At 36.3% G+C, this 288358-nt stretch overlaps 6 protein-coding genes and 1 long non-coding RNA gene across 14 annotated transcripts; 3 read left to right on the forward strand and 4 right to left on the reverse strand.

Annotated features, from left to right (window-relative positions):
- Positions 1 to 515: 515 nt before the first annotated feature.
- On the forward strand, positions 516 to 18633 carry LOC138703544 (sialin-like). Its single transcript, XM_069831499.1, has 9 exons — positions 516 to 672; positions 4600 to 4799; positions 6123 to 6356; positions 7780 to 7867; positions 7992 to 8206; positions 9751 to 9903; positions 10191 to 10323; positions 13279 to 13520; positions 16722 to 18633. The coding sequence occupies exons 1-9, from the start codon at positions 633 to 635 to the stop codon at positions 16866 to 16868; spliced, it is 1452 nt and encodes a 483-aa protein (XP_069687600.1). The 5' UTR covers positions 516 to 632; the 3' UTR covers positions 16869 to 18633.
- Positions 18634 to 22305: 3672 nt separating this feature from the next.
- On the forward strand, positions 22306 to 44565 carry Fkbp12 (peptidyl-prolyl cis-trans isomerase Fkbp12). Of its 2 annotated transcripts, none has more exons than XM_069831502.1 (5): positions 22306 to 22529; positions 22632 to 22679; positions 33097 to 33209; positions 33883 to 34004; positions 44236 to 44565. In XM_069831502.1, the coding sequence occupies exons 1-5, from the start codon at positions 22493 to 22495 to the stop codon at positions 44249 to 44251; spliced, it is 336 nt and encodes a 111-aa protein (XP_069687603.1). In that variant the 5' UTR covers positions 22306 to 22492; the 3' UTR covers positions 44252 to 44565. The 2 variants fall into 2 exon arrangements, with proteins under 2 accessions (XP_069687603.1, XP_069687604.1); XM_069831503.1 differs by lacking the exon at positions 44236 to 44565 and adding an exon at positions 34496 to 34819 and having other exon boundaries at positions 33883 to 33956.
- LOC138703545 (DGAT1/2-independent enzyme synthesizing storage lipids) lies at positions 40001 to 55533 on the reverse strand. 2 transcript variants are annotated; one of them, XM_069831501.1, is made up of 7 exons: positions 55195 to 55533; positions 54850 to 54988; positions 54422 to 54516; positions 49246 to 49413; positions 46818 to 47011; positions 42956 to 43159; positions 40001 to 40795 (listed from the first exon to the last, which is right to left on the reverse strand). In XM_069831501.1, the coding sequence occupies exons 1-7, from the start codon at positions 55241 to 55243 to the stop codon at positions 40685 to 40687; spliced, it is 960 nt and encodes a 319-aa protein (XP_069687602.1). In that variant the 5' UTR covers positions 55244 to 55533; the 3' UTR covers positions 40001 to 40684. The 2 variants fall into 2 exon arrangements, with proteins under 2 accessions (XP_069687602.1, XP_069687601.1); XM_069831500.1 differs by lacking the exons at positions 54850 to 54988; positions 55195 to 55533 and having other exon boundaries at positions 54422 to 54831.
- A 239-nt stretch (positions 55534 to 55772) lies between these two features.
- Positions 55773 to 141546, forward strand: LOC138703547 (ATPase family AAA domain-containing protein 2-like). 6 transcript variants are annotated; one of them, XM_069831504.1, is made up of 25 exons: positions 55773 to 56175; positions 56318 to 56486; positions 58190 to 58364; positions 58690 to 58892; positions 66873 to 67120; positions 69279 to 69381; positions 72362 to 72499; positions 75175 to 75334; positions 75771 to 76039; positions 77748 to 77896; positions 78395 to 78643; positions 80610 to 80822; positions 82971 to 83152; positions 87182 to 87380; positions 90318 to 90503; positions 90582 to 90717; positions 96177 to 96333; positions 104371 to 104556; positions 108938 to 109146; positions 116505 to 116621; positions 126379 to 126572; positions 129797 to 130013; positions 131548 to 131760; positions 137334 to 137506; positions 141049 to 141546. In XM_069831504.1, exons 1-25 carry the CDS (start codon positions 56086 to 56088, stop codon positions 141109 to 141111), a joined length of 4398 nt encoding a protein of 1465 aa, XP_069687605.1. In that variant the 5' UTR covers positions 55773 to 56085; the 3' UTR covers positions 141112 to 141546. The 6 variants fall into 6 exon arrangements, with proteins under 6 accessions (XP_069687605.1, XP_069687606.1, XP_069687608.1 ...); XM_069831505.1 differs by having other exon boundaries at positions 55953 to 56175; positions 87185 to 87380; positions 141049 to 141260; XM_069831507.1 differs by having other exon boundaries at positions 55953 to 56175; positions 66939 to 67120; positions 141049 to 141260.
- A 71484-nt stretch (positions 141547 to 213030) lies between these two features.
- Positions 213031 to 223352, reverse strand: LOC138703549 (uncharacterized). The gene is made up of 3 exons (XR_011333203.1): positions 222922 to 223352; positions 219674 to 219768; positions 213031 to 218398 (listed from the first exon to the last, which is right to left on the reverse strand). It is a non-coding gene; the product is annotated as an uncharacterized lncRNA (long non-coding RNA).
- An 11901-nt stretch (positions 223353 to 235253) lies between these two features.
- LOC138703550 (probable cytochrome P450 304a1) lies at positions 235254 to 257727 on the reverse strand. The gene is made up of 8 exons (XM_069831510.1): positions 257571 to 257727; positions 249936 to 250184; positions 246909 to 247345; positions 246561 to 246678; positions 243015 to 243195; positions 241299 to 241416; positions 241086 to 241224; positions 235254 to 238372 (listed from the first exon to the last, which is right to left on the reverse strand). Exons 1-8 carry the CDS (start codon positions 257659 to 257661, stop codon positions 238191 to 238193), a joined length of 1515 nt encoding a protein of 504 aa, XP_069687611.1. The 5' UTR covers positions 257662 to 257727; the 3' UTR covers positions 235254 to 238190.
- Positions 257728 to 271549: 13822 nt separating this feature from the next.
- On the reverse strand, positions 271550 to 285245 carry LOC138703551 (probable cytochrome P450 304a1). Its single transcript, XM_069831512.1, has 3 exons — positions 284649 to 285245; positions 275157 to 276392; positions 271550 to 272441 (listed from the first exon to the last, which is right to left on the reverse strand). The coding sequence occupies exons 1-3, from the start codon at positions 284737 to 284739 to the stop codon at positions 272263 to 272265; spliced, it is 1506 nt and encodes a 501-aa protein (XP_069687613.1). The 5' UTR covers positions 284740 to 285245; the 3' UTR covers positions 271550 to 272262.
- Between the last annotated feature and the right edge of the window lie 3113 nt (positions 285246 to 288358).

The following is a 288358-nucleotide window of genomic DNA, read 5'->3' on the forward strand; positions in this document are numbered from 1 at the left end:
TACTTTGTCCAGTACAAATTCCATCACAACCTGATCGGAGATCGAACCTGGGTCGCCTGGATGGGAGACCAACGCATTAGTTTTGATCCCCAGACGTGACACAACGTCTGATAAAGAGCCATTAATTTTTTGTTAAAGGTGATAATATTTTATGTTTATTATTTCCAAATGCATTGATTCGTAGATACTGAATATGATAAAATCCGACCAATAGTTTAGGAGATCGAAAGCAAGCCTAAAAGCACTAGCGGTATCAGCAATACTGATAATGTATATTTTGTGAATATTTCGAAATACATAATTTGTGCAGTATGGTATCACAAAACTTTTTTTATACTACTCTGTAAAGAACAAAGAGCAGTTGAGAGTCGATGGTGTGATGTGGAGATAAGCAAAGAATGGCTAGTGACGAAAAATCAAAACACAGGACTCGAGCTGTGACCAAACGACGCATGTGCTGTATATGCGTAACATTTGCGTACCTGGAGGCAATCAGTTTGCGTATTTCGCGGAATCTTGGAGAGGCACTCGAGATTCGTGGATCTTATCTTATCTTACATCTGTTATTAAATGCTCTTAAGATGCTATAAGTGTAGACCCTTCGCTCTTCCTGTTAGTCTTCAGTTGATGAAATGCATCTGGAAACCAAGGAGGACAAGAAGCGATGTGGAGGTAAGGAGAGAAGACTGCGAACATCATAATGAAATTCAAGTGGGATTTTTAAAAGTGGGTTGAACTTTCTTATTCAAGGTTTCGATGTAGTGGAGCCTCTCTGAATCGCACATTGTCTGTAACATTATGTAAATTTCATAATGATGTTATATTTATAATACATTATGTAAAGTTAAAACAGAATCGAGTAACTGAATTGTGCGTGGGTTGCCATTAAGAAGATGTGATTTGATTGGCAACACACATATACATATTCATATTTATTATCATCATATAATTTTCAGGTAGTGGTTTCCCTCACATTTCTGTACCACCACTACAATTCACTACATTCAATCACATATTCTACTATATCTTACCTCTCATCTGTCTCCTCATATCATCGAATACATAAATTTAAATTCTACATTAAACTATTATTTTCTTCCTCCATCCTTTATGACATACAGTACTTTAAACTCTTTACTTTCTTTATCTTCCCTCTATCCCATTTCCAATAACTATGCAATATTGTCTACATTACCAGCACTCTTACCGGTACTTACTTACAAATGGCTTTTAAGGAATCCGGAGATTCATTACCACTCTCACATAAGCCCACCATCAGTATCTATCCTGAACAAGATTAATCCAGTCTCTACCATCATATCTCATCTCCCTCAAATCCATTTTTAAATTATCCTCCCATCTACGTCTCGGCCTCTCCAAACTACTCAATCCTCCTCTACTAACATTGCTGTCTTTCATTACTATTATCCCTAATTGTTTGTTTATCTTCAAAACCATTTATCTCTGACTAATATTCACTAATTATCTACTTTTTCATCTACATTACCCTAGTATATTATTAATTAGTGTTCCAATGTTCGAATGTTTGTAATCTTCCTTGCAATCACTTGTTCAATTCACTTAACACTTTTTCACTTTTTTGGTTAGCTTTTATGGATTGCTCCTCCTACTTGCACTCACTTTCTCCCTACTCCACTTCCTATAATCTTGCTCTGTCTACTACATGAAACACTCAATATTCTTTACTCACTATTTCTAATTCATTCTAGCCTAACTACCTTTACTGCGTTTCTTCTCACTGGTTTAATACACACATACGGTACACAAAATGTTAGAATGGATCATGTCCTGAACTAATTAAAAAAATACTTTAATTGAAATAAGTACCGGTATCTAAAGAAAAATGGAGACAACACTTAAGTTAATACTTATACTATATTGATGCCGATGTTAACATATTTGTTACAGAATAAATTAAGCTGGCCTAATATGAGGTACAAGACAGCTTTAAGTTACTGTAGATAGGGTGTATATAAGTCAGGAAAACACGTGGTATGATGTTCCTCAGGCTCCGTGAAATCGTTGACATTTCAGTTTGGTCGAATTTTGTATACTGTATTTAGTTTAACAAGTCACTTGTTTTTATACTGTTATTTTTGGACAAAGTTTCCTAAGAAAAACTTGCAGCCTATGTAAATGTACTCTATACACGCTTTAATGAAATTTGAAAATTATATTTCATCTGTTATTTTTTAAAGAAAGGCCTATGATGCTGCAAAGCATTTAATTCGATAGGCTATATATTTTCGCGTTACGTGCTGTCTCTTCTCACTTTATAGATCTCTTGGGTATGGAACAACAAGTTTTGATGGAGAAATCATTGCAATAAGTGAAAGTCTCAGGAATCTTCTATGCCACATCAGTAAATTTAAAAATGCAGTTATATTGTCAGACTCCAAAGCAGCTGTTCTATCAATAGTCTCTAAACACACACCTTCATCTCAAACAGCAGAAATAACTAAAATGCTCTCTCAATTAATATCACTCAATAAAAGAATTGTATTCCAATGGATACCATCCCATTGTGGAATCCTGGGAAACGAGAATGCGGATGCTTTAGCAAAGAAGGGCAGCACTGCTACTTACAGACCTGTTACTAAATCTACGTATCACTCTGTGAAAAGATTTATTAAATCTACATACTTAGACTTCAACAAACAAAATTTGATAACACAATCCCATGGGAAAAAATGGAACTCTCTGCATCAAAATCCACAGTTAATTCCCGATTTACCACGAAAATCGTCTGTAGCTTCATTTAGATTGGCAACAGGCCATGATTGTTTGGCCAAACACCTGCATAGAATTGGAATATATCAGTCCCCTAACTGTCCATTGTGCAACTCAAACCAAGAAATGGATTCGGAACACCTCAAAATCTGTGCTTCAGTGGCTGGTCATGATAATATCTTTGAAAAATATTGGAGTGCAAGAGGTCAAATGACTTTATTGTCAAACGCCTGGCATTAGAAAACAACAACATATTTTCGCGAAAATATACTTTTACAACATCGAAAATATAATGTTGGATAAGATGTCTGTGTGTATATGTGTGTGTAGGTATTTCTTCTATGTATCGAACGTTCATATTCAGTATGCACCTATGTAAGAATCATCATTTTTATAATTTCAGTTATCTAGGAGTTAATTTTTGCTGTCAGTTCTTTCTTCTACATTTAACACCTGGATAACTCTTACCACGCATTTGTTCGCTTGTTTTCTAAAAGTTATTATTTATTTAATGTCGAGGTATTTGATACAATGTCATTTTCCTTCTTGCTTCCCAATACAATGATGTTAAATCCTGCGAACAGTCCTCTAACTTCGCACACTTAAAAAGATGATCTTTATTCATAACTGAGCCACTTTCACGACACAAACACACTCTGCGGAAGGGAAGATGGAGATCCAATGTAGATGTAGACAATCGATTATCAGTCAATTAGTCCACAGTGAAATGTCCACATTATTAATGTCCAGTATCAAAAATGTTCCCAGTCTTCAAATGTCCATTATGAAATATGTCTACAGTCAATAAATGACCATTATCTTCAATATTCATAGACATTAATGTCCAGTATCAAAAAGTCCAAAATCATTAAATGTTATTATAAAAATGTCTGGAGTTATTACATGTTTGGTATCATAGATGTCCATAATAATATTTATTAATAATGGAAATCAGTAATTTAACAATGAGATGTTAACGAATTGACCTGGAATGAGACAATCATGTCCTGTTGATGTTCGAAATGTTGCATTTCTTCTTGGTCCTTCAGATATTGGTGATTTGTAGTCTATTAGCGTTTTCCAAATTTTTTCCTTGCATGAGGTGAGGTTGATTTACTTTCATTCATCTTTAAATTTTGTATTAATGATGCGTTTGATTGCAAAGTAAGACAAGTCGGTTTCTTGATCTGTTTAATTCTGGTGCCTCTGCTTGTCAACAAGTCTGCATTTTCGTTTCCCTGAAGTCCACAGTGAGCCAGGACCCATTGTATTATGATTTCCAAGCCTTTTCTTTCTGTAAGCAGTAAATTTCATGTTGGATATTCTTCAAGCGGTTTATTTTTGTGTCATAGATGGGTACCGGTATTGCATTTAACGCAGATCTAGAGTCACAGAAGATGACTGCCACAGAAGTTGTTCAGAAAGTTATTTAATAGGATAAGTGCAATTCTGATAGCTTCTGTTTCTCCATCAAAGTTTGTGTAATGAGAGCCTAAATTTGGACTGAAGGAAAAAATTCTACTGTCCATGTCCATCTGTCTCCATCTAAAAGTGGCTTGTTATAATTTCGTAGCAAGCTTTCTTTTCTAAATTATCTGCATTATTATGGACAGCCCTTGTTTCCTAACAAAAATCAAGCAGAAAAATACAACTCAACATTATACAAGAAGTGTTATTTATAACTTGTGGCAAAAGGGTGGGCATTAACTCAGTGATGCACACTTGCTATTTACTAACAAAAGATTTATATATTATTATGTGAAGCAGAAAAACACAACTTCATATTTCATAAGAACTGTTATTTGTAACATAACTTGTTCTGTGTAATAGGACTTCTTTGTGTTGCAGGATGCATCCCCACTCGCTACGTACTGTGCGCTATGTGCTTCTTCGCAGTCCTGCTGGAAACCACACTCAAAGTGATGGTGTCTGTGGTGCTGGTGGCCATGGTGCGCCACGACTCTGGCCCAACCAATGCTACGTGGGAGTCATCAGTGAGTGCTGATGACGTGTGTCCAGGCAGGAATGAAGATACATCTCAAAACAAGGTTAGAGACTGAATACAAGTTCGAAGTTGAGATTCACACTTTCTAACACAAAACATATGGTCAGAGCAAACTGAAGCTCGTACCTGGATGAGAAAATAATGTTCATAAACATGTAGGTTATTAATATTGTTACATATTTCAATTAATAACATGGATTTAGTCTTACGTACATTTACTCTTACGTGCTTTTTTTTTCTTCTGTCGTCAATAACAGAAAATGGACAATACTGTCCAGAGCTGGACGTTGCTACAGCATTGTCCTGCATTCACAATAGCTCCAGCGACATTAAAATACTGAAATAATATCGTCACAAAACACACTGTAATAATAATAATAATAATAATAATAATAATAATAATAATAATAATAATAATAATAATAATAATAATAATAATAATATATTGTAATAATATTTATTAGCTGTCAATAGACTTGTATACAAGTTTCTGCTGACATTGTCAAGATCTTAAAGTTACTGTACATAAAAATCTTAAAATTAAAAATTAACAGATTGAAATTATTAGATAAAATAATTAAGAATTGTGATTAAAATTAACTATACATAAATTGAAATTTATACAAACAATTGGAAAGAACAGAGATTACAATAAGCTACTGTTAGGTTGAAATCATACAAAGAATTGGAAACAACAAAAATTACTGAACGTTGCAGATCATCCATTGAAGATGCTGTAAGAGCCAAGTCATCACCAAACAATAGGAATACAGTCTAGTTACATATTTATTTTAAGTTGTATACTTTCATAAGGTGAATTTTTTCATTCATTAATTATTGTGTTCTTACATATTATAAAAAACAAAGATGGTGAAACCTTGTCTAACACCAATGTGATTTCTCTCTAATCTGAAAGTTTTTCGTCTACTCTAATGGAAATTAAATTTTCTGATATGCTAGCTAAAAAGGCTCCAAGATTAAACAGAAAACAATAACTGCATTCTCTTATGAATCAATAAAACGAATAACTAAAAGAAAGCATTCATTCCTCAAAAGAGTTGTTATATCATTCATATGTGTTAACCCAATTAACTCGTAAGACGGAGTTAAAAATAATCTTATCAGTTATGATAAATGTAGTTGACTTACTATTAATCAGTAAATATATCAAATGTGCATATTAACAGAAAATTATCATCCTATGAATACTTTTACCTGATCCATTTCATTCTAAAATAACTACACAGTAATAAAAGACGATGGGCAATATAGACAGTAGACAGATGGCCTTGATGCCAGTATAGCTGTTAGTGCTAAAACACTCGTGGCCTAGGCAAACTCGGACTGATACGCAGCTATTGTGCAGGATGGGGAGTTCGACTGGGATGAGACGCTACAGGCGCAGGTGTTGGCAGCCACCGGCTATGGTGCTGTGGTGACGCACGTGCTGGGCGGCCGCCTCAGCGAGATTATGGGCCCCAAGATGGTGCTGGGGCCGGGGTTGCTGGTGTCAGGCCTGTTGTCTCTGCTGAGTCCTGTAGCCGCGCGCCTCCATGTGGGTGCCTTCATCACCTTGCGAGTGCTCATTGGTGCCACCTCAGTAAGTCGTTAATTCATAGAACTTTCTTAAAGACACAGAAAAATCATTGTTGGGGATGGAGGAGTTAGCTGAAAAATTCCTGTCTCATGGTGGGTTATCAAGTTTCTCTGTCTGATTTTTATTTATACACCAAATGTTCTAATCGAGCACCGATATTGTCAAACTTTTCCTCTGATAAAACATGTCTTCGATTTTTTTTTCTTCTTCAGTACCATTCCTGTAGTTCTGAATTTGTTGACTGTTTTATTAACTATGTATACATCTTGATTACACAACTTTTAACACTATATCACTTCGGAATATGTATTATATGTCTTTCTCGTGTTAAATTTTACCGTTCCTGATTAACACAACATACAAACAACACAAACAAACAAATACAATCACACAGGCGTATACAAACTCAAATGTAACATCTGCAACAACTTCTACATAGGACAGACAGGTAGATCATTTCAAACACGTTACAAAAAACACATCAAAGCCATAACGAAATTACAAAACACTTCCACATATGCAGAACACATCACAAATGCTAATCACACCTAAAGAGACACCAACACAGACATGGAGATTCTACACATCCAACCAAAAAGCCAGAAACTAAACACACTAGGACAATACGAAATATACTTACTTACTTACTTACAAATGGCTTTTAGGGAACCCGAAGGTTCATTGCCGCCCTCACATAAGCCCGCCATCGGTCCCTATCCTGTGCAAGCTTATTGTAGGGATTCGTAACAAGCTGTTTTTTACGGTGATGGGTTGTTAGCCCTTCGCCCAACACCCAAGCTGGAGGACCGCCCCTTATCGGCTGTCCACGACTGCTTATTCAATATATTCACATACGAAATATACAGAAACACAAAAACACATCCAAATGAAATTCTAAACACACAACTCAATTTCAGAACACACACACTCTCTGACTCCACATTACACTACACAAACACACCCCCACAGGAAACAAAACAAACGGCGCCAAGACCACTAACAACCAGTTCTGAAGAAGGCCAATAACAGGCCGAAACATGTTAACCAGATACGGTAAAATTTAACACGAGAAAGACATATAATACATATTCCGTATTAACTATGCTTCTGTTAAACGGATAAACCCCAGTAAAGCTTTCCTGTAATGCTGTACGACACTGAGGAGGTGATTCGTTTTTATGATGTTACAACAAATGAAAACTCTTTGTCCTGTACTAACTTAAATTTCTGCATTGTGAGTCACTCAGTCACAACCCAAGAGAACTGAACATCACAACACATTTCTCGACTCGTTATCTTGTTTGTAGCTGACCTTACTGGTATTGCTACTGGTTTGTGGTCTAGCACGCTCTGCTTGGCCATGAAACTGTGCTGCTGTAAGTGAGTCTGGATAAAATGATGACTGTATGAACCGATTCTGTTACAGGGCGTGGTAATGCCGGCCATCAACGTGCTGATTGCACGCTGGTACGCCCCCGAGGAGCGCACGTCCGTTGCCAGTGTCGTGATTGCAGGTCAGTGCAAAGCCAACACAGTGCTTATGTCTCTTGCAGGTGTGAATGATCTTGAATCTTGCTTATGAATGGAAGACATCTCACCTCACTTTGTAAATTGACACTCACTGTCTGTCCCTCTTAGGCCTGCCTGTGTCCACCATCATGACACTCAGTCTGTCTGGCGTGATAGCTAACCAGATGGGCTGGCCCATCGTCTTCTATATCTTCGGAGGCATCACTGCCGCGTGGTTTGTGCCCTTCATGCTGCTGGTATACAATTCCCCAGAACAGCACCCCCGCATCTCAGACGACGAACGGGAATTGATCATCTCCCACCGCGGTCAATTCAATTCAAAGGTCGGTAACAGTGTCAGATTCTTTAAATGTCAGTGACGGCTCATCACAAAGTTACTAAAACTCAGAAAATTAAATAAAATTGTTGGAAATTTAGAATAGTAAACCATGTATAGTAGGAGTGTCCACAATTCTGTCCCTATGAGTTGAGATAAAACTTGTTTTATAACTCTCTCAACTCACTTTGTTTTCAAATCGCTTGGTGTTTGCTCATATCTGCAACTTAATCCATGATAGATGTTGGACTTACGTGCAAATGCAGACAAAGTTAAGAAAGTCTAATTTTATATGTTATTTTCAAATGCATGAGCACTGTTAACAAGACGTGCCAATATTATGCTCAATTTAGGTTAGTGCCATGCTAGGCGCAATTTACGCTTTGTAAATTTTTCGAAGTTTTACGATTTGTACCGGTATGCTTTCATACATGAAATTCCTTCACGTTGCATATGACACATGAGCTCAAATATTACGTTGGTAGGCTAGAGTGCACCCAATTCACGCTGCTTCTAGCATATGTAAGCACATAACGGCAGGTGATTTATGAGTCCATTTCATTTATTTAGTGTTCCGTCCAAGGGCAGGTCTTTCACTGCAAACCCAGCTTTCTCCAGTCTTTCCTATTTTCTGTCTTCCTCTTTGTTTCTTCATATGATCCATATATCTTAATGTCGTCTATCATCTTCTTCTGCCCCGAACTCTTCTCCCGTTCACCATTCCTTCCAGTGCATCTTTCAGTAGGCAGTTTCTTCTCAGCCAGTGATCCAACCAATTCCTTTTCCTCTTCCTGATCAGTTTCAGCATCATTCTTTCCTCACTCACTCTTTCCAACACAGCTTCACTTCTTATTCTGTCTGTCCACTTCACACGTTCCATTCTTCTCCATATCCATATTTCAAATGCTTCTATTCGCTTCTCTTCACTTCGTCGTAATCTCCATGTTTCTGCCCCATACAAGTTCATATTGATCGTTAACAATGAAATCACATGTATTCAAGTGGAAAAATTCCAGACTGCAGCTCAATTTCTACCTACCTGTGTTTGTAAAAGCAGATTCTCTGAAAAGTAATAATGTTTGATACCGAAAGGTTAATTAACGAAGTTCAAAATAGAGTTTGTTTATGGATTACAGGAGAAAAGTCATATAATGACAAAACGACATACCGGTACCCCCAATCAACCATAACAAAATTATGAAAAGCCTTAAGTATAACACACTCGAATTTTCTTTATTAAAATAATGCTCTGTCCAGTTTTCCATCTTTGAATATCCAATTAAAAGATCACCAATATAAAATATGTAAAAAAAATATGACCGTCATTTCTTCATGTATAATATTATATTCAGAGATAAAAATACCTACATTTAAAATTCGTCCCTATTTTTCTTAATATTTACTATTTACTTGGTAATTCAAGTTAAAAGTGTCCACAATCATATTTTAACTAACTTTACTTTTAATATTTGCATGAAGGTAGAAGGATAGTGGGGTCACTATTCCACCAATGCCGACTTCTCCCCTCATGAGTAGTGTGCCATGTTTCAGGTATCACAGGTGGTACCGTGGGCTGCTATATTGAAGTCAGTACCACTGTGGGCGCATGTGAGCATGAGTACAGGATACGCATGGCTGGGCGCCACCTTACTCTCTGAATTGCCAACTTATCTCAGCAACATCCTACACTTCAACCTACAAGCGGTGAGTTGAATTCTGAGTGTCTCTGTATCAATCCTCCACCTATTGGCTCGTAGTGTCTCTTGTGTTTCACACCTGTACGCGTATATTGTCCACTTCTTCATTCCTGGTGTGTCTTTGTTTCAGAGTGCTACTCCATCGACCTCTACCTCTTGACTTGTGTCCCTGTGTTTTAGATCTGTATATTGTATCGATCCTTCACATTTTGACATGCGGTGTCTGTCTTTGTTTCAGAACTGTATTGTGTTGATCCTTCATCTCCTGACCTGTGGTATCTGTGATTGTTTCAGAGTGGAATTGTAGCGGCCCTTCCCTTCCTCTTCGCCACAGTAAGTGGCATGATCTTCGGATTTCTTTCGCAGTGGCTCCGTTCTAGGAACTGGCTCTCGCAGAAGATGGCATATCGCATCTTCAATACCATTAGTAAGTTTAAACATACCGGTAAGACCGAAAAAATGCGACTGTCTAAAACTTCAACCTGAATTTATAATTTACATTCAAGCTCATAACTTATACATTTTGTGTTTGAAGTATAGAATCAAGAGGCAATAGAGTAAAATCTTGAAATTATTATCACTGTTCTCATCGAAAACAGGTTGAAGAAACGTTTTCTATCAAAAAGAATTAAATTTATGTATTAAGAGAGTTAAGCCTACATTGCAAATCTTGTGAAGCCATACCTTACTTACAAATGGCTTTTAGGAAATCCGGAGGTTCATTGCCGCCCTCACATAAGCCTGCCATTGGTCCCTATCCTGAGCAAGGTTAATCCAGTCCCTACCATCATATCCCATTTCCCTCAAATCTATTTTAATATTATCCTTCCATCTACGCCTTGACCTCCCCAAAAGTCTTTTCCCCTCAGGTCTTCCAACTAACACTCTATAGCCTATGCATTTCTAGATTCACCCATACGTGCTACATGCCCTCCCCATCTCAAACGTTGGATTTAATGTTCCTCATTATATTAGGTGAAGAATACAATGCGTGCAGTTCTGCATTGTGTAACTTTCTCCATTCTCCTGTAACTTCATCCCTCTTAGCCCCAAATATTTTCCTAAGCACCTTATTTTCAAACACCCTTAACCTATGTTCCCCTCTTAAAGTGAGAGTCCAAGTCACAAAACCATACACAACTGGTAATACAACTCTTTTATAAATTCTAAATTTCAGATTTTTCGAGAGCACACTGAATGGTAAAAGCTTCTCATGCGAATAAAGCAGGCATTTCCTATATTTATTCTGCATTTAATTTCCTCTCGAGGAAGTCATGCATACACAAAGTATTTATACAACAACATCAACATTCCACGTACTTGTTAGACCTATGTTCCGTCTCAGGAATCTGTGGAGTAACTTTGCTCATATGGGAGCATAGTCCATCTGTGCGGGAGTGTATTGCGAAGCAGCATCAGCTTGAGTCCGCTAAGGGGTAAGATGCTCGTGGTAGACAGTAGAGTAGAGTTCAGATAGAAATTATCCCCTTCTGCAAGCAATGTCCCCCCCCCCCCAGAGCAGTCATTGGCCCTAGTCTTCCCACATACCACTTGCGCCGAAGTCTTGTTTCGTCTTTCTACTCCACAGATTCATGGGATGGATCATAGTGGTCTGTTACAGTCTCTATCTGTAGTTTTTCTTAGATCTTCGTAAGTTTCTGCGATCTCTTGGAATGTATGATAGGATTCGTTTTGGCAAGTAAGTATAGGGCATTCTGGCAACATGTTCTTTCTAGTTCAGTCTATATTGATTTACATGTTGTATTATTGAGTCTATTTTGTGGTCAAGTAGGACATAACCAGCAGTTCTTCTCGGGAATCTCATTTCCGTCCCTATAAGTCTTCCTTCATCTGTCCTCCTGATGGTCCAAGCTTTGCTGCCATATGTAAGGACTGGTCGTGCAAGAATTTTGTAAACCCTAAGCAATTGGATATTTTAAAGTAGAAGGGTGCAAAGTGCCAAAATGAAAGATTGGAGATAAGATAAAAAAATGTACACATATTTGTGTCGTTTTTTTTTACTGATAGAAAACAGCATTAGTACAGTGTTTACTCATTAATAATAGTGGTATGTAAAGACATTATTTCTCCATATTTAATTATATAACACAGATTGTGAAAAGGGTTAAGTAATGGGTACAGTTGAAGTAGAATGTTGCAAAGTCCAATACCTATTTTTTCCTATTCTGGAGCAATTTTTACTCACAGATCTGCCTGTAGAACTGCCTATGCTCCTCATTTGGAAGATAGGAGTCATTGCTAGTAGATCCCCCTTCTTTTCTTCAGTAATTTCCCTATTTTATGCTTTAACTTGAAACAATGTTTTTTTTTTTTTTTTTTTTTTTTTTTTTTCTTCCATTTTAAGCACTTTAATGATATGTACTGTTTCATTATCATGGGACTGCTTCACAGAAACACTACCTGCTTTACTAACATCATACTGAATGCAACATGCCTTAGAAACATTCAAGTTCTTGATGGAAATTAGTTGATCAGCAACATCTTGCATATTAAGGAAATATGACCTAGCATTGAAACGGTTTGAAATGGTTTTGCAACTTTAGAGTCTTGTACGATTTTAAGCAGGTCACTAGGAATGAAGGCTTTTGTCACTTTCTGTCGTTTTTCAATCAAAGCGAAATCAGAATCGCATTGCAAGAAACTGTGGCCACTGAGAAGGAAACGTTGTTCTATGTGTTCAAATAAACCAATGACAACTAAAAAGAGACACATGAAAACCATTACACGATTTTTGTTTTCAGCTGCACAGTTATCAGATTCTTCTTGTTTGTTGTTGTTGTTTTCTAATGCCAGGCGTTTGACAATAAAGTCATTTGACCTCTTGCACTCCAATATTTTTCAAAGATATTATCATGACCAGCCACTGAAGCACAGATTTATCTTCTTGTTTGTTATGTCCATATTCATCAGTTTTAGTACATACGAGGCAATCTCATTGGCACCTCTATTCGCGATGCTTTCATCCCACATACACATGTAAGACTGCATTGTATCACATGCACAAACTCCAAAGCTATAACGTGAAACCTGACATCTGTAAAACATTTCACTGTGTGTAAGTTTGGGCACAAACATGACCTGTTGAAGATCCATTGCATTCTATGATGCAGCTCAATAGGGCGCTTACCTTCTGAAACTGAATCGTGCTGGCAACGTAACATCTAAATATCTCGCTTAAGAAACACAGGTGGATGTAGCCTCTTTCATACATCATCCTCCTAGGCACATTGCACTTTTCTACATAATAATTTCGTTTTCTATGATTTTGGCACTTTGCACCTTTCTACTTTAAAGTATCCAATTATACTAGTAAGACAAATTATAGAAAAGTGTTCATATCGATCTGTTCATCGTGTTGCAGGTGCTATTGGCTCATCAGCATTCCTGTTTGTCATCACGTTGGTGGGGTGCGACGCCAACACGATCGTGCTTCTGCTTATCATCAGCATGGTGTCCTTGGGTGGCTACGCTGGGGGCAGTCTCATGAACAACCTCGACCTGGCCAGTAACTTCGCAGGCACCACGTCGGGCATCACATCCACACTCAACTCTGTCGCCGCCATTATTACTCCACAAATCGTAGGGGCTCTCACAAACAACCAGGTGAGATTATTTTATTTTTTTTATTTTATTGGGTTATTTTACGATGCTGTATCAACATCTAGGTTATTTAGCGTCTGAATGATATGAAGGTAACAATGCCAGTGAAATGAGTCTGGGGTCCAGCACCGAAAGTTACCCAGCATTTGCTCATATTGGGTTGAGGGAAAACCCCGGAAAAACCTCAACCAGGTAACTTGCCCCGACCGGGATTCGAACCCGGGCCACCTGGTTTCGCAGCCAGACGCGCTGACCCTTACTCCACAGATGTGGACAGGTGAGATTATTGTAGATCTGCCTTCTCACCTATTGTTTTTCAGCATTTGCATATTCCACCACAATTTAGTCAATCTCCACAGTGATTTTAATGTTGTCATGAGACAAAGTGTGAACAGCAAATATTGAAGAAATGTAAAAGACTATCTCGACATTTTCATGGATGTGCAAGTTTCCAGCACCCTGAAATGAAAAAAGTGATTTTTGATGTGTTATTTGTCTCTCTCTCTCTGTTTCTCTATGTACAAATATTTATCCTAAAGTATTGGTCGTATTTCTTTATACTGGTATTTAATAACTAAGAATCATTTCAACAGAAAAGATGCGCATGAAATATTATTGTATCATTTTCACTAAGGAATTGATAGGCACTTGTTTGAGCAGTGACACAAAATAGCGAATTAATTAGACTTGTTTCTAAGGATTTTTGTATGATTTTGCTTTTTACTTGCCTCCATCCACGTTTATGAATTATTATTTAGAGAATTTACACCCAATCGAAAACTGGAAAGTATTAATAAGCCATTACGGAAATATAAGAATTCATACCATCGTTTTTTGTTAAATGTTTCACGTACTGCAATGGTTATAACGTTAAATCATACAGCACAGCTGGAGAAAGGGGATGACCCTAACATAGTCAAATCTTTCAATTATAAAAGAATATGTACCAGTACGTCATGGTTCAATGTTCAGCAGTACAGATAGGTAGGTGAAATACAGTATACAGTATGTAGGCCTACAGGGTAAAAGTGAACCGGTCTGATTGGGAGATTATAATGTAGAAAAATATTTGTCTCGGTATAACTATTAATATCTGAAACTAAGACATAATTTCAAGAGCATCACATCTCATGATAACAGTGTTCGAATCTACTCATATGAAGATACATCAAAAGCTTCCCATCTTCCTCTCTGATACTCAGAAGAGATGAAAATTATATAGTTGGCTATGCTCCTTTGTATCTTTTTTAGACTGTTGGGTTACGAAATTATGATTTTTTTTCTGTAAAACCATTACTTCTATATAGTAGTCCTAAATGTACTCTCAGACATCACTTCTTAACACATATAATTTAAAAGAAGATAGGACTCTATGGGATCAGTATTTGTTCATAGATCAGCTCCGTTTTATACCTACACTGTACTGTTGTTGTAAAGGCCCCTTGGACAACGCTGTTATTGTTTATCTTAATATATTGTCTATTTACAAATTCTCCCAGAATGATTTATTTTTACAGTACTGGTATACAGTATTGTTGATTAGTTGTCAAATAAGCAGACCTACTGCATGTAATTCTTCTAAAAATAATGGTTACAAATGCCTAAAATATTCGTATTGATATTTATATTGATGAACATTCAAATAATTTACTATTTAGTATTTTCAAAATCTCTTTCTTTCCAATATAGTTAATTCGTTCACAAAGACCTTCCTTAAATTTAGGACAGAAGAAATGACATCACGGCAAAAACTGCTCGAGCAGGGCAAGTCTGCACACACTGCATGTTTTGTCATATAAAATATAAATAATTTCGAGGGAAAAATTGTTCCGGAGCCGGGTATCGAACCCGGGACCTTTGGTTTAACGTACCAACGCTCTACCACTGAGCTACTCGGGAACTCTAACCGACACCGATCCAATTTTTCCCTCTATATCCACAGACCTCAAAGTGGGCTGACAACCGTCAAGCAACCAACTTCGAGTGCACACTAACTCCGTGTGACTTAAATTGTGGGATTTGCATATAAAATATAGACTACTCTAGGACTGAACACGAGCATTCAGAACCGGTTAGAAGGTTCAGAGTTTTTCCAAGGATAAGCAAATCTCTTGACCGACTACAATCACTGTTTTGCACGGCTCTATGTGCACCTCTCCTTCCATCCTGAATTTACCCATTACGAACTGTACTTGACGCCATCTTGCATAATTGCGAAGGCATATAGGTCGTCATCATTATTAAGAACAAAATTATTATTATTATTATTATTATTATTATTATCATCATCATCATCATCATCATCATCATCATTATTGTACCGTTACTATCTTAGTTGTAATCCTTCTTACTGTAAAGTGGGGTGACTTGGAACAGTAATTTAGAGCCTTTCTAAATTAAATGCTGTACCCTATTGCGAAAAAACTGTTTAAGTTGTCAATAAACTAGTTCAGTTTTTTCGCAATAGGGTACAGCATTTAATTTAGAAAGGTGCTAAATTACTATTCAAAGTCACCTCGGCATCCAAAGTCGCCCGACTTTAAGGGTACCCCGTGACAGCAGCTGTCCTGCAGTAAAAATGATATAAATTCATAAATATGCCTATCATATAATCAGAAACTAGACTAAGACCTAGAAATAAGACTGATGAAGCCATGATTTGTAAGAATCTATATAGTGAATAAACTACTACTATTACTACATACTGATAAGCAGTGGTGATACTCAAAAAGTTTAACAACCAGTTCTCCCATGTGTACCTTTGTTAAACATATACGGTATATGTCCATGGTAATTGCAAATATTACCTAGAAATAATTTAACAACTGGTTCGTTCGAATCGGTGCAAACCTGCAGAATATCACCACTGTCGATAAGAGTAAAATCGCAATGAAGAGAGACTTCCCTCAGGTATATCAGTCAAATAAATAAAATGGCAATAGAGAGAGAGAGACCTCACTCAGAAATCAGGGGCGTATTTTGCGGGCTACCGGCGGTAGCCCAAGGAAATTACAAAAGAAAAAGTTTATAATATAACATAATGTAATAATTTTGTATTATTAGTTTTACCATAGTAATTAAAATTAAAGTAATTGTTAGATATATTTTGTGTAATAATAGGGTCAGCGGTAGCCCAAACCCTTTAACCAGTATACGCCACTGTCAGAAATATCAGTAAAGTAATACTTGTGTTGTATATTGCAGCAAACACTGACGCAGTGGCATATTGTCTTCTACATCTCCATCGGCATGACTCTGGCCTCGTACCTGATTTTCATGGTGTTTGGATCTGTAGAGGAGCAGCCCTGGAACAAGCTGGAGCTTCAAGAAAAAAAGGCGCAGCCTGTATGAGCAAAAGATATTACATATTTTACGAACCCGTGTTTGTATGGGATTCTAAAGAATAGAATTCATACCGGTACTCTTTCCTTGGGGTAAAATGCAGCTGAAGCACTGTGCGCACCATCTCATCTCCTTCTAACAGGGAGATTCTGAGAGCTGCTTGCCTCTTGTAAGCCTGAGTGGTCTATACGTAGACATTTCACTGTTCTAGTCTTGTAAATTATGTAGATCTGATTGAAACATAATATATGTTTTGCATGGACATTTTTCAGTGCTTTCTCTAACTTTAAAACACTTGCTTTATTGTTATTTCGTTGTGGTGTTATCATTACATCAAGTTTTTAAATTTTTTCTTACAAATGTTCGCCTTCTGCATTATCAGCCATTAGTTTCTCTTGCTTAGAAAGCGACAAGAAAATTACCAGAAAGACATTCCAGAGAATCACTGGTTTGTACTAATTTTTCACGAGAAGTTCAAGTTATATGTTGTAGGCTTAAACTAGAGAGAAACAACAAATCTTAAGAAATGAAAGAATGAACCATAACTTGACGTGCACTGATAGTCATATTTATTAAAATATTTATAAACCTCATTTCTATGATATCTGTGACTTGTTCAGATTTTGGCCTTTGGCTCTATGCTAGTCAAGAAAGAAATTTACGAGAGCGAGTCAAATGAAATCCGACCAGCTCACATCAGCTTAAACTGGTGCACTTATTGTAGGAAACACCGAGACAGTTTGTGTAGTTAGTTGTCGGCATCGAAGACAAATCTTGCGGCACTGGAAGTGTCCAAGGAGGAACAACGTGAATTTACATATTCTGTTATAGTAAACTGTATGATCAAAAAAAAATTTCTAAGTCTCTTCACTAAAAGCGCAATCCTTCATGATAATGTCACACATTTCAGGCTGCATACAGTTCAGATCTATCACCATTTGATTTTCATATGTTTGACACACTGAAAAAGAAACTATCGAACAGTGGTTTAAGTTAAGGTTCAATGCGCGATCCTTCCATCAAACTGGAATCGATAGTGTAATCTCACAGTAGGATGAGTGTCCGAAATGCTATGTTGAATTTTAATTACCTCGTTCATCTGTGTTAAAACTTTTGACACTAGCATAATTTCATTTGACTCTCTCTTATACGTTAACTTGAATAGTATGTGTCATTTTATTTTATTCTATCGATTTTCACTGCAGCTTTTATGTGGAATATGTTTTCTTTAGACTGTTTACACTGCTGTAAATGTGTCTAAAACACGAAGATTGACCAGTCGGTTGGTATAATGATCCAAATTGGCATCAGTAGTTGGTTTCTTATTGTGCATCTGCAAGTAGTTTCGGTCTTTTAAACATCGTTTTTTAAACACATTTACACAAATGAAAATAGTCCGAAGCAATCCTTTCCGAAACGGAAGCCTCCATTGGTTCCATCTTTTTGTTACTAAATAACATTCATATCCTTGACAATTGTATGTATTTATTTAAATTATTATCTTTATAGAATTAAATTAAAGTACACTGCCAGTACTCTAAGCTCTTGTTTTGTAATGATCTATGGTGAACTATCATCATATATCAAGAGTTGAGTGTGATTCACGCAGAGACTATGGTATTTGTATGGGCATGATTTGCCATTACCATTCCAATGTTCCTCCACTATAGCTACTGTATGTTATCTTTTGGAATCGTCCAGTGAGTGGATCACTGTTATTATATTGAATAATGTGATTTTATAAGTAAATAAAAATTATTATTACTTAATTGTATATATTGTTTACATAACATGTCTGAAATCCTTTTGACCTTGAAGACTCGTCATATCCTTCTTGTCATCCTTTGTGAAGGCCGACATGTCTCATTCACTGCTAAGAGACGCACTATCAGATTTTGAACTGCTGTAGTCCAAATACACCCTATCAAGTATTTATATAGAGAATGGAGCAAGATGCTAAATGAATGGAGAAATGGGAGGAGAAACAATTAAAAGGTACGCGAAAAAGCGCCTTTGTGAGGAAAATTGGGCTGAAAGAAAATGTAAATGTGAGCTCTTAGCCTGTTGGACACTTGTTTCACTCCAATTTCCACCATTCCAATTGAAGAAACATTGGAGAATTTTGAAGGGTGAAAGCCGAAAATGGACGTAACCTAATAGCTACCACACGAGGAGAGGGAGAGAACGAAACAGGACAGGACAGCAACAGGGTGGGATCACCAATCACCGAAGATGTTAAAAAGTCTGGGCAGCTAGTGGGAAGAGGGGGCTCTGCAGGCCTTGCAAGGGAAGGGTTCTGAGCACTTGCACTGTGCAAATGACACTCGAGTAAGATCAACCTGGAGTGCTGAAGGCAACACACGAAAGTGAAGACTCCGATTTTCAGAAGGCATTAATTTGGAAAATTCCAAAATTTGTGTGTGTGTGGGGGGGGGGGGGAAGAGATGTAGGTCCATGGCCCATTTATTTTAGGGCTCATTCCGACATTTGCCTTAGCACCTTATGAAAACCATGGACAATCACAAGCAGGATGATTGTCTCAGTTTAGGAGATTGATTGTGAAGTGATTGTAATAAAATGTGGCCTGATTGGCCCAGAGGATTTAATGCGGGGAAACAAATGTATTCTTCTTGCTGCTGCTACTGGTGTTACTGGTATTGTTGCTGTTGCTACTCGTGTTGCTGCTGATGTTACTGGTAATGTTGATGCTACTACTGGTTTTGCTGGTATTATTGCTGATGCTGGTATTGTTGCTGCTGCTACTGGTGTTGCTGATATTGTTGCTGCTGTTACCGGCGTTGCTGATATTGTTGTTGCTACTGGTGTTGCTGGTATTATTGCTGTTACTACTGGTGTTGCTGGTATTCATGCTGCTGTTACTGGTGTTGCTGATATTGTTGTTGTTGCTACTGGTGTTGCTGGTATTGTTGCTGTTACTACTGGTGTTACTGGTATGCCACTGTTACTACTGGTTTTGCTGGTATTGTTGCTGTTGCTACTGGTGTTGCTGTTAGTAATGTTGCTGTTGCTACTGGTGTTGCTGATATTGTTGCTATTGCTACTGGTGTTGCTGGTATTGCTGCTGTTACTGGTGTTGCTGTTATTGTTGCTGTTGCTACTGGTGTTGCTGGTATTGTTGCTGTTACTACTGGTGTTGCTGGTATGTCGCTGTTACTATTGGTTTTGCTGGTATTGTTGCTGTTGCTACTGGTGTTGCTGATATTGTTGCTGTTGCTACTGGTATTGCTGGTATTGTTGCTACTGCTACTGGTGTTGCTGGTATTGTTGCTGCTGTTACTAGTGTTGCTGATATTGTTGCTACTGCTACTGGTGTTGCTGGTATTGTTGCTGCTGTTACTAGTGTTGCTGATATTGTTGTTGTTGCTACTGGTGTTGCTGGTATTGTTGCTGTTACTACTGGTATTGGTGGTATGTCGCTGTTACTACTGCCTTTGCTGGTATTGTTGCTGTTGCTACTGGTGTTGCTGATGTTGTTGCTACTGGTGTTGCTGGTATTGTTGCTGTTACTACTGGTATTGGTGGTATGTCGCTGTTACTACTGGTTTTGCTGGTATTGTTGCTGTTGCTATTGGTGTTGCTGATATTGTTGTTGTTGCTGGTATTGTTGCTGTTACTACTGGTATTGGTGGTATGTCGCTGTTACTAGTTTTGCTGGTATTGTTGCTGTTGCTGATATTGTTGCTGTTGCTACTGTGGTTGCTGATATTGTTGCTGTTGCTACTGGTGTTGCTGGTATTGTTGCTGTTGGTGTTGCTGGATTTGCCCTTGGGGATAACATTATGTAATTATATTAGACATAAATTGAAAGAAGAGTACTGTCCACCACTGTGGAGTAACGGTTAGTGCATCTGACCATGAAACGAGTAGCCCCAGGTTCAAATCCTGGTTGGGACAAGTTACCTGGATGGGTTTTTTCCGGAGTATTCCCTCAACCAACTGAAGCAGAATTGCTGGGTATCTTTCGGTGTTGGACCTCAGACTCGTTTCGCCATCATTAATTCACATATCATCATCCATACCATAGCCCAGGTTAAGTTCATGGTGCAGCGTGCTGTATTTGTACAAGAGCACGGGTGTTTGGCTACCCAATCATTCACAGAATAGGAGTGGTAAGCACCATAAGCCTCAGGCTGCAGTGCAAACCTTCAGTCCCCTCCTCCATACATGAGAAAAATAGAAGAGGAAGCCTACTTATATACCAATCACTCAGATAACTAGATTCAAATATTTGACTGGGTAGGCAAAGATGGGATGGAGAAAGTTACACATTGTATTCTTCACCTGACATAATTAGAAACATTAAATCCAGACGTTTGAGATGGGCAGGGCATGAAGCACATATGGGCGAATCCAGAAATGCATATAGTGTGTTAGTTGGGAGGCCGGAGGAAAAAAATACCTTTGGGGAGACCGAGACGTAGATGGGAGGATAATATTGAAATGGATTTGGAGGAGGTGGAATGTGATGATAGAGACTGGATTATTCTTGCACAGGATAGGGGCTGATGGCGGGCTTATGTGAGGGCGGCAATGAACCTGTGGGTTCCTTAAAAGTCATAAGTAAGTAAGGCGAAGAAGAGAAGTCTCATCTCCCGTGCAGATTGTGGCACAATAAGATCTACTTTAAAATATAATGTTAACTGCTGCAAATTATTTAAAAGAATACTAGGCCTATAGGTTTTATTCTTGACAATTAGTTACCGGTATGTTATAACATAATGGTAGGCCTACAATAGGTACTACGGTACTTATTACTATACCCATACATTATTATATTATTATGTTAGTAATGTAATCTTCTCATTTTACTCCAGTTTATTTTTATCTCTCCTATAAAACATTCCAAATATTGCCATCACCCCTGATTCCCCTGATCATGTGATCAGGGCACAGTATAAAGAAGATACCTACCTACCTACCCTACCTACCTATACTGTGGCCGGGGCAGAGCCTTGGCCATCCTAAATTTTTCATCTAGATTTAAAAATACCCTATTTGTAGGGGAAAATTTCTGATGTTGGCGACGCTGCAAACGAGGTCGCTAATTTTCGTCCAATCTGGCGGTACTGGCAGTAGACGATTAATTTATAACAAATTTGCATATATTTAGAATGTGTATTGCATAAGTAGACATGCTAATAGATTAATGTAATTTGAATTAAATTTACTTATGTTAAATATGTGTCATTTGATGTATCAAATCTAAGGAATAAATTTATATAAGCTTATATGACACATTCAATTGAACGGAAGTAACGGGTAGACATAGCTACTGTTTACATAATAACATTTAATGTATAACAATCCATAGTATATACATATTTATGTGACATTAGAATAAAATATATAATTTATAAGAAACAAAACTTATCTAATCATATATCATTAGTTGTCGTATCAATATTGTCTTATTGGTTTTCCACAGACTGAGCGCCATTTTTTTAGTTGCTGTGAATGCGGTTGTTGGAGTTTGAGTAGGCTGGAGGAGTGGCCGTTTGAGGGGAAAAAGGGGCTATTTTAGTTTTGCAAGCATACTGCATCGTATCAGATTTTACATCTGTTTTAGAAGTTTTCTTCGTTTATATTGTCTTTAAGGCCAAAGTCTTTCAGTGATGGGTGTGGAAGTAGAAGTCGTTTCGCCGGGTGATGGTAATTAACCCCAATTCATTTATTTCTTCAGTATTGAATTGTTATCTTCGTACAGATATAATTTCTAGTCACATACTCTTAAACGTGCCTCTCTTCTTCCAGGGCAAACATATCCCAAAACCGGACAGACTGTTGTTGTACATTATACGGGTAAGTCTGAATTATGCTTTTATTAACTACAAACCATTTTGTTCGAAATTATCTTCTGCACTGTCGTAGTGATGTGATACTAGTATTTAGTAGGCCTAGTGTATTTGTATATTAATTTCAGCATTAAAGAATAGAAGAGAGATGAGAATATGTGAATAACATGGAAGTGAAACATTATTAGCCAAACACGTGATGTCTTAATGCACAGTCATTTAATGTAACTTCCTAATTCCTTACTGTTTCATATATAAGACCTGGGTAAGAGCATGTATTTTGGTATGTTTTTGTGTATTTATGCCTAATTTTGAATCAAAATGTAATTCTTTCTTGCAACAGAAGAGAAATTCGGCAAATTTTTTATTCCACTACGTACAATACACAGCAGACAAAACATAGTTACATCATTGAAAAAAACAACCTCATAATTTTCACACACCTTTCTAAACACAAGATCTGATCACTGCGAAAGCTATAAATCCACCTAAAATATCATTTATTATATCCGATCTATGATTTTCACACGAAATCATTACGTAACCCTGTGTACGCACCATTATGTTGCACTAGACGGGAAGGCACTCCTTTCTTCGCTCCAGGGTAACTTTATGTAGGCCTACCTATCTACTGAAAAGCATAGCTAAATGCAAGGTATACCAAAAGCCAGAACAAACTAAATCTAACCTGTCACTGATTCTCGATTTTAACGAAGATTCTCTTATTTATTATTCCAGATACAGGCTATGCCTATGTATATTTTATAAAGTCATACCATCTTTCAATTTAATTTCATTATGAAATAACGCAATATAAATCAGACGTCAGTTTCGTGTTAGTGCGTAGCGAGGTGAAAGATTCGATAAAAATTCGATGACGGAACTCTATTGAAATTTCAGTATCCAGCCGCACAGGACTGACGTTTGATTTAAGACACTGACGTCTGATTTGCATTGATCAAATGAAACTGATAGGTGGAATAACTTACAACTTTACAAATATACACGCGATCTCTCTCTCTCTCTCTCTCTCTCTCTCTCTCTCTCTCTCTCTCTCTCCCTCTCTCCCTCTCTCCCTCTCTCCCTCCCTCCCTCCCTCCCTCCCATTAACATTATAGGCGTAAGTTCTCAACAATTGTGACTATTTGGAAGATGACTTTTGAAATGAAAGAAATAATCGAGGTTTTGTAAGGTCAAGGATCAGTGACAAGTTAGGTTTAATTTGTTCAGGCATTTGATATGCCTTACATATACGCTTTTTAGCAGATAACCTAGAGAGATTTACCCTCGTCTGTAATGAAGAAAGGAAGACCATAGTAAAGAAAGGAGTGCTTTTGTAAGCTATGATTATCGGAAATTTACCCTGGACCATAGTGAAGAAACGAGTGCATCATAATGGTACTACTGTATTATGTCATCATTGTATCTGAAAATGTCTGACAAAATCATCATTCTGTGGCTTGAAAAAAAAGTAGGAATTAGGAAAGAGTTGGGTAAATTTATAACTTTTGCTGTCTCTCATATCTGTAGAGTGGCGTGTTACGATTTAAAGCTCTCGCAAGCAAAGAAGCAACTTTTGACAGCTCTCTAACTTATATTTTTTGTACTCCCATCCTCTCTTCAGATCCCTCAGCCAATGGGAACTGGATTCTTCATTTGCATTTCTGGCATCAAACAGCAAATGGCCAGGACATTGCCACATAGATATATTTATAACTTTCCTTCTACGCTTATTCACTTAATCACTCACATGCCCTCCAGCTGATTGTCATTGGGGTAAGGGAAGAAGGAATGCTGTTATTTGGAACATCGCACTCTAACCTTACGCATTCCATGTGCTTTATTAGAGATGTCAGAAATCGAATTTTTGTCCACACCCACTGTAGAGATTATTTTCAGTGATTTAAGTGCTACGGCAAAATAATGAAGTTTCACCTGAATCATCTATATGTCTAAACTTCCTGATTCGTCCAACAAGTAATGTTCTAAGCCACGACATAGATGTATCAGGGTTAGTGCATATTCTATCATGACTGCTTAATTAATTGAAGAGAGAGTTAGTCATGGAAGTGATAAACTACGGGATGTGTCATTGTTCTGTTGTCTACAATGTGATGTATGGAGAGAAAGGGATGGAACCATTAATATTAGTGTATGTATTAATGTATGTAATTAAGTGAAAATTTAAATAACTGAATCATTTAATGGAACCGTTATTGTGAGGTCCACCATTTTGGAATAGTGGTCAGCATGTCTGTGAAACTAGTTTGTACGGAATCGAATCCTGGTTGGGACAAGTTGCCTGGTTTAGGTTTTTTCTAGGGTTTTCCCTCAACCCATTAAGAGCAAATGCTGGCTGACTTTCGGTGCTGGACCCTGGGTTCATTTTGCTGTTGTTCCGAGCTCCATCTTCATTCTGCCTACTTCCATACTCATGTGTTAGCCTATCATATGGGGCTAACAGAATCCGATCTAATGACTGACCCAGCCTCAGAACAGAATTCATCATAATCGCCGAAAAGTAGGCATGGTTATAAATGGCTACGCATCAATATGCGCAGCATTAAAAAAAAGACCTTTGTGGGATGGTGGAGTGTAAATTTGTAATACATAGTCATCACTCCACTTGTACTTTATCATTCCTTCTCACTGTGTAATGCATTCCTACCAGGGTTTCATGGTTGGGACATGGAGTATAGTTTAGAAGGAGAGACACATTTCTCAGTGAATAGTCCAATTATTTGGAATAAGGTTATGACATGGTGCAATCTTCAGTCAGATGACTGTATCTAGTAACATCATCTTATGCTGCAGCATGCAGGATTGAAATAACGAGAGATTAAACCTAGTAATTGGATGGACATGTAACATGGGGTATAGAGAGAAAAAACATCCTTCATATTTGATTCCTGCTGTGCATTGTCTCCAGTAGCTATATTGGATGACCGAAAAATGCCCCAAAATAAATTGGAAGGTAGTATTGCTTAAAAATGATGGAAAATTTCTGCATGAACATACGTTAAAAATAGCATGGTGTAAGAGCAATGCCCCATTTTACGTTTACACGTGTAGCACAAGCCTTTCCTCCAGAAAACTTTGGGAGGTGGTTCTACCTAGATACATAAAAAAATAAAGGAAGATGTTTAAACACATTATGTCCAAAACTGGAGCATTTCTTAGTTAGTCATTTTGATAATTTTACAATTCATTTTTAGTTTCAGATAAATCTGTCGAATTTGATAAGTTTATCTTAAATGTTCAATCAATATGATTTATCTATATTGTGCAAATTTTATATTTGCTATGACATCTCAAATGGATATTAATGTTTTCACCATTTTGGCATCATCAGATATTTTAAAAGGACGAAATCTAAACTTAATCTATTAGACCATACATAGTAATGTATTTCATGAGTTTTATGTAATTGAAGATATTGATAAGCAGTTCAATTTTAAATTTGATTTTCGAGAAATATAAATTTTTAGAATTGTGGATATGACTCTAGATACATATAACTCATGTTACATTGTTAAAATACAACTTATTATAAATAATTAAAATGATAAAATTGATAAAATTAACATGTTGTACTTTGTATCTAAATTAAAAAACTATAGTGCCATGCTATTATTATTATTATTATTATTATTATTATTATTATTATTATTATTATTATTATTATGTAGTCAATAGTGATATTTTGCAATACATTTGGATCTTCTGTGGTAGTCAATCGTCGTGTTCTTGGGTTATGTAAATAAGTACTGCATTCATATTGTGTTAAATGTACCATTGGAACATATCCTTGTAGATTTTATATTTATATTTATATTTTACTATCCATTTGAGATGTCACAGCAAATATAAAATTTGCACAATACAGATAAATCATATTGATTGAACATTTAAAATAAACATCATTTTGATAATGACTATAAAATCCCTAGTATTGCTTCCTTCGAAAAAGCTGAGAGTACTGGTACCATGTTACAGATTTACAGATCCACTGGATCATTACCAATTTGACTGCTTCTTGTGAGATGTTTAGTTTATGCTATAGGCCTACTAGTGAATAATATGAAGATTTTACAACATATGTTGAAGCATGTGTAACCATTTGTTGAGCACCTAGGATGTAGAAGTCAGTGTGACTGTCAATGTAGAATGGTTCCAAGCCTACATCGAGATGGGTGGCACACTTTTCGGAAATGTACTGTGAAAAATGCTACTTACGAAATGCATGTTATCAAAATGACTAACTTAGAAATGCTTTTGCGTATTTCAGTGTTTTTCAGTTAGTTTCTGTTTAGAACTACCTCCCAAGGTTTACTGGAAGAAGTAATTGACCTGAGTCCATAAGTAGTTTCTTTTCTTGGTACATTGATTATATTCTGGCTGAGTCTGGAAGATGGAAGGTGCATAAATCATATCTTGAGTTATGCTGTTAGATTTCGTCATCATGTTTACATTGGTTGCGAAAAGGAGTTGAACAAAAGACGAAGGTGTATAACTAAGGCTTTCATTGTTTGAGTTCCCCTTTACCCTTCCATTTTTGGTACTATCAAGATGTGAATGTGAATTGTAGTGTTGTAATATGTTTGCTGTATTTGACTATCTTGTCCACTCTTTCATTGTCGCGAATATTAGCACAGCTTGGTAACTGTGAGAATTGTACTAATGTGTGCTAATACAGAGTGGTTAGTAGTGTTTGTGGCCATAGGACTCCATTCTCTGCCTGTGTTATACCTCAACATTTCAACTGGGAAAAGGAACCAACATCACCACTAATAATAGCATGTCATGCAACCCGTTTTCTACTGAAAGCATAAATTGACATTTAAAACTGATTATAATGAGCACGAGAGCATTCTACTTACGAGAAGATATAGTCTGAAAAACTATAAACCTCCCATTTTCATCAACAACCTACAAATCCCTTATAATTCAACTCCAAAAGTTCCCGGCATTATTTTTGATGAAAAACTCCTGTGGCACGCACATATCAATCATATTATTACATGATGTGTGCCTAGACTTAATCTTTTAAAAATTGTTGCAAACAGAAAATGGGGATCTGATATAACAATGAGATCGTTTTATATAGCTTATATAAGATCCAAATTATTATATGGGTGTGAAGTTTGGGGTGGTACATCAAAGACATACCTGAAGAAAATTACTACATTCCAAAATGCTGCATTAAAACTGTGTTTGGGAGTGCCTAAAACTACCTTAACATGTGCAGTAGAAATTGAATGTAATGTCCAACCTGTTTGGTCATATATACGTGAGAAAATTCTTAAAATTCACCTTAAGCTTCAGTCTTCGTCAAGATGTTGTATGTTTTTTCAAATAACAGATCACAACTTCAGCAAGTTTTATAATATACAAATGGAAGATGTTCCTTTAAATGTAATTTGTTTAACGATGGAACAAAATTTAGTTGTCAGTGAAACTCCACCATGGATGTGGAAAAGGCCAAAGTGTTATATTAATATCCTGGCAATTATACTAAGAATGATGCACCACATGTTTTAAAATCTAGTGCTATGGAACTAATCTGTAACAAATATGAAAATTTTTTTCATATCTATATTGATGGGTCACAGAATCCTGATGATGGACTTTCAGGTGCAGGGGATTATATCCCAAAATATGAGAAATATTATATATCATGTTCATCTCCCTCTAGTCTCGAAACAGAACTACTGGCCATAGAGGTAGCTTTTTTACATGTCTCTACCTTATCTGATATACTTGTATGCATTTTCAGTGACTCGATGGGAGCTATTCTAAATATCATGAAATATACTCCAACTTCCTATGCACAAATTACAATCTCTATACAAAAAATATTAAATAAACTAAATCTTCAAAAAGAAATTGTATTCCAATGGATACCTAGTCATTGCAGCATTACTGGAAATGGGATTGTAGATAATATTGCTAAACAGACATCATCTTTGGGGCCCAAACCTATGCAAATAACTTCTTTAACCAGCGCATAGTCTGCAGTTAATTCTCATTTAACAAATTTATGGGTCGAATTATGGCTTTCTTCTGATAAAGGCCAATTACTTCAAAACATTCAAAAGAAACCTAATGCTTTACAACATTCCGCAACATTCTCAGACACATACAAACTTTCTTGGCAAGTGCCAGGACAGGCCATATTGTCACTCAGAAGTATCTTCACTGCTTTAATCATGTTGACTCTAGTAATTGTTGCTGGAGCAACAATAACAAAGAAGATTTGGAACATATACTCTTAAACTGCCCTGTTACAAGCATCCGTAGAACTAATCTAAAATCTGCAATCCCTGTAACCTTGGACAATTCTCTCCAGTAGATATTGATTACACCTCATCTTTGGAATGTGGCTGCTGCAATACACAACAAGTATCGTGCTTTTTACCTATAATTTGTAAGAAGAGGAAATTCATAGTGAAACATAGTGGAACACGTGTTGTCAGCAAATGACTGGATACACTACAAAGATTGAAGATAATGAGCACTAACCTGTGCTACAAGAATAATAAGCAGTGACGCTTTCATAACATTTATGTAGAAAATTTCCATTAACACACACAAGTTCTTAGGTGTGAGTAAAGCAATGTATATACATATATTTTTTTTAGTTTCTCTAGTGTCTCAGGATTATTTTTATAAACCTTGTCTTTTAAGTTCCCCCATAAATAAAAATCACACAGAGTGAGATTGGAACTTGCATGGAGACCAAAACCCAGTGCAGATGATTCTATTTTCAAAAACCTCTAAAATCTGGTGATTTGTAAGCAGTATGTGTAGTGGTAAAATCGTGCTGAAAGAATGATTTCTGACATTCAGTCAATGTCTGTTGCTGGAGAAGTGTCTTGATTATTTCTGCGTGATATATTGCAACAGTGCATTAATGAAAAATAGGCCTATGATCCTGTGTGTATTCAAACCACAATACAATCTTTTCATACTTCATGCACAAGCTGGAGTTTTTCTATGCACCAATACCAGTTGTTTTGTGAAATGATGTGGTCATGTAATTCGAAACATGCTCAATCCGAAAATTATTAATTCATGATGCACTCTATCAGCAACACTCTCCAGCACTCAGTTACAAAGTCAGACTATTCACATGATTGTGCGATATAATTCATGAACCACTGTAATTTTATAGGTTTTAAATTTAAGCAGTGTAGTTTCAATTCTTCTGTAGTACACATTCTCTGACTGGACTATCAACAGTTGAGTCTGGCTGCACCATGTTTTGTGGGTCCCTATCACCACGGCATGGCGCGTCCTCAGGTTGCGGATAGAGGAGACGGCCTCCAGATATGGAGGGTAGCTGCGAATATATTGAATAAGCAGTCGCGGACAGCCGATGAGGGGTGGTCCTCCAGCTTGGGGGTTGGGCGAAGGGCTAACAACCCATCACCGTAAAAAAAAACAGCTTGTTATGAAACTCCAAAATAAGCCTTGGAATGGACTGATTTTCTGGCATGACCACAATAAAGGAATAAGTTTATGAGATTTGGTACTTGGAATGTTACAAGTTTATATAGAACAGGAGGGGTAACATTAGTAGCAAAAGAATTAGCTAGATATAGAATAGACTGGGCATACAGGAGGTTAGGTTAGATGAGAACGGGATATCTCAAATAGGAGATTACTTGTATTATGGGGAAGGAAACAGTCACCAATTAGGAACAGGATTCTTTCTTTATTCACAAAAGAATAAAATCAGCAGTAAAAAAGGTCGAATTTATCAGTGACATGTTATCGTATTCAGTACTTAAGGGTAGATGGTGCGATATCGTAATTATAAATGCTCATTCCCTCTACAAAACATAAAGACGACCATATAAAGGATAGCTTCTATTAGAAATTGGAACATACTTTTGATCAGTTATCTAGATATCACATGAGAATTTCATTTGGTGATTTCAGTGCTAAAGTAGAATGGTTTTAAACAGACTATTGGAAAAGAGAGCCTACACGTAAAAAAAAAAAAGTTGAGAAGCTTTTGTCATCCAGTCTGCTCTCAAAAAAACTGAAAGTTAGAATTTATAAAACAGTTATATTACGGTTGTTCTGTATGGTTGTGAAACTTGGACTCTCACTTTGAGAGAGGAACAAAGGTTAAGTGTGTTTGAGAATAAGGTGCTTAGGAAAATATTTGGGGCTAAGAGGGATGAAGTTACAGGAAAATGGAGAAAGTTACACAATGCAGAACTGCACGCATTTTATTCTTCATCTGACATAATTAGGAGCATTGAATTCAGACGTTTGAGATGGAGCATGTATGGGCAAATCCAGAAATGCATATAGAGTGTTAATTGGGAGGCCGGAGGGAAAAAGACCTTTGGGGAGGCAGAGACTTAGATGGGAGGATAATATAAAAATGGATTGGAGGGAGGTGAGATATGATTGTAGAGACTGGATTAATATTGCTCAGGATAGAGACTGATGGCAGGCTTATGTGAGGGCAGCAATGAACCTCCGGGTTCCTTAAAAGCCATAAGTAAGTTTCAATTCTTGCTGAAGATGTTATAATGCTTGGTTCCTGAGCTAGCAGACAGAGAAATTTTTTAGGGGCATGTTTCAGTCATTAGTCTGTTCATCTCATTTTTCTTCCATCAGAATTCAGCATCTGGTAACAGATTTTTTTTGTCAACAGAGATTCTTCTTATGGTAACTTTTCAGCTAGTTGAACAGTTTCCTTATCTGGAACAAGATTGCCAGGATATTGTCTTGCAAATTGTCTTACTGCTGTTCTGCACAAAGTTTGTTTTTAAATACATATTATACATAAAACTCTATACAAGACTTTAGGTTCTTGTGTTGTGGCATAGCAAACAATGAAATCTATAATTTACGCACAATTATAACAATTTTAACATAGAACTGAATAACATATCAACTCCTTAACAAACTTTAAACCAAACTGACTCACATGACTCAGCACCTCTTGGTGTTTTATTTCCTTTTGTGATTGTCTGAACTCTCATAGTAAGAAGCCATTCTCTGACTGTTCTGAATGCTACTAATAGTTCTATAGTTTTGTATAAATTTGTGTATTTACTTCATTCTGAAGCAGTTGTTGTAAGGTAACTTGTAGTAACTGTAATGCACTCTTGGAGTTTCTAAGAATACACCAGTTATTTGCAAAGTGTAGTATTACAAATCCACACCTTTTGTAAACAATCCAACATTGCTTTCATCCTCAATTAGATCAATGATAGACAGTATTCAAAAGCAGCATCATTGCCTAATTCATAGTTGAGCATTCACGTGCAGTTGCAATGAACTACTTGAGTTTCTTCCATAATACAGTAATTATATAGATATTAAGGCTGGACTGAAAGAATAAGAGAGAACTATGTTTGTAATGTTGCATAGTTTTGATGTCCTTTCTACTTGTCAACTGCAGACCCTAGACTATTACTATATATACGCGAATACTCCGTGCATATTTTTTCTGGAATTTAGCAAAGAAAAACTGAGGTGCGCGCGCATTTTTTGAAATAAGGTTGGTACCGCTTTGCCGAGTGCATGGAGTATTTGTGTATATGTGGTAATTTTAGACACTGTAACTACTGTGTATGTATGTAAGACTCAGGGTTTGTAGCTACTTGAACAAAGCGTTACATGACCAATCTTATTTTCTAGATCATCACAATACTTCCTGTACTACATATAAAGTTCCCCCCTACTACCATTAATGCACAACACAATGTCAATACGGCGGTTGCTGTCGTCTGCAATACAACAAACTTTTCTGTTGATTTTCGAGTTCGTCATTTTTTCCGGTTATTATATGTTTTTTAAGTTGTGTTAACTCTTGCTAGTAGTTTTATATTTTATTTTATCCGTCTTAGTATTTATTTTATTATTGTAAATATTTTTGTTTTATCACTATTATTATTATTATTATTATTATTATTATTATTATTGAATTATTTTGTATTACAATCTTTGTATCATTTCTGTCACGATTATTCTATTATTATTATTATTATTATTATTATTATTATTATTATTATTATTATTGTTGTTGTTGTTGTTACTATTATTCATATCATCAGCATTATTATTTGAACCCTGTAAAATTTATGTAGACTACGGGACTGTACCCAAGCACGAGCATATGCTCATTTCGGGTATCTATTCATATGTATTCAATTCAAATGTAAATTGTAAATAAATTTGAAATTTGAAAACAGCAAAGTCATTACCCTCTTTGCTACCCAATATTTAATAACAATATCCGAATTAACAAAAGGATCTTCCATACATGTGTATCTGGTTCGAATTCTGATGTTCAAAGAAATTTTTATGGAGAACAACATTTTAGTCAGGTTTCTTCCTTGCCATCATGTAAGGACACCAAATGGTCTGACATTGAGATGTGTTTTTAATGACTTCAGGTACGTTAGAAAATGGTGTGAAGTTTGATTCATCCAGGGACAGAGGAGTTCCGTTTAAGTTTCGACTAGGAAAGGGAGAGGTGATAAAAGGATGGGACCAAGGAGTTGCACAGGTAAGGACAGTGCCACTGAGTATTGTAGCTACTTGAACAAAGCGTCACATGACCAATCTTATTTTCTATATCATCACAATACTTCCTGTACTACATATAAAGTCCCAGCTTCATAGTAACCAAAAGCTTTGTAATGTAAGTGTGTTAAATGTCAGGTACAGTAATGAAGAAATCACACTTAGTATTCTGTAATTTCTTGAAATCATTGAGATTTCTATGTACCTCTCTCTTTTTTTTAATTGATAAGTCTCTAGTTTCTTACTGTACAGTTTCAATCATGGTATTTATTGTTCCTGTCGATTTGGTCATTTTCTACAAGAACAATCATGTTTATTACTGCTCAGTAATTTACCATAATGTTGGTATATTGACTGCCTTATCTAATTTAAGTGATGGTATTTTTTTTAATGTTAAATTATTATGATGAAGAGCACATTTATTATTTGAGGTTTTTAAAGGATAGATTTGGATGAAAGGTGCTTTTCGAAAGAGTTTAAATATTATCAAATGCAGTATTTAACAGAAACCAAATGGTTACAGTCACTGTCGAAAGTTCTGTATTCCTTTTTACGAAGGTTGCAGTAATTCCCTTTTGAATGAAAGTTCTAGAAATGGCTTCCTTGTTACTTCATACCCACAATGCACAATGCTTTCATGTGTGCTGTTGTTCCAGATGTGTGTTGGCCAACGTGCTCGTCTGGTGTGCTCGCCTGATTATGCATACGGATCTCGTGGACACCCTGGAATATATCCTTTCATGTTTTTTCCTGCACACACCAGTCACTCTTTTGTGCTGTATGTATGGATGATTACATTCTCTCACATGTATGAAAGATTAGTAAATCTAATGTATGAATTTGTGACTTAAGTAGGGAGGGATCTTTTATAAAGTAATTGTTGGGAAAGCTTCTTTCTGGCATTACTTTCTTATGTGAAAGGAGCTGTTTTGGTGTTAAGGATCACACAATAAAGTGTGGAAGTCGCTTGAAGGGAAGATAATAGAAAAGCAGGAATTGTCGCTGCTGTGTAATGTTGCCGTAGGCTTTCTATGAATAATTAAAGATGTGATAAAATAGTTTAACAAAGAAAAATAGTTAGGGATCTTTTTTTTTATATATATTGACTGTCATTAATCGAAAATATTTCTATAATTTTTAATGGTCACTTATCAGTGAAGGTTCCTTGTATCTTTTTCATTGTTGTAAATCAGCTGAGTTCTGATTGTCTCTGAAAAGAGGGGGGAGATTTACACTAATTTATAATGATTTTCCTTGACTTGATGCCACTATTCCACCAAATGCCACACTCATCTTCGACGTGGAGCTCCTGAAGGTGGAGCCCTGAAGGACGCCAGTGCTGCCAACATTCACAACATTAAATAATGCTATCTGTTCTGTCAGTATGTTTTGTTTCTTTATGTTGCGTAGCATATGTCATCCATACTAGGACTGGAAACTTCTTAGTGTAACAGATGTCACAATTATTATTTCACATTTGAGTTTTGCTATCAGAATGTCAGTGGTAATGTTACCATTTTTTTTATATTCTGTCCACAACGTATATGTGCTCTAATATGAATAATAAAAAGGTCTTCATCTAATTTAACTTCATTAGACTTGTTATTTCTGTACTCTGGTGTGAGCAAGTTTACGTACTCTGTGGCACATATGCTCGGAAAATGAGCTCTAGTTATATGTGAAATATTACAAAATAGGGCATTTAGTTATCCTGCAGCTGTAGAGGGAGCACTGGAATGCTTCAGAACAGCAGAGAGCAAGTTGAAATTCACTCACTCCTATTGGTTCGGGCCTTAAAGAAATACAAATAATTCTTTTTTTCTTCCAAGTATATACGGATTAAATAATAATACGAAGATTTTTTTAATGCATGAACGATTAGATGTCCACTCGACATCCTTCCAGAACAATAGACTACTGGTATCTTAAGGCGCGTCTCCACTATTAAACATTTAACAACAACCTGTTAAATATAACATGTTAAATTTAACATGTATATGGACATTTGAAGTCTCAATTGACTTAACATGTTAACTAAGTATGTTGAATTTAACACTTTTAACATGTTGGCGTGTTTTCCAGCAGAAATGGAAAACATGTCAAGTCAATTCATTTGCTCGTGCAGCGTCGGTACAGTTCGGCAAAGTTCGTACAGTTTCCATAGCAACAACTTATTTGTCTATGGCAACAACAGAAGTTCCGATTTTGTGGCACGTATCTTGATCATTTTTATACTATCATTGGTCCTTGGTGTTGGCTGTAAGTTGTTCGAAGTAATGGAGTGAACGAAAGAAAATACATTAGAATAAAATTAATGCACTGATGGAAAGGCCTTGTTTGTGGGATGTGTCTGCAAAAGAATACACGGGCAAAACTAAGAAGGCCGACTGTTTATAGAGAACTGGAATTACTATTTAATTGTTCTCGAGAATACAATAGAGAGTTTTTGCACTCTCGTCATACGCTAAACGTTAATGCTATGTTGACGTCAGTAATGGTCGTATTTGGTGATGTATGTTAACGTTCGTAAAACTTCGGAAAGAATAATTATACGATATTACCCACTCCTTTAACATCTATCATGTCGTAGGTCCTATGATAATCAATCGCGCTGTGATTTTTTTAATTGAGATGAAATGGCTGCTCTTAAATTGCGTATTTCTTTGATGTAACAGGAAGTATTTTTGCAGCACTATATTAAAATCGTGTTCTGACATCTCAGCAAGTTTTTGAGTCCAAATCGATACTGTATTCAACTTTACGCTCGTTTGGAATGTATCCTGCATAGTGTCTTTTACTAAGATATTGCTACATCCACATTCTCATTTTCTTCCTTTTCAAAGCCTTGTAACAAGCAATAGAGACAATTACAAAAGTCAGATCATCTGAGTCCATTGTCCAAGGTTTGAAAATAAAACACTATCTACAGTATATTAAAATCTCATAGACTGTTTATGGTGGACTATGCAAAGAAAGTCAAGTTTAACATGTTTAACAGTGTGGACAAAGTGTTAAATGAAATTAGCATTAACATGTTCAGTCAACATGTTGGGATGTTAATGGTAAACAATTTAACATTTAACATGTTGTTGTTTAATGTTTAATAGTGGAGACGCGCCTTTAAGTTACTGTTTAGTTCAACTTCGTATTTCATAATGGTATTTGTCTCATCTCTGCTCTGTCACAGATAAGAGCATTGATCATTTGTTTTACCTGAGAGATTACTCTTTCTTATGCTCCTACTGGAGTGATCTCTCTCACAGCAGTTTCTAACCCCTATGGCCTCTGCTCTATCTGCTAGTATTCGGGTTTTGGGTCAGGCTTGGATGATAATTATAAGCTAATAGCTAATCTTAGTGGAATATGTAGCTTATCAGCAATATATGCATTGGAGGGGGAAAGGAACTGGCCACCCTACCCCATTATCTGGCCCAGTTGCCTCATGAGTGATGCCTTATTGGTGTTACTTAAGAGGTTCAAACCTGTCTTTGGATAGGTAACTAAACAACAACAGCTAATCTTGGGTTTTGGGTCTGGTTCAGATCAGGCCGGGTTGAATTTCGGCCTGTGTAGATCTCTAATATGAGAGAGGTGGTACAGTATAGATCTCACTCAGAATCATAATTGATCATTCCTCTTCTCTGTATCACACCCTGGATTCTAAACTGTCGTAACTCAAAATACTTGATTTTTCAGTAACTAACATTTTAATATTAATCATTAATTCATCCAGAGTGAGATATGAAATTCTATTATAACAATGAATGAATTTGAAGAAATCGTAATTCATTTAGAAAGTGGTAGAGCTCCAGAAGATTAATGATTAATATTTTAATATTAGTTAACTGAAAAATAAAGTATTTTGAGTTACTACACTTCAGAATCCTAGGTGCGATATATGTGGTTATTCAACTCATTAAGTACACCCTATGCCATTCTGAATTAATTTAGTGCAAACAACTTACCTTCTCATGTACCTAATTTTGGCCACCCTACCCCATCATATTCTGGCCTAGTTGCCAGGGGCGATTTCTCAGGGCATGCTATGCTTGCTGCGCAAGCTCAATATTTTCGTAGAATGTGTATTTCTCAAAATGGCGTTACATACATTAAAATTTATTTTGATTTTTGGAATACTGTATAGGCGTAATACCATCTGCAGGTTGCACACCGCAAGTATCGCAATGCTTGCTCGTTTCTCGGAGCTACAGGAAAGACGTAGAAATAGCGAGAATATGATGCGCGCGCAAGTGCCTTCCTCCTTGGTCCGTCATAGGAGCACATGCTTCTGTTATGTGTTGTTTGAAGCTCTGGTCCGAGAGCTACACCAATGACTATTTAATGTTACACAGAGCAGTATTGACAGCGGGAATGTGCTGTGATTTGCGAGTGCAATGTAATTGTATGAGCAGAATGCATGTATTATTAATTCTTAAACATTAATTTGAAGTATTGCAATGAGTTCGGAATTATGTGTTATTGAAACATAGAGAATATGTGCGCTCGTTCAGTGCATCTCAATACAACAATGTGCATTGGTTGGCAGGGTCGAAAAAACTAAATAAACTGTTTTGTTGGCCATGTTTGTTATATTATATCGAACTTCTACATCTGATAAGCGAATATGATCCATGACTCATAATTATTTCATAATTATAAAATACATTATTTATGTGGGTCTGATTATTTTTATTAATTATGAATTATTATATCCTCCCATCTTCCCCTATGAATAAAAGAGCAAGCCTAACTTTCGTGACTAGCATTTGCCCCTGCTAGTTGCCTTATAAGTGGTGCCTTCTTGGTTTCACTTGAGAGATTCAGACCTGTCTTTGGACAGTTGACTAAACAACAATACCTAATTTCCAGTATCTATTTTCAGAAGTATAAAAGTAACATTAGAAGTGATTAACAACAGGCCAAGACCGACCAGCCTACTGCTGGCTTCATATTCACTTGTCTCAGCAGAGAGTACTGTGTGGTCAGCATGATGATCCCCCCCTCCCCCCAAGCCATTATAGCTGGTTATCGAAACTTTTTCCTATCTATCATAGCTCCCCAAATTCATTATGATGTTGGGTGGGCACCAGTCCATACACGGACAATTTTTTTTTCCCATAAGGACTCCAACCTGAGTACATTCTGTAACACAAGTACTAGGCATGATGCCTTAAACTGCAAGACTTAGAAGAGATTATATCTGCATAAATGATAGAGCTTATTATTTGGGATTTTTTTTAAAGGATACCTTTTGTATGCAATGTGGGAAATAAAAGTTTCTCATTGCATAGCAAATGAAATGATTTATATACAGTAGTTCAAAGCAACATACTACAAAAAGGGAAAATCATTAGCAAATGAACTGAAAGCAGGACGAATAGAAGGAATAGTGTACGCACTCCTATGTTCTCTCATTGTCGGTGGCGGACCTGAGAACTAGTGGCGCTTTGATCGCTAAAGTCCATCATTTATCTGAGGTCAGACACCTCGAAAATACAATTTCTCGCGCATTTAATGGTGAAAGTTGTTAGGGGTTGTTAGTATGCATTGTTGTTTGGGTTTGTGTAGAAGTCTTCAATTTGTTGTGCTTTGAATTAACCAGCAACAAAAAAATATTGTGTGGTGGTTTACAAAATAATTGCAAAAATGCTGTACTGTTTTACTCCGGATTGTAGATCAGAATACGGTAGAAATAGTGACAAAAGACATTATTACGTAACAAGGGAGTTAAGAAGTCTGTAGAAACTTGTATAAAAGAAAAAATTGTTCTTTGTGAAGAAATGCATGGTCAAGGCTGGGAAGGTGCTGTGCCCGAGTTGGTAAATACCACTCCTGCCGTGTTGATTGACAGATTTTTAGGGTATCATGTGGCAGATTGTGTCGTAAATCATTTCTCTAAGTTTATTGCATGTACTCTCTGTGTCCATTCCCTTCGACAGAAAAGTAATGTGTCTAAACATTGTGCAGCTCTCACCCAAATCAAGGACTACGGATCCGGTAGGAACGTCAGTTTTCTAACCCATCCCTCCCAAGCTGTGTACGACGTACTTCTTCAAACAGAAATGAAAATTAAGAAAAGATTAGCTCAGCGAGTGTAATGTGGGGTGATATCTTCTATGACTGTCTTGACACTATTGACGCTCTTACGATCCAGTCTTCAGGAGCAGGTTGTTGCAGAGAACACATCATGGATATTATTCCTAAATTGGTTTACCACTACTTAAAGTGCCGATTCTTCTTCAGGACAAAGGAAATCCAAATAGAATTGCAAGCTCGTAAATCGGCCAAGTCATCTCGCAAACTCTCGAAAGTAGCAGGCAACTAATCATTCATATGATGAGTAATTTAATTAATTTATAAGCACGTAAAATATCTTTCATCTCTGGTTTTATTTAACATTTTGTAGAGTTTTCTGTCCCTGAATTCGCAACTTGTTAAATACTGAACTTATCGCTTTCATAGCGTTTCAGATCCCATTGTATTTTCTGTTACGAACGTTCATAATAGTATTAATTGAGAGAAGGCTATTAATTATGAATAAGGGACTATGCAGGTATTCCTAAAGTTACGAATATACGGGTTAAATGGTAGAAATTTGCTTTTAAAAAGGACTATGTTTAGCCTAACAAGAACTGTGAACTTCCTCCAAGTCACGATCCTAGCGATAGAAGCGCTGCATTGCGGAGGACCCGTGTAAACTCGCTGAGTGTGTACACTATTCCTTCTATTCGTCCTGCTTAAAGTATAAGAATAATTAATGCATGATGCAACACGTAATTTATAGTTCATTTTATTTTGTATATGTAAAAATAGTTGGTAACTTTATAACAATCAACATAAAAATTACGCATAACCACAACCACAAAAAAAAAAAATAAAATATATAAATAAGACCACTAGCAACACAATTTGATTACTGAAGTATTGTAACATTTAAGTACAATAAGTGTAAATATATCTAAAATAAAAACGTTTGTTAACAATATCAGAACACAACCATGTATATGGAATGTGTCATGGAATACGTGGTTCAGGTTGATGACTGGCTTTCTTCTCGTCTTTAATTTGTGACTTCATGCTGCTCTTACATTCTGCACTGAAAATCAGACTGTTCGCTTTTCTTAACCCTTTCAGTCTGCATTTTCAAGCAATTCTGTTTACAATGTGATGAGGCTATGTTAGGAAGAGATGATAATACTGCAAGACACCACCAATTAATTTAAAATACTAGACATGAAATTGTTAGCACACATATTCGAGCCTGGGATTTGGCTTAATGGAGTTGCTCACAGTTGGTCTGAAGATATGATACGTGATTTCACTCGACAATAGTAAAGCTTAGATATGAAACCACGCTGTAGTTTGTTTTGTGCACAGTTCGTTGTTCGAGACTATGACCAGGCTCTATCTGTTAGGCTGCTTGATATGGTATTATGACTGTAATGTTCGATGTTTGTGTTACTCTGACTTCTTCTTAGGCATCTGGTACACTCTCTCCACGAGAGCTCTCATAATACTTCCTGGAATTCTCTGGTGCTCTTCTATAAGCTCCTCGATGGCTCGTGCTACCTGCGCATAAATAAGCACTTGTATGAGTATCAAACATAGGTCAACTCCACGCAATAGAAAACACCTCTTCTATGAAACTTTTCTGCATTGTAATATTTCATATTTGCCACTGTTAATTGTGACTCCTAACAGTTGATAGAAGTGCAGAATTATCTATCATTAAAACTACGAATAGATATTTCCACCTTGTTTGAAGAAGCCACCACTTATGAGTCAACTAGCCAGGAGATAATATGGTAGGGTGGCCAGTTTCTTTTCCCCTCCATTGCAGACATCGCAGACTAGCTATACTAAAAGCCAGATTATGAACTGACTAAACTGGAAGCAACGTTCTGTTGCTCTCTTTCTGAGCTCTATTGACACATAGTGGCGTGAGAATCAAAGCATGTTCATCATTTGTCACCGATATGTTTAAAATAACTGTCGTAGCTGTGTTTTCAATTATTAATATAATAAAGAAGTATATAACGAATTCAAACATTTCAGTTAAGCAAACGAACAACGGTTCAATTCAATAATAATAATGATAGTAATATAGTGTTGACTAACGTATCAAGATACATTATAGTAATTTTGATTTTGAGTTGTCGTTATAAATCGAATTTATTGTTTAGCTATTTTTGTACATCAATAATAATAATTTAATGGATATGATCTTAATTTTATATTTCTACTGATTAAGTCATGTACGAGTATATTCAATTATTATTATTATTATTACTACTATTACTACTACTATTATTAATTCACATAATATATCAATAAGCAAATATACAAATTTAAAAAGAAAAGTCGAGCGGTCTGAAAACTCCAAATAAATAAAGAAGAGTATTCGGACACTATTAGATCTATTATTAATTTATAGTACATATGAGTACAATATGGAAATCAGAACAGTTAAGTAAGTCACAAGCAGTGCCTCAGCCATTTGCTGCGCTGCTTCTTCTACGGATGTAATGCCTCCATTTACACTTTTGTCGGTAATATTTGTATACAGACAAAATCATTTCTCTTTCTCTCCAGACTTAAAAACCCATTTCCTTTTTGTATCGTAGCACTCGGGAGAATTCATTATTCTATTCAAGTACTACTGTATATAGTTCTCGATAACACTATCAACAATATTAGTAATTAAAATTACTGTTTTAAGAAAGCACGAGTTAATGACGCTGGAATGAAATGCGACTCGTAATGCACGTGGTGTTACAAATGAACTGGAAGTTTGGCTACACTGTCTCCGTGATCTCGTTGCCAGATTTCGTTAGCAGACGACATTTTCACGTGAGATCCAATGAAAAGCTCCGTTCTCCTTCTCCCCTCCACCCCCCACACTCAACGTGTCATCACTGCACAGACTACCCCTCTAACCCGCACTTTCCTCTCGCCCACCCAACTACTTCCTGTTTAGTCGGTTCATAACCTGGCTTTTAGTATAGACTTCAGATGCATACAAACAATTGTTCTTTCTCTGACACATATCAAGTGAGATGTACTGCCTGATGATAGATGTACATATCAGTCAGAACCTCAATCAGAGGACATCAAGACTAGTGTGGTCTGTTTTAATCTTCACTCCACACTCCAAGGTAAGGGGGGAGGGGGAATCTTAATTCGTCTTTACATGGAATCTAACCTGTAGTACCTGTATATCCAATACACTTTTCAGCTATAGATATTTATCACCTGAAAGCTCAGAATAATGATATTCAGAGGTCCAACAGTATTTTTCTTACATAACTAAATGCACAGAAAGAAAAAAAAATAGATATGTAGCTATTTTTGATGGCCAGAGTGTGCTGAAGCAGCTTTTCAGACACATTCGTATTTTCTAAACAATTATCCCATTCACTATAATGGCGACCTGGGTGGCGCAATTGGTAAAGTGCTGACCTTCTGTGCCCGAGGTTGTGGGTTCGATCCCGGTTCAGGTGATGGCATTTAAGTGTGCTTGAATACAAGAGGCTCATGTCAGTAGATTCACTGGCTGTAAAAGAACTCCTATGGAACAAAATTTCGGCACACTGGCAATGCTGATATAACCTCGGTAGTTGTGAGTGTTGTTAATTTAAATTTCACTATCATCAATAAAATGAAGTGAATGGCTCTTAATGAATACTTATAAACATGGTTATCATAAGAATGAAACATTTGAAAAATTACCTTCATCTGCAGCTGCTCAGGAGTGAGGCTGGCATTATAAGGGATAGGCTTGCCTATGTGCGTGCACAGTTTAACAGGGAAGCCACCATATATTGGCACAAGTGGGAACCTCGTCAACTGGTACAGTTTCAGCCAGAAGCGCCTGCCAAAGCCCACACTACGAAATGCTTCCCGCAGATTCTGTGTGAACATTGGAATGACTGACTGCAAAACAAAATACACCAGATAGAAGCAAACATTCTAATACATCACAGCCAGATGACTGCTGAGATAAAATACACACTGGGCTGCAAAAGAAAGGCTGATACGAAATTATATCATTTTCCGAAGACTTTAGCAAACATGGCGAGATGGAAAACTATTTTCCTGAGATTAGTTTTTTAAAAACGTGTAAATACGACTTTTATAACATGTTCACATTATTACTCCTGGTTGAGTGTTAGAGAAGGCCATATGGCCTTAACTCTGCCAGGTTAAATTCATCATCATTATTATTATTATTATTATTATTATTAGTATTATTATTATTATTATTTAATACGAATTGATTTTTATACTTTTATTTTACAACATTAATAAGACTATACGAAAATAGTATTCCACAGCCTTCCTTATTATCCATGGATGCTGTCATTGTTATAGGTCTCGCAAGCACGGATTACCGATGGAAGGAATACGAATCAAACACTGCAATAAGGAAGAGCAGGCAATAGGAAAGGTCACAAGATAACTTGAATGATATTCAAGAGTACAGTCGGAAAGGAAATGACATCGATAGAATCAGTCTTTTGTTGTGATAGTTACATTAAGACTTTAGTTTGTTCCACTGGATGTGAATGCGTGTCTTTTATCGCACTTTATTATTATTTCATTCGCAAACATATGTTGCGCATTTAATTAGCTTCAAATTTTTCTTCTTGGAAGAGACAGTACTTCCATCAGCTCGCACCTCTTCCCCCCTTGGCGTGCCTACATACACACGTCAAAACAGACAGCAACACCACCATTGGTTTTTGGTAATCGTTTCTTGTGCGACCTATACAATCGATATATACAGCCAGTTATGTTTCATATTGTGTTAACAAAGAATGTATCAATTTTATTATAAATATAAAATTTATAGTTTATTGAAGACATACACGAAAAAGTTGAATGATGTAATGATAATAGAGTTATATGCAATGCTTTCTGTGTATCTCTTTCTATTGTTTCCTAAGCAAAGTCCTCGTAATACAATATTTCAAATCGACAGTGACTTTGACTTGGCATTTATTTTGCAGCCCAGTAAATCATTAGCTGATAACTGAAATCTTCGTCAAAATACTGCCAAGGGATAAAGTCATCAGGGACACAATCGTGTTCTCTGCTCACATTCCACTAGTCATCTACGACTGTCACAGTGATGTGAACTTTCTGGAAGGATCATGTCTTGAATACATCTAGAGATACATGGGAGGAGACTGGGTGGAGTTAATAAGCCATGGAATCATTTTATCTTACATGCTGATTGGCACTATAATTTAAGCACTACTACTGCCAGTATTGTCGTCATGTGTGTATGTGCTTGACAGATACACCTTGTTTTACTAAGCTTAGATCATTACATACTTCTAAGTTAAAAATAAGAGTTCCTTCTCTCTAGGAGAGAACCTGCTATTGTTTAGACATACATGACTAAGAACATGGGATTCTTTAATTTTTTATGCAGATTTTTAAGTTAAACTTGTCATAAATAATTAAAGTAGTTTGAATACATCTGAAAGCCCCTCCCTAGGAATTCATCACTAAAAGTAACATTCACTCCATATAATAATGACCAGCAGATACAGTGATACCATACACTCTACTCTTATGCAAAATGAAATTGGTGTCATGCTACTAATAACTTATTTGGAGATTCTAACATAATGTGTGTTCAGCTTCGCCCCTCCATTCCCATTGTCTACACTTACTTACAAATGGCTTTTAGAGAACCCAGAGGTTCACTGCTGCCTTCGCATAAGCTCGCCATCAGTTCCTATCCTGAGCAAGATTAATCCAGTCTCTACCATCATATCCCATCTCCCTCAAATCCATCTACGTCTCGGCCTCCCCAAAGGTCTTTCTCCCTCTGGTCTCTCGACTAACACTCTATATGCATTTCTGGATTCGCCTATTCATGCTATATGCCCTGCCCATCTCAAATGTTTGGATTTAATGTTCCTAATTATATCAAATGAATACAATGCGTGCAGTTATGCTTTGTGTAACTTTCTCCATTCTCCTGCAACTTCCTCTTATCCCCAAATATTTTCCTAAACACTTTATTCTCAAACACCCTTAACCTCTGTTCCTCTCTCAAAGTGAGAGTCCAATTTTCACAACTATACAGAACAACCAATAATATAACTTTTATAAATTCTAACTTTCAGCTTTTTTTGAAAGACTGAATGACAAAAGCTTCTCAACCGAATAACAACAGGCATTTTCCATATTTATTCTGTGTTTAATTTCCTCCCGAGTGTCATTTATATTTGCTCCGATATATCTGAATTTGAAGATAATTGGATTCTATTCATAATTTAAGAGTTAACGTCTCTAGAAAACTTGCACGCTAAAGTTGAAAAATTTTACTCTGAAATAATAGCATTTTTATTAGTTCTTTAATAAAAGTTTATAAAGTAACTGTTGTATGTTCGTCAATCTGATGCAGAAAAATTAGAGCTTTTTTTTAAATTCGGAATTGTAAAATCTTGCAGCTACATTCTTATTGAGAACAGACTCTCTTCAGCTAATGGAGCAAACAGAGAATGCCACACGGTTTACCTTGTTGCAGCAGTAGAGCATCTGTTATAAACAAAGCAGGATTTACAAATAACAGAAAATCTTTTTTCGGGTTTGGTTATACGAGCATACTATTACATAAAATATGCGAGAAAGGATGAGCGTAATTTCTAAAGTGATATTCCCTTTCGTGCTATAAGGCCTAGTTTCTTCAACCTTTGTTAAAATGCACCTAAAATAGCATTAATTAACTGTAAGTGAAAAGTATGAATTGCTGTTAAAAATATTGCGTTTCTTCAACTTTACATTTCACATTTTAACATTCTGTTTGTTAACTCTCTGTTAGGACCAGAGATTCTGGAGTTTAACCATAACCTATAACCAAGTATAGGCTCACTTCTGTTTTCTGAACTCTGACAATTGCGATTCTCGCTTGTTTCCGTTGTTTGATTCAGAGAGGATAGAATTATTTCTATTCTCTCAGATTTGATTTCTGCTTCTTTCCTTGTCTGTATCACAATAGCGTGGAGCGGCGTATTGGTATTGCTGTTATGAAATGGAAAACACTGGAACAAAAAGAAATCATGGGACTAATTTCTCTTCGTTCGAAAGAAACTTTCTGCTGGAAAATATTTCGCAGTATAAACCATTTAATGAGAATAAACAAACAAACGGATCTAAGTTGAAAGCGAAAAGTGAGGCTTGGCAGTAAATAGCCTATACCTTTGTATGAACTTCTGTTCTGTCAAATCACAGAAATCAACCCCTCTGATTATGTATTCATGGATATCATTTTCTAAATAATCCAGATATATAAGTTCAGCATCTAACGCACCAGCCATATTGGATACTTCTATGCTAACAGAGAGTTAAATGATTTAACTGCATGAAATTGGGCAGTTAAATTAACATAGGTTTTAACAGCCTGTTAGTACTAACAGTAGTTGAAGAAATGCTTCAACTGTTAAGTTTATAGTTAAAATGGAATAACACACTGTTATAATTTAACAAAGGTTGAAGAAACTGGGCCTAAGTCTGATTATCTGCATTACTTAAGCTGTGTAAGATTGTCTTCCACCTCAGAGTCTGCTGCACTTACCACTTTGGCATCCAAGGCCACTTTCGCAAACCCCAGCCTCTTCTTCCACATGAGCTTGTAGTATGCATTGCCAAACTGTGCCTCGTACACTCCACCTGGGGAGATGGCTAACAAGCTGTTCTCTTTAAGAATGTTGGAGCAGGTCTGAACTGTGCCTGGGATAACTTTGACGGCTTCCGAGATGATGGAGAAGCCTAGGAACACCACAGCTCACATTCTTATATGATTGGGATGATGGCTTTACTATACTGTGATGTGTAACAAAAAGAAGTCATGCACTTCCATAAGTACATTGAAAGGGTTGAACAGTTCTGTACTTGCAACACAATTACACGAATTTAATGTTTCAGAGTACAACTTGGAATCTAGTACAGATACATTTAAGAACTATTTCAGAGATTTCACTGATGTGGATTTTTAAAGTGAAATAGTGAAGTGAAAGTAGTCCAAGAAAGTTGAATGGACATAAATAGAACCAGAAATTTCAAATTTTGAGATAATATTTTTTTGATATTCTTTAAATGACATAAAATTGTCAGTTTCTGTTTGATATAGTAAAAATTAGAGAGTATGTGACATGTGTATAAATAGTCACATTAATTGTGTTAATTTTCTTCTGTGACAATCACATGGATCAAATGCAATATCTTTTCACAATTAAGTTATCTTCAGCGATATTGAGGCTACAAACTCTTTTTATTCACAGAAAACTGAAATATCTAAAAATATAATTATATTCATTTTGTTTCCTTCACTGAAGAAAATTGATATTGAAATATTATATAAAGAAATAGTTGAAAATGGCATAGTTATGTTCTGAAACATTTGTATGTATATTGTCAGATAAAAATGTGGTTGAAAATACATGTTAAACGTCCACTTAAAACTCCAACAACAGTAAGTGCAAACAAGATTCCTGGCACACCAAAGAGAATACTAAACTATATTTTTGTATAATATAAAATGTATAAAAAGTAGATAACAAAATGAAGTTTCCTGAACTTAAATAAAATCGAAATTGTGAAACTGTTCAATGAAACATTTATGTTATCCTAGATCATATATACCCAGATTGCTCTGCGTTATACATTTTGAAGTTAACAACTTTTGTCAGGTTTACTATGCTGCCATCTAGTTACTACATAAGGAGTCACGTCATAACTTCCATTTGAATTGCATTAGCGACTGTGCTGCCATCTCGTGTTCGTTTATGGCGGATGGGTGGCAATCCTGGCGGTTGCCCTCTTCAAAGTGCAAATGATTTCAACAAAGGAACGAGCAATCTATATGTGATCTGGGATGTTATCTAGATGTTTAAATTAATGTTATGACACTACTAAGTAAACCTATATTGGGTCATACTTAACTCTATGATGAAACATGGGATAAGTGTAACCTATGCCCAGAAACATGCATTTAATAATAATAATTACTTTATTGCCAGAATAAAAATACATATTGCTTATATATATATATATATATATATATATATATATATATATACACTCTAGCACCCCCCCAGAAAGAGTAAGTTACATACTCGTGCTCAGGGGGTATTCCACATAATGTTAAGACATTTCAGCAATTTTTAATTGATTTTTTAAAATAAGGAGCATTAGCAAATTATATGTTTGGGAATTTAGTTATTATCTTGTTATAAAGCCTTGGACCGAAGTTGCTACTATGATTATATGCTACAGTTGTGGTATATTTAGATTCTGTCAAGCATATGTTGTCTGATATTTTGGTTTTATATTATGTGAATATAAATTAAATATATTTCGGTTTTTATGTACGAAATTCAATAGGACATTGTTATAAATTTGATAGAAGTAAAAAAAAAAAATAAAAAAATATACACACACACCAAATTTTGCAACTTAAAAAAAATAATATAAAACACTAAATTTTGCAACTTTTTTTTCGATGTCCACAACAGTTCAAACTCAAATGACAAATTTGAAACTCTTTAAAATGAAATTGTTTGATAACAAAAAATTCGTTTCGTACGAATTTTTCAATCTGTCAGAACTTATAACAGTACAGAGGAAAGTATACATTAATCATGTTGGTGAGCCAGTTCAAAAGGGAAACAACTCAAAATTCAAAGTTTTAAGGAACGTGCATTTTAAAGTTTCATGGTGCTCTGAAAAATCCAAGGATCACTGAAATTGTACCACATTCTATTAATGGTGTTTTATATTTACTATAAGTTTCGAATTAGAGTATGTTAATTTGTTTTTTTCACAGCAACATGAATGTTTAAAATGCAGCTTCCTCAAATTTTGAAGTTTTGAGTTGTTTCTCTTTTGAACTGGCCTGTCGATAGTATATCATTGATTACAATATTCAGTATTTTATATCTCTATCACATTAACCCAATACGGCCTTACAAATAATTTTACAATGAACAATACAATATGTTTACCTGGTATTTTAAAGAGGAAGCGGTCTGCGACGGTGTGGATAAGGCGGTTTTTGTACAGAAATGTTTTGGACATGAAGTAATATATGTCAATGGGGATGGCGCCATGGTAGTAAATGATGAGGGCCGGGGCATCATCTGGGATGTTCTCCATACCTCGCACCTCATACCCTGGACACAACGTGCAGGAGTCCACATGCAGTTACAAAAAAGACAAAACTACTATCATATTAATTTGCTTGCTATTTGAATATGTTTTTTTTTTAATACCAGAAGTCTGGGTTAAAATTCCAAAGTAGACTAAGACATTTCGAGTTACTCCCAATTCCTCTAGCATTGGTGTTTAAAATAACTGTAAACTACAGTTCCATTAAAACTAGTCTGTGACTACAGTCCATTCACAACGTCTTTAGAGTTTTTTTATATTTATTATTCTCCTGGGGAGGGTGAACCCATCGCACTATGATCATCCCACATGGGAATTATATATCGAAAGAAGAAATGTAAGACAGGAACACATTTTCTGGATATACAAGTAGAGTCTCCATAATGCTGCATCACTCAGCTAAATATAGACTCAAATTGTTAAAAATGCTTTAAATTATCATATAGTGACCACTTTCTTCATAAATGTCGATTATACTAAAAGCCAGGTTATGAACCAACTAAACAGGAAGTAGTTTGCAGGGTGAGAGGAAAGTGCGGGTTAGAGGGGTAGCCTGTGCAGTGATGACATGTTGAGTATGGCGGGGCGGATGGGGGGAAGGAGAACGGAGCTTTTCATTGGACCTCACGTGAAAATGTCGTCTGCTAACGAAAATCTGGCAACGGAATCGTGGAGACAGTGTAGCCAAACTTCTAAGTTCATTTGCTGTACCACATGCATTACGAGTCGCATTTCGTACCAGCGTCATTAGCTCGTGCTTTCTTAAAAATAGTAATTTTAATTACTAATATTGTTGATAGTGTTATCGAGAACTATATACAGTAGTTATTTTAAACATATCGGTGACAAATGCTGAACATGCTTTGAATCTCGCGCCACTATGTGGGAACAGAGCTCAGAAACAGCAACAGAACGTTGCTTCTGGTTTAGTCGGTTCATAACCTGGCTTTTAGTATAGACTCGATGTTTTCAGTATACAGTGTACAACAGTACGGCTCCCTCCACTTGCACAACCTATGACGTAATCCAGAGATTCAGATAATTTGCACTCACAATATTCTCCTATGAATACTCTAGCCATAATCAAAGACAAATATCTGGCAATGAACTATTTTTTTTTTTTTAATTTATGATTTTATCAACAGTAATCTCACTAGACGTTTTGATTTATCTAGAGAAAATCAAAACTCGAGTGGGATTTAATTGACTATTACACGATTAGAAGAAAGTATACAAAGATTAGAAGTAACGAAGTACTCCAATACAATAAAATATTAATTGACTTACGAAAATACAACTGTCTTCAAATGTATTATTGTACCATCTCAACATTACAAATATTATGCTAGATGACAGTAGTGAGTTACAGTTGCATTCCACTTCAATTATCCGAATCCCAGTAATCAACGTCACTTGACAGATGATTTTCAATAAATCTTAATATTAAACAATCTCTGATACATGACTATCCATAATATCATATAGCAGAAGCTATAACATAACCTAACTAATATACACAAGTGTTAGAAAAGTTTTAATTAACGACGATGACATAAAAAATAAACGTGAATAATTTTAAAAGGAATAATTATTGAATGTACAATTTTCAAATTTGAATGTGGTTGGTGGTTCAATTGATGTTATATTGGATGTGTGCGTAATAGAAGTGGAACTTGTTGATTTAGGCCTACATGGTGTATTCAACTTATTCAGGATTCCCGAATGGTGCTCTTCATTTATTTGTAAATAGGATTTCAGAAGATGCATAGGTATGATCAGTGATTTTTATTAATTCTTGTTCTTGAATGCCAATGCGAGTCATATTTGAAACTGCTGTGCATCGACTGGAGTGGTTTGTAATTTTATGTATATGTTTTTTTTTTTTGACGTCCAGACCAGCGCAGTTTCAAATGTTTGCAAACAAAGAAACAAATGCTAGGGATGTTATAAAATTGTGCGTTAAGCAGCCATGATTGGTTGAAATACGTCCTTTCGTACTGTTTTATTGGTCAAAAGTAGTATGACGTAGTAAGAGTGTAATAGTCAAAATAATTAAATTAAATAACTTATCATCACTGTGAGAATGAAGATGTAAGCTTATGCAAAGAGTGCTCATTGTCTCCATTTTAACAATGCTATCAAGTACCTAATTTACTGAAATGCTTTGAACTCAATGTCTGACAGGGAAAAAATGCAACTCTCTGCATCATAATCCACAGTTAATTCCCGATTTACCACGAAAATCGTCTGTAGCTGCATTTAGATTGGCAACAGGCCATGATTGTTTAGCCAAACACCTGCATAGAATTGGAATATATCAGTCCCCTAACTGCCCATTGTGCAACTCAAACCAAGAAATGGATTCGGAACACCTCAAAATCTGTGCTTCAGTGGCTGACCATGATAATATCTTTGAAAAATATTGGAGTACAAGAGGTTAAATGACTTCATTGTCAAATGCCTGGCATTAGAAAACAACAACAACATGTATAGTAGATACAGACTAGTTTAGCAAAATTTTTACATCCAATTTTGACATGTTATTTCTAGAATTATGTTTTGAATATCTGTACAATTGAACTTTGTGACAAAACAATATCACTGCACAATCACAAAATGAACTGTGCTTGCAGCATACAGCACAGCAATGTCTACATTGCATACGCTCTAAAGATGTTGTAAACGACCTTTAGGGAGAGTAAAGAATTACTCATAAGAGTTCATTGAGTGAAAAATTAATAATTATTATGTGTAATTTCAATACAATACAAGGGCTGTTTGAAAAGTTCGTGGACTCACTTTGTTCTTTAGAATCACGGTGTGGTGCCAGTATGACCACTTTTTCTTTTTTGAAATATATTCCTTGTGAAGCGATTAACTTCTTACAGTACATACTGTACTCTATCCACTACTGCAACATACAATTTTTCACCAGCTTTAATAGGATTTTGGAGCAGGACGTTTTCACCCCTTGATCACTTTGACACCTCTCATTTTGCAACCCTTTTTTTTATAGTTGGAAATGCCCAAATATAAGATATGAGATATGGGCTATATGATGAATGTTCTGAAGACATCTTGATTTGTCAGTGCACTCATCAAATCTCTGTGAAGAATGGGGATTTTTTTTTTTTCATTAACGTTTTGTTCTGGGACAACTCATTGCTATGGAATCTCGATCTCGTGTCTATGAAGGGAATCAGCATGACTTTAACAAGAAAATGATTGATGAAAATCACTTTCTTTTTAATGAAAGATAATCTACGTAAGTAAAGAAGAATCTGCGTGTTTTCATAGAGAAGGCTGCTGCTGCCTTGTTTCAGGATCAAAATGTCTCATTCAACTCCAATCATTCTATTGGGGAAGTATGAATTGTGCTTCATGATGGCGACAGATCTTGTCATTTTCTTTTTTGATCTTCAGTGATATATGTGACACTCATTGCTGGCACTCTATTGATGGAATATCTGATTGCTGTTACATTCGAGAATGGTTATATTAAAATGGCAGTAGTTCAACATTTAACAATTGAAAATATAAATAAATACAGCTCTAACAATGTTAATACAAATGCTAGCCTATTATACTTTAAGGAATATTAATTCTTCTGTTTTAATTCGGCCAGTCCACGAATGTTTTCAAATGACCCATGTAAAATTCGATATTTTCATAAATTTGAACTTCGATTATAATTTTAAACAACACACACAAAAATATAAAGAAAACTCAACTCTGTTGTAATAATTACAACGATTTGCTATACTATATTACCAGGGTGTGCTGGCAATAATTTAACAAAAGGCTCGAAAAAAAAAAAAAAGCGTCCAACAAACAGTGCAAAAGCTGCTAAATTCCTATATCTTGAATCGACCACTTTAGCAGAATGTAGAATAGGAGAAATTAGAAAAATGTGTTACTATTATTGGTTTTTCCTCACGAGTTATTCTAACAAAGGACTCGGAACTAATGTCAATATTTAACAAAGGGCTTGCGCGAGCCACCTGTAGCACATTCTTGAATATTACCTTTGACTGCATATTATATAAGATGTATTGCCAATCTTTTTTTTAGGATGCAGATTTGTATACAATTGTGTCTAGTTGCTGACCACAATATTTACTGAGATATGATTTAGGATACTACTTCATATTACAATATTCATCAGAACGTAATAGAAGCATGTAGTTGCCTTGAAAACCCCCTTCCATATTGACTGTCAATAACAAACTTATTTTAATAATACCTACAGTACTACATTTTATCTTACTTGTGGTATTCCTCAATGAATATGTGCCAATATTTGAAGAAAAAAGATTAAGAAAACAGGCCTTACGGCAATCATTTACTTTAATGGCACTGTAGATTTACCGTGTTTGGCACTTATTAGTGGTAGCATTTGATCGTGGAGGATCGTGTTTCACTGTGTTTTACTCTCTGCTGGCGTGTATTTTTGTAAATATTGCGAGGCCGAGGAATGCAACAAGATTAGAGTGGGTTAGATAAGGGGATAGGTGCCACTAAAGTAAACAAATACGAAAATATAATATTGACTAAGTAAATGCTCAATTCTAAGTCTTGTGTCAATTATATTTTTCAAAGCCCCACAACACAACATTGCTTTACATCTTGTAATAGGAATTGTAAGGAACTGAGTGTTGCAGTCAAAGATATGTAGTCTCAGGACAGCACTAGTGATTTCCTGAATGTGCAAGCACTAAGAGTTTAAGAATTGAATTTAGGAAACACGCACAATAAGGAAAAAATGGCCATTAATGTACGATAGTAATAAACCTTGTGTGAGTGAAGGGCTTTGGGAACAAAGCTCAGCATGGGTAAATTAAAGACAAATGGGAAGAAGAGGACTGTATGTACAGTATGTGCAACACTTCCCTGAAACTGAGGTTTACACACAGAGGATCGACATGCCACAGATATGGAACAGTGTCTAGTTTGAGTGTGCACCCATCTGTCAGCCTTCCACAAGGCTCGACTGTAAAGAAAGATATTCGTTACCATGCCAGATCCACCCATGGGCATCCCACACGGCAGCCACTGTTTTCCGGGCTCCATCCCAAAAGTCCGTTTCGTATGCATGGCGCAGACGGTGCCTGAGATAGAGACTTAAATGAATATACTGAGAAAACCCAACACAATAACTGGGCAAATCGCAATATAGCGAACGTAGAAGCTCCGCCCACGATCTCTTCCACTTTTCCCCTACTAGCTCACCAGACACTCTACGTGATAGGCGAGTGTTGTGTCGAATGCACATTTCATGTGGATGGGGATAACTTCCCCTACTGGCGTTCGCTATATTGCGATTTATTCGTTTTGGGTTTATTTTTTTATTTTCATGTGAACCATGCATTGCAATTTCGAAGTAAGCTTAAATATAATGCACAGCTAACGTACACACATTCATATTTATTCTATAAACTTACCTATGTAACTTGTAGATATAAAAAATCAAGCCACTTAGATAAAAGAGAAATACTATTACCAACGGTAAAAGGAATGTGATCACTAACGGTGCTAGAATCCATGTTAACCACAGCGTGAAATCTAAGTCAATGTAATCCACTGTAAGAAAAAGTGAGTTAATTAGAAAATTAAATACAGTAATACCCTAATCGATCAATATTCAAGATTCCTGAAACTGTTTTCTTGATAAACGTTAGAAATTGTCATTACAACAAGGTCATTATTTTTGGTACATGTTACTTGCCAAGTACTGCCGATAATAAATTTTAACGCACGCGCGGCACAAGAAAGAACAAAGAACTTACCAATAATATCTTCAATGTATATTATTAAATTGTTCATGAGCACGAGCATACTGTTCGGCCTTTTATTGTGGAAATTAATTCATGGAAATGATTATATCCAAGTTCGTTATGAAAATATTTCCTGACAGTTCAGTTCAACTGTACAAGTAGAAGATTATACACGTTTGCGTAACAGTTGTTCTACATATTTCTAGCCTCATTCCACTAATGATATAATTGCGAAGTAGAAAAAACAGTTCCTGTAAATTAGTAACAGTATTTACAAATTACAAACTAACGTTTTTATATTGTGTATACACACAGTATTTTTTTTTTAATGGCTCACTCACTGGTCTAAATGGTTTGCAGTGTTGGTATTTACCTCAAGCATATATTTTAGAGTTTACGTAATTAAATTAATAACTTTAAACTTGTTCAAAGTAACATAACTAATATATATGTACAATACTAAATTTAAAGTTATGTTCTGCTATGACAGTAATGCTTCCGAAAATCTTTAAAGTTTGAAAGGGAAATTCCATGTTGGTTGTTGGTACCATGACTGGTTAATTACCGCCATTTTATCTATGTCCGGTGTTCGACCGAGAGAAAAACAGTAACTGGCATTGGCATTCTATTGTCATGATTACTTAGAAATTTGTACAGAGCGATGTATTACTATTGGTATTTAGATGCGTGAAATTGATATAGGAATGAACAAATATTGGAATGGTTTAGTGATGTATGAATTCAATTTACGAACAATAAGTGAAAATTGAGTGTGTATTGTGCAACTTGCAACGGCCATTGAACTAGGAATTCAGAAGTCTCAGAACCAAGAATGGTATTGATGTTGGAAAACTTAGTGGGTCGCAATATTTGCAACTCCTCAGTTAGACTGTCCATGTGAAAATGGTGAAGACAAGAAGCGGCGACGCAGGTCAAGATTTGGAAGCAGCAATGCCTGTTCGAGATTCAACAGTAAAAGAAGAAATTCTTGAGGTATGATCCTTTTGTCTTTGTGGAAACCTCTCTTGTTTTAACTGTATCTGTAAATATTGTTAGCAAATAAGTGTGGACTTGAAGTTATTATACTGAATTAAGGCATGGACTTTATTATATGTTTTTCTATTTATGATTTGAGGATGCCGAGAGCGGATCCAGCCAGCGGAGAGTAGAAAAGGATGATTCCTACTCTCCACAATCAGGCTCCGGTTGGGGTCGTGAACTGCGCAATCGTTTTGTCTTTAATTCTAACGAGCGTGGCCGGACCTCAGCAGACTACACTCTACGATCCCGATATACAGAACAAGGTATCCTTAGAAGCCCTAGACAAGATAGCTACAATACGTCATATTTTCATGAATGTAGTTATGAGAGTTTGTGTTTCATATATTGTACATAGGGATAGTGGGAATCTGGGATAGCTATACATTATTCCATAGTTTTTCATTTTAATGAAGACATCCTTCGGAGAGTCTCTATTAGTTAGGGATAGTCCATACTTTATATATATCGTAGACGTTGATTGAAAGTGTAGGGAACAAAGACATCACGGAGTTAATTACGTTTTCATGCATACTACTTTTATAACATTGGACCGCCTAAAGGCTTCTTCAGTGTTTAGATAAAGCCTATTTTAAAATCTGAAAGGTTAAATAAAGTAGAGCCCAATATGAACCTATATTTGGTACATCATCTAACTTTCTTTGCTCATGGACCTCTATAACAGGATACTTCACTTCTCCGGAGAATGGCTTCAGAAACGTACTTACCTGCCCTTTAAAACGGATAGACAATACAATGTTTTTTTTTAAGCAGTGGCTTATTTCTTTTTGTGCTTGCATTAAAAAAAACTTAATCAAATTTGTCACGGGTATAAGTGTGATGGAGATTCAGAATATCTCAACAGAAATGTTGCTGTACAGGGTTCTCTTGAGTTCGATATAACCACAACAGGCACATATATGTCACAGTATGACAGGCAGTCAGCCAAGACGCACATGTTAAGGTGTGCGAAAGTATTAAGCTTTTAAACTAATCTTCATTTCATACAAGAAGATTCCACATATAAACGCACGTGTGTGAATCCCTTCTTGTTGGTTATGGGACAAAGAAGCTTTGGTTAAACGAGCGTTGAGCGGATTCCGCCGATTTTGGAATAGACACCGACGCACTTAGGTTAGGTTAGGCTTTTATTATCCCGTCAAGATGAAGATGAAAGCGATTGAGTGTGATTTTTTGTTTTCTATGTTGGCAGTTCAAGTACGTTGGTGTCTATTCCAAAATCGGCGGAATCCGCTCCTAGAACGCGACGTTAATTAGTTACATGTCTTAAAGCATGCCTGTTACTTATTTTCGAAGTCTTGTAGAAAATTTACTGTTTTTCTGAACACGAGGAAGAAATACGATATTTGAAGCAGTTGCAGAAAGCTTAGTGACTTCGCATAGTGACCACCATCAACAACCACTACCACCACCACCACCACCACCACCACCACCACCACCACCACCACCATGTAGAGTAGTGCTTGATTCAAGATCTCATACACAGTATTATGTAGTCATTAGTAAGAAATACATGAAGTCATTTCCAGTCCGTGGGTTTTGTTGTCCTTAATTCTGTAGGCCTAGTGAAAAATTATACTTCAGTAAATAAAGTTACAAGCATATGATTCCTGGCCTATCTCAATGCAGTCCCTGACTACTTTGCCTTAGTATTTTACACTGAAGGGCTCCATTTAAATCTAGAGTGTACTCCGAAAAGTTATGGGTCTGCATTGGTGTTACTGCAGCAGCTTCTGCAGGCGTCTCTTAATTTCTTGTTCGCTTAAATCAGCAGGGTAAGCCCTATTTTTATCGAGATGAGTGCCCAAGGAGAAATCCTAACTGAAGACTACAGTGGACTGTAGTGAACCAGTATACTGCTGTATACACTGAGAAAATTGATTGATAAATAAAATTAGTATTTCTATTTAAAACTGGAACCTAAATGTGGATACCGTTTGCCATACAGTAGCAGTGGGACCACGCCGTAGGCACATGCGCAGCTGCCGGGTGTCTGTGTCTCTCGATGAACGGGGCCGTGTGTATGAGGAAGATGAGATGATGGATGATTCAGATGATTTGGCCATGTATGAGGAAGCTGATGACGACGATGATATTTTCACACCTGTTAAAAGGAGCGAAAGGTGAGCTCATAATTTAATTTAAATATTGTAACTACAATTTAGAACACTTAAGTACTGTATATTGCTGTAAAGGACTTTTTTTATGGTGATTACTAAGTAGTTATCATTTTATTTAAATTATTGTGAAATTGAGAAATGGTGCATAGTTTCGAGTTCTCCAATGATGTTGCATCCATCCTTGCTCGCATATCCTGATGACGACAACTGTGGCAGTCTTGCTGAGCCTGAGGCACAGCAGGACTCTGAGGAGAACTCGTAATTAGGGCCACATACCTTCTCCTGCAAAAAAAATTCCTGTTACAGCATGTATGATCTTGTGCTTCAGAGTGCGGAGGCAGACTCGTCGACGGAATCTACGTGCATCTCTGTCCCTGCGGCAGAAGTCGAGCAGTACTGCTGATTCATCCAGAAGCCACAGCACTCGCAGCAAGCCCATCCGCACCCGAGCTATCGAAGTGGAGGTGGAGGAGGCCATCAACGGGCATGACAGCAGTTCCGAGAAGCACGGGGTGGAGGGTGAGGGCGAAGGTACGCATTACTGCATGCTAGCTTGTGAACTGGTTTGGGCTGTCAACTCACCACTTGGGCATAGTGAAATGATGCATGCGTGGATGGGCTCGGTGTCGGCAGGGAAGATGCATGAGAATGGTTGAGGGGATGGTAGACAAGTTTATTACGTGAGCACTGTTAGTTTGAGATAGTTGAATTATTACTTATTTATAGATGAAATGTAAACTTGGCATACATGGAACAACTTATACATTAACTTCTGAGTAATAGTAATTCTCTACGTTTTTCATATTGTCCTGCATTTTTTTTTCCATCACAGTAGTCCCATTGATTTTCGAACTTTCTACTACCATCTTAATGTAACTAGTTCAACAGTCACAAGCTTTCAAATTTATCAAATTTGCTATTTCCCTTTCAGAACATGAGGAAGCTATATTTAAAAATAAAAATCTGCATATAGTGCGAGATTTTTGGATCTTTGCACTATGTCATAGGAGCAGAAATATTCGATATTTTGGAGCTACAGTAGAGAGGAAAAGAAAACCAGAACCTATCAGTTTGATCTCTATAGCTGTGCAAATAAAACCAAGTATTTCAATAATGCGGTAAACAAATTATTACAGGAGCAGGTAAAGTAATCTAACTTTTGACAGTTTCGTAACATATATTTTTCAACTCCCACTCCCCACATCTCTCAGCCAATGGGAACTGGATATGTCAGAAGGCGCCACACAAGAAGTGGACACGACAATGCCACATAGATATATTCTCTTAACTTTCATTCTGCTCTTATCTGCCTATCCATCCACCGTTCTTTCCACCAGCTAACTGCCATCAGGGTGAGGGAAGGGGAAATGCTGTTACTTGCAATGTTGTGCTCTAACTTTGTACATTCTACATGGTTTATTATAGACGTCAGAAGTCGAATCTTTCTCCTTGACTACTGTAAAACATACGTCTTCTATAACTCTTCTCTCTTCAATAGCTCTATAGCCCAATGTGGGCTTTGGCTTCCTCAATGATTTGCCTCCATTCATCTCTTTTTTTTCGCATTCTCTCACCAACCAGATATATGTAACCTCTTCAAATCATCCAAGATATCTTGGAACCATCTTTTCCTAGGTCTACCTCGTCTAGCCACACCCAGTATTCTTCCATCCAACATACGTTTTGGGAGTCATGTATTGTTCAGTCTCTGTACATGTCCCAACCGTGACAGTCTAGCTGACCTTATAAATCTGACAATGTCTTGGATGTCTTCTATATCAAGAGCCATAAATAATGAACCTATATACTGTTAAGTATATGTGCCATCTACATATTCAAAAACTTCACCAGGAGCGGATATTAACTGGGATCATGTTCTGCTGATATGCGAAGTAGAAGAAAATAAGAGGAAGACAGGTAACGAAATTAGACATGGAAAAACTGAAGAACAAAGAGGAAAGAAGAAAATTTCAAGCAAATTTTCAAGAGAAAGCCACTACATTAGAGAGACTAGCTGAGAATAGTAATGAGTACTGGACGTTTTGTTTCCATATTCAGCACGTTGCAACTTTGCCTCTAACATTTTGACAACATTCATGGGATTAATTCGCCTCATGATACCGATGTACACTGTTTACATTCTAGCCCACAACCGAACACTCCAAAAGACGGCCTCCTTCTGCAGCTATACTATTCACACAACTAGAGTAAGTACTTGTTAGTACATGCCACCGTCGAATGGCGCTAGCAGACAACAGCTGAGTTTTGCATGGGAATGACTCGTATCACTGTTTTTGGGATGAGCGATTTATATTCTAAGCACATTTTCATGCGGTTCTGAGCGTTCGAGGTCACGCACATTCCTTGTTAGGCCTACAATTATTATTTACAATATATTTTATTATATTTTCTCATCCTTCAAATGGTGAGCCCAAATGTTTTTCCATTTTGTTGAACCTGAACCACACTGAAACTCAACATTGAAAATTTCTTCTTTCTTCTTCAGTATACCCCATAACGAAGTAGAAGGCAAACCATATCTTTTTGCCATATGTGTTAGTGTTATTTGGGAATTAACCTCGACATTCCTTATTATTTTCACTTTCCCTCTGGCAGCTAATTTCTTCCATTTAGTCGCCATTATAACAATGCATAAAAAACATAAACTAACAAAAAAACTTGGAAACAGGATCCACACAATTCGCAAGAACAAAGCAAGCAAAGCAACATAATGTCAAGAGCGTAAAGAACTATAAAAAATGAATAATACATGGCACTGCATTACAATCAATTGAGATTGCAATAAATGAATGTCTCAGGAATCTTCTATGCCACATCAATAAATTTAGGAATGCAGTTATATTGTCAGACTCCAAAGCAGCTATTCTATCAATAGTCTCTAAACACACACCTTCATCTCAAACAGCAGAAATAACTAAAATGCTCTCTCAATTAATATCACTCATCTCAATTAATATCACTCAATAAAAGAATTGTATTCCAATAGATACCATCCCATTGTGGAATCCTGGGAAACGAGAATGCGGATGCTTTAGCAAAGAAGGGCAGCACTGCTACTTACAGACCTGTTACTAAATCTACATATTACTCTGTGAAGAGATTTATTAAATCTACATACTTGGACTTCAACAAACAAAATTCGATAACACAATCCCAAGGGAAAAAATGGAACTCTCTGCATCAAAATCCACAGTTAATTCCCGATTTACCACGAAAATCGTCTGTAGCTGCATTTAGATTGGCAACAGGACATGATTGTTTGGCTAAACACCTGCATAGGAATATATCCCCCTAACTGCCCATTGTGCAACTCAAACCAAGAAATGGATTCGGAACACCTCAAAATCTGTGCTTCATTGGCTGGTCATGATAATATCTTTGAAAAATATTGGAGTGCAAGAGGTCAAATGACTTTATTGTCAAATGCCTGGCATTAGAAAACAACAACAATCAATTTGAGATGCACTATCGAATATGCTGGTACTACTGATTATTGAACTTCTATTCGATATTTCTAGCTTAATATTCACAAAATTCTCTTGAAAAGTATTCCTTAAAAGTGGGATTTTTCTTAAACCGGAGTCCTTAAAAGCAGGAATTAATTTCATTATTCTTATGGTAATTTGACTGGGACTTAACAGATTATTCCTTAAAAATGGGAACATTGAAATGGGATTTTACTGTAACTCTTAGGCCATACTCAAAAAATTAGTACTTAAACGAACTATAAATTTATAATTAAATCAGAAATAATTACAGGAAAAGTAGGTGAACGAACTAAGCAGGTATCCATCGAGCTATATATATAATATATGTATGTATTCAGTTTGATTCTATTCAGATATGGACGAAATTGTAGTAATTTTGTCCATTTGATAATGTATGTGTGGACACTTCACATGTTGCTGAATGCTGGGCATTGAACTGACTAGTTGTTAGGGTTGCCAAGTCCAGAGGAGAAAATTTAAGACACATTAAAATTAAATGTACATTAAAAAAAAAAACTTAAAATGCATTTCATTGTAAACACATTTGTAGTTTGAAACTCAATTATAAATTGTTAGAATTAGGCTTACTATCTTTGTAATAATATTTGGTTGAACATTAAAATAGATGACTTACGGAGTTGGTACACCTTTCACTCTTGGATTAGTGATTGTCAAATATTCCTTCGCATATCCCGAGGGACTTGCGGTTACAGTAAATTAGAGTACTTAGTTGTCTTGCAACAAATCACTTGTTTGCTGTAATAGAGAAACTTAAATTTGTAAGGTGGATAGAGTATCTACTTATGGAGCCTCATGTACTTTTGCAGCAGGTAGTAGGTTGAGGTGCAGTATTTAAAGTCTTACTGCATATATCTCACATGTTGCAGCTTTTAATTATTCTAATGAATACCTCACTAAGGTGTAAACTAGAGACTGTTCAGAGTTCGTGAATTGATAATGTAGTAGTAGTAGTACTGGGGAAGAGAAAGGATGTAAGTGGCAGAGAAACTTGCCTCATATATACTTTGTTCTCTGCAAATCACATAGGATCTGTCATAGATTACACTCGTGTTCCATTGACAGATCATTAGGGCTCGGGAGTTGATGACCTGAAAATTACAGAAAAATGGCCTATAAAACTACCTTAAATATATGAAAATATATTAAAATTAAAATAAATTACCAAGATTTTAATACTTACTTACTGGCTTTTAAGGAACCCGGAGGTTCATTGCCGCCCTCACATAAGCCCACCATTGGTCCCTATCCTGAGCAAGATTACTCCAGTCTCTACCATCATATCCCACCTCCCTCAAACCCATTTTAATATTATCTTCACACCTACGTCTTGGCCTCCCCAAAGGTCTTTTTCCCTCCGGCCTCCCAACTAACACTCTATATGCATTTCTGGATTCGCCCATATGTGCTACATGTCCTGCCCATCTCAAACGTCTGGATTTTATGTTCCTAATTATGTCAGGTGAAGAATACAATGCGTACAGCTCTGCGTTGTGTAACTTTCTCCATTCTCCTGTAACTTCATCCCTTTTAGCCCCAAATATTTTCCTAAGAACCTTATTCTCAAACACCCATAATCTCTGTTCCTCTCTCAAAGTGAGAGTCAAAGTTTCACAACCATACAGAAGAACCGGTAATATAACTGTTTTATAAATTCTAACTTTCAGATTTTTTGACAGAAGACTAGATGACAAAAGCTTCTCAACCGAATAACAACACGCATTTCCCATATTTATTCTGCGTTTAATTTCCTCCCGAGTGTCATTTATATTTGTTACTGTTGCTCCAAGATATTTGAATTTTTCCACCTCTTCGAACGATAAATCTCCAATTTTTATAGTTCCATTTCGTACAATATTCTGGTCACGAGACATAATCATATACTTAGTCTTTTCGGGATTTACTTCCAACCCTGTTGCTTTACTTGCTTCAACTAGAATTTCCGCGTTTTCCTTAATCATTTGTGGATTTTCTCCTAGCATTTCACGTCATCTGCGTAGACAAGAAGCTGATGTAACTCATTCAACTCCAAACCCTGTCTATTATCCTGAACTTTCCTAATGGCATATTCTAGAGCGAAGTTAAAAAGTAAAGGTGATAGTGCATCTGCCTGCTTTAGCCCGCAGTGAATTGGAAAAGCATCAGATAGAAACTGGCCTATACAGACTGCTGTAAGTTTCACTAAGACACATTTTAATTAATCGAACTAGTTTCTTGGGAATACCAAATTCAATAAGAATATTATATAAAAAGATTTTAATAATAACAATAATAATAATATTGAATTTCTCCAAAGTCAGGCCAATGCACATTTAAATATTAGAAGGAACTGAAATTCCCAGCATTGCAGTAAAGAGCCATCGCCATTTGTAGCATCTCGGGTTTGAAGGATCACTGATTGCTTTACTTTTGGCACTTTTACGTATTCACTTTTGAGATACAATATGCTGACTTGAGCAATGTGGCTGCAGTATTTTTTCTGTTGCGTTGAATGGGGGGAAGGACGTAATACACATGATCAGAAGTTAAGGCTGATGCAACTGTAAGGAAAATTCTTGCATGATGAATGGAATCGAATTATGTGAGCAATCTGTAGTAGATTCTCGAATATAGACTATGACTACACTGTAAAAAAGCAGAAAAGGAGCAAAAATGCAACAAAAGTAGAACATTTCATAAAAAATTGACCAACAGATAATAAAAGACCAGGAAAAAAAATAGGCTGAATTGGTTTGTGTTGAAGTGAAACGAGTTTATATTGCATCCTGCATTGTCAGTGATGTCTCAGAAAAAGATATTTCATCAATTTCCAAGCTCGACTGATCATCTGACGGACATACTGACTTGCCACAGTCTTAACTAAACTGAGACAGGTTCTGCCTTTTGATTCACTGTAGGTGGGCAGCGTTATGTTACAGACTACTTTACTTCCTTGATGATGAATTAATACAGAATTTTATAATCCTGAAATCAGTCATATTTGTGTGTGAATATGGCTGATTTAAGATATATCAAAAGTTAGCCACTGTGAGCACTTAGACATTCAGACTGATTGCTGGCCTTAAATGAAAATTTGTTTGTGTACACTTACTTACCTCTCCAACAAATTATTACATAACAGGGAAGCTTTATCATTTTGTTCATATGTGTAAAAGATGAAAAGTACAGTCTTAGAAAAAAGTTTTGTCGCACAGAAACTTTATGTCCCAGAAAGGAGGCAGTGTGCATGATCAGACATACAACGAAACAAAACTAATTTTATTACCTCAACTAGTTCTCTTGTGAATTAGATCGCTCGTGTTCTGATCATGTGCACTGCCTTCTTTCTGGTACAAAACTTTTTTCTAAGACTGTACATAAAAAGGACATGAAGATAAATGAAACCTCAGAAGTAATGTTGAAGTTTATATTCACTGTCAAATTTACATAAGCAGAAATATTGGAAGACCTTGCATTGCATATTATATTTTTTACTTTGCAATACATGTTAGGATCGGTTTTAATTAGAGGAGCTCTTGAAAGTTAAGATCTGCATCCTCGTATGCCCAAATGGTTGAGAAGTGAAGGGAGTTGCGATTGTCGTGACTGTTACATGGCAGTCCGAGAATCAGCTACACTTCACAGGCTCACTTGTGAAAGCACACGTACACTGAAGCTGGCAACATATCTCTCAGAGTTATAATCGAATCTGAATAAGATCAGCAATACAGGAATTCAGACAGAACACTAATGTGTTGTTTTATTTAATTTACTCTTGATACCTTCCTCAAGGAGTGAGCCCCATTGGATAGGATTTGAGAATTTCTTTGTAAGAAAGTAAAGCTAGCGATGACAGAAGGACAAGGTGGTAGAGGAAACTAGATTAGTTCAAGAATAGCTTATTACCTTATCAGTGCTATCTTTGACAATCACAAATTCCACTTGGTCTCATAAGGGTTGACTTGGAAAATTTATATATTAATATTTTGAGAATGGTGATACTAAAATTTCCACTCATTTCTGATCACACATATACAGATTGTCTGCAGTGTGATTATATGCCTTCATTGACCATTTTTCCACGAAAATTTGTCTGTCAGTCTGTCTGAACTAATTTTATTCTTTATGCTCGACCATGCCGAAATGTAGTAATTATACATCTGTAGCAGTCCTTTAATGCATGTCATTAAAGTACACCTATTCATTAAAGTTCAGGTTTTCGATTATTCTCGGATATGCAATCAAAAGACAACAAGGGAACCGTCACGGAGGCTGGAAGTCCAATACTGTCGCAGAAGGTTATGTTCTGTTACTATAATAATTAGCGTTAATTGTAAATAATATTCAAATAAATTCAATTTGTCATCTCGTTTTTCAATTCTAAATCAATTTCCAGGTTATATCAAAATTAGTTCATGTTATTTTGTAGATTATAACAAGGTTAGTGACATTATTATTCCTCGGAAAAAATCAATACTTTTGTGTCTGCGCACATCTCACAATTTATGAGCGATGCACAAGGTCACTTCCACTCTTCAGTTAGATGCGAATAAAATGAATACTTCTGAATAATTTCAAGTTAGAAATATGGTCGAGCATAAAAAGTCGTATGAAACTTGCCTATAATGGTAATTAAGACGCTCATATGAAAATTTTTGAAACTCGCTTGCGCTCGTTTCATAAACAAACATACTCGCGTCTTAATTAATATCATTATAGGCTCGTTGCATAATGTACTATTAACAGTTGTTCGAAATGTCATTTTTACTCACATCCTAGGAAAAAGTAATACAAAAACTAGTTTCTTGGAATTAAACCTGTTCTATTTTTCTGTCATAAAAGAAATATATTCGGAAATGTTTCCTTCAGATGTGTATATACACATGAATGGACTACAGAGGCTGACACAGTGAGGAAGGTTGGATGGTTTCTTGTTACTTAGAGAGAGTGTGGCCTGCTTCCTGTGTCGGGTCCGGGTTGTGAAAGGCTCCTCTTGTTTTGGTAGGTGTGCGCCGCAGCACACGTCAGCGGAAGCTAATTTACGACAACTTTAACACAAGTTGGATCCTAGGCACGCAAACCCTGCGGGGCTATCCTATGTTCCTGTCGGACAAGGAGCCTGTGGGGGGCCGCAGTGACAAGGTGCTGCACCAGGAGGAGGTGGGGGCAGAGGAACCCAGTGAGGAACATGATGGCAAAGAGGTCCACAAAAAACGGCGTTCCATAGCAGAACTGCAACCTGTCATAGATGATGTAAGTCCACTGCAGATCTAGATGTTAATGGCATTATTATAGTCTCTTTTTGTAAATTTCCTTCTGTTTGGTACAATGGACTCCCCTAAGTTCGACTGAACAGAATTTAAAGTTCAGGTCAATAAGGATAGTGGATGTGGCAGGTGAGTTCATTAATTTAAAATCAGTGATTAAATATGGATGACCTAATCAATAAAATATTCTGTTTTCCTTTAACAAAAGTATCACTACAAGACACAAAACCAATTCCCATTCAAATGGCAAACCCATTTCTTAGTGCCCGTATAGGGGCGTGTCTAATTCTCCTACGTAAGCAGTTGAATTTGTTTTCTGTCGAACTTAAGAGCTTCCACTGTATATCTAAGAAGGTATTCAGAATATAAACAAATATAGCAAAAAGAATTATCCATCTTGATTACACAACTTTTAACACTGTATCACTTCGGAATATATATGATAAGTCTTTCTTGTGTTAAATTTTAACGTACCTTGTTAACATGTTTCGACCTATTTTGGGTCATCTTCAGAACTGGTCGTTGTTGGTGTTGGTGCCTCTTGTCTCCTGTGTGGGTGCGTTCGTAGTGTAGAGTCAAAGAGTGTATGTGTTTTGAAATTGAGTTGTGTGTTGAGAATATCACGAAAACACACCCCAATGATATTCTCAACACACAACTCAATTTCAAAACACATACACTCTTTGACTCTACACTACGAACGCACCCACACCGGAAACAAGAGACGCCAACACCAACAATGATCAGTTCTGAAGATGACCCAAAATAGGTCGAAACATGTTAACAAGTTCTGTTAAAATTTAACACAAGAAAGACATCATACATATTCCGAAGAATTATCCATTTGGAATTATCCATACCTGTTTATGTATTACTAACCTTACCCATGCACTGCGCTGCACTTGTTACAAATAAATATCATTGACTTAAATCTATATTTTCAAATACAACTTTTTATTACTTAGCGAAAAACTATCTTACTATAAGTTATAAAGAGTTTGCTCGTTAATTATTTTCAAAACTCCATTTAAAACTATGAATGTAACTGATATTATCATACAGTATTTTCAGAAGTTGTTCATCCAATTCTACTTTTAAACTTGGTACTATATTAGATCTAACAGACAATTGGCCAGTGTCTATAAGAACTGAGAGCTTGAAGAGGGCTCCCAGTTAAATGATGTCTGTTCTTGAACTTTAAATGTTGGCATAAAATTGCCTTAGTGTATTTCTTTTGCACCAAATGATGCCATTTGGAATGTGGTGCTATACTGTCTTATATTATTTGAAAAGTGTGTTGATAACGGATATACTCCTCTAAGTTTTTCATTGGTTATTGGGGCTCTTGAATCTCAGGAAAATCTTTTCCAGCAGCGCAGCATAATTCTTTTGGCTCAGTAGTCCATTGTTTCCATAGCATTTGTAGTATATTTTACCCTTCTTACTATTTGAATACCGTTCAAATAAGCATAACCAATATCTGGATTGTAATGGAATACTAATATGCTATTACTGCGTACTGACTCTCGACTATGCTATCTAGTTCTAGTAATATGCTTTTGTTGTTCGTAAATCCTCTGAGAACATTCAGCGCTGTTTTCTCTTTCTCAACCATGGCAAGTTCGAACTCAGGTATTGGATAATTAGCAAGGCAATGTATTAAGCACGACTTGTAGCTTGTAGGCCATCATCTCAAACCCCAACCTCCACCCTTCTGAGCGTGATTATATATTTACTCGGTCAGTTACGGCTATTGTTATAAATAAAAACAAGTAAGGATAGGTATCTCAAATCACAACCACTTCATACACTGTCAGATGATAAAATTATATAATTAAAATACAATCTTTTGTTTTTGGTATAAAGAAAAACTTTTAACATGTTCCTTAATTGAAATTATATTTCAGTAATTAAATAGTATGTTTATATTTGTACACACTGTCAGTTTTTCCAACTCATTAGTTTGTTGGAACAGTCTGTGGCTTCACAAGCAACCATTAATGAAAAAAAAGTTTGTTAGAGTTAACGATAATTTAAGAAATAGGACATTCTGGTTGTACAACTGAATGTGTCTTTACGTTATTTAACCATTGTTGGTGCAAACTGTATTTGTGGATTGTTCAGCATGATTTTCTTTGTGACAGGGTTATGAAGACATGTACTCACGAGTAAAACGCCCACGTCGAGCAGTGCAACGGATTATTTATTCTCCTCAGAAGAACAAAACTCATCAACCAAAGCTGACAGGTGACATCTCCACAGACGTTAGTGTTTCATTTAGTGTAATTCATGTTGGAGGAAACTGTCTTATGCAGACATATTGCAATCTAAATTTGCTTGTATTGGTCACCTTAGGAAGAGTAGTGTACCTCATTTACGTCTGCTATTGTGAGGGTGTCTTAACAACTGGATTCCTTTAAGTTACTTGCTTTGCATTACACAGGCAACATTTTCATCTGTTGAGGCTGATGTCACTAATGACTTGCATGTTGCAGATAGGCGCATGAATAATGATAATAATAAAAATGTGTATGCATATACGCAGTGTTCAGGATTTAACCAGCGAAAAGGGATTATAAAGAATGGACACTTCGCGTTGGTACCTTTGATGTAGCCGGACTGATTTCAATGACCTTCAAGGCAGCTAAAGCGTGAGATTCTGCTTTTTCTCTAGAGTTGGCGCTGACATCACACCAGCTAGCAGTCGACACAGCGGAAATATAACACATATAATTAATACATCTAGGTACATTATGTACTCAAATAAAATAAATTGGATCCATAAGATAATAAATCTGTCATTAACTGTAATGTCTAGACTCTAGAGTTCCTTTATAATGAGAGTTGAGACGTTGACCCCAACAACAATTAAAATATGTAATGATTTGATAGCACTGAAAATGAAAAAACAAAACTCTTACGAGAAGTAAAACCATATACCTATATTATATTATATACAAATATTAAACGAATTCGATACTTAATATTATAATGTATTATATTACTTTATAGTATAATTTATGATATCTGAAATATAAAATATTATTATTACAACTAGTTTGTCACTGAGAAATAAGGAAAAGCTGTTAACTTGAATTTATTTGAAGCAAAGCATTACTAGATTATGTAATAAGGTAGGCGATGTTTGGATCCCATGTCTCAACCCTATTCTCATTTATTATCTTAGCGTATGCTCGATTACACTAATCTCTAGCGCTTGAAAGTGGAACTATACTCTGGCGCACAGAGAAACAAAACACAGGAAAATTCGCTCAGTGTCCATTCTTTATAATCCCTATTCGCTGATTTAACATTAAAGTCATTATCCCTATGCTTTTCTGATATTTAATAACAAATATCTGAATGCTTCTGCAAAGCTTGATATTTGCTGAGATGTTTCATTACCATCTTTGCTTTTTTGTACATAACAGGCAATTTGGTGATGATTGTAAGAATTCTAAAATTAATATTTAAATGAAAATACATTGACATGTATGTTGATGCAAATAAAATAGCATTGCTTTGGCAAAAATTAGTGTGGAAGTGGCACATTTATTCTTATACGTTGTGTGTTTCACAACAATTGATTTCTTTTACCATGTCGCAAGTGATACTATACTATTTCCATCTAAAGATTGAAGTAGATGTAAACAAAACCGAAATGTATTACTCCGCAATCGCAAGCTAGTTACCAAAGCAGTCACCAGGGCACATTATTTTCAGCAAGTGAGCACGCAGGGCAGCCATCATCTGATATATTGCAGACATTTCAACACATTCATTAAACTAACCTGTAAAATGCTCACAGAAGGTTAATAACAAGACTTGCATGATTTTAATAACGTTAAAATGTTATTAATATAATTATTAGATTCTACTTACATCAGTGTGTGAACTCATATACCATTAATCGTTTCTTGATAGCGGCTGTATCCCCTCCATATCCGACACAACCACAACACTATAACACACGCTTCGTGTACTGACTGATTTAACAATAGGCTACTGCAATACAATACAAAAATCACTGTCGTCTGCCACGAACAAACTGTTGCGACTGAGACATTGACCTCGACCTCAGATGGTGCGAGAAAGACGAAATCAGGGATTCACAAAGGCATCTTTCACGTGATCAAGGCATGCATCTCTCATGTGATTGTTCTCGAAACGCACACGCGCTAGAGGCAGGGGGGAGACGAATTTTGTGCTGACACGGTGATTCAAAAACACAGGGATATCGAAGAATTTTCATTAGTTAGGTATATGCGCATCTACATGGAAGAGTTCATTATTTCTCTACTGGGAATAGTGGATTTTCCTTTTCTGTAGATTGGTAATTAAATGTTATTCTTTGAAGAGCGGAAAATTTCTTTAATTCTATAAACATTTCTTTAATGTTGGCAACACTGAATCTCGCATTGTGTTATCAGCTGTTCTGATGTGTGATGTACAATGATTTATCATGCAATATCTGAAACTACTAATATAAACATATTGTTTAAATCGTAAGAAAGTGTTCTTATAACCATGTTTAATTTACCCATATTCCATGTATATTATGCATTTTATTATTTTAGAAGGAACTATTTTAATGTGAGGAAGAAGATGACAAGCATGAGCTTGGAGGCATTGTGCGTTCAATAGCCAATCAGGAACCATTAAGCCACGTGCATTTATTTACATTTACTTCAATCTTTAGCTGGAAAGAGAGTAGTTTTTCTTTAAAGACATAAATATATAATTTACTATGCACCCAAATAACAACATAAACTCTCCTTTTCTGAATTACGCACAAGAGGTATGTTCTTATAATCTGAGAAAGCGAAATCTAATCTCAGATGATTTAGGTGTATGTAATTAATTCTTATGAAGTAGCTACCTCTGAGTTAGGATTTTGACACGAATATCATTGTGCTGAAGTGAAATCGCATTTTTATCATAATATCGCATGTGAAGAAATTGAAGAAAAAATATGTTTATTTTGAGTCGCATGTGAAAATTTTAAGACAGATAGTTAATATTAATAAATGAAAAAAATTATCAGTGACAGGAGAATGCGAATTTTTTTTAGAGACTGGAAAATGAAAGAAGCAAATGAGGAATGAGCAAAGAATTCCAAAAATGAGTTGCATAGGCCTACTTGGAGGAAATGTAGATTATTTCGATCATGGTAATATGATGTGAGGTTAAAGCAGACCAAAGATGATAGGAGGCATGTTTGTTACAGATGGAAGTGAGGAGGAGCCTACTGAAACACAGAGCAGCCGCAGCTCCACTGATGATGAGAGTGGGGCTGATGCTCACACGGGCAAGTACCATCTTAGGAAGACGAAGCCCACTGTTGACAGGTTCCAGGCTAATGTTGGTTAGTACTAGAAATCATAACCTGTTTCTTTCTTGTTGCACTTAAGCTTTTTACGAAAGCACAAAGTACTAAAAATAAATAATAATAATAATAATAATAATAATAATAATAATAATAATAATCAAGTTTAGACCTGCTAGCTTGTTTCCCTCTTCAACTTTGCTATCTAGTTGGAGAGCATCCAGCAAGTCAGTTTCCTTTGGATTTGTAATGTAGCATCATTATATAAATTCTTTCTGCTATCATTAGCTCTTTTCTTAGCTGAAAGACTACGGCTGGTATTCATAGTCGACACTTTCGATTAAAGTGCCCTTTGGAAGACGCAAAGTATCACTTTTCCGTTGCACAGTCGACACTTTGGTGCTAAGGAACACTTTGGATGAAAGTGTACTTCCGACCACACTTTGAGCCGAAAGTGTCACTTTGTAGAAAAATGACTGACGTCTTAGAGGTTGTCGAATTATTTATTACAATGTGCGGAAGAGATGGCACAATCAGTGGACAATGTACGAAAGTGCTACATTAGGGATAGGCCTAAAGACAATCCCGTGGAATTTTATAGTGATATAGAATTTAAAAAAATGGTTCCAATTTGATAAAAAAAACTGTTATTGAGATTGCTAATCTTTTCGATGACTTGTTGACAAAAACGAATAACAGAGGTTTGCCAGTGCCTCCAATAATACAGTTGACTGCATTAAAATTCTATGCTATAGATATGTACCATACATTAATATGTGTAATATTATAGTTCAGGTATTTGTGTAGTAACGTTCGTATATTTATAACCTCAATTCGATGAAGTGATATGTAGGTAGATATTCCTATATAACCTATTTTTTATTACTGAAACGAATTTTTTTAACTTAAATAATATTAAACTAACTTCAATCTAATGTAGGCGTAACTAATGTAGACCTCACGTGCCTGCCTTCTAAGCAGATTCCATAATTATATTGGGTTTAAAACGATTTTAATTTTCGTTGACAACCTGTATTTTGAGATAAGATTTATCTTGATGTTCATATAATCATTATTTCGATAATATATGTTTTCATGCCGGTAAGCAATACATCTGATATGGCTGCTTTTGCTGAGATACTGTCTCTAGTTCATGTGCAGTCATAACCTCACCATGAAAAGAGATCTCATACCATTAGGCCTATTTTGTTTTGCATTTTAGAAAAATTTGGCATTAAAAATATTCCTGAAAAGCAGGTAATAATGGAAACGAGAGAGAGAGAGAGAGAAATAATAATAATAATACTAATAATAATGGCACCAATAGGCCTAATGTGTTTATTTCATTCTTTTGACTTCTATTCACTATTCAAGAGAAAGACAAAAATGAAAATAAAGGGAATAAAACGATGTATCAATGAAGCAGGTACATATAAAAACTAACCTAACGATATAAATGACACGCACACACACACACACACACACGCACACACCCCCCCCCTCTCCCCAACCTACTCAGTCCTACTTAACATAACTACATAAACCAATAGACGATATATACAAAATCTAGCCTAACTATATAAATCAGTGGAACTGATACATACAAAACCTAACTTAACGATATAAATCAATGAAAAAGATAGGCACAAAACCTAATCTAACTATATAAATCAATGGATCAGCTATGTACTGTACAAAACCTAACCTAATTTCACCAGCAGTATCACTACCTATTTAATAAAATATTATATATCTGAACTGACTGAAATAATCTAAACTATCAGCAGCGAAAACTAGAAACTGAAATAAAACAACTTTAAATATATATTTTCTTTCTCGTGCGATAAATTAGGCTCTCAACTCAAATCAAGAGTATTATAATCTGAGGGTTACACATTAATTTGTTATTGTTTGTTCACTTGTTTTGAAAGGCATTGTGGGACTTCTGTTACCAACCAAATTGTAACTCTACACTTTGCTGGCGTAAAGTAACACTTTGTAAAGTGCACTTCTTCATTCGTCTATGAATACCACTAATATGAAAGAGCCACTTTCGTCAAAAGTGTCACTTTGCAAAGTGGTGATATAAAGTGTCGACTATGAATACCAGCCTACAACTTGTTCATAATGTATGCATACAATTCATCTGCAGTACCTGTAAATTTGACCATATAATGCCTTCCCTCCAGTTACTTTCAAGGTGCATCTGAAGGAACGAACAATACATTTACTATCTCTTCTATTTACAATCATGCATATTCATGTTCCAAATTATCTGCTCTTGCATTTTCAATTTCTTATAACACTCCGATCATACAATCTTTTTGTTCAGTACTATTATTGTTATTGTAAAGAATGAAATTTTCATATTAAAATCAGTTGCTGCATTCTAAAGTTTGTTAATTGAGGTTTGCATTGAAATTAGTTTTCCGTGGTATGCTTTTTGGCTTTAAGTGTATCTTCTCCATTACTCTCTGTTTATTAAGATGCAATAATTGGACACACCTTGACATTTTCAATCTATTTCATTTTATGAATGAAGAAATGGCGAAATCATAGTAATAGATAATGTGAAATGCCCTCTGAGAATGTGCTCTAAATGGAATTGAATTTTAATCCAGGATTCACTATGAAAAATTGACACACATTCACCAGAATGAAGTGAAGTTATGAATCTATTCAGCTCCAGTGTTAGTTGCTCTTGAATATTGCAGATCCACCACGTCGCTCATCTCGCATTCTGCGGTCTGTGTTGTGCAATTCAGTTCGGAGGCGTCGCCACAGGGGTCCTGCCCGAGATGCCAGCTCCTCTAGCAGCAGTGATGAAGAGAGGTTTGACAGGAAGAACAAAGGACATGCCAAGGCGAGGAACAGGTTGGCATTACTGACATGAACGTTGAGAAATAAAACATTTTTCAGTACTATTTTCTGTTCGTGTGGAGAATAATATGTCATGTAAACAAACTTGGTTTATGCCAATCTGTGCTCACAATGCAATCATGACTTTCTGGTAGTTGAACCTTATTTTGGTGCTTCCCCTCACATTGCTTTTGTCTTCTTTCACTGGATCAAGTAATGTATAATTGGGTCATTATCATCGATGATAGTTGAGATGAAAAAAATTGCCACGTTGTTTCTGCATAGCTGGCATGTGTCATAGAAATAGGAGTAAGAATAGTGTAGCTGTCAGTCGCGTTTTTAACGAGTCATTCAGATAGTAGTGTGATAAATTGGTGATATGGAAGGGATCAGCCATGACCTCTTTGCACTTCCCATCCTCCTACTCTGTTCTGCACTGTTTTGTCTGCAGGTGTCTGCCTCTAAATTTCAACGCGAGTGCCATTCCAGGATCAAGTAACCATGTGCGAGGCCCAGGGGACCACAAGCAGATGGTGACCACATTAGCGGACGTGGATCCCATGTCACTGGACCGCAGCATTCGGTTCAGTCATGTGGGTGGACTTGAGAACCACATTCGTTGCCTTAAAGAGATGGTTGTGTTTCCCATGATGTACAGAGAAGTGTTCGAAAAATTTCACATCCAGCCACCAAAAGGAGTTCTTTTCCATGGTCCCCCAGGTGACTACTTGTCATATTGTCTTTTTTACTAGAAATCTCAATGTTATTGAGAGACTTAAAAAATTATAGTTTGAAATTTTTTAGCAACATATTTATTTCATAATACTCGTACAAGGTAAACAGTTGACATTTTTTATTCTAGTCTGCTTTAATGCTGTAAACAAACGCACTTTTACTCATCAGATAGATATACAGATCGGTCATGTTTAATAATACAAACGAAACAGCGATCAGTTTGTTACCCATTTCTGTTTTTTGTTTCTTTCAAGAAATGGCGACATTATTTTCACAGTTATGTTTCAGACGTTCCAGGGAACAAGAATTTGGTTTTTGTACACTTTGTTTTTGAAATTCTGCAGAGATAACTCACATAGTGTTAAGTTGGAGCATCTTGGAGTATTGCACATTATTGATAATTTTATCATCAAATGTTTAATGAATTGCGTACACTGAAATATTCTTTGTATCTGATCTGGCAGGATATCGTTGCATGCTCATCCTCAATCAACTTACCTAAAGACGATGCAAAATCATTATCACTTATCTATTAGTATTAACAATTTCCTTTTTTAAAAAAAGAAAATGTTTCTGTTACCTTCTTCACCACAAATGACCTACCACATTTCTACTTTTGAGGGGCACTTCATGAAAGAGGTGGCTAGATTTTCTTGGACCTAAGGCTTTTCCTGAAAGATTATAACAATCTCCTTATTAGTAATGCATAGAGAATCATAAGAAATTACCATATGCTGCTGTAGATGCCAAAATGATTTTCTAGCGGAATTATCTATTGATTAAAAATGTTATCCAAATATTTTTCAAGGAGAGTTTATAATGACATCTAGGCTTCTTGAATATTCTCTAGCTTATAAAATTCGTTTAACAGTTTATGAATAGTTGTGCAGCTTATAATGTTCTTGAAATTGTCTTTGAACTTGGCGAGCTTACTATTAACATACCATATGGATACTATGGAATGGAATAGTTTAACTGGTCCATTATTCTTTGTGGTTACACAGTGGCACAACACATAAGGATAACGAGACCATACAGGATTGCAGCCTGGTTATCTTGATACCAATAGATGATTGTACTAAGGCACTTACGGGATAAGATAAACACCAAAGAGTAAAACCACTCATTCGTTGTGGGTTTGGTTTATCCATCTGTCTAACTTTGAATTATTTTTTTAAAACACGTTTTCAACATGGTCACAAATTTTCTTTTTTTCTGACGAGTAGTGTAAATCAAGACATTTTCAGCAATTTTACCTTAAGTCATAAATTGAGAATAGCTTCACATGGACTTTTTCTATTGCTACTGATAAAAATATAAATGCTTTTTTGAACAGCAATGGAAAAATGCAATCCAAACCTCTTGTGAATAATAATTCATCATTGTTTCCTTCTTCATTTAGAACATTCATAGTACATTTTATTTGATTTCAACTAGATTACAATGGATATGCTCAAGTTATTTTTTCAAGTATTTCCTGTCCTCCCCCTCATATTGAAGTTGTTTTCAGTTTGCTTTCCTGTGTGATACTGTAAGTAATGTATAAAAAAAAAAAAAAAAAAAAAAGGCACACTTTCGAAACTAAGGTACAGTATTCAACATATTTACATTTTAGAAATTTAGATTGATTTAGTCAGAACAAAAGTTTTATATTATACCATTAATCCCGTAATGTGGTTTGACTTACACACAGGCACTGGCAAGACCCTGATAGCCCGTGCTCTGGCGAATGAGTGCAGTCAGGGCGACCGCAAAGTGACCTTTTTCATGAGGAAAGGAGCAGATTGTCTGAGCAAGTGGGTTGGTGAGTCAGAGCGCCAGCTCAGATTGCTGTTTGAACAGGTGCGTGACAGTACACATTTTAAATTTTACTTAATTTTTGCTGCTGTTGAGAATCCATTTTCTTCTTTTTATTATTTGTTTCGTTATTTCTTTCCTTTTTTAAAGTGTAGTTGTTGACGTAATTGCTATTGCTGTTTTGTGGTTAACATTAATTTGTAAACAGTTCTGTGGCTATGGTTTGTAAAATGGTGCCCCACAGCCATGATCATTATGATGAGCAATGTTGTAGTCTGTAATGGCCTCGTTATAAGGTGTAAGGTTTTGGGTATATTTTTTAAGTAAAAAATAATGGGTTAACAGTGAATTTTAGTATTGAATGACACTGTACAAACTTATGTCTTAAAGGAAGTGGAATATACATGCACAAGTATAGAAATATGCCAAACGTCGTGTTTTAAATCGCATGTGGTAAGCTAGAGTGCTGATGCTGCTATTGTGATTTACTCTCACTCCTTACAGACATTATTACAGTGTTGTCTGTTGACATGTGTTGTACAGGCCTACCAGAAGCGGCCATCTATCATCTTTTTCGACGAGATTGATGGCTTGGCTCCAGTGAGGTCGTCAAAACAAGACCAGATTCACGCGAGCATTGTGTCCACCCTGCTTGCACTGATGGATGGACTAGACAACCGGGGAGAGATCATTGTGATTGGAGCGACAAATCGCATTGATGCAATCGACCCAGCACTGCGACGCCCTGGTCGCTTTGATCGGGAATTGTATTTCCCCCTCCCTGCAAAGAAGGTAACATTTAGCCCTTAGTCATTTATGTTGCTGATAATTGGGAATTCGACATCCTCTGTATAAGATTTACTAGTTCATAAAATAGTTCTTAAAATTACTCTTAGTTTATTAAGTTACGAACAAGTGTGAATAGTTAACTTTGATATAAGAAACTAGAGATAGTTTATTGTGTTAGCAATGACTTATTTTATTGTCGCTGTCACACATTGCCACTGTCTTCACCACAAGGATGAAGCCCTCCATTGTATTTGTAAATTGTACAATAATTTTGTATTGAAATATATTATTTTGTATCCTTTGTACGGTAATGAAACTCTACATTGTAGAGTAAACGCAAGAAGAGCTTGCCACGGAAAGCTGCGCGAACTTTCGGAAATGTTTAGGTGCACTCGACCTCGCTTCGATTCGATTGGCGAACTGTCGTCAGTTCTCAGTCGTCTGCTGGCTTGATGTTTTGAGTGAGATTCATCACAGCGCATGTAACGTAACCTAAACCTAGTTGCAGAGTAACTAATAACATAACATTATTGAAAATACAGAAGCACGATTTTTTTTACATACAATATCAATGAATGAAATGACAAAGATGTTATAAGAAATATGTAATTGTTGAAAATACAGAAGCATGAATTTTTTTTACATATAAAATCACTGAATGAATATGTAATTGTTGAAAATACAAAAGCATGAATTTTTTTTACATATAAAATAACTGAATGAAATGACAAAGAGAAATATGTAATTGTTGAAAATATAGAAGCATGAATTTTTTTTACATATAAAAATCACTGAATGAAATGACAAAGATGTTATAAGAAATATGTAATCGTGTAATAATTGATATTTGACGTAGTAATAAAACACTAATACTATGTGATTTTATTAAAATGTTCCGATAACTAGGGTACTATGGTCGGTTTATTTTAATCTGTATATACTCCTTATTTTATGAGAGGAGCCTGTTTCGTTTTTCATAAATTTATAAACGTTATAAATAATTCCCTAGTTTGACTGTGTAACGTTTTATTAGCACTTCCTAATTTAGAGCGAAACGGGGGGGCATTGTTAAGTACATAGAATATTGTACAGAACTCTGTTATTTAACAGACACACTTTGAACTATATAAAACTCCTGATATCAGGGATAAAACGCAGAATATGTAATGCACATGCTGGCTTCTACCCGCTCTGCACAATACACTCCACGATACGAACAGCTCAAGATCGCGCTTTCGAATGCGCCCTGTAATTAGCTTTAGGTGATTCATAGCAGCCCTGTAACGAGCATGGCGGCACGAGGACCGAATATCGTTCTCTGCGCATCTGTCAAATGGGCAAGCTTTCTTTGCGCTTCCTCTACTTGTAAATTGTACAATAATTTTTTGAAATGTATAATTTTGTATCTTTTGTATGGTAATTACTGTAAAACAGTTTAACACATATTATGTGAAATGTGGCAATGTCCATAGCAGCTACGTATTGTGATTCGGCCATGCATCCATCTGATATAGTTTAGGTGGTGAGGGGAAATGGGAGTTGATCACGAACAAGAAAACTAGAAGTTTGATATTAAAGGAGGGTGGAGAAACTTTGTACTAATATTGAATTTGTTTTTTTTTTTCTTTGAGATAAACTGACTTGAACTCCATAGAGTTTTGGTTTTTTTAATCTTATTTTAAGAACTTGTCTTTTCTCCCCCTCTCCCCCCCCCCCCCCACACTCTCCTTACAGTGGAGTGAATTGCTTCAGAATTTCTGCTCTACTGTTTTGGGAATATATCTTTCTCTATATACAGTAGATTGGTTTCCTTGTACTTACAAAGCAGCTATAATTTCAACTATGTACAGAGGTGCAGTTCTGGAGAATAAGTAGTAAAAGGTTAAGAAAGCATTGTATACAATACAAAGCTGATGTACTGTATGTGAATATCGAAACATGTTTATATAATGTCTGTGTGTATGGACAGGAGCGGCAGGAGATTCTGCGGATACATGTGAGCCAGTGGGAGCAGCCACCCAGCCCCAGTCTGCTGGTCCAACTGGCTGAGCAGGCTATTGGCTACTGTGGCTCTGATCTGCGGGCTTTGTGCTCAGAGGCTGTGATCCAGGGTCTGCGCAGACGGTACCCTCAGATCTACAGGTCATCACAGAAATTGCTGCTTGATCCCAATGCTGTAAAGGTGAGCAAAACAGTCACCTTTGCTGCTGTATACAATTTACTTATGGTTTAAGATTTTCATGCTGTTGAGTACGGTGCGAAATTTTTTTTTATTTTTGCATCATGTCGTCATACAAGCCTCTAAAGATAGGTGCCCACTTACCGGAATTGATCCATACTCTGCGTTCGGATTTTTATTCTTTGCATTATTTTAAATGGAGCATCGCTCACTTGGCCGTATCGCTTCTGTCCGCATGACTGGATTTCCGATCAGAATGCTTGCCAGAGAATTCTAAACAGATTTCTGTACTGTCCAAGATCGAAACATAGAATGTCATGGCAAATTATATCAGTTGCAAGGCCTGCAATCGCGGTAATATTGAAGGTATAGGTTATTTTATTAAGTTCAACAGTTTGAAGAGCTTTATGAAATTAGAATTAAAGCAATGTAGTATGGAGAAAGAACATGTGGGATGAGATTGAGAAAATACTAAATTAACCAGGTATGTCCTTCATAGTTTATTTAAGTTACAGAGCTATTCATGTTATTTCCAGGTTCAGTTCAGAACACTACAATGAAATAATGTGCTCTAGCGGTAAATTACAACACTATTTGATTATTCATTCGGAAATGTGACAATGTGAGATACTATAATAAAAATCCGAACACAACGAACAAATTTTTTCTGATAAATGAGTGCCTATCTTAATTCTCAGACATACAATTAATACATCTAGGTACATTATGAACTTTAAAATAAATTGAACCAATGAAATAACAAGTCCCATCATTATCTATAATGTATAGACTCTAGAGTTCCTTTATAATAAGAGTTGAAACATTATGTAAATCTAGTCTTTCAGGTAAATGACTCCATCAGCAATTAAAATATGTAATGATTTGATACTACTGAAAATGGAAAAACACAACTCCTTTGAGAAGTAAACCCGTATGCCTATATATTGTATACAAATATTAAACGAATTTGGTACATAATTTTATAATGAATTATATTATTTTATAATGTAATTTATTATATATAAAACATAAAAATTATTATTGCAGCTAGTTTATCACTGAGAAATAAGAAAAAGCTGTTAACTTGGATTTATTGGAAGCAGAGGCGTTACTGGTGTGTGCAACAAGGTACAGTATAATTATTTAGTCCTGACAGTCTCCGGCAGTGTGTGTCTGGGTCAGGCGAGTCCATTCAGTTATGCCAAGGGATGTTGAGGTTAGTCTGTTGCCTGCAGTCAGAGTGATCAGATGTCACGCATGCAGTATAGCGCTGTGTTTCCAGTACAATTAAGCTGTACTGCATTCCTTTACCAACCGCTCACCCTTATCTCTACTATGGAACTCCCCTCTATTCCTATTACTTCCTCTCTTTCATGTCGCTGAGCTGTCAGGACTAAATAATCAGTCTGTAAGTGATGTTTGGATCCTGTGTCTCAATTCTTATATTCAATTATTATTAAGGAACTCTAGTGGCATGTGCTCAATTACATTAACCGGTATTACTTTTAATTGACAACCAATGTCACAGCTCTTCCTTTATGCTACAAACTTTTGACTTCAGAAGGGTTGCTACCAATAAACAGTATGATTTCTGAATGGTAACCAGTGAAAACTTTTCTCCTACAGTCCCATCATATCTCAAACATACAGCAATTAACTTCTAGTACAGGAGATTAAATTTCGGTAACAGACTCAACATACTCTTTCCTTAAGCCTTTCTTTCATCTTCCATAATCATCATATGCATGTAATGCATAATTACGAAGTGGTGGATTTTTTTTATGTTTTTTCCCAAAAACATTACCGGTACATCAGATTTACACAGTTCGTAGTAAGTATTGAAAATGTTGTTTCTTTGTTATTAGAAGTACACATAAATTTATCAACTTAAAGTAAAGTCTGTGTCCCTGTGCTGTCATTGAGGAAACAATCTCTGACAGGCAGTATTTGATGATGAAGACTGTTAGGTGAGTTTTTGTGTTCATATTTGACTGATAAGACTGTCACCATTTCAAAGGTGATAGAGATTCTGAATTAAGAATTTTGGTAATTGTGTGAAACAGAAATTTGAATAACAGATTTTTTTTATCGAAAATGAAACCGGTTAAAAATTATGAGGTTTTATTTATTTCATGCTTCATGCTTGTACAGGTAGAGAGAGTGGACTTCATCCGAGCTAAGTGCCACATCGTACCTGCTTCTCAGAGGGTAACTCCTGGTGCAGGCCGCAAACTGCCCATCTTCCTTGAGCCCCTGTTGAAGAAGCCTCTAGATTGTGCGGTCAGCTGCTTGAAGGAGTCATTCCCACATGGAATCTCACGCTCTGTAGCCAAGTGAGTAATTAAGATACTGCTACTTAGTTAAATAGAAAAGTTTCCCCTTACTGCCTTGGAATTCCCATTTTGAATATCTGTTACAACTGTTTCATTGCTGTGGCAATTGTCCTCTGATTTCTCTTTGTCCTTTTGCATTACTTCGTAACTATCAGTGCCATCATAGAGAATCAACTACAGCAAGGCCAGTCCTACAGTTTTACATCTTTCATTGAAAGAAGATAATAAAAGGCTAAAATAATTCTATTGAAACCTTAAAAATGAGGCTATTCCATGATTATAAAGGGCTAAAATTGTTTATATAAAAACCTAAATATCTAGGCCCTACTTTATGACCATCCTTGCATAAATAATAAACGTGAAGGCCACTTGTACGATGTTCCACATGTATTGTTTGTTGTTTAGTGAACTGTCGTGATATCAACAAGGCACCTCTTATGAGGCAAATGGCCAGGAGATAATGGGGTAGCTACACATTACACTAATCAAACTTCCAATGTATACAAACATTATTGTTCTTAATTGTTCTTCCTCTAACACATATTGTCAAGTGAGATGTACTACCTGATAATAGATGTAAATATCAGCCAGAACCTCAATCAGAGGCATATCTTGATACTAATATACTATAATCATACTATAATCTTTTCACTGTAAGAAAAATCCTAATGTAAACAATAGCACGTGACTGAAGTGAGGCTTCATTGGCCACTGTTTGGGCCATAGATTCTCAGTACGTGTTCCCGCCTACTGTTGTACATTCTGTTCCATGTTAAACATTTCCCGTTACTCGTCAAGTAGGCCTAACCTCACTACTATGCATTCGTTTGCTTAGGAAACATTTACTTTATAATTATTGTAATTAAATTATTTTTAAGTCTTATGTCTTCACAATGGACAGATGAGGATACAGAACCATACTTCAGTACCATGTGCTTACGTGAACAACTATGAGCTCAAGTGACGCCAGCTTGTTACAAGAACAGACTACCTCGGTAGTACTGTTGGTATTCATCCGCGTTCATAGTACATAATAAAATAAAAATATAGCTTTTCTTTTACATAGCATTTTACATATGAGTAAAGTTAAATGTTTCATTATATTTAACAACTAGAATTCAATGTTTTATTTTCAAATGATACAAGATTGTGGTTTCCAAATACGGACTATATTTTCCTGCGTCATGTGTTTCCACTGGGAGCCAATCACGTGTACGACAGCAACGTGCTTATGTTCACAGTAGGATTTTTCTTACAGCGGAAACAGTATAATAATAATAATATACCGCATTGATTTAAAAAAAATTGTTTTATACATATACTCTTGTCTTTTCCAAATGCTCCTAATTACTGTGTGTGTGTTTTTTTTTTTTTTTTTTTAATACATATCTGGAACCTAGTGAGCCTTATCATCTGTTTTTATGCACTGCTCCCAATGCTTCCAGGCAGTACTTTTTCATGATCGAGCATGGGTCTTGCTACGAATTTTCTTTTCAAAGTGGATTTCAGTTTGGGAAATAAAATGTCTGCTCCACTAGGTCAGATGAGTAGGGTGAATAAGGAAGCACAGCTGGGGTTGTATTCATTTTGGGCAAAAAGTTATGAATCAATTGTGATGTGTTTGCTGGAGCATTGACATCATGGGGGAAGTAGGAGTTGTTTTTCCATAGTCAAATCGAGATATTGCCAACAATTCTTAATTTGTTCCTTGGGTAAGAATTCACTAAGCACACTACCCTGAATGTTAAAAAAATTCTTCAATATTACTTTCACATGTGTCAGCCTCTTTCGGTAGTGGAGAATTTTTTTCAAACTCATCGTGAGGTAACTACCTGATACTTTTATAATTTTGTCGTGAGAATATCATGACGTGATTCTGTCAATATGTTGCAGTCCTTTGCAATTGCCCAAACTGTCAAACAAAGATTAGAACATCTTAATTATACAACTTTTAATACTGTATCACTTCGGAATTTGTATGATAAGACTTTCTTGTGTTAAATTCTAACATACCTTGTTTACATGTTTCGACCTATTTATGGGTCATCCTCAGAACTGGTCGTTGTTGGTCTTGGTACCTCTTGTTTTGTTTCCTATGAGGGTGTTTTCGTGTGGTGTAATGTAGAGTCAAAGAGTGTGTGTGTTCTGAAATTGAGTTGTGTGTTGAGAATTTCTTTGGGGTGTGTTTTCGTGTGTCAGTATATTTCATATTGTTCTAGTGTGTTTAGTTTCTGGCTTTTTGGTTGGATGTGTAGTATTTCCATGTCTGTGTTGATGTCTCTGTGGGTGTGGTACATATGCAGAACACATCACAAATGCTAACCACACCCACAGACATCAACATAGACATGGAAATACTACATATCCAACCAAAAAGCCAGAAACTAGACACACTAGAACAATATTAAATATACAGACACACGAAAACACACCCCAACTAAATTCTCAATACATACCTTAATTTCAGAACACACACACTCTTTGATTCTACATTACACCACACGAACACACCCTCACAGGAAACAAAACAAGAGGCGCCAAGACCAACAACGACCAGTTCTGAGGATGACCCATAAATAGGTCGAAACATGTAAACAAGGTACGTTAGAATTTAACACAAGAATGTCTAATCATACATATTGCGAAAAGATTAGAATGCACAATTTCACAATTGTGTGCAACATGAGTGTTGTCAGATGATATTGAAGGTCATCCTGAACATGAGTCGTCATCTGTTGACTGCAAACCATCCTTGAATCGCTTAAGCTTAAAAGTACTCCTCATGCATTTATCATCATTAATGTTTTCGTAATTTCATTAATCTCCGATTTCTCTTTCACTGCTTGTGAAAATCTATCATCTCGAAAAATCACTAAATTCACTCTATATGCACATAAAGAAACAGCTGCAAGTTGATGACATCACCTTAGGATGACATGATAGAGAGGAGAGTAAAGAGGAAGGATCCATTAGGCAGCACCACTTCCGAATATCCACACATTAAGTTCAATAGTAATAACATCTGGCTAGTGTTGAGGAAGGTACAGAACTTGATTATTTGAATTATTTGAATGAGATAGTCCAAAGTCACACTTTTAACAAAAATGAATTTTTATGCGAATTCATTTCTTATACATATGAGGAAACTATCAGTAAAATATTATAAAAATTACTTAACATATGATGTACATATACACCGAAGAAATTATGATTCCGCACCTAATAGCATTAGACTCTAAACCTTCAATACACTCTCCTGTAAAATTTTGTCTGTGTGGTTTAGGACTATATCATTCTCACCGCTTCATTTTTTTTATAAATGCATAAATTCTGCACTTCTTTTCATTCAGCATTTCTTTCAGTAACTGTATTAAGTTCAACTTCGGCATATTTTTCTCGAAAACTACATTATTATTTTCCTTATGCCATTTCTTTGTCATCTTTCTGTGTCTGAGTTAGCCAACAGTAGAGTTATCCAACAGTGCAAAAGAATTCTGTAACAAATCAGGGAGGATCTGTTTCTTAACCCACCTAGTGAAGTTCATAGGATTCACGTTGCGATAGTCTCCTGTCCTCTAATTTGATTTCAAATCATCAGTACATTTTTCACGAATGTTCTCCTGCATGTGTAATGATAACTAGAGATGTCATAGCTGTTTCTTCTGGAGACTACCAGCAGGATCCTACCAAATGTAGGTTTGTAGGTAACTTCATTTTTCTGTACTGACTAAAATATTTGAAAATAATTTTAATATGTTAAGAGTTTCCAAGTTATGTTCTCCCAGTAATAATTATATTATTATGAGAGCAGTTTGAGTCAAAGTTACTGCGTTGAGTGCTGTGTAACAGCAGATTCATAATGCCATATGACAAGCTGTTCTTCTGCAAGTTCTTCAGTTTTTCATATTTGCTGTATTATATCACAAATTCTTTATAGCCTTTGTAATTTGGAAGGATTGTTGAGTAATATCTGTCCTACATGCTTTCTCTGTATCTAGTGGGGTTTGAGCATGGAGTTTGTGATTGCAGCAGCTCAAAGGTCGTGAGTACGTCGCGCACTATTCACAGACCGCGCCTGTTGCTGGTGGGCTCAAGTCCTCGACAGGCACAGACCTCGCACCTGGGGCCTGCTCTGTTACATCACATGGAGCATGTTGCCGTACACACACTAGACCTCTCGTCCCTGTATGAAGTGTCAGGCAGAACACCTGAGGAGGCCTGCATACAGGTAAGTACACTGAAAATATTGACCTTTTTATGGAATGTGCATGCTTGTTTTTTTGAACACATTATTGAATTTTTTTATGGCTTCAGTTTCTACAAAATTTCAGGGCTTATTCTTGAAGAGATACCCCATATAAAATCAAACAGTCACAAAACAGAACAGTTTCGTAGCTGCTCAAAAATGAATTTATGTGGAGTTTTTTTTATATCTAATAAAAGGACTTTTATAGTTCTATTTGCCTCATATGCTATTTATTTGTTTATTTAATGCAAGTTAAATGAAGTCTGCAACATAAGCTGAAACCATTTGTTGCTCCTATATGATGTGTATTAATTTGGTACTCAGCTCATTTTAATGTTTTGGGTTTAGTATTTGATTAAATCACAAATTATTCTGATTTTAAGTGATTATATATTTTAAATAGAAAGTTTAACATATTCGCCAGGATTTAAATTCTCAGAAAAATATTGCTCTACTCTTAAAGTGTTTTCTTTTTGATCACACAAATTTTTATCACAATTCCAACAATTATAGTAACGAGTGTTGGGGTTTATGATAGTTATAGTAGAATCCCTTTCTAACGAATCTCTGGGGAATTGCTTTTTTTTTTTTTTTTTAAATAAATAAATATATATATATATTTTTTAAATAGGGGTTTTCCTTTAAAGGAGGTTTACATAAAATGGGCAGGAAAGGCTAAAATAAGTAGTACTATACTAAATTTATTATAACCATTTAATTAGACCTACAATTATTATTTTACAATAAATTGCATTACAATATTTTCTAACTCTTCAAATGGTGTTACAAGAATGTTTTTCTGTTTGATTGAACCTGAACCAAATTGAAATTTGGCATTGAAAGTTTCTTCTTCATTATTTACAATTCATTTTAATATATCAATATGCCTGGTAAATTCATTAAATACTTATTAATAATTCTTCATTATTGCCCATAATGAAGTAGTTGGCAAACTATATCTTTTTGCCATATGCAATAGTATTACTTGGGAATTAGCCTCGACATCCGTTATTATTTTCTCTTTCTGTCTGATAGTTATTTCTTTCATTTAATCACCATTATAACGATGCATAAGCAACATAAACTAACAAAGAAAAAATATCTGTAAAACAGGATGTACACAACTTGTAAGAACAAAGCAAGTAAAGTAACCACTCTATGAAAGCAATACAAGGCCATACCATAAAATAATGCCACTGTGTGATGCCACATTACTATCAATTGAGATGCATTACCGAATATGTCAGTACTATTGATTATTTTGAGCTTCATTATAACAAAATCACTTCTAAGTATTCCTTAAAAGTGGGATTTTCCTTAAACTGGATTTCCTTAAAAGCTGAAATTAATTACAATATTCTTACGGCAATTTGGCTGGGACTTAACAAATTACTGTATTCCTTAAAAATAGAAATGTTAAAACGGAGTTCTTCTGTGAGTGGTGATGGGAGTAAGAAGGGAAGTGTTAAGTGCTACAGCTGGCAGTTTAGTATCGATCAATGTCAGTAGCATATTTTGCGACAGTGTATAAATTGTACGTTTATATTTTATAGTTTACACTGCAGTTGACATTTATCAGTTTTGTTATTGTTGCTTTATATTTTGTGAATGTCAGAATCAAGCATCAGTTGTGTTGTTTATTGTTTGTGAATAATGGATGTGTGATAAGAGGAAATGTAGGTATGATTCTTGTTTCTGTCCATTTGATATTCTCAAGCACAACAAAAAGAAAAGCCTAAGATGTGTGACCATTGATATGCTTGTGATATTGAAAATGTAAAATATAATTCTGTTACCGAATCTAAGAATCTATGATAGTTATTGTAAAATAATTTATAAATTTCTTCTTAAGCAGATAACTGTGAATTGTGTCAAGCAGAAAATAGTAGTGCTCCTGTTCTTGAAAGATTTCAAACGAAAATTTTGTGTATTGGGACATTCCCAGTTCATATTTGAATTGTGTTTCGAATTTAGAAGTAGATGTACCAAAATTATATGAACGATTACAAACTTCAGCTGAGACATCCATTATTAAAAGAGGGGATAAAAACCTTAAACATAAAGCAATAGAGTATGTCAGATTGAAAATGGTTCAACTTTGAACAAAGAATCTAAAGAAAGGACTTGGATAATACAAAACTAATTGGCTCTTTTCACGCAACTGATGACAGAAATTTGAAAATATGTTCACATGATGAAAGTAGCTAAACATATTGCAGCAGAAAAATACATTTGAGAACTCCTGATAATGAAACAGGAATAATTTGGAACTGTGAGAAGGATATTAGATTTTCGTTCTAAACCTTTCAAACGTTTTTCAGTTATTCACAAATGCAGGGATGGAACTTCAAAGTCAAGCAGCAATTTATTTTAGCAGTGGTGTCTCCGAGTCTTTTCATGCATTGTCACTGTTGAATAATTTGCAACGAAAAGTATAAATGAGCAGGTGATTTGCAAAACTGTCCTTATCCACCACATGATTTTCCACTGAACATGAAAATCTTATAGCAAATCGGAGGAAAAGGGCAGGTTTGATAATAAATTCGTCGGATTAGTAAAGTATTGAAACATAAAAATCTGTTTCAAATTATATTTATTAACATACTCTTCAGCTAGGTGTAATTTCTTAATGATCTCTTTAACTGTGTAACGTATAAATGAAGTTTTACCGTATTATCCACTAGAGACAATTTTCTACACTTAAGTAATTAATTTCATAAAAATTCTGCACCAGTATAGTCGTGAATAAAATGTTTTACAACTAGAACAAGTGATGTAACATTTCGTGCAACACTCTATATAATGAGATATGTGCCATATTGTGACACCGATTTTTTTTTTAACTAAAAATAATCTGCAGTAAAAGTGTGTAAGATATGTGATACAACACAGATCTCAGATTCTAAACATGTGACACAGGTTTTCCAGGAGGCGCGGCGGAACCTGCCATCGATCATATATGTTCCTGCCATTGCACAGTGGTGGAGCCTTGTGCCAGAGACTCTCCATGCTGTGTTCTTGTCACATATCTGCAAACTGGACCCGAGTGCCCCAGTGCTGCTCCTGGCCACAGCTGACATTCCATACAACACCCTTCCTCAAGAGGTGCGTGCTCACATGTCAACATCACATTGACATGTTCTGTAGTACTTGTGAGCTAATTTTTTTGTTTCTTTTTGATAGATTCGCTCTCTGTTCAGTGAATATCGTGGTGAAGTGTTAGTCATGCAAAATCCGCCTGTAGCTGATAGGGAGGCATTTTTTAAACCTCTCTTCCTAACTGAAGCTCTTCGACCACCCAAGGACCCCAAACGAGTCGGTAAGTTGAAGATGCACGAAATTCATTGTTACTTGTGTCATGAAATTATCTCGTGCTTTGGCTGGAAGGGAGGTAGATATTCAATTCATATTTGTAATTTTTTTCTTGTGGAAATTTTATAATAGCTTGAGAATTTCCAAAAAATCTTGTTACCAGTTAGCACTGCTGTTAATATAGAGTGGTGATATTAATTTATCTTAGACAGTAGATGTTTAACAAATCCATTGAACTTATTGCAATGAATAATACATTTTAAATTCTTATAGATGGTTCTATTGATTAATGCTTCCTGAATCCGAATTTGAAGTTCAAAATACTCCATAACTCACCATTTTATGGAGAAATATTCCCCCCCTCCCGCCCCCCTCCACTGTAACATAATACACATTGCAATACAGATCTCGGATTTTATCTCTACCGGCGGCAACGTCATATTTTGCAGTAGAGAGGAAGAGGGAAAGCAGCGGTTGTACTAGTCTGTGAAAAAAAGTTTGCCCAAATGCTTAACCCTGAGTACCTAAGTATTTTTACAATTATTTTAACATTAACTGTATAAGAGCTCAATGTTACAAAGCATTATTATGGTTTTCGCAATATGAAAATTACTCATTGTAGGCCTACTAAATAAATAAATTGCAGTGAAGCATACCTGTGCGTCTCCTTTCAGGATTATTACAAATGTTCAACTCCTTCCTCACCATCACTGTCTTGCCCTTTGTCCAAGTTCCTAACAGTCTTACGACGTTCGCGATTTTTATCTGGTGTTGTGAACAAACTGGCTTCTCCTTTCTCAATGGCAGACAGTTCTTGTTTTATCACACAGACCATTCTCTCTGATATATCTGTGGCAGCTGCTATTCTCTCTTGTGATTTAGCGACAGGAATACTGAAGTCACCACGATCTACTTCATTCTTCATAAACTTTAATACATTAGCCACCAGCTCCCGACTTTGACCACTCAGTTTTTTGTTTTTAACTTCGGGCATGATCAGTGAAAAATTGAAAATTAAAATGACTACCAGTACACAATTTGCAACACTTTGAACTATTAGTAATTACGAAACTAAAGCACTAACTGCTATAAACTATACTTCTAAAACACTACTACAATAATAATAATAATAATAATAATAATAATAATAATAATAATAATAACAACAACTATAACTCGGCAATATTGCAGACCTGAACCAGCTTTCGACACACACATTACTAACAGGAGAACAGTTCTGTTGGGAGCAAGGCGACCAGATGTCTTTTGTTTTGCTGTATTTGAACTCAATGCCCTCAACCATAACAAGTGCTCGAATCTAAAATGCGAGATCTGTACCAGACTTTTTAAATTAGCTAAAAAATTTTAATAGAATGTCCAGAAAAAAAAAATATATATATATACACACACACACACACACGATTAATCCATTGTTTAAAACACTTGCTGAACCCCGTTTTTGACAGTTTGTTCAGAATACCTATGACAACATTGTGCAGTTCCTTATCGCTGTGGAAATGGCGACCATGATGGCATCTTGAGTTATTGGTCTCGATGAGCAGGTGTGTTGTCCTGGTTGTAAGATCCATCCCATCCTGGCAAGATTTCGTCTCTTCTTGGCAATTTTTCTCTTCAGTGGCCCTTTCAGTACGTCACAATACTAATCTGCATTTACTGTACGTTGATCTGTCACAACATGATCATAAAGGATGCTCTTTTTGTCAAAGAATATAAGGTGTATGACCGTTTCCGCTCTTTGCTGAACTTTTGCTTTCTTGGGCCTTGTACTTGATGGATGTTTCCATTGTGAACTCTCCTACTTCATTCCGGGATCATAGTGATGGAACCAGGTCTTGTTGCAAGTGATCTTGTTTAAAAAATCTGGTTCCTGCAAAAATCTTCCGAGCCATTGTTGACATGTCATGATGCGGTGAGACTTCTATTCGTCCTTCAGCACATGCGGTATCCATTTCGCTGCAACTCTTTGATAGCCAAGAGTACTGCGGATTGTCTTGAACAGTTCTAAAAGACAATTCATGATGTTGACAATCTTCGAAATTATTATACGACAGTCTTCTCGCACAATTGAGTCAATTGTGTTTATGTTGACTTCAGTTTTTGCAGGTATGGGTCTTCCAGGGCGCGGAGAACCATTAAAGTCTTCACATTCAAACATTTATGTCAGTCGCAGACTTTCGTTTTGTCTAATTCATGCTTCTGTACCATCTCCGAGGTTTGCGTAGGAGTTTTGCTAGTAGAACACAAAACTTTATCACTGCGTGTTGCTGCAATGTCAGATCCATGCTGGGTATTGTAAACACGACCACACATATCAGTGTCTACATCCGAACGGAATAGCCCCTCATGAATGGTGCTCTCGGCAATGTCAAGACGAAGAATTCACCTCTCTGCCGCTAGGAGCCACCGCGCACCTGGCAGTTTATTTAAACGCAATTAAATCAGTTCGGTTATTTTTTATGCACACTTTCTCTCTCTCTCTCTCCCCCCCTCTTCCCCTCCCTCTCCCTCTCCCTCCCCCCTTGCCCCCCCCCCCTCTCTCTCTCTCCAAGCTTGCTGATGATCTTCTTGTATACTGCCTATCAATTCAGGTGTACCCTGATGGCATTTGTCCTTGTTCTCGTCACTTACTGTTTCAAGATACGGTACAACAAATCCAGATGAGTGTGCATTTTCAGTGAAATCATCGGTGTAGATACCAGCGTGCTTTGTACAGTCCAAATTATTTTCAACCACCTTACAGTAAATGTGTCCAGGATCTCGAACAATTCTGGAGCCTTTGTACTTGCAGTGATACTTTCACAAAAGAGGTCTTCCACAATATCAGTAGCCTCATCTACCTGCAACCCAAATTCTTTCTCTTTCACTTTTTCATTTAATTGATAATTGAGACCCTTCATCATATACTGGATTCTGTGACTGATAATATTGTTAGATAAAGACACCTTTGAAAACGGTTTCCCTGCAGACTCACCGTACATAATGTTCTCCGATGACATGGGGCTGTTTACATGTAGTGACTCTCTTTTCCATTTATACTGTATGATCATTGTGCTGGTTTCTATGTCTGATAGTATTGTTAGACAATGGCACCTTTGAACACACATTCCCTGCATTGCTTTGTATTAGTGCCTATTGAGAAAAGTACTTTTTTGTTGTTTAATTTTTTTAACTTTCTGGTAATATAGTCTCGAAATTTACCAACCATGTTTCGGTTATTGGTTTCTTACTTGGAAGCATACACTCTGGTACTAAATCTCTTGTACACAGTACATACTGTGATCTCTCTTCATCATTGACATCTGCTGACATAATGTGAAAATTCAAATTACTCGTCGTATTTCCGGTATTTTTGCTTCTTCATAACCCCAGTACTAGTTAGTAGTGCGTCCTCTTTTAATTTCACTACTACCATGCTTAGTAATGTTCAATAAAAACTTGTCTATACAGTAGAACTCCGATTTTCCGTCACCCTATTAACCGATTGGTGGATTATCCGACTGTCTTTCTCGTATTTTTTTTTTTTTTTTTTTTGCAGAACAAATATGAAGTACTGTACATTATATTAGTACGAGTGTTTTTTTTTACAAACCTTTACCCTTATACAGTGTGGTCTAATCTTCGAGGGGCCGTACTGTCTAACTTCTATGCAAAATATCTTCCACAGGTGTCAAAAGAAAACATGCTGTGTTACGAAAAAAAGTGTAAGTAATTGAGTGGTTTGGGGAAAAAAAAAACTGTGGTTCATCTTGCATCAGAATACGAAATAGAAATTACAATTGTGCATGATTTAATGAAAAACAAATATAAAGTATGTAAATCTACAACATGAGAACTGTATTATTCAACTGCTGTTGAAAATCAGACTTAAATTAGTGAATTTCTAATCTATGAGCTATCTAGCATGTTAAAACAATACCATGGAGAAAATTACGAAACTGTATTATGCACTTAATTTATGAAAACCTTATATGGTACGGATTATCCAACTTTTTCGACTAACCATTCACTCCATCCCCTTTATTACCACGGATAATAGAGGTTCTACTGTATATTAGAAAAAAAGAAAACTTTAAAAAGTTTACTTGATAACACCATTCAGTTGGTTCGATCTTCAATAAATCATGGCTGCAGAGACAGCAAGTACTAACAAAGTTCGATAAATATCTAAAATAATTCAATCACTAGATTCACATTGTTGCACTGAGCAACACAGATGTCTGTCCATGTGTAGGGTTGAGAAACAACTGTCTTCTGCACTGCAGTGACTAGAATGATCCAGAAGTTAATAAGCTCTATTAAAATTGCAGAACAGTTAGTGGTTTATACAGTCTCTCTTAGATGTCCTACTGATGGAGAAACTAGCACTGAGGTAATTCCGGTGATTTTGTAAGACAAAATGGTTGAATTTGTAAGGGATTTTTTGTCGAGATGGATTTGAAAAGTTAGGATTTTATAGAGAAATATTTGAAGAAAAGGAAATTGTTAGGAAATGTAGTAAATTACGTGTGAAATGAGAGTGCGTGATAATGGAAATGCAAACGTTGTGGTTTCTACTGAAGGGAAGGAATGTAGGGATATTATGTAATGTGAAGAACGCAAAACTTATATTAATTCAATAACCACTGAAAAATAGTGAAGCACAACAAATAATAATAAATAAACATACAGTTTCCATAATGTAACTTCGTTTATATGTCTCCCATTATGTAGCTAGTCCAGGTTTTGAAAATTCTGTACAGAGTCGTATATGCAGGGCATAACAAAAGCCTAAACTAACCTAACCTGTCACAGATTCGTATATGTAAGGCATAGCGTGAGTGTGCAATAGCATGAAAGTTATGTTGGTATGACTGGTAAGACAGTTGAAGTTGCTTAAGTGGAATAGCAAGGGAACTACCTCAGTGCTAGTTTAACCCTACTTATTGCATCAACGCAGTTATGGTCTGATTTTTAAACCACATGGAGTGAGTGTCATTTCAGTTAAAATATTGGAATGTTTCACTGTGCCTTTATAAGCTATAAGGCTTTACACCAGACACTTGGGGAATCACTGTTAGTCATTTTTTTTAGCATTTTCTGCTAGAAGTGCAGACGATCTCAGATATCACATGTGAATAGTTAAGGTTCGTCATATTAAACTCTGAATTGTATAGAGGATAGATACTAAGTAAAGGATAGACTTCTGTCAAGGCAAGCATTGTTGGAGCAAACTGTCTCCCCCTGTCCTCGAATTTTCGTCTATATTCGTGCAATTGACTTAGTCCAGTGTTTCAAGTTGAAGGCAATCAATGTTATAGTATCTCCATTTTGGATTTTTTAAGGCAATAGTTTGAGTGATATATTTTCACTAGAGACTTTCATTAATTCAAAAATTTTTCATCATTACATGAAATTTTTCATTATTACATGAAGGGACAATGTTCATGATTTGTATTGGTTTTGCAGCTCAGCCTTTGGAAGAGCTTCCACTGGCACCCCCGCCCGAGCCTGTGAAGCTGACTGAGGAAGAGCTGAAAGTTGTATATGAGAAGGAAGAGGCCACTCTGAGGGAGCTGAGGATCTTTCTGCGTGAGATTTGTGCCAAGCTCGCACGCAACCGGCAGTAAGTATTGTGAGAATGTTGTCTGATATCAAGACTTCATGTTGCCTTCATGAATGGCAGGAAAAATTCGATTTTACATCCATTGTTTTTATTTTACAGGCATTATGGGATACTGTCGATTATTAAATGCCTATTGAAACTGTTATGAAGTATTGAAAATAATTACTTGCTTTGTTCCACTTTGTAAATCGAATTTAACTGTTAGTAAAGACATTTTTTTTTTTTCAACAGCTCCATTTAAGAAAACTATTTTGAAATGTGCTAGAAATTGTTGGGAATACCAGCATTGGTTTAATATAATATAAGGACTGCAGGTTAAGTGAAAATTACATACGCTCAGAGAAAGGTTTATATAGAATACAATGAAAAGACACATTTAATTTTGAACACATTATTTTCCCATACCAATAGTATGATGTGAATGATATTGCTACTCTAGGACTGTGCTGTAGAATATTACCTTCTTAATTAAGGCCCGCTCTCACTTAGCAGAATCGAAGCGAACAGAATTTATCTTCACAATGTATTTAAATGGAAGATAGCAGAAAGCGACGTGTCGAATTGAATCGAATAGAATTCATGAGCTAGAATATTTATTCCGCTGACAGAACAGAATTTCTTGTTTTGGCTATGATCGTATGGTCTCATGAAATCTTTGTAAAAAAACAAATGAGTCATATCCTTTTTTGATAGCGCAGTTTCTTTATTGAAAGTTATTGCTGGAATAGCATATAGGCATATACAGAAAATTACAATTAAATAATATGAACAAAGAAAAATTAATAAATCTTATTCAAAATTATCCATTACTTTATGACAAAACACAGAAGTATTACCGTAATAATTATTCCTGTGATAATGCTTGAAGCAAAATAAGTAAATTACTGGTAATGGAAACATTAGGTAAAAGTTAAACCAAAGCAGCGCTAAAAAACGGAATTTTGCTTCACCTCTGAGAATATAGTCAAATAAAGTGAAAATTCTCCATGTATCCAGTATTTCCATTTCTTGTTTTAAATATTTATTTCTTCCCTTTCTGCCTCTTCACATAACTGTGCTAAGGTCATTATGCAATCCATTTTAATCTGTACATGTTTCGGTTCGATTCCACTAGATGTGAACGCCGGCAGACATTTCAATTTGGTTCGATTCTGCTAAGTGGCAGCGGGCCTTTAGTCTCACCAGCTCTCTTTTATGCCTCTTTTATGTAACATAATAGACAACAGCTAAAAGAGAGATTTCGAATTGCTTTGTTTTCATATACAAAATGCTTTTACATGGCTGCTGCCTCTTATAGTCAACACACGAGCTAAGAAAATCCTCTGAAACTCCAGCTCATATTATGAAAGAGCAGAAATGATTATCAGATTCCATGGCCTTTAGAGAAAGATAGTGATGCCTAGTGAATACAGAGTTCTTGAAACGATTTTTTAGGTGTTCATATTATGATGGATAGGAACACAGATAACAACAAAGATTTCAACTTTTTGTCGTTCACAGAAATGAAAATATGCGATTTTAGTTTATTGGCATACACTAATTTCAAATCTGAAGTCGTTTTTCTCTGTCACTTTACAGTTTTTTTGTGAGGACGTGTTCAATTTTTCGCAGCATTTCTAGTATAATTGTGTATTCATACTTCGTTTTTAGAGATGATTTTGCAATGATGTTGCTAAAATCACTGTATCATCCTAACCAAATCATACATTATCTAAATAGTATAATTGTATTTTATGTAACAAAGTAAGCTAAAGTACAGAAAAATTTATCACCTTTTCAAAACTTCTTCCTGGATGACTGACTTATGCCAGTAAGATAACTCTGAAACATCTGTGATAAGTTGCCAGCAGTAATCAGCTAGCATGTTGAATGCTGATTTGGCTTTGTAACACCTGCGCTTCTCATTTAGTCCTCAAATTTTATTAATATTACTGTATCTTCTTTTTTATAATGACTGTTATTTTATTTGTATTGCTATTATAATTATATTCTGTATTCTGTATATTTAAATTTAAATAAATAAATAAAATATCATATCAGATGACAGATTTGGGGGCAAAGACTAATTGGGATTTCCCGGTCTGTGATCGGGTCAAAAACCCTGATAGAACTGATATTTAACCCTTTGCTGTGAATTTTGGTGAAGTCTGGAGGCCTAATTAGTCAAATTCATTCTTCTGACCTGCACACTGGGCCAGATGACATTAAGATATATGGATCATATCCGGAGGCAAAGAGGAAGGCAGAAAGTAGGAAAGGTTGGAGAATGCTGGGTTTGCAGTGAAAGACCTGCCCTTGGGCAGAACACTATGAATGAATGAATGAATAAATGGCAAATAGCGTAATATCTTAATTCTGTTTGCTATACAGCACTGTATGAAATGCCACTTCACTATCACAATGATTACAATGATTTACTCACAATATAAGTCACAGTGATTTACTCACAATGTAAGCATGATCTGCACAGAATGAGGTATTACAAGACTGCTTCGTGTTATTCACAATAGACACCAGCAAATTCCGTATACTTGAACATTCGTAGTGGTTTAACAGCCCCTAAGAGTAATAAATCGCGAGAAACAAGGAGAAAGTTACCCAGATTGAGAGACAGGAACAAACACTTCTACTATAGGATGTGATAGCAATATCTCAACACTGTTAGGTGATACGCAAAAATCAATATCATTTTCGTATTCTGTGGGTCCAAAAACATGGTAATTGATGCATTTTATGTCTGTGAGGAAATCAGTGTTGTACAGTGTAATTAATCTCAACAGAAGGTGGATGATTCAATACAAGATATTCCTGATGGTGAGGTTGAAGATGTGCAACTCCTTAACCACACGGAGACATCTTCAGCTGTTAAGCTAGCAAGCAGAGCCAGGATGGTGCTTTGAAATCAAAGACCAAAGGAAAGTCCAACTCTTACTTTTTCTTAGAAATTTGACTACAGATCTGGATGTGTTCTTTCTACCAAGGAAAATGAAGTGATCACACTCTTACACTGCAATTTAGAAGAACAGAATTTCCTTATTTTTATCAATCACAACTATTTTCTCCTGGTTACAGTACAACTGAATAGTGTTTGACAGTGAGTTGCTTTTAATACTGTTCGTAAATATTATATCAAGTATCTTTACACGATGACAGTTTGTTTGCTGTAGTGTTCACCCATCCTTACTGCCCAACTCGTGCAAATGAGGAAAGAGTCATGTCTGTAGGAACATTCACTCGTGGAGATGCTAAATATCCATTTGGTATTTGTGTTCTTGATATCAACCAGAAAAATTTTCTTACACAGAAATTTTTTCTATATTCAAGTCAAAAGGGAAACCACTGTGAACAAGCAATTTTGACTCGGAAAAAAAAATCTAGAAATGGTGCATGTACTTCGTACATGAATTGCTATGTTATATTAGGATCATAATTGAAATTGCAGTAGAAATAATTTGGACTCTACATTCCTGTTGGACACCGGTTTTTCATTTGTGTGCATGTTGTTACAGGTCCAATTTTAGAGGAATAAGTCAGTGCTAGTTTTTCATTTGCTTGCGTGTTACAATTATTATTTTTTTTATTTTGGAGAATAGTTATGTATTTAAAATCACACGATCATCTGTATCTCTGAGGGCACTTTTAGAAAGAGAAGGCATATGAGGCAGAACTAGTTCAAGGTGGTCCGTGTCGACTAGCCAGTGATAGTGAAGTGGTGTTTAGTTAAATTTTCATGAAGTCTTGCTGATGTGTCCCATATTACTTTCTTCGTTGTGCATATATTGTTTATAGCCAGGGATGAACCTTAAGCTTTGTCTTTTGATAGAGCTAACTCTACAGGAACAAAATTTGTATGTCAGCTGGGTCATGTGTTATCTCTTAAAATTAAACAGAGATATTATCCAGCCTCCAGCATGTAACATCTGTATTTTGCTTTGAAGATTTAGTTTAGTTTAAAATTCAGACGTGGACTATTTCCTGTGTATGATGTGGTGAACAACAATACTTACCACAACAATGTCTCTTGACGGGATTGCAAGTGGTGCCGGTGTTTTGTCTGTTATACACAAAAGGAAAGTTTTACACTCACAGGCGAGAAGTATGGTACAATTTTCACTTTTCATTGTGGTAGTATACAAAGTATAATAAGAAATAGCGCAAAAATTTATGAGATATATAGTTGATGTTGTAAATATAACATTCTTGCCCCTTTTTCAGTGAATTATAAATAAGGGTATTAACAACACGCCTCCTTAAAAACATTACATAACTTAAAGAGATAAAATAATTTAATTATATTTATTTTTAAGTTGGCATCCTAGGAACGAGGAGATTTTATAATTGAGTTGATTAGAATCAAACTGCACTTTGTCCAAATTATGAATATGAGATTAAGGTATGTTTCAGTGCAAAAATTTTCCAAGGAATGTGATAAACTGCTTGCTTGGAGTCAAACTGGAATTTATCTGCCCTAACTTTAGTAGTAAAATCACCGTTTGGAGTCTTACTGCACTAGTATTTCGTCTTTTCTGGTCAGCCTCAGCCATTGCACTATGTTATTGCCTGTCGGCTATGTTGTGTGAAGTAGGTCATGTGACTCTGGGAGTTCCATGTGTACAACACATATGCGTTGCTATAATGTATATTACAATAATTTCCGTGCATTTTTTTAAGCGCTTCAGTAAAGCACTTCATGCCTTTGCTGCAGCAAAATGAGGGTCGAAAAAAAAAACGTAAGTAGGTCAACTGACTGCAAAATGGTGGACAATTGATATTGGCTTCTATTACTGCAGTAATAAATGTAAACTTAAAAGAACCGAACATGTTAAATAGTTTCGACTTCCATGATAATGTCATAGAATTATTATTACTAGATGATTTTAACAATAATAAACATTGCAAAAGACCAAAACATGCATTCTGCCATGATGGATCGTGCAGCAAACTCGTAAAGCGATGTTTTGATTTGCTGCACGCTTGCTACAGCGATGGTGAAGCAAATGTAATAAAAGAACGGTCTTGCTGCAGCACTTTACGTCTTGCTTTTAAAAAAAATGCGTGGTTTATCATGCAGTATCTAAAACCAATAATAGAAACATATTGTTTAAATCATAACAAAGTGTTCTTATAAACATGTTTAATTTAACCCATATTCCATATTATGAATATATTTTAAACTAATTGTTATTGTACAATGGACATTTTTAATGTGAGGAAGAAGCTGACACGTACAGGGTGCGTCAGAAAGAACGGATGGATTTCACATGGCAAGAAAATTGTAAGGATTTGTCAAATCAAAAATTTATTGTTATCAACATATTCACCAATACATGCAGTTTATTTATGGAAAACAACATTATCCATATATGTCCTTGGCTTTCAATACAGGCATCGAGGCTTTTTCTGAAGTTCGCCATCACTTTCACAGTCATAGCTGGTGCAATTGCCACAATTTCTTCACGAATCGCCATCTTCAGTTCACCCAGTATATGTGATCGATGTTTACAAACTTACGGCTTCAAATGGTCCCAAAGAAAGAAGTCGCAGGGCGCGAGATCTTACCGTAGCCTCGGACAATCTCAGTGCAATAGCATGTTTGTGGGCTGATCTTTGAGGTGGCTGGAAAACCTAATGTCTGTCTCCACGTTATTTGCAGGTGTACACGCGCTCCGTGTTCATTCAGGTGATTTTTTTCTTTAATGTTGAACCTGTGATACGAAATGAAGCCACCCACCGCAAAATTGTATTCCGAGTTGGAATCCTAGCGTGACGTCCGATGTCGAAATGAGTCCTGAGTGGCGATCACAGACTCTTCATTTTTAAAAAATATCTCTACGATGAAAGCACGTTGTAAGTCAGACCAGCACCATGTTCTCAACTAAAATTGCATTCTCTGGCTGACCCAACAGTCGTGGTCCCCCTCACTCTATCCCTCCCCTCGCTGCATATCGATAGTTTGAAATCCATCCGTTCTTTCTGACGCACCCTTTATAAGCTTGGAGGTGTTGTGTATCTAATAGCCAATCAGGAACCACTATGCCACGTGCATTTATTTACATCTACTTAAACCTTTAGCTGGAAAGGGAACTGTAGGATCCTGCACCTATAGGTAGTCATAAGCTAAACCATTAAATTGAGAGGCTTAATTTTAACAGAGAAGAAGAAAATAAATAATTTTCAATTTCAGTATGTGTACTAAATCACATATGCTTAAGTTGAATTGTTGCCAGATTCGTACCCTACTCCTATAAACATGCTGTATTTCCTCTTTATGCTGAAGAAATAAACAGCAATAAATTCAGGATTGCTCTACAAGGAATTCTGGACATTTGAGTATACTTTCTCGCTTAGTTTTTCAAGTGAGAATTTCCACATGTCAAATAGTGCAATACTATATTCAACTTTTTTTTAAAAATTAAGGTACTGTTTCTACACAGAGGGTTTGGAATTGAACGGGTTACATCAGCTTCTTGTCTATGCGGATGACGTGAATATGTTAGGAGAAAATCCACAAATGATTAGGGAAAACACGGAAATTCTACTTGAAGCAAGTAAAGCGATAGGGTTGGACGTAAATCCCGAAAAGACTAAGTATATGATTATGTCTCGTGACCAGAATATTGTACGAAATGGAAATATAAAAATTGGAGATTTATCCTTCGAAGAGGTGGAAAAATTCAAATATCTTGGAGCAACAGTAACAAATATAAATGACACTCAGGAGGAAATTAAACGCAGAATAAATATGGGAAATGCCTGTTATTATTCGGTTGAGAAGCTTTTGTCATCTAGTCTGCTGTCAAAAAATCTGAAAGTTAGAATTTATAAAACAGTTATATTACCGGTTGTTCTGTATGGTTGTGAAGCTTGGACTCTCACTTTGAGAGAGGAACAGAGATTAAGGGTGTTTGAGAATAAGGTTCTTAGGAAAATATTTGGGGCTAAGAGGGATGAAGTTAGAGGAGAATGGAGAAAGTTACACAACGCAGAGCTGCATGCATTGTATTCTTCACCTGACATAATTAGGAACATTAAATCCAGACGCTTGAGATGGGCAGGGCATGTAGCACGTATGGACGAATCCAGAAATGCATATAGAGTGTTAGTTGGGAGGCCGGCGGGAAAAAGACCTTTGGGGAGGCCGAGACGTAGGTGTGAAGATAATATTAAAATGGATTTGAGGGAGGTGGGATATGATGGTAGAGACTGGATTAATCTTGCTCAGGATTGGGATCAATGGCGGACTTATGTGAGGGTGGCAATGAACCTCCGGGTTCCTTAAAAGCCAATAAGTAAGTAAGGTACTGTTTCTTTCATTAACGAAATAAATTTCCATGTAAATATGTTAGTTTATTTCGCGTGTTATTTACACCAAGATCTACTGATTTTTTTTAAGAAAAAAAAAAATTTGGGTAAAAATTACATTCGGCACGAATGTTGAAACATAAATAACAAACAATGATGAAACAGCTTGCTCATGCCATGTGCTGGAGCGATGACTACATTTTCTTTGTCCTTCACATATCTGCTGTCTCTGCTTTTCACTTAAGCACCATGTGTCAACACTGTACTGCTGCCAGCACACTATTGGCTTAGACCATATGCCTTCTTATTCTGAAAACGCTATGAGTGTATATTCTTGTGGATTTTGTGATATTTAAATGTTAGGTTTATCTCTTACCAGGAAAGGAAGGGAGTACCTACAGATCTACTCATTAATGAGTTATTGGACTTGTCTGGACATTTGATTGACACAAATTCTCCTGAGCCGCTATTGTACAGTAGGAAAGTGAGCAGGACTCTGCTCCAAGACTACGCTTGGGAATAGGTTTGAATTGCACTTGGAACTGTTAGGTTTTTCACTAACTCTAAAGTGAATGTCATGTAATTTCATGGTGTACCCTTGGACTCATCTCGCTATCATCAACTCTATTGATGCAGAATAACTATACACTTGATAGGGTATCATTAAATAACTCATTAATGGAAATCTGACCACTCCTTTTGAACACCTTGTTTGATCTATTTCTTGGTATGCAGGTTCTTCATGTTTACGAAGCCAGTGGATGTGCAGGAGGTGCCAGACTATCTATCCATCATAAAGCAGCCAATGGACTTGGAGACCATGATGACAAAGATTGATCTTCACCGATACGTGTGTGCCCAGGATTTCCTTGACGATGTTGACTTGTTGTGTCGCAATGCGCTGGAGTATAACCCAGACAGGCAAGTGCTCAGCTTTATTAAGGACTTTTTTATTCACTATTCACACTTTTGTGTTAACGAATTTCTGTCTAATAACTTATCATTAAAAATATAATATTTAGTTGGCAAACATTTTCGCCTCTAATTTGTAAGGGACCTTCAGGTCACTGTGTTATGTTATGTGTTAAAAATTCTAAAACATGTACACATTAAAAATTAAATTACATGATTGCATTATTATCAAGGGCTGTTATTACTTGTATGTACTATTATATTCATGATTCTTTAGTTATACACTAGCTGAAAGCACCCGGCATTGCCCGGGTTGTCCTTTTTGCTTTTTTTTTTTTTTTTTAATTAAACTGGTTGTTAGAATTCTCGGAAATCTCAGAAAGTCAACTATAGACAACCAAAACGAATTTCATCATGTGCCATACGTTCAAATGTTTTTTAATTTGTATGTATGTGTGTGTTTGTTTATTTACTTTGACGTAGTTAAGGCTGTCAGACCTTCTCTTCCTCATCATCAGAAATACAAATAAAATAATAGAAAAATCGAACTATAAATAAAATAAAACCAAATGAAAATATATACAGGCTACAGCCACACAAACTTTAAATAAGTTAGCATTGCCTTGAACTTCAGCAAAACAAAAACGCACCCCTCAGTCCCTATACGCCCACTTAACGTTAACTCAATTTTCTACAGACCCTATATTTTATCTCTGCCGGTCAGTGACTTAAATTTCAAGTGGCACATCTTAGTCGTGGGAGTCAGCGTGTTAAAAATCATTACAACCTTCCTGCCGTCTCCTTTCCTCCCCACCGCAAATGTGATGTTGCACAGAAGCAGAGATAAAGTAATTGTAAGATCTGTAAATTGATCTACTGTGCTGACATACATTTCACGTCACTTCATGTATATGTATGAGTTCATTTAAATTTCAGAGACAGCAGACGATGACGATGATGTTCCCAGTCTGAACCCGTTGGGGTGTCATCGTGAGCCAAAATGTATCTCTGTATCGGTCATACAAAAGAATCAATATATACATTTAATTTATATTGGAATTTTTTTTTACCCCTTGATCGCTGTGCGCTGCTTATATAATATCCAGTTCTTTTTGATATGACTTGAGAAATTGTATCTCACAAATTCACAACATATTAATTATATTATTATTTTATGTACAGAATACAGATACAATATAAACTCGCAAGAAGTAATTTTTTAACATAAAGACTAATATTCTGAGAGACATAATATGCAGGTATTTTAGAAATAAAGAGATAAAGGTACAATATCTTAATAATCATAGTAATTATGACAGTAAACTCCTATACAGCTTCACATTGTAACCCAACCTAACTGACCAATATATAAAATTTTAACACTGACTAACGAAAATATACATGGATTTTGCAGTAGGCATTGCTTTTATTATAAAGATACAGTACTTTATGTGTAACTAAAGAAAAATGAAAATAATAGTACAGCAAACTCGATTATTCGTGTGCAGATTATTTAGTTTACGGGTTATTTGTGCAGGACTTTTTTTGTACTTTGGTGAAGGTGTTCTATAGATTGAAATAAGAAATTTCGAATACATGTGAACTGAGATCGCACAACTAGCAGCCTGAGTATCATAAATAGTAACAATCGACACACAGCTGTAGTATAAACAGTACAGTACCCACTAGATAAGCGAACCAAACTGGTAAAACTTATGAAAACTAAATCTAATAACATACTGTACAGTAATTTCAATGCAGTAATGCATTTAGTACTGTAATTAGAAACAATAGAATATAAATGATATCGTATTTTGAGTGTGTAATTTGTTAGCATTAGAGCAACAAAGGATGTTTTGTCTTTCTAATTACAGTTTAGTTAACTTTTATTGTTTTTTTTCTTTTGTCGAATGTTGGTGACAGTTATTTTAAAATTAAACTGACGTCGCGGTTATTATTTTGCTGTAAAAAGTAAAAATAATAATTTTAAGTACAGTAAGTTATCTTTCTATACATATAGGTTTATGATTTTCTTATGCTAAACCATTATTGTGGCAAATTAATAAACATTTCTGATTATTCGTGTTTTTCGTTTATTCGTGTCGTTTTGTCTTGTGATTAGCATGAATAAACGAGAGTTTGCTGTATACATAATAGCTGTTGATAATACTGTAACCATGTAATTTAATTTTTAATGTATGTATAATGTTTATAATGTTTTAGAATTTTATCACGTAACGTAATAGTGACTTGAAGAAGCCTTATAAAACAGAGGTGAAAACGTTTGTCAAGTGAATATTGTAGGTTTCATGACAAGTTACTAGATGAAAATTTGTTAAATAACACAAAACTGTGAATAAAAAATATTGTAAACAGTAACTTATCAGAATAACATAAATATTGAAATGAAGACATTATTACAAGAACAGCCTTAGTCATTTTTAATGAAATTGAGTTAAGGACACATTTGCTACTATTTTAAATGTTTATAGACTATGTCAAGTGCAATAGACCCAAGGATAAAACACCAGTTGAACGGAAATAGCTGACGTGTTAATCTTTTATTTTTTATTGTTCTTCTGAAAAATAGTAATTTTGACAAGAGTTGGTTTTGTAATAATGTCTTCAAATATTTATTAAGAAAGTCACTCTGATTACTTTTGATTTCTGCAAGGATTGTTAGATAAACAAATTTACTCCTCTTTCTGGTTGTTCCATAGTTTTGGGTGTCATACTTGAGCTTACTTAAGATATTTATGAATTTTAAAAACAAAAAAATCTTTATAATTACAAAATTTATGTTACTTGTTTAAATCCTATAAATAGGATTTTTCCTCAAAATTTCATTTTTTTGTTTTTACTTCAAACTGAAATTTATTGTTCCACCTGTCACTAAATAATTGTATAGATTTACACTGAAGAGAATAAAAAGCTGACTTTCTGTTTATGCATTAAAGAAGACCAATAATATTTCACTTTCTCATTAAAATAGAAGCATTGTGAAGCTGAAAACCTCGATTTCGAGATTTTCACAGGAGAGGTTAATTTGTAGAATTTCTTACCTGTTCGTTGCATAATGATAAAATATTTCCCCATCAAGTGTTAAGTCCTCTTTGTGTTCCATTAATCAGGAACGAATTAAACAATTCTTGGAGAAGCCTTATCATTTGAAATTGCACCTACTGCTTCGAAACCACTAACAGTGAACACAGTAATTGTGTGAAAATGAAACAAGAAGTGTCAACTTGCCACAGGGAGTCAGTTGGCCACTGTAATTATTTCTGTAACTCAGTAATGCAACCTGACTGCAGTACGTTATACAAAAGAATGCCTCTTTTCTGCAATGAAAACTAGACTAACATTCAAAAAGGGCTTAATTGCATTATTCTCATTCAAAGACTGACTCTACTTCAGCTCATAATTAGTGGCCAGCTGTGAAATGGTTAGTATTTCTTCATTGTTGTCAAGATTTCACTTAAAGAAGGGATGCCAATAATCTCACAATCAGATATACTTACGACTAAAAGAAATGGAAAGTTGTTGTTGTTTAGTGCCTTGCATTTGGCAATGAAGCCATTAGCAGTCATGCTTTCCAATACTTTTGAGCTGTAGTTTCTTCTGATCTTAATGCTTCACAGGTCTTCAAGTGGTCTTCATTCATTTCTGCTGGATCGTTACACAGGACACATATGGCTGAAGCTGAGATACCTATTCTGTAGAGATGACTTGCTAGACAGTCATGATTTGTCAATAGTCTGAAGCCTGCAACTGCTGTTTTCCTTGGTCTCTGGGGGATTATATCTGGGTTGGAAAGTAGTGTAATCCATTTTTTGTCTTTAGCATTTGATTCTATTTCTTGTAGGTATGAATGAGAAAATTTTGTAGTGATCAAGCATTTTATTGAGGAATATGAGAAATTAAATTCAGATTTTTGTTTTATTGTTGTGCCTTTCTTGGCAAGTGTGTCTGTGGTTTCATTCCCCATGACTCCACAGTGTGCTGGAATCCATTGGAGATGGACAATCTTATTAACTTTTTGGAGTTGTGTTAACATTTCGTAGCATTCTCTTGTTTAGAAATGGAAAGTAAAAAGCTACCTTTAGGTCATTTTAGGCACTATAAAATGCTTTCAATACATAAGATTTTTCATGAATCGTAAAGATATGTAATTACTTCTCATGTCCCATTCAAGGAATTAAATAGGCATTTGCCTTAAAATCCGAAGTCTAATGATCACTTACACACTGTTACAAGAGATTTTTTTTTCTACAATTTCTTGTATTTTAACAATATTTGATGATTTTCAGAGGCCATATTATTGATTTATTATCCCTTAATTAGTAATCTTCACTTGCATATGCACCCCTTGAGGATCACTTCTTTTCTGCAGGGATCCTGCTGACAAGCTTATCCGCCACCGTGCCTGTTCGCTCCGTGATACTGCTTACACCCTGATCAAAGCTGAGATGGATTCTGACTTCGAGGAGCAGTGCAAAGAGATCTCTCGGGCCAGGAGGCAGCGGGCCGAGTCTCCGTCCAGGTTTGCACCAGAGTTTGTGCATACCAAACCCCTGGCTCCTCAGTCAGTGCCCGGAGAAGGTTAGTGTGGGACTTCCAGTGAAATGGAAGCAAGGTCGATAAAAGCTTGGGTGGGGAAAGTATAATGGGAAGTTCAGGATTTGCGTTATTTACCACATTCACCTCAAGAAGATTGACATAATTTTCTGATGAATTAATGAGATTAATTTTTGTGTGTAGTTACTCAGATGTCCATGAAATCAATGTAATGAATTTCGATTATTGCACACTGTTTTATCGTATTTAAATAGTGTGCATTATTACTTGGCACTTTACATGGTTGATTTAAGGAACAGGACACAGGATGGCTTCAACTTGTGTTATGTGCATAGTAGTTTTGGTCAGAATCAGTTGTCACAGTTTCTTATAGTGATCCGTTTATTTCCTCTTCAAAAGTGACCTCAATTAGCTCATTTTGAGCCTTTTAAAGGTGATTCTTGCAATATAAATATAGTTAGATACCATATGCTTTTTTATGTTGAGTTCAAAGGATAAAATGTAAATGTTATTTGAACGAGATTTTACTTGTCTATGTACAAAAATGTGAAGAGTGTTCTATATGTTTTTATTCTTTAAATTTATTCTGTAATCCTTAGTGAGAGAGAAAAGCTGCATGGTTTGATCAAAATATCTTTGTATAGCAGAAAATACGTAATATTTCAATACTTTTTGAGAGGCATTTGAAAATGGGTGTAATGTTATAGCACAAGATCTCTATATATTGTGCAGACAGCATTGTAGTCATGTAGTTAACCTGTATCATATTACTCTCTTCTGATTTCATTGTTAGCTGCATGTTAATTCTTCGTTGTCATGCCCAACTCTAAAGTGATGATTCATGAAGGTTTTAGGAAGTTGTAATCCATAAATCTGCCACACGTAAATTTATACTTAGTAACTACTTTCATAAAAAGCAATGATCTCTTCATGTCCGCCAAAATTCCAGGTAATGGGACCACAAGGTTAGCCATTCTTGAATCGGTAATTTTGGTTATTGATATCATATATGACTTATTTCAATATTCATTTCCTCTAATAGTAAACCATGTTGATAGAGAAAATTATGGGGATAATTCTGTGTAATATGTCCAAGTAAAATGTGAAAATTGTGATGTTCAAAATGCATTCTATGCACAGATATAAACAGAGCCTCTGTTACTATACACTAGCACAATAGACCACATATAAGATTTCTTTGTAACTACAGGGGTCTGGTGGCTAGAGTGCTGAATTTATAATTCTGTGGGCCTGGGTTCGATCCCTGATATAACTTCGATTTATAACTTGTGTTGGGCAAGCCCATGGTCCATGTAACACAGTGGTTTTCTCCAGGAGCTTCTGTTCCCTTGTGGCATTCCAACAGATCTCCATCTCGTTGTGGGTGTTCCATAGACCAGCCTCCTATGATGCACCCTGGGCCAGTGACTCTGTTGGTAAATTGGTCTACACAATTGGCTTCATATGGGTGAATAAAACCGCAATTAGTAAAAAAAAAAAAAGTTCTTTGTGTGCATCTTTTCAGCAAAAATAGTTGTAGAAATTTAGTATGACAACAGATGATGAAGAGGCAATAGAGAGCAATAGAAGAAACTCGAAGTGTAGAAAAGATTTATTCATTTCGTCTTAACTAGGAAGCTGTTGTGGTTATAATCACACCAGTGACATGGCATTTTCGAGTCGTGTGACATTTATGCTACATTGCTCTCCTATTTTTGGAGAACAAGACAGTTAATGACTTTGTCAAGAACTCAGATTAGTTAACAATAACATTTTTAAAATTGCATTTACATTTTATCAAGAAAGGTCATGTTTTTTAAGTTTTCGAATACATACACATTATGAGGTTATGCCACATTTCCTACTGAAAGAGCCAACTTTTGATGAAGAATAAAATGTATGCAAGTTCCCCATTAGTTGTCTTGCCCAATAAACTCGGAACATAACAGTTATTTTAGTTGTAACTAAAAGCTCGAGTTCATTTTAATTTCTCAATGTCTGTATTACTAGTATTCGTTTCTTGAAAAATTGTTGTGTTGAACAGTTGACAATGAAGCCATTCATTCTTATGGATGGTTTTTTAATTACTGAGGCATTCTTGCAATGAGGCATTCTTTGTTCATATCTTCATTCAATTGACATATTAGAGATATTGCTGACTGGAGTCAGCTATTTTGGCTTGCTATCATGAGTCGTTAGTAATTTTATAGTATTTAAGGCATTTTTCGTGCTTTCAGCGTATTTTGTACTGAATGCAAAGACAGCTAATCAGTAGATCTGAATAGGTGAACTATCTTTCGTAGCGAATGTATAAGGGGTTTTCAATAATGAATGATCATTATTTTTCTGTAACATCATACTGTACTTATTCTCCAAATTTTGATAGTCTTTCTGAAAACAGTCCCATTGGTTACAATACATTTGTTTCAGCATTCCTGCATTCTTCAAAGACTTGCTCGAAACCATTTTTGATAACTCCTTCAGGATCACCTCCACAGCCTTCACCACATTTTCTCAAGTCTGAAATGCATATGATGGTGATACTACTTCAACTTTGGAAAGAGTATATATAGTCCCTGCACTTCCAAAATCTGCTATGTGCATTTAAACATATTCTTCAGGAGAAAGAAAAAAAAAAACATCACTTTTAATTCCCTTAATTTTCATGCGATGATTGAAATTATACCGAAAATAGATTTGAAAATCAAGGGAATTAAAATTGATAATTTTTTTTTCTTTCTCCTGAAAAATCTGTTTAAATGTACATAGCAGATTTTGGAGGCCCATAGTGTGAAGTGTGGACTGTAGGGAGAATGATGGACACATTCCACATTTATTTTGATAAGATAATCCATGACTGCATTTTCACTATGGGGCTGTGCATTAATGTGGTGCAACATGTACCCTGCTGCCTTTAAATACTGTTGTTTTTGTCTGACATGATTGTTCAAGGTCTTCAGTACATTTTTGAAGTATTTGTTTGCTTGTACAACATATTGATAAATCATTTCTTGAATGCCAGAAAATGAGATGACCATGACCTTTTCTGCAGATGCCACAACTTTGGTTTTCTTTGGTGTTAGTGATGATGGAGATTTCCACACAGAGGTTTGTTGCTTGCTCTCAGGGTCAAATTGATGCATCCAAGGTTCATTTCAAGTTGTGATCTTTGAAAGAAACCCCTCACCTCCTGTAATGTCTGTTTGAGTCTACTGTTTGCAAACTACAATTGTTTGGGAGTAAGCAGTCTTAAAACCCACTGTGTACTAATGTTACTTGCAGTTTTTTTTTTGTTACCAATATATGAGTGACACCTAATGAAATTTCAGTATCTCTGACAAGGGAAGGGTTTTGGCTCGAACAGGAATTTCGTGTCCAAAATTTGTATACAGGCCCATCTTTACATCTCTGTAAAGCTCCCAAAAGCATTCGTTTGTGTAATGTGTGGTTTGTCTGTTAGAGCACTGTACAAGTTGAGGGGCAGGGAGAGCACTGCACAAGTTAGGGGATGGGACACCTTACCCGTAAGCCTAGCCTAGCCTAGAAGCTAGTGCGAGTGGTAAAATGTCTAAAGCCCATTTAAGAACATTTTTCTCCAACGTTCTGTCTGAAAATATTGCAGCTAATCAAAAATGTACACTGTTGTGTGAGTCACTGAATGCACACAAGGACACGACCTTAATAAGTGAATCATTCCAAGGCTAGGACATAGAATGTATGAACATTCCACCTAAAAAACTAAATATATCCAGCCTCTGAATATCTATTTCCTTAGACAATACAAAATATATGCTCGGAGGAGACAATACAAAATATATGCTCGGAGGATAACAGATTGCATAAGGACTCTTGCTGAGAATCCAGAACTTAACTTGGGAAATCGAGTGTTTATGATGAAAATGCACTCTGTTATTCATAGCCAATTGTCTGCTTGAGTATACCGCCCTATGCTTCAGTATTCCTGGCAGTCACCTGGTTATGTGAATCCTGAACAAGTCTCGGACTTCAAAAGTGTAATTCAGGTAGCATTTGATTTTTCAGCACTGGAGTGTGGTTCAGAAGATTGTTCAGGTGTTGCTTCTGCGTGTTGTGCTTATTGCTCTGCTCCATGCTGTTTCAGGCATTTTATAGAGAATCCTCATGTACATTTTTAAAGAAGTGTATTGACTAATATCAACCAAACTGAGAGTTACACAAATGAATGCTTTAACGGTCTTCATCACCATTGTGAGGTAAGCCTCTGTACAAATTTTTTTACCAAAAATTCCTGTTCGAGCCGAAACCCTTCCCTTGTGAGAGCTGTTATTAGTATATCGTTCCTCATAATTTCAGCAGCAGTGTTAATGTATACATCCGTAGAAGCTGCAAGTGGAGCTCTAGGAATTGTGTCTTTTGATATTTGCCTTCCATCTTTCAACATCTTGTTCCACATACGAGTAGTAATGTAGGGTGGAACAGATTCTACACAAACTTGTTGTAATATTTTGTACACCTCAGTACACGAATTTTCGAGATGAGCAAAATTTCAGAGCAAAGCATTGTTCTTGGAAACTGAACATTTCTCAACTTGATCGGCTTTCACAGGTTAAAACCGAAAATAAACTGAATGATAACATTATTATGTAATTGATGAGGTGTTATATTAACAATATAACATGGTATTTAAATTCAAAACTGTTCAAGTAAAAAAAGAAAATATGATAATTTGTTACTAAACAACCTGTGTATATTCATTATGAAACTATTCTCTGTTCAGTTTTTCAAGTTGTATCAGGATTTCAGAACATTGCATAGTTTTAGAAAATGTCATTGCTTAGGAATCTGACTACATTCTTAACCCAAAGTCCCAAATTATTTTTTTCTACATTTTGATGTTTTAATTATTGGAAACACATAGGAAAGTCCAGCAGAACACATACCTATCATACATAATATTTTGAGATGCCTGGTTTCAGAGAAAATAGCTGTCCTCTAAATAGGACGCTGGGATCTACTATAATCATAAGAACCAAATTTGCCTGATACAGTCGTATCTCATGGAATAGCAAAAAACCATTACTAAATTTGGCTGATACAGTCATACTTTATGAAATGATGCAATACACTGCATACACAGTGTGACGTTACATTTCACACAGTATGACTTCGGTTTTCCTCCACAGCTAGTTCGTGCGCATCTTCTCTCTTTCTTTCTACGGACAATGAAGTGTCCAACTCCATCCATCCTGATATCAGGACAACTCTTAGGTAGCTAGAGGGTGATGCAGATGGTCGCCCTAGTTGTTTCCTGCTTGTGTCAAGTTTGAGATAGGACAGTCACTGCACATCTGAAATTTAGAAGATCCAGTGCATTTGCCCCATGTGCATGTCTACATAGGAGCCATGCATTCACCAATGCCAAGTCTATCATTGTTGTAAATATGGGTCAGTAATACTTCTTTCTTGGAACACCAATTACGTATTTTCCTACTAGCCAATCATGATGGCTAGTGGGAATTGTAGTCTTCAGTACTCCGAGTGTATAGTGTCATAATTTGTGGAAATAGTGACATACTTGCTGTCATTTCACCGGACGAAAAGTACTTCTCTATTTCGGTCATCCAAAAAAATCCATGGCGCTACAGCCCATGAAGGGCCAAGACCGACCAGCTGACTGCTGGCCTCACGTCCACATCCCGAAGCAGAGGTGGACGATCATCCAACCAGAATGGAGGTATCGTGTGTTTAGCACACAGCCATTATAGCTGGTTTGCGAAATCGGATTTTTGCTACGTAGCTCCCCAAGTGCATCACAATGCTGGGTGGGCACCGATCCCATACACTGGCCGAAATTTCATGAGAAAATTTCTTCCTCCATGAGGACTCGAACCAGTGCGCATTCCGTAACACGAGTCCTAAGGCAGGATGCCTTAGACCACGTCGCGGGACCTATTTCAGTCATACTGATAGTAAAACGTACCTCGATCTTGCTTCTTTAATTCCTTGCTGTTCCGTAGTGGACATTCTTCAGTAAGGCTCTCTCTTACAGTTCCTGTTGCTCTGTATCCTGACTTTGAAGATGAATAGGGATATCATGATTCGTGAAATAGTTATCAAAGAGCACAGTATAAATATTTGAGTGTTCAACACAGTCGAGCATATTCAGAATCACTCTCGATCCAACAACAAATAATCTTTTTCATTTTCCACAGCATCCTTTCCACAATATAGGTCGAAATTGAAGCAGTACTCACTGGTTCCACAAAGAGTCCATAATTGTACCCAAATCTGATTGGATTCCCACAAATGAACTGTTTCAGACTGTAATGCCAATAGTACTTCACAATCATTTCATCCACAGACAGAAATTCCTAAAAAAATCCCGAACTGCTGAAATGAAGTATTTATCACACAAGGTACACTGGCCGTCGGAAGCAGTGCTTACTCACTCTGATACCACTCTGCACAGAATAGTAATAATAGTATCTGATAATATCACTAAATACTGGGTAGTCATATGTTCGTAACAAACAGAATGCTATCATGCGCAGAGGAGTGTTATATTATATTACACTTCATCCCAGCGTCCTATTTAGAGGACACCAATATTTGCATTGTTGTCAGAGTCAGCTAGCATTGTTGATGATAGCGATCATATATCAGATTGCAACATCAAACTATCTGCTATATATATATTCACAAAACAATAATTACATTTCCAAAATCTCGGATAATATTGGCAATGATAGGCTATAATATGAAGTACAATTGTGTAAGGTGAAGAAAAAATATAAAATAAAATAAAATTTAATAGAAACCAAGTCCAAAATATTGTTTTGTACATCAAAACAGTTCAGTTTGTAACATGACACACAAAATTAACATAATTAGGATATTGTGATTGCTAAAAAAATAAATAAACTACTGTCCTCTAAATAGGACACTGGGATATAATGGGTTAAATTTGTCGATTCTGCTGCATAATAATGGATTTTAAGTGATGTGAATTAAACTTCTATTTCCATGTAAATTTGCTGTTTCAACCCAGTGATATAAGAGATTCATCAGTAATTATGTCATATTATTCATTAATTTTCATTCTACTGGAAACAGTTAATGTGCCGTAGGGGGGAGGAGTGGGTATGTTAATCTCGTTTTTATTCTGTGTTCTCGGTCGATCTATTGGATTGCATTCTTCTCATCGCTCTTTGGTAGTCTGATTGGCTTTGCGCATTAGATTCGAGATTTTTTCGCTTCTCAAAAATTGCTCTCATAAAAGTTGTTAATACTTTGAAGGATACTCCTTGGAAGTCGTTTGGGCCTTACTGGTTGATACTTTGAAGGATACTCCTTGGAAGTCTTTTAGGCCTTATTGTTGATTTATTGCATTGTGTAATGTTCAGGTCAGACTCAACAGAACACAGAAGTACCCAAAGAAACACAATCAACAGCCAAAGAAGGTGAAATGAAATCTCTTAACCAACCAAGTGTTCCAGCTTGTGGTACAAATGGAGGTCCAGGTAGGATTGTGTTTGAATGCAAAGTGTATTCATAATATGTTTCTTATTTTACTCTGGAAACTGAACTTCTGAATGCCATGCAGTGTTACTAAGAACTGCAGAGCACTAAAACCTTCCACATAACCATTTCTGGTGGTGCATGTAAACAGAGCTTTAATCTATAGAATATTCTTTTAACATTAATACAGTTAGATACCTATATATTTGACAGGTCTGATATCTCCAATGAGCTTAATACTGTATTGGTAGAGACCTGAAAATTTCGCATTTGCGAAATCCGCGAATTTTTTAATTGTATGGTAGAAAGTATTTTTCTTCATCTGTAACGTGATTTAGCATGATTTTCTAGCAGAATTGAAAATGTGATATCACGAGAAAGAAAAGCTATTTATTGGCGATTTATCCGTAGCTGTTTTTCAAGTGAAAATCGCATTATATATATATATATATACTCAAAACATGGCGATTGATTATCTCTTAATCAATTATTGTCCACTCGATTCGATAAATTTCATATATTGATAATGAAGGTGAGATAATTGATACAAGTCTGCATAACGTAATATTGATTATCAAATTTTATATTCGTTATGGACTTAGCTATGTCAGTTTACTCGGCCATTTGCTTTTGAGATCGCAGCAGAATTGGATAGTTATTCTAGTTATATTGGCAGAGTTAGTTGAATTTGTGAGACACATGGTCCTTTGTAAAATGGGCGAACAACTATAACTGCTCTTGAAAGAGCCCAGCAGTATTCCTTTCATGGACTCTTATGTTTCAGACATTAAAACAGTTTTTTTTTTTTTTTTTTTTTTTGCAAATTCTGCAATTGCTGCATTGGAGAATAAAGCATTTTCAGAATGTTGTTTACAAATACTGTGGACACCAACAAACAGTGTTGACAGTGAACGTGTTTTATCACAGTATGGTGCTGTTGTTTCAGACAGACAGTGTAATTTGAGGGAGGAAAATTTTGAACTGTTCACAATGTTACGTTCTGAGAAATGAAAGGTAGAATGCACAAAGTTCCCTGTGGAAAAAAGTAGATGCTAAAAATTCAAGTCCCCATGTATTGGTTTGAAGCTGAGAACTGAGGTTCAAGAACAAATATAGCAGAGTAAAAGTAATTAGGTCACTTTCGAATGGAAGTTCCAACAATAATGCTGACACAGATTGTCCCTTCATGAGGTAACTAAAGCCTGGACTCTTAGGTTCGAACCTATTTTTTTCTTATTATTAAAATCCCGATTTTTTATTACATTCCATGTTCTGGTCCCAAAATAATGAGAATTTCAAAGGACCTAAGAAGACATAATTTATGGACTAGAACCTACAATTCAATTAATCTTCTTCACTTTTTTTAAGCTGCACAGTAATGGGTTTTTTAATTCAGAGCAAAGCATCTCCAGTAATATTTGAATAGTATTATTGTTTGTACAAAAGCTTTCTGATCTGAATTTGTTGGCAGTCTTCAAGTGTGATACTAAAAACTGCGATTCTGTTACCTATTGTTATATATTCAGAGAATATAATCTACCATAATCTTCAGTATGGCACACTGACTACTGACTGCTATCCGCTACTCGTGTGTGTGTGTGTGTGTGTGTGTGTGTGTGTGTGCGCGCGTGTGCGTGTGCGCGTGCGCGTGCGCGTGCGTGCGTGCGCGCGAAAATGTCAAGTGCGGTTTACTGTAGACATTTGTCCCTGAAAGAAAGTGACATTAAGTAGTGCTATAAATTGTAAAATAATAATTGAACAAAATGATTCATACTGATAACACTATTCAACAGATTTAAACTTTTATATATAAAACATGAATGCATGGACTGATATTACCTAATTCGTATACCTAATAACACGAAACTGACAGTAGAAGTTTGTAACAGGTCACGTTTTGTAAATACGAATGTGTGCTCTTCAGTTAGAAAATTAAAGCTTTGCCACATATTGAGAATTATATTGGGCTCATTTCTTGTAAATCCTCAAAAGCAGCTATGCTATGTTAAAATCTGATAAGTTAATAACAAACAAGCCACTAAAACTTTTAAACGCCCACACAAATTAATATAAAGCTTCCCTCCCCCTGCACACCTAATAAGAAAATATGTTTTTCATCTTATGAGAGCTGGAATATTTCTTTTTAAATACCAGCAGTACGCGCCCAACATTGCTGGATCCCACCTCCCTTGGTACTGATATTCATTTTGCTTACAGTACCCTAGTTCAGAAAGAAGTCCAAATGCGAATGCAAGAAACAATCTTCAGCAACATATGATACCTCATATTTTAATGATTTCCCAGAAAATCCTGTATTGGTGGTAGTCTTCTTTCCTGTGATTTTTTGAAAATCCTTCAGCGGCTGATGCAAAATATTTCCATGCTTCTAATTCTTTGTTTAATTTTTTTCTAAAAAATGCTATATTTCAAAAGTTTTCTGATTTTTGTACCAAAAAAAAAGCCTTCTCTTAATTTTGCATCACTTAGTTTAGGGAATGGAGTCTTTTATCTAGAATTTTCACAAAATATTTCATGAGACCTAGTTTTATGCACAGTGAAGGAAGGAGTACTGCTTCAGATGGTTTCACTAGTGGATAGCATTTAATATTATGGTCGCCAGGAGCATTATCAGTTCTTTTACCACAAAATGTTGTGGAGTTGCTAGATTATCCCATAAATATAAACAACTGAACTTAGCAAACTCCTGTTGCAATCCAAGCAACAAAGCTGTTACTTTCGAATTGCCACAGATTAACCAGCAGTGTTACTTACAGTTTGTTGCATTCAATAATAATGACATATCGTCATTGTTCCTGTAGTAACTCCTATGTGACATATTTATCGATTTTCAGATTTTTGCTCTGTTAAATAACTTAAATAGTGATACAGCAAATAATAAAATCTCTTATATTTAATCATATGTCTTTCTTTCCAAAATGTAAGAATTTACAATCTCCTATGTACCACTGCCATAGAATGAATAAATGTGTTTTTTCTTCCTACTGAAAATTTTTATATTTTTCACGTAGGAGTTATTGCAGGAACAACGACGATATTCTCATTGACTTCTTTTATAGTCACTAAATGAGCCCCTGAAATGAAAGATTTTGTATTCCTATTGAGCAGTAAAACTGCTTTTAAACTCACTTTGATGAATCAGTGAAGTCTCCATTCTTCTGGATTATATTCAATATCTAATTCATCCATCAACCTGCTCACATGTAGATACAGACAGAATCTTCCATTTCAAAATAACTTGTCAGCTTAATTAGTTTTCTAAATGCCGAAATCTTAGTATTATTTGCTAATTAATTTCCACTGTTGCAGTGTAGAAGCTAATAACATAGTCTAGTACATACAGTCATAAAGCTCAATACGTAGAAAATATGACAGTTGAACTTTAGTTGCTAACCACTAGGATCACTACTATCGAACAGTTTATTGTTCCTAATACTCTCAGTTGCTAACCATTTGGAGCGTTGTATTGCGAGAAATTAAAAAAAATCATCTCAAGCTTTGTGACTGTATGTACTAGACTGTGCTAATAGTTTCGCCTGTTGCTTAGAAGGACTTAAACCTTTAACTAAGTCATTAGATTCTGGCTTCTATATTGGATGTGGTTTATTATGTTGGGGGAATAAAGATGGGATCAACAGTTTGAGAATTCTGATGATTCTTATTCTTCTGTTTGCAAGGATGGAACCTTTCCCACGAGTGAAGGGATAGGGATAGGAAGTTTAGGTGAATGTGACAAAGGTTAGGATATACAATTTTGTCTATAGTTTTCCTTGAAAGTCCCTGTTTTGGTGATGGAGAAGTAAGAGGCTTCCCGATGACTGGTAGTTTCTCGCCAAATCATTTGAATAACAAAAGGCATATTACTGTCTTTCCCCCCTCAGCAACTCTGTTCACACACAACACGTGTGTGACCAGCTTTACCCTCTTCACAACCAAAGTAAAATAATATGCCTTTTTTACATTGTATCTGATCAGCATTGCGATTTCATAGTGAATTGGTCATAAACATAACAAAAACTATTTGCAGAATTTTTGCATGAACCTTTCGCAACTAATTGTGCTTTTCATTGTAAACATTCTATCTTCTTTAAACTAACTTACCATTCCTGTCACTCTTTAAGTTTTGGTTTTAAACTGAACAGCTGTGCTGATGAATATCTGTTTGATGAATATTTGACTGACTGCACAGTCAGCAGGCCAATCAATTCTTATACGTGAATTACATGCCCTAATTCGAAATATTCTCCTGAAATGGCGTTTGCTGTTTGTACTTGAGTTGGGAGAGCATCTTTGCATGGATGTTTGGCATGAATATATCATCATACTCAGAAGGTATGCACAATTGACATTTTTTTTTGGAAATACTTTGTACAAATTTTTTCATCTCTTCTGACAAACGTCTAAATTCCTAAGGGGTTTTTTAAAAACGTATAATAAAATTCTACCCATCTTGAAAAAAGGACTTAATTTTGGCTTCTTAACCCGCCATTTGTCGCTGTATGGGGCTTTTGCTTACATTTTAAAAAAATCTGTGTAAAACTGGCACATCTGCTAGTACATTTTTCCCGGTCATTCTGTCTGACTTTTGAACCTTCCTGGAACAAATGTTTATATTATATTCAACAATGAAAGCATTCATTATATTTTTAACCAGTCTCGTTTCAGCTCTGTCACGAATGTGAGCATTTTGTTCATTGAGCGACAAACTGCGTTATTAAAATGCTGTGCTGCTCGTTTTTTTTTTCTAATTTATAAGTTGACATCTAGTAATAGCATTTTGTGATCTGCAAGGGCTCTCCACCACTGTGGAGTAATGGTTAGCACATTTGACCTTGAAATGAGCAGTCCTGGGTTCAAATCCTGGTTGGGAACTTCAGTTAAATTGTATCATGGTTAAAGGGGCTTTGGTTAACCGAAGTTTTACTGTATGTAGTAGATTTAATCAACTCTAACTTCTGTTTAAATCCTCAAAATCTGTGCTTCAGTGGTTGACCATGACAATATCTTTGAAAAATATTGGAGTGCAAGAGATCAAATGACTTTATTGGCAAACACCTGGCATTAGAAAACAACAACTTCTGTTTAAATACATCTTGTAATTTACATAAGATAATGTCCTTTCAATTAAGTACAAGTAGCACTGTGAACAAAATGCTCACGCACGACAAACCGTGTCACAACAATGGTAACGACAAATGACAGGTTAAAACCTTCAAACTGACTTACTTGGAACTGGTCAGTTTGTGCTTACGGGAGATGATGTATACATAGAACTTTTATTTCAGGTGCAAATTGTAATTATTGAAGGTATGTGGTATATCTTGATGTAATATTTGTGCAAATACTGAGACTTGCATATCCTCACTGTTAAATAAAATGCCTTAACCATGATGATATCTCACACTGCCTATGTAAGAAATTACGACCCATATGTTTTTCATAATATGTAGTTCCTAATTTTAACATCCATCATATTAAGCATAAAAATAAGTTTTGCCACCCCCAAAATCTTTTGCCTAAGTTGGCGTAAATACGCTCCTGCACTCTAGAAATGTGAATTTAATTCACTTAATAAATCGGTACTGTTACTTGGAAAAGATATGATAGAGAAATGACAGAAAAGTAAGAAGTATAAAGAAACAGATTCGTGAACGTGTTAGAATTTGCAGGATAGATTTAATTAATCTGAAAGAGTACATAACCATTGAAAATGGTTCTTAAGCCAGTTTTGTGTCAATTTAATAATTTATTGCTAGTCTATGTCACTCTCTGCAGTCTGCAATAAAATCTAAATATCTGCACTATTTACAGTAGCGTGAAAATTAATCCGAACAACGTAATTACTTATGCAAAAACACTCAAACGGGATAAAAAAAGGATCTAAGACATACCTCAGTAATCTATGTGGCCTCCCTTGTTCCTAATAACAGCTCTGAGACGATTTGGCATGGATTCCACTAATTTCCCACAAATATTCTTCATTTCTTCATCGCGAAACCATACACCAATGAGGGCAGAAATCATCTTCTCCTTTGTAGAACAATCCATTTTTTGCATTCTTCTTTTGCAAATTGACCACAAGTTCTCAATGGGGTTGATGTCGGGTGAGTTGCCTGGCCAGAGGAGTACCTGAATATTCTTCTTGTTGAAGAATTCTGTAGTTTTTCGAGATGGTGCCAGGTCTTGTTGGAACACACCTCTGCCATCCGGAAATGATTTTTGCAGCTGGGGTACGATTCTGGTTTCCAATAAGTGAATATATTTGTCAGAATTCATCATTCCCTTGATAGGTATTAATGCTCCAGGCCCTTCATGTGTAAAACAACCCCAAAACATTACTTTAGGGGGGTATTTGGGTGCTTGTTGGAGATGAGCTGCTGTTACTTTTTCGGATCCTTTCCGTACGTAAGAAACACGGTGGCTGTGGACCTTGAAATGAGACTCATCGGAAAAAAGTACATTCTGCCAGTCATTCACTGTCCAGTTTTGATGTAGTTTTGCCCACATTAAGCGTTTTTTGCACATAACAGGGGTTAGCAGTTGCTTCTTAATAGGCTTACGAGCCCTTCGTTCAGCTTCCAAAAGCCTACGCCGCACTGTTGTGACGTGAATATTCGCCCCAGTGGTAGCCATTAACTCGCGGGTTAAGTCGACAGCAGTTAGTCTAGGATTTAATTTACTTTTCCTGACAATTAAACGATTATCTGCAGGTGAAGTTTTCCTTTTCCGTCCACGGTTTCCTTTTTTCTGGTGTGTGATGGATCCTGTCTCCCTGTATTGTTTTATGATCGAATTAACAGTAGCCAAACCGATGTGACATTCTGCAGCAATTTGCCTCTGTGTCATAGAAGAATACTCTGCTAATGTTATAATTTTAGACCATTTTCGTGGAGTTGTATCCATTTGTGAAGACAACAGAATGTACGCAGGATTGCAGTATTAAGTCTTCAACACAACTGAAATGCTTATAAGTACAAAACGACAGGCAAAATGTCACATATTATAAAAAAAAAATAACGACAGACCTTCAACAATGGAATTACACATACTACAGATGTCAATTAAAGCAGTATGAGCAGCTGTGAGGCCAACAATGACGGAAAATGTAAAAATATGTCGTGTGCTGATTAATTTGCACGCTACTGTATATACTGTATTATCCAATTTTGCACGTTTATATTTTGATTCCATAGGCACTGTACCCATAGTCAGATCTTAAATGCGAAAAGTAATAATATTGTGCCTGACACCCTATCTCAAATGTTTAAGACATATAATCGATAACGATAAGGTTACAGATTCTAGTCTTCCACCATACCTGTTGTTTTAATGCGCATATTTTATTGTGGGAACCATGGAATACTTCACAAAGTTCTTCATTATTGAATTAATCTACATCATTCCAGAAACTTCGGACATTCTATAAATTCTATTTTTGACTGGAATAAGATTCAGTAAGTTGTAAAAACAAACTTTGTTTAGCAGTGAGGAATAGTAAAAGACTGAAACTTCACAATATGGAACCGTTAAATAAACAAATTGCTATCCTTACTTAATGAGATCAGAACAATTCTGAAGGCTTAATCCTTGATGGTGGTGGCCTTTATGGCAGTGGCAGCAAGATAGGGGGAGTGGTGGTGGTGGTGGTGGTGGTTTGCCACTGTGGTGGTGCTGGTAGTGGTAGTGGTTTGCCACCATGGTGGCAGCAGTGGTGGTTATGGTTGTGGTGTTGGTCGTATACACAGGTCCTGGATAAGCCACGTACATTTTGTTTATACAAATTTGTGTAATCTCATATTCATAGTCTTTCCTGTAAACCCAGTATCCATTTTTTGATCAGTGTATGCCTGATACACTAGCTCAGTTGGTTAGACATGCAGCCAGTAATGGTAAGTTCGCGAGTTTGAGTATCACACTGCATGGTGTTTTAATGTGGAAACCACGGAATATTCCACTGATTTCATTGTCACTGATTCTGCATCATTCGTCGCAATTAAATGTGCAACATTTAAAACAACAAGCATTTCAGCTATTGTAAATGCATTGCAGAATGAGACCAGGAGTTTGAGCATGTATTTAACACTAACCTTAAATACTTATAATACTTGTAAACTAATTATGGTATTAAAATGTATCAGTACAACATAACCTATTACAAGTGCTTCTTTCATTAACATTTTTAAAAGAAGAAAAAGATATCTAATATCAACTGGTACTAACAAGCCTTAATCACACATGCAGATTTGCCTGTTTTGAGTAAGGCAAATGTGAATGGCTCAACCCCAGAGGTATAAAAGTTTCACATCTAACCCTGTGTTGAAATGTTTAAGAAACAGATATAATTCTATAACATATAAAGTTGCATAAAACTGAAAAGGAAGAGCAAGTGACTCATCCTAATTATGCTTTGATGATGATTCATGTTTGTCAACATGAGAGACTACAAATCTTCATTACAAACATTCTGGCAAGCCACTGGTTTGGCTCAGTCAGTTAAGGTTCTTGCCTGCTGATCTGAAGTCGTGTTTGAGTACAGGTTCGATCCCCGCTTGAGCTGACGGTTTTTTCCGAGATTTTTCCAACCGTAAGGTGAATGCCAGGTAATCTATGGCGAATCCTCAGCCTCACCTCGCCAATACTATCTTGCTAACACCAATCTCATCGACGCTAAATAGCCTAGTAGTTGATACAGCGTCGTTAAATAACCAACTTAAAAAAAACATTCTGGCAAGCCGACTGATAAAAATGAATTCCCAAATAAAAGAAATTGTTCGTTTTTTGTTTAGGAATACATGTTGTTTCAGTGATAAAGTTGTGACTCTGCTTGTTTGCGAAAACGAAGTAACACTACTCATGTTTACTGATATTTTTGCAACTTTTTTAGATGTAACATGCTTTAAAGATATTGCAGAACGAGACCAGCAATTTGAGCATGTATTTAACACTAACACCTTAAATAATTGTAAACATAACATGGTATTAAAATGTACCAGTACACCCTATGGTAAAATTATATAAAATAAAATTAGCTGCAATAAATGGTTTCAGCTGATTTTATTAGTTTATTTATTTATAATGTAACACAGACACATGTGTTTGCCAAAAGACATAATAATTTACAATTTTTTCACCCCCATTTAACAAAGAAGATAATGGGTACTTGTATAAACATTTAATTTCAGGAAGAACGCAGTTTTGTTATAAAAATAGCAGTATAAATAATTCCATGTTCTCAGTTATGTGGAAAACTTATGGACACCATGCAAGTTGTTTTAAAGTAACAAAACAAAAATATGGGTACAAAAAGTCATTATTCCTATTTTCTATGATAAGGGGAAAACAGATTTGAAACTTTACAATTGTAACGACAATGTGTTAATATCTTGAATCTGCAAATTCCTGGAAACGTAAAAATGTTATTATGTAACTACTAAGGATGTAAATGTAATAGAAAATAGAGTGGAAATAAGGATACATGCAAATTATTTCCAGTTATTTTCGTGTTTATCTTCAACTCACATTTTTCACAAAACTCTGGAATCTTGTCAATAGATTTCTGGAGGTTGATAATCACAAAAAATGCAATTGCACAGTCATCTATGAAAAATAATTGCCCTGTCCCAAAATTCTGTAGAGAAAAATTTTATGTATTGTGTGTAAGTATATCAGTTTTCAAGTATATCCAGTTCACACATACATAGAATGAAACTTGTATCAATTGCATTGTTTCACTTTTTTTAGGGTTGAGGAAGCGAGTTTGGAAGTTTGGGAGTAGCAGTGGCGAAAACTCCCGTGCTAAGAAGCGACGAACTTGGGCGAGAGGCTTCATTAAGGCAAAAAATAAAAAGATATCCATGCGCAGGATTGTGCCCTCAGCTTTTCCATCACATGGTGCCAATCATACAGCCTCAGCATCATCAGCAAATGCCTCAGCAGTAAGTTAATTCACGCTAAATCTCCAGATATTTTAAGAAGTTACCTCCTATTGTAAGATGGTGTCACTAATGACAAAAGTTTGTAAATGTGGTTTTTTAGACTATGAACGTAATATGAATGACAAGATATCTTTGTTTGCTGTCTTTAAAAAAGATTAGGTACTGTCTATTATTCAATAATTGTGCATGGATGCTCCTTACATTTTTTACATCTATATCATATAAATTCTGTGTACTTCATTTGAAAGTAGAACTTTCCATGGGACTAGATACATTAAAGAAATGTTTTCATTACTTGAAACTCTGCAGATTCAAACTTCAATAGCCTCAAGAAAAAAAACAAGTAAAAGAAACAGTATCCATAATATTTTATTGCATAACATTAAGATATAATAATTTTATTTCTGAGCTTCCCAGGAACTTAAGTTGAAACTCTCTACTGTTGTCCAAATACAGTAGAACTCTGTTATAATGACATCCAAGGGACCTTAAAAATTATGTTGTTATAAACGAGTGTCGTAGTAACTGAGTTTCATATTATTAGTCTAGTAAGGTAGAAAATGAAAAATAACAAACTTAATTAGGCTTATTTTAGATTTATGTACGGTATTCACTTTTAAGCCTACCATGAACGTAATAAAATACACATACAATTAGCCTATAAATACAATATTCTGTATTAAAACAGTTTGTTCAATACTCACCAAACTTCTTTACTTAGGAGTCAAGTAATCAGTCATTTTACTTTATTGTCTCTTATTTTCCCAATACACATTTTCTAAATTACGTTCTATATTCATTATTTCAGTTACAATTTCACTGCTTCTTTCCCTAGCTTCGATCTATTCCGTTCAATTGCAGCAACAATTTTATCCTTGCTCTTCCAAATCGTTTGGACTGTGCAATTAACTAAGCCAAACTCACGACACACGTCAGCTTTTTTAAATTCCATTCTCAATTTGATGAATCACTAACTTTTTCTTCCAACGTTAAAACTTTTCTTTTAGTGGCCATACCGCACTAAACTGCGTGCACTTAGTGAAAACTATCTGGCCGAAACTGATCGTAAGCAAATGCCGTTAATACGGCATGAATTCGGGCGGGTTAAAGGAAATCTGCCTCCATTTCAGAAGTCTATGACAGAAGGGGACAATAAATAATTCGCCAGATTTCAACAAAATATTTCTTAAAATACTTTGGTTCTTAGACAATCTTATTCCAAACTGAGGTTGAAAATGACGTTAAATGCGAGGTAGATGCATAGCCTATATGTTTGTCGTATTAAGCAAGGTAGAAAAGCATATGTCCTATGGGGAATTAGTTGGGACCACAGACTATTTGACGTTATAGGCGAGGTGTCGCACAAAACGAGGTCGCTATAACCAAGTTCTACTGTAAGTAATCCATGATTTTATTAAAGAAACAGAATCTGAATAATTCTAGTGAAGCTGTGAACAAGAAAAGATGCAGTCAGCCTGTCATTGAAGGAAGTAGTAATTTAGGAACCAAAAAAGATACATGATAATTTAATTTAATTTCAGATTGTTTTTGTCACTCACATCATAATTGCGAAAGTGGAAGTTATTGTTTTCTAATACCAGACACTTGACAGTGTTGAGCCAATTTGTCTTCTTGCACTCCAGTATTTTTCGTACATGGTTTCCTCCTGAAGGGTTGGACATCTGGCAAGGTGCTCCTAAATTGTTTAGACAGAAAACATTTGGAAACGGCCCAAGTGAGTTACTGAATTATCAGTTTATGGAGTTGCTTTGAAAGAAGAATATAGAGCGAAGAAATCAGAACTAAATTAAGAGAAGAAGATATAATGATGGAAAATTAAAAAGTATCAAAAGTAGTGAAGGTATCCACATCAAGCTTTGTACTATAGACCCAATCCTTGAATGGGGCATGATGGTGACGACGATGTCATGATAATAATGGCTACTTTTTACTTTTTTCGAGCAAGTCCACCGAGTTAGCTCTGTGGTAGTGTGTCTGCCTCTAGACTAGCCGGCCCGGGTTCGATTCCAGGCGGGGTTAGAAATTTTCATGTAAAATTTGTACCTTGGGACTAGGAGAGATGGTGGTGCACAACTTCTAATCACTAAATTATGCACCAATATGCCTGGATTAAATCTCAAATCTCCCCGCAGTGCATATGAAGAGAAAGCATATGTCACTGTTGATAGTGATTTGGTCATCGGATGGGGATGTTAAGCCTGGTGGCCCCCTTGGTGCTATTCGACAAGAGTAGGCTACATGCCGTTACCGGGTTTCCCCTCCTCCCATCCTCACCATCATCATTCTCACTCATTCCTTACTGTACACTTACGCATACTCTTACCCCAGTACACGATCTAATGCTTCACAGATACACAACATGCATAACGTGGCCTGTCAAAGTGATGTGCAACTTGAAAATGGGTCACAGTCCTGCCATCTATCCGCAGTATGCAGAAGCCGAATCACGCAAGTGAAGTGGATATCATTAGAGACACACACACTTTTTTCGAGCATATTAATGAAAAATAGTCACACATCAAATGTGTGCTTAGTTCTGCGAAACATGTCAAAGTTCACACCTGTGGAGTAACAGTTAATGCGTGTGACTGTGAAACCAGGTGACCCGGGTTCGAATCCCGGTCGGGACTAGTTACCTGTGGTTGAGGCAGCATTATCACCTTAATTTCATTCATACGCTAAATAACCTGAGATGTTGAGACAGCATTGTAAAATAATCCACTAAAAAAAGTACATGCTAGATAATGTTGCAGACATTAGATGTGCCAAAGGCTATTATATATTCAAACTAATACAGTCAAATGTTTTAGCTTCGGGACTTAGCATAACAGTATCTCACAGGTTCCTTGAGATATGTCTGTGTGTATCATGTAATTGGTTAATAACTGACACACATCCCAAATAGAAATGTAGAATGTCTGTTGATGGTTGAGAAATATGTTTACACATACAATGTAAGGAATCGTGTTTTGGTGATTATTAGTCTGTGAAAGTAAAAAGGATTTCACAGAAGAATAATTATGGATGATTTGTTTTCAGTCTCATTTGAATCTGTGTTTATATTAAGAGATTTTTCTTGAGAAGGAAATTGAAATCGCATATGTATAAATAAAGAAACTTAAACAGAATTTGAGTGGTTAATCAGGTGTGCTTTTTGTCTTCGAATCCTGGGTATTGAAGAATTGTATTTGGTTTATTTCTAGGAATCGAGTTGTGCATCTTTGGTGCAGGACTCGACCTCTCTCAGCCAAAAAGAGGATGGGGTGCCCTGGAGAATAGACGATGCACTGCAAGCTGCCACCAAGGAGTTCAACACTACAAATGGTCTCCTCATGGTAAATGGTGAGCACAGTGCAAGTCCTGGCCTGTTTGCTGATATTGCCCAGCCAAAGACTGAGTCTTCAAATGAAGAAAACCAAGGTACAGTTATTTTGATAGTGTAAGCCACAGGATTAAATATGTTTGTTAATTAAGGCAAATAATCATTTTCATTCTGTATTTGTTTAAATATTCCTGTAGGTACTGTGTAAATGTTTTATATTATTTAATTTACAAGATTAGATTTACAAGATTTTTATTGCAAGCAAAAATTACATTACAATAACAAAGATTTTACAATACTATTTTAATACTCGTATATGAATATTTTTCAAAATTCGAAATTGATTACAAATCTCATAGTCAAATAGTCTACATATTACAAATGATTGTATAAATACAAGGTAACTGGGCCACACCCGAAAAAGCAAGATGCTTGAGGTCGGGTGTGACCAATAATGAAAACTGGATAGAAGAAAAAATAATAGTAATAACAATAATAATAATAATAGTAATAATAATAATCTGATTAAAACTGTTAAATGTAATTACACATCAAGTTTAAAAAGAATAAGAAAAAAAAAACGAAAACAAACAAACAAAATGGTACCATAGCCTATACATAAACATACTAAGTTAAGGATACAACATTGTTAAAGTGACAGAAAAAAAAAAAAGAATAAGAATTTACATGATTATAATTTTAGAAACAGTTCAAGAACTTGTTTTTTTTTAATAATGTATTGTTTAATAATTTTAATTTAGGATTCCTCTTTATAAAATCATTATATAATCTTGGACCGTAATTAGAACTGTGCCTTAGACCTGGTTCAGTCTTGCATTTTGGTTCAATGAGGGGGAGCAAAATATTGTATCTTCTTGTGTTGTGGCCATAATCGGATGATATGAATTTAGCTTGATATTTAAAACATTAAAATTCTTTATATATGAGATGAGTTGGATGATCAAGTTTTCTCCTTAAACATATTTTAATAATTCTTTTATGTAGTAATATTAATGGGTGAATGGTACTTTGTGATAATCCACCCCAATCCTATAATTCCATACTGTATTATAGACTGTACTAGGGCTAAAAGTATTGTTCTCAACAGTTTATAGGCATAAAGTGACGCAGTTGAACAAATACTGCAGAAATCTTGTTCTCATACAATTTACGATAATTAACATAAGCTTTACTTCAATACATATTAAATATGGAGGAGGAGGAAGAGGAGAAGAAGAAGAAAAAAATGATGACAGGAATGAGAGAGTTAAGGGAAGGTGATGAGGAGGGTAATATGAGGAAAGATGACGTGCTGAAAAAGACAGTAATAACATACAACCACTTAATTGGCTAATAGATTCAGCATGATATTAATAGACCATGCTCAAATAATGCTATAATATTTCCAAGAGTCACAACATAGGTCGTCGTAGGTTTGCTGGATGCTATTTGCACTGTGAATTGCTATCTGTTGAGTGCAAACCAAACATAAATAATATTTACGGAAAAATGTTACTTGTAAGATTGGCTGTAATACATCAGAAAGCTGTGATGCCTTGTAATTTCTCTTGTTACAGTAAAATTGAGTTTAGTTGTTTTTTCGCGTATTTATGACTTAGTATTTTGTTTCAGATGTGGCTCATACCCGTAATAGATGTTCTACACCAATGTCTTCCCACTGCCAAAGTATATCAGAGTCTTTTATTGAAGACACTCTTATAGAAAACGATGCTGCCGATGACTTAACGAGCTTCTGTGATGGTGCTAGTCAAGATGATGCTGGTGAGATAGCCAGCAAGCAATCTGTTAATGTTCTCAGTAATAAGGATGTGGAAAAACAGACTGGTGAGTGCACCTTGTGACATTGTCACAGCCCTGCTTTTATACTGGTATTTCTTTTTTCACAGTGTGCCTGCTGACTTGGAGTTGGACTTGGGTGTGGGTTCAATTCTCCCTTAAGGTGATGCACTACTGAAATTTCTAAAATCCACAATTTTTGAGCTAGAAAGTTGAAATTTTTACTGAACATATATATCAATATCATAATCACACATTGTAAATTTCAATCTTTTCTCATAAACACTTCAAAAAATTATTATTTTTTTCTTAGTGAAAATTCTATTTCTAAAAAAAAGTTTATTTTTTTTAATCTAATTTTTTCTTAAAGGTAACACTGCACATTGTGCAATAGAGCATTAGTAATGCGCTGCTCTAATGTGTTCATTTGTAAAAGAAAAATATAAATAATTTCTTCAATGTTCAAACATTAATACTGCTTTATGTATAATTCTCTAGCAATAAAACTGCTGAATACAGCCAATGAAAGCTCCATTTCACAACTAAGATATTAATGAATAAGTATGCCAAGTTTCATCACTCTAGCTTTAACCACTGAGAAATGAAATGCGTACTTGTCGCGGAAAATGTAGAAAATTTATTTTGTGAGTGACATAATTAAATCTAAAGTTATGGTTACACGTAACTCGTACATTAACACAATTTCTACCAATTATATAAAAGTATACTTATAATTGAGATATTGAGATAAAATATTTTCTCGAAACTGTACGTCTTTTATAGTACGAAAATAAAATAAAAATATGAATGTGTCAAAATTCGACTATTTTCAGTAGCACATCACCTTAAACTGATTATTATCTGTACGAATTTATCCTGAGCCTTCCAAAACTGTAAGGCGAATATCATGTAATCATATGGCAATTATTTGGCCCCCATTAAGATATTGCTTCTGATGCAAACCAATATTTTAAAATCATAGTGCAGTAATGTTCTCGTTCCAGCTCTTTTGTCCATCTGAATTAATGATCACCTGGTTTATTTCAGCCTCTGCTATTAAGAGTGCAGGAGTAGGGATTGGAAATTATGTTAGGAAACTTTTGAAAAGACTGGGCTATACACAGCAATTTCGTCTAAACTCCGTTTTGAAAGTTTACTCAATTCTGCATGGCGTGTGCATTTATTTTAATGTTATGTTAATATGTTTGTAATATTTTAAAAAGTGGCATTTAGTAATCTTGTTTGCAGAAACAGTAGTAATATCTCTCTCTCTCTCTCTTTTTTTTTTTTTTTTTCGAGTGGGAGGTAAATATAATTTTAATTCTCTTATACCATAGAATCTTCAGCTTCTCACCATTTTTACGCTGTACTAAAACTTATATCACTTTACTTCGAAATTTCTTGACCTCCGAATATAACCTTAGTGTAGAAATAATACAGTGAAACCACAGTCTAGTATATACAGTCGCGAAGCTCAATACGTAGTAAATATGCAAACATTAGATAGTTGCTCACCACTAGGATCGCTAATATCGCCTCATTACAGGCAATGCAAAATAGTACCGTCACAGTCTATTGTTTCTAGCTCCCTCAAAACTCAAGCTTCATGACTGTATATAGTAGACTGTATGGAACAACAAGTTTTGATGGAGAAATCATTGCAATAAGTGAAAGTCTCAGGAATCTTCTATGCCGCATCAATAAATTTAAAAATGCAGTTATATTGTCAGACTCCAAAGCAGCTATTCTATCAATCGTCTATAAACACACACTTTCTTCTCAAACAGCAGAAATAACTAAAATGCTCTCTCAATTAATATCACTCAATAAAAGAATTGTATTCCAATGGATACCATCCCATTGTGGAATCCTGGGAAACGAGAATGCGGATGCTTTAGCAAAGAAGGGCAGCACTGCTACTTACAGACCTGTTACTAAATCTACGTATTACTCTGTGAAAAGATTTATTAAATCTACATACTTTGACTTAAACAAACAAAATTTGATAATACAGTCTCAAGGGAAAAAATGGAACTCTCTGCATCAAAATCCACAGTTAATTCCCGATTTACCACGAAAATCGTCTGTAGCTGCATTTAGATTGGCAACAGGCCATGATTGTTTGGCCAAACACCTGCATAGAATTGGAATATATCAGTCCCCTAACTGCCCATTATGCAACTCAAACCAAGAAATGGATTCGGAACACCTCAAAATCAGTGGCTGGCCATGATAATATCTTTGAAAAATATTGGAGTGCAAGGGGTCATATGACTTTATTGTCAAACACCTGGCATTAGAAAACAACAACAACATAGTAGACTGTGGTGAAACTGTGCAAATTCCGAATTTACTAATTCGAAATTCGTGATAATTCTGATATCTCTCCTTTTTTGTTGTACAAGTGATTTTATGATCAATGTCACGCACATTGAAGGTAGAAGTGAATGCAAAGAGTGAAAAATGTGGTGATAAATTCAGAATAACCATTATAACATTCATATTATTTAGACACACTAATTGAATTTGTGGACTGTAATCCAAACTATCACATATTTTATCTAGGCTTAGAAAGTGATCAAATTAAAAAAAAAGAAACAATTAGGTATCATTATACCAAAACATAAAGAAAATCTATTGCATAGTAATAATCCAATTGATACTATCTTGATCAGTTACAATTTGCACTTAAAAGTGTTAATAAGAAACATATATTCCCTTCTGAAGCAAAAGCTCTTACAATAGAAATATTAATTAATACAAATTATTCATCAGCTGAATGGACTTATATACTGACGGTTCTTTCTCAGATGAGGTTGAAGGAGCTTGCACAGGTGGTACTCGTCAGTTCTTCTCTTTTTACAAGAAAATTGGTGAATAGACATACATTTTGATGGTGAAATTGCAGCAATTTTTACATCATATTTGTGTGGTTGCAACACTGCAAGAAAATTGTAATATTGTCAGATTCTAAGACTGCTATTCAAGCAATAGCATGTCACATTTACAAAAATGGTAGAAATTAAGGAAATTCATAACTCTACAATGAATTTCAGCACCTTGTGACATTAATGGAAATTAGAGAGCAGACATGTTAGAAAAGAATAATTCGTGAAAATGATAATTCTGACTGGAGGAAAATACTTGAGGATTCTGAATTGATACCTGAAGCACCTCGTAAATCAGCTGTAGCCATGTTTCAGTTGATCAGTGGACATGATTGTCTAGGCAAACATCTCTATAGGATTGGAATAATAATTACACCAAACTGTGTCCTATGCCATCAGAAATTAGAGATGGATATGTGTCATATAGAAATCTGTAGAATTCTTAAGACACACCATCATCTAATATCAAAATATTGGGAAGCAAGAAAGAGAATAACTTTGTTGTTAATAATCAAGAGCATTACATACACACATCTCACCTTAGAAGAAATGCATTATGTTGTACAGTCTTAGAAAAAAGTTTTGTTGCACAGATTATAAGTCCCAGAAAGGAGGCAGTGCACATGATCAGAGCGACTATTTGAGGTAATAAAATTAGTTTTGTTTCGTTGTATGTCTGATCACGTGTACTGTCTCCTTTCTGGGACTTATAAAATATCCGTTACACCCCAACTCTGGCTACTAGCAACAGGCATCTGTATTGAACACCGATCAAAATACCCCTAATTTCTCATGAAAAACATGAACTGTAAAGACTACAGTGGACTATAGTGGACCTTATGTTGTCAGCAAACAGCTGGATACATTAAGAAGATTGATTGATAAAGTATCCCTGCGACAAAACCTTTTTCAAAGACTATACATGAAGAACAGCAGCTCAAAGAGATGCAGACACCACATACCTCTTTCTTTAAATCACAGTCAGAAAATTACTCGTACAAAGCTAATACGTAGTTCCCCAGCAGTAATCGACTTGGACTAAAGAACTTTGAACTCATATTTTTTTAATTGATGTTTTGTAATATAATAAAATATAAATTTGTAAAATAAAATGATGAAACATTAAGTACTGTAATTAAACAACTATAGTATATCATTATTTTTTTCAATTATTGAAATAATCCTTCTCCAGTAAATTTTCTATAATTCGGACTGGATTTCCTCCATTTAGTCCGAATTATGAGGTTTTACTGTGTTTACCCTCAGTGTTGTAAAATTTGGTACTTTGCAAGGTTTTAGAATTGAAATATGTTCTCACACAATATGTGGATTTATATGAAATAGCAGAATTGTTGATTATTATATTAATGGAAAAGTTGTTGTTGTTTTCTAATGCCAGGTGTTTGACAGTAAAGTCATTTGACCTCTTGCACTCCAATATTTTTCAAAGATATTATCATGGTCAGCCACAGAAGCACAGATTTTGAGGTGTTCCGAATCCATTTCTTGGTTTGAGTTGCACAATGGGCAATTAGGGGACTGATATATTCCAATTCTATGCAGGTGTTTGGCCAAACAATCATGGCCTGTTGCCAATCTAAATGCAGCTACAGACGATTTTCTTGGTAAATCGGGAATTAACTGTGGATTATGCTGCAGAGAGTTCCATTTTTTCCCTTGTGATTGTGTTATCAAATTTTGTTTGTTGAAGTCTAAGTATGTAGATTTAATAAATCTTTTCACAGAGTAATATGTAGATTTAGTAACAGGTCTGTAAGTAGCAATGCTGCCCTTCTTTGCTAATGCATCCGCATTCTTGTTTCCCAGGATTCCACAATGGGATGGTATCCATTGGAATACAATTCTTTTATTGAGTGATATTAATTGAGAGAGCATTTTAGTTATTTCTGCTGTTTTAGATGAAGGTGTGTGTTTAGAGACTATTGATAGAATAGCTGCTTTGAAGTCTGACAATATAACTGCATTCTTAAATTTATTGATGTGAAATAGAAGATTCCTGAGACTTTCATTTATTGCAATGATTTCTCCATCAAAACTTGTTGTTCCATATCCAAGAGATCTATAAAGTGAGAAGAGACAGCACGTAACACCTGCACCGGCACCTTGTTCTCTGGAGATCAAGGATCCGTCAGTGTATAAATGAAGCTAGTTTTGTGGAGGATACCTAATATTAATTGAAGGGTACACGGGAATAACGATCAAGGTCCATTTTAGAAAGTTTCGAGAAAAACGAATTTTAAAGTTTAAGCACTTAATACTTTGTTATGTGTGTATTTAATAGAAATTGACGTAGTGGAATGTCAAGAACGATGATTTCTTATTACTAGCTAGACCACATGATAGTACTTCTTTTCCACTATAAGATAGCATTATTAACTCAATTTCGATTTTTTATGGACCTTGATCGTTTTTCCCGTGTACCCTTCAATTGTCTCTACAGACAGTAGTTTCATTATTTCAGTGTTTACTTATGATTTCAGTATTTCTTCTGTTAAATTTAGATTGTACTCTATATTTAATAGAGCTAAAGGGTTTGGTTTAATTTGTAAGTTTTCTTTTAAATTCGGAATATTGATTTTCTGTTTTAATTCTTGAACAATGGATATGAAACTTTTTTGAGTTTTCAATCTACAGAGAGGACTGTATGAATGCCAATTGTATTAATGGAAAAGTAATTGTATATCATGTACACAGTTTATTATGATGTTGCAGAACAAGAGACCAGGACAGTAGAAGTGAACGTGGATGAGCTGAAAAGATTGATGGCCAAGGCCGTGAAGCTGACAAAGCCATGCCAGGTGGAAACGCTAGTGGAGCTTTACATTCAACTTAGCAAGTGCGTGGCTCGACATGCCAAGGTGTGGAGCAGGACCTCGCTACCTCAGGTACTTCGAAGAATTTGCCAGTTATATCTACGTTTGCAGGTGCTCAATAATTGTAGTAAATGTTAATGTTTATTAATGAAATCATATTCAAATTAAGTGGTTCAGGGAACTGATTCTAAAAGTTTTGCTTATTGTTACGAAATTATTAAATTGAATAAGTTGAAAAAACTATTGGTTAACAGTGGGATCAAATTAAACAACTACTGCCTAACATGTGTGACAATGAAAAACATGCAATATATATCGAGCTGTAAGGGTCGGGTGTCTTTTTGCACTCTAATGTAAAAAATGTCCTCTGCCTGTGTATTCTTCCTTGGAGATCCACTTGAGAGTCTTTCTTCAACCGATATTGTTTCTTGTTAACCCTCTGAGAGTCTCCTGATAACATTTCGTGATACTGCAATGTTTCTGTGACATCACTCTCTCATTCCTATAGCATGATAAGTTTCAGATGCAGTAAGCTTCCTTCTCAGCATCCCCCCTGTAAAATACAACTTTATTTCCGACTCTCTGGAACTTTATTAACTGCCTTTCTACCTTGCTGACTCACTCACTTGTAATGTAGCTTATTACTCGTTTTATTGTAATAGTTTTTTTTAAAGAAAAATCGAAAATCATCTATTGTTGCATAGACAGTATTGCAATATCATACTTGAAAAATATACTATAATAGTCTTACTAATAAACCGTGTATAGTTTTTATATGAGACTTATGCAGAGTTCAGACAGAAAACATTACTAATAAACCATGCATAAGTGTTGGATGTATAAATAGTCTGTAACTATACAATGAGAATTGCTTTGCAGTAGTTATATACACGAAACCCCTTGTTTAAGCGTTGTATATAGAGAAAAAATGGCCGCCCCTCTAACAGCTGTTCGTATCGACTGTCATTTTATGATGATGGTTGCGTTGTAACCGCAGAAGAACAAACCAAAGAGCACGGAATAATTAGAATAATATTGCTGTAGCTTGTGCTCTTTGACCAAAATATAGTGTGGTAATCGATTAGAGCCAGTTGTACTATCAATACTTAACACGCCACACTAGAGCGCTCTACCGGATGCAATAGAGAACCTCAGATATTCTATTACTTTTCGTAATGAAGTAATGACGAAACTATGACGTAGCTGTGTAACAGTTGTACTGTTATACATGACGTATGTAGTGATTATTAGTAGGGAATTTACACACGAAATATAAACGAGTTACTCATTGTATAAGTATAAGACAGTTAAACGTCTGTATATAGAGTTTTTATTAGTAAGACCGTAATGGTTTAATGTACAGTTCAACTGAATTATGGTAATATGTAAAAGTATTGCCTTCATACAGTTTTAGACTTGCTGCCCTAAAATAAACTTTGACACTAATAACTGAAACAAATGGGTATGGTAGAACCCTTTTTTAACGAATCTCTGAGGATTGCTCCCCCCCCTCCCCCTCCTAAATAGGGGTTTTCCTTAAAAGGAGGTTTACATAAAATGGCAAGGAAAATAATTACTACTAACGTGTGTTATATACCAGTCATTATAACCATTTAACCATACAGTAGTTGCTCTAAGTTACTGTCACCGAGTAGTCACTGCGGACTGACACTCTGCAAGCAAATGAAAGAGCTTAAATTTATTTACAATCATGAAGAAGTTATGGAGAAACATTTTTTTTTAAATATACATACTGTATCTTCAAAAAACCGATGTGCGAAATTATCCAATCATTATAGTCATAATTATGTAGATGATAAGAGTCAAGACGCCCAGTATATTATTGCTCACACTCATGAAGCCAAAACATTGTATACTGATCTATACTGATTAGCTCAGACTAATAGTAATGATAGTAACTGCTTCAGTTTTAACTGACGTTACAGGTCGCTGCAGACTCCCACTCCTAAACCATTAATAACTGATAAACAAATGCGAGTTCAAAGGTTAAAATTTGTGTCAATAATGAGAAGTCAGCTGTTGAAAGTTATGAAAATGGCTTTTAGAGAACTTAGAGGTTCATTGCCGCCCTCACATAAACCTGCATCTGTCCCTATACTGAGCAAGATTAATCCAGTCTCTACCATCATAGCCCATCTCCCTCAAATCCATTTTAATATTATCCTCCCATCTACACCTTGGACATCCCAAAGGTCTTTTTTCCTCTGGTCTCTCAACTAACACTCTATATGCATTTCTGGATTTGCCCATACGTGCTGCATGCCCTGCCCATCTCAAACGTCTGGATTTAATGTCCCTAATTATGTCAGGTGAAGAATACAGTGCATGCAGTTCTGTGTTGTGTAACTTTCTCCATTCTCCCGTAACTTCCTCCCTCTTAGCCCCAAATATTTTCCTAAGCACCTTATACTCAAACACCCTTAATCTCTTGTTCCTCTCTCAAAGTGAGAGTCCAAGTTTCACAACTATACAGAACAATTGGTAATATAACTGTTTTATAAAAGCTTTTCAACCGAATAATAACAGGCATTTTCCATATTTATTCTGCATTTAATTTCCTCCCAAGTGTCATTGATATTTGTTACTGTTGCTCCAAAATATTTGAACTTTTCCACTCTTCAAAGGATAAATTTCTAATTTTTATATTTCTATTTCGTACTTTGTTCTAGTAACGAGACATAATCATATACTTTGTCTTTTCGGGATTTACTTCCAAAGCTAGCTATCTCTTTACTGTAGCTAATTAAATTCATGATCTAAAGCTGTGCTTGAGCATCGGTTCGAATCCTGTTTGGGCTGATTACCTGGTAACTTCATGCTTCATTGTAGATAGTTGCTTCGACCCAGGTTCTCTACATGGTAGTAGAGGTACATTTGGTAGCATGACTTGAATAGCAAAACATGTGAAGGCATCTTCATAAACACCTCCGTTGAATTAACATTTTTTCACATCATGATATTGCAACCAATTTTCCCTCTTCTTCTAAGACTGATATAGGAGTATCTTCCAGACCAGTGTTAGTTTGTAAGAGATTTTTTTACAGCCTTTTTGTGCAGTTTTGCATTTTAGTACTGGTATTTTTATTTCAAATATACGCAAAAAAAAAAAAACTGAAAGGAGCTTTTGAGGCACAAACATAGCTTTTAGACATTTATAATGGTTTATGATCCATGTACGCATTTTAGGACCTATAGAATTTTAGTAGTGGGATCCTGTATACATGAAACTTAGAGATATCTGAATAACATACATCTAGGATGTATCAAACAAAATAGGTAAGCAACTAGAAATCTGTTCCCTAGAAAAAATTGATTTAAAAAATAAGTTGAGTTAAGTGTTTCATTCCTCGTACATTGAAAATTACCTAATTATCAGGTACATAATTTTTCTTTGTGGAGATTAATACTGTAGCAAAATTTTTAAGACAGAAGTAGCGAGCAAACTTTTTAACTTACTCATTACGAAATTGTGGATACATTGCAGTTCCCTGCCTAGATCGTATTTTTGAATATTATATCTTAATGACCGTCCATAAATAAATGGAATGTAATACAACTGCATCGTTGGTGATGTAATTATTGCTGCTTTTCAGGAACTCGAAAAAGAACTGAAACGGTTTGAAGAACACAACAGTAGCCTGAACACTGCCAGTTAACTTGGTGCCTCTCGGATGTTGCCAAGTGCTCAAGATTGTGTTACACCACTGCCAATTTGCTATCTTCAATTCGTCCAAATCGGGCAATGGGCGAAGTCTGGTACAGTATTAGCCTCTTTGGGGCCATCACGGTTTGTAGTTGGTAGAATGAGAAGTTACCAGGCCGCATTGTGAGGGACATGCATAAGGTTGTGAAGAAGCAGCCCCTGTTCTTTGTTGTTGTATTTCAGTTTCGTGTTGCAGGAATCATAGATCAGAAATTTGTAATTAAAAAAATTTATGCTCAGGAAATCATTACTTCTAAAAATGTAAGGCTGAATCAGTGGAACTTTGAAGGATTTGATATTTGATGCCCTTGTAGCATTTGATTTTGTTATGTTCGTTTCAGATTGTAACACCCTGTCTTCCTTGCATAAAATTGTGTTTGTACTGGTACTTTTGTTTTCTGTAGTGATTTATATTCCTTAAGAAGTGAGAAATTGCCTTCGAAATCATTTGGAACTTAATTGTAAGTGAATTATACCATCTTGTGCTAATATGGAGAAAAGGTTTAATTAAAATAAAGTATTTTATCGTTGTCTCGTTATTAGTATGTTCTTCTGACAGAAAAGTGGGCTCGATTGCATCGACAAATTGTTCACATATTGTGTGAGATATGGTGTAACATGTGAAGCAAGTGCCATTGTCTGAAGAGAGAAAAGGGATTGTTTCTGTCCTTTGCTGGTATGTAATAATTTGCAAAAAGTTGTGATCTCTTAATTACAGATAGTTTTTTTTTATCTTTTAATAAGTAGGTAAACTAATTTATTGATTCAGTTTAAAGCTAGGGTGTTTTATAAATAGCTATAAGAGAATGTGTGAATGTGGGCGCACATGTGTGTGTGCTCGTATGTGAGTGTATGTGAGTGTGTGTGTGTGCATCCAAATGCACACAAATATATTATATAAATATATATATATATTCTCCACAACTTGGGAAACAGATATTCCCCTTTATGTTATGTAAAAGTTGATCTAAGGAAGGAAATAATAAGAGTTTATTGTAGGTGAGAAGTAAGAGTATAGAGTTTTGTATAACACCAGGAGGTGACTGCTAGGTCTGTGATACCAGCCCTTTTCATGAGATACGTTGTGTGCAACTTGAGCTCTTTTATTCACGAATTTTGTTCCAGGACACGAATGTAAGCTATGAATTAGAATAAATTATTCTGGCTCTGTGGATCTTTAACATAGTCAGACTACCATATTAGAAGAAGTACAGTATTTAGAAAATAAATAGTGACTCAGTGTAACATTATGAAAATTAATATAGATGTGATGAGTTATAGACAAAGATCAGCTGAGCTGTGTTGCCTCTTTACATAATTTTTATCTTTGTCATTACAGTCCGCCAAGTTAGTGCTGTGGTAGTGTGTCTGGCTCTACACTAGCCGGCTGGGTTCGATTCCCGGCGGTGCCAGAAATTTTCTTGTAAAATTTCTACGTCAGAACTAGGAGAGATGGCGGTGCACAACTTCTAATCACTAAATTGTGCACCAATATGCCTGGGTTAAATACCAAATCTCTCTGCAGTGCATATGAAGGGAAGGCATATGTCACTGTTGATAGTGATTGGTCCATCGGATGGGGACGTTAAGACTGGCAGCCCCCTTGGTGCTATTCGACAGGAGTAGGCTATGTGCCGGCACCCGGTTTCCCCTTCTCCCTTCCTCACCATCATCATCCTCACTTATTCCCTACACTAACTTTCACGAACACTTAACATAGACTCACCCTAGTACACGACATAACTCTTCACACATACATATCATGCATAACGTGGTCCGCTGAAGTGGTGTGCAATTTGAAAATGGGTCACAGTCCTGCCATCTATCTGCAGTATGCGGAACCTGAATCATGTAAAGTGAAGTGGGTAGGCATTAGACACACACACATCTTTGTCATTACTAGCTTGTGCTGTATGAGAACAGACTTCCCAGATTTATTAGACTGCACCTTGGCTTTATCAAAGTTTGAAATAATTTTCATTTTGTAAAAGTATGCATAAAATTTCATTCAGTAGAGTGACAATTAATGTCAACACAGCCCCAGCTGTAGTGCAGATATCAGTATTTTATTTGTTAAGTGTTAAAGTAATAATGAAAACAAAAGTTTGTTACGCAATTTGCATGTGGCTTTAATTGTTTTTTTTTTTTTTTTTACACGATTTGACATAGATTGAATAAGTTTTACATTTCATTCACTTCTTTGTCTTTGAAAATGGTAAACGGACTAAATCGTCAGGTTTACAGTCTTGATTTCTCTTCCCTTCCTTCATAATTATCCATAAATTCTCAATAGAATTGAAATCGTCAGGTTTACAGTCTTGATTTCTCTTCCCTTCCTTCATAATTATCCATGAATTCTCAATAGAATTGAAATCGTCAGGACAGTCTTGATTTCTCTTCCCTTCCTTCATAATTATCCATAAATTCTCAATAGAATTGAATTGTCAGGTTTACAGTCTTAATTTCTCTTCCTTCATAATTATCCATAAATTCTCAATAGAATTGAAATCCATTGTATTATCTGGCCAGTCAAGATGACTAATTCGATGTTCTGAAAACATTCCATGTTTTTTTTTAACTTGGTTATCTAACGATGCTGTATCGACAACTACTACGTTATTTAGCGTTGATGGAGATGATATTTGGCGAGCTGAAGCTGAGAATTCGCCATAGGTTACCTGATATTCGCTTTATGGTTGGGGAAACCTCGGAAAAAAAACCCAGTCAGGTAATCAGCCCAAGTTGAAATCAAACCCACACCCAAGTGCAACTCCTTATCGGCAGACAAGCACCTCAGCCAGCTGAGCTACGCTGGTGGCCCAATGAGCTATGCTGGTGGCCCAAAATTCAATCACCTTTTTCTGTCACTTGGACATATTTGATTGAATTCATTATGCCATCTACTAGTACAAATAGTTCAGACTTGGGAATTGAAAATAATCTCAAAGCAGCTTCTTTTATTCTCAAGGGACGTATGTACATTTACTGGTACCAGTGTTTTTGGTGAGTTTTTGTTGTAATGAGAAAGCTTGCCCTGCACTTGAAAATGTATCGTGTCTGAAAAGGAAACTTATAATTGTTTATAATTGATCTTCTGTCCTAGTATTGGACTGGATTGCTTGCAGACTAGCTTCATGAAATTGCCAGTAAACTGAGCGATATGTTCTATATCTGGCTGAACTAATTGGCTGCAGTTCAAAATTAATGTATCCTTATAGTGCTTGAGCATTTGATTGCTACTACAGTGAAACCCCTTTTTTACATTTTTTTTTATAGAGGACTGATGGAAAAAATGTAAATGACAGGAAATGTAAGAAATAAATTTAAAAGTTCAGAATTATCAAGTGTCCCGCGTCGTGGTCTAAGGCATCCTGCCTAGGACTCGCGATACAGAATGCACGCTGGTTCGAGTCCTCATGGGGGAAGAAATTTTGTCATGAAATTTCGGCCAGTGTATGGGACCGGTGCCCACCCAGCATCGTGATGCACTTGGGGAGCTGCAATAGGTAGCGAAATCCGGTTGCGAATGCCAGCTATAATGGCTGGGGGGGATCATCGTGCTAATCACACGATACCTCCATTCTGGTTGGATGATCGTCCACCTCTGCTTCGGCATGTGGGCGTGATGCCAGCAGCCAGCTGGTTGATCTAGACCCTCCACGGGCTGAAGCGCCACGGATTATTATTATTATTATTATTATTATTATTATTATTATTATTATTATTATTATTTTTAGAATTATCAAGCAATCTAATGTGGCCACAATTTAATCATCTTAACACAAAATAAATTACAATTAACTGTCCACTATCTGAAACAAATGTGAAATCTTTTGTTTGCACTTGCTGCTTGTGCATTTGAATTTGTTCCGCCTGTCTGTCCATTGCAAACAAATCATTGTATGCCCGCTCCTCTCCAGATGCACTTGCAGTATACTGCCTCAGGATGGTGAGAGCATCCATTGTTTCTTGACTTGTTGGGACTGCCGTTTTCTCTTCTTCTCTTCCTCCATCATCTCCGCCTCCTTAAGAATGAAAACAGTGTCATCTACAGTAGGCACCATGAATATAATCATATTAGTATCGATGTTTTGACATATTATTCAAATGCAGTCCACAGTGAGTCCATGCAGGAGAACAATCTTTCAACATTTGCATTTGTACCGGGGATACATATAATTAATTTTTATCACTTTTTTAAATTCGGAAGCTTTTCATCAACACTTTTGAACAGATCCACCCAAACTTCATTTAAATGTTTTGATCAAAAATTTTCCCTCAGTTCACTATCTTCTTTGGAATTCAGAACATTTTTCACAATTATGTTCTCATCAAACAAGTAAGATTCAACTATGTTTTATGTGTTAGCAGTTTGCTTCATACTATGAACTCTTAAGAACATTGTGTTGCCAATGTAGCAAATCCCAATGTTACCAACAGTGATGAAAACTGATGTTTATAACAAAATAGCAGTTGATGTTTTCGGTAATGTTTTTTCAGTCGCTAATTCTTAAACATGGAACAAAAGCATATCCCAAAGACATCGTTCGGGACAGCAGGACACTGGACGTATAGGAACCCTAATCATTGCAGGGCTGAAAAGAAATTGTTTAGGTAAAAAGTAGTGAAATGAAGGACTTTTACTAGGTGAAAACCTGACAGGGATAACATGATTTTCTTTTTGTGTAATAGTGCAGGTATTTTTACTTTCTTTGTTTATGAAATAAACAGTTTTAAAATCCTACAAATGTTACTTACAGTTAATTGAAGTTTTGTAACTGAGTACATAGTATCGAAACATTCATTTGTCCGAATTTAGTTGATTGTATAATATTTACTGTAACAGCATATTACTGCTTCATGAAAGAAGCCAAAAGTCATGCTTACCGTGCTTGTCTTGCGGTCCACAGAGCTGGAATTGAGGACTGTTTTGTCGTGGGTTTGAAAAGGGCTGGTAAACTTTTTATTTATTGCACTTCGAAACATTTATTCAGTTTCATATTCTGCGGAGATCATACAGGTACAAAAATATATTTGTTATTGAAGATGAGTTGACGTTTCTTATTGTGTTATGTAATTGTACAAGCGACTGCCACAGTAATATTGATGTAGTGTAAATTATAATTAGCCCTGACTGAAGTTTCAGATCTGCATACCTTTTAATAAGATGTTCTGGTATTATGCAACCGGACCATAGATGACTTAATTTATGTTGGGTACATAGTATTTCGACTATTGAGCATTTCAATGCAGACTGGTTCCACTCCAGCCACTATTCAACAAAATCTGTTGGCAGGTGGTAAGTTGCCATATGCCGGAGTACAGACACGTCCGTTCACGCTATGCAGACCAGTTCCACTCAACTCTCTATCACTTAGCTTTCTCAGGACGGACTCTTCACACTGCCATCATATAAGCCAGTGGAACATGACTGCTTGGGACTGGTTTTCATAGGAAAACACTGTATTACAGGGTGAACCAGGCAGGGCTAGACTCCTAACCGCACTCACAGTGGCTGTTTCATATGTAACGACGCTACCATATGCGGAGTATTCGTTCCATGCTTTTGCAGTTAGTATTGTGTAATGAAGTACTTACCAAATTCACAATTCACGTTCGAAATCACGTCCTTGTGATATCTGGCAGGCTGTACATCTCCTGAAGACATTTCCAGCCACTCGCCGCAGTTCATTCTCCGAAAGGCTCGAATGTCATGTAGCTGTTGTTCGTGAAAACGATGTGGATTTTCACTGTCCCAGTAACGATTGTTCACATAACCACGAGGTGGAACCATGCTTCATCACTATAAAAAATTAAGGTAGGGTCAAGTAGTCCATCATACACTGACTGTTGAAACCACATGCATTCGGGTTCCATTAAACTCTGAACTACACAAATTTTGTAAGGTTTTAATTTTAATTTTTTCGTATCTCTTATCACGGAAGACTGTGACAGCCCTACCTGCTGAGCTACACAGCAGAATGATTCGTAGGACTTCTCTCTAGTCAGTTGCCAACTTCATCAAACATCTCCTCAGTGAGAACACGTTTCACATACATTCGTTTCTTATCTAATACTGATCCAGTTGTACGAAATTTCTTCACTAAATTGTAAATCATTGCTTTAGAAGGCTCTGGCGAATCAGGGAATGACTTGCGGAAGTTTGTTACAACTGTTCTCCAAGATTTGTATTTCACAAAGTTGTAAATAAACACTCGTTATTCAAGGCTATATTTCATAGCGGACACACTACTGCACTCTAAATGTATGGTATACAGCTGCACCTTCACCGTGTGAACGCGTTTATGTAACTAAACATGAAATGTATGCGAGTAAGAAGTTTTATCACTGCGATGCTGCAGCAGTTACTGTGCATACGACTTTCCGCTGATGCCATGTCTAGCCCTGGCTGACTCATTCTGTACTACTACTACAATTCTTGTTCTTATGTGTTCGATAGTGTAATATAGTGTTAGTAATTTAATAGCTCTTTCCTACATTGTTATGTAAAGCTAATAACGAAACTGTATGAAACTGACTTGACACAGCAGTCTCTCTACTAGAATTTTATGCAGCGAGTAAGAAATAAAATTTGTGTAGTCTAAAATGGAAGCACATTATTGGTCATATAAACAGCGTAACCAACATAGTTGTGATACATTGAATGTATCTCATTTATTTGGGTGGACCAAAGGTGGCAGTCGATTGTGCAGTGGACACTAAAATACGGAAGCTCTCCTGTAACTCCTGTGTGTTATAATGTGGGTAATGATTAGAACATATGTCCATAAGCATGCTGTCACTTTTGTAGTGCTCTTTTGTTGTCAAGCTGAGCTGTATGAATTGTCTGGAGCAGTGCACAAATTTAGCAAAAAACCAAACTCTAGATCATTATATCCTGGAAAGGGCTCGAGTATGTGGCTACAGCTACAGAAAATTTATTGTATGCTGAACTGTGACATTGTCAAGTCCTTCTTTTGTTTTCTCTTCAATTTTTCATACAAACGATGTTTGTTCAGTGGTGGACTCGGAATAGGGTGACCAGATTCTCATCGATAAAATAGAGGACACAAAGCTTCAAAAAGGAGGACATTGTTCGAAAAAAGAGGACAGAAAATATGTAGTAGCCTACTTTGATTTAGGTTTAGGCCTATATTATACTTTAAATTACGTCAATATACAGCACAGATTTAGACTTATACTTAAAAGTATGTTAATATCTATTTTATTACAAAATAGTTATGATAAAACTTAATAATAATAATAATAATAATAATAATAATAATAATAATAATAATAATAATAATAATAATAATTTACAATTAGCTACATATGAAAGTCAAGGTAACTATAATTATTAAAGAGAACAGAAAATATCTATTTATATTTAGGCTTAGGCCTATATTTTATTTAAAATTATGTCAATATCTATTTTATTACAGCATACTTATGATAAAACTTAGTAATATAAAAAGATTTTACAGTTAGCTGCTTATGAAAGCGAAGAGAAAACTATAATTATTATCAAAAGGAGGAGCAAAGAGAGTTATGAATGTTAGCAAAGAGAATATTCCGTCGATGCTGCTGCTAGCTACTGGAAAATTACTTGAAAAAGGCGTCAAATCAGATAGTTTCAAAATATCAGGCATACAAGTTACGAAAAGGAGGACATTTCTTGATTTTTTTTAAATCTGCCTGGACCCCTGACAAAGGCCTAAAAAGGAGGACATGTCCAGATAAAAGAGGATGTCTGGTCACCCAAACTCGGAATAATATATGAAAATACGAGATTCAAGTCTACACTAAGTTGAGTAGTGTAAAATGTAAATACTGTTGCAAATTCAGGCAGTGCAGATTTGAATAAGAGGCTTTGCCCAACCTTTCAAAATAAGAGTTTCAATTTCTTCTTCTTCTAGTTGAAGTTGGTAAAATTATGTATTGCTTGAATTCTTTTTTCAATCTTTTCTCACCTAAATTTTAATTTTGGAATCATTAAAACATGTAACAGGTCTGTTAGTAATTATTCCGTACTTTCCATACAGGGATATTATGTCTTAGCTGTGAAAGACCGAACTTGAACATAATTAAATTTCCACTAAACATAGTTTTGACGAACTTTGAGGCTTGAGGTGAAACTTTCTGTTGTTCCTATGAAGGATGGTTGAGACAGCTCATCTTAGATCTGGTATCCCGGTAGAATTTGATGAGGTGGAACTTTCGTAGAAGGGAATAATTTCTGCTCCAAATGTCTAACAATTATTTATGAGAGGAAGATTGTAGTACTGGTACTACTAAAGTTACAATGCTTTTCACGTGACTTAGTTCACATGTCTCAACTTCTGGGCACATATAATATTTAACTTAACAAAAGCAACAGTGACTGAGTCGTAACATTGCAACTAACGTTTCTTAAACGTTAATGACTGTTGTTCTGGGTAGCTAAAAGGCAGTGACCCCCATGAACTAAGTTGCATGAAAAGGAGTGTAGTAGTGTTGAATTAATATGCCTGCCAATTATCACCAACAAATGTGGTAATTACATAAATTGAATTTCCTTAATGTTTGGAGGTATATTGTTTGGTCATGGTTACTTTTGTATACTTTTCTATCATTCTTTTTTCACAATACGAGTTATTACTACAATTGTGGCATCATGCAGCGTAAGAAATTGTGTGTGACTTTGTTGTAATGTGGTGTCTGAGAAGTGAAATTTCATAATTGTGTTGAAGATATTGTAATAAGATGAATCTACGCTGTAGTGTGAATTGTTGGTTCGTTCAGAAGTAACTTGTTGATTTTTTACATTTTGAAACTGATAAAAAAAAAAGTAGTATTCAATTTGCTTTTATATCCTAAAATCGTTTATTTCAAAAGATAAAATTGATGTACTGAAATAAGAATTGTTTCATATAATTATGTTCTAAGTGGACACATTAGTTTTATTTTTTTCCTGACGTTTATGAGTTTTCCCTCCTTTTCTTCTTTCTTGTATTGTTTGTTTGTTGTGTTTGTTTTACATTTTTTATTTCTTTGTCTGCTTACTTCCTTTCCAGTAACTTCCGTTACTCTAGTATGGTTAAGATGAATCTGCCATTGTAATTAGGGAGCAGAATGTCTCCATATTCTGTGTGATCTCTGCAGGATTGACTTAGTGGTCATCTCTCATGCTACAGTATATTTTCTTTTTGTAAAACTTCTTTCATTAGTTCATAAATTCATGAGGAAACTAACCAAAGATAAACCTATTGTGAAGAATTTTATGGATAAATGAGGTTCTTTCGAGCCACAGAGGCACCTGACATTCATCCAACTGTCTATAGAATCGTTGAATTTTGTTATAGTAAAAGAAAGACACATGCATCATGTTACAGTATTTAATGTAATATCACAAGTCATTCATTTTCTAGTCAGGAATGTTGGAGTGTAATTTTGCCCTTACTTTAAAATATCACTTGTAAACATTCTGTGTAGATTTAATCAAAATCCAGTACTTCACCAACATTCCAGAGAGAAATATGAATGCCACCTCTCATACACCCCAATTAACGTAAAAGATGTTCACCAATAGACTGCAGTATAGCTATATTCCTTTCTTAACAGTGACTCTGACATGTGCTTCCCTGTTGGCTCACACCTGTCAGGACTTGTTCCCAAATGCTCATTGTTGATAACATTTCTTTCATCTAATAATGGTAATAATAAAATCACAATGTATCACTGCCACTTTCACTACACATTTAAAATAAAGAGTTCCTTTCTTCCCATTTCTTATTTCTAGAACTTTATACTGTGATTTGCTACAAATTACTGCCCAGTAATTCCATATTATTTAGTTGAAAGGAAGGTGAACACAGTTTATACATATAATTATTGAAATGTTTGCTCATTTTCAATAAAAAGCCTTGGCTATGCCCCACACTGCCTTGCGCTGTTCAGAAATTTTCCCCTTCAGTTGGTTCTTGTATGACGTTGTTGTACAGATATTGATTCCACTCTGGATTAAATTTCTGAATATATTTTGAAGTGTAGTTATGTCTTTTCATGGAGTATTGTATTGCTGTCCATTGAAAATCATCTACAAAGATTGTCAACTGCCTTATCATGTGTGTTATGGATTATAGTGATATAAATATATCAAGTATTTAAATATGAATTCTGTTGTTATTTTTCATTTTTAGAATTTATAATTTCTTTTACGTTCATTTTAATGTTTCTCATACGTATAAGTAATTATTTTTTATTGGCCTTGAGATAAGGTTACCAGATTTTTTGGACACAATCTGGGGACACTCGAAAAAGCTTTTTGTTTCATTACATAATTGATTATAATATGCACTTGTTATCATTGTATATCAATTTTGTAATGCATTTGTATATTTCTCTGCTCCATGAATCAGCAGGATATAATTTCTGTTTCCAGTTTCTCTGAAAATTCTTCTAATGTCATTGAAGTTAGTGATAACTGTTAAAATTGATTTCACTGACTCTGTTGGTAATAATCTTGAATCTTCGAAATGATCACAATAAATTCATACATGAGAATACTTGCTCCTTCAGAGATAAATTTTAGCTAGACACACCATACTTTACCGAGAAATTGGGGACGTCTGGTAACCCTACCTTAATCTCCCCATTTCAATTCAGTGTGTGAAAAGTATTTTGTAACATCATGTGTCAGTCATCGCCATTGTGATGTAAGTTTCCTGTATGCTGGTTAGACTTACGTCTTTCTTACATGAAATCGTTTATGCATACTGACAGTGTGCAGGATGACTGATGTTGGAGATCCCATCACAGCAACTATCATAAATTTACTACTTCAACTACACTAGTGTCCAAAAGTTAAGTATAATTCGTAAGACAGAGAAATAAAAGGGAAAACGGTGAGCAATCCCTATAAAACTTTATCACAGTGTGTGCTGCATCCTACTTGTGCGCTGTGCATAGGGAGGGGGGTACCTCAACCTCCGCCTCCCCTCCGAATAAACACGTGTTTCGAAGGTAAGCAAACAGACCCAGTGCGACTCATTCATTCTTGTTCTCTCATTGTGAACAGAGGGTAGTTTCTTATCACAGTGTATACAGGACAGCATCAACATGCCACAGAGACGCCAACTGGACCCTGTTTTGAAGGGTGGAATAATCGGACGTCTGGAAGCAGTCACAGACCGAAGTCTGGAGCCCTGAATGTGGCATAAAGTGTCATTTCCAGGCTTTGGCTATGATTCGAAGACACGTATACCTGTACAAGGTCGCCCATGGGTCACAATGCCGCAAGAGGACCGATATTTGACCTTAACAGCACGACGTAATCGGACAATGCCTGCAAGACACTGTCTTCTGAGCTTGCAGCTGCCTCAGGTGTTCGAAGGCAAACTGTATACTGGAGGCGGTCTCTGTGCCAGACGACCAGCAGTGTATGACCAGCTCACTCCAATACACATAAGGAAGCGTTTACAGTGGAGTCGGCAACATCAACATTGGACCTTGGATGAATGGAGGAGCGTGCTGTTTACAGATGAGTCCAGATTCAGTTTGACCAATGATTCCTGTCGCACAATAATCTGGAGGGAACATGGAATCAGATTTCATCCAAAATCGTGGAAAAACTCCCATTTTGTTGTGGTGGTGTACTCGTGCGGGCAGGCATAATGATCAATGGACGTACAGATCTGCACATCTTCACAGCTGGTACTGTGAATGCCCAGAGGTACAGAGACGAGGTATTGGAACGACAATGCACGTCCGCATAGAGCCAACCTGGTGGACGAGTATTATGAGGAGGAAGATATCCTGCGCATGGACTGGCCAGCGATGTCTCCGGATCTGAACCCTATAGAGCATGCCTGTGATGCATTAGGAAGACGAGTTGCAGCCCACCAGCCTCCACCGAGGACACTTTCAACCCTCCGCAATGCTCTACGTCAGGAATAGAAACAGCTGCCTCCAGAGCTCTTGAACCACCTGATAGAGGGCATGCCACGGCGCTGCGACGCCTGTGTAGCCATGTGGGGTAACCACACCCCATATTAACCACTCAGCACCATCATTGTTGTGGAAATGATAGTCAGATTTTGTACTGTAATTGTGTAAAATGTGTTCCTAAGCCACAATAAAACAAAATTTGCTGATATGTGTTACTCTGTTGCATACCAGATCCTGTGTGATTCATTTTTTAACAAGTTTGGTGCCATTCTGATAGGTTGGGAACAAAATATTGAATTATGCTTAACTTTTGGACACTAGTGTACTAATACTAGAGAAAAAGATTTGCTAAATCATTAGCCCTCCAGTGAGGGTGACCACAAGGATCCTAAATATGGAACAATTGAAGACTGGACATAAAAAAAAGGCTGTAAGTGCCAAAGACAAAACCCCTAGAAAACATGGCTTTCTTGTGCAACTAGTAATATAGTGTCAAACATTTTGCACATATATGGGAGAAGCTAGGTTCTAAATAAAATTAGAATGGGACTTACCCACTTTTTTTAGTAGATTGAGCCAGGGATATGGACTTTTTTTTTTTTTTTTGGAAAAACTAATTTTCAAAGCTTTTTTATGTCTGGTCTTCAATTGTGTTACAAAAAATCGAAAGTGATGTATCTCGTCGTTCTACAGCCACAGAGTCCATTGAGCTTGCATATGCTGTTGCTGTTTTGTACTCCAGAGCACACAATGGTCCAGATTATAAACAAACAAAATGTTTGTTTCCAACTTTCGAATATGAAGTTGAAAATGGTTTTGTGATGTTATGAAGTCAGTCTTTTACACAGGCAACATTTTAGCTATCTATAATTGAAGACATCCCCAGAAAAAGGATGTGACATCAAATTTTTGAAATGTGTGACTTACAGTAGGTGGATAAAGTTATTTTGAAGCATTGATTTATAACTAGTAACAACGTCATTGCACAAACACCTGAATTTTATTTTATTATGCCGATTTATTCCTGTATATTCATCGAGCTTAGTGAGGTTTATAGATACCTGCATACAACTTCTTACTGACCTTGCTGAACTGTGGTGTTTCATGTATTTTCTGAGGAAGGTTCTGTTATGTCAAATTAGTCTTGTCAACTGAATGCAGTACTATAAGCAGGTCTGTTCTTTGATTGAAAATTAAAATAAAACTAAAGTACAGTGGAGTCCCTTTGTTGGAATCTTCTGTTATGGAAACTATGACCTTTGACTAATAGTTTTTACCCCTATTTATGAAAAAAGAAGGGACTCCACTGCAGGGGCGGACGCAAGGGGGGGATTAAGGGGATATATCCCCTCCCGAAATTTTGAGAAAAATACGAAACTAGAAACAAAAATAATATTGATTTTAATTCGTGAATATATATAGGAATTAGAGGGTTTTTCCACGTAAATTCTCTTTGCTAAAATGTTAAATAAACGTATTTTTGCATTGAAAGAAATCCCTATATCTGGGATTTTTCGTGCCTCTGCTTCGCAACTCTGATCCACTGCCCACTGGAGGTTAGCACTGTTCTCTGACACGTACTACAAGAGATCCAACGCAAGAGGACTAATAATATAACTCGTTATGAGTGACTAAGTGGCCAGGATCCGACGGAATAAGCACCATCTTAAATCACAAAGTGATTATTTTTCGCATATCATGATATGAACCTCTGCACGTGTATGGACATTGTGCCATTGTCATACATCTCTATGACGCAGTGCATGAGGGTAAGCCACTAGAGGGAACCCAAGAAGTGGAACTTAAACTGAAAGGATTCGATCCGACATCGGGATGGGAATCTGGTGTGGCTTAGTGGATAAAGCATCAGCACGTAGAGCTGAAAACCCGGGTTCAAATCCCGTTGCCGGAGAGAATTTTTCTCTGTTCCACTCTTCCATCATCATATGATGACGCAGAATTTCTGCACTGAAATATTGTATGTACTTCGGTACATCGTAATATAAGCCATACAGAAACCAACATTTTTAGTGTCAATGACTGTAACTAGCCATGTTTTTAGCCTGTCACATGGTTTAGCCAGTCTACTACAGTCAGAACAGATGGACCTTAAGACATGCATTGAACTATGTGAGAATCTAGAAAGAGAACTGGAAGATTTTCGTTTAAATTTTCAGCCAGTGAACCTAGAGGCAAAGAGTGTTGCTGAACTTACTGGAATTACGCTGGAAATTCCAAGAACTGCAGGGAGACAAACACAGCATTCTAACTTCAAGACAGAGAGTCCTGAAGAGTATTTTAGGCTTTCAATTCTCCTTCCCTTAGACTATTTTATTAGTCAGCTCAAGGACAGGTTTTTAAATCATAAGGGAATCCTGAAGTCCATACAAACTTTGCTGCCTAAAAACATAGTGCAAGCATCAGATGAAGATTTAGAAACTGCTGTTGAGGCTATAGTAAATCAGTGGCCCAATGATGTTGATGCATCACCAGAGTCTTTCTTCAATGAATTGAAGACGTGGAGAAGAAATTTCCTTGATCAGAAAAATCTTCACCTAATGCCTACTGATTTTATATCATCTTTGAACAGGTGCAATGAAATTATTTTTCCCTGTACCCACAAGGCGCTAAAACTTTTCTGCATGTTTCTGTAACTACAGCAACACCAGAATGGTCGTTCTCAACATTGCAGTGTTTGAAGACTTACTTGAGGAGCAGATAGATTAAATGGACTGGTCTTGATGATGATACGAGGCGCATCCAGAAAGTAAGTTTCCCTATTTTTTATAAAAAAACACACTTTCAGGAAAACATTTATTGGCAACAGGTACAGCAATGTTTCAGCTATTTTTCAACATAGCCACCATCAGAATTGAAACACTTGTATCGTGGGATCAACTTTTGTATCCCTCTGTCATAGAACTCTGCCGCCTGTGAATGGAACCAGCGTGTGACAGACGCCTTCAGCTCTTCGTCGTTGCCAAAACGCTCACCGGAGGACAGGAATTTCTTGAGGTGCAAGAAAACGTGAAAATCGCTGGGAGCAAGATCAGGACTATAGGGTGGATAATCAAACATCTCCCAGCCAAATTCCGTCAAAACAGCTGCTGTGCGCCGAGCCGTATGTGGACGAGCATTGTCATGGAGGAGCACAACACCTGCAGTAAGCATTCCACACCTCTTGTTTTGAATGGCACGTCGCAATTTTCGCAGTGTTTTACAGTAACGGTCAGCGTTCACTGTTTCACCTCTTGGAAGGAAGTCAATGAGCAGAATGCCCTTCCTGTCCCAGAACACCATGCACATCACTTTACGTACCGACAGCGTCTGTTTGAATTTCGTCCTGACCGGAGATCCGCTATGCCGCCAATGCATTGACTGCTGCTTGGTTTCCGGGGTGAAGTGCGAAATCCAAGTCTCATCGTCCGTGACGATCCTGTCGAGGAACTCCTCGCCGTCATCGTGATACCGTTGCAGAAATGTCAATGCTGCTCATAAACGTTGCATTTTGTGTTCGGGTGTCAAGTTTTTCGGCACCCACCTGGCACACACTTTTTTGAACAGCAGGTGCTTAGTGACAATCTCATGCAACAAGGATCGCGATATCTGCGGAAAATGGCTGCTCAGCTCCGTAATCGTGAAGCGACGGTTCTCCATGATGCACTGCCGCACCAGCTCAACACGAACATCAATGATGAGGGACGGTCGCCCACTGCGCTCTTCATCATGGACACTTTGACGACCTTCGGAAAACTGCCTACACCAGCGACGCACCATCTGCTTACTCATGATGTTCGGCCCATAGATAATAATCTGGATAAATTTCAACAACATAATTTATTGTAATGTGCAACCATACCAATGTGGGATTCCTCATTATTTTCAAGCCATGTCTTCACAGGAGGGTGCGGATTGTGAATATACGGCTTGAGCAGGTTCTGTTGAGATCTAGGACATCACACATTGATTAGATAGACGGAAGTGCTATAAGAAAGTATTAATATTTCGGCCTACGTTGTCTAGAATACTCTGCACCAATATTTTTCATAGCTACATAACAGGTTCCTAATTGTTGTTTACGTTCCATTGAGTTTTCATGTTCACATGTAACTCGTGTACAATCCCGATTATCTATCCATTCCTTTCTTGTTTCCTTCGGTGTTATACATCGATCCATTTTCATAATAAAACTGAAGTGTACGCTCTTCATGAGATTGATCGCCGTGAGAGTTCGGCAACTTTCATGATTCTCATGTTCACCATGTAGCCTAAACTGTTAGGGCCGTTAAATCGTTTCCGTATTTCCAAATGTAGTCTAAATGTGTCACTGAGTTAGATGATTTTACAGGATGAATTAATTACAAACAGAGATTGTGAAAAAGAAATTCAATTCTGTCTCGCATTTCGCAAAGGATCGTTTTTGTTTTAAAATGTGCCATAAGAATATCTGTATAAATGGAAATTAAATGTTTACAGCAGTTACTAGTGTTATAATTTTGACATTTTAGCTATATAAATGCCGCGATCAACAGATACAGTAGAGTGTGGTGTACAATGGCAAACGTATAAATGTTTTTAATTCGATATTACTTGAAAAACAGGTAAACAACAATTGTTTTATTTTTAAACATTCAATACGCATGTAACTATGTTAGGATGGTAACGATTTCTACTTCAGTATTACTTTACTAATATGTTTATAATAGTACATTATGCAACGAGCCTATAATGATAGTAATTAAGAATCGAGTATGGATATTTATGAAACGAGCGCAAGCGAGTTTCATAATTTTCATACGAGCTTCTTAATTACCATTATAGGCGAGTTTCATACGACTTTTTATGCTCGACCATATTTCTAACTTGAAATTACCGGTATTCAGATGTATACATTTTAGTATTTGTATCTGACAAGATCGGAAGTGACCTTGATTTTTTCCGAGGAACAATAATGTCATTGACCTTGACGTAGTTCCGTTAAACTTGATAATATTATAATATTATAACCTTGATTATTGAATTCGACATTGAAAAACGAGATGACAAATTGAATTTATTTGAATATTATTTACAATTAACGCTAATTATTATAGTAACAGAACATAACCTTCTGCGACAGTATTGGATTTCCAGCCTCCGTGACTTTTCGCTAATTCTCTTTCGATTGCATATCCGAGAATAATTGATACTTGCGGTTTTGTAACGGTACAAAGCTGACTTGTCATTGGCTGAACACATGTAAGCTGAGTTATCATTGGCTGAAGACCTGTACTTTAATGAGTAGGTGTACTTTAATGACATGGATTAAAGGACTGCTACCAGATGTATAATTAGTACATTTCGGCATGGTCGAGCATAAAATTTATTTCACTTTTAAGCATTACCTACAATACGTGTGTGAACATGCTAGGTTGTTAATCATAATTGCTTTTATTATGCCTTTAGGGGAATATTACCCTATATTATTATTATTATTATTATTATTATTATTATTATTATTATATTATTATTATTATTATTATTATTATTATTATTATTATTATTATTATTATTATTATTATTATTATTATTATTATTACGGAACTTAGGGAAGGGAAGACCTAACGGCCTAACTCTGCCAGAAAAAATAAAATAAATAACTAAATAAAAATAAAGTTTTATTATTATTACTTCATATAAATGTAGAATAACAAGAAGAAAATTAGTAACAAATTTTAATTACCGATATTTAGGTTTAAATGTGTAATATACACCTTGAAAATTGGGAGGTCACATGATGAAATTTCAGAGTAGCAGATGGGTACGAATCTCTAATAGGCCTTATATGAGATCTATCTTGTCGGTCTGTGTACCTGTCTTGTCTGTCTGTCTGCCTGCCTACCTGTCCTCTCTGTTTGCCTGCCTGAGTCTCTTTGAGTAGATGGATGGATTTATGGTGAGTTAATATATGAGTGCAAGTTACGGGTAAGTAGGGCTGGGCAGTATTTGAAATACATTTGTATTTTGTAATTAAATACATAAAATTGATGTATTTTGTATTTCAAATACTTAAAATACTTTCTTCTTCTTCTTGTCCTTCAAGTTTTGGATTTGCATTTGAAGAATGAACTTCTATCATATTTGCCTACCCATTTCAGATGTGCTAGCCATACATTTAGTTTTCTTGCCACAACTGATTTCCTCAATGCCATAAAGAAATCTCCAACAGCATCAAGGATCCATCACCCAACACTTGGTAAATGTTCAGCATTATGGAATGCGTCTAGGAGACCCAAATCCTCAGAAATTATATCAGATGTCTTGAAATATTCATTAAAGTTTCCTTTCCCAACTCGATGGAATTCTCGAATATTGCAATTCAAACATGATATAAGCAGTATTATGTGAAAAACTGGGATTGCCAACCTTCAAAGATGTTGAGTTTCGGTACCTTGAAGAATAGTGTGCAGTTCTGAAATCCATTGCCGTAGCCCTTGATTTAATGCAAAATGAGAAGACGTGCTATTACGACCAACTTCTATCCACATTAATTTCCCTCAAAAAACAGATTACATATTATGTTATCTAGTAATCTACGCCATCTATTCCAAGTAACTCCAATCCTAATGAGTTCGCTTTCATCAAGATTTAAAGCGATGTTTGATCTGACCCTAGAAGCAAATTGAGCTATTTTGGCAGCTTGTTTCCACCCATAATTTAAGATGAGATAGCTACCTGACACTGCCTCACCAAATGATAAGAAGAGGATACAGAATATGTGTGTGAAATCACCTTTGGTCAGTTCAGACGATGAAGATGATGAAAACAATTTTTATGTTTTCAACTCAAGTGCAACAGACTTTGAAAAGCGGAATATGAGGTCATACAATTCTCAATGGCAAAGGGACAACCCTGTGCACTCTAGAGAATTACCCAACAGTGAAACAAGCTTTTATAAAGTATAATACAAGTTTGTGTTCCTCTGAGCCTGTAGAAAGACTGTTTTGTTTTACAGGCTTTACTCATTCACCAGCAAGGAGATCCTTACCTGATGAACTTTTTGAGAAACTGGGTTTTTTGAAAGGGAGCAGTAATTATTCATATGTAGCATAATTTCATTGTTGACTGGGAAAAGGAAGAATGTTCAGTTACAGTGTTTATATAAAACTTGGAGATAAAAATAATTTTAATGTTAATACAATATTTTAGATTTTCGGCAATATTCTTATTTCTTTATATATTGTATCGGGTATTTGAAATACAAATGTATTTTGAGTATTTGAAATACAAATGTATTTTGGTTAATTTTTTAAAAGTATTTTGTATTTGTATTTCAAATACTATTCTTTGAAGTATTTTGTATTTGTATTTGAAATACTTGGATGTCAGTATTTTGCCCAGCCCTGGGGGTAAGGGATAAGTGAGCAGATGAATAAATTAATTATTTATTGTGAGTGAACAAATGAGTGTATGCCGTGACAGAGTTTAATGTAACAATGTTCATGTAAATTCATGAATAATTCACAGTGAGAGCTCAGATGAATGGTTGTCAGAAGGAAGAGATCGATGCAAGAGCGAAAATAAGAGTAGAAGGATAGAATTATGAAGATTAAATAGATTTATGTACTATGTCAGGAAAAAGAGATGGAATGTAAGAATTATTGTATGAATAGATGGATGAAATTATGGAGTGTGGATAGATGAGTGTAACTTATGCCAGGAGGAAGGGATGAATGTAATAATGAGGGAATGAGTAGGTGAATGGATTTATGATACTCAGTAGATGAGATGTACGTTTATACTCACAAAACTAATACATTGAACTTGAAGAATTTTTATCCTTCTTTTTTATATAATCTTATGTATATATAGTGCATACTTTTTAAGGATAAATTTTTAAGAAGTATTGTCTCATACCCAAATGGACACGAGTGTTCCATGAATAAAGTAATGTATTTGTGCCTGAAGTAATATATAATAATTCCCTAAATATGAATGTATTTTTGGTACCGGTACCTATATTTTACTATTTTTGAGAGGAGGGAATTTTATAATTTTATTTTGTTGCCATTTACACGAATCCTTAAAGACTCACTATAAATACTCATACATACATGACATGGACCGCAAGAGACAGACCTTACTTACTTACTTACTTACTTACTTACTGGCTTTTAAGGAACCCGGAAGTTCATTGCCGCCCTCACATAAGCCCGCCATTGGTCCCTATCCTGAGCAAGATTAATCCAGTCTCTACCATCATATCCCACCTCCCTCAAATCCATTTTAATATTATCTTACCACCTACGTCTCGGCCTTCCCAAAGGTCTTTTGCCCTCCGGCCTCCCAACTAACACTCTATATGCATTTCTGGATTCGCCCATACGTGCTACATGTCCTGCCCATCTCAAACGTCTGGATTTTATGTTCCTAATTATGTCAGGTGAAGAATACAATGCGTGCAGCTCTGCGTTGTGTAATTTTCTCCATTCTCCTGTAACTTCATCCCTCTTAGCCCCAAATATTTTTCTAAGAACCCTATTCTCAAACACCCTTAATCTCTGTTCCTCTCTCAAAGTGAGAGTCCAAGTTTCACAATCATAAAGAACAACCGGTAATATAACTGTTTTATAAATTCTAACTTTCAGATTTTTTGACAGAAGACTAGATGACAAAAGTTTCTCAACCGAATAATAACAGGCATTTCCCATATTTATTCTGTGTTTAATTTCCTCCCGAGTCTCATTTATATTTGTTACTGTTGCTCCAAGATATTTGAATTTTTCCACCTCTTCGAAAGACAAATCTCCAATTTTTATAGTTCCATTTCGTACAATATTCTGGTCACGAGACATAATCATATGCTTAGTCTTTTCGGGATTTACTTCCAACCCTATTGCTTTACTTGCTTCAACTAGAATTTCCGTGTTTTCCCTAATAGTTTGTGGATTTTCTCCTAACATATGACTAGATACGTCATACAAATTATAATTCCTGAAGAAAATCAAATTTTTGTAGGCCTATATTATGTCTTTGTATTCGCCGTACTTTCTCATATCAATTTAATCTCATTAGGCCTATCCATGTATACACAGATAGATAGCCCTACAGTCATACTGTCTCCTTTTCCGCTTTCTTTTCATATTTTTCTCCTTCTTCTTTGTCATCATCATTCTCACTTCCTCCATTTCTTCTTCTGTTTTTCTGTTTGTCGTTCCCTCTCCCGGTTTCTTTACCCCTATTCTTCCTCCTTCAAATTCATATTCTCAATTTCCTCCCCTTCTCCTTCTTTTACTTTTTAATCTTTGATTTCCATTACCTCTCCTTATTTGTTTGCCCCTTTTCTTCCATTTCTTTGTCTTTTAACGATTCCTTCGTGTTATTCTCTTTCTCTTCTATGCTTTATTCGTTCCCGCTTCATTTCCCCGTTCCTCCCTTTCTTTCCCTTTTCGTCTATCTCCCGCTCTGTTTTTCTTTCTCTCTTTCTGTTCTTCCTCTGAACTCATCTTCCTTTCTCCCTTAGCATTCCTTCTTCCTTTTCATCTTTCTCCTCCTTTCTACATCTTTCTCATCATCCTGTTCCTTCTCTTCCTCTTCTCATTTCCTCCATTTATTCTTAATTTTTTCTAATTTCCTTACCGTATTTATTCCATTCTTCTTTCTCGTTCTGTTGCCGTTCTTATTACTGTTTCTATTCCTCTCTCTCCTCATTTTCCTCCTCAACTTCCACATAACCGTCAGTAACCGTACTGGTGACAGACTACAGTACTAATCGCGATTAGCATTTATCGATCAGCGATCAGGTCCGATCACCATTACCGAAAATGTGGTGACACACTAGGTCACGCTTGGTCCCGTCTGGTCAACAGCTGAATTACCATGGAGGAAACAATTTTCTCTATGTACATACGTATATGTTTGTTCATTGTTTCTTTTTGTTGTTGTTTCTTGCTGCTTTATATGGGAATTTATTTGTTAAAATTGTTATATACTTTACAATGTAAACTGATACAATTTATATCATTTTTATTTATATTATTTTGAAAAGGGATTTTATGACCTATAAAATTTGTATCATCATGCCAAAAATTTATATTATTTTGTAATAAAACATATTTTAAAAATCAACCCTAACCTCAACGATAGCGTCGTAATGGAGACTGAAATTGCAAATCTGAAAAAGAAACCAGTATATATATATATATATATATATATATATATATATGAATAATTCGTCATTTGTTAATATATTTCTTTTTATTTTCTCACATCTGCATTAAATTTCTCCACTATGTCTAATAGTAGCCAAATTCATTTGCTAGCCATTCATTTTCGTTTCTATTTCATATAATACAATCACAGTCAACTATATACAGTCACGAAGCTTGAGTTTTGAGGGTGCTAGAAACAATAGACTGTGACGGTACTATTTTACATTGCCTGTAATGAGGCGATATTAGCGATCATTAGTGGTGAGCAACTATCTAATGTTTGCATATTTACTACGTATTGAGCTTCGCGACTGTATATAGTAGACTGTGATACAATGGTAGGGGTAACAAAATTCCACAGCAGAAGCTATCACGACGTCCTAAATAATATAAATCAAGGTGATTCAAAACCAAAGATTACTAAAATGGTACTTTCGTCCACTGGGCCGTGCCTCAGCGCGATTATCTTGTTCTGAAAACAGGATTTAGCTCCTGATCGCGATCGGGACGGTGACACACTACAAACCCGATCGCGATTAGGTCGATAATCGCGATTAGTGACTGTAGTCTGTCACCAGTATAACTACTTTCAAAGACAGGCTGAACATTCACTACTTGCTCTACTGCGGGTCATGAGCCAACAATATCTGCTAACTGGTAGCGGAACTCATTGGCCATGTGGTTAGCACAGCTAAACATCGCTGCCTATCCAGTTCTTGCAATAGAGAGAAATTTCATTCATAACCCTTTAAAATCCATTCCTGATCCAACGGAGTGTGGTCGCTGCTAGATCACGGAAGATGATATGAGGCGTGTAGTTGCAAAATCAGATACATCACTTTTTTTCGAAAATGAGTTAAAGTTATATTTCATATCTTCATATGATTCTACAACTGCTATAGCACTGTTATGCTCCAAAGCCAGATACATCACATGGATTTGTATGATGAAAGAATAGTATTGGTTGCAAATCCTTGGTTCCTTGCAAACGTTTTTCCTTCATAACTGAAGAATTCGTTTCAAACACGTTACAAAGAACACATCACAGCCATAACAAAATTACAAAACACCTCCACATATGCAGAACACATCACAAATGCTAACCACACCCACAGAGACATCAACACAGACATGGAAATACTACACATCCAACCAAAAAGCCAGAAACTAAATACATTAGAACAATATGAAATATACAGACACACAAAAACACACCCCAACGAAACACACACTCTTTGACTCTACACTATACCACAGGAACATACCCTCACAGGAAACAGAACAAGTGGCGCCAAGACCAATAACGACCAGTTCTGAAGATGACCCATAAATAGGTCGAAACATGTAAACGAGGTACGTTGAAATTTAACACAGGAAAGTTTTACCATACATATTCCGAAGTGATACAGTGTTAAAAGTTGTGTAATCAAGATGTATGAAAAATTATGTTTTAGTGATGATCTGATTTTGCAACTAAACGCCACATATATGAAGATGATATTCTAGCCAGATGAGCCCTGCGTTCTCAAAGAGATTAGCCGACATTCGTATGACAATTGGCGGAACCGTCTGAAAATTCCAACAATACAACCATTCCAATCGGGATTTACTCCAACGTCAGAACGCAGTCTTGAAGCATGAGCCCTATTTGCAACCCACAGAACTTACTTGTGGCCTACGGATAGTAGCCTACGCCTTACCAAAGAAACATTATAATAATATGACAGAAACTTTTGTTAACATTAAGAACGTAGGCCTATTAAAGCAAAATTCATACTACACCTACACCATTATCTCGGAGGTAGGTCTACTCCGTACAATCCTCAATTTTATATTAATAATAATCCCACTTATTTCTAAAATCAGTACTTATAGGATAATAACTTTATACACCCCTGAGTGCGTTCAGGCGATGGGGCTGGCTAATTTCTGTGTAAGTGGACGGGGTCGAACGTAGAAGAGTGGATATTTGAATAGGGTCGACTTCCGACTTAATATTTTATTATGATTATTTGCATGTGTGTGATTTAAAAGGCAGGCAGGTATAAATGTTAACTAGCTGCATCTGAAATCATTTTCAACAGCATATACACACATTTAAAGCAGTTCATCACTTTATATTTCAAGAAACATACGCTAGTTTCCTCAACAGCGATATCTACGTAACTTCCGTCTGCAATGCCATTGGCTGATTTGATAAGTTTGCCGTTACTACGTGTCGCTGAACGCTGCACTCCCTTTAGTTCAACGTACTCCGAAGAGCAGAGTGGTAGGTCCTGGGTTCGGTAAGGTAACTGTTGAGTTTCAAACTTCCGTTTCAGATAGCTAATTTTCAATGAATCAAATAGGAAATAATAGCTCGGTGTATAATTTCGAATCGCGTAAAAGATTCTCTATTGTAGTACGTTCACCGAAATTCTTTAAAGTCTCACTAATGAAGTATTATAGATAGTTTAACAGAATCAAGATATTCGAGACCTATGCGATGTGAATAAGTTATTTGAAATAGAATGTCTGCCTTCACTCAAATTTCTTTTTAGAGAAGAATATGCGCTTTTATTCTAGAAAACCGCTGGACACGGACTATTCTGGAAAAATCGTGTTAGTCTACATCCAATATTTTAATCGTAGGTCCCATTTTGTTTAAACGACATTTTCTGCAGCTATAAAAGTTTTCTTGTGTTTGGACTGATAGCAAATCGACACGTTAAACTTTAATGCAAAAGAATATTTACGTTATAGGTCTATATTTCTTACAGTTCGGCTAGGATTCTGGTAAATATCTTAGTCATGTTCGTTAATACGACTCATGGAAAGGGGAAGTTAAATTAGCCTGATTCTTAAATGTGTCGTTGCAGCTGGAAATTTTATCTTTGTTCTTAAATAGTTGGAATGGCCACCATTTTGTATCAATGGCAGAAGTGCAGTAAAGTAGTCTGAAAATATATGTAGCATATAGAAACTAATTTGGTGAAAGTATTCTGAATCTTGCTATTTTGTGTTCGTGTGTTAGATAAAATTAACCATAGGCTAGAATTTGGAGGTTTGGTAAGTTACAATAAAACTGGTGAAGGAGAGATTATAGCATACTGAACTTCTGCCATTTTGGAAATTTCGCTCACATTTTTTGAGTTAAAGACAAGTTTATTTGTAATTGTTTTCTTTTGATAGTGCACATAAAATTAAATGGTATCGAATTAATTAGTACTCTTTTACAAAGTTTAAGAATTTTTTGTAATTCCTGCAGTCAAATTTGAGCATTTGAAATAAAATTTAAAATAGGAATGTTTCACTTTCTTTGTCGTTATCAGTTTCAGGCTGATAGGAACCGTCACGTACGAGAATTCAAGCAAGATTGACGCTTATTAATTTTAAGAATTGTTCCATTGAAATGTTACAGAAAATTTTATTAATGGTCGCAAAATTTGTTGCAAGGACGCATTTGACTATTTCCTGGATGCAGTATTTGACGTCTCTAAATTCCTCTCGTCCTCGAGAGGTGATAGGCAGCTGCAACAAAGACCCTTGCTAATTCATATAGATGCATTCTCTTCATATATCGTGTGAGGAAGTAAATTATAGAACCATGTAGGCCTAATAAAATAAATTAGAATGTTACGACCACGTCATTGGAATGCAGGTTTTGTCTGATATGGCCCGTTAACGTGTTGTAGAATAACGAAACTTAAGAGACATTCTTGAGTGAAGAATTCATGAAATATTTGTTACGCCGAATTCCTGACGTAGTACTGTACTTTCCAATGCGCGTCGGTTTCTCTTGCAATAAAAAAAAAAAACTGTATGGACCACCAACCCCAATTCTCTTGGGTAGTTTCGTGGGCTCTTATTACACAGCATTCACAAGGAAGTGTTTTTACCTTCTCTTAAATCGAAGTCTTGTGGGAATTTTATTTCGAGCTTTCCTTCGCCTCATGAGGCCGAGAACATTCGAGACGATGAGAAATATCCTGCGCCATTCAATTCTCCAAAATGGACGGTTTGTAGACGTATGCATATTTGTAAGTAATATCGTTCAGTAGGGTTTCTTATAATGAAAGGGAGGTTGGGTATACATTATAATGTATACTCTTAAATTTAACTTTGAGATCATTTAATTCTACGACTTCTTTAAAAGATAAGAATTTCTGCATGACTGAACACGTTCATGTGATGGATTTGAATCTGTCAACAATCCCGGACTTCTGTGAACGCGAGAAGAATTTCCAAAAGTAATCAGTTGTTAATTTGTAGATACGTTCTCACTAGATGATTAATCATATAATGAAAGACGATTTGCTTAATGAAGTCAAATTCTAGTTTCTCATTTTAGGAATATTTCCTACGGAATTAAAAACTGCAGCCTGACAGAGGAGTGAGCTGCTCAAAACGTATCTAATTATTGAGCAAGAATTAATTTGAAGCAAAATTATTAGTATGTAATACACAAAATAACTTTTTTGTTCGTAGCATGTAGGCCTAGCCCTACTTCACGTAATTTCCGTCTGCAAGGCACTGGCTGAACTACGCGGCTTGCCATCAGCGCACGTTGCTGACATGTGGTATTAAGCCAACATACCCAGTTGAGCAGAGCGTATGGTCCTAAGTTCAGCAAGGTAAGTGACCTGAAATTTCTTCAAAACTTAAAAATTTTATTGTAAATAAATTCATAAATATTTAAAGAAGACTGCTCTTCTCAGAATAAAATGTGAAGTTATAATTTATGTAGATGTAAAGATAGATGAAATCAGATTTAAAGGTTAATGATCTAACGGCTTTTCGATGAGTGGTAAGCTAGCCAACACTATTTCAGAACGAAGTTAAAATCAATGGGATATTCTACTGGGAAAATGAGAGAACTACAGGCTAACAGAGGAATGAGATGCATTAAAACGTAGCTAATTATTGAGAAATAATTTGGTAATTTGAAACTCAATTCTTACTATGTACTATACAAAGTAATTTCTGTTCTTAACATGTAGGTCTAGCCCTACTTCACGTAATTTCCGTCTACAAGGCACTGACCGAACTGCGCGGCTTCCCATTGCCGCACGTTGCTGACATGTTCTATTAATCCAACGTACTCGGTGGAGAAGAGCGTATGTTCCTAAGTTCACTAAGGTAAGTGACCTGAAATTTCTTCAAAATTTAAAAATTTGAATCTACCTTAAGTTATAAATCTTTAAAGAAGACTGCTGTTCTCAGAATGAAATGTGAAGTTATAATTTACGTAGATGTAAACATAGAAGAAATCAGATTCAAAAGTTAGGATTTAACAGTTCTTCGGTGAATAAGCTAGCCTACATTATTTAGGAGCAAAGTTGAAATCAATGGGATATTCTACTGGAAAAATAAGATCACTAATAGAAACAAGATGTACGAACTACAATCCCAGCAGCTAGTCACAAACTGTGTCCTTTCTTATACATGCGTTTAATGGCGTCCGACCAAGCGCCTCTTACACCAGGGGCATGCCCCTCTGGCTCTGGAACATTAACCTCTAACCCAGGTTCACGCACCTCTTTCCCCTGGTTCATATGCCACTGACTCCTAGGACATGCGCCTATGACGCCTGGTTAACACTACTCCGACATCATGTAAAAGTTTGTTCGACCTCTGGTAAATTTGTCTCATCGTACATAGAAGATTTGCGCCGCTGGCTTTCCGGCTACACTCCGTTGACATTGGGCTGCGTTCCACTGACTTGAGTCTACGTTCCGCTGACTAGGACTACGTACCATTGACGACGTGTCTACACGCCTCTGACGACGGACAAGAAGGGGCCACGCGCCTCTGACGACGGATCCAAGCATCTCTGACGCGTGGGTTACGTGCTTATGTCTTGGAAGCTACGCGCCTCTGACCCTGTTGTTACGTGCCTCTGGATAACGGGTCATGGCGCATGTTTACACGGAGCTACGTAGCGCCTCTGGTCACGGTGCATATGGCCAAGTGCCTCAGTCACCGGGTAAGCGCCTCTGGTCTTCGGGACATGCGTTTCATGGCGTCCGACCAAGCGCCTCTTTCATCAGGGACATGCCCCTCTGGCTCTGGGACATAAACCTCTAACCCAGGTTCATGCACCTCTTTCCCCTCGTTCATATGCCACTGACTCCTAGGGCATGCGCCTCTGACCCCAGGTCCACACTACTCTGACCTCTTGTAAAACTTTGTCTGACCCCTGGTAAATGTGTTTCGTCGTATTAAGAAGTCTTGTGGCGCTGACTTTTCGACTACACTGCTTTGAGAATCGTCTGCGTTCTGCTGATTTGGGTCTACATTCCGCTGACTAGGGCTACGTTCCTTTGACGACGGGTCTACACGCCTCTGACGACGGACACGAAAGTGCCACGCGCCTCTGACGACGGGGTTACGTGCTTATGTCTTGGAATGAAGCTACGCGCCTCTGACCTTGGTGATACGTGCCTCTAGATAACGGGTCATGGCGCATGTTTACACGGAGCTATATAGCGCATCTGGGTAATAGGGCAGGGCCAATGGCCTGAGTCATCCAGGCAAGCGCTTCCGTGATATGCGTTTAATGGCGTCTGACCAAGCGCCTCTTTCACCAGGGACAAGCCCCTCTGGCTCTGGGACATTAACCTCTAACCCAGGTTCACGCACCTCTTTCCCCTGGTTCATATGCCTCTGACTCCTAGGGCATGCGCCTATGACGCCTGGTTAACACTACTCCGACATCCTGTAAAACTTTGTTCGACCTCTGGTAAATTTGTCTCATCGTACATAGAGGTTTTGCGCCGCTGGCTTTCCGGCTACACTCCGTTGAGATTGGGCTGCGTTCCACTGACTTGAGTCTACGTTGCGCTGACTAGGACTACGTGCCATTGACGACGTGTCTACACGCCTCTGACGACGGACACGAAGGGGCCACGCGCCTCTGACGACGGAGCCAAGTATCTCTGACGAGTGGGTTACGTGCTTATGTCTTGGAAGCTACGCGCCTCTGACCCTGTTGTTACGTGCCTCTGGATAACGGGTCATGGCGCATGTTTACACGGAGCTACGTAGCGCCTCTGGTCACGGTGCATATGGCCAAGTGCCTCAGTCACCGGGTAAGCGCCTCTGGTCTTCGGGACATGCGTTTCATGGCGTCCGACCAAGCGCCTCTTTCATCAGGGACATGCCCCTCTGGCTCTGGGACATAAACCTCTAACCCAGGTTCATGCACCTCTTTCCCCTCGTTCATATGCCACTGACTCCTAGGGAATGCGCCTCTGACCCCAGGTCCACACTACTCTGACCTCTTGTAAAACTTTGTCTGACCCCTGGTAAATGTGTTTCGTCGGATTAAGAAGTCTTGTGGCGCTGACTTTTCGACTACACTGCTTTGAGAATCGTCTGCGTTCTGCTGATTTGGGTCTACATTCCGCTGAATAGGGCTACGTTCCTTTGACGACGGGTCTACACGCCTTTGACGACGGACACGAAAGTGCCACGCGCCTCTGACGACGGGGCCAAGCATCTCTGACTACGGGGTTACGTGCTTATGTCTTGGAATGAAGCTACGCGCCTCTGACCTTGGTGATACGTGCCTCTAGATAACGGGTCATGGCGCATGTTTACACGGAGCTATATAGCGCATCTGGGTAATAGGGCAGGGCCAATGGCCTGAGTCATCCAGGCAAGCGCTTCCGTGATATGCGTTTAATGGCGTCCGACCAAGCGCCTCTTTCACCAGGGACAAGCCCCTCTGGCTCTGGGACATTAACCTCTAACCCAGGTTCACGCACCTCTTTCCCCTGGTTCATATGCCTCTGACTCCTAGGGCATGCGCCTATGACGCCTGGTTAACACTACTCCGACATCCTGTAAAACTTTGTTCGACCTCTGGTAAATTTGTCTCATCGTACATAGAGGTTTTGCGCCGCTGGCTTTCCGGCTACACTCCGTTGACATTGGGCTGCGTTCCACTGACTTGAGTCTACGTTCCGCTGACTAGGACTACGTGCCATTGACGACGTGTCTACACGCCTCTGACGACGGACACGAAGGGGCCACGCGCCTCTGACGACGGAGCCAAGCATCTCTGACGAGTGGGTTACGTGCTTATGTCTTGGAAGCTACGCGCCTCTGACCCTGTTGTTACGTGCCTCTGGATAACGGGTCATGGCGCATGTTTACACGGAGCTACGTAGCGCCTCTGGTCACGGTGCATATGGCCAAGTGCCTCAGTCACCGGGTAAGCGCCTCTGGTCTTCGGGACATGCGTTTCATGGCGTCCGACCAAGCGCCTCTTTCATCAGGGACATGCCCCTCTGGCTCTGGGACATAAACCTCTAACCCAGGTTCATGCACCTCTTTCCCCTCGTTCATATGCCACTGACTCCTAGGGCATGCGCCTCTGACCCCAGGTCCACACTACTCTGACCTCTTGTAAAACTTTGTCTGACCCCTGGTAAATGTGTTTCGTCGTATTAAGAAGTCTTGTGGCGCTGACTTTTCGACTACACTGCATTGAGAATCGTCTGCGTTCTGCTGATTTGGGTCTACATTCCGCTGAATAGGGCTACGTTCCTTTGACGACGGGTCTACACGCCTATGACGACGGACACGAAAGTGCCACGCGCCTCTGACGACGGGGCCAAGTATCTCTGACGACGGGGTTACGTGCTTATGTCTTGGAATGAAGCTACGCGCCTCTGACCTTGGTGATACGTGCCTCTAGATAACGGGTCATGGCGCATGTTTACACGGAGCTATATAGCGCATCTGGGTAATAGGGCAGGGCCAATGGCCTGAGTCATCCAGGCAAGCGCTTCCGTGATATGCGTTTAATGGCGTCCGACCAAGCGCCTCTTTCACCAGGGACAAGCCCCTCTGGCTCTGGGACATTAACCTCTAACCCAGGTTCACGCACCTCTTTCCCCTGGTTCATATGCCTCTGACTCCTAGGGCATGCGCCTATGACGCCTGGTTAACACTACTCCGACATCCTGTAAAACTTTGTTCGACCTCTGGTAAATTTGTCTCATCGTACATAGAGGTTTTGCGCCGCTGGCTTTCCGGCTACACTCCGTTGACATTGGGCTGCGTTCCACTGACTTGAGTCTACGTTGCGCTGACTAGGACTACGTGCCATTGACGACGTGTCTACACGCCTCTGACGACGGACACGAAGGGGCCACGCGCCTCTGACGACGGAGCCAAGCATCTCTGACGAGTGGGTTACGTGCTTATGTCTTGGAAGCTACGCGCCTCTGACCCTGTTGTTACGTGCCTCTGGATAACGGGTCATGGCGCATGTTTACACGGAGCTACGTAGCGCCTCTGGTCACGGTGCATATGGCCAAGTGCCTCAGTCACCGGGTAAGCGCCTCTGGTCTTCGGGACATGCGTTTCATGGCGTCCGACCAAGCGCCTCTTTCATCAGGGACATGCCCCTCTGGCTCTGGGACATAAATCTCTAACCCAGGTTCATGCACCTCTTTCCCCTCGTTCATATGCCACTGACTCCTAGGGAATGCGCCTCTGACCCCAGGTCCACACTACTCTGACCTCTTGTAAAACTTTGTCTGACCCCTGGTAAATGTGTTTCGTCGTATTAAGAAGTCGTGTGGCACTGACTTTTCGACTACACTGCTTTGAGAATCGTCTGCGTTCTGCTGATTTGGGTCTACATTCCGCTGAATAGGGCTACGTTCCTTTGACGACGGGTCTACACGCCTCTGACGACGGACACGAAAGTGCCACGCGCCTCTGACGACGGGGCCAAGCATCTCTGACTACGGGGTTACGTGCTTATGTCTTGGAATGAAGCTACGCGCCTCTGACCTTGGTGATACGTGCCTCTAGATAACGGGTCATGGCGCATGTTTACACGGAGCTATATAGCGCATCTGGGTAATAGGGCAGGGCCAATGGCCTGAGTCATCCAGGCAAGCGCTTCCGTGATATGCGTTTAATGGCGTCCGACCAAGCGCCTCTTTCACCAGGGACAAGCCCCTCTGGCTCTGGGACATTAACCTCTAACCCAGGTTCACGCACCTCTTTCCCCTGGTTCATATGCCTCTGACTCCTAGGGCATGCGCCTATGACGCCTGGTTAACACTACTCCGACATCCTGTAAAACTTTGTTCGACCTCTGGTAAATTTGTCTCATCGTACATAGAGGTTTTGCGCCGCTGGCTTTCCGGCTACACTCCGTTGACATTGGGCTGCGTTCCACTGACTTGAGTCTACGTTCCGCTGACTAGGACTACGTGCCATTGACGACGTGTCTACACGCCTCTGACGACGGACACGAATGGGCCACGCGCCTCTGACGACGGAGCCAAGCATCTCTGACGAGTGGGTTACGTGCTTATGTCTTGGAAGCTACGCGCCTCTGACCCTGTTGTTACGTGCCTCTGGATAACGGGTCATGGCGCATGTTTACACGGAGCTACGTAGCGCCTCTGGTCACGGCGCATATGGCCAAGTGCCGCAGTCACCGGGTAAGCGCCTCTGGTCTTCGGGACATGCTTTTCATGGCGTCCGACCAAGCGCCTCTTTCATCAGGGACATGCCCCTCTGGCTCTGGGACATAAACCTCTAACCCAGGTTCATGCACCTCTTTCCCCTCGTTCATATGCCACTGACTCCTAGGGCATGCGCCTCTGACCCCAGGTCCACACTACTCTGACCTCTTGTAAAACTTTGTCTGACCCCTGGTAAATGTGTTTCGTCGTATTAAGAAGTCTTGTGGCGCTGACTTTTCGACTACACTGCTTTGAGAATCGTCTGCGTTCTGCTGATTTGGGTCTACATTCCGCTGAATAGGGCTACGTTCCTTTGACGACGGGTCTACACGCCTCTGACGACGGACACGAAAGTGCCACGCGCCTCTGACGACGGGGCCAAGTATCTCTGACGACGGGGTTACGTGCTTATGTCTTGGAATGAAGCTACGCGCCTCTGACCTTGGTGATACGTGCCTCTAGATAACGGGTCATGGCGCATGTTTACACGGAGCTATATAGCGCATCTGGGTAATAGGGCAGGGCCAATGGCCTGAGTCATCCAGGCAAGCGCTTCCGTGATATGCGTTTAATGGCGTCCGACCAAGCGCCTCTTTCACCAGGGACAAGCCCCTCTGGCTCTGGGACATTAACCTCTAACCCAGGTTCACGCACCTCTTTCCCCTGGTTCATATGCCTCTGACTCCTAGGGCATGCGCCTATGACGCCTGGTTAACACTACTCCGACATCCTGTAAAACTTTGTTCGACCTCTAGTAAATTTGTCTCATCGTACATAGAGGTTTCGCGCCGCTGGCTTTCCGGCTACACTCCGTTGACATTGGGCTGCGTTCCACTGACTTGAGTCTACGTTGCGCTGACTAGGACTACGTGCCATTGACGACGTGTCTACATGCCTCTGACGACGGACACGAAGGGGCCACGCGCCTCTGACGACGGAGCCAAGCATCTCTGACGAGTGGGTTACGTGCTTATGTCTTGGAAGCTACGCGCCTCTGACCCTGTTGTTACGTGCCTCTGGATAACGGGTCATGGCGCATGTTTACACGGAGCTACGTAGCGCCTCTGGTCACGGTGCATATGGCCAAGTGCCTCAGTCACCGGGTAAGCGCCTCTGGTCTTCGGGACATGCGTTTCATGGCGTCCGACCAAGCGCCTCTTTCATCAGGGACATGCCCCTCTGGCTCTGGGACATAAACCTCTAACCCACGTTCATGCACCTCTTTCCCCTCGTTCATATGCCACTGACTCCTAGGGCATGCGCCTCTGACCCCAGGTCCACACTACTCTGACCTCTTGTAAAACTTTGTCTGACCCCTGGTAAATGTGTTTCGTCGTATTAAGAAGTCTTGTGGCGCTGACTTTTCGACTACACTGCTTTGAGAATCGTCTGCGTTCTGCTGATTTGGGTCTACATTCCGCTGAATAGGGCTACGTTCCTTTGACGACGGGTCTACACGCCTCGACGACGGACACGAAAGTGCCACGCGCCTCTGACGACGGGGCCAAGCATCTCTGACTACGGGGTTACGTGCTTATGTCTTGGAATGAAGCTACGCGCCTCTGACCTTGGTGATACGTGCCTCTAGATAACGGGTCATGGCGCATGTTTACACGGAGCTATATAGCGCATCTGGGTAATAGGGCAGGGCCAATGGCCTGAGTCATCCAGGCAAGCGCTTCCGTGATATGCGTTTAATGGCGTCCGACCAAGCGCCTCTTTCACCAGGGACAAGCCCCTCTGGCTCTGGGACATTAACCTCTAACCCAGGTTCACGCACCTCTTTCCCCTGGTTCATATGCCTCTGACTCCTAGGGCATGCGCCTATGACGCCTGGTTAACACTACTCCGACATCCTGTAAAACTTTGTTCGACCTCTGGTAAATTTGTCTCATCGTACATAGAGGTTTTGCGCCGCTGGCTTTCCGGCTACACTCCGTTGAGATTGGGCTGCGTTCCACTGACTTGAGTCTACGTTGCGCTGACTAGGACTACGTGCCATTGACGACGTGTCTACACGCCTCTGACGACGGACACGAAGGGGCCACGCGCCTCTGACGACGGAGCCAAGCATCTCTGACGAGTGGGTTACGTGCTTATGTCTTGGAAGCTACGCGCCTCTGACCCTGTTGTTACGTGCCTCTGGATAACGGGTCATGGCGCATGTTTACACGGAGCTATATAGCGCATCTGGGTAATAGGGCAGGGCCAATGGCCTGAGTCATCCAGGCAAGCGCTTCCGTGATATGCGTTTAATGGCGTCCGACCAAGCGCCTCTTTCACCAGGGACAATCCCCTCTGGCTCTGGGACATTAACCTCTAACCCAGGTTCACGCACCTCTTTCCCCTGGTTCATATGCCTCTGACTCCTAGGGCATGCGCCTATGACGCCTGGTTAACACTACTCCGACATCCTGTAAAACTTTGTTCGACCTCTGGTAAATTTGTCTCATCGTACATAGAGGTTTTGCACCGCTGGCTTTCCGGCTACACTCCGTTGAGATTGGGCTGCGTTCCACTGACTTGAGTCTACGTTGCGCTGACTAGGACTACGTGCCATTGACGACGTGTCTACACGCCTCTGACGACGGACAGGAAGGGGCCACGCGCCTCTGACGACGGAGCCAAGCATCTCTGACGAGTGGGTTACGTGCTTATGTCTTGGAAGCTACGCGCCTCTGACCCTGTTGTTACGTGCCTCTGGATAACGGGTCATGGCGCATGTTTACACGGAGCTACGTAGCGCCTCTGGTCACGGTGCATATGGCCAAGTGCCTCAGTCACCGGGTAAGCGCCTCTGGTCTTCGGGACATGCGTTTCATGGCGTCCGACCAAGCGCCTCTTTCATCAGGGACATGCCCCTCTGGCTCTGGGACATAAACCTCTAACCCAGGTTCATGCACCTCTTTCCCCTCGTTCATATGCCACTGACTCCTAGGGAATGCGCCTCTGACCCCAGGTCCACACTACTCTGACCTCTTGTAAAACTTTGTCTGACCCCTGGTAAATGTGTTTCGTCGTATTAAGAAGTCGTGTGGCACTGACTTTTCGACTACACTGCTTTGAGAATCGTCTGCGTTCTGCTGATTTGGGTCTACATTCCGCTGAATAGGGCTACGTTCCTTTGACGACGGGTCTACACGCCTCTGACGACGGACACGAAAGTGCCACGCGCCTCTGACGACGGGGCCAAGCATCTCTGACGACGGGGTTACGTGCTTATGTCTTGGAATGAAGCTACGCGCCTCTGACCTTGGTGATACGTGCCTCTAGATAACGGGTCATGGCGCATGTTTACACGGAGCTATATAGCGCATCTGGGTAATAGGGCAGGGCCAATGGCCTGAGTCATCCAGGCAAGCGCTTCCGTGATATGCGTTTAATGGCGTCCGACCAAGCGCCTCTTTCACCAGGGACAAGCCCCTCTGGCTCTGGGACATTAACCTCTAACCCAGGTTCACGCACCTCTTTCCCCTGGTTTATATGCCTCTGACTCCTAGGGCATGCGCCTATGACGCCTGGTTAACACTACTCCGACATCCTGTAAAACTTTGTTCGACCTCTGGTAAATTTGTCTCATCGTACATAGAGGTTTTGCGCCGCTGGCTTTCCGGCTACACTCCGTTGAGATTGGGCTGCGTTCCACTGACTTGAGTCTACGTTGCGCTGACTAGGACTACGTGCCATTGACGACGTGTCTACACGCCTCTGACGACGGACAGGAAGGGGCCACGCGCCTCTGACGACGGAGCCAAGCATCTCTGACGAGTGGGTTACGTGCTTATGTCTTGGAAGCTACGCGCCTCTGACCCTGTTGTTACGTGCCTCTGGATAACGGGTCATGGCGCATGTTTACACGGAGCTACGTAGCGCCTCTGGTCACGGTGCATATGGCCAAGTGCCTCAGTCACCGGGTAAGCGCCTCTGGTCTTCGGGACATGCGTTTCATGGCGTCCGACCAAGCGCCTCTTTCATCAGGGACATGCCCCTCTGGCTCTGGGACATAAACCTCTAACCCAGGTTCATGCACCTCTTTCCCCTCGTTCATATGCCACTGACTCCTAGGGAATGCGCCTCTGACCCCAGGTCCACACTACTCTGACCTCTTGTAAAACTTTGTCTGACCCCTGGTAAATGTGTTTCGTCGTATTAAGAAGTCGTGTGGCACTGACTTTTCGACTACACTGCTTTGAGAATCGTCTGCGTTCTGCTGATTTGGGTCTACATTCCGCTGAATAGGGCTACGTTCCTTTGACGACGGGTCTACACGCCTCTGACGACGGACACGAAAGTGCCACGCGCCTCTGACGACGGGGCCAAGCATCTCTGACGACGGGGTTACGTGCTTATGTCTTGGAATGAAGCTACGCGCCTCTGACCTTGGTGATACGTGCCTCTAGATAACGGGTCATGGCGCATGTTTACACGGAGCTATATAGCGCATCTGGGTAATAGGGCAGGGCCAATGGCCTGAGTCATCCAGGCAAGCGCTTCCGTGATATGCGTTTAATGGCGTCCGACCAAGCGCCTCTTTCACCAGGGACAAGCCCCTCTGGCTCTGGGACATTAACCTCTAACCCAGGTTCACGCACCTCTTTCCCCTGGTTTATATGCCTCTGACTCCTAGGGCATGCGCCTATGACGCCTGGTTAACACTACTCCGACATCCTGTAAAACTTTGTTCGACCTCTGGTAAATTTGTCTCATCGTACATAGAGGTTTTGCGCCGCTGGCTTTCCGGCTACACTCCGTTGAGATTGGGCTGCGTTCCACTGACTTGAGTCTACGTTCCGCTGACTAGGACTACGTGCCATTGACGACGTGTCTACACGCCTCTGACGACGGACACGAAGGGGCCACGCGCCTCTGACGACGGAACCAAGCAACTCTGACGAGTGGGTTACGTGCTTATGTCTTGGATGCTACGCGCCTCTGACCCTGTTGTTACGTGCCTCTGGATAACGGGTCATGGCGCATGTTTACACGGAGCTACGTAGCGCCTCTGGTCACGGTGCATATGGCCAAGTGCCTCAGTCACCGGGTAAGCGCCTCTGGTCTTCGGGACATGCGTTTCATGGCGTCCGACCAAGCGCCTCTTTCATCAGGGACATGCCCCTCTGGCTCTGGGACATAAACCTCTAACCCAGGTTCATGCACCTCTTTCCCCTCGTTCATATGCCACTGACTCCTAGGGCATGCGCTTCTGACCCCAGGTCCACACTACTCTGACCTCTTGTACAATTACATCTGATCTCTGATAGATTCGTCTCGTCGTATATCGAAGTGGGAACTGTCTCCTATCTCAAATAATCCGTCATCATAGTCCCTCTAGTCTTGTCATTATCTTCTGCTGTTATGACAAATAATGCTTAAATATTCCTATTCCGTATTATGTAATAGTCTTTGGTTTCCGGTTTGTCTTTTCTATATTGCTGCTACTTTAACGCTGATTAGGAAAAACCCTAACGGGATGCTTCTCACCTCGCTGAAGTGAAGTCCGGTGTAATTCATAATGATTTAGCTGAAGTTACCATTCGATAAATAATTTCTCCTTAATTAGTCCAATCAACAAGATAGTTAAGGCCAGATAGATTAGTCTTAATTTACACTCATAACGAATCTCTGAATATGACGTTCGACGTTTATGAAATCATACGAAAGAAATTATGTAACATAAAATGCAATATGTAAATTTGCAACCAAATTGATGGAACCATTTAATGTTACCTGTCTATGCTCATACTTAAATTGAGGAAAATCAGTCTACATCTGTGAAAAGTATTGCTATAATAGTCTATTTTGATTAGCTGTCAGTTGTGGCTATAGTTTTATACATCAGCCTTGAAGGAATATCATCCAAAGAAAACTAAATATAACTTTAAATGTTAATTAATCATTAATTATTCCTATTTTGAAATAAGCTTTTGAAAATCGATTGTCATATTTGTATGTGTGATGCAATAAAATAGAAAACCGTTACCAGTATTAACGCGGGCGTTGAGGAAATTCGACTACCAAATTTTATTTTAGAACATTAAAATTTATGTTTGTTACTATTTTACATTCGTTAATGGTAAAAGTGCAGTAGACTGGCTAGAAAAGTTTTGTAGCATGTAGAGGCTAATCTGGTGAAAAGGACCTGAATATTAGTCTTAATGTCTGTGCGTTACAACTGTGGTATATGTAAGGTTTCAGGATGTAATTTGTTTCATAAATTGATTGTAATTATGTGCTTAGTAGAATTACTAGACTTGGTGGTGGTATTGATGGTGAAAGATAGACATACTGCACTTTCACCATTACGAAATATGACCTCAAGATGTTAAATATATATACATCTATTAAACTCTGGTTTAAGGATATATATGATGAAACTTAAATTCTGCAGGAAAGGATACAAAATAAATTACGGAGTCGAGTATTTTCTGAAATGTTAACGAAATGCAGTTCAGGACTTTCTTAAATTAAAATTCAACGTACTAGCTCTCCAATTTATTTTGCACTTACCGCCAACCAGGTTAGAACTTTCCATGAGTGATATTACGTTAATTAATAATGCAAAAATAATGAAAGCAAATCATACAGTATTAATTTATGGCTCTGGTCGAGATCGATGCAAATTTAAACTAGAAAGTTTTGATATGTTTCCAGATTTGTTGATCTTCACGTTGTCACACCTATTACTTAATTTGTAATAAATACTGATGCTACTCCAAAGGTTGGTTGTAAAGGGAGTTGAGTTTTTGTATTATGAATATGATGAGAAGTTTTAATTTGGAAGTAGATGTACTTGGCTTACAAAGATCATCATTTGCTTCTATAAGTTATACTAAGTTCTGTTGTTAAATTTCAATAAATCTAATTCTTTTTTCGAAAATATTTAACAAATACCAATGCTATGGAAGGTAAAAAAATTGGAATTTCAAATTGAAGAATTAGTGAAAATATAATTTGTCCAGGATTTTGTCTGTACATGTTTATATATTTTTAATTAAATGTTAGTATATTGCTGTCATGAATTGTGACACTTTTTTTATTTTTGCCGAGGATTGTTGCTGAACTACTTACCAACCAGACGAAGATAATAAGAGAATCGGTTCCACGGGACCAGATTTGTGGTCTACATTTTTCTCATTTCTTTGTGGCAGTCGGTAAGTTCATTTGATAAGTCACATAATTTCTTAATCGATTATTAATCTTTTGTAAGAAAAAATTACCTAAATGTAAATGTACAGGATTTCAAAACAATGGTCGAACTTACCTTACATACATTTGCTTTATATTGAGCCACACAATAGTTACAATTTCAAATATCATAATTCAAATAATTTATGTAATTACCTATTTTTTTTTTCAAGAATTTCTTATTCTATATTTATGCTGTGGTTCTTAGAAAAATTATTGCGGAAGAGAAGGAAGTCTATTACTAAAAATTTGTATTGGTGATCTTAGTTTGTGAGCATTTAACGTTTTCTTGCAAATAAATCAAATTAAAATTTTTACGAATGCTTTAGATACGTACGTAAAATCAGATTTACGAGGAAAGTTACACAAAACATACTGGGTTAGAGGGTTGCAGATTTTAACCAAGAGTAATATCTTTCCAATACTCTGAAAACTGATACGTATGACCAATTTACATTTGAGCTACACATTCAGAAAATATTTCAAATTGCAGACTAAATCTATTCTATCTAATGCTAAGAATTCAATTTGTTCCGTGCGGAAAATCGATTTACTTTTATGAACAAATGGTTACACTGATAATAGCAAGTTCTAAATTGCTGCTATAATTACATAACTTTTAATATGTAACTATCTTTCAAAAGGTTCAAGACGTGCAATAAAAATGGAGCAATTTACTGCTCCGAATTCGTTCGCAACAGATCAGTTAATTTAATATAGGCTAAAGAAAGAATTCAAATAAATTGTCTTCAAATTCTTAAATCTCATGTTATCTCCAGATATCACAGCATTAGTCCGAATCACACTGAGAAATTCTCGAGTCTGAAATCAGCAGTGGAATTAAGTCAATGAATTGAAATAGCGTCAACTAGTTGTTTCTCAAAGGTATATATTTACGTGGCAAGCTTTTAACTTGAATTTAAGTAAGTGTTCATTCTTTTAAAAACTCAAATTTAAAGTTAATCCTCACATGTAAGGCACGCCATTATTCCAATGTGCACAAAATTTAATCTATTGAAAGGAAGTGTTACGATATTTTCAATTTGTTGGAATAGTTTTAAGTTACATGAACTGTATGAATGCATTTTCTTAATTGGACCAAATATTTTAATTTTCTTTAACAGCATAATACAGAAATCTTGAACCTAGTTTAGTATCGGACTTTCTTAGATGTGGTGTCAGTTTCATATTATATACTAATTCTGAAGAAAACAATTTTCTTCTCCTAAAAAGCTAAAATAAATTCAGCTTTACATTATATATGTATATATAAAACACGTTTAACATTTAATACAGTGACGTAACTAGAGGGTTTGAGGCTTCTACAAAATTAAGGTGGAACCTCTTCCATTTTTGAGTCCTAGAAAGTGACGCTTGTTTAATAGTTTTAATCATTTTATGCTCGACCATGCCGAAATGTAGTAATTACACACCAGGTAGCAGTCCTTTAATGCATGTCATTAAAGTACATCTACTCATTAAAGTACAGGTGTTCAACCAATGACAAGTCAGCTTACAGGTGTTCAGCCAATGACAAGTCAGCTTTGTACCGTTATAAAACCGCAAGTATCAATTATTCTCGGATATGCAATCGAAAGAGAATTAGCGAAAAGTCACGGAGGCTGGAAATCCAATACTGTCGCAAAAGGTTAAGGTTATGTTCTGTTACTATAATAATTAGCGTTAATTGTAAATAATATTCAAATAAATTCAATTTGTCATCTCGTTTTTCTTTAATTTCAATGTTATATCAAAGTTAATATTTAGTTTACTCTGTAGGTTCTTATACAAGGTCAATGTGGACATCTGTTCCTCGGGAAAAAAATCAATAATTTCTCGTCTGCGTACATCTCACAATTTACGAGGTATTGCTCAAGGTCAGTTAGATACAAATAAAATGAATAATTTCAAGTTAGAAATATGGTCGAGCATAAAAAGTCGTATGAAACTCGCCTATAATGGTAATTAAGAAACTCGTATGAAAATTATGAAACTCGCTTGCGCTCGTTTCATAAACATCCATACTCGCTTCTTAATTACTGTCATTATAGGCTCGTTGCATAATGTACTATTATGCTCGACGATGCCGAAATGTAGTAATTATACACCTGGTCGCAGTCCTTTAATGCATGTCATTAAAGTACACCTATTCATTATAGTTCAGGTTTTCGATTATTCTCGGATATGCAATCGAAAGACAACGAGGGAAACGTCACGGAGGCTGGAAATCCAATACTGTCGCAGAAGGTTATGTTCTGTTACTATAATAATTAGCGTTAATTGTAAATAATATTAAACTAAATTCAATTTGTCATCTCGTTTTTCAATTCTAAATCAATTTCCAGGTTATATCAAAATTAGTTCATGTTACATTACATCAAGGTTAATGACATTGTTTCTCGGAAAAAATCAATACTTTCGCGCCTGCGCACGTCTCACATTTAAGAACTATGAACAAGGTCACTTCCGATCTTCTGTCAGATACAAATAAAATGAATACTTCTGAATAATTTCAAGTTAGAAATATGGTCGAGCATAAAAAGTCGTATGAAACTTGCCTATAATGGTAATTAAGACGCTCGTATGAAAATTATGAAACTCGCTTGCGCTCGTTTCATAAACAAACATACTTGCGTCTTAATTACTATCATTATAGGCTCGTTGCATAATGTACTATTATAATGACCTCCCCCTTGACAAAATCTGGGTACGTCACTGTTTAATGTTGTTCTGAATTACGCTTACTCTCACTACAAAACTTCAAAGAGTCAGACTCTGTAAACATAAACAACTTCTTTGACGTTAGTTTAGATGTCTGAAAAACAGAATTTCATTACATATGTGAAACTTACACTTAAATAATACACCATGGATGCACACCTGCAGATATCTTGTGTTGATTTTGTTATGGCGTGGTCTCAGATTGTTTCTTCAGTTGGTTTTATATTTTGTTCATGTATTGAATTCTAAAATAGTTTCCTTGTTAACTCAATATTAGGCGAGGTGCGTACTTGAGCAGACAATGCGGTGCCTTAACAAGAGGAACTTCCTGGAAGATGCATCCGGAGCCGCACTGAAGAGAAAGAAGTTAAGTACATATCAGATGAGAGATGTTACACTTTTCATTGCGGTTGTATACACAAATTTTAAGTTTCCAGTAACGTTGAGATATGATACGTTGCAAGTTGCTTTATGAATGTCATACTGCTTTAGAAATGGTCTCAAATTTGGTTCTGTTCGTATTTCTGGTTAGTCGAAACAACTGGATCAAACAGAACAGGCAGCCCTGCAGATCCTGGGAGATAGATTAAAAATAAAACTAGTTGAGGATTTTAGAATATAATATTAATTCTAACATTCAGTTGGAAAACGAGTTTTTGTGACAATTAATTCTTGAATTAGAATAATAGAAGTTTTCCGAGTAGTACAAGTATTTATAAAAAAAAACTTGGTAATCATATTTTATTGCCTTTCATGCAGTATTTCAGATTGCATAAATATTTGATATTTCATTAATGTAACAAGACAATAAAAAATGGCTTACAAAGTTAATTTTGACTTTTGTGTGTCAAGATTATTCTAAATTTCGTTTAGTTAAAATAAATAAAATACTTTAAACATCCTGTTCGTAATTCAATGCACCCTAAAATACTTGAATTACTGTATAAACTTTCAAATTACGCAGTTGTAATTGTTAAGCCCCGTTATTAAATTTTCAGAATTACATTCCATTTCGTGATTTTGTACCCTACTTTAGTAATGTGTATGAATTTTCTGATGTTGGATTGGATAATATTTTCCGTGTTGAATAGTTGTAGTAGAGTCTATACTAAATTTCCCAAATTATTATTACATTTTAAAACTCCCTTTAATTCTAGTACGTCACTCACATTTGACTCAACCTCATATGAACAAGGTAACAAACTCAATGAGAGAGTTTCATCATGTCTAATTCGTCATTGTCATTTTATGCATTGCATCTATTACTATTGAGCTTTATTTTAGGGACTTCACATCTTTACAAAGCAATCGGAATTTTCCGTAAATTAGTATTGCAGAGGAATGTAGGTAGCAACTGGTAGTCTTAAATATTTCACTCAAATCTTAAATTTACAATACTGACAAGGACATGTACGAATGAGCGATCATATGTAATAATGTATTAGACTTCCATCTTCTTTAGTGTTTATTCATATTCTGAAGTTATCTTTAAACTAACATTGTATTTTTCTCTATTTGAAGTAAAATTGATCAATTTGTTCCAAATTTCGCCACTATATAACACAAAGATATTTTCTAACAATTTTACTAATATTAGAGTAAAATGTTTAATATGGAATTCGTGTGTTTTAGAGAGACAAGATTTAGCGCTGTTCATAATAAATTTTTCGGAATTGGGAACGTGCTATATTCAATAATAGTAATAATAATAATAATAATAATAATAATAATAATAATAATAATAATGATGATGATGATGATGATGTGGGTTAAATATTTTGTAATATTCTTACTTATTACCGCTTATTTTTCATTACTTCGCAATTTCAGTAATATTAAATATTTAAAAAAAATCCATGCTATTGGTCATTGTTGTCTGTGCTGTTAATGTAGCGAGTGATATTTCTATACTCTGAAACTGATGCATAATTATATTTTGAGAATGAATGAATTTCACCTTTTTCTTGTTTGTGTTTTTTTCTCTGGTAGTGTTCTAAAATTGCCATATACTGTACAGTGTGACTTAATAATATGTTAATATTAGTTTTACTACATCAATTTTAATATAATATTACGTTTATCTGCAATTTTTTCTCAATGTAGATTCTGTCTCTTAAGATACTGATGTAAAAGAGTTTATTTTAAATTGATTATGCTCGGAAATAGTACAGATTCTCGTATGGTTTTGCAAAAAATATAATTTATGCCTTGTAAATACACTCGTAAAGTTTTTTCGTATTTGTAATATTTCCAATTATGTTACTGCTTTAATTTTCAGGTTGTTTGGAGGAAAGAATTTTTTAATTGAGCTAATCACTTGATGCCATTAACGATATATTTTTACAGATGTTATTTATGAATGACTAACTTAAGGAAATTTCATTTGAATGTTGATTGCTTCTGTTTAGTATTCGTTAAGTTTGGGAACATAAATCTCATGTTCGCGAAAAAGTAGACATTATTCAGTGCATGTCTATGTGCTTTCAGAAGTACCTGTAAACAAATATTACTGTAAATCAGCCTTTGACTAAATTCATCACATAGCTCATAACAGCAGAACTGCTTGCCAAGTACCACATGTTTTGTGTAAACTGTTCTCTCATTAAATGCAAGCTAAATTGTGTATGTGCACTAATAACAAATGGATACGAGTGAAATTTCAATTCTTAATATAAATATTGTTTGAAGTTCTTCAAAAAATATTATGTTATCCGTGTAATTAAAAACAACTGAATTAGTATTTGAAATCGAAAGTAACTTGCATGTCAAAAATTTTAAAGTACTCTTGCATTACTAAAAATGCTTGTGCCAAATTTTAACTCAAAATTAGATTGTGATTTCCCAAGAATTGTTCGTTACAAGATAATCTTACATTATCTTTTGCAGTACCTATCTGTAAAACTTGTACCCTTCTTCAAACTATCGTGGAAATGCGAAGTGAAATGTGAAACGTGAAGTGTGTAGTGCGTAGCGTGTGGTAAAGTGAATGGGTAAAGAATATGCGAAATGAAATGAGGGGAAGAACGAAGAACACTGAAGAAAGAAATGAATAAATCTCAAGAATAAAAATGAAGCAAATTGATTTCGAAGAAATGAAATTCAAGAGAAAGGACTGAAGAGAAAAGAAAGGAATATGGAAGAAAATGTAGTCAAGCTAATGAAGAGAAATAATGCGATGCGTGAAGAGGGGTACAAGGATTCTTTTTAAATAAGGAATCGCGAAATTTTGTGTTGACAGTTGTCTGGGAAATCACATTCTCAATATGGAACTGAAACTTCAAGTTCCTTTACACAGACAAAATTTGAATTCAAATATTCCTGGAGGATATTTATGAAACATTCAGATTTCTCCACACAAATATATACTAATTGAAATGCTGGAACTATATTGGAATTTGAAGTTATATCGGACAAAATATAGTTTCGCAGAAAGTGTTGAGAATTATGTTCCCAATTAAGCACTAACACGTCTTAACAAACGTTTAAAATACTATTTTTTTTACAGAATATTTATTGAATGCGGAAGAGTGAATTGTCAAGCTCAGTGTTTCCTGACGTTTCATTGTGATTTTAGAATTCTTGACATAGTTATTATTATTATTATTATTATTATTATTATTATTATTATTATTATTATTATTATTATTATTATTATTATTATTATTATCATCATTATTTTATTTTGATTCAGTGGAAGTCTTCTGTATTAAATCAGTTATTATTTTCAGAATGGCAAATTCTTCCTCGTCCTAAAGAATTTAAGGATGTTCTGTTGATATAACACTTTAGATGTTTCAATTTTCTGAGTGATTGTTACACTGTATATTTCTTGCTTAATGTTGTTTTTATATACATTATACTGATTTCTATTAACATTCCTAATTGATTTTATGTTAGTATGATTAATTTGTTACAGATATTAGATTGTATACGTCTGGATTATTTTGCATATATCTATTTTCATAATACTTACTTTCAGTATATAATTATCTCAGTATTTCATTTTTTTCAGGAGAGCACGGCTTAATATAAAATTATTCCTAATGGGAATTTCTTGCTTTATCTTAGGATATTATTCATTGACGAAGAGTGATGATGCAATTTTCTCACTGAAATGCCACTCTCATTTCTATTTGAATATTATTTTTTCGTAACTTGTCGTGCTAAAAGTATTACCCATATCTTATACATCTTAATTTGTTTCCCCTAATTCCATAACTGTTATACCTTTGAGCCCGTTCACTGCCACAATTCAACATAGACGTACATCTTTTCTATTATATATCTGTATTATGTACATTTGTTTCAAAGAGATACCTACTTACAGTTGTACCATTACTTGTCCAGTAACTCTGTTAATTATTCTTTGTATCTGAACGAATCGCAGGTTTTATTTCTGCAAGAGACTATTCTTAGAGATTTAATACAACTGTACTATTCGTCCTTTTTCTCATTTGTAATTTAATGTTGGTTACAGATAAACCGTGGATCGTTTCAAATCCTTGTTGGGATGTTACCTGGTTGAGAGTTTTTCCGGGGTTTTCCCTCAACCCATTAAGAGCAAATGCTGGATAACTTTCGTCGCTGGACCCTGGACTCATCTCGCTGGCATAATCTACATTCATCTCGCTTAGATAACAGTAGGAGTTGAAAAAGCGTCGTAAAATAACCAACTAAAAACCATAGATCGTGGAAGAGGAATCGGATGCTACAAGAGAATGCGTGTGGTGATGGATCGCTCGTTAATTCTGTGTAAAGATTGAAACGAAAAACTGAATCCATAAAATATAAACTGAATGTCTGGAGAGGTTTGAAATAGTTACAAAATGTAAATACCTAATTGTGAATATAGTGGACGAGTTAGTGCTTGTCACATGAGAGAAAAGTGTGAATACTTTGAATGTTTTGACATGTCACTATTGTTTTAGATTCAAGAAGAAATAAACGTACAATGAATCCAAAATTGTTTAACTTACATTCACCACATTCCAATTAGACACGTTTGATTTGAAACTCTCTTCTGTCTGGGAACAATATAGTACTTACGAGATGTAAAATTAGAGCATTAATTTTGTAATTGATTAACTAGCGAACTTACTCGTGTTAATTATGTAAGTCTGTGCGGCTTACAGCTGTTTCGGTGCTTCATGACACCATCCTCAGAGCCTACTAGATCTCGGCGAAGTCGTCTCGAAACTTCTCTGCCTGTTGTGTGGGTGCGTTTGATTGTTGAAAAATGTTGAAAAGTGACGCACCGAAACAGCTGTAAGCCGCACAGACTTACATAATTAACACGAGTAAGTCCGCTAGTTAATCAATTACTTACATTCAAGTGTTAAAAGTAGTGTACGCAAGATTCAAAATGGATTAATTTTGTCTATTGATAGTAAAACTGTTCCTCAAATAGTATTCGTGGCATTAATGTTATTGGAAGAAAATTGTTTATAAACTTAAACTTATTTTCCTTTTTAATATTTCCCAGAAGTTTTGGCCGTGTCTTGGGGAAGTAAATTTTTTTTCCAAATTGAAATTTTAAAGATTACGTATTTTTTTCGAAATCGCTCATATTTGGCTGAAGATAAAATTTATCGTAGTAATACCCATTTATAGTATTAATTCATAACAAAGAAACTGACTTCAAAGACTTCCAACTGCAATTAAATTAAAATTGAATAAAAAAAAGCAAAAAGTAGGCCTACGCTTCCTATTTTTGTCGAAGTTTATCTTGATGGCGATATTTTCAATCCTCTAGTTATAACTCTCACAGTATGACGTTAGGGAAAATGAAAATATTCAGTCCCTACCGTATGATCAGTTATTAGGTGTTTTAAAATCTTCTGACATAACACATTTACAAAACAGATCTTAGGAAGAGGTATAGAAATGCATTCCAATAACTGAAGCAATACAAAGCATTTTTTTTAAATCTGAAAAGTACTGTTACAGAAAACCAATTTCGTAATGATCTTCCAAAGCATAGGTCTATGAAAGTGAACCAAGCACATAAATTCTTCAGAAATATAATGCATCTGAAATGTGTTTGTAAGTTAAACATTCCTTAATAAGAGGTTAATAATGAAAGATAAAATATGTTATGCAGTTAAAAACAATCATGACTCGAATAGCAATTTATTACGAATAATGTCCACGAAATATATTCAAGATAATATTTTACAGCTATGTTGCAACAAAATTAACTTCGGAAAGAGCGAACAATGTCTATTGATAGAATTATTTTTAGTCTTAACTTCCCTGATATTCATCAGAACGCATTGGAGTTGAATGAATTTATTACAAAGATGTGAAACATAAATCATAAACTGAAATATTGGATGACTTGGTGAGAAGCAAGATATTTGCTCAAACTTCACGTCAAAAATGTAATCATTGTTGTAATGCTTATCAAATTGGCCTTGTTACGGACTCGTTATTCTCTTATACTATAGAAGTATTTCATTTGATACTTTAAAGAAATTGTTAATATTCTAAATATAATTTTCTTGTTAAAATCACACTTCAATTTTCAAGTTTAATTTTACATACTGTGAAATTATAGAATTAGCTAATTATCTTTAAGATACGTAATATAAACTATTATGATTAAAAAGAATAAAGCTCATATAAACATGTAACCAATATCCAATGGGAGTGAAGATCCAGCTCTTTGAATAACGAATGTTCAAATTTGCAAGAAGGAATTATTTATTAATGACTTAGTGATTTCTTACTTGCATGGTATCAATATATTTCTACAGATTAGTGAACTTTTCCGCTCTGTTGACAAGAGTAAGTGTTGCTATTCTGAGGTAGCCTTCTTTTAAGAGGGCAGCAGTATTCAAAATGCAAGCGACCAATTCGTTTCTTGTGTTTACCTTGTTTTTGTTCACTTTGACTTTCATCCACTTCTACAAACACAAAAATCGACTGGAGTAAGATGTGGGGACCTTGGTGGCCAATGCACTTAGCCAAGGCAACTATAAACAGCTGTTTCTCTACACCCATTGTGAACAGGACTGGACTAGGACGATCTCGGAAGAGAAGCAAATACTATTCATTTGTATGTAATCAATAATGCATAGTCATTTATCGTTCCTTTACATAATTTGTAAAGTTCGTTGTACTTAACATTCGAGCAGCTAGCTGTAGCTCCACACCAGTTGGAAATTGGACAAATGTTTATAGAAACGTTATTACTCAGAGTACTGTATTCCACCACCCCTAAAATATTTACAATTCCTCCTGAATCACCCTGTATATTTCAAATATTAGGATAGCTCAGTACAATGGAACTATCAACAACTTCCCTTAGCATTTTGATGCAACTCTTGTTTTCTGTTCAATGCAAGACTGCGAAGTTCTAAACTTCCAAAATATTGCACTTTGACTTCATGAATAGATTGAATATTTTAAGATCTTGAAAATATTGTATTTTCTGTAGGTAGCATATATTGTAAGGAGTTCCCAGTGAATTTTCGTTACCAATTTTTCCAAGTTTATTTTTCCGAAAATCAATTTTTCTAAAACTGAAAATCCTAATTGCGTTTCTTTAATATGGGTTTTCCCAATCTCGAACATTGATTTTTCGAGAGTTCCAAACAATTGTCATTTAATGTTTACGGGAGAATGGTATGTACAAATACACGTAAATATTGCCAAACACTATTTTCATCCTTACAAATGTAATAATTGTTGCCTATATTCTTAATTCTTTCATTTGCAAATCACTTCTTTCCAAACTTAATTCTGCTATGATAGTTTTGGTTTCTGATTGTTCTTATTTTGAAACTCTTTCAACGCCGATATTTTTCGATGAAAAGGTTAAAGTGATTGTGCCATCCCTCACTAACATTGTTAGTTATGAATATCCTTTTTTCTACTGAATATATAGCTAGGTGAAACCGATATTCGTCTTTCTCGATGCTGAGCGCGCAATTATAAAGTAAATAACAATTGGAATCTGTTTATAAAAAGTCGAAGAAGACTTTAATACAATTTACCGGCATAAAAGCGAGTATTAATAACATGTGCGTTTCGGTTTTCAGTTCACGATCATCTACATTATAATTATTTTGCAATACTTCACCTTAAACATTCATAGTTTGAGCAAGATGAAACAAACTCCCTGAAAGTGGCAAGTTTGCCTTTGGAAAAAGGTTCCGTTGTGAAGCAGTTCATAATAGCTAATTGGATATGTCGTAATTTTTTGAGGCCGACAACTTAGAATTTGAAAATTCCATGCAGCGAAAACAACAGAACAATACTATTTCACATTGAATGGTTTCTTCAGACGATGATTGGTAAATTGTACGAAGACAGATTGGAAGCTAACAAAGCATAAACCAAAAATAAGAGTATAATTTAAGTTTGTACATTTGATCACTTCTACCTTTATTAATAGTTCCAGGAATAGTAAACACTATTGTAAATATTATAAGAGACACTTTGAATAACCAAATGTTTTTATTAAGAAAAGTGGCCAATGTGGATAACTATTTAGGAAGAACAGTTTATAACTGTTTAGGAAGAACAGTTTAGAAAAAAATGTTTAGTAAAAATGGTCATAATGGAAGTTATTTTAGAGAAAATATGTAGGAAATATGACCGGGAACGCTTGAAAGTCTTCAAATGTTGCATTCGTTCGAAAAACTATGAAGCTTGCTATATTCTAATCTTTTGATGAACTGTTAGTTTGTTACATTCAGAGTAATTTTAAATTAATGGCTATTTTTTTAGCAATCATCAGACAAGTGTTTTCCTAAGACCATCATAGTTGCATCATTGTGAATGACTCAAATTTGCAAAGGATATGTGTGAAGATCTAATTCATTCGTTGAATAAATACTGTAAGAAACGAGCTCTGTAAATATAAACACTGCAATAAATTTGTTGAAAATAACTGAGTGAACGTCATTTCACTAAACTAATTTTAATGGTGTACTACTTCTATATACTGGGAGCTAAATTGAAAATAGATTTCAATAATTTTAAGTGTTTTTGTAAACTTTAATCATATTAAACTTAAGAATTTCTACTACATTATGTTACAGCAAGCGCAAAAAGAATTACAAGAGTAAAACTTATAATTCTGTATAATAAATGAATAACTTATTTTCATGTAGATGTAAAAAAGAACGTGCGCACAAATGTCACTTCAAGTAATAAAAAATATATATGTGGAAAAAACTTAAGCTTCAAGTAATTACCGGTACGTACATTGAGAATTAGCTGTCAGATTTGGAGCTAATTTCACAATAATTTTGTTGTATTTCAATGGTATATCAGTTTGAGATTTGTATGTTGAAAGTTTCAACAGGGGCGTATTTTGCGGGCTACCGGCGGTAGCCCAAGGAAATTACAAAAGAAAAAGTTTATAATATAACATAATGTAATAATTTTGTATTATTAGTTTTACCATAGTAATTAAAATTAAAGTAATTGTTAGATATATTTTGTGTAATAATAGTGTCAGCGGTAGCCCAAACCCTTTAACCAGTATGCGCCACTGGTTGAAACGTAATATAACAGTTACAGGCATCTCTCTTCTGTGTTGAAAGCGTCTGAGTAGAATATTCAAGTGCCTCAATTTTTCTGTCAACTCATACTGTTGAACTACTTAAATGTTTTAATCCAGTTTATATAACAACTTAGCCAACTGTGAAAAGAGTGTTCGAGTAAGAAATAATAGCTTCCAGACTTGTTAAAGTGTAACTCAAACACTGAATTAATTATGCTTTGTAACTAAGAATTGTATAATGCAACACAAATTGTAATAAAACATGACACAACTTCTCATTAAAGAATTTCTTTCCACGTGTTTTAGAAACTGAAATTACTTGAACCCATTATAAATAAACTAGTGCATAATCGCAATCAGTGTTCCTTACGAAAGTTAAAAGCCTACAAGAAGTAGTGATCTTTAGGAAATAAACGCTTAACAATTCGAATTCCTTACCACTATAAAACATATTGGAGCCTAGCAGTAAACAGTCATAGACAAATATAAGAAATACCTATAGTTGAATAGAGCGAGAGCCTGCACTATCTTGACTATTGCTTATCATGGGAGAGCTGCACGAAACAAGTACATTTATTCTGTCCTTCATGTAGAGCGACATGTTGGATCGTTGTGCATCAAGTTCCTTTCCATATTGAACGCCGTGTATATTCCAAATTATCCTTCCCAATTTACAATTAGGGTTAGGCTCATGTTTAAAGAAACTTTACAAGACTTGTACTTTTTTAACGTTTCTCCCACTGGAATTAAGTTCATCGTACTTAATTGTCTTGTATACATCATATCCTTTGAGATGTCCATTTGGCCTTGTAGGAAACGTCTATGTGGCCTTTTCTGTAGATGTATGACATCATGGAATGAAGTTCGCTAAAAACAAAACCAAATTATAAACGTATCTTATGTTATAAAATGTGGAGTTAATGTACAGTAACACTATCGTCTACAGAACTTCCCGAATCTTCGTATAAAAAGATTAATGTATTTTTCTGAAGTGAAAAGAGAGAATACTGGATGTCAGTCTGTCGGTGTCCGTTCTCTTCCAGTATTCCTTTGTGTTAGGTTTGGTACATACCTAGAACTGGACTGATTACTTGGTTGGGTTTTTTCCGAGATTTCCCTAACCGTAAGGCGAATGTAAGGTAATCTATGATGAATCCTCGACCTCACCTCGCCAAATGCCATCTCGCTATCCGATGCTAAATAACTTAGTACGTGATAGAACGTCGTTAAATAACCAACTGAAAAAAACGCGGTAAGGATCGAAATGTGTTCATTGTTTTTGTTAGAATTGTTCGGAAATATTTGCTATTCTCTCATCGCCCAGACGAGAGAATTCATGCAGTTGTTGCTCTGTCATCTTCTATCCTTGGGGGTAGAGTCTTTCCTGCTGCAGTAACATGATCACTTATTTGTCTTGTTGTGTAACACCTTTTATCACGTTGTTCATCAAGGGAGGGGTCTCATTATTGTCGCATCTAATTTTCCCAGTTCATCTACTTCAACGTCCGTTGTTCCATTTTCTTTTAAAAATAACAGAAAAAATCCTCCATCCGTATCCTTTAGGAATGATTCTTATGACGTTGCGTTTCTCTCGACATGTATCATAACTGTCAGTTTACAGTTTTATGTGGAGATCTCCCATGTCAAATCCATCCTATTAATTAGAGAAACTTTCCTTTGCGTATTTTTAAAATCGTTTACAAATACACGTAACTTTTTTTTAATGACACAATAGATTTCTGTAGTAAAACAACAGAACTGCAAGTCATACAATCGTTTAGTTACGACTTACAAAGTAACTGGGTATAAAGCAGACCTAAAGAAAAATCTCATTCAAAGAAAATAAATTACAACATTTAATGATGATGATTAATAATAATAATAATAATAATAATAATAATAATAATAATAATAATAATACACTTTATTACAGTTCGAAATTTCAGCTGAGCCATTAAATTAAAATACACATATTTATTTCAAGAACATGATGCAAATTCACTTACATACAGGATCTGTCAGGAGGAGAGGTAGATGGTGTGAGGGGTGATAATATTGGTGATTCTGAACAAAAAAGAGTCTATGAACATATGCCCTGTTCTTAAGAGAATCCGATATGCATGTATTTATTTACACTTCAAGTGGGCAAGCACCTGTGGCAGTGGTATACACAATATAAACAATACACAATAAAATTACAATACACAATACAATTATACAATACTCAACACAATTATTATATACACAATACAATAAGAATACACAATACAATTTAAGACAATAATTACAAATGATAATACATAAAATAACCTAATTAATAAGTGAACCTAATTTTACAATACAAGATGTATAGGCCCTACATAAGTTTCATATTGGTACTGATAATAATCTTTCACTTTACTCTCATCTCACTCACTGTAGTGGCTCTATGACGCATTTCACTGACACTTTAGGACACATTTCACTGACACTATAGAACACATTTCATTGACACTATAAATTATCACTGATCGGAACTATTCACTGCACTGTAAAACCATAACTTCACTTAATCACCACGTTGCACTGATACAACAGCTCAAACAAGACAAATAATTACACCCTTATGCATACTTATAATCAGAACTACATTTAAGCTAAACATTTCTAGTCTAAGACCCTCTTACACGCCATTTTTAAATAATTTACAATTCAAACCAAGGGAGTAACTCGTCAGGCTAAATAAATATATGTCAAGTTAAAAAAAATTAAATGTTAAATGTCACCTTAATTTTAATTTAAACTTTATACACAATTTTTTAAGTAATTATTGAATCTCCTTAAGGAAGGACAGCCCTCAAAGACCGCTGCAGGTAGGTCTTACAGCTGTTTGAAAATCACAGGCGTCAGTCCCATGTCCTTCATCAGCACTCATATACGGACACAACCAAAACGACATTACGTTGTAACAGGATCAATGAAACGTATCCTGGGCGTTGGATCGGTAGCGGTGGAGTCATTTCTTGGCCACTGAGGTCACCGGACATTACTACATTGGATTACTGTGCGTGGAGTAGGCTTCAAAGCGAAGTCTACAAGCGCAAAGTGGAAACTTCTCTCTCGCATTATTACATGCTTTTGCTTAAGTAAAGGAATATCCGAATCAGCTCAGAGCAGCAACACAGCAGCTGTCTACAAGAACTGCAAAGTGCATTGAAGTTGACGGTGGAATTTGAACATATTGTTCTGTAAAGAAAAGTACACAATTAAACAGAAAATAAGGTAGGTAGCAAGGTTTTAATTTACATCACCTGCTGCTGGGTAACTTTGGGTGTTGGACCCCGGAATCATTTCACCGGCATTATCACCTTCATCTCATTCAGACGCTAAATAACCTCAGATGTTGATAAAGCGTCGTAAAATAACCTACTAAAATAAAAAAATACATCACCTTGACTTTTCATGTTTCTCATTCTTTCCATTAGTTTTCTCCGAAACCGTTAAGAACAGGACATATTGTATATTCACACAAACTTTTTGTTCAAAATCACCAATATTGTCACCCCTCAAACCATGTACCTTTTCCCCTGACTCACCCCGTATTTATAGTACAGATGTCTCGAACATGGAACTCTGCACCTAGAACGCTGATAAGAGATGAGAGCTACGACAGCACATCGGCTGAACTGAATAATATACGTACCTTAATTCGCTAAAGAGTACATTTATGCACTAAAACATTATAATTGCTTGTCATAGGCCTGTAAAAGTATTGTTTGTTACGACTTACGTAGTAACGTAGTGTAGCGCAGTCGTAAGCCAAAATGAATTTCAAAGAAAAAAATTGCAAAAATGTACAAAAATTAACTATAATGTTACGATTTATATACAACAAGTTTTATTTTAATTACGTATTTAATTTTATTTACAGTATGAATTTAAGTGTTTTATTTCAATAACATCATATATGTTTGTTCATACTTTAGTATTAATTGTTTAGATGAAGTAGAGGCGGCTCGAACCTGGAATGTTGTACCTAGAATACTGAAAGGGAACACAGTCACTTAACCACTACAGCTACGACAACACATCGGCCAGCTGCTTCTTCATTCCTACATGAGGTGTGCTGTTGAGTTCCCACCCGAACACAGCGTCTGGCACGATATGAGGGAAATTTCGACGATTAATTGGCATCGCCTTCCTCAGCCGAGAGCGCTAAAGCATGGCTCGTTCTAGGAATTTCAGTGTCAGACTTCTAGGATCGTAGCTTCGAATCCTGACGTTGAATTAATTTTTTTTATTTTAAAGTGAAATAAAATACAAGGCTAAGCGTCTCGTAAGATATGTGCAACATTTCGGCCCTCGACAGGCATCGTCTTCGTTAGCCAAGAACGCTAACGCATGGCTTGTTGTAGACGCTTTAGGTCCATAATTGCAGGATCGAGTCCTGACGTTTGCTGTTTACTTTTTTTTTACTCTTGTTTTAATGTAAAATAAAAATACAAGGCTAAGCGTCTCGTAAGATACCAGCAAAATTTCGAGCACAGTTTGGTCTGGCCTTGTTTAGCCAAGAGCGCTAAGGCGTGGCTTGTTCCAGTTATTTCGGGGTCTAGGATTGGAGGATCGAATCCCGACGTTCAATTAATTTTTTTAACTCATTTTTCAAAATAAAATTAAATAAAAGCATAATCGTCTCCTAAAATATAACCGAAATTTCAGGGGTAATTTAGGCATTTTATTCCAATAACACCATACAAATGTGTTAATATCATTATATTAATTTTGTATATGAAGTAGAGACGGCTCGAACCTGGAACGTTGTACCTAGAATGCTGAAAGAGAACAACACAACACAATCACTTAACCACTACAGCTACGACAACACATCGACCAGCTGCTTTTTCATTGCTACATGAGGTGTGCTGTTGAGTTCCCACCCGAACACAGCATCTGGCACGATATGAGGCAAATTTGGACGTTTTGCCGGCATCATCTTCCTTAGCTAAGAACGTTAAAGCATAGCTTGTCTTCCTCATTTAAGCTTGAGGATAGCGGAATCGAATCCTGATATTGGTTTACTTTTTTCTTTTCGAATTAAAACAAAATTCAAGGCAAAGCGTCTCGTAAGATAAGTGCAAAATTTCGAGGGCCGATTGGCATCGCTTCGTACAGCCGAGAACGCTAAGGTGTGGCTTGTCGTAGGCCTTTGGGTTCTGGAATTGTAGGATCGAATCCCAGTATTAACTTACGTCTTTTTTTTTATAGTAAAATGAAACACTACGCTAAGCGTCTCGTAAGATAAGTGCAAAATTTCGACCTACCACCGGCATCGCCTTCCACAGCCGAGAACGCTAAGGCGTGGCCTGTTGTAGACGTTTCGGTTCTAGAATTATGGGATCGAATCCCGGTATAGAATTACGTTTTCTTTTATTTTAAAATAAAACACTAGGCTAAACGTCTCGTAAGGTAAGTGCAAAATTTCGACCGACGATCGGCATCGCCTTCCACAGCCGAGAGGGCTAAGGCGTGGCTTGTTGTAGGCGTTTCGGTTGTGTAATTGTAGGATCGAACCCCGGTATAGAATTACGTTTTCTTTTATATAAAAATAAAACACTAGGTTAAACGTCTCGTAAGATAAGTGCAAAATTTCGACCGACGATCGGCATCGCCCTTCATAGCCGAGAGTACTATGGCGTGGTTTGTTGTAGGCGTTTTTGTTATAAAATTGTAGGATCGAATCCCAGTATATAACTACGATTTTTTTATAGTAAAATAAAATACTAGGCTAAGCGCCTCGTAAGATAAGTGCAAAATTTCGACCGCCGATTGGCATCGTCCTCGTTAGCCGAGAACGATAAGGCGTGGTTTGTCCAACTCATTCTCGTGTTCGTTTTCACGAGATCGAAACCAGTCTACAATTCAGAATTCTAAAATATTAACCTATTTTTATATTAATGTATACGATGGCTAGTATATATATATATATATATATATATATATGTAATACGTATATATATATATATATAATACGTATATATATTCACCTATATCTGTAGTATGTGTATGATTATATATACTATATATAAGTATATATATACGTATATAGACATACATATTATACATAATATACTCTACATATATATATATATATATATATATATATTTTAGATTTTACATATATATGTATATATATGTACTATAGCATACAATATATACAATATATACAACGTATACTATAGTACGTCGTAGTATATAGAATGTATACTATAATCAACTGTATTATATAGAATGTATACTATAGTCCACTGTATTATACAGAATGTATACTTTAGTCAACTGTACTATATAGAATGTATACTATAGTTCACTGTACTATATAGAATGTATACTATAGTCAACTGTACTATATAGAATGTATACTATAGTCAACTGTATTATATAGAATGTATACTATAGTCAACTGTACTATATAGAATATATACTATAGTCCACTGTATTATATAGATTGTATACTATAGTCAACTGTATTATATAGATTGTATACTATAGTCAACTGTACTATATAGAATGTATACTATAGTCCACTGTATTATATAGATTGTATACTATAGTATACATTCTATATATTACAGTGGACTATAGTATACATTCTATATACTATGACGTACTATAGTATACGTTGTATATATTATGAACGTATATATTATACTATATATATATATATATATATATATATAAATGTAAAACGTAAAATATATATAGAGTATATTATATATATGTCTATATACATAGTATATATATGTTATATATATTTATACATACCTATATATAATCACATATATACTATACATATATATGTAGGTATATATATACGTATATATGTACATATATATATATATATATATATATATATATATACTAGCTACCGTATACGTTAATATAAAAATACGTTAATATTTTAGAATTCTGAATTGTAGGTGGGTTTCGATCTCGTGAAAGCGAACATGAGAACGAGCTGGACAAACCACGCCCTAGCGCTCTCGGCTAACGAGAGCGATGCCAATTGGCGGTCGAAATTTTGCACTTATCTTACGAGGCGCTTAGCCTAGTATTTTATTTTACCATAAAAAAAACTCGTAGTTATATACTGGGATTCGATCCTACAATTTTATAACAGAAACGCCTACAACAAGCCACGCCATAGTACTCTCGGCTATGAAGGGCGATGCCGATCGTCGGTCGAAATTTTGCACTTATCTTACGAGACGTTTAACCTAGTGTTTTATTTTTAGTGTAAAAAGAGATAGAAGTCAATACCTGGATTCGATTCTATAATTCTAGAACCGAAACACCTACAACAAGCCATGCCTTAGTACTCTCGGCTGTGGAGAACGATGCCGATCGTTCGTCGAAATTTTGAGCTTATCTTGCGAGACGCTTAGCCTAGTGTTTAATTTTAGTGTAAAAAGAGATAGAAGTCAGTACCTGGATTCGATTCTATAATTCTAGAACCGAAACACCTACAACAAGCCACGCCTTAGCGTTCTCGGTTATGGAAGGCGATGCCGATCGTTGGTCGAAATTTTGCACTTATCTTACGAGACGTTTTACCTAGTATTTTATTTTAATATAAAAGAAAACGTAATTCTATACGGGGATTCGATCCTATAATTCTAGAAACGAAACGCCTACGAGGAGCCACGCCTTAGCGCTCTCGGCTGTGGAAGGCGATGCCGATCGTCGGTCGAAATTTTGCAGTTATCTTACGAGACGCTTAGCCTAGTGTTTTATTTTACTGTATAAAAATAAAAACGTAAGTCAATACGGGGATTTGATCCTCCACTTTCAGAATCGAAACGCCTATGACAAACCACGCCTTAGTGTTCTCGGCTGTACGAGGCGATGCCAAACGGCTGTCGAAATTTTGCACTTATCTTACGAGACGCTTAGCCTTGAATTTTTTCCTAATTTAAAAAGAAAAAAGTAAACCAATATCAAGATTCGATTCCACAATCCTTAAATCCAAATGATTACCACAATCCATGCCTTAACGCTCTTGGCTAAGGAACATGATGCCAGCAAAACGTCCAAATTTGTCTTATATCGTACCAGACGCTGTGTTCGGGTGGGAACTCAACAGCTCACCTCATGTAGCAATGAAAAAGCAGCTGGTCGATGTGTTGTCATAGCTCTAGTAGTTAAGTGAGTGTGTTGTGTTGTTCTCTTTCAGCATTCTAGGTACAACGTTCCAGGTTCGAGCCGTTTCTAGTTCATGTACGAAATTAATGTAATGATATTAAAACGTTTATATGGTGTTGTTAAAATACAATGCCTGCATTGTCCCCTGAAATTTCGGTCGTACTTTAGAAGACGCTTATGTTTTCATTTAATTTTATTTTGAAAAATGAGTTAAAAAAACTAACGTTCGTCTGGATTTGATCCTCTAATGCCAGACCTCGAAAGGACTAGAACAAGCCATGCCTTAGCGTTCTCGGCTAAACAAGGCGATGCCAAACGGTGCTCGAAATTTTGCTGGTATCTTACGAGACGCTTAGCCTTGTATTTTATTTTACATTAAAATACGAGTAAGAAAAAGTAAACAACACAACGTCAAGACTCGATCCTGCAATTACAAACCTGAAGCGTCTTCAACAAGCCATGCGTTAGCGTTCTTGGCTAACGAAGACGATGCCAATCGGGGGCCGAAATTGTGAACATATCTTATGAGACGTTTAGCCATGTATCTCATTTCACTTTAAAAGAAAAAATATTAATTCAACGGCAGGATTCGATGCTACGATCCCAGAAACCTACCACTGAAACGCCTAGAACAACCCATGCCTTAGCGCTCTCGGCTAAGGATGGTGACGCCGATAAAGCGTCGAAATTTCCCACATATCTTGCCAGACGCTGTGTTCGGGTGGGAACTCAACAGCACACCTCATATACTAATGAAGAAGCAGCTGGCCGATGTGTTGTCGTAGCTGTAGTGGTTAAGTGAATGTGTTCTCTTTCAGCATTGTAGGTACAGCGTTCCAGGTTCGAGCCGTCTCTACTTCATACAAATAATTAATAGAAAAGTATGAACTAATTTATACGATATTATTGAAATAAAACGCTTAAATTAATAATATAAATGAAATTAAATACGTAAGACATATATGAACCAATAAAATAAATGTATTGTATATAAACACTAATATTATAGTTAATTGTTGTAAATTTTTGCAAATTTCTTCTTTGAAATTGATTTTGGCTTACGACTAAGCTACATCACGTTACTACGTAAGTCGTAACAAACAATACTTTTATAGGCCTATGACGAGCAATTCTGATGTTTTAGTGCATAAATGTACTCTTTAGCGAATTAAGGTACGTATATTTTTCAGTTCAGCCGATGTGCTGTCGTAGCTCACTTCTCTTTCAGCGTCCTAGTGCAGTGCTCCATGTTTGATACATATCTATTATAGATAGGTAAGTGAATTTTCATCATGTTCTTGAAATAAAACATGTATATTATTAATATTATAGTCGTATGGAATTGCGTAATATGTGTATTCTAATTTAAAAGTTTGTGTTGGCACAGCTGAAATTTCAATTCGTAATAAAGCGTAATATTATAGTAGGGCCTACCTATATTATTAATATCGTCATTAAATGTTGTAATTTTTATCTTTGAATGCGAATTTCCTTTAGTTCTAGTCTATACCGAATTACTTTGTAAGTCGTAACTATACGATTATATGACGTTCATTTTGTTGTTTTGCTACAGAAGTCTATTGTTTCGTTAAAAACGTTACGTATATTTCAGAACGATTTTTAAAACTTGCAATGGAAAGTTTCTCTAATTAATAGGATGGATCTGGCGAAGTATAATTTCAGTGGAATACATAAAAATGAAAAGTCTGGATGGGAGATCTCGACTGTTATTGTTTAGTCAACTGTCCGAAGACAGATCTGAACCTCACAAGCGATACGAACAAATCACCACTTATGAGGCAACTAGGCCACGAAATATGGGGTATGATGGCCAGTTCTCTTCCCAGTCCATTGGATATATCACCTACTAGCTACATGTTACACTATTTGGACTACAGATGTGACACAGGGTGATTAAAAGGTAAGGTCAACCGGTGAGGAGATGATTCAGGGCGATATTTAGAGCAGGAAAGTGCTTTGTCAGATTTATTTGCAACCGTTTCAGAGTTACAACAGGTGCACCATGTAATTTACATCTCATGATACAATAAATACAAATTTACCGCCAGTTAGTGTGATCTAGTATTGTTTACAAAGGTTGATTTCACTATTGATGGGATGACAATGGAACACACCTTGAAGTGTGATTGGCCAGCACGGTCCCCTGACTTAATGCCTCTGGACTTCTTTATATGGAGTTTTATGAAAGAAAGATTTACGGAGATTACAGACAGAGATCATCTGCTCCAGCGAATTAATGCAGCTGCTACAGATTTCAGACTACAGGACGGGCTGTTAGATCTCGTGCTCAGCGCAGTAGGAGAACGCGCCCAAGCATGTTTGCGTGCAAGCGAAGGACATATTGAGCAGCTGCTACTGTACATTAGTAGTTATTGTAAGTCACCTTAGTTTGAGTAAATGTTTTACCTGTTTTAACTCTGAAACGGTCGCAAAGAAATAAGCTGGTTAGCTCGCTTTATCAGAGGGAGACGTATAAGCACGTTTAGATTTTTAAATCCCGTAATTAAGATGCCTTTTGTCTGCTCTGCTTATAACTCTAACAACCGAAGCGATGCCATATTTTAAGTCAGTTGTTTGCCATAATTTGATATTACTATACATATAATAACAGTTATTGATAGAAAGATTCTGTAACATATTCATTATTTTTACAGATTCCCACTGAAAAATGATATGTTAATTAAGCATTGGATTTCACAAATAAAGAGAGGGAAATGGTTTCCCATTTTGATACTAAACACATGCATTTTGTAAAGGAGAGGAGATGTTTGTTGCCCAATGCAATACCAACCATTTTTCATCTTATTTAAAAAGAAAAGGGACTTCTAAGCTTCCACCGAAGAAGCTTTCTCTTCTGTGGCAGAGGAAAATTCAGTAGAACACCACAGCCACCAGAATTCAGGTTGTATAACACACTGGCATGAATACGATTTCAAGTAGCCTATATCTGTCCGACGAAACTGAAGCTTACGTGTCTTCCACTGAAAGTGTGCTCGATCTCGTCTGCATTTTCATAATGCCATCATTACCAATTTACAAAAAAAAATAATGTGTTTTTACACATTTGAATATGCTCATTACTTACGTTTCACTCTAGCGACGATTCATTGCACTCGAAAAGAAGAAAACATGTCAACTCCAGTTAGCTAAGATGTATGAAATAAAATGTTACTACATGGGTTTACTGACGACTATTAAAAATAAGGAAGCGTCAGCAAAAATGGAATATACGAGTTATTGCGATATAAAATAAGATTCACAAGACACAGCTATCCTGGACTACCCTTTCTGTCTCATCCTATAGGAACCAAGCCAACTTCTGTATTTGTTTCACATCTTAAAGCTTCAATGTCAATGTAAGATGTATGGAATAAAATGTTGCGTGGGTTTCTTTCCCACTGGTAAATATTTTATATATGAGTTACTGCAATATAAAATAAGATTCACAAGATGCAACAAGTTATATTTCAGCCTCGTCCTATAGGAACCATGCCCACTTGTATTCACATCTTTAAGCTTCGATGTTAACGTAAGATGTAGGGAATAAACTGTTGCTGAATGGGTTTTCTGACAGCTGTTAAAATAAAGAAGTGTTAGTAATATGGGTTAATGTGATATAAAATAAGATCCATAAGATGCAACATGTTCCATACAGTCACTTTCCGTATTGTCCTATAGGAACCACGCCCACTTGTTGACCAGTTAAAACATGGCGGACATAGGTTCAAATTTTCAAAGATGGCGGCGCGATCGCCACTCTATATTCTTATTTCTAACTCGTAGGGACATACAGATACGAGTAGGCCTACATAGTTTGATACGTGGCTATACTGACATTGCTCAACTGCCGAGCTTCCAAAGTGTGGCACACTTTAAACACTACATCCCTGGTTTGTGTTTAAAATTGAGCGCAAGTTTCCCTTAACAGAAAGCTGTAATACACTACAACTACATTAAAATGTGGACTACGAGAATAACTATAAAAACACACACACATTAGAATAGAACTCAGCTCTGAACAGGACGAGCTCTTCAACAATACTGAAGCTTTGAAGCTTTTTGACTAGAGTTGCGTCACTGGATATTGTTGCTGCGGTGTGCGCACCTCACCCGCCTTCGTTCTTGCAGTAATGCAGTGTAGTGTGGAATTAGGTGCTCTCAACTTCAAACAGCTATTCTTAGGGGCTAACTTCTTAATGGCCGTACGAGTATATTGTATATCTGATCAAATACTGTGCGTATATGTATTCATGTTGTAATTTATTTTCTGCAGACATAGTTCCCTGCCAATTACTATCGAATATACAGTAAATAAAGGAAGATATTTATTTATTTTAAATTTATTTATTTATTTTAAATTTATTTATTTATTTATTTATTCATTTATTCATTTATTTATTTAGATAAATGTTCAATTATATAATCGCTCCCATGCTGCACTGAGAACAACGCCTACGGCGGCAAAAAAACCTACAATTTGAGCCACACTTACATTTCAGTACTCAGTTGAATGACACAAAGTCAAGTACCCGCATATGGGGAAAAAATTAAATGTATTTAATAATGAAACTCAACTCCATCAACAGTACAAACATCTTTTAATCACAACTGTCCATTTCCAAAAGTTTTGCGAGTAACCATGGTCCTACAAAAGGAATTATGGCTTGGTAATCTTGTTTGGCTTATGTCTATATCAAAATGAAATTGGAGAGTAGCTGTACCAAAGGCACTAAGTGCCAAAAATATTGTCTTTCAGATGTTTGCCTTAAAAAAGTTCCATATTGCATTGCCAATATCTCTACAAAGGTTGTAAGTTCTATCTATATTGTAAGGTTGTGTAGTGACGACAAAAAAATGGCGTCCCTTACTAAGTTCCAGTAGGTTTTACTTAGAAAGGTTTGTAAGTGGCAGTTGTTGAATGTTATCACGATGTGTTGTGTTTCGTTATATTTTATTACGTTTTAAACATGGAAGTTGAGCAAAATATATACCGTAGTGCAGGAAGCTATAGAACATAAGAGAAATGAAATAACTAATTCTCAACTTCTTGGTAGTAACAAATGCTGCCTGTCCTTTGATTTACAAGTCCTGTTTATACCAACCCTTACCCATAATGATATGTTCTATTTGTCGCAATTATAATGCTATAATCTAGGGATACATGTATCTGACAGCAAAGGTGGTTTTATGTGTATGTGGCACGAAGGAATCAACGGGCGTGGAGGTAAAGAGGTGGCATCTACACTTCTTAAAGTTTTAAATGCTGATATTACACACAAAAGGGATTTGGTACTATGGAGCAATAACTCTCCGGGACAGAAAAGAATAGAAAAGTAATATTTGTTTTCATGTTACTTGTTCTTCATGGGGTTTTCGACACAACAGATTATAATTTTCTTATATGTGGGCACAGCTTTAGGACTTGCGATAGGGACTTTGCCTTCGCCGAAAACAGAAAACGACTGATGTAGGCAATGGTCTCAAATAGCTTGCACAATGTGATAACTTTCGCAAAATATGATCATCCTTTTGAAGTTGTTGATATACCAGTTGATGGATTTTGGGACATAGAAGAAACTGTCCATAGATTTATCAACACCAAGTATATTAGCAAGACTGGTAAGAATAAAGGTTGAAAGTGCAAATCCAACTGTTCTCCTGTGAAACTGAAACTATATCTAATAAGGGGTTATGGAAAAAAGTAAAGATCTTAAAAAAAAAAAAAAAAAAAAGGAAAACCATCAGGGATCTAGCATCTGCAACAATAAAAATGTTGGCCCCTGAAAACAAGATATCAATAAACAAAAGAAAGTCTTTATCATTCATTATTCTTTATTTGGAAAACCCTGAGCAAAGGCTTTCTACAGAGACTTTCCAGGTCTCCATGAGGACAACTTAGGGTCACGTAACAGCTAGTCCCACCGTCCTGTAATTGACACTTATACCTAAATTGGTGTTACCACTCAAAACCTTTCGATGGCGTATGATTTGGTACTTTTGTCTTTTCAGTTTCAGTTAAACATCATACTATTACTGTATTATTGATGTAAATGCACTGGATAGTATTCCCAATAACAAGGATTTGTCATAATGTTTTGTTTCAGTTCAGAATAAAAAAAATATGCATTGTAAAATGTATTTTCTTTCCTTGAATGTAACTTTAGCACTTAGTGCCTTTGGTACAGCTACTCTTCAATTACTTTAGGAACAGCTTTGAGATAGAAATTACACCATTTTCTTGTTCCATTAATTTATGTCGCTGCAGACTACGATATTGAAACAGAATCAAGTTCACATTTTTTTTACATTTACAGTGAAAGGGCCACATTTTTCCTACGGGGTCAAATAGAGGCCTTAAGGCAGCGGTCATCAGCACAGTGGTAGCGTTCCTTACCCGCGGATAAGATATTGCACTGGCGTGCATCCGCGGGTATGCTTCTCCCTCTCCCTTCTGCACAACGGTGCACATTGCGATACACGTCTTACTCGTTACCCATTTCAGCGAGTTTTGACGACCACTATTGATATAAATACGAGTGATCCAATATCAGAAACTGAAGTTAATTTTTAGTTTAAGCTTTATTACATACCGATTTTTCTTGGGACAGTTGACTAAACAACACCATCTGAAGAAACCATCTAGTGTGAAACAGTATGTTGTCGTAACCGCTGCACGAAATTTTAGAATTCTAAGTTGTTGGCCTGAAAAAAAATATACGAGTGATTTCGAATTACCAATCATAAAATTCAGCACAACAGTACACATTTCTAGGCATGCCACTTTCAAGACGTTTCTTTCATCTTGGGCCTATATAGGAAAGTTCAAAGTGAAGAATTGCAAGACACACAATAATGCGGATGATCGTGAATTGGAAACCGAAACGGACATGCTACTAGCACTCGCTATTGTGCCGATGATGTTAAAGTCTTCTTTGACCTTCTCAGAAACTGATTCCAATGTTGGATTACTTCGAATTGTACACAGGCCTATTTGAACTTACAGCACGAGAAAGAGGGGGGGGGAAATGAAACCACAATGAAATTACCTTTTCGATCAGATCTCACATCGACAAGTTCGTGTCCACCAGATTTCGAGGTTGAAGAACGTCTGGGATCCTTAGAGATATTTTGCTAACACTGAAGATATGTTTGCGCAATTTCCCTTCTGAAGTTCAGATGAATGTTACATCCAGTCTCTCTCTCGAGTAGCCAGGCATTGCAGTGTCCATCATCCTGGTGAATATAGGCCACTACCATTTCTTACCTATTATTTTCATACGATATGTGTCTAACTTATTTACATTCATTACCCCAGTTCCTCCTATGTATGTATTGTACATTGTGATTGGATTTATATGTTGAACTTTGATTATTTTTTTTTCTGAGTGTGATTACCGATAATCTGATATTGGATTTATTCCATGTAGATACTGCTGAGGCTTTAGTTACAACTGAATTGTTCATCCACCTTGCCAGTAACACTCTTTCACAGTTATTGTAAGTGTAGTCACAGACAACCTGATAAGCAAAATAATTCAGCCATAAAGAAAACCGAACTCAAGAGAGACTAATATAACCATATGGTAACATAAGAATGTTCCTGGCTACACTGGACCAGTAAATGGGGCAAATCGCAATATAGCGAACGTAGAAGCTCCGCCCACGACTCCTTCCACTTTTCCCCTACTAGCTCATCAGATACTCTACGTGATAGGCGAGTGTTGTGTCGAATGCACATTTCATGTGGGTGGGGATAACTTCCCCTACTGGCGTTCGCTATATTGCGATTTATCCGTAAATTGTATGCCATCAAGTTTCATAACACCATTCAGTTAGGCCATCTCTAAATAAAAGATAAAAGTGCCAATAACAATGAAAAATTAACAAGAATAAAAAAAATATTTTTCCTCTTGATTGTGTCATGTTTCATACAAAAAAGGAGCACGGCATATCAATGACGAATAAACAAAACTTAGGTGAGTGAGAGTTACCTTCCCATTTCACGAGACAATTTTGCCAACATTCGGAATGAAGTCAAAACAAGTTTCATACCCAACAATGGAAATTAGTTGGAAAAAATAATTGAAGCAGTGATTATTGTATAGCTGTAACCATATGGTCACGTTAGTACATAATGAGTTCGTAAGTTACTAACGATGTTACGAAGAGGTAGAATATTCACTTTAACCTCATCGTCGAGAAATATCCTGATTTGTATTCGGCGTTGAGAGTTTCAAAACAAAAACCAAAACCGTAAATATTGGGAAGTGGATTTCAAATGAAATAAGAATATAGTCCACAATTATAACGTTTTAAGGATGAAAATAGTGTTTTGCAACATTTACGTGCATTAGCACACAGGTCTTACCATTCTTCTATAAACTTTAAATGGCTCATTTGTTTTGAATTTTAAAAAATTTAAAGTGTGAGATTGGAAAAAAAGACACATTACGAAAACGCAATTAGCATTTTCAGTTTTAGGAAAACTGATTTTCGGAAGAATGAACTGTGAAAAATGGATTAAGAAAATAGAAAGTATAGTGCTTTCACCTTCTGAAAATTTTGATTCTGTTCATAAAATCAACGTACAATATTTCGGAAGTTTGAAACTTCGCCCTCTTGCATTGGACAAAAGGCAGGAGTTGCGAAAATGCGCAAGGGAAATTGGAGTTCCATCGTATCGAGCTATCCTAATGTTTGAAATATATATGGTGATTCAGGAGGAATTTTAAATGATTTAGGAGTGATAGAATGCAGTATTCTGAGTAAAAAGATTCATATAAACATGTGTCCAATTTTCAACTGCTGTGGAGAGATACAACTAGCTGCTCGAATGTTAAGTAAAACGAGCTTTACAAATGAAGTAATGGAACGACAAATGACCACGCATTATTGATTACGTACAACGGAATAGTACTTTTTTCCTCTTCTGAGATCGTCGTAGTCCAACATTGTTCATAATGGATGTCGGGAAACGGCTGTTTACAGTTCCCTTGACTACGTGCATTGGCCACCGAGGTCTCCACACCTTACTACAATCGATTTTTGTGTCTGAGTGTGGATGAAGGATGAAGTGTACAAAAAACGAAGTAGGCCCCTAAACACAAGGAGCGAATTGGTCGCTTGCATTTTGAATAGTCCTGCCCTCTTAACAGAACACTATCTCAGGAGAACGACACTTACTGTTGCCAACCGAGCGGAAAAGTGCACTGATCTGTTGAAATATATTGAGGCCATGAAAAAAAGTTAAGTCAGTTGTATTTCCTTCTTGCCAAATTGAACACTTATTTGTAACATTCAAACAACTGGATCTTCACACCTAATGAAAATTGGACACATGTTTGTGAGCATTTTCTTTTTTAATAACAACAGTCCAAACTACCCCCCTTTAAATATTTACTATTCTACCTCTTTCAAGCTACATATATAGCGTATTTTAAAGCAAATTAATACGATAATTTGACAGCATGTAAAATCAAACTTTAAAATTGCAGTGAAATTTTAACAAATAATTTAAAATAATGAAAATTTCTTTAAAGTATCAAACCAAATGCTTCTACCGAACAGAATAATGAGTCCGTAACAAGGCCAATTTGATTAGGATTACATACAATGATTACATTTTTGACGTGAAGTTTGAGCAAATATCTTGCTTTCTACAAAATCATCAAACTTAAGTTCTTGTTTCACATTTAAAGAATAAATTAAACTCCAAGTGCGTTCCAATTAAGATCAGGGAAGTTAAGACTAGAGATCATCCTTTCAACAGTCATTGCTCTTCCTTTCCGAAGCTAATTTTGTTTTTGTATCATTTTCCAAGAGAGTTATAAAATAGTCTCTTTTTGAACGCACTCTGGACTTTTTCACGAATTTCTATTCTAAAGCCTTGACTTGTTTTTCACCACGTAACTTCATCTTTCATTATTAATCTCTTCTTAAGGGATGTTTAACTTACAATCAATTATAATTCAGACTCATTATATTTATGATGAATTTATATCCTTATTTCGCTTCCATACAACTATGTTTTGGAATATCATTACATACGAACATTGTTTTCTGTAACAGTACTATTCACGTTTTCCAGAATATTTCGAATTACTTCAGTTATTGGACTACAATTCTCTACTTCTTCCTAAGATCTCAGTTTTGTGAATGTGTTGTGAGAAGAATTTAAAATATCTAATAACCGATTAGGGACTGGATATTTTTATTTGCCCTGACGCTATACTGAGAGTCATAACTAGAGAAACTTCGTTAAAAGTGTGCGTTTTGCTACTTTATTCAAGTTTCTTTAATTTAATTACAATTCCAAGCTATTAAAGCCAGTTTCTTTATTGCGAATTATTATAAATGGATATTACCGAGATAAATTGTATCTTCAGCGAAATATGAGCGATTTCGAAAAACGCGGCTATCTTCAGTTCTCCACGACACGGCCGAAAACTTCGTTTTTGTGGAATTTGAGATACCCTAAATCGCTCATGAGTAACATTTAAAATTGCTTTCGTCTGTTACAAAACACGTGGACTAGAGAGTGTAACACATACTCTGTCATATCGTTCAGGTAGGCACCAACTGTTTGCAATATTTAGATTGTTGATTTTTAATTTACAATAATTACCTGTTGACGTCAAATTGAAACACGAACATTCCTCCAATGTTACAGTTTTATATCTAGGGCTGGATAGTTCTGTAGTAACTTTTTTATTTTTGATTGATACATATGCAGATCGTAGCCTAATACATGCACACAACGTTTCCCAATTCAGAAAGTACACATTTTTTAGAGTATGTTTTTGCATCTCGTTGGATTTTTTTTTGCAATTGCGTAACATTTAGATCATATCGTAATACACATTTTGCAATTTTCACAGAAAAATGTTTCAAAAATATTTATAGTTTGGTAATTATTAATTTATTACGAAGTAATAATTGAAAATAATTTTATTGTTAGCACTGTTTTAGTTAAGAGGTAGGTACCGGTACCTTATAAGTATCAGCAACAATAAGAAATTCGACATTTTAGAAATGTTGTCGGACATTTTAGAAATATTGTCACTGGAAGAAATCGCAAGCTTTAAATATGCGCCAATAACATTTGTTGTAGCTTAACGTTGTCTTTCTCATTACAAATCAGTTTTTTTAAACAGAGAATCATTTGGTTTTTCAAACTTTAACATGATGACTGTTATACACTGTAATAGGAAGAATTTAGATGGCTTCGATCTACCACAATAGCAGTTCAAGTCCACTACCTCAGGTAAGTTTTACAATATATTCTTGTACTTCTGGTATTTGTTAACTTAAGAAATTATGACCAAGAACGATAGGGTTTTTTAATTATTTCATCATTTTCAGGAAATTTTCTATAATACATATATCCCTGTTCTAAATCTCATAATTAGGCTACATATAGGTCTATATTTTTCACTTTTTAATGCAAGCCATAGTTACAACTAAGTGAATAGTCCTATGCACTTTTGATTTGTTCGAGTTTTAAGTTTGTCTTTTTTTTTTTTGGCAACGTAATTGAAACTGGAGTTATTCAACTGGAATTTTAACATTGTTCAGAAATTTCCATTAACATTCATATAAAATGTTTTCAGCGTGTCTAAATGGAATATGGTGAATAAAAATTAAGTTTGAAACCATATTGGGTTTATTGTACCATTATTTCTTCCTACCTAATACAATAGTGAAGTGTCATTCAGTATATTCACACTCTTCTTTCTTGTAACCTTCAGATGAATGCATTATACAGTTATAATAAACACAAACACTAATTTGTCCACTATTCACAACTACGTATTCACAATTTGTAACTATTTCAAATCTCTCTCCAAATATTCAATTCATATTTTATGGATTCAGTTTTTCGTTTTAATCTTTTCACAGAAGTGACGAGCAATCCACCACCACTTGCATCTTCTTTCACGAGTCACTTTAAGTTGGTTATTTTACGATGCTTAATCAATTGCTATGTTTGTTTAGCGTCAGTGAGATGAAGGTTGAAACGATCCACGGTTTATCTGTAACAAACATTGAATTGTAAATGAGAAGAAGGAACCAGTAGGAGCTATAGTTATATTAAATCTTTAAGAATAGTCCCTTGCAGAAATGAAACATCACTGAGATATGTTCAGATAAGAATAATTAACAGAAGTTATTGGAGAAGGGATGGTACAACAGTAGGTAGGTAGATTTCTCTTCGAAACAAGAGTACAGTATAAAAGATGTAAGTCTATGTCTGATTGTGATAGTGAACGGGCTCAAGTATCGAACCAGTTATGGTATTAAAGATGTTTAAGATATTGGTAAGATTTATGGCACGATATATCACAAAAAAATTTCAAATAGAAATGAACGTGGAATTTCAGCGAGAAAATTTCATCATCACTCTTCGTCAGCGAGTAAGATCCTAAGATAAGGCAAGAAACTTTTATTAGGAAAAACTATTTTAAGCCGTCCTCCCTCCTGAAAAAAATCACACAGATAATTACATATTGAAAGTAATATAAAATTAAATATATGCAAAAGTACACAATCTAATATCTATAATAAATTAATCACAATTACAGAAAATCAATTAGGAATGTTAATAAAAATCAGTATCAATGTACACACACAATGTTAAGCCAGAAATAAATATACACCATAACAATCACTGATAAAATTGTTTAAGACATCTTAAGGATGTGTTGTTGATACAGCATAATTTTTGCAGAACGAGGAAGATTTTGCCATTCTAAAGAAGTAACTCATTTAATATCCAAGACTTCAACTGAATCCAAATATAGCAACAGCAGCAACAGTAATAATAATAATAATAATAATAATAATAATAATAATAATAATAATAATAATAATAATAATAATAATAATAATAATAATAATAATATAATAATAATAATAATAACAACAACAACAATAAAAACTATATTTCAAGTATCGAAGAGTCCCAATGAAACAGGAAACTTGAAGCTTTACCATTTTCTCTTCTGCATCCAATAAATGTCTTCTGAAAAAAAAAATTAGAGTGGAAAATTTTTTACATTTCAGCAATTTTAAATTTAAACTTTTGTTAATGTTAGTGTTTTAATTAGGAACATAATTCTCAATACTTTGTGCGAAACTATATTTTTCCAGAGATTTTTCCAAATGTCAATAGAGTTCTAGAATTTATATTTACGTGGAAAAATCTGGATGATTTATAAATATTCTCCATAACTATTTGAATTCGAATTTTGTTATGTAAAGGAACTCTAAGCTTAGTTGAGTTCCATACTGTGAATGTGACTTCCCAGACAACTGTCTAAGCAAATTTTCGCGATTTCTTATTTAAGAAGAATTCTTGCACCCCTCTTCACGCGTCACGTTATATTCCTTCGTTAGCTTGATTTCATTTTCTTCCATTTTCCTCTAACTTCTCTTCAATCTTTCCTTTACAATTCCGTTTCTTCGAAATCAATTTACTTCAATTATTCTATTCTTGAGTTTTCTTTTTTCTTTCTTCAGTGTTCTTCGTTCTTCCTTAATTATGTTTCGCATTTTCTTCACTGATTCACTTCACTACACACTTCATATTTCACTTCGCATTTCACTCCGCATTTCACTTCGCATTTCATCGATTTTTTGAAGAAGGGTACAAGTTTCACAAAATAGTTACGTCAATAGATAAGGTAATATTATCTTTAATATCAAAACTGGTATCGAGTAATTGTTGGGAAATCACAATCTAATTTGTGAGTCAAAATTTAGCACAAGCATTCTTAGTAATGCAAGACCACATTAAAAATTTTGACATGCAAGTTACTTTCGATTACAAATACTAATTCAGTTGTTTTTAATTACACAGATAACGTGATATTTATTTTCTGAACAACTCCAAACGATATTTATACTAAGAAAAGGCATTTCATTCGTATCCGTATGCTACTATTCAGATACACAATTTAGCATGAACTTCGTGAGAACCGTGAACAAGAAAGATGGTAGGCCTACTTGGCAATTTGTTTTACTAATATGAGCTATTTGATGAATTTAGTCAAGGGCTGATTTACAGCACTATTTAATTATGTAAGCCTGTTTCCGAAAGTACATACACATGCATTAAATAATTTATACTTTTTTTTCGCGAACATGAGATTTATGTTCCCAAGATTAACGAAGACTAACAGAAGAATTCTACACCCAAATGAAATTAGCTTAAGTTAGTCACTGATAAGGGGCATCTGCAAAAATATATTGTTAATTACATGAAGTGATTAGCTCAATTAAAAATAATTTTCTCCAAAACATCTGAAAATTAGAACACAAATTATTGAAAATATTACAAATAAGAACAGTGTCAATGATAAATGATTAATGTTTTTCGAAAAATCATACGAGAATCAGTACTATTTTCGAGCATAATAAATTTAAAATAAATTCCTTTATTTCAGTATTTTAAAACACAGAATCTACATTCAGAGTAAAACAATTGCACATAGTAAATTAAAATTATTGATGTAGTACAATTAAGATTAGCATATCATCAAATCACTATCTATGCTATATGACAAATTTAGAACACTACCAGGGGGGAAAAAAAAACAAAAACAAGAAAGATGCATAATTAAATTTTGAGAATGAATGAATTTCATATCAGTTTCAGAGTAAAGAAATAACAGTATAGACATTAACAGTATAGACAACGATGGCCATTGGCATGAATTTTTCTATTTATAATATTGGAAACTACTGAAATTGCAAAGTAAAAAAATAAGCAGTAATAAATAACAACGTTACAAAGAATTTAATACACTTACAGCACATTCCCGATTCAGACAAATTTATTATGGACAATACTAAATCTAGAATCACTTTAGAACACAGGAACATCTTATTTCACTTTTTACTCTACTAAGTAAAACTGTTAGAAAATATTTGTGTTGTACAGTGACGAAATTTCGAATAAATTAATCAAATTTACTTCAAATGGGGAAAATACAACCTAAGTTTAATGATAACTTCAGAACATTAACACTAAAGCAAATGAAGTCCAGCTTAATAAATTATAACATATTATCACTCATTCGTACATGTCCTTGTCATCAGTTTTGTGAATTTGCAGATTTGTGTGAAATCTTTAAAACTACACGAATTCATGGACAAACCCGGTTGGTTTGTTAAGATGTGAATTCTCTAGAAATAAAACAATAGTAATTTAAATGAACAGTTACAGATCTTTATAACATAGTAGAGTATGGAGTTCTAGGTCTTCAGACATACGTCTGGATCTCGTGCTGTTTAGAGAGAGTGCAAGGTTACATAAACTGACAATGACGAACTAGACATGATGAAACTCTCTCATTGAGTTTATGACCTTGTTAACATGGGGTTCACTCAATAAGTTACATATTAGAATTAAAGGAGATTTAAAATGTAATTTGCGAAATTTAGTTTTACAACGATTCAACATTGGAAAAAGTTACCCGCTTTAATATCAGAATATTCATATACATTACTAAAGTAGGGTACAAAAACCGCGAAATAGCATGTAACTCTGAAAATTTAATAACGGAGCCTAACAATTAGAACTGCTTTAGTAGGAGGAAAAAAATAAAGTGCATAAGATTTGCTGCTGATATGGCGTTGTTAGCAGAAGAGGAAATGATACTAAAAGATATGCATCTGGAGCTAAATGACAGCTGTGAGCAGTATGGAATGAAGATAAATGCAAATAAGACGAAAACCATGGTCATAGGAAGAAACATACAGAAGATAAACTTGCGAATTCTAAATGAGGCAGTAGAGCAAGTGGACAGCTTCAAATACTTGGGGTGGGTGTACTAATAAGCAGTAACATGAGCTGCTGCCAGGAAGTCGAAAGGAGTATAGTAATGGACAAGGAAGCTTTTAATAGAAAAAGGAGCATCTTCTGCGGACCTCTGGAAAAAGAACTAAGGAAGAAACTAGTGAAGTGCTTTGTATGGAGTGTGATATTGTATGGGGCATAAGCATGGACGTTACGACGAAGTGAAGAGAAGAGAATAGAAGTATTTGAAATGTGGCTATGGATGAGAATGGGACGTGTGAAGTGGAAAGACAGTATAAGAAATAAAGCTGTGTTGAAAGAGTGGGTGAAGAAAGAATGGTGCTGAAACTGATAAAGAAGAGAAAAAGAAATTGGTTGGGTCACTGAGAAGAAACTGCCTACTGAAGGATGCACTGGAAGGAATAGTGAACGGGAGAATAAGATATCAGATCATAGACGACATTAAGATATATGAATCACATAAGGAAACTAAGAGGAAGGCAGAAAATAAGATTGGAGAAAGCTGGGTTTACAGTGAAAGATCTGCCCTTGAGTAGAACACTAAATGAATGAATGTGCGAGTATTTTAGGGTACAGTGAATTACGGACAGAATGTTTCAAGTATTTATTTTAACTAAACGAAATTTAGAATAATCATCTTGACACAAAAAAGCCAAAATTAATTTTGTGAATCATGTTTCACTGTCTTATTACAATGATGATATATTGAATATTTATGCAGTCTGAAATACTGTATGAAAGGCAATAAATGATTATCAAGGGTTTATAAAAATATTTGTACTACTCAGAAAACTTGTATTATTGTAATTCAAGAATTAATTTTGTCGCTTTTGAACTGAATGTTAGAATTAATATTATATTCTAAAATCCTCAACTAGTTTTAGTTTTAATGTATCTCCCAAGATCTGCAGAGTTGCCTGTCCGATTTTATGCAGTTGTTTCGACTAACCAGACATACCGGATAGAACCAAATTGAAGACCATTTTCAAAGCAGAGTAACATCCATAATGGAGCTTTATGGACCGAAATTTACAACGTATTATATCTCAACGCTGGTGTAAACTTAAAATTCGTCTACACAACCACGATGAAAAGTGTAACATCTCTCATCTGATACTTAACTTCATTCTCTTCAGTGCGGCTCCGGATGCATCTTCCAGGAAGTTCCTCTTGTTAAGGCACCGCATTGTCAGCTCAAGCATGTACCTCGCCTAGAATTGAGTTAACAAGGAAAGTATTTTAGAAGTCATTACAAGAACAAAACATAAAACCAACTGAAGAAACAATTTGAGGCCATGTCATAACGAGATCAACACAATATATCTGCAGATGTGCATCCATGTTGTTTTATTTAAGTGTAAGTTTTACATATGTAATGAAATTCTGTCTTTCAGATATCTAAACTAACGCCAAGAAGTTGAGTTTGTTTACAATGTCTGACTAAGAAGTTTTGTAGCGAGAGTAAGCTTAAGTTATAGATCTAATTAAGTTATAATTCTGAATCATATATTCACAACAGTAAACGAATTTATTGTCTGAATACGATCCCTGTTGATACGAAACCTTACACGCCTGCTTTTTGTTGCTATTCAGACTGTTCTCATGCTATTTAACTATTTTGTAGGTTAACTTATATTATGCCATCAGTTAAACTGAAAGCTTAATTCAATATATTTTAAGGTATGTAAAATGTACCAATTCCTTCCGGCGTATTTTAATCCTTTTTTATTATTGTATTTTTTGAGTATCTTAACAACTGCCATCAAATGACACTTAAAAGGATACACGTCTCCGGTACGTTAGCTCAATCGGCTGTGGAGATAACGTCAAGCCTATTACTTAAAATTACGAGTATTTTCGTTTTGGAAAATTGTAAAAAAAATTGTCAAACGATAAAAAATTTTTGAATTTTTTTTTCTGGTGCCAATATGTTTTACACCCCTCACATTGCTTGAAAAAATTCATTACCAAATTAAACATACTGGTTTAGCATTTACAGATTAATCCGTCACCAGATATGTACCATTTTTTAAAACAATAATTTTATAAAAATTCACAATTTTCGAAAACTAAATGTATTTCCACGTTCTTTGCATCAATAGATGTCTTAAAGCCTAATTCACAAAATATTCATGATGAAGATAGTAACAACAATATAGGACCAGGAGATAATTATAAATGAAATTTTCTATTGGTCTTAAACTTTTGTTAGATACTGTACATATTACACTAATCAGATTCAGATGCATACAAGTAACTGTTCTTTCTCTGGCACATCGTCAAGTGAAGTATATACTGCCTAATAATACAGTAGATGTACCCTACGTATCAGCCAGAACCGCAATCAGGGGTAATCCCTTAGTATTACATACTTTTCTGCTTTTCTAATTTTCTGAAATTGAAATAGTACAATAAGCTATCTGAGAAGATACTGAAATGTTTAGCACTTCTATGTAGGTAACTGAGTAAGAAATTACGTGACTTACCGGTTGCCACTAAGAAATACGGAAAAATGTATGCTGCAATCAGATCCCATGGATCAGATCCTCTCGTCTGGTTGGAAAATCTTGCAGCAACAATCCTCAGCAAAAATAAAAAATGCGTTACAATTCATGAAAGTAATATACTAACATTTAATTAAGACTATATGAACACACACATACACAATTCTCACCAAATTATATTTCCACTAATCCTTGGAGTTGAAATTCCAATTTACTCGTAGGTTACTTTTCATAGCATACTTGAACTATTTTCCAAAGAAGCTACGTTTATTGAAATTTAGCAACAGAACTTGGTACACAGAAGCAAATGATCTCCTTTGTAATCAAAGTAAATCTAGTTCCAAAACATTCTCTTTATCACATTCGTAAATTTCATATACAAAAATGCAACTCCCTTCCCATCTAATCATTGGAATAGTAACAGTAGGCCTATTTACTACCAATCAAGTAATAGCTGTAACAATGAACAAGATCGACAAATAAGGAAGATTTACCGAAATATACCAAAATTTTGTAATTAAAAATTTTCATCCATCTCGGCCACAGAGCTTGAATTAATACGGTTTAATTTGCGTTCAGTGTTTAGCATTTCTAATTAACGTAATATCATTAATGAAAAGTTCCAGCATGGTTAGCGGTAAGTAAAATAAATTGGAGAGCTAGTATGTTGAGTTGAAATTTAAAAATCTGTGTTTCGTTAACATTTCAGAAAATACTCGAGAATTTATTTTGTATTTCCTGTAGAATTTAAATGTAATCAAAGTTATCTAAAAACCAAAATTTAATAGATGCATATATTTAACATCTTTAGGTCACATTTCATAATGGTGAAAGTGCAGTACGTTTATCTTTCACCATCAATACCACCACCAAGTCTAGCAATTCTATTAAGCACCTAATTACGATCAAATTATGAAACACATTACATCCTGAAACAAATACCACAGTTATAATGCACAGGCATTGAGACTAATATTCAGATCCCTTTCACCAGATTAATCTCTAGGCCTACATGCGACATAAAACTTTTCTGGCCAGTATACTGCACTTTTACCATTGACAAATGTGAAGTTGTGGCTAATTTAATTTTTAGTATCCTAAAAAATATAAAAACTGGCGATCAAATTTCCTCAACATGTTAATATAGGTATCTGTTTTTTTTTTTTTGCTTTCATGGCATCACACAGAAATATGACAACCGATTTTCAAAATTTATTTAAAATGGAAATAATTATTAATTAAAATTTGAAGTTATATTTAGTTTTCTTTGGATGATGTTGCTTCAAGGATGATGTATTGAAACTATAGTCACAAATGACAGTAAATATAGACTTTACTATGAAAAATACTCTACAGGAATACAACAAAATAATGTAATTTAGATAGCCTACAGCAACGCTGTCCTTCCTAATTTAATCATTCATAATAATCCTTTTCACAGATTTAGATTAGTTTTTCTCAACTTAAGAGCATAGATGACTAATATTAAATGGTTTCATAAATTTACATTTGCATTTTATGTTGCATCATTTCATTCGCACGAGCTCGAAAACGTCATGTTCGGAGATTCGTCATTAATGTAAACTAAAACCAGTCCATTTCACCTTAACTTCATGTTCATTGGACTAATGAAAGAGGCAAATTATTTATCGAATGAGAACTTCAGCTACATCATTATGAATTACTACCGACTCTACATCAGCGAGGTGAGAAGCATCCCGTTAGGCTCTTTCCTAATAGGCATAAAAGTAGCCGCAATACAAGAAATCGATCTGTAATTCGATATTATGCTGCATAACATAGAACATTCTGGGACTAGAGGCTGGGATTGTAGCTTGCATCCTGTTCCTAATATTGCCCTTATTTTCCACAGTAGAATATCCTTTTGATTTTAACTTTGCTCCGAATAGTGTAGCCTAGCTGGGATTATTGAAAAATACGATACAGCCATATTACACCCCACTGATGAAACAAATATGGTGATGACGTAATATAATAATTGTGTGTGCAAGACATATCAAAAGCCTCAACAAGCCTAACCTAACCTGTCACTGATTCTCGGCATTACGTGAACTATTGATCTACCAAACAAATATTAAATTTATTAAGCCATTAAACAAACAGCAATAGGCTTTGTCACAAAAGAGGAAAAAATATGCATTTGAAAATACGCATGATTAATTGAAAACAGTGAATTAGAACAATGGAAAAACAAAAATTAATGAAAACACTTCACTCTTAATGTATTATTTGTAACAATGTAAATAATTTTATTTATTAAAAAACAAATTCATAATATACATTTATGTTAAAAAAACTCATCTACAGAGTAGAAAGGATTAATTAAAAGTTAATTATAAAATCTAGTTTTGAAACTATTGGTTGGTATTTTTATAATATTGACTGAAGCTTATTATATAATTGCATCCCCACGACAGAAAAATTTGTAATAAACTTATGTAAGCTACAGTACGGAATACTAATTTGTTCACTATTTTTAATTTCATGATCATGTATATTGGCTACTAATGAGTGAAGTTCTGTATCGTATTCATCGAAAAATTCTTAGAATCCTAACTTTTATATCTGAAATTTCTATCACTCAATATAAGAAATAAGTTTGTATATTGTGAGAAGAGCATACTTCTTGGAATACTGTATTTATAATTTATACTTAGAAAACATCTTAGATCACATTTAGTAACAAAGAAAACCAAACTACTGATTACTAAAACTCTTATAAGACCAGTAATTACATATGCATCAGAACCTTGGACTCTCAAAGTCAGATGAGAAATCTCTGGCTACTTTTGAAAGAAAGATACTAAGAACTATTTTTGGGGCTGTGAAAGAAGGTGATACTTTGGGAAGGAGAAATTGTGAATTGTATGAATTATTTAAGGAACCTGACTTAGTGAAGTATATTACAATTTAATAGATTGGCCTGGGATGGACATTTTATACGTATGGACAATAATAAAACTGTTAAAAAGATCTATATGACAACCATTACAGACAAGAAAAGTTGGAAGACCGAATTTAAGATGGAAAGATGATACCTTGCAGAATATTAGAATTAGTAAAATTAGAAATTGGAGGAATTTAGCAGCAAATAGAGAAGTCTGGAAGGACATTCTGAAGAAGGCTAGGGCCCATAATGGGCTGTCATGTCATGTATAATTTATATTTAAATGCACGAAGCGTGGCTAAAGAAATTTCAGATCACTTACCTTAATGAACTCAGGACCATAGGCTCTGCTCCAATGGGTACGTTGGACTAAAACCTTATTTCAGCAACATGCATTAATGGCAAGCCGTGTAGTTCAACCAGTGGCTTGTAGACAGCAATTGCGTGAAGTAGGCCTAGACCTAGGCCTCTGTGCTATGAACAAAAACGTTACTTTATGTAGTACCGGTACACAAGAATCGTGTTTAAAATTAGCAAATTCATTCTCAATATTTGAAGAGTGCGATCCCAAAACGCGTTCAGTCCAACTTTATAAAAGGACTAGGCTAGTTTTTTTTTTTATCCACCGATCTACAGTGAGTTTTCAAGTGACATGCACAATAAACTTTTAGACAAGGTTTGGAGTTGTTTTAGACGAAAACACGCTTGAAATATAATTATAGAAGTCACAATCATCATACATAAATATAAATAAAAATGGCCAAATGGACTAAGCTAATTTTGGGATCACTCTTCAAAAAATTTAATGCATATCATTCTTCTGTTCGTCTGTGATTTTTGTTTCCATGCGAAATATTTCTAAAATGTAAAACTAGAATTTTACCTCATTAATATACAGTGGCGTAGCGTCAATGTAAGCTAAAAAGCTCAGCTTCCCCAGTTAATAATAATTTCATAATAACCTGCAGTTTATGAACAAAATTATTTATTAATTTTAATAGAGTTTATATTTATGCGTTAAATATTGTGATGCGGCAGCTCAAGATGATTCGTGGTGCTGCAGTAAACAAGAAGCCTGCACACACCAGCTTCCAAGCAGACTGGTTTCTTTCACTCATTCTTCTCTGTAACCCACCCCGCAGATTTTCCATCCCTTTCTAACTAAACAACCCTGGTCGCAAGGCTCGCAAGAAGCTAGCTTTTACATTCAAAATAATTTAGTTTCCGAGTTGTCCCTTTCGTGAGTTGCGTTCAGTTGAAGTGTTAGTGTGCACTGTGGCTGATATAATAAATAATGAGTGAAATAACAGTTCCTGACACCAATTTACTTGAATTTTTAGGACAATTTTATTATCAAGACTGACTTACGAACAAAAGTGTGATTTATAAAACAAATGCCGACTCCCTTGCTGTCAATGAAGGACATAACCAAAACAGACGCATACTTACGTAATGATAGTAATACTGTATGTATTGACCGTTAATATTGTGATTTCTCTAAGTATGACAGGGAGTGAGCTAATGTTATACCTATACATGCCTATTTGTTAGAGATACTGTATGTGTAAACAGTGAAATCATATTTACTACGTACCATTTGAGGTTATGCCTTATTGGTGTTACTTACGAGGTTCCAACCAATCTTCGACTGCAGACTTGACATTGGCTATTATTTATTTTAAAACTATATTTTTGTAATACGTTTTCTCATATGTACATGAAAGACAACTTGACTTAGCTTCCCCTGCTCAAAATTTCATGCTACGCCACTGTTAATATACCCACTCTAATTCGACAACCAAGTCGTTCCTCGAGTATTGGAGTCCAAAGTTGATTACTAACAGCACCATGAATTGTGCTTCACAGGGTAAATAACGACAGAGCAGTAGTTCCTTGCACCAATATCCCGTTGCTCCTGAGGGATGAGCCTGCAGCTATAGCTCCGATCGCATTTATTCTATCGACTTTTACGACATGAGCATCGTCAATTGAATCTCCTCGCATATTATACTTTGCATTCTTTCACTCTATCCTAACGTATGGTATAATCTTTGAGTAATTCACCTAATGCAATCCAAATATTTAAACTACAAAAGAGAGCTATTACAGCCATAGTTCAAGCATCTCAAATTACTAGCTGCAGGCTATTCTTAAAAAAATTACGTATCTTGCCATTATCTGTATTTATATTTATGAAACTTTAAATTTTATCAAATATAATTTGTATAGCTTTCCCACAAATACAGACAATACAAGAAATAAATATTATATTTTTATTGAAAGTTTTAACAAAACTCTAAATAAAAACAGTTTCATTCATGCTGGTATTATGTATAATTGCCTACCAAATTATCTTAAAGAAATATCTGAACATCAAAAATGTAAGAAAGAATTTTACAAAATTTTAATCTAAAACTGCTTTTACAGTATGAACGAATTTATTGAAAATTGCCATAACTGAATAGAAAAAGAACGCCTTAAAAATTTTTACTTCCCCTCCTGACTTCGAGAAGGATTTAGTCTCATGAAGGACGCGTTGGTCGAAATTGACTCCAGACTGCTAAATGAAATATGATTTGTCTTGTGTTATATCTGTTCTCGTGTTTGTTATTTGTTAATGTTGAAATTTGTGTGTTGTACTTTAGTTAATGTATGCTACTATGTTTTATTTTAATTCTGTTGTAGCTTTTAATTGTTACTTTTGACATGTCTCATATGTATGTGACCAGTTGGATGCAATAAATGAATTTCACTTCTGGTTCCATTATTGTACTTTTCATTTTCTTAGATTCGTTTATACTCTTTTGACTAAGTAGTTTATGTTGGTTATTTCAGGCAAAATTTATTGTAATTTAGGTCATTTTATGTCTACCGATTTTTGCTGTAGTATAGCTTTAGTTTTCGAAGACTAGTTTTAAGATTTCTTTTTCAATTTCAAGTCTTCATTAAAATACAAAGGTCTTTCACGTGCCGTCAATCTACAAGTTTACGGGCCATGTCAGACTAATATTCGATATAGCTTCCTATTATAGTCTAATTCTACCATTTAATTTCTCATACGATATACGATTAGCAGGCTATCTATAAGAATTACCAAGGATCTTGGTTTCAACTTCTTATCACCTCTCGAGAACAATCAGACGTTCCATACTGCTTACAGGAAATATATATATAGTCAAATGCATGCTTGCAACAAATTTTATAGTAATTAAAACATTTTGTGCGAGATCGTGCGTATTTGCTTGTTTTCCGCACAGAACCAATACGCGGTATGTGTGAAATACCACATTCAGTATTCCCAACGTAACACACATAATTTCCCTTTTCTTACCGCTTAAGCGCGACATTCATTTTACTGCTTTAGGCTTTTAACATATTATTTTTAGAGACGTTTAACATAGTAATAATTATAAATTGGAAACTTACCACTGCAATTTCACCTAAATTGCAATGTTAATTATTGTTTTTAAATATTTGCAAAAATTAAGTAAAGTCTACTACTCCACGAAACTTATTGCATTCCTGATACAAGTAACATTAAGGAAGCCGTGAAAAAAATCAACGAGATTCCAGATGCCGATGTTATTACTGCAATATGTTATATAAATAATATTGTTAAAATATTAAAATGAAAAACAAATCATTACATAACCTTACCGTTTGTTTTAAGTTCGCATTTATAGACTGGGGGGAAAAAAAGACAGACGTATATCACGGCCTGCTGGAGTATAGTATACACAGAAAACATTTTACAGCAACAATGTTGAAGAAAGATATTTTGGTGTTCCGAAGTTGGCGTCATTAAACAGAAACCAACATGGAGATTTCATTGCAACTAATTAGAAATTCGTCTTTCAGGTATGTAATAAACGATCTTCGCACAAAATAATGTACGATACACGAGCGGTATGTTTGTTTTCATGTTCTCGGAAATTAAAAAAGCTCAACTACGCTTTGCTTTTTCAATCTTTTCCTCGACCATGAAAACGTCAACATACCGCTCTTGTAACGTATATTACTATTCTGCACCATCTCAACTGAATACATTAGAAGATTCATTCTTGCTCCTTTTGTACTTCAAATGGGGCAGTGATTTTCGATCTGGAAGTGATGAAGTAAAATTTAACAAATGTTGACTAATTTTCTAAGTAGAATTTTCAGCGAGAATTGTGTGAAACTTTTTGGAACGGTTTCATTAATTCAGACTCCTTCAGTTAATTTTGTGAGATCTAATAACAATCTAGAAAAAAATTGCCAATAATCTTATCTCTAACTCAAAATTCTTCAGAAAAGTTTGTATAATGGAGAAGTGCAGTATAATGTAAGTTACTTTCACCATCACCACTTACTACTTAGGAAACCTTCAAATACTACGGTTAATTTTATGCAACACGAACAAAATAGCTAACATTCAAAATACTTTCACCAAATTAGATTCTACAGGCTACATTAAAATTTTCCGACCATTTTACTGCACTTACGCCATTGATACAAAATGGTGACCATTTTATAAACCAGTTGGCCTATATATAAATTTCCGTTATCAAGCACGCAAATTGAATCTCGTGAATCTCTGCGTTAATTTATAGGTTTCCTAATTTACATGCGTCCTATTTTCGAATCAACGTGATTAAGATATTTAACGGATTATTGCCAGAATATTATGAAGTATATAACATACAATCTTTTATTTTAAAATGAAGCTATTTAATTTGCGTCCATTTTCTATCAGTTCAAACATAACACATGGCTGCAGAAATGTAGCTAAACAAAAATGAGTTTATACAAAAATTATTCGATATCAATATGATTTTCAAGCATCTATAGATTCCATTTGTCTAGTAAAAAAAATTATGTTCTATTCCAACAAGAAAGAATAGTTGTCTAACATTGCTAAAAGTGAAGAGATATTTAATTTTACGTTACAGATTAGACCTCATTTAGTATAGAATTTTAATTATTTCGTTTGGTTCAACTATTAACACTTCCTTATTACTTTGAAAAAAGTGCGTTGAACTTACTGCAATAGAAAGTTTCTTACTTGATGGTATCAAATCTAAAAACATTTCCGTCTACTTATTTCCGTAACATTGCAAATTATATTTTACTTTGAAACAATATTACAACTCTATCTGAATGAAATAGGTATACGAATCGGTTTATAAAGGAAGTGGAAATTCAACAGTTACCTTTACGAACCCAGGACCGCAGTCTCTACTCCACGAGGTACATTGGTGCAAATGGAGGCTGCTGTTCAACGCACGTACCAGTGTAGCGGCAAGGCTCTTACTTCAGCCAATAGCATTGCAGACGGAAATTACGTAGATATCTCTATTGAGAAATATTAATATATGTTTAATATAATACAGGGTAACATATTGCTTTAAATTGGTGTATAATAATGGAAAAATTAATTTCAAATACAGATATTTAACTTTTCTATCTTTCTGGCTTCTAAATTTCACATACATACAAACATTCGTAATAAAATATTAAGTAGGAAGTTGACCCTATTCAAAAATATCCTTTTACATTTGACTCCGTCTACGTAGTACAGAAATTAACCAGTCCCATCGCCAGAACGCACTCAGGGGTGCACAAACATATTGATCCTACAAGTAATCGATTTTAAAATAAATGGTATGACTGTCAATATAAAAATGGAAAAATATACGCAATTCCTCCAAGATAATTGTGTCAGCGCAACATGAAGGCAATAACTGAGAGTACGTACACGTTGGAGCGATGATAAACGTTAAAAGAAACGACTTAGCGACGCTTTGATATTACTGTATAAAAATATCAAGTGTTCATATCGGAGCAACGAGGTCGCGGGAAGCGAACATTTTGATTTATCACTAGAAGATATTCTATACATCACTTAATGAAAGACATCCCACGATATTAAAAATATTTGTTTAAATATCTTAAAGAAATCCATAGGCATTTTACATAATCATTTATATAATGTTTAATCTTTTAAACTTTCTAAATTGCATATTGTACTATGATTGCTACCTATTGTATTGATTTTTCTCTCTATTCCATATATGAATTTTTTAAATTGTTTTCCGGACCTGTATGGTCACCTGTTATGACAGACGGATTTTATTACTTATTTTTTTATAGAAAATATCAGCTGCTAGGTTGAAGGTTAATATAACTTAAATACGTACAAAATTGAACCCGTTTCTCATCCCAAAGCTAGTATAAATTCATTGTGATGTGATTGGTTCTTGTTATCACATAACGTATCACAAATAAATATACAACTGATCAGCTTATCAATATCCATGATAATTAATTTAATATGCCGAAATAATAATAAATCGATTAATATTCGGATATATTGATAACCACCGGTCATTATACAGATTAATATTATCTTAATCATAGATCATATGAATGACAAGAGCAAAGAAAATGGAATGCTTCAATTCTCTTTGATATAGCATCGCTGCTTCTTTTATCATTTACCGTCGCTCCAACGTGCACGTACCCTAACAGAGCACTGGAACCCTACTAAATTTTCATTTTACATCTAGAGATGTGTCTGAATAATGCATATATAATCGGCACGTCTAGATTAGCTAGAATCGTTTCTGCAGAAATCGGGAATGGAAATTCTAACCATTTTAAGTCCTGATAAAATCTAGTTACACTACTACCACAGTCTAGTATATACAGTCGCGAAGCTCAATACGTAGTAATATGCAAACATTAGATAGTTGCTCACCACTAGGATCGCTGATATCGCCTCATTACAGGCAATGCAAAATAGTACCGTCACAGTCTATTGTTTCTAGCACCCTCAAAACTCAAGCTTCGTGATTGTATATAGTAGACTGTGCTACTACTGTGATGGACGCATTCAAACAACATGTGATTAACGATCCGACCACAAGAACACAACGCACTCGTCTGTTTTATAATTTTATTTAGGCTAAGTATAATGGAAAATGGGCAGTATTGAATCGTAGGCGAACTAGTTAGTTTTCTCGGTAGATTGAATGTTTGTAACCAGGGATGTCATTGTAATGTTTCTTGTAGTTGACCGTAAAAATTAACATGATTTTTAATATATAAGATGACCACAGTTCTTACCAATTATCCCGAATTTTCTTATTAATTAAGGGTAAAAATTCAGAGGTGGGAAGTAAAATATTATGTGTTCTTTCAACAATAGCATCTTTGGCTAACAAATCTATTACCTCATTCCCCCAGTCTACTACCAAATTTTATTGTGGCCCGGAATTCAAGTTAAAAGACATTCTTATGAGATAACTAAAAGAGATGACCTCGAATATTTGAAATATATCAACCGCTAAACTGGAGAATTTGCTACGGTAGCTTTGAACCGTGCAGTTACGATTACGACCAAATTGAACTAAACAATGTCACCAGCATAAGGACATGACGTTGATCTGTGGCGTCGTTGGAAGGAGAAATTTGTTTTTTTTTCTCCCTCTCTCTCTCTACCTCCTTCGTTCTGAACATTACTGAGAGATAGCACCACTGTTAGCAACAAGATGTATTTATGTAAATATTGCAAGTAGATTACGTGTCTTAGATGAGGCTCACGGCAGAAACAGTTTTGCTGTGGCGCATGCGCGGACTTCTCATGCAGTGGCAGCGTGAACCTTACTTGAATTTATTTTCGTGTGTACATTCCAGATCAAATCAAGAAGATCCCTTCTCGCTCCAGTTACACATCTTTTATATTATACGAGGGTTAGATTTGATTAGTTTAGGTTTTCATTAACCAAATCCGCGCATGCGTAGACAACCAAAATGATCCTGTCGGTCATGACTCTTATCATAGTTTTTGTTTCGTAATATTGGTAAACAATAATATGATGAAAGCGATGAATAATTTCATGGTCGCTAAAAGTTTTTTCGCAAAAGAAGTATTTTCTCAAGACCAGAAATAAAACGGCAACATGCTCATAATTACGTACTTAACGCTTTGGCGAACATTAACCGGAATTTACTTTCCTTCATTTGAATGATATTCCCTAAAACACACCTTTTTCCCCATTTATTTCGTTGTGATAACCTACTTTCAGATCTTATTATCATACATCTGGATTTTCTTTTGGTGCATTCAAAAAACCGCCGTTGTACTGCATAAATCTTGCACTTGACTAATGGAGTGAATTATTTAAGAATATAGTCGCGAATTTTACTACCACCATTTCGATTGTCTTTTGTTTGACACGGCTCGGTACGGCCCGGTGACTAGTGAACAGCGAGCAACGTCGACTGCCGACGTTGGTCGTCAATTGTTCCATACCAACTTTCTCAGATGTTCTGATTTTGACTTAACACGGCTTTTAACATACTCTCGGAATCTGAGCAAATCAAGACGTTATACAAATTATTTGTTTTATTTATGAAGAATACAGGGAAAAACAATAGATGTCTTTTTCTAGTTTCCTATAAATTGAATTTTAAAGTTTGAAACCCATCTGTAGTCAAATTTATTGACTGATACAAACATCCATTTGACAGTAGAAGATGTGACTGATGTTCAAAGATATCTGACCATACTAATCGATAGTGATCGATAATTTGTTGGTGTAAGTGTGGATTCTTTAGTTATTACTTCTATGAATAGATGGCGAAGTAATAGTCACTGTTGCCAATCATGGATAAATATACCCGACTTATAAAATTCATTTTTTCATACCACTCTGCTGATTGTAAAACAACACTGAGTTTGGGTGGAAACAGCTTATGTTGTCTATTAGAAGAATAATTTATGCTTAATCTGCATAATTATTTTCCCTGACACTTTTTAACGGCTGCCAATAATGGTGTCACCTATTGATAACTAGCGGAACTCTTTCAAAATTTGTCAATTTTTTTTACATCTTTGATTCTGACTTATCCGTGGCTGGAAAATTCGCTTACACGATCATAAAATCGTAGATGGATACCTTTGAACGTCAGTGTATTACACCCAGACATGAAAATGTAACATGTTATTATAGGTATATCTATTACAATAGCAAACTGTAAAGATGAAAAACAATGCAAGTCAAATGAAAACAGAGTAAAAACAATGAGTCTCTATATCATCACTGTTTTATATTCATAGCGCAGTCATGATTAACATTATTAATGTAAACATGAACTTTGTTTGGAAATCGATATGGGCACAGCATTTTCAGTTTTCTTTAACTTGTTCGCTGTGTAGTAAAGTTTCAAAATAATATTTAGCATTATCACCATAGACGTTTTTCAACACCATAAGTCCTTGTATTTAGCGTGGTTGATAGGTAAGAGCTCTTCATACAAACAATCGGGAAATTTGAATGCATGAGGATAAAGATTTTGCACTGCAGATGTGTTGTTCTTTGGAGCCATTACTGCACATTTATTGTTTCATTAACTGACATTCATCAGTCACAAAGACATTCACTGTTTTTCCTTTGCACACTGATTATTCAATTGCCATTTTCACGCAGACATTTTCGCTCAGTTCACCACATCTAAAGAAAGTTTCAATCTTTCTTTCGTAGATGGCATAGGCCTATTCAACTTATTTTAAAATTATTTTGACATCTATTGTTTTTCTCTTGTACCCTTCATATATGAGGCATTTAGTTACAAAATCAGATACATCACTAAAACATACCCATAATTTTTCAGTATAAAGGAAAAGCGTTTGCAAGGAACTAAGGATTTACAACCAATATTATTCTTTCATCATACAAATCCATGTGATGTATCTGGTTTTGGAGCATAACAGTGCTATAGTAGTTGTAGAATTATATGAAGATATGAAATATAACATTAACGCATTTTCTAAAAAAAGTGATGTATCTGATTTTGCAACTACACGCCTTATATTAGGGTCAATGTAGAGTATCCACCGTCCACTGAACGAATATTGGTTAAACGAGCGTTGAGCGACTTCCGCCGATTTTGGAATAGACACCGACGCACTTAGGTTAGGTTAGTTTAGGCTTTTATTATCCCGTCAAGATGTTTAGGATTAGTGTAAAACTGGCCTATGTCTCCTATAGTGGGCGGGACATAAGTAACATTCACCCATATTAGAACTTGTCTTATTGCAAATGCTTCCGCCGTAAAAATTGACGTGAATATTGGAAGTTTAAACTGTTTACTTGTTTTTGTTGTTTGTTCATAACAAGCAGCTCCCACCGCTTCATCATTTTTCGAACCATCAGTAAAAAATCAATAATTAAATTGAACGTCATAGAAAGATTCAATTCCAAAATCTCGAGATAGGATCATACCCCATAACCTCTATGTTTTCGATTGTAACATTAATTAAGGACCGAAATCTATAACAAAAGTTGAAATATACTGGAAAATTATGTACCTAGTTAAAGAATCTGTGAATCTAGAGGGATAAAGAGGCCAAACGCTTGAATTAAACCTCATACAAACTGACTTTTTCTAGAATTTTGTTGTTGAAGTTTAGCAAGGAGTTTAAGTTTAGGAGTTAAGTCGTTACTGATGTTGGGTATTACCGTAAACTGGGGTAAAGAGGATCACATGTGGTAAAGTGGATCATATGTGTATTGTTAGATAAGTCAGCGCCACATGGATCACACATGCAGAGAACACTATTTTTAGTGGCACTTATAGAAGAAAGGTTTTCTTTTCATGTGTGATCCATGTGGCGCTGCCTTATCTAGGCAATACACGTATGATCCACTTTACCACATGTGATCCTCTTTACCCCAGTTTACGGTACATTTGCCAAAAATGTCGTTGCTAAAGCCATACACCGAAACCGAAGTGAAGATATATTAAGTTCCGTACTCATAGGCAAGAATGAAAGATTTCCATTTAAGCCTGAAATTAATTTAAAGATCTTATGAATTTGAGACGAAAGACAGAAACTTTATCGGTGGGGTTAAGAGAAAAGCACCAAATTATAGTTTTGAGAGAATGAGATTTTGAATATTATTAGTAATGATCGTGTGTTCGAACCCCACCATCTCTCCGCTAAGTATAGAAATATACGAGGCGCGTCCAGAAAGTAAGATCTCTGTGGCAGTTTAGGGAAAGAAAACAATTTATTGGAACAGATACAACAGTTTTTGAGCTATTTTTCAACATATTCCCTATCGGAATTGAGACATTTGTCATACTGTGGGATCAACGTTTGTAAGTATCCTTGTGTCGTAGAAGTCTGCCGCCTGGGATCGAAATCAGTGTGCGACAGCCGTTTGTATCTCTGCCATTGTGAAAATACTGACCGTACAGGCATTTCTTAAGGTATAAGAACATTCAACGTCTCTTCAGGTGTGGTGGAAAATTCACCATTTCAAAATGATACTTTACTTTTAACGGCGTTCCACTTTCAGCGGTTGCCTTCGATGTAAAGGGTATAGGTCCTAGTCTAGTAGACGGAGTCTTGGAAAGAAATTTGAGAGCCTTGCTACTGGACCCAGTGCATTAATCTCCTCTGGCTTTGTTGAATAGTCTTCTTAACGAGCCTCGGTGATTCTCCAAATTCTTGCTGCAGTAGGGTATTTTACAGTTGCAATTTCTCTGATGACGGGAACAGCTTTTCTCACAAACTACGATGATATCGGTAGTCAGAATCTGTGCGGATGCTTCTAACTCCAATTTATTAGTCTTGTAACAGCGATGCAAAATATCCATTACTTAAACTGATATATTATTAATTAAAGTATTAAAATACGTCTTACTCTTAAACCATAAATGTAAAAAAAAACATTATGCAAAATTATTTGTTGCAACTGAAAAGTGTAATGTAGACATGTTTACAAAATGTGTTTGTAAATGTTTAAAAGATAAAGGGATAAAAATAATCATAATTATAATAGCTATTTCTGCAACAAGTTTCGAAATGACTCGAAGGTTCGGTGGACAACACGGCGAGTGCTAAAAATGTAGTTTCGCACGTGTTTCATTCAAGATATTTTAGACAGAATCCTAAATGTAGCTAATTATATTTTAAGGAGAATAACATTGTTGATTCGTTCTGTCGCAATGGCGAACTTCTGATGTCACTGACGGAAGAGTATTACCACAGTCTAGTATATAGTCACGAAGCTCAATACGTAGTAAATATGCATCCATAGATAGTTGCTAACCACTAGGATCGCTAATATCGCCTCATTACAGACAATGCGAAATAGTACCAGCACAGTCTATTGTTCCTAGCACCCTCACAAATCAAGCTTCGTGATTGTATATACTAGACTGTGGTATTACATTTGTACGGAAAGAGATAGATTTCACGGCCTTCGGGTATGTCGTAGGCTATGGTATGCTGGTTGTTAGGAAGTTGTAGGGTCTATATATCAAGAAGAATGGTTACAAACTCAATGTCTACGTATAGAATATAGTCAACCAATGTTACTGAAGTTCAAATACAGTTGGGTAACATTGAAGTCTGAAAGAGTGTTGACTTTGCTATGTGAAAGAAGGGCTCCCTTCATTGGAAAGAGGGATGGGCCAGTACTTTATACCCAAAAGTAAGAAACCTCACAGAAGCCAAATTTAAGGATCTCAAGCAACTTTTTCCTTACATAAAACCAATGTACCACATCTTCTATCAGAATCACATAGTATCGCAAGATGGGGTAATAAAGTTAAGGTTGTTGTTTCTATAAAAGAAGATGATGAAACCATAACCAAAATATTCAATGCAAAGTCAATTTTGTGGTTTAATGTGATGTCAAATGCAAGATACATACTATACACATTCTTGCAGTATAAATGTACAAAATGGATATCGCCCAATTTTATTCCAGAATTCTGTCACTTAACAATAAGAAGAACAGGAGGATTGAAATGTAAACTTACTTATGTTCATAATTTTATTTTATTTCTGATGTTGCTGAATGTACAACTAATAAAATAAAATACTTTCCGTACGTGTACACTAGTAGTCCGTATTTCTTGACTCGCGAGTCAAACCCTTAATACACAAGCAGGGCGGAGGGGTAAGGCATGATCTCCCTTCCCTTAGCCATCACTTGTTCATTCACGAACAAAAATCTGAGTTTTCTGTAAATGTGAAAATCTGGACATGGTCCAGTTTTTTAGCCTACTTAAAGGACTCAAAGATCTCTGATACTTCTATGAGAATGATTTGCAGTGCCCAGAACGATTAATACAAACAGGGTACAAATTCGTGCCAAAAAAAATGTTCAACTCACATTCACAGGTACATTCAATTTGTTGCTACAGTTCTGTTATTTAGACTATTTAACATGATCAAGCGAACCCTTAGATAGAAGTCCTTTGAACTGACTGACCAAGTAACTGATCCGTTCTATTTGATAGGTAGCATTGCGGTAATTCCACACTTGACTGAAATCACTATAAGGAGACTCAATAGCTTGTGGGTCCCTACTGAAGACCTAACATTCCAAATGCGCTAAGTGCCAAAAACAACTTTAGGAGATACTGATTAAAACACACGGCGAAATGCATGTTGAGATAACTCCAATATCGTCTTTTGAGCTATGACAAAGACAATTTAGTATGACATTCTCATATGAATGTTCCTTGAATAAAAACAATTTGAAAAATTGGTACTTAATCTCTTTATAAAGTTAGATCTTCAATTGTTAACATCCCTTTGCACTATAATTCTGAAATAAGGAATCTCACATAAAGATCAATGGGTAATTTAGTCTCAGTTTTGTCTCTGTACCAGTGCTTAAAGTGGGTGGTAAGAGATCCGAAACCTGGAAAATATGAGTCGGTATGGCATACAGTTAATAAGACTAATAAAATGTAAATTTAATACAGCCCTACTTTTATAGTACAGAGTTACTATCCATCCCAAACAGTTTATTTTATTTAGTTTGCATTTATTTACTTATTATGAATGCGATGAAAGCTTCTTTACATAATTTTAATGAAACTGTTACACATTTTTCATACGTATAAAGGGCTAACAACTTCTAATAATACAGGAAGGCTATAAATGATATAACACAGGGTTCTCATTATTGCTTCAAATGTAGAAAGAGTTTTACTCTCGAAAAGCTCAGCCTAGTTTAGATTGGTGTAAGACACGTGTGAGATCAGTATCTGTTTCGAATTGTTAGACTACACACTGTGTTCAGCACATGAAGAAAAGGAAGTGCGAGGGGGCATAGTCCGTCTCGTCCCAGAATCGACCGACTCGTCCCGACGTAATTTTTGGTGCATTAATGCAATAGTTCAACTCGTCCCCACCTAATTCTCGGCGAGTTAGGCTAATCCTATAGCCCAACTCGTCTATGGTGTGTAAGAAGAGGTGAAACCAAGTAAAGACAAAATATTCCCTCCAATAGTAGGTTAAAGATGCTTTGCACTGCCGATTCACACATCGCCAGTTTGTCTCCCCTGAAGCCATTAGTCTGTGCATATTAAATTTATAATTATTTACCACAGAATTGTTTTACCCTGCTGACTCAAGATTCCATTCAGTTGCGACATGTGTTGAGTAGGTGTTGGTACAGAAAATACAGAAACGCAGATATCGGTATATGTACCGTGTGGTTGACGAGTAGGTACTGATACAGGCAATTCAAAAACGCAGAATTGCAGTAACACAACCACACATCGCCATGTTTCGCAGAGAGACTTGGTTTACCTCGTGAACATTTCACCAGTCGTGTACATACGAATAGTCGATGTATGAGAATTGAAATTGGAAATATATTTAAGCCGGGGACGAGACGGGTTGTTTATTTACAGGTCGGGGACGACAAAGGTTGTTTATTTACAGGTCAGGAACGAGACGGGTTGTTAATTTACAGGCAGGGGACGAGACGGGTTGTTCATTTACAGGTCAGGGACGAGACGGGTTGTTTATTTACAGGTCGGGGCGAGACGGGTTATTCATTTACAGGCCGGAGACGAGACGGGTTGTTCATTTACAGGTCAGGGACGAGACGGGTTGTTTATTTACAGGTCGGGGCGAGACGGGTTGTCCATTTACAGGTCAGGGACGAGACGGGTTGTTTATTTACAGGTCGGGGCGAGACGGGTTGTTCATTTACAGGCCGGAGACGAGACGGGTTGTTCATTTACAGGCCGGGAACGAGACGGGTTGTTAATTTACAGGTCGGGGACGAGACGGGTTGTTAATTTACAGGCCGGGGACGAGAAGCCCTTAGCCGGTGTGAGGAACTGTGGCTCCTGTCGTGAGTTTCGGATAGCAACATTATCTGTTAGGTATCTTACCCTTTAAATAAATGTAGTATAAGTATAAGTTCGACATATATGTTGACATATATTAAGTCAATTACCATTATACAAGGAGCGCACTCAATTGAGTGACTTAGTGGCCGAGATTCCACAGTATTATGCACTGTTGGGCGATCTACGTAGCCTAAAGATTAATTTTTGGTCCTACAGAATACATCTGTTATGGTAACAATGGTTATTGTCGAACTTGGAGTCAGGCAACAAAGGGAAAAAAACACTAGAGGAGAGGGATTCGATCCGGTGCTATGGATTGAACTTCGGCATAGCTCAGTGGTTAAAGCACTTGGTACGTAGAACCAAGGACCCGGGTTCGATCTCCGGCGCCGGAGCGAATTTTTCTCCTCTAATAACCATTGTTACTTGTGCAAAGGTTCACGCCCGTGGCACTGGACGGAACCAGAAATCTGGTGATGTCTGGTGGAAACCATGCACCGTGTTGAGGTCTGGAAGCTTCTGATTTGGTGCTGGCTTGAAGGTGAAGCTCTGCAGCAGCCCAGTAAGGATCAGCCACATGTTTTGGCGTCCAAATGTCTCACCCACACACACACGCTTCCCTGCAACATAGTTCGAAATTGTCAGATCGTACAGGAAAAAATGGAAAGTGCATTAGTGGGCGCTTGAGTAAGTGAATAAGATACTGGGCAGATAGACCAAAAAATATTGGCTGGACGAGGAGCGATTATATGGTTGGAGTTGTAGCGAAATGGATGACGTAGGTATATAGGCCTAATGGCGCTATAGAGGAACGGGGTGCACTGTTGTATTCACCCGTGACCCACGTCGGACGTGGTAGCAGCAAAATCGGAATCCCAAACAGAAGTCCAAGGTTATAATCTATCCTTCTACGAACATTCTCACCGCTAACTCCGCCGAATGGTCAGCGAGAAGAAAGCCGATGTATGTAGGGCAGAAAAGTCCCCGAATTCTAATCAGCAGTCCAAGGACAACTCTTCAATCTCAGGAATATGGACGCTAGAGCCTGGTAAAATGATATAAAAACCGCCAAATCTGTTACTCGGAGGAGACTTTTTTTCTTTAGAAAATGAGAACGAAAGAGCTGAAATTCCCGCACGCTTTACTGTAGGAGCCCCACAGGGATATTAGCAAAAAAAAAAAAAAAAAAAAAAAAAAAAAAAAAAAAAAAAAAAAAAAAAAGGGCTTCTCTATCGTCCCTGACAGACTTTACGTGAGATAAAACTTTTGTTGTTTTGTCAGCTGTCCGAAGACAGGTCTGAACCTCATAAGTGACACCAATAAGTCATCACTCATGAGGCAACTAAGCCAGGAGATAATTGGGTAGGATGGCCAATTCCTGTACCCTTCCATTGCATACATCGCCGATAGCTACATATTACACTAAACAGAATTCAGATGCATACAAACAATTGTTCTTCCTCTGACACATATCGTCAAGTGAGATGTACTGCCTGATATTAGATGCACACATCAGCCAGAACCTCAATCAGAGATACTATCAAAAGTGGCCGGGAACATTTCGCCTCAATTCTGCGGTAGCTAACGACTGGACAAGAAATGTATGAGTGATTCAGTGGTTACAGAACTAAGAGAATTGATAACTTGAGTGGATACATAAGTGGTCAAACGAAAGGACGAATAAAGGATTATGAGAATAAATAAACAGGCCTATCACTATTGCACTGATGAATTTTTGGAATTGCTCTGTCTCATGTTTTGACTTCAAGATGATTCGATGAGGAGTCTATTCTACAATTTTACAAGTATTTGTGCAGTCGGGTTTACACGCTGCAAATGGCTCTTTTAGCTGAAGTTGCCTCGACCCGTAGTTTTCTAAAATTAAGTTCCAGGTTTTGTATATTTGTATTTGTGTCATGTTTAATTATAGTCATTATATTATATTTAATACATCACTGACGAAAACGGAAATAATGACTTTTAAAGGAAAGGACCCAGTGAGCTCAAAAATTGTAGTTGATGTTAAAATTTTTAAGCAGACGTCAAATTTTAAATATCTGGATTACAACGTTTATTATAAGAAGGGTACATGTGCAGAATGAGCTCATTGTAATTTTATGAAAAATTGGTTTATTGGTTCCGTCTATAGCATTTTCAGAGGACTTTCATTTAACGTAAAGTGAACTAAAAAAGGGACTGATTAACAGCAATAAGTTCAATTGAAAAAACACTGCACTTTAAGAGAGGTTATGATTTGCTTCTTTAAAAATACTCGCCTATAAAATTTGTTATATGTTCCGCTAAACTGGAGAATTCCCACGGTATCTTTGAACCGTGCCGTTACGTTTAGCACCAAATTTAATTAAATACACAATCTCGCCAACATAACAACACGGCGTCGTTGGCGTCGTTGGAGGGAGAAATTTGTTTCTTTTCTCTCTCTACCTCCTTCGTTCTGAACATTACTGAGAGATAGCACCACTGTTACCTACAAGGTATATTTGCGCAAATATATTGAAGCAGATTACGTGACTTATTACGTGACTTAGATGAGAGTCTCAAGACAAAACAGTTTTGCTATATTTCTTTTTTTATTAAATGTTGAGCACAGGAACGCCATTTCGCAATTTTATTTAAGAAACAAGCCAAACAAATTATCTTTGCATCAAAAACGGATGGTCCCTGGACCAAATTATCGTATGTTTAATTGTTTGAATGCAACAGAAGCCAGAAGTCTTGCACTTGACTAATGCAGTGAATTATTTAAGAATATAGTCGCGAATTTTACTACCACCATTTCGATTGTGTTTTGTTTGGCACGGCTCGGTACGGCCCGGTGACTGTGGCCAGCGAGTAACGTCGACTATCGACATTGCTCTGCCGTGCATATTATCCAGTTGTTCCATATGTTCATCAGCCACTTCTGTACGTGTATCGTCTGATTTCACATGAAATTAACAAGATAGAGATGAGAAGGCGAGATCTGGTATGTGAGCTGAGCGAGAGGAAAGAATGAACTACCAGAAAGAGAGTTTGTTTCATTATGGTTAATATTATACGTATCTACCGACACGGAAGTTCATCTCAGACTAAAACCTATCTTCCACCTCCATACCCATTGGTGACTGCACATGATAAGGTCGCATGTCAGGTCTTGCCTCTTCTACTGTACCAGATAATGTGTAGCACAATTGAACCGGAATATTGACAAACCCCATATATTTTTTTAGGTATTTTTTCAGCATTTTAGGTCATTTGATAACTTTTTGGGTAATTTTTTTTAGTCATCAAAACCCGCGCCCTGGTTATGATTAAGTTAGTGAATAGGCTCACCAGCTCCGAAGGGCAGGGATATGTCCTTCTTGAGCTGCCCCTTGTCATCGAGGAATCGCTCTGGTCGGTACACCTGGGGGTCTCCCCATACCTCAGGGTCGTTGTGGTAGCTGTACAGGCCCGTAAGCACCATGGAGTTCTGCGTCAGAGAGAAGCTGTGTCATATACGTCTTTCTCCCACAACACACGTCATAGAAGTAAGCATACACTTACCTTTGGCACGAAGTAGCCACAAAGATGCGTGTCTTCCAAGGCTCTGTGTGCAATGCCCAGACTGAAGACTGACACAATCCGCATGACCTCGCGCAGGGAGGCTTCCATGTAGGGCATCCTGCAATCGGGAAAAAACCGTAAAACTTCTACAACTTTGCCAGTTTTCAATTCCATTACAGCAGTTTCTTGACTTCATCAATTTATCTTATTTATCGAAATAGAAAACACGTCAATTATGAGGCGTACTTATGGAATTTCACTAGTTTCTGTGTCGTCTCACAAACATTTAAAGTAATATTCAAACATTAACAAAGAACATTTTAATATTTCTGTTGATGCCTACTTCACTCTCTCGTTGTAGTCTACAATTTAAGTTCTCTGCATTGATTGATAATGGCAATAATATAATTGTATAAAATGTAAATATAAACTAATTATGTTAATTAAAGGCCTACAATAATTTATAATTAATAAACACTACAATAACTTTAAGAGTAAAGATAAATGTGTTTATGTCATGATCATTCATGACACATACTAAGTATTTAAATAAGTAATCTTAACTGTTTAGATTTATTATTATTATTATTATTATTATTATTATTATTATTATTATTATTATTATTAAGACATTTATTCATTCATTTTGTTATTAATTATATTTTTGTTATTTATTTTTTTGTACCTTTGAGAAGGCTTTTAGATAGTAGTAATAGCTTCATCTGTATTTAATACGCTATCACATAAAATACAATCTTCGTAATTAAACAGTTTTTCAACATTATCAAATCCTTACCTCAATACATTAAATCTTTAACACTGAAGGAAACAAAAAAAATTCTTACATTTGGTGTACTCAACACTGCTTACGTGTAACATTCCTATAATTATATTACTATGATATACCGAAGTACATATGATATTTCCGTGCAGGAATTCTGCATTATCATATGGTGAAGAATGAGTAGAACGGAGAAAATGTGGCTTAGTGGATAAAGTGTCAGCACATAGAGCTGAAAACCCGGGTTCGTGTCCCGGTCCCGGAGAAAATTTTTCCCCGTTCTACCCATTCTTCACCATATGATAATGCAGAATTCATGCACGGATGTCACATGTCGGTACATCTAGTAATATGATAAGCGTATGTAATCACTTCGTGATTCAAGACAGCGCCCAATAAATGTACCTTTAAAATGATTCATGTTTATTTCAACATCCTTAATTAAACTTTTCCATCATTTATCTTGTTTATATTATTTAGGTTATGTTATAGCTCCTACTGTATGAGATTATGGATAGTCAAGTATCAGAGCTTTACAGTGATAAGTGAAGTGGAATGCAACTGTTTTAATAAAAATGAAACTAAATCTACAAAGCCCTCTTGATTAGTAATCGTCCATAGAGTTCAATGAAGATTGTATAGTTGGTACAACTGGTAACAACAGAACATAACACATTACTGACATCTAGCGGAATATTTGTAATGATGAGATGATACAATAATACATTTTTAAGATAGTTTAGTACGATATTTTTGTAAGTCAATTAATATTTTATTGTATTAAAGTACTTTATTTCTTCTAATCTTTGGTACACTTTCTTCTAATCGTGTAATAGTCAACTAAATCCCACTCAAGTTTTGATTTTCTCTAGATAAATCAAAACCTCTAGTGAGATTACTAAAGATAAATGCATACCCCAATGTTGAACACTTACTTGGGTCTATCATTGAGATGGGGAAGTCGATTGCGCCCCACCACCTCGTCGATTTCTCGCTGGATCTTGAGCTGCACGTTTGGATGATTCATGAGGTACACAACGTACATGCCCAGAGTTGCGGTTAAGGTGCTTGCCGTGGACACCAGCAGATCCCAACCAAGGAAGAGCAGCTGCTCCTCTGAAATATTTATAAATATGTCCAATAAACCTCGTCCTGTACAGAAATATTGCAAACAAGCAGATTCGACACAACTCATCTTTGAATATAAACACAATGTTATTATCTTTTATTTGAAACCAATTTTAATTTAATTTTTTCACATTTCCCTCACAAAATAACACAAATGTCGTAATTTTGACCTTCAAGAATATTCTAATGTTAGTCTACAACTAAATTTTCCTTAAAAAATACACTAATATTAATCGCTATTTGAAAACCATAGTGATGTCATTATCCAACTCTGTTAAAACATTTAAACTGTCGCATCCCTGTCTTCCACAATCTTTTCATTGCTATTTTACTATTTTTCAATTAACTATGCAAATGTTATCCTACTGTATTCAACAGTAATCTCTATCTTTCGAAATCAACCTGATCCCGTTCTCATTTCTCTCAAAATCTTCTTAGCCAAATGGTGTTCTAACTGGTACCTGTAAAATAGTTTTTAATATTTTTAATTTAAAAAATAATAGGCCTAGTTGTTTCGGAGGAAGTTCCTCAAAAGATATATACCATAACTGATTAAGAACCCTACACAAATGTAGGGTTATTTTACGACGCTGTATCAACATCTAGGTTATTTAGTGTCTGAATGAAATGAAGGTGATAATGCCGGTGACATGAGTCTGGGGTCCAGCACCGAAAGTTACCCAGCATTTGCTCGTATTGGGTTGAGGGAAAACCCCGGAAAAAACCCTCAACTAGGTAACTTGCCCTGACCGGGATTCGAACCTGGGCCACCTGGTTTCGCGGCCAGACGCGCTGACCGTTACTCCACAGGTGTGGACACAAATGTATTATAGTACTATTATTTATTCTAAGTAAGCTTACCTGGAAGGAGCAGGCTGTGTTCATTATACGAAAGACGTAAGGTAGCTTGCTGAGTCTTATGCAGCCTTAAGGGATTTTGGATTCCCATGATCAGTGGCGGCTCGTGAGTTATTAAATTGGGGATTCACAATGATATATGAATAATAAAAAAAGACTACTATTAAATGTTGTCCTTTTCTTTAATACCTTTAATTTCTAGTAATTTAAGACAAAAATTTTCAAAATACTGGAAATGAAACTCATTTTGAAAAGGTCTGACTCTAAATTTAAATAATAAATATGACGGCTACGATAGGAAAAAAAAAATAAAATTATTGCAGTAACAATAAGCAAAATCTTGTAAGTCTCTGAAAATGTATTTAGAAGTTGTTTAATATGAGTAAGTACACAAGACCGATTACGCCACTCATATAGTCCGGGTCAGTTTACTTAATATCCTTAGGGTGAAACCTAACCATTTTTCTCCCATTACTACATATGGTAGTGAGAGAGACAGAGAAAAAAAACTCATCCGGCCTTAATTAAGGATGACCACGAGGATCCGGAAATTAATAGAAAACAAATATAATTAATTAAATATGAATATTGTTATAAAAATAAAGTGTAATAATTAAGCACCATTGATTAGGCCTACCAATTATAAAATAAAATCTTAAAAGATGACTATAAAATTATACTTATAAATAAAAGATTTTATGTAAAATTAGCACATCCTTAATTAAGGCCTTCGGAGTGGTATAAATGAAATTGTATAATCTGCAGGGAATCTTTGAGAATTTGCGAGATGATTTTTTGAATTTCAAAAGATGATATTGATAATTGTTTTAAAAAATGATATGTAAATTTTGGTAAAGAACTCCGAGCACCAAAAAATAAACCTGTCACTGACCAATTGAAGAGAGGGATGTTATACTTGGCACTAAAGTAGGGAATACAAGGTTCATAAATGGCCCTCTTTTCCTGATCAACCTGATGAGCTTGGTTTAGATATGGTGATTTTCTAGTTTGCAGGTTGAATTTTATTTTACCAACTTTGTTTCGAATTTCGATACTGAGAAATACTACAACTGGTAGTGATTTTATAACTGTTATGTTGGTAGCAGTGACACAAATTGTCAATAGTTTAAATTCTGAAAATTCAAATTATTCTAGATTTCTGAGCCCATTACTGGAAGCTAGTGAAATTTGAACATACTGATAATTAATTAATAGCAGCATTAATATTAATAGATAATAGTTATTGTATGTGTTGCTTTGTGTTTGGTTACAATTTCAAGATGAGAGTCAGGTAGGCTAAGTGTAAATAAATATAACATATTTCGTGTGATACATACCCTTGGGTAATCGATAGAAATACCATTTCACATTTTCGTTTTCGGAATTCATACTAATCATTTCAAGTGATCAAGCAAAATACATTTTTAGGTTAGGTCTCGTAATTCGTAAACTGTTTACTCAAAACAATCAATTTCATGTTGTCAGACAAAATACATTTTAATATTAGAAAATCAAACAAATTTTGTCATACATTTTTAAGTCTGAGGTGTATGATCTATATGTAAATGCAAATCATTGTATTGAGACTGTGAATAAAAAATATAAATATATAGTTTTTTTTTAAATTTTATTAGGAGTTTATTTTCTTCTAACCAATATTTTGAGTTACTATTCGCTATACAGAATTTACTTGATCCTGCACGGAGTTTGCATCTTTACTATTGAAAAAGGGTGTAAATAGCCATAACCGCTGACGCACCCTTTTTAAACAACACACTAACTCTACTATTGAAAACAATATTTGTGTCACTTGAAAATATTATTTATTAACATTGTATACTTATTCACTGGGTATGATTACTTAAAGGTATTTTCGAGGGGCATGTTTCTTACAGTGTTAGGCCTACATCCATATCCGCTATGTTTCGGACCGAGTTGTATAGGGCTTCAACTGTAAATCTACTACAAATTATAATAGGGCATAATTTAAAACAATCTCTTTTTCTCTCTCGTACAGAAACACATAACTTATACATCAATAAAACTACGTAACAATGCTAACAGAAACTTTTTATACGAAGTTTTCCTGAAGATATGATATGAAATGTAGACTTTAATTAGCTTATTTCATTTAATCTCGTCTTTAAGTTTACACATTATACCGAGATCACTTTTCTTTTTTCTGCATTGTGCAATGTTATTCATATTTCTTCTGAATTCAATATTTTGTAACGTTAATAAAAAAAAAGAGTTCAGACAAGTTCGAGGGCAGTGCCACCATCCCCCCCCCCCATAATTCCGCCTATGGCTTCCACTCTGTTGTATTAATTCTGCTAGAATGTTATCGGATACCTGTATTTTTTTCAGATTTTAAACATATCCCATATTTGAAATATTAAATGAACAATCTGCTTCAAATTTGTGGCTTTGTTATGATCATAGTCTTAAAAATGAATTATACCTAACAGTGGCTAGTGAAAAGAAGCTGTGTTTACCAGAGAAGGGAGAGCCTTCGGGGTTGTTCTCATTTGCCTTCATTTCCTTGAGGTAGATGTCGATGAAGTCCCTCATGTGGTCCTCCGAATATGTATTTTTGTGCTCATGGATTGTTTTCTGCAAGGGAAGCGAACTGAATCATTAACTTCCTGCTCGACTTTGTCACTGAAAGAACATATTGCTTCCTCTTTCAAAGTAATGAACCAGAAAACTGTTATGAAAATTGTACGTTCGTAAATACTACATGGAAACAAAGTTATGATAGTGAATAGCTTGATATGATAAACAGAATATCTTGTGCGGGTGAACAGTAAATTAGAGAAAACTAGTTTGCTGCAATTACTTACTCTGATGATATTTACTAACTGCTGGTTCGTCTTCCTGATTTCCGAGAAACCTGACTTCTCAGGGAGGATATATCTGAGCCAGGGGGTGAGCACGAGGGCGCCTCCTGTGGGGCCAGTGGCCCGGATGAAGTCGATGCCTTGCTGAGCAATAAAGCGCGTGAATCTGTGGTCACTGTGGGAGAATCGGTCACCAGCATACATGGACCAGATTGCATTCAGCAGCACGTGGTAGAAGAGGTCCGGCACCAGGGCTTGGCCGTCCTTGGAGATGCCCTCATCCTTCTTGCGGCCATGCAGAACTTCTATCACATCCTGCATCTCCTGTTCCACGAGGCTTTCTAGTTTCACCGACCGAGTGCCGAACCCGAAGTCTCGCATGTAACGCAGCATGTAACGGCGCTGGTGCGCCCACAAGGGGCCGTCCGCCAAGATCAAACCTACAAGAAGCAAGTGAGACTTAGAACGAGTCCTGTTGTTGCGTATTTCTCTGAAACCTCGCCTCATGATACAGTAAAATACGGCGCGTTAAACTATTTCGAACGCACCGTACCAGTGTAACGAAATCCTATAGTTATAGTGAAAATTTATTATATCGAAATATGTTTACTTTCTAAAAAAAATGATTGTTCATTAGATAACAAGGAAAATTGCAGAAATTTCAGAAGAAGAACTAACGCATGTTAATGGATATTTTTTTAAAACTTGTGAGAGAAGTGTGGAGGCACAAGGACATAATTTCCAACATCTTCTTTGACAAAGGTAGATGGTTATTGTAATTTGCATGAGCAAAATATGCGCTTGACTTAAAGGGCTATGAATATCGGACTCTGCCAGCAAACAGAGTGCTTCCAGCCTCCACGCCGGCCTCATACTCACGGATGAACGTCTATTTGAAGGCTCTGTATTAGTATTTACAATTATGTGTACTGATGCTTAGATCCATTGTACAAGTAAAATTCGTAACCTTGAAAAAGAAATGAACTATGGGTCATATATGGAACTGAAGAAGCTCATTCCTATCAGATGGACCGATTACAATCGAGCCTGGAATACCTTAAAGAAAACATCAGTGCTATTACCATTCTTTGACCAATTTGTCGGAACAAACATGTCAACATTCAGATGCAATAGGTATGCTGCATCAAATTGATTTACAATTTAGTCTGTTTATCTTCTCTGCCTGTTCTGTCGAATATTTCATTTAACAAAGATGTTGTCAGACTGTCTCCAGGCAAAATATGCTGATATGACTCATACATTTACACCTACAGATTCTAAATTAGAGGAGGTCAAAGCAATGGGGGAAATCGAGTTCCATCAGAAAATATATCAAGAGGCAGAAGAAGTATGTTCTAAAAATTGAATTAGTACAGTCTGCCCGATAAAAGATCTAGAAAGCCACAAGATAAAAAAAATCCTTATTACAAAAAAGCAACCATTCCGATTTGCATCTCTCAAAATTCTCTGCGGCAACATCTGTTCCTCTCCGTCTTGGATAGAAGCTTCAGTGAGGTTTCAGGATAATGAAAGTGTATTGCCAAGGAATTGATGTAGCCTATTTGCTCCTACTTGAATAAATTTGTCGAACTATGAAAAGGTTCTTCCATTCACCTCATTCTATCAATCTGACCTAATGACCCTAAATGTTGAAATTTAATTTTTCCAAGAGATACCGTAGAGAATGTGCCTAATGATGTAAACACACTTACTGACTTCGCAACAATGATCACGAAATTAAAATTTGATTTAAGAAAACACACAAATTGCCGTGATTGCATTGACTCTCCCAGTGTCGAGTGATGCCTGTGAAAGAATCTTCTCCTTCTTCAAGAGAATCAAAACTTATCGAACATTGAACCCAAGTGTTGGAGAAGCCAATGATGTCTTTGCAGTAGCTCACGATAATGGGGGGGATCGTCTTGCAGTAAGGTAAACAAACTTTACTCCGTTCCTAGAATCTATAGAGTAAAGAGACGAAACAAGACCTCTGCGCAAGTAACATGTGGGAGGGCTAGGGCCAATGACCGCTCAGGGGAGGCATTGCTTGAACGAAGCGATCAATCTACCTGAATTCTACTCTACCTTCTACCACGAGCATCTTACCCTTTAACGGTCTCGAGCTGATTCTTCCCGCAATATACTCCGGTACAGATAGACTTCGCCCATTCACTCCGCCCATATGCGCAAAGTTACCCTACAGATTCTAGGAACGGACCATAAGTCAGTATCACCGTATTCCAAATCTCATGGGATCGGTGGACAACGATGACGTCACGCTGCAGCGAAATAGGAACAAAACTACTGGAAGGTTAGATAGCTATCATGGCGGCTGTATAAGTTGTTGTCTGTGCTACGCTAGCAAGATTTTTCGAAATTTCCGTAGGCTACTGTCATTTCATTCAAAGAAAAGAGAGCATAAACAATTTATTTCTTGAACCGGTAGTAATAACTGGTCCGTTGACATGTTCGCTCATAAGCCATTAACCTATTGTTTTTACGTTGTGCTTATTACAAACAATACAGCAGAACACACTGCCATGACACAACAGTGCACGATGTCATTCGTCTGATAATTCCATCCCTATACAAGAACCAATCAGATTCACTGATGGCGGCTGATGGAGACTGCCACCACCTCTGCAAGCTGATGGAAACGGTGCGACACCGGTGGAGCATCAATGACGTCATCGTTGAAATTCGGAACACCGCACCGTGATGCCATCAGATTGCTCAGCGCTGAGATTCGGAATACGCTCTATAGCAGACATATTTTTCACTTTTCTGTGATTCAAATTCAGCCTTCGTTAGATTATGGAGTAACAATTAATTTGCCTCCCGTCCTATCAAACGCTTGGCCTCCTCCTTACCTCATTCCTTATTGAAGCTAACAGCGTTACTGACTGCCCACCCACCAGATTGAAGAACATCGCTTCACATAACTGCGCGTAGACATTGAATACAGCTGCTCGCTCAGGAGTTTCTCGCTATCAACAGTTTCAAGAAACTGCGCTGAAGAAGGTTGCTCACCCAGGAGTTTGCCCAGGCCACGCTCCCGCGCCACGACGGTGTCCATGCGCCCCAGGAACTCGGGTCGCGACTCCACCTCGCGAATACTCTCATAGTCGCAGGCCACCACAGTGGGTACATTGCCCAGGTAGAAGCCCAGCACTTTGGCGCGATATCTTCGACGCATGCGCTCTATAGCCTTGTGGATGTATCTCCAGTCAGTGAGCAGCAGTAGCCAGTATGCTCCATAAACAGGGAGACTGGGGGGGCCTGCAACAAACGAGATACCGTGATGAATAGAGCTAGGATTCTAATGAAATTGCATCTTTTTTCTAGTAAGCCAGAAACATAGCTGCTTTAGTATTTATATGTTGCTCAGGATAGGGACCAATGGCGGGCATATGTGAGGGCGACAATGAACCTTCGGGTTCCTTAAAAACCAGTAAGTAAGTAAGTAAGTAAGTAAGTAAGTAAGTAAGTAAGTAAGTAAGTAAGTAAGTAAGTAAGTAAGTAAGTAAGTAAGTAAGTAAGTAAGTAAGTAAGTAAGTAAGTAAGTAAGTAAGTAAGTAAGTAAGTAAGTAAGTAAATAAGTAAGTAAGTAAGTAAGTAAGTAAGTAATTAAGTAAGTATGTGATAAACTGAATGTTTTAAGACATATTTATTAGGGCATTTGTTTTGCATTTTTTGCCTGTTTCAACTCATAAGAGCATCTTTTGTTTTATTCAGTAATTTTTTAGGCATTTTCATTTAATTTTGACCATAAATCCCCATTATTAATGTAAATCATGTTTATATCCTTCGATATTTTCTCTATATATTTTGTCCATTAATACCCATTATTTTGTATAATATTTTAATCGTTTTTCTACACAAATATTGCCATTTTAACGTAGTACACCCCATGTAATAGATCAGTCCAACCACCCCTTCAATATACACTCCTTTATACCTGTTAATTCCAGATAAGAGTGGCCTTGTGGTGGACTACATGGAAACTACATCAGGTAAAATAATTAATTAAAGTGTACTGCTTATAAAAATTATGTAAAATTAAATAAACTTAAATGTTGGCACTAGAATTTAATTTAATTACTAGTCTAAATATTAAGTAGTACAAAACCACTTTTCCTACTAAGCTAATTATGTAAGATCAATTTTAGGGCATTTTTAAGGGCATTTTTGAAAGATTTTTAGGCCATAAATGCATTGTTTTTAAGACATTTTTTCATGATTTATAGGTCATCAAAATCCTAGCCTTAGTGATGAGACTGTGGAAAATATGCAAGGGAGCTCCTTGAGTAATCATAGCCAGGCCTATTGTCTTAACATTGACAATTTCTTAAGAATTAGGTGGTTTCTGAACTCAGTGTGGCATGAAGCTGAACAATTAAGCTTATTGTTTAATTTCTTCTTTTTGAAGCAGAACTATTTGCTAAGAGATGGCATGTGTGTCACCTGATCAGTCTGAAACGTTTCGTAACAATTCATTTATTTTACCATGCCCAATGATATTCTCGTTTACAATTATTAATCATTCACTACACACTGAAAATAATAGGAAGTAAATCTTCGTTTTAGATTTAGATTTATTTATTTATTCGTCTGATAGAGTTCAGGCCCTCAGGCTTTCTCTTCAATTCAAACATAATTAACTATTACAAACAATGAAATAATAATAATAATAATAATAATAATAATAATAATAATAATAATAATAATAATAATAATAAAACAGGTGTAGTAAAACAATTTTACAAGACATTAAATTAAAAAGATTAAAAAGATTCAAGTAAATCACTCAACGTAAATGATATTATTCAGTAATTAGCTAGGTCTGTATAATTAAGCCTGGTAATTGGACACAGATAGTAAAAATAAAAGAGGAAAGAGATAAAAGTATGAGTAGACAAATAATATTTTACATTTGTGCAGGTGATATGCAAAACTGTCCTTCTCCACAAAAGAAAAAAGGAAGTCTTCATACGACTCTGTTTTGTAGCAAATCGGAGGAAAAGGAGAGTTTTGTCAATAAAATCGTCGGATTAGGGTAATTTTGAAACATAAAAATCAGTTTCAAATTTTATTTATTAATATAATGTTCTTCAGGTGGGTTTAATTCCTTAATGATATCTTTAACTGCATTTATTTTTGACTCATATATTTTAGAGGATCTATCATCATCCCTGTTTCCTTTAGGAGAAAGTCCGGTGCTTAAATGTTTTCTGCATAAGTTTTGGACAAAATTGAATACTCCCAAATAAGACATCTAGAAATGGTGATAATTTGTGTCAAAAACATCTCTTTCCTATAATATATTTGCCGTGAAATACGAGTGCTGCTGCAAATTCTCCCTTTCCGAATCCCTTTGCACAGCAAAACTTTCCTTTTCCATTGAGTAATTTTGTACCACACTTTCATTTTCTTGTACTTGTGTTTTATTCATGTAACACTGCAAATTTAGTCTTTGCTGCAAAACTCTCTCTCTCTCCCTTTCCGAATCCCTTTGCACAGCAAAACTTCCGTTTTCCATTGAGTAATTTTGTAACCAAGCTCCCATCGTCTTGTACTTGTGTTTTATTCATGTAGCACTGTAAATTTGATCTTTGCTGCAAAACTCTCTCTCTCTCTCTCTTTCCAACTTCCGTTTTCCATTGATTAATTTTGTAACCAAACTCTCATTTTCCTGTACTTGTGTTTTATTCACGAAGCACTGCAAATTTGATCTTTTCCTTCCCACCGATCAGTGGTTGAATTGTTCTCATTATCAAAGAGTACAGAAGTGAAACATTAATGGAAATCACTGCCGAGAATGTTGCAGTGCAGACACAAAAAGACGACATTCAAGTATGGAAGACTAGGGATGCAAGCTATTCGGCTCTTCAGTCACTATTTTCATGCAAATGCCAACAAAGTAGATCAAGATTGTTGCATTTTGGAGTACACTTGACGGAACGTTCCACAGAGAACATCTCGAGCAAAGATACCACACAGTTCCCGTAAAATATCAGCAAACAAGTAGTAGTTAGTCAACTACGTCAGAACTAAACAAGAACCAATAAAGATAGGCTAGTGTTTGTGCTAAAACCTTCTTGTCTTATTTGGGAATATTCAACTTTGTCCAAAACTTACACAGAAAACATTTAAGCACTGGACATTCTCCTAAAGGAAACAGAGATGACGATAGATCCTATAAAATATATGAGACAAAGATAAACACAGTTAAAGATATCATTAAGAAATTACACCTACCTGGAGAACATTATATTAATAAATAAAATTTGAAACTGATTTTTCTGTTACAAAATTATCCTAATCCGACGATTTTATTATCAAAACTCTCCTTTACTTCTGGTTTGCTACAAAACTGCCATTTTCCAAAACATTATTTCAAATAAGTTCAAGGGAAAAATTATTCCGCGGCCGGGTATCGATCCCGGGACCTTTGGCTTAGCACACCAACACTCTAGCAACGGAGCTACCCAGGAACTTCACCCGACACCATCTTAATTTTTCCCATTTTATCCACATAACTCGAGTAGGCTGACAAGACGCCAGACACTCTCATCGAGTGCACCGATACCCGACCCCGGAATAATTTTACCCTTGAATTTATTCAAGTCTACTTTAAAGGGAGCTTTACCTGAAAGTTAGTTTGCATAATATTATTTCAAATAACTCTGTAACTTTCAGGATAATATTTATAAAACGTCTGGAAATAATTAATTTCATTGTAATTTTACTCCAGAAGAAGGTTCATTTCGTTAAACATTTAAATATCTCGTGTTACAAGATTTTCATATTCAGTGGAAAATCATCTGTGATGGACAAGGACAATTTTGCAAATCGCCTGATCGTTTAATGATAGTTTTTATTGGGTTATTTTATGACACTATAACAACTTCTCAGGTTATTTAGCGTCTGAATGAAATGAAGGTGATAATGCCGGTGAAATGTTATCCAGCATTTACTCATATTGTGTTGAGGGAAAACCACGGAAGAAACCTCAACCAGGTAACTTGCCCCGACCGGGATTCGAATCCGGGCCACCTGGTTTCACGGTCAGACGCGCTACCGTTACTCCACAGATGTGGACTTAAATGATAGTGGGGCGTTTGATTGTTTAATAGATGAACTTTCAATTTATTTTTTAATTTTGACAGCTCTCGGCAATCTTTGATAGGTTAGGGAGGGGAAGGAATTCCAATCTTTAAGAAGTAACACTGTGAAAGATATACAGAATAGTGTAGTGTTGCGTGAAGGAATTGTTAGCGCATTATTGGGAGCGGGTGTGAAAGTTGTAAAACTGAGAAAGCCAACTGAAACGATTTGATAAATATGTAGTATCGTTGTGTATATTGGATGAAAAAATATATTGTTCACATCACCCATCCCTAGATATATCACTTTATTTAGCCTAAAAATTTTACAGTTCCAATAATTATGTTTAATTAATTTTGCACCAAATTCACATTGAATAACTTTTTTTTATTTTATTGGGTTATTTTACGACGCTGTATCAACATCTAGGTTATTTAGCGTCTGAATGATATGAAGGTGATAATGCCGGTGAAATGAGTCCGGGGTCCAGCACCGAAAGTTACCCAGCATTTGCTCACATTGGGTTGAGGGAAAACCCCGGAGAAAACCTCAACCAGGTAACTTGCCCCGACCGGGGTTCGAACCTGGGCCACCTGGTTTCGCAGCCAGACGCGCTGACCGTTACTCCACAGGTGTGGACCATTAATAAATAAGTCCACTGTAAAGGCTTCTAACATTAATTAAAATTTTATGAGAATAGGTGAATGTTGAAAAACATTACTGGTTTATAATGAGTTTTACACAGTCTTCCAAATGAGAAAAGGTTTGGGCTTGATTAGCCTCTGAACATAGTCCAACCAGGAGCTTGCAGTGTTCTCGCATTGGCCCTAGTATTTACGTTGTGACAGCTAGTTTTTGTGGAAAGGAGTCTTGATATTGAAACCAGTGCTGGGTCGAAATATTAATTCATAGAGGTCTACTATTTCACAAAGCAAAATGTTATCTTAATTCGAAAACCTCGTAACTCGCTCGGATGTAGATGTTCACTTTTTTCGCGTTTTTGAAAGTATTTGCATTCATAGAGAAGTTGAGTACTTTTGTAATAGCCCAATATTAGCGCTACTATTCTAAATTAAACTTCTCTGTTTTATCAGTATATGGTTCTGTGGATATACTTAAAAAAACACGCAAAAAGTGAATATCGACATCCGAGAGAATTATGAGGTTGTGGAATTAAGATAACGGTATAGAAAAGTTCTGATCCAAACCACATTTTTTTTACCTTCGGTACTTTTCATTCTACAAACTATTTTTATTTCACAGGTGATTAAAATAAGATGATGTGTTAATACAAGAAACTTAAGTTATGTGATATTGTGGCATAGTCATGTATGGCTCAAAACCCTTCAATTAGAATTGTATTTATATTTTATTTTTTTAAATCAGTCAACTATTGAATAATTTTATTATGCACTGAAGAATCTATGTATTTTCTATCTTTTCTCAAGTAAGCTTATTAAGTTTTGTCTATTAAGCTCCAGATGAAAGTTCTACAAAATAATGTTAAATTTATTACAAAAGAAAACTGTGTTTAATTACCCTATAAAGTTCTTCGGTTGTCTGTACCTGTAGGAAAGTGAGAGTGCCTGAGAAACTAGCCGCGGATGTATTCTGTTCATATTGCTTTCAAGTTTAAATAAACTGGCTGGGCACTTAACACTATCGAGTAGGGTGAAGAAATTCGAGCTCTAATTTATTAGTGCTTTTCAAATATCTGAATGAGAGACGTCATTTGGGGGGAGGAGAAAGGAGATACAACTGTCTCTCTGAGTTCAAGACTAAAGATAATAACTGAATAGTAGGGTTTAGGACTATTGCTGAAGAAAAAATCTGAGAATTATATTTTTAAAATAAAAATATTCCATTTTTATAAGCTCTAAAAAATGTACCCTAAAAGACAACTTGGTTAATTACTTAGCTTAAATTAGTGTAAATAGGTGTACTTTTTTATTAATTAAAATTTCTTTATCAATAATAATGTATGTGTGCATTTGTTCACACGTCATATTAACAAGTGTAGGCCTATGTACTCGTAAATTAAGTATAAATGTTCAGTAACATTTATATGAAACAACGAGTCAAAGTCAGGATAGGAGAAGAAATGCCAGAAGGAAGTGAAGGATGCCCTTTATCATCTACCCTGTTCAACATTACTTGGAGGATTTAGTGAAGAACTGTTTCCAGAATATGGGAGGAGTGATAGTAGGAGGAAGAAGAATAAAGTGCGTAAGATTTGCTGATGATATGGCGTTGTTAGCAGAAGAGGAGATGATAATAAGGGATGTGCTACTGGAGGTAAATAACAGCTGTGAGCAGTATGGGATGAAGATATATGCCAACAAGACGAAGGCCATGGTCATAGAAAGAAAAGCAAAAAAGGTAAACTTGCGAATTATAAATCAGGCAGTAGAACAAGTGGATAGTTTCAGATACTTGGGGTGTACTATAAACAGTAACATGAGCTGCAGCTAAGAAGTAAAAAGAAGAATATCAATGGCAAAAGAACTAAGGAAGAGACTAGTGAAGTGCTTTGTGTGGAGTGTAGCATTGTATGGCGCAGAAACATAGGCATTAAGACGAAGTGAAGAGAAACAACTAGAAGCATTTGAAATGTGGATATAGAGAAGGATGGAATGTGTGAAATGGACAGACAGAATAAGAAACGAAGCTGTGTTGGAAATAGTGGGTGAAGAAAGAATAATGCTGAAACTGATCAGAAAAAAAGGAAAAGGTCGACACCTGTGGAGTAACGGCTAGCGCGTCTGGCCGCGAAACCATGTGGCCTGGGTTCAATTCCCGGTCGGGGAAAGTTACCTGGTTGAGGTTTTTTCGGGGGTTTTCCCTCAACCCAATATGAGCAAATGCTGGGTAGCTTTCGGTGCTGGACCCCGGACTCATTTCACCGGCATTATCACCTTCATCTCATTCAGACGCTAAATAACCTGAGATGTTGATACAGTGTCGTAAAATAACCTACTAAAAATAAAATAAAAATATGAAAAGGAATTGGCTAGGTCACTGGTTGAGAAGAAACTGCCTTCTGAAGGTTGCACTGGAAGGAATGGTGAACGGGAGAAGAGTTCGGGGCAGAAGAAGATATCAGATGATGATATTAAGATATATGGATCATATGAGGAGACAAAGAGGATGGCAGAAAATAGGAAAGATTGGAGAATGCTGGGTTTGCAGTGAAAGACCTGTCCTTGGGCAGAGCACTATGAATGAATGAATTAATCATATAAATAGGGCAATAAGTTAAAACTAGATCTATGTGTGGAAACTGCAAATATAGCTACTGTGAAGTGGGATAAACTTGATCATAAAAAAAGAACTATGATATCACCATATTTGTTACTTAAGATAATAACAATTATTTAAAATATATTATTCAGCGTATCTGATATCATAATTTAATTTACTTTTATGGTCAAGTTTACCCCAGTTGAAGGTATGGAAAAGTCCATTTCAGAGGAAACAGGGAGGAAGTACGCCACGAGATATAAGTACCCTATAATGTCTTTCATAAAAAAATCTTAGCCTCCACCTTTGTGCACTCACCTGGAGGGAAGTTGGGGTGTCTCCATGTCGCCGTACGGTACAGGTACAGCAGGAGGAGGCACACGACCGCGATCACCAGGAGCGGATTCATGGCGGCAACTGGTCGTGTCTCGCTCGTGAGTTCGTTTTATATCACAGACACAAATCCCTCGGCTGTTGACTTTCAGCCATGTCACTTGTGTCTATTTACTCAACAACTCACATGAAGCTCTTCATATTTATCTCGGAGATGATAGTGAAAGACTCTGCAGCAGCTATGTGCAGAAATCGTGTCGCACATTCACATTGCCCCGAAGAACTAATTCGTTGTTGAGGAGGAGTAGAATTATAATTTTTTATTAGGTGCAGAATAGGTATTATAGTTAAATGTGGCAAACTACCAGTTAATTAAAAAAGAACCCCTTCTAAACATAATATTTGATAGGCTGTGTGAGAAATACATTACATAAAATTTAATGTGCATATATGACATTTTTTAAAGCTCTAGTGCACAGAATTTTAACATGATACTAAATTTTGATTGCAATTTCACGTAATTTCGTGCATGATATTTGATACATACCTACATTCCGGAGGATATTAGGAAACTTTCCTCTGGAATAGAAATTTGTCATTTTGTTGCATTTGAAAAATTTCCCTCCATATTTCTATAAAACAAGTACATATAAAATTCATCCTTAAAATGCAGTTGCTCTTAAAATTATTTTGAAAGTTCACGCTCAAAATTATGCTCGAGACATTTTTAAGAACGCGCTTTTATAACAATTTTGAATCTATCTTTACAAATGGCTGAGATATATCGTCGGTTTCTTGGTAAAAGTGACCAAATCACATTGAAGACTTCCAAGCATTATGAAAATTTAAGACATAATTTTATATTAAAAACTAATAACATAGCACATTTATCTTCAAAATAACTAATTACTAACACCTAAAGAAGTACAGTTATCTTTGGATAGAACATTAAAACTTTAAATGCCTTTTCCCAACAATTTTGCATTTTGGACTTGGTCACTTTTATCAAGAAATCGATGATATGTCCATTTTAGTGAATTACTGTATAAATTACTGTTTTCTCAAAATTTGGGCTTTTTTTTTAACTTATCTTGAATTTAAGTTGTTGCAGCAATGATCTTTCTACATACAAAAAAAAAATAAAATTGTACATTAAATAGTAAAAAAATTCAAATGTCACTACTAGGCCTATTCAAATTTATCGAGAGAATCCCTGCAAGAAGAGTATGGTCCTTGCAGGGTAAGAGAGGGCAAGCTAGTAACTCAGCGCTTCTGAAGGAGCAGGTGGATGGATGGGAGTGGTGTCATTGGCCGGCTGGGACAAACAAGGTTAAGTGATTGGCCGGACGGTTCCGTATCGGGGGTTGGTTATAAGAGTGGGAGAAAAAACTCAGATTCCTTGCTCGGATCTTCTCCTGAAATGCGAACATTGAAAAATTGCATCGTAAATGTAGGCCTAAACTATAGACTGTCTTTCATATTGTGGATAATAATAGACCAATAAAAACTTTTAAAATATAAATATTTTATAAATTTATTTTGAATTTGTTTAAGATTAGCTTATTATTGCATTATGACTAACTTAAGAGATCACTGGGACGTCCCAAGAAACGCTGGAGGGACAATTCTTCTTTGAGACCGTAACGGGCCACATGGCCTAACACTTGAAAGAATTATGATGATGATGATTATTATTAACTTTTGCATTAAGGTTCATATTCAATACATTTTTGCTGTGATGTTTCTGTTTCAGTTCCTTTAAACTTATTTTTGTGATCTTATATTTAAGCCTATATCATTAGATTTGTATTTGTCTCAGTTATCGTCCATTTGATGTGGGCCTACATTTATTGAATATCTATTGCTATAGGCCTATTTGTAACTAAAATCTATAGGCCTAGTAACATGTTATAGGTAGTAATAAATTGGATTTATTTTGTATAGGCCTACTATAACATCTTGAAAAAAATAAATGAATAAATGAATGAATAAATAAATGAATGAATGAATGAATAAATAAATAAATAAATAAATAAATAAATGAGTGAGTAAATAAACAGATAAATAAACACAGAGAAAGTCAGAAAGACAAAGTAAGAGAGAGAGAGAGAGAGAGATATTATAGTCTTACAACGGAGTACAGGCATAGTATCAAAAAGAAAGTCTATCAATAAATTTTGTCTTACAGGTGTCCTCTGCTTTATAATCGGAATTCAGCAGAATACAGAGGCTGAAAGTAACAATTTTAATATGAAGTATTTTCTTATACTAAAATGCAACTCATACTTCAAATAAGAATTTGTTTGCTCTTCGTATTTGGTGCCTTGTATGAATAGTGACGAGTGAAAATTTGACTAAAGAAATCATATAGGCCCAACTTATTTGATATTTCTTTCGTCTGTACTGAAGCTCATCTATTTATATTATCGCCATCATTTACAAAAACCATTAGGACCTAGTAGGACCCCTAGAAACAATGATGCCAACCTAAAGACACGAATAAAAGAATTAAAAGGTCACTTACTAGAATTTATGGACGACAATGGAGTAACTTAGACCTAACTTATGTTTATCCAGCAACAAATTAACAACACAAATGGTATCAAAAGTGAAAACATGAAATGTTGTCATAGGACTAACAATGTGTAACGTTTGTCCCTTCACGCTATCATCGTGTAGGCCTAAATTGTTATGAACTTGGAAATTTGTAGCAAGCAAACAAATTAGCTAAGTTTACTTTACTTTCAGTCCATATTTATTTTGGTTCATCAGTTGTGTATACATATAACGGGAACTAAATTTGATGTGTGTACCTATTATGTATAAGCTTAGACAGAATGGTGATGAAGTGTAACTAGGTACTTCAAAACAAAATTGTAAATTCCGATATTTCAGTACCTTTACCATAACAGCGGGTACTTTTGTGCATTCACACCAACACAACTAAGTTCATAGTTTCATTCCCAAAACTAACTGACGTATTCTTCGTATATTTTTTTTGGCATCAAAAGTAAATATTCGGCGATCAGAGAAGACCTTTTATGAGAGAGAGATAATTTCATCTCATCCACTTTTCAGTGTCATTTTTTGACGTTCCAGACTCAGTTTTATAACACTACGAATCCAAGAGGTAGGCTATTTGTAGTGAGCAAAAAATTGTGTCTGCACCAAGTTTTCGCGTAGTAACTAGGGCCTACTCCGTTACCCTTGCTATTGTCAATCGGATCTGTGCCCCCGTAAGATATGAGAACTGAACCCTAATTCCCTCTCAGCTTCGGTAAATCATTTCTCTCCCTGCATTCCTATCTCTCTCTTTTCTAGCTCTCTCCCTTTCTCTCTCCCACTACTCACAATTTTGAGCCTTCTTGCGGGACAGTTTATTTGCACTTGCAGTCCAGTGTTGTCAACTCAACATGAACACTGTAGCACGGAGTGGCGAAAGAAATATTATTAAGCAAGTACGTAATAGCATTTTGCAATGAAGAGAAACAAACATGTCAATATCTGTTTCCTATAAATCAGGCAACGATAAGAGCAGGTGCGATCACAGGTGGGGCTTATTTTATTTCAAATGATTACGTATTAAAATTACTTACTTAACTAATACTAATAATACAACATTTTATGTAACTTATATGGGCAGATCAGAGCGCCTAACAAGGAAAATCAGGAGAGAGGGAGGCTGTGCAGGAGATGAAAAGCTAGAATCATCAGGGAAGAACAGACCAAGGGAACCTTTAATTCTTGTAGATGATATGAACCGATGTATTTTAAGAAGAAAGATACAAGAATAAATTTTATACCGTGTAGAATGAAGTTCCGACATTGAAGAAATTACTGAAGGTTGCGAGAGACAATATTTTCCAAGCTTGGAGAGAAACGCTGCGGAAAGTGATTCGAGACATGGGATTTAGGTTTAAAAAATGTAGAAATATAAGATGTATTTTGATTGAAAGAAATGATATAGTAGCATGGAGGATCAGTTATTTATGGTACCGTTTGACAGAAGTTTGGCAACATCCCTATTCGGCAAGATTCGTGGCTTGCTGTTTAACGTGGTGGGAGGAAAGCGGGTGGAATGGAGTGAGTACAGGCGTTAACTTTTTCAAGAATGACGACAGCGCTGAAGGGGCACAGATCCGATGGTCCGACAATATCATGTACTAACCCAGACATGCTCACGGGGGGCATATTGCTCACTGGACGCCAGGTGCAGGAGATGGGCATGCACGGGAAACCTGTTTTATATTGTAAATCATCTCGCGACCTCCTTCAATTATTTACACGATCCCCAATTTGGGAACCACTGAATTATATTATCTCATTGTTTTAACATGTAGACCCACTGCTACATTCCTCCTAGATGACTAACATTCGCACAATATCGAGTATTCAGTCATGCGCCCGAATGCTTCATTTCGTAGGTCCACTGTCCTTGTGATATAGACATCCAAGAGTACGCTAGTCTTATTACAAGTGTTACTAATTTAATAAATTATGATCAAATTGATTCAATGTGGTAGTATCAAAAGACGACATTTCTTGTAAAGCATACTTTTGTTCAAAATTATAACGTCAACGACTGATGTTTACAAACTGTGTGAATACGTCTTTTTTCGAAGAGTAAAGGCTGGTTCACAATAAACCGAGAACGGAAATAGGCCTATTATTAAATTAAATGTATTTAAATGTGAACATTCACAATTTACTTTCACGTTCCCGTTCCCGGATTCCGGAAAGTTTCTCGTTAATTGTAAATGCTCAAATTTAAATATATTTATTTTAACAATATTTCCGTTCCCGGTACCTCGCAGTGCAAGATATCCAAGCCACGTGAACTTGTGGTTCGTGCAAATAGTAACGTGTTTGCAGTTGTTACAAAGACAGAATGTCACGCGTTTTGTCTACCCGTAACTCGTGTGCTTTTCGCACCTCCCCTCTTTTCTCCTCCAAAATGTTTACAAATCTTTACACTCGGCATCTGCGACAAGTTCAGGGACTAATTAGGCACGTGTTTATTATTTTGGATCACTCTCTCAATGCATGACGTAAAAAAGAGGCGACCTGAATGCGACAGATTATTAATTACCTAGTCAAGGTACGCCATTGCAACCTTCATTCTTTTCGGCGCACATTTATTCGAACTGGCCTACAATCCTTGTATTGTATTGTATTTACGAGTATTTACATTTCATGGTATTCGTACATCGCTTCACAGCTAGAATAAACAACATGTAAAAAAAGTAGGCCTAATATAAAGCCAACACTTTTTGAAGTCGAAATTGCAGTAGAAAATCTGAAAAAGTACAAGTCTCCAGGTATCGATCAAATTCCAGCAGAATTAATACAAAAGGGTAGAAGCGCATTATCTATCGAAATTTATAAGCCTGTACTTGCTATTTGGGAAAAGGAAATTGTACCAGAACAATGGAAGGAGCCCATAATTGTACCTAACTTATCTTTAAGAAGGGGGGAAGACTACTTAACTGTAATAACTTTTGAGGAATATCACTTTTGTTGACGTCGTACAAAATTTTTTCCAATATCTTTTGGGAATATTAACTCAATATGCAGATGAAATTATTGGGGATCATCAGTGTGGTTTTAGATGTAATAGATCGACTTTTGACCAAAATGTTTAGTATTCGATAGATATTCGAGAAAAAATGGGAGTATAAGGGTACAGTTCATCAGTTATTCATAGGTTTCAAAAAGGTATATGACTCGGTTAAGAGAGCAGTTTTATATAACATTCTTATTGAATTTGGTAGTACCAAGAAACTAGTGGGGTTAATTAAAATGTGTCTCAGTGAAACGTACAGCAGAGTGCGTATAGACCAGTTTCTATCTGATGTTTTTCCAATTCACTGCGTGCTAAAGCAAGGAGATGCACTATCACCTTTACTTTTTAACTTTGCTCTAGAGTATGCCATTAGGAAAGTCCAAGATAACAGAGAGGGTATGGAATTGAATGTGTTACATCAGCTGCTTGTCTATGCGGATGACGTGAATATGTTAGGAGAAAATTCACAAACTATTAGGAAAAACACGGAAATTTTACTTGAAGCAAGTAAAGAGAAAGGTTTGGAAGTAAATCCCAAAAAGGAAAGTAGCCTAAGTTATATGATTATGTCTCGTGACCAGAATATTGTACGAAATGGAAATATAAAAATTTGAAATTTGTCCTTTGAAGAGGTGGAAAAATTCCAGTTGGAGTTATTGGCTGCAGCTGTAGATATGACAAACATTTGTCTTAGGAGAATCTTCGAGGTGAAGCATTTGCTCTGGAATAGACTAAGCTTACTCAATATATGTATTTTAGGCCTAATTTCGTTATGCAAAACAAGGCTGAAAGGATAAATATTTCTCAAGATCGTTTAAGAACAGCCACAAAGTAAGGGTCTGGCAAATGGAATGCAGTGTATTTTTAAAAACAAGAAGAGACCAAATGAAATATGGAACAATCAAATGATCTCCTAATATTGAAAAATATGAACGAATCAATTGAAATAAAATTATTTGTACAGGTGTCCCCATCTAGGGCTGATTAGGCCTTGATTATATTAAATTTATCTTTATGCTCGACCATGCCAAAATGTAGTAATTATACACCTGGTAGCAGTCATTTAATGCATGTCATTAAAGTACACCTATTCATTAAAGTTCAGGTTTTCGATTATTCTCGGATATGCAATCGAAAGACAACGAGGGAAACGTCACGGAGGCCGGAAATCCAATACTGTCGCAGAAGGTTATGTTCTGTTACTATAATAATTAGCGTTAATTGTAAATAATATTCAAATAAATTCAATTTGTCATCTCGTTTTTCAATTCTAAATCAATTTCCAGGTTATATCAAAATTAGTTCATGTTATTCTCTAGATTATATCAACGTCAATGACATTATTGTTCCTCGGAAAAAAATCAATACTTTCACGTTTGCGCACATCTCACAATTTACGAGCTATGCACAAGGTCACTTCCGCTCTTCGGTCAGATGCGAATAAAATGAATACTTCTGAATAATTTCAAGTTAGAAATATGGTCGAGCATAAAAAGTCGTATGAAACATGCCTATAATGGTAATTAAGACGCTCGTATGAAAATTATGAAACTCGTTTGCGCTCGTTTCATAAACAAACATACTCGCGTCTTAATTACTATCATTATAGGCTCGTTGCATAATGTACTATTTCGCATCTCTAGCAAGCGAAACAAGTAGAGGTTTTCCCCAGCCGTGGGACTGAAGCTGGATGATCTATGGCGAGTCCTCGGCAACATTTCATTTCACCCCTTTGATTTCATTACCTGGTTGAGTTTTTTCCGAGGTTTTCCCCAACCAAAAGGCAAATGTCGGGTAATCTTCTGGCGAATCCTCGGACATCACCTCATCTCACTACATCTCGCCAAAATATTGTAAAAAAATTGCAGAAAATTGTAGAAAATTACTGTAAAAATGGTAAATTTTGTAAAATTTTGTAAAAATTGTAATTGTTATATTGTAAAATTTTGACTTGTTCCACATCTTAAAGGTTCATTGCTCATGTAAGATCTATTGAATATAATAAATGAATGAATGAATGAATGAATGAATGAATGAATGAAGAATGAATTAATAAATGTAGGTCGCCATTGACCTTGTGGAGAACGATGTTAACACGGAGCTCAACCTGTGCAGTTATTCACGCCATGCAACTGTCCATCCCGTTCCGTCCAGCCCCCAAAACTGTCCCACCTCTACCTTCGCCGTGTGTTTTTTTTTTTTTTTTTTTTTTTTTTTTTTTTTTTTTTTTTATATCTGACTCTGCTACAACCAACATTATGACAAGTCAAAGAGGGAGCGAAGAGTATGTTGAATCGATTTATACAAAACGCATTTAGCTCGTTGCCTTGCAATAAACGACATTTTGTCTATTCATTCGTTGCTAAGAGATAATGTGATTTCTTTTGTCCGTAAAAATAATGATACAAAACTCTGTTTTTTAACATCATAATATTGAAACTCAAATAACTTTTGTATCACACTTGATATACTTTTATAGAAATTTTATTTTATCCCTTCCCAAACGTAAACGTATCAGACTTAATTTGAAGAAAAAAAACAGATTAACATCATGAATGCGTTTATTCATGGAATAGAGTACAGTGCCTCCAAGCGGCCGTAAAATGTGTGTTAAGTAGAATATCGTTTATTTATCAAGCAAATAGAGTCTACTATTTGAAGAATATTCCAACAACCTCGTCTCAAAATTTGAAATTACTAGTTCTTTTATATTGCAGCATTAACCTAGGCTTTCAAATATGATTAGGCCTGTGCAGTTGTTATGTTTACACTTGTGGACTCATATTAACCGTATGCCTATTTAACTTTATAATCAGTCTTTTTAAATTGGTTATTTTACGACGCTTTATCAACTGCTGTGGTTATCTAATGTCTGAATGATTTGAATATCTAATATACTGTAACTATTATCACAGTCTAGTATCTATACAGTCACGAAGCTTGAGTTTATGAGGGTACTAGGAACAATAGACTGTGCAGGTTCTATTTCGCATTGTCTGTAATGAGGCGATAGTAGCGATCCTAGTGGTTAGCAACTATCTATGGATGCATATTTACTACGTATTGAGCTTCGTGACTGCATATACTAGACTGTGATATTATTCTACAGTTCAACAGTTCTAGGCCTCCCTTTAGATGTAGTTAAGTTTGTTTAGTTCATAGAAGTTACATTTTCTTAATTATTATTTTTGTTATTTAATACAATTTTCTGCAATTAAACATTATATAATCTTATTTAGCCTATCTGTCTATATAACTACATACGTAGGTTATAATAAAAAATGTACACAGTAGTCTACATACAAAGCCTAAATTATATGTTTGATTATATATTTTACCACATGTAAATGCATATAGTAACATAGTAGGGTAGAGTAGGTAGCATAAATCGCACCGCTTCCTAAATCGCACCATTGTTAGTTTAAAACAAAATTACTGTAGTAGTGTAGCATCTAGTGGTATTGTTACAATCTACCATATGAATTTCCACCATGTCACTTGATTTCTGCCACTTCTTTGTGTCAGCAGCGTGGTGATAGTGTATCTAATATAATCGCTCAGGTGGATGTATATTTAGCTAACATTTTTTAACTAAATAACGGATTTGTATGCAAAGGAATCCATAATCTTAAGATGTTATTAGTTTAAAGAGATATTAAAGAACATTTAACTTAGTAGGAGTTTCGAACATGTGGTGATTATAGGCTAGAATGAAGGAAATAATAACTTATGGCGTAGTTTCTCAATTCGCACCACTTTGTAGGTGCCTAATTCGCACCGGTGCGATATGAGCAACTGTAGCAATTCTAACCGTACAAAAGAAGGCCCAAAAATTTTAACTGAACGAGGAATGCATCAGGTGGGTGCAATATCAAGTGGTGAAAAGGGCGTTAATACAACAAGTTTGTGTTGTACAAGCGCACCAGGCATTTTGTGCGACCTGTGATAATTTTTAAACGTCCTTCATTATCAGCTGGTGCTCCTCCAGGATCGTTATTTGTTTGCTCTGAGTCAGGTTACATCAGTGAACTATTTGGCGAATAGCTCAAACATTTTATTTGCCACTCAAACCTGCCATAGAAAAAAGTGCTGCTTCTCTATGTCCACCTATACGACCCATTCCAAAAATTTAGAAGCTAGATTATCTCGGGAAAATGGTGTGCTCCTGTTTCAGCTTCCTCGTCATAATACTCAGAGGCCCAGCCTTTAGATGTTTCTATCTTCAAATCATTTCAGACAGCTATATCATGAAGCAGTTCTTAGGTTGCTTCGAGATAATCGTGGAGAAAAGGTGACGCAGTTTACAGTCTGAACTGCCTGGTGAAGCACATGACAAATGTGTAACAATAAAAAACGCATTCAGAAAGTTTAAATGTTACGTAATTTACGCTCAATTGTTTCAATTTCATTTGAAGATGCGTTACTCTCTTTCATTAATTTCAATAAACTTATAATTTACATTTATTACATTATTCATTCAAGTACTCTTCAATATGTTCAATATTACAAGCTTTCCTTCATCCTGTTCCCTGCAGATAAAGAGGTGCGAGTTAAGAAACTGCAGGTGGTATTTAGGAAACTAGCTGCCTAAATGGCACCACTGACATGTGTTTCGAAAATGTCATTTTAATTAAAAAATATTAAATCAAATTCAAGGATTCTTTTTTACATGAAAGGTAAAAGTTCTGGGAATGCATCTCTGTAAAGGAATGCAGAAAATAAAAACTCTCTTGTTAATAAAAATTATAAATGCTAAAGTGGTGCGATATAGGCAACTTTACCCTATATAATACACATAGTCAAACATTACATAAGTTCAAGACAATACTATGATTTCTTTACTGCATGTAGGCCTACAAATCATTTTATTTGAATTGATTCGTTTATGTTTTTCAATATTAGGAGATCGTCTGATTGTTCCACTTTTCATTTGGTCCCTTCTTGTTTTTCAAAACACACTTCATTCCATTTGCCAGGATGTTCTCATTTTATCTTGAGAAATATTTATCCTTTCAGCTACAGATATGACAAACATTTGTCTTTGGAGAATCTTCAAGGTGAAGCATTTGCTCTGGAGTAAACTTACTCTATATTTTAATTTCATTATGCAAAACAAAATCTCATGCCTACTTTGATCTGACAATCAACTAAATGAAAGCTATAGCTTATTCAAACAACACCTTCACTCCTGTAACGCCACCTAAAATAAATACGTAAACAGAGGCGAAAAGGACAAACATGATCTCACTTCAACGCTACATATATTATTTTTAACTAATGGCGGGCACTTGATTTGCGTCATTTATCCTAGTGTCCCCATCTAGTGCGTGACGCGCCGAAGCTTGTAGTTCTTCCAGTTGCCATGAAGGCATTGCCCTTGGTGCACCTTAGGAGGCGAACACAGTATGATCACAGTCTACTACATACAGTCACGAAGCTCAATATGTACTAAATATGCATCCATAGATAGTTGCTAATCTCTAGGATCGCTAATATCGCCTCACTACAGACAATGCGAAATAGTACCAGCACAGTCTATTGATCCTAGCACCCTCACAACTCAAGCTTCGTGACTGTATATACTAGACTGTGGTAAAACTTTAAAGGTAGGTCTACGCGAAAACGCGTCCTTGCAAGGAAGTTCGGAGCTGTAAAAAACTGAATATGTGAGCTCCAAGCCTGTTGGCCACTTGTCTCACTCCGTGTTTCGTTGCTCCATTGAAGGAGGTCTAGAAAATTTGAAAGAGGAAAGCTGAATATGGACGTAACCTAATGATGACGACTAATGGAGCAATGCTGGAATGCCGACGGGGGAAACGGGAATACCCCGCGAAAACCTATCCACGAAACACCGTCTTTGTCCTACACAAATTCGGATGAGACCCGCGTGGATTCGAATCCGAGTTACTAGCGACGCGCTACATAATTTAAAGTGTAACTAATATTGAAGTAGGCTAGGCCTAAATCTCATTATGTGCTATGAACAAATGCTAGCTTTCAGCTTATTAGTTTTCTATCTAGGCTAGTTGATAATATTTGCAAAAAAACGAGTAACTTAAAGGTGTATTTTATTTTGAGGTTAAATCTATATGTAACAGATTTCTTCTTCTTCTTCTTCTTCTTCCTCCTTCTCTTCGGTGGTATGGGCGATGTAATTTTGATCCAAAGCATAGGTAACTTATAAAATATAGACCTACTTTTTGTGTGCCCCATCCTATACTAGATCAGATGATCAGTAAGTTCAGAGATAAGTAGGCTAGACCTACGAGCTTGCACGGCCTGTTTAGTTTGGTCGTCCTTTAGATCTATATTCTCAGAAATCAAAGAACAGTCCACAAGATATTTATATCTAGGTACATCCAGTAGGCCTACCACCGTCTGACATTTAGTCAATAAATTCTACAAATAGAACATTAAACAGCAGTAGACTACTGCCAAGTGGTTTTTATTCTTTGTTGAAGAGCCTACAGTGGATGAAGACTTATTAATCATAACCATGACTTGTAATGTCTTCTTCAGCAATAATCATACCTGTCGCCATATTTGTACTCTTTTTGTTTAATGTTAGAAAATGTTGGTTGGTTGGTTTCTAATGGAGTCAAGTCTAGCAATGAAGCCATTAACGATCTAGCTTTCCAATATTTGTAGACTACATGACGTTTTCTTCTGCTGCGAGGGCTCTACAGGATACGATGTGTTGATAATATGTAATCGATATAAATTCTTCGCCAGACAATCGTGTTCCGTCAAGTCTGAAAGTGGCCTCTGCAGATTTCCGTGGATGTTCTGCTACGAGTTTTCTGTTATTAAGAAGGCCCATATTTTGTTGTTTTGTGCTTGTAAATAGGCCTATTAGTAAAAATGAAACGGTATTAGTCTTTTTATAATAAACTTGTTTGATTTGAACGTATAGTCTACTTGGGTGTAGGCTTTAGCGATACATTATATTAGAACCTTTTTTCGATAAAAGAACAGCACTTTCGTTCCCTGGAATGCCTTAATGGGAAAGAATCCATTGGAAAACTATTTGTTTGTTTTATTCCTGGGGCTGGATCACAAACTTATTTATATCCTGCATTAATGATGAAATTGCATGTTTGGCTATGGCCTGAATGGCTGTTTGGAATCCGAAAGAATAATGCTTTTTAAAGGTTTCAGTTCAAAAGAGAAGGTTTTGCAGAGCATTCCGTATTGCTAAGATTTCACCGTCAAAGTTAGTAATTTCCGGCCCCGACGAACAGTAAAATGAGAACAGAGAGCAGCTTGCACTAGCCCTGCACCTGTTTCAATATCTGTGAGCGATCCGTCCGTATAAATTTGAAGCCAGTCTTCCTGTGATAGTTTTGGTGAATAGCAGGCCTATATAACGCTAAATATTTGAGTAGAATAGATGATTTTTTCTCTATGTTCACATGGAGGGATAAATCGCAATATAGCGAACGCCAGTAGGGGAAGTTATCCCCACCCACATGAAATGTGCATTCGACACAACACTCGCCTACCACGTAGAGTGTCTGGTGAGCTAGTAGGGGAAAAGTGGAAGGGGTCGTGGGCGGAGCTTCTACGTTCGCTATATTGCGATTTGCCCGAAAGAATAAACAAGCACTACTTTTTAAATGTTAACTAAAACAAGAAATCTAGGGCAAATCACATTTAAAAAGTAGTGCTTGTTTATTCTTTTTTTCTACAGCCAAGTATGATTATGATTAGAACAGTCCGGATTTTATGTAATATAAAAGTGAGAAATATGTAGCATAAGTATACATAACCATGTAGCCAAAATTGGTAAACGATGTAACAGATAAATAGGCCTACAGAGTGGAAGGGGACCGATGCACCAAAATTTAAGAGGTACTTCTACGTATTAAGTGTAACAAAACTTTCATTACACTTTTCCTTCGTTGAGGCACTGTTAATCAGGAAAAAAATAGTCTTTGCCCAATGTTTGCAGCGCTCTATTGCGGTAATGGCCCGAGAAAAATGGCTGATTGCTATACAAGGAGATAGGTAAAGATAATCTAAACAGTTAGGCCTAATGTTTTGAGCCTTTTTTTTTGCATATCAAACCGTTTACCGTTTGAATGAATGAAGGAATGCAGTTAACAATTTATGTACAGTAGTGGAAAAAAAAAACCGGACCCACCCTTGCAGCTGATTTCAGAGCCTTGTTCACTCCAGAGCACGATATAGGCCTACTAGTAACTAAGACTTTCTTGGTTCGAATCCTGCCTGGGAAGGAAACTTTTTTTTTGTTCCTTATTCAAATTTATTCCCAATACTTTTCGATTGCAGCGATATTTTACTAAGCAATTAACTTATTATTCCCAGAACATGAATTTTACGAGCAATCGAAAAGTATTGGGAATAAATTTGAATAAGGAACAAAAAAAGTTTCCTTCCCAGGCAGGATTCGAACCACGAAAGTCTTAGTTACCAGTCTGTCTTGCTCTGGAGTGAACAAGGCTCTGAAATCAGCTACAAGTGTCGGTCCGGATTTTTTTGCCACTACTGTACGATTCTTCATGCAGATTCAAGTAAAATGCTGAAATTAAAATCATTTATAAAGTTACGTTAATCATGATTAGTGAAACTGGGCAGACCAAACTCTTCATAAAATCAACTATTACACATTTCGGGGTAAGCTTATGATATATTTTGAGCGATAGCGACCGTTGGGCCTATACTGGTAGTGTGTGGTACCTACTGCGCATGCATTACACTGATTTCTACCGTCCAGCCATAACACGTCAGCTGTGTCAGATGAGGTAGGCTATGTGACCAATCTTTGTAGTTTGCCGTATAATATGAGGGCTCGTTTGCTTTAGTTCTAACATTCACTGACGTCACCCAGCGCTCAAGATATAGCCTTACCGGGAGATGTATAAGTTTCATTGGTTTTTAAAAAAGAGTGTGAGAATATTTTTTCAGTGCTTCAAACCTTCTCAACTATACTTCGTTTTAATTTAAATTTGTAACAAATACACCACTCTGCATAATGAGAAGAACGTGGCAAGCAATGTACACACAATATGATAACTTCTTACTGTTGGAACAACCGTACTACCCAATGTTCAACATTTCTTGTTGAAATGGTTTCCATGTCTAATACAGCAACTAACGGGCTTCCACCTTGACCCAGAATTCCGGAGGAGACAGGACCAGTCCTGGAATTGGCTTCGTGTCGGAGAACTTCTCCCCTGGTGGCACAACAAAGCTGAAGTTCTGCAGCAAGCCCGCGAACACCAAGAACATGGTGTGGCGAGAGAAGGTTTCCCCTGCACACAGCCGCTTCCCTGCAACACACGGAACAAGTATTCAATTTTTGTGCGTGCACTGATTGCTTATTTGGACTTTTTCCCCATGGTTTTACCCAACTGAAAGGCGAATGCAAGGTAAATCCATGGCAAATCTTCGGAATCATCATCATCATCATCATCATCATCATCATCATCATCATCATCATCATCATGAACCGTTTAGGCTTAGGCTCAACTGAGCCTGTTCCTGTATCTCAATATGCTCTTTGATGTAACCAGAATTGTTTAGGTTTTCCTCAATCTTGATGCCCTTCAGGTTGATAATAGAATGTTTTGTTTGGAAAACGTGTTAATTCCATTCTTTGTGCATGACTTAACTAGTTACACATAGAGTCCGCCATTATTAAGGCATGTGTCATAACCAGAGAAAGGAAGTTCATGCCCTAAAAACGTGAAGAATAACTTATGTATGCATTTATGCCGTAAAATATGCTAAAAATATGCATTATCAGTCTGAGATTATTTTAACAGAATAATAAGGTAGACCTATAGGTAACTTACGTTTAGTCTATGGATTTTGAAGTCCTTGCCTCATTGCTGAATGCTCCATTTATGCTGTTACAGTTCACAACTAAGCAGTGACGTATGTTTTCTGTTGCCATTCTTCGCCTGTTGTCTCTCAGCATAGCTTTGTAGCGCAAAAAACTTCGTTCTACGTCACAAGAAGTAAGAGGGGCTTGCCTGAAAGCTGTGAGCTGTTCTATAGAAAATTTTGTTGGTTTTTGGGGTGCTTTTCCTTCGAGAATATCCTGAATTTCTTTAAGTTGATAGTAGCCAGGGATTTTTGGAAAGAATATTTGCTGTTTTCTGGTTCACTTTATCTCCTACATTTCCTGGAACTGATGTTAAAATGAATATTTTTCTATCGAAATCTGCTAAAGACTGCAATAAAGGAATACCAATTGCTAACTTGAGAGGCTCCCTATGAGGGCGCCATCGTTACGTTCAAAATTCATAAACATAAATTAGTCGTGTATACGAGGTTACACACTTTTAAAAATGAGGGAAAGACAAATAAACATAAAGTAGAGCATCGAATGAGTCCAAGGGAAAAAGGGGGGATGTCTACTTTTAAACAGTTTTCAGGAAATCAATTTTAAAATGTGAAACTCTATCATTCCGAATATAATACTGAGAATTTAACCAGCAGTTATTCTGTGACTAAGAACTTTCTTCCCCTTTTCTAAGTGTAGAATGAATTCACTTCATATGAAGTATATAAGCGAATGGAAATCTGAATTTTACCTGAAAGTGGACATCCCCCCTTTTTCCCTTGTATTCTTCTTATCCGAAACAATTGGGGACGGGAGTGTTCGGATAATTGATTTTTCGGATAACCGATTATTTAGGAAAACAAATTGTGCCGGTGTCGTAGGAGCACTATGAAACAAAGAAACGCTGATATTAAACACAAAACTGTACATACAGTATATATTTTGTATCACTCGTCTTACAAATAACACAGAAAACTGACTAGCCTAGTCTGACAAGTTCAAAACGGCCATTAAAGTAGGCCTACAGTTTAGGAAAAGAAGTGCAAACCTATTTTTTTTTTGTTTCAGAGCTGAGACTCGTTTTTTTGACGCTAAATCTCGCAAACAGCGCTAGCGAAACTTCTACATGGCTCGCGCGCAAATTCAAATTTGCAGACTGGAACGCTTTCGGTTAAACGATGTTTTGGTTGATAGGTATTCGGATAATCGATGTTCTACTGTACATAACATGCATTTTCCCTGCATAAATGTTAACATATGATGCTTTTATAAATAAAGGTAAAATATGCACTTTTATGCACAATAAAAGTAATATCATTGTATTCAGAAATTTGTGATTCATGTAGATAATCTTTCAGCATATTCACGCAACGATAGAGAACAAATATGCAAATGCATGGACTTCCTTTCCCTATGCAAATCTTATTTTTCAGGTAAAGCTTCCTGTAAAGCAGATTTGAATAATTTCAAGGGAAAAATTGTTCCGGGGCCGGGTATCGATCCCGGAACCTCTGGTTGAACGTACCAGCGCTCTGCCAACTCAGCTACCCGGAAACTCCACCCGACACCGTCTCAACTTTTTCCTTTATATCCACACAACTCGCGTGGAATGACGAAACGCCAGAGACCCACATCGAGTGCACACAATCTCTGTGTGACTTGAAATTGTGGTTTTCTGTTAACGTACGTAACGGGATGGATACTCGGCCCCGGAAAAATTTTTCCCTTGAAATTATTCAAATCTGCTTTACAGGAAGCTTTACCTGAAAAATTAGATTTGCATAATATATACGTCACTGTGTACGTTAACAGAGAACCACAATTCCAAGTCACACAGAGTTTGTGTGCACTCGATGTGGGTCTCTGGTGTTTCGTCAGCCCACGCGAGTTGTGTGGATATAAAGGGAAAAGTTGAGACGGTGTCGGGTGGAGTTCCCGGGTAGCTCAGTTGGCAGAGCGCTGGTACGTTCAACAAGAGGTCCCGGGATCGATACCCGGCCCCGGAACAACTTTTCCCTTGAAATTATTCCTTTCCCTAGTTATAACGGAGACCCAATCTGGACGTTATCAGTTCGAAAGCTGAAGAATAGGGGAGTGGTTTCAAGTAGATGTGGAGTGGCTAAAAGTTGACAATATATTCATTTCGCATTCTTCAAAGGGCCGTAGAATATAACTAGAGTGAAGTGGATGAGTGTACCTGCTCCGAAGGGCAGCGTGAGGTCCTTCTTGAGCAGCTTGCCGTCCGCGTCCAGGAAGCGCTCCGGGCGAAAGGCGCGCGGCTCGGGGAACACGTCGGGGTCGCTGTGGTAGCTGTAGAGCGACGTCACCACCATGGTGTCTTTGGGGATGGCGTAGCCGGCGAGCTGCGTGTCCTCGGTGGCGCGGTGGGCGACGCCGAGGGGCAGGATGGGGCGGCGCCGCATCACCTCGCGCAGCGTGGCCTCGGTGTAGGGCAGGCGGGCGCGGTCGTCCAGCGTGGGCAGGCGGGCGCGCCCCACCACGGCGTCCAGCTCGGCCTGCACGGCGGCCTGCACGCCGGGGTGCCGCAGCAGGCACTGCACCGCGAAGCTCAGCGTGGCCGTGACGGTGGTGAGCGTGGGCAGCAGCAGGTCCAGCGCCACGATCAGCAGCTGCTCCACCGAGAACGAGGCGTCGGCGTCGCCGTGTTCCATCCGGCCCAGGAAGGCGTCGCAGAAGTCGCGCAGATGGTCGGACGAGAAGGACGCCAGGTGCTCGTCTATGGCGGCTCGCAGCTCGCGGAGCATGTACTCGTTGGCGTCCCACATGCCCGCGTGGCCCGACGCCATCGGCGCCAAGTACCGCAGCCAGGGCGTCAAGCTGAGCGCCGCGCCCGTAGGGTCCGTGTTCCTGTGGAAGCGGAAGCCCATGGCGACCAGGCGGCGCGACGGCGCGTGGTCACCGCGCGAGAACACGTCCCCGAACATCATGGCCCACAGCGCGTTCAGGAACACGTGACAGAACACGTCGGGTACGTACGCACGGCCGTCGCGGAACACGTCGCGGTCGGGGCGAGCGCCCCGCAACACCTCCAGTATGTCGCCCACCTCCTGCGCGACTAGCGCCTCCTGTCGCGCGCTGCGGCGCCCGAAGCCCTGGTCCCGCATGTGGCGCAGCATGAAGCGGCGCTGGGCGCGCCAGAACGGACCGTCCACGAAGAACACGCCGAGCAGGCGCCGCAGTTGGCGTTCCCGAGTCACGAAGGTGTCCAGGCGTCCCTGCAGTTCGGGGCGCGAGAGCGTCTCCCGGATGCTGGGGCCGTCGCACGCCACCACCGCGGGGTAAGGTCCCAGGTACAGACCGACCACTCGCGTGCGGTACCGGCGTGCCAGCCACGCGAAGCCCTTGTGCGTGTAGCTGTAGTTGCCCAGCAGCAGCAGCCAGTAGGCGCCCCACACTGGCAGGCTGGGCGGACCTGTGTGTGTGGCAAAATAGGGTGGCCGGAGATGGTAAATTGCCTCCGTAGACCCAAAAAATTACGTAAATTTCCTCCTGTTTACCTGAGGGATTGAACTTGCTTCCCGGTTGTAAATACGCCACTATATTCAACATCTTCCTTCTAATTACCAGACTTAGGAGTGTCAGTAAATTAGGCTTACGAGCATAATTCACACAAATTACTGGTATGGCTAAAAAATGTGGTTCAATATGGTTAAAATATTGATCAGCTTCAGCTATAAAAACTTCATCATAAAACTTAAAATGTCTTTAAAACATTACTTAGTAACTACTTTAAACATGCAGAAATTTAAAACAAACAGTCCTTATAAACTTAAGTGGAGTAATCTGTTCCTGCCGAATTGCAAGTATTTTATTTTGTGAAAATAATTATTACGCAAAACAGATTTATCCTTTTGCCCAGGTTTCTAAGCGACACATACTTAGGTGTCGCTCTGTATTTGTTTAAGAACTTCTGTGAAATGATAGACCTAAACATCTGGATGGCTGGCGTTGAAAAAACTCAAGTTTTCTATGGGATGACGTCATTTCGGCGGATGAACAAGTGGTACCTTGCGACATGCAACTAGTGGCGAATTTGAAGATTCAACGTCCTAGACAAATGGGAGGTAATTTACTTACAATATCTCTAGTAAACAGGAGGCAATTTACTTACATCTCTACTGAACAAGAGGAAATTTACGTACATATAAAAAGGTAAACAACTCCCTTGGAAGCAATTTATATCATCCCGTTGGGGCACTCTCGCAACTAGGCGGAAAACATCGAGTCTATTTAAGACGTATACAGGGCACAGAACGTGTAGGCAGGCCTACATAGTGGGTCGAATTAGGAAACCTATATATTACTCGAGAATAGATAATAATCACGAAATTAAAATGTAGGACACATATAGAAAAGTTTTTGAATAGATTTTAAGCAGCTACCTGCATGGGGTTTTAGGGCTCTCCTCTAACAATTAAAGATTAAAAATTAACTTAGATGGGTTGTTATAATAAGGATACTTAAAATAATAAATTATATATTATTGCTTATTAAATGTTGTGTAAGTTAATGAATATGTGGGCTAATTATTACGGTAAAGTGCTTTTGTATTTGTGTTGTGAATTGGGTTCCTGTTCTGCTTTTGTATTTGTGTTGTGAGTTGTGTTCATGTTGTGATTTTGTATTTGTGTTCTGAGTTGTGTGCATGTTGTGCGTTTGTATTTGTGTTCTGAGTTGTGTTCATGTTGTGTTTTTGTATTTGTGTTGTAAGTTGTGTTCATATTGTGATTTTGTATTTGTGTTCTGAGTTGTGTTCATGTTGTGCTTTTGTATTTGTGTTCTGAGTTGTGTTCATGTTATGTTTTTGTATTTGTGTTGTGAGTTGTGTTCATATTGTTCTTTTGTATTTGTGTTGTGAGTTGTGTTCATGTTGTGTTTTTATATTTGTGTTGTGAGTTGTGTTCATGTTGTTCTTTTGTATTTGTGTTGAGTTGTGTTCATGTTGTGTTTTTGTATTTGTGTTGTGAGTTGTGTTCATGTTGTTCTTTTGTATTTGTGCTGTGAGTTGTGTTCATGTTGTGTTTTTGTATTTGTGCTGTGAGTTGTGTTCATGTTGTGTTTTTGTATTTGTGTTGTGAGTTGTGTTCATGTTGTTCTTTTGTATTTGTGTTGAGTTATGCTCATGTTGTGTTTTGTATTTGTGTTGTGAGTTGTGTTCATGTTGTTCTTTTGTATTTGTGTTTGTGAGTTGTGTTCATGTTGTTCTTTTGTATTTGTGTTTAGTTATGCTCATGTTGTGTTTTGTATTTGTGTTGTGAGTTGTGTTCATGTTGTTCTTTTGTATTTGTGTTTGTGAGTTGTGTTCATGTTGTTCTTTTGTATTTGTGTTTGTGAGTTGTGTTCATGTTGTGATTTTGTATTTGTGTTACTGTTTTCTAACTCTGCAATTGTGCTATTTGATTTGTTTTGTATTGGGGTGTTAGTTTGTGTTTTGTTTTGTATTTTTATTCTATTGTGTTCTTTGTGTTGTGTTTTGTATTTATTTGTTGTGTGAACTTTGTTTGTTCCCTTTTGTATTGTACCAACATTATCACCGGGCATCTTCCTTTTCATACTGAAATAGCCACGTTCATTGGAAAACTTAGCCTGCATCTTGAAGAATTCTGTTAAATATATGAGTTAATAAACGAACACAATTTTTGGAGCATTATTTAATTATAAAATTTGGTATGAAATCAATTTCAATTGTCTTTGTTGGTTTTACATCTTTTTAATAACCTTTCGAGCTTCGTCGTTCGTTACTGCTGGGATAGGTTGCGGTTGATAGTAAGTAGTGCACGCACGGATTCCTTCCAAGGTCAATCGAGTACTCAACCTAATTGCTTCCGTCCTTACCTGAAGTGTTGACAGGCAAGCAGGGGCTAGTGCTGCAGTAAAAGTGACGACCTGCTCAGTTCTATTGAGCGATGAATATTACGCCTACTTCAACTAACTCTGAACTTGTAATAGCTGAACTGGATTTAGAAGGTTCTTCGGTGACTGTTACTTTAGCCTATTTAGTTACGGAAATAGAACAATTACGTTTGAATCTTTCATCACTTACCATTTATAAAGACTTCGAAAGAATCTTGCATTTGACTGTTCTCGAGATTTCACGTAATGCTCACGTAAAGAGTTACCGATTCCATTTAAGTCAAAGAAGGTATCGGAAGATCAGTTTCCTGGGTCTCAGCACCGTCTATAAGGAACGTACCGTTACTCGGAAATCAATGCACTTTCGAAATTGTTCTTCGGTCTTTCGCTCTCCTTCAAGCAAGTGAAGTTGAGGATTGTTTTACGCACGATCTCATGGGTATTTACCTATACTTCGTTCCATAATGTTTGACAGGATTTTTTTTATTTTAGTACATTATTTTACGACGCTTAGGTTATTTAGCGTCTGAATGAGATGAAAGTGATAGCCTAATGCCGGTGAAATGAGTCCGGGGTCCAGCACCGAAAGTTACCCAGCATTTGCTCATATTGGGTTGAGGGAAAACCCCGGAAAAAACCTCAACCAGGTAACTTGCCCCGACCGGAAATCGAACCCGGGCCACCTGCCAGACGCCGTAACCGTTAATTACCTGACAGGCCGAGAACTTTACTGATATAATCTAAATGTCAGAACACAATTTGCTTCACATGGTGCTGATTATGTATATTATTTTAAAATAATTAGTTATTACTGGCCAAGGTAAATATTATTCTGCATTCATTGCGGCAGCGGAAGTGATTGCTATATTATTAAGTCTTGGTTTTTATGAACTGACGACGCATGTGAGATGCGAGAACTGCCACGCACCTCGCATGCGTCAGTTCAGAAAAACCAAGGCTTTACGTGATACAGTTAGGGTATACACAGTCTAACAGCGCGTGTTCTTTTTTTCTTTTTAATACTGGAAAAGGGTTCATTTAAAGCATGAGAAAGAACATTTTGGACTAAATTATTTCGTGTAGACCTAAGAAGTGCATCTTCAAACGTTATCTCTGGTAGGTGTAAAAAGGCTTAAGTCACTCTATGCAAAATTTACAGAGGAATTTTCAAAGATTTAAACAATTGCTGTAAATCCGAAAAGTTACATGTTTGGGCTATTTCACGATTTTCTTTATTGTTGACGTCACGGCCTTCATAGACTATTTTTCTTATTATAACTATGACATAACGGTGCAGCACTGAATTAAGAAGGCAGTGTTCTAATGCAGTTTCATTATCAGTTATGTGAAAAAGATAAGGGCCTAAAATATTACGATATTTAACAAATATGAAAAGAAGATACCGGAGAACCAATGTCAATGTTGAAGGTTAACGTATTGTTCTACATTTTACTTCCAAAGCATCTTCAGATTTCATAGCTCCAATTGCTGATGAGGCATCCATATTTGTTTAATATAAAAGTTATCAATCAAGCATTTATTTTCGTTTACTAGCTACTACGGACTTGATTGCTATGCACTTTGTAGATTTGGATCATAACTTGTGACGTCATATGCGGCTATTTAGTCAACTACCTAGTTCACTTCAACTGTAAAGACACGATTTTAATATAATTACAAGACATCAATCAAGCATTTATTTTCGTTTACTATCTACTACGGACTTGATTGCTATGCACTATGTAGCTTTGGATCATAACTTGTGACGTCACATCCGGCTATTTAATCAACTACCTAGTTCACTTCAACTGTAAAGACACGATTTTAATATAATTACAAGTCATCAATCAAGCATTTATTTTCGTTTACTAGCTACTACGGACTTGATTGCTATGCACTATGTAGCTTTGGATCATGACTTGTGACGTCACATCCGGCTATTTAGTCAACTATCTAGTTCACTTCAACTGTAAAGACACGATTTTAATATAATTACAAGTCATCAATCAAGCATTTATTTTCGTTTACTACCTACTACGGACTTGATTGGTATGCACTATGTAGCTTTGGATCATAACTTATGACGTCACATCCGGCTATTTAATCAACTACCTAGTTCACTTCAACTGTAAAGACACGATTTTAATATACAAGTCATCAATCAAGCATTTATTTTCGTTTAATAGCTACTACGGACTTGATTGCTATGCACTATGTACCTTTGGATCATGACTTGTGACGTCACATCCGGCAATATTAGGAAACGTGTTTAATGAAGAAAATCTTATATCACAAAAAGTAATGAGTTAAGCCCTTTTGCCCGCCCACCTGAGATATGGAAACTAGTAAGAAAGTTAATAGACAACAAGAAGCCTCATAAATCAGCATTCAGGAGATCGGAAACAGTCTGAAGAAACGATACAGGGTGCAAAGGTGCGATTAAAATCTATAATCAGACGTTTCTAAACACTAATTTATCATATCGATGGTGTTGGACAGGAACCTCGTATGCAAAAAAAAAAAAAAGGAAGAACAAAATGAGATTTCACTTTACTCCTATAAAGAAAAGTCTTTCAGAATCTTCTGCAAACACAACTTATGTACAGGCATAGATACAGACTTCACAAGAAGATATTTAAATACCCCCTTATTTCAGATATGTGTTCGTTATCAAGACATTGCAATGTTTTTTCGCTCTCCTGTAAAAATGAATATTTTGATATACGAGAATGCTGTGCAACACCATCGATATCCTACATATGAAGAATCTGCCAAAATGTCGAGAACATTTTGAGAAAAATATTGCGAAAATTGGGAGTTGAGTAGTCTCACCAAAGCACTGACAAGAGATGTGCTTGACCTCGAACGGTCAGAACCGCACAAAAACCTGTGGCATGAGCCATTCCCATGGAAAACTGCGCGTCTTAGCACAACGAGACATTTGAATGATTACCTATTCAAGGTCTAGATGAACTTTGCTACAGTATAATAATAGGACCAAAAACACACATAATATTTCAATGTCGTGACTATGTAGCTACATTTTCCATCAACAGCATTACAAAACCTCTGATTAAAATAATTACGGTGCCTGAACAACAAACTTTTTTCTACTGACCTGATAGTGTTGCACAGCATTCAGTCTTCAAAGTGCAGGTGTGGGATTTCAATGAAGTGATCAAGGCAAAGTGGAAATGAAAAATCTGCACATCTTAGAAGCCTCTTTTTCACATTCAAGCATTCAAGCAGCCCAACATCAAAAGCCACACTTACATTTTCAAACGATGATATTACAATGTCAATGCCATAACCTGTCTTTTGCCAAGCATATTGCAACACACAGTAGGCTTCTACTTTGGTGCAGAAAATTGATTGTATATCACTAAGTGAAGTCTGATGATGAAATGGCGATCATGTAACTTCACGTTCTATTCTTAGAAAATGAACGATTCTTCTCATACAGAGCTTACAATAAAATTGGCTAAATGTTTATTTGGCCATTATTCAGTCTATCATTCAATATGGTATAATTGTTTGTGGTGGAAGTACAAAAATTAATCTTAGTCCGTTAAATTTACTACAAAAACGAATAATTAAAATTTGCTTAAGAAACGTTTCGATTATCCAACTAAATTATTTTATTCTGAATTTAATGTATTTAATATTGAACAAATTTATAAGTGTACGCTGTTAAAATTTTATCATAAAAATCGTAATAAGTTTGTATTACAGACACACAATTATGACACAAGACGAAATATTAATTCAACATTAGTAGAACCTAAATGTCTCACATCTGCTGGTCTAAAGCATAGCATAAATTTTGGCCCTCGGTTGTACAATGCTTTAACTAAATTACACCCAGAACTTCTAACATGTAACCCACTAACATATAACAAGAAAATTAGAAACGTGTTAATATCTTCAATTTGATTAAATAAATTTGTAGCCTATGTGTATGAATTAATCAACCTATATTATATTTGTATTCTATAATTTTGAAATATATATTAGTCCTACTTTTCACGTGCGATATTATTCTTCTCTAGTGTTAATATTATATTACATAATTCCATTGCCGCTGTAATTATATTTTAGTTCCTATTTTATTTTACTTATTTATTTATATTATTATTATAATTTTTTATTTTAATATTATATCTGAACTGCGACCGAGCACGAGCGCTGCTCATTCGGTCTCAAATTTTGTTAATACTACTGTATCTTCTTTTTATATTGCTTGTATTATTTTATTTGTATTTCTCTTTGTTTGTTTTGTAATTATATTTCTTTATTCTGTATATTTGAATTTAAATAAATTAAATTAAATTAAATAAATAAGTACACATCAAGAAGTTGGCAACATTTTTTTTGTCTGTTGTTGATGGAAAATGTAGCAATATAGGTACGACATTGAAATATAGGATGTTTTTGGGCCTATTGTATTGATATTATGCTTCTTTGCATCATTCAAGTGTGTCTTGTGGTAAGAAGCGCAGTTTTACATGGGGATGACTCACACCATTGTTTTTGTCAGGAGCAATTTATATTAGTCTATCAGCAGGCTTAGGATCCGGGACACTTTAGCAACCAATGTACGCACAACTTGACTATAGAGTTCCTTGAACATAGTAGACAGACATACCGCGGGTTCAGAATGACAAGGTTCTATCTGACATTTTTATCAAAATTGAGATTTCTGTTGCATTGAATTCTGCTACTTCACAGCTATCTACCATATAAATTATATGTTGATATCTCAATTATTTTGCGTGATAAAGTTAGTTTGAAAAGGTTCTTATCTGCATTGATTATATTAACAACCAAACTTTTAAAATACTCTCCTGTAAAATTTACTAAACACTAGATAGAACCTTGTTTACAGTGAATGTAAACGATGATGTCAATTTTTTTTAGTTGGTTATTTAACGACGCTGTATCAACTACTAGGTTATTTAGCGTCGATGAAATTGGTGATAGCGAGATAATATTTGGCGAGATGAGGCCGAGGATTCGCCATAGATTACTTGGCATTCACCTTACGGTTGGGAAAACCTCGGAAAAAACCCAAGCAGGTAATCAGCCCAAGCGGGGATCGAACCCGCGCCCGAGCGCAACTTCAGACCGGCAGATAAGCGCCTTAACCGACTGAGCCACGCCGGTCAATATTATATTCTACTGTTAATAGTAAAATCTAGTGACGGGGTAAAATGAAGTAGGATACATACCTCACAAGTTTCCATGTCCCTCGGCGACGTTGAAGGCGTTAGCGTTACAATGAATAACCAAAATAAATACTTGCAACTAGTTAGAAAAAACTGTTCACTATGAATTGAAAATGCACTGTGATGCCCTGAGTTCGTTTCGTACGGAGAGACGGAAGCGTACTGTACCTCTGATCACGAACCGGATTATACACTAAAGCACAGGTAAACAAAAGTCAACGCGCCACCTCACTCCATCTATACTCCGTTGCACTATAACTTCACTTCATTTTTAACTTGTCTCGGATCCTAAGACTGATTATAAGCATGTTTTTGTGCGGTTCTGAGCGTTCGAGGTCAAGTACATCCCTTGTGAGATAACAGGGCAGCTATTTTAGCATCATTTAAAAAAAAAGTCGTATTTTCCCTAATCCAAGGCATGCGTGTATAAATTTTCTTGAACTGTAAATAAATACCCATTTCATTAGCAAAAGTTTGGGCCTCTAGCGAGCGAAACACACTGCATTTTAATACCGAGCTTTCAACTTCCCTTGTGTGTACTGAGGACGTCACTGTTGCGTGTTTCGCACTCAATTTCACTTGTTACTCACCTGGCGGGAAATTGGGTGGGCGCGTCGTGGCAGCACGGTACAGGTGCAGCAGCAGCAGGAGGACCACGGCCAGCAGCAGGACGGGCGTCATCTCGGCGACTGACGACGGGATACCTCAACTGCGATGTTCCTCCAGCCTGGTGTCGCAATGAGCCTTAGGCTCCAGATTGCGAACTCACGCAACTACCTCGTCAACACATTGACGGGCTAGTCTTGGCCAATTCGGCTGTGGAGGGCCCACTTACAGTGCCACTTCTTCACTATGCAGGGGACAATCTAATGTGGAAAACCACTACAACAAAGCTTTCGATAAAACATTGGAGTAAAAATCATGGCAACAAGAATAGGCCTATCTCATTGTATGTTACCCACGGGATGAAGAGCGGGAGATGAAGCGGCAGGAGAAAGTATGTTATACTCAGCGCATTTCGAACTGGCGGATCAAGGTCACGTACAAACGACACACGAGTCACTGAACTGAACTGAAGCACTGGTAATCCTGGCTGTCCCAGCTGACTTTAGTTGAGGAGAATGGTCCAGAATTGAGGGTAAGCACACGTGACAAATGTAGTCTATTGCTTGATCTTGATCTGCCAGTTCGAAATGCACTAACAATAGTGATACGAACGCGGTCGCGATAGTGTTCATTAAAAAATATGCAGACTTTATTAGTTGCTGGTCATCGCTCTTGTGCTTAGGATGTGAGCAGTTAAGCTATTAATTATAATGCATACTAAATTAAGAAATAATTATTAATATTTAATTAAAATAATTAGGCCGTATCTCAAAGCTCAAATCTATAGGCCTACTATGCACTAGTGACTAGCAACTGACTAGTAAACTGCATACTAAGAATAATTTCAAGGGAAAAATTGTTCCGGGGCCGGGTATCGATCCCGGGACCTCTGGTTGAACGTACCAGCGCTCTACCACTGAGCTACCCGGGAACTCCACCCGACACCGTCTCAACTTTTCCCTTTATATCCACACAACTCGCGTGGGCTGACGAAACGCCAGAGACCCACAACGAGTGCACACAATCTCTGTGTGACTTGGAATTGTGGGGATCGATACCCGGCCCCGGAACAATTTTTCCCTTGAAATTATTCAAATCTGCTTTACAGGGAGCTTCACCTGAAAGACTAGATTTGCATAATATATACGTTACTGTGTACGTTAACAGAAAACCACAATTCCAAGTCACACAGAGGTTGTGTGCACTCGTTGTGGGTCTCTGGCGCTTCGTCAGCCCACGCGAGTTGTGTGGATATAAAGGGAAAACTTGAGACGGTGTCGGGTGGAGTTCCCGGGTAGCTCAGTGGTAGAGCGCTGGTACGTTCACCCAGAGGTCCCGGGATCGATACCCGGCCCCGGAACAATTTTTCCCTTGAAATTATTCAAATCTGCTTTACAGGGAGCTTCACCTGAAAGACTAGATTTGCATACTAAGAGCTTTGGACTTGTATGTTTGATAATCCATTTTGAATCTTTCGTACACTAATTTTAACACTTTAATATAAATACTTGATTAAATGGCGAACTTACTAGTGTTAATTATGTAAGCACCCACACAACAGGCAGGGATGTTGAGATGAAGGCTCTGAGGATGGTGTGAGAAGGCTCTGAGGATGGTGTGGAGTAACACCGAAACAGCTGTAAGCCGCACATGCTGACATAATTAACACGAGTAAGTTCGCCATTTAATCAAGTATTTGTATGTTTGAATCACGGCCTTCTTCATAGACCATTTTTATAAAAAAAAAAAAAACACGACATCTCGGTGCAGCACTGATTTAAGAAGACAATATCCTAATGCACTTTCATTATGAGTTATGTGGAAAAGATTTTCTATATTATTATTGGATAAACTTCACTATATAGTTTCCTCATTACCAACAAATTTATCTGAAAAGATTAAAAGAGCAGATTTGTCTCTGTTTGTCGAATACACTTGCGAAAAGACACTTTTCAGTGCCAATAATTTATTTTATGTACAAAGTTATTGATTTTAGAGGTAGAGGGGAAGGAAGGAAACCGTAAACTTAAGTTTATATTATTATTATTATTATTATTATTATTATTATTATTATTATTATTATTATTATTATTATTACGTTATGTGTTCTGCAACAATTAATCTATCAATACTATTTGCATAAGATATCTTGCTGTATTGCAGAGTCGAATGTTCTTACCGGATGACGTCACCATTCAGTTATAAAATAATATATTTACGGACTTATTAATAATCACTACTCATGTCGTGTATAGCAGTGCAACTGTTACACAGCTACGTCATAGTTTCGTCATTACTTCATTAAGGAAGGTAATACAAACTGATGTTCTATATTGCATCCGATAGTGAACGCTAGTGAACGAACTTGCTGCGCAAAGTATCGATAATATAACTGGGTCTGGTCGATTACCACGCTATAATTTGGTCAAAGAGAACAACTACAGCAATATTATTCTAATTATTTGTGCTCTTTGGTTTGTTCTTCTATGGTTATAAGGCAACCAATATCATAAAATGACAATCGATACGAACAGCTGTTAAAGGGACGGCCATTTTTTTTCTCTATATTTTGTGTATAGTCCGACCATCGGATCTGTGCCCCCGTAAGATATGCGAACTGAACCTTAATTCCTTTTCAGCCTCGGCAATTCATTTCTCCCCCTGTATTCCTATTTCTTTCTTTTCTACCCCTCTCTCTTTCTCTCCCCCACTACTCACAATTTTGAGCCTTCTTGCGGGACAGTTTATTTGCACTTGCAGTCCAGTGTTGTCAACACAACATGAATACTGTAGCACGGAGTGGTGAAAGAAATATTATTAAGCAAGTAATAGCATTTTGCATAAGTCAATCAGCGTCATTTTAGACCTACTTAAATTAAATTATGAATAAGTAATAATTAACCTTACATTATTAGAAGCAATATTCAAGAGACATGACACTGTTTCACGGAAGTTTGGCAACATCCCTATTCGGCAAGTTTCGTGGCCTGCTGTTTGACGTAGTGGGAGAGAAACGGGTGGAATGGGGTGAGTAGAGGCGTTAACTTTTCCAGGAACGACGACAGCGCTGAAGGGGCATAGATCCGATGGTCCGACAATATATAACTATTGCAAAGCAATTCCACTGTATAGTTACGGACTGTTTATACATCCATCGCTTATGCATGTTTATTATTAGTAACGTTTTCTGTCCCAACTCTTGCATAAGTCTCGTATAAACACTATACAAGGATTTTTATTAAGACCGTTACAGATCGATATATTTTAAATGTGTCCCGATTTCGCTGAACTAATTTATAGCAACCTTGTATGTTACGTCTTGTCAGGAAGGTATAACACAGTTACTTCTACGGAGTGTGTGAGATCGAATGTGCGGGTCCCAAGATGAGTTTTTGAGAGGAGTGGGGAGGCTGCAGGAGATCTGGAATGTATGAAGCGCTTCTGTGAGCTGTTTTGTTAATTAGCAAGATTTGCGAACTAGTGTGGCGCATTACAAACATTTATAACAAGGCACCAGCAAGAGCAAGACCCGCGATATTCGAACTACAGCGGTAACGTCAACAAGAAACTGTACAGTCACGTTCGCTCAGTCAGCAATGCATTGCACAGCTAAGCTTAAGTGCAAGTTGCTGCTGTTATTTATAGCTGATAAAAGTTTGTAGTCCAGGGCAAACAAAGAGATTAGAGAGCTACA

The sequence above is a fragment of the Periplaneta americana genome, chromosome 7 (genome assembly GCF_040183065.1).
Source record: "Periplaneta americana isolate PAMFEO1 chromosome 7, P.americana_PAMFEO1_priV1, whole genome shotgun sequence".
NCBI lineage: Eukaryota > Metazoa > Arthropoda > Insecta > Blattodea > Blattidae > Periplaneta > Periplaneta americana.

Bases quoted from the DNA above. Each gene is read 5' to 3' on its own strand.
- Fkbp12 (XM_069831502.1), top strand. From the start codon at position 22,493: ATGGGTGTGGAAGTAGAAGTCGTTTCGCCGGGTGATG. The intron at 22,530-22,631 runs GTAATTAACCCC...CTCTTCTTCCAG, and splicing joins AGTCGTTTCGCCGGGTGATG to GGCAAACATATCCCAAAACC. The intron at 33,210-33,882 runs GTAAGGACAGTG...CTGTTGTTCCAG, and splicing joins GGGACCAAGGAGTTGCACAG to ATGTGTGTTGGCCAACGTGC.
- LOC138703544 (XM_069831499.1), top strand. From the start codon at position 633: ATGCATCTGGAAACCAAGGAGGACAAGAAGCGATGTGGAG. The intron at 7,868-7,991 runs GTCAGTGCAAAG...TGTCCCTCTTAG, and splicing joins TGCCAGTGTCGTGATTGCAG to GCCTGCCTGTGTCCACCATC. The intron at 9,904-10,190 runs GTGAGTTGAATT...TGATTGTTTCAG, and splicing joins TACACTTCAACCTACAAGCG to AGTGGAATTGTAGCGGCCCT.
- LOC138703550 (XM_069831510.1), bottom strand. From the start codon at position 257,661: ATGAATCCGCTCCTGGTGATCGCGGTCGTGTGCCTCCTCCTGCTGTAC. The intron at 243,196-246,560 runs GTAAACACAGCT...TAAATATTTCAG, and splicing joins CGAAGGCTCTCCCTTCTCTG to AGGAGCAGCTGCTCTTCCTT. The intron at 241,225-241,298 runs GTAAGTGTATGC...TCTCTGACGCAG, and splicing joins GTGGCTACTTCGTGCCAAAG to AACTCCATGGTGCTTACGGG.
- LOC138703551 (XM_069831512.1), bottom strand. From the start codon at position 284,739: ATGACGCCCGTCCTGCTGCTGGCCGTGGTCCTCCTGCTGCTGCTGCAC. The intron at 276,393-284,648 runs GTGAGTAACAAG...CCACACACACAG, and splicing joins CCCACCCAATTTCCCGCCAG to GTCCGCCCAGCCTGCCAGTG. The intron at 272,442-275,156 runs GTACACTCATCC...CGTGTGTTGCAG, and splicing joins CACGCTGCCCTTCGGAGCAG to GGAAGCGGCTGTGTGCAGGG.
- LOC138703545 (XM_069831500.1), bottom strand. From the start codon at position 54,776: ATGCATGGTTCACATGAAAATAAAAAAATAAACCCAAAACGAATAAAT. The intron at 49,414-54,421 runs GTAACGAATATC...CGTTGTGTCCAG, and splicing joins CCATGGGTGGATCTGGCATG to GGTATGAGGTGCGAGGTATG. The intron at 47,012-49,245 runs GTAAACATATTG...TGGTGTTCCTAG, and splicing joins CTTCCTCTTTAAAATACCAG to GCTTCTCCATCATCTCGGAA.
- LOC138703547 (XM_069831504.1), top strand. From the start codon at position 56,086: ATGGTGAAGACAAGAAGCGGCGACGCAGGTCAAGATTTGGAAGCAGCA. The intron at 58,893-66,872 runs GTACGCATTACT...TTGTTTTGGTAG, and splicing joins GGTGGAGGGTGAGGGCGAAG to GTGTGCGCCGCAGCACACGT. The intron at 90,718-96,176 runs GTAAGTTGAAGA...TTGGTTTTGCAG, and splicing joins CAAGGACCCCAAACGAGTCG to CTCAGCCTTTGGAAGAGCTT.